General features: G+C 39.3%; 7 protein-coding genes and 3 long non-coding RNA genes across 16 annotated transcripts; 5 read left to right on the top strand and 5 right to left on the bottom strand.

Moving 5' to 3' along the window:
* Positions 1 to 13,905: 13,905 nt before the first annotated feature.
* Positions 13,906 to 162,225, bottom strand: LOC108417526 (polymeric immunoglobulin receptor-like). The gene is made up of 9 exons (XM_037531237.1): positions 162,129 to 162,225; positions 154,518 to 154,790; positions 154,120 to 154,428; positions 153,960 to 154,013; positions 15,790 to 16,104; positions 15,375 to 15,683; positions 15,210 to 15,269; positions 14,583 to 14,616; positions 13,906 to 13,939 (listed from the first exon to the last, which is right to left on the bottom strand). Exons 1-9 carry the CDS (start codon positions 162,223 to 162,225, stop codon positions 13,906 to 13,908), a joined length of 1,485 nt encoding a protein of 494 aa, XP_037387134.1.
* Positions 22,676 to 28,114, top strand: LOC108415290 (CMRF35-like molecule 5). 3 transcript variants are annotated; one of them, XM_037531144.1, is made up of 6 exons: positions 22,686 to 22,767; positions 23,849 to 23,962; positions 25,344 to 25,658; positions 25,765 to 26,070; positions 26,672 to 26,705; positions 27,363 to 28,114. In XM_037531144.1, exons 2-6 carry the CDS (start codon positions 23,938 to 23,940, stop codon positions 27,394 to 27,396), a joined length of 714 nt encoding a protein of 237 aa, XP_037387041.1. In that variant the 5' UTR covers positions 22,686 to 22,767; positions 23,849 to 23,937; the 3' UTR covers positions 27,397 to 28,114. The 3 variants fall into 3 exon arrangements, 2 of the variants coding, with proteins under 2 accessions (XP_017543801.2, XP_037387041.1); XR_005129113.1 differs by lacking the exon at positions 23,849 to 23,962 and having other exon boundaries at positions 22,676 to 22,767; positions 25,765 to 26,350; positions 27,363 to 27,412; XM_017688312.2 differs by lacking the exon at positions 23,849 to 23,962 and having other exon boundaries at positions 22,676 to 22,767.
* On the bottom strand, positions 38,044 to 40,347 carry LOC108415446. Its single transcript, XR_005129122.1, has 3 exons — positions 40,233 to 40,347; positions 38,712 to 38,771; positions 38,044 to 38,115 (listed from the first exon to the last, which is right to left on the bottom strand). It is a non-coding gene; the product is annotated as an uncharacterized LOC108415446 (long non-coding RNA).
* LOC108416327 lies at positions 74,974 to 77,170 on the top strand. Its single transcript, XR_001857177.2, has 4 exons — positions 74,974 to 75,636; positions 75,742 to 75,908; positions 76,616 to 76,711; positions 76,809 to 77,170. It is a non-coding gene; the product is annotated as an uncharacterized LOC108416327 (long non-coding RNA).
* LOC108416238 (polymeric immunoglobulin receptor-like) lies at positions 125,026 to 134,208 on the top strand. 2 transcript variants are annotated; one of them, XM_037531127.1, is made up of 11 exons: positions 125,026 to 125,116; positions 126,626 to 126,940; positions 127,047 to 127,355; positions 127,452 to 127,514; positions 127,594 to 127,639; positions 131,383 to 131,483; positions 131,706 to 131,758; positions 131,948 to 132,007; positions 132,537 to 132,596; positions 132,827 to 132,886; positions 133,435 to 134,208. In XM_037531127.1, the coding sequence occupies exons 1-10, from the start codon at positions 125,056 to 125,058 to the stop codon at positions 132,881 to 132,883; spliced, it is 1,125 nt and encodes a 374-aa protein (XP_037387024.1). In that variant the 5' UTR covers positions 125,026 to 125,055; the 3' UTR covers positions 132,884 to 132,886; positions 133,435 to 134,208. The 2 variants fall into 2 exon arrangements, with proteins under 2 accessions (XP_037387024.1, XP_037387025.1); XM_037531128.1 differs by having other exon boundaries at positions 131,951 to 132,007.
* On the bottom strand, positions 142,143 to 152,987 carry LOC108414154. Its single transcript, XR_005129118.1, has 9 exons — positions 152,619 to 152,987; positions 150,281 to 150,374; positions 149,679 to 149,777; positions 149,077 to 149,170; positions 148,096 to 148,197; positions 147,079 to 147,180; positions 146,575 to 146,673; positions 146,143 to 146,214; positions 142,143 to 142,163 (listed from the first exon to the last, which is right to left on the bottom strand). It is a non-coding gene; the product is annotated as an uncharacterized LOC108414154 (long non-coding RNA).
* Positions 162,226 to 166,335: 4,110 nt separating the features above from the next.
* On the top strand, positions 166,336 to 175,393 carry LOC108427123 (polymeric immunoglobulin receptor-like). Of its 2 annotated transcripts, none has more exons than XM_017697067.2 (8): positions 166,336 to 166,410; positions 167,764 to 168,078; positions 168,185 to 168,493; positions 168,678 to 168,723; positions 172,764 to 172,864; positions 173,071 to 173,123; positions 173,329 to 173,385; positions 175,233 to 175,393. In XM_017697067.2, the coding sequence occupies exons 1-8, from the start codon at positions 166,350 to 166,352 to the stop codon at positions 175,287 to 175,289; spliced, it is 999 nt and encodes a 332-aa protein (XP_017552556.1). In that variant the 5' UTR covers positions 166,336 to 166,349; the 3' UTR covers positions 175,290 to 175,393. The 2 variants fall into 2 exon arrangements, with proteins under 2 accessions (XP_017552556.1, XP_017552558.1); XM_017697069.2 differs by having other exon boundaries at positions 173,071 to 173,099.
* A 4,718-nt stretch (positions 175,394 to 180,111) lies between these two features.
* LOC108427125 (CMRF35-like molecule 5) lies at positions 180,112 to 185,995 on the bottom strand. 3 transcript variants are annotated; one of them, XM_037531142.1, is made up of 7 exons: positions 185,921 to 185,995; positions 182,559 to 182,873; positions 182,142 to 182,450; positions 182,023 to 182,043; positions 181,837 to 181,870; positions 181,164 to 181,244; positions 180,112 to 180,151 (listed from the first exon to the last, which is right to left on the bottom strand). In XM_037531142.1, exons 1-6 carry the CDS (start codon positions 185,979 to 185,981, stop codon positions 181,211 to 181,213), a joined length of 774 nt encoding a protein of 257 aa, XP_037387039.1. In that variant the 5' UTR covers positions 185,982 to 185,995; the 3' UTR covers positions 180,112 to 180,151; positions 181,164 to 181,210. The 3 variants fall into 3 exon arrangements, with proteins under 3 accessions (XP_037387039.1, XP_017552560.1, XP_037387040.1); XM_017697071.1 differs by lacking the exon at positions 180,112 to 180,151 and having other exon boundaries at positions 180,962 to 181,244; XM_037531143.1 differs by lacking the exons at positions 180,112 to 180,151; positions 182,023 to 182,043 and having other exon boundaries at positions 180,962 to 181,244.
* A 21,804-nt stretch (positions 185,996 to 207,799) lies between these two features.
* Positions 207,800 to 214,595, top strand: LOC108427122 (CMRF35-like molecule 5). Its single transcript, XM_017697066.2, has 11 exons — positions 207,800 to 207,881; positions 208,749 to 209,060; positions 209,167 to 209,475; positions 209,572 to 209,607; positions 209,691 to 209,727; positions 210,830 to 210,930; positions 211,126 to 211,172; positions 211,404 to 211,463; positions 213,183 to 213,254; positions 213,492 to 213,551; positions 213,690 to 214,595. The coding sequence occupies exons 1-10, from the start codon at positions 207,839 to 207,841 to the stop codon at positions 213,546 to 213,548; spliced, it is 1,074 nt and encodes a 357-aa protein (XP_017552555.1). The 5' UTR covers positions 207,800 to 207,838; the 3' UTR covers positions 213,549 to 213,551; positions 213,690 to 214,595.
* Positions 214,596 to 226,389: 11,794 nt separating this feature from the next.
* LOC108427124 (CMRF35-like molecule 1) lies at positions 226,390 to 231,592 on the bottom strand. The gene is made up of 7 exons (XM_017697070.2): positions 231,491 to 231,592; positions 231,056 to 231,388; positions 230,634 to 230,942; positions 230,090 to 230,179; positions 228,453 to 228,514; positions 227,237 to 227,317; positions 226,390 to 227,017 (listed from the first exon to the last, which is right to left on the bottom strand). The coding sequence occupies exons 1-7, from the start codon at positions 231,525 to 231,527 to the stop codon at positions 226,946 to 226,948; spliced, it is 984 nt and encodes a 327-aa protein (XP_017552559.1). The 5' UTR covers positions 231,528 to 231,592; the 3' UTR covers positions 226,390 to 226,945.
* Positions 231,593 to 267,925: the final 36,333 nt, after the last annotated feature.

The following is a 267,925-nucleotide window of genomic DNA, read 5'->3' on the forward strand; positions in this document are numbered from 1 at the left end:
CAAATACATTTTTGCCTTTAAGCACTTTTGGGGTCAGGTGAAAATTGTGTACATTTGATTTGTTTTTTTTCTTTTGTGTGTTTTGATTTCAGGTGTAAGGAGGGGGTTTCTGGCCAGGTCTCTTACAATGAAGATACTGCAATGCAAGACATCTTACAATGAATTTGTACTATATCTCATATAATTATGATGAAAATTGTTTCGTTCTAAGACTTTAGCTTAAGGTTTTTACTTCCTCTTGATTCACACTTTCTATCTGTAAAATGCCCTTTAGAATTACCTGCAGCTACACTGCTTATACAAATGTAAAGTTAAAGGAATGGATTGCTGAAAAATGTCATCGACAAGTTTTGTGTCCAAATACTGTTTCTTTAGTTTAGCTCAGGAGCTACAAGGTTAATATTGCTAACAAACATTTACGTCATTTGGCTGATGCTCTTATGCAGAACGACTTACAATTTGATCATTTTACACAGATAGGCCAAGGCGGTGTTAGGAGTCTTGCCCAAGGACTCTTATTGATATAGTGTAGGGTGTTTGCCCAGGTGGGGATTGAACCCCAGTCTACAGTGTAGAAGGCAGAGGTGTTAACCGCTACACTATCCCAACCAAACACTAAAAGTCAATAGGTCACCCAAATCTTTTCCATAAATACATCCTTAACATGTCTCTCAAACCCTTCAAACCACATCTAGGTCTTCATTAAAGTTCAGACTTGATGATGTGGTTTAGGACACAGAATGACTGTAGCTGAATGCTGTAGACCTCCACTTTACAGGTGTTGTGCTGAATTCTGAATAACCTACAAAGACCAGCTCCTCTTTGTACACCGGACGCTACGTTAGTCATTCTGTTTCAATTGTTAAACTTAATCTTCAGGTCAAAAACTCAAGATTGACACTCATTTATATAAAATCACTACTGTCTTTTAGTGTTTGTTAGCAATGTTAGCCGCATAGATCCAGTGCTAAATGAAAGAAGCAAAATTTGGGCAACAAATATGTCTTGGCTCATTGCTCTTTTTTCTGTCATAAGTGTTTTGTTTAGATATTTGTTATGACATTACATGTTTGGAGTGGATATATGATTAACAGATTTCTCAGTAGCCTATAAAGCATTTAAAAAGCTGATGTGTTATATGTAAAATTTGTTCTGATTGATTAAAATCCAGCTGTTTATTTTACCTTAGAAATTAAATATGAAGTTTAAATAATTACAATTTCACTTCATTGCGCAGATTTTCAATCTTAGGTTATAAAGTCTACAAGGATGTTTCACATTTACTTCTAGGTCTAAAACATTTTTCAAGTTTACACTGAACATCAGATGTGAAAATTTGAGTCTGAAGTAGCTGATAATCAATGAGAGTTTGTGCATCTCATGATGGTTTTCCTAGTGAATTCACTTTTCTACCACTGGGGGTTTCTGCATATGCATTATAGTTCTGCATGTAAGTTGTAAATCATGCGCATACCATGAGTAACCATGAGAAACCGTGAGTATGTGAGGTTTACATACAAAACTGAGCACACACACACGAGAAATGAGCCTCCTGAAACGTACACTAATCTTTATTATAGCTCCACATTAGTACATCACTTCCATTTTACATACAAAACTTGAACATTTCTGAAGAAATTATTCCTGTCTGATTGAAGTTTACAGTTTCCCAACAAGAATGACAAACAAAAGTGAGGATCATAGGATCATCACTGCTCTGTTTTATTGCCATTTCACATACGGTCCCAACAAGTTCTGGAATTAGGTTTATATATTAAATTTGGGATGAGAGGAACCGTTGCAGTTAATAGAGAATAGTGGTGACGTGAACTGATTGCTGGGTTTAAGTGAGACTTTAGTGTGTAGTCTGGGTTGGAGTTTGTTCACAGAGACCAATAAAAGCAGAAACAGCAGTCAAAACAGGAGCTCATGAAGCAAGAAGATGAAGAAATACGTTCTAAACTGACATTGCTGATGAACCTGTTGCCCACAACAGAAGCTCAGATGCAAAAGCTGCAGTGTTGTAGCTTCTTAATTATTCACACCTCCAGGATCTCAGTGTTTGTGGAATCATTCAGTTGTGTGAAAGACAGAACTGCTGTGACTCTCTGAAACACAAAACAAAGCAGGAATAAATCACCACCTGTATAAATTCACAAACTGAGGTATCAGACTGTCAGTTTATATCTTGTGGTGATGATGACAGATTCTATAATGTGTTATCACTGCATCACTGGGGGGTTCAGACAGCAAGAGGAGTTACACTCATAAGACTGGGAGTGAGAAAATAGCAGAAAAGGCCGAAGCAGAAGCTACAATAGTGTGCTCTTTTCTGGCAGGTGGTGGCGACAGACTGATCTCTTACAAATGCATTATAGTCTGTGATGCTTTCATTTCTGCATGTAAATTATTATAACATTCAGTCTATCTGCAGAGAATAAGCAGGGCCTGTCAGTCAGTAACAGTCAGCAATAAATGAAGGGTTTTCCAAACGCGTCATAGCTCACTGTTAAAAATTTGAATTCTTGTTATATCATGTTGTATCTTAACTTTTATGATGTGGTAGCATTTTTTCTAAATGCACTATTGTGATATTTTAGAATCTTTGATAAAAGTTAGAGAAGTATTGTGATGTATTTTAACAGTACGAGTCTGCTTAGTATTGATGTGGCAATTAATATGTAAAAAATGCACCATAAGTACTGACCAATAGTGACTCATTCTCTTCAGTATTTTTAATATGGTTTTCTACTCACTTGGGTTTCTCAGTGCCAGAACATGTAGTTTCCTCTGTAGAGAAAGGAATAAAGAAATGAAAAGTTAATAGATTCTGAAAGCTGTCAGTCACACCATATGAAATAGTAATAATAATAATAATACATGTAATATATATAAATATAACATTATCATATCTGTCTGTGTAATATATATAATATATATATATATATATATATATATATATATATATATATATATATATATATATATATATATATATATATATATATATATATATATACAGAGAGAGAGAGAGAGAGAGAGAGAAATTGGCTGCTGCCAACAGTGCTCTTCAGATACTTCAGAGGAAAGATAGGAGGAAGAAGATTATTATGTGATACAACTACAGATGGGAGTCGCAACACTGTACACTGAAATGGGATGATGGGTTGTGCTTGTTCCTTGAAGTATTTCCATTGCATACATGAAAAATGGGCTTCTAGCTGCTTTTGTTGCATAATAATAATATTAATAATAATAATAATAATAATAATAATAATAATAATATGTGAGTAAATTATTTACTATGATCATCATATCTTCATCAGTATATGCATCTGATATCTAAATATTGAGCCGGACCGTCTTTTTTCAGTCTGCACATGTTGTTAATACATGAGGATGTGTGGTCTAAAAAACCTCTGCTAAACCCAAACCAACATCTCTGACTTGTAAAATATTATTTCAGGCTTTACTGGGCAAATCACAGCAGCACACCGACTTTGTATTAGCATGTTTTTATCTCTTTACTCAGTAAGGCTGCATCTCTCAAATTTAACAAAATTCTTACATAGTGTAGCTTTAAATTCTAAATCAGCAAGAAAATCATTGAATTGTAAGGGGAGTGAGGAGGCGGACACACATGTTGAGATAAGCGACTTATCATGGGCAAATCCAGGGTCACGCTCAAAACGGTCCAGGGTCAATGAGCCAACATGGATAGATCGGGGACCAGACAAACCAGAATCAAACAAACACCAGTACAACCAACAACACAGACAGAGATTCAAACAACAAACAAGACCAGCAAGGACAACCGGAAAACACAGGGCTTAAATACACATGGAAAACAGTCAGAAGACAATTAGGGGCGGAGTCACGAGACAAGGGGGCTAAACCAAAACACGAACACATAGACAGGACTGGGAGGGGCCAATCGTGACAGGAATCACTAAATCAATAAACACTTACATTTTTAAATACAAAATATCTCAAGATGAAGAACAAATGATAACTGCAGTGTTTTAAGAAGGTACAGAAGTTTAAGTTTAAGTGATACTTTTTTAATCCCACAAACGGGGAAATTCCACCTCCGCATTTAACCCATCCGTGAAGTGAAACATCACATACACACACTAATGAAGATACACACACACTAGGGGGCAGTGAGCACTTGCCCGGAGCGGTGGGCAGCTCTATCCACAGCGCCAATAACAAGTGTTTTTCTATTGGTTTTATCTGTTATTCTAGGCAACACATTTATAACAGGCAATTTCCTGTAACATTTAAAGTGATATGATACTAAAAAAGAACTCCAACGGGTGAGAATCATCATCTGCGTGAATGAAAAATTATTTTTAAAAATTACTTCCTGAATTCAATTCTCTGCTACAGAATCGTGGCTCCCTCAAACTGCACCCCACCAGAAAGAGGTGTAAAAATGCCCAGCAGGAGGTGATTTGATCAAATACAAGCTTTTAAGCAATTTACTCAAACTCCTCCCTCCATTATTAACCTGTTATTTTCATTAAAAATGCATTATTCATCGCAAAGTGAAGAAAATGGGTCCATTACGTTGGGCTAATGATAGAAACAGGAAAAATACAGCTCTGATCTTACCTGAGATACAGAGGAGCAACACAAAGAGAATTAAAGAACTCATGACTGAGTAAAAGTACGTGTTTCTGTAAGAGGCGCCAGTGAAAAATAATCTTCCTGCCTCTGAGTGAAGCAGCTTGACTGCAGTGCAGTTCCTGTTGTTTTTTTCTACACTACACCCACCCCCTCACCACCACTCCTGCCCCCTACTCTCTACCTCTACCGTCTCTTGCTGTTATTGACTGTGTTATAAGGCAGAGTCCCACTTTAATGGATGGTGGATGAATGGATGGATAGATGGGTGGATGGATACTTGGTGGGTTGGTTGGATGGATGGATGGATGGATGGATGGATGCTTATTTGGATGGATGGATGGATGGATGGATGGATGGATGCGTAATTGATTGGTTGGATGCTTGGTTGGATGGATAGATGGATGGATGGATGGATGGATGGATGGATGGATGGATGGATGGATGGATGCTTACTTGGTTGGTTGGATGCTTGGATGGATGGATGGATGGATACTTGGTTGGTTGGATGCTTGGTTGGTTGGATGGATGGATGGATGGAGGGATGGACGGCTGGAGGGATGGACACTTGATTGGCTGGATGCTTGGTTGGATGGATGGATGGATGGATGGATGGATGGATGCTTAATTGATTGGTTGGATGCTTGGATGGATGGATGGATGGATGGATGGTGAATGAATGGATGGATAGATGGATGGATGGATGGTTGGATGGTTGGATGGATGGATGGATGGTTGGATAACACTTTGAGCTGCCACTGGTATGAAAAGTGCTCTATAAAAAAAGTGATTATTAATAAATTAAAGTATATTTTTGCTTTTGGGATATGCTACATTACATTAGAACAGAAATAGATGTAGGCCTGATCATAGTCCCAATATTTGGTCTCACAGCAAACACAAACTAGTTAGAGGGCAGGATACACCCTGGACAGGCCACCACTCTATCACAGGGCATCATGTAAACTCTTAAAATACAGAGACACTTTAAAAGGCCACTAATCCTTTGGGGTTGCGGGGGTTGCTGGAGCCTATACCAGCCTTCATTTGAAACATTCTGGTCAGGCCGCCAGTCCATCTCAGGGCATCATGTAAATTCTTGAAATACAGGGAGATTCACTTGAAAGAGGCCCCAAATATTCTGTTGTAACTCCCATTAGAGTGAAGCAATCTGAACCAAAAAATGTTATATACATTTAATTATGTGCAATCGATTGCATTACATGCGATGCTGGTAGTGATCTTTGTTTTCTGGAAGACACATGATGAGGTACGTCGGTCTGCAACTGGAAGTCGCAAAAGAAGGTTAAACAACGCAATGGTTGTCCAGCACCTGCCTCACTGCATCACCACTGGGGCATCCTGGCTTGTTCAAAGCTCCATACTGAGGAGCACATTGCATGTTGTTTCTTTCAGACTACTTCATCCTAGCAAGTTCTTACACAATATTTGGGGCCTCTCACAAGTGAATCTCCTTGTAGATACTGAAAATGTAAAGTGATAAATATCTAAAAATGTATTACATAAGGTATTAAATGCGTGAATGTCCAAAGTATCATAAGCTTGATTCAGTTTAGATCCTTTTCTGTTCTTCGTGCTCTTTTTACTCCTTTGTCAGACAGATATTATTCACAACCTGCAGCATTTAGAAGTGTTACCAGAAGATAACAGAGCAGTTTAAATGTCTGCAGTGTTGGAGTGACCTTAAACTGTGCAATATCTACAGCTCCTGTGTTTCCTCACCACCTTTTGTCTAAACTTGGCCCTGGTAAATGTGAGCCCACTAGTTATTTGGTATCAAAATCCAAATAGTAATGCAATTACAATTATTAGTAATTTGTGCAGTTGTTTTTCGCTTAGCGCTCAATCAAAGGTCTGCTTCATGGAGTCACATCTTACCTAACACTTCAGTAGCATTGTGTGCTACCTTCCATTGCAGTGGTCTCCGACTTGGGTCCTGGAGAGCTACATTCCTGCAGCGTCTAGTTCCAACCACAATCAACCACAGCTAATTAACTTCTTCAGACGTTCCTGATAGGCTGGATTAGTGTAATATTTTTTTAATAATATGTATGTATGTATGTATATGTAGCCTTATGAACCTCTGACATTGGGCATGATGACCTTATGTGTCGTCCGGCAGATCCAGAGCATCAATTCTATTAGCAGTTCTCTAAGGAGATCATACAAGCTATGTGTGTACAATTTAACTCTGTGCCAGTAAAGGTTTCAACTTTAAAGTAGCTGAGTTCACTAATTAGAATGGCTGTCTGACATTTCTGGACATATGTGTTTCCTTTCTGCAAGACATTTAAATACTGCAGTCTGGTAAATGGTGTTGGTCAGTAAAAATAGCTGAACTTTCACAACTCAGTGTGGTATGTTTTTGTATTTTGCTTTATGAAGTAGAAGGACTGCCCCTCCTGCAGTAACAGCTTCAGAGTAGGTAGATGACACAAGCAACAGTGGGAAGATTAGTAGGTGAAAAGCAGATGAATTGAACTTAGATTATAAATGCATTACTGAAAGATAATTCAAAATACATGAAACAAGATGTGTCTCTCTTTAGTTTAGTTAGTACAGCAAATATAAGCAATGCTGACTTACACATTCACCATATGTCCAAAAGTTTGTAGACACCTGCTCATCCAGCATTTCCTCTGAAATTGGGGGTATTAGTAGAGAGTTTGTCCCATTTATTACAGTCTACTCTTCTGCAAAAGCTTTACACTAGATGTTGGAACATTGATGTGAGAATTTTACTGTATTCAGCCACAAGAGCATTAGTGAAGGTTAGGTACTGATGTTGTGTTTTGCATGCCATTTCAGTAGTAACAGCTTCTGAGAAGGTTAGTGACTCAAGTGAAGGAAAGCAACAGAAGTAATTCACACATGATCTGAAATGCTGATGAACTAAACTATTTGAATTGTGTACATTAGATAATAAAATGTATCTTATTTGACAGCATGTGTACATGTACATGTACTTTAGGTTAAACGTAAAGTTTGCTGTGAAATTATTCATTGCAGCAATGTAAATACCAGGCTCATCTGGCTTCTACTGGCTGTAGGCCTGGGGCTTCTGCTGATTTTGACCATCATTATAACCTGTATGTTGGCAAAAAAATGCAGTAAGTAATGATTATCTTTCATTTTCTCACAGATTGTTTTAGCATGCTTTTAAAATGTTGCTATTGTAAAGGACAGGATTTAAAATGAATAACAGAATGTTACTGTTGTGCTATCTTGTGTATTATGAATATTGTGTTATTACATAAGTATAAGTAGGCCACTAATTCTTTAATATCTCCCTCTAACAGATGGAAATCAAACAGAGAGCAGAGGGAGTGTCAGTAACACTGCAGTTCACATAGTCAGTATTGAGGTTCTGGTGCATTTTTGCTGTTGGTGCAGTAGTTAGTGTTGTGCCTCTTTTGCATCAGACTTGTAATTTTGAAAGCTTGTTTGTTTTTAGAAAATGAATATAATACTTTTATGGGGTTTTTTTGGTCATCTAGTTTTGACTTTGTGTAAAATCCCATTTGTGTGAAACAGACACTTATGACTGAAAGCCCAGTGATGTACAGGGCTGTGAATCGTAGTAAGAAAAAGGTAAGGCTTTATTTTTCACACACATCTGTATATCAGGGGTGTAGACATGGGTAGGCCTACATTGATCACAAGTCTCCCAATCAAATGCTGAAACAATATTTATGATGTTGCATCTTTGAGGTAATTTTTTTTTTCATCCATTTTCAAAGTTGCATTTTTTGTTTAACAAATACTACAATGGGCTTTGGCATCAAAGATAAAACATAAATGGTCCATAAACATTTTCACACCTGCTATGGCAGTAATTAGCCTATGATGATTAGGTTTAGGTGTTGTTCCTCTTCTTTGTACATATCAGCTGTCAGATTATACCCCACAGGGGCGTCGCCTGGGGTGGGCTTCCGGGGCTTCAGCCCCGAATGATTATCCAGTAGCCCCGAAACTTTTCGCTCAGCTGTACTATTAATGAGGAGGCCAATGCTGCTGTGAGAATAGGAAATCTCTTAACGCCAATCATAGTACCGGTTCAAGGATAAAGTTCCGCCTTTCAGGAGAAACAGCCAATCAGCTTGCTGGTTTTGCGGGCGCGGAGGAGAGCCCACCCCCGCACATGTGCTCTAGCCATTTTTGGCAGCAGGTTGCCGGTAGCTGACGGTGAAAGAAAATGGATATACGGCGTTTTTTCAAGGAGAAAGGTAACGGTAGTTAACTATGTAAACTGTGATGACATTGTTTGTGGAGCTATCTGATAGCTGGTTAAAAACACACGTCTCCGAATCAAAACACACAGATCAAACCCACAATTTGTGCACCCTTTGTTAAATTTTAAATCTGTTGAATAAAAAAATATAACTCCATATTATAGTGTTAAACATTATATATCAGGGTATGTATTGTAAAAAAAAAAAAAAAATATATATATATATATATATATATATATATATATATATATATATATATATATATATATATATATATATATATAAAATTCATTGGGCAGAGCCCCGGATCTTTATATACCCAGGCAACGCCCCTGATACCCCACTTATGTCGTCTTCATTGGGCAGAAATAGTCTCTGTGGTGAGTGGACACATGCTTTTATTAAATGTGTTGCACTGCCTAAACTACTGCTGCATGCAAACGGTATTTGATTACTGAAACATTAAGAGATTAAGTTACTGAGTATATTGTGTCCACAGTCTTCATCTGCATTGGATCATGAAAATGACGTCATCTACAGCAGCGTAACCACAACAACCAAAAAGAAAACTGTAAGTAAAAATACAGCCTTTTTCACCAGTAGCAGTTCACTGTTTTGATCACTTCACAGTAAGTTGAGTGGACATTAGCTGGTTGAAAGCTACACTATATTTCCAAAAGTATTCGGTCGTCTGCCTTCACACGCATATGAAATTGAGTGAGATCCCATTCTTAATCCATAGGGTTTAATATGATGTCGGCCGACCCTTTGCAGCTATAACAGCTTCAACTCTTCTGGTAAGGTTTTCCACAGGGTTAAGGAGTGTGTTTATAGGAATTTTTGACCATTCCACCAGAAGCCCATTTGTGAGGTCAGACACTGCTGTTGGATGAGAAGGCCTGGCTCGCAATATCCATTCTAATTCATCCCAAAGGTGTTCTATCAGGTTGAGGTCAGGACTCTGTGTAGGCCAGTCAAGGTCTTCCACACCAAACTCGCTCATCCACGATTTAATGGACCTTGCTTTGTGCACTGGTGCACAGTCATGACAAAAGAGGAAAGGACTATCTTCAAACTGTTCCCACAAAGTTGGTAGCATGAAATTGTCCAAAATCTCTTGGTCTGCTGAAGCATTAGGAGTTCCTTTAACTGGAACTAAGGGGCTGATCCCAACTCCTGAAAAACAACTCCACACTATACATCCTCCTCCACTGAACCTTACACTTGGCACAATGCAGTCAGACATGAACTATTCTCCCGGCAACCAGTAAACCCAGACTCGTCCATCGGATTGCCAGATGGAGAAGCGTGATTCATCACTCCAAAGAACACGTCTCCACTGCTGTAGAGTCCAGTGGCGACGCTTTACTCTACTGCTTTCAGCGCTTTGCATTGCGCTTGGTGATGTAAGGCTGGGATGCAGCTGCTCGACCTTGGAAACTCATTCCATGAAGCTGTTTATCCTGTTCTTGTGCTAATCTGAAGGCCAAATAAAGTATGGAGGTCTCTAGCGATTGACTCTGTAGAAAGTTGGTGACCTCTGCGCACTATGCACCTCAGCATCTGCTGACCCTGTCATTTTATGTGGCCTACCACTTCGTGGCCGAGTTGCTGTCATTCCCAGTTGCTTCTACTTTGTTATAATACCACTGACAGTTAACTTGGAATATTTAGTTGAGAGGAAATTTCACGACTGGACAGCACAGCTGGGATCCTATCATGGTACCATGCTGGAATTCACTGAGCTCCAGAGAGCGACCCATTCTTTCACAAATGTTTGTAGAAGCAGTCTGCATGCCTAGGTACTTGGTTTTATACACCTGTGATTGGAACACCTGAAATCAATGATTTGAATGAATACTTTTGGAAATATAGTGTATAAGTGTTTATGAGAAACAATATAACTTTGATCTCAACCTTATTAAGCATTAAGTTTAGCTGATGAAAGATCACTCAAGGTGGTAGGAGCGAGAGATCCTCCTTTATTTCTAACCCTGTCCTATTTTCCAGCTCTCTCAGGCAGTCAGAGATGATGAGGTGATCTACAGCTCTGTGGTTTTGGAATAAGAGGTGAGAGAGTCTCAGAGTGAGGGTCAACAGCTGTGAAATGGTCTATAATGGACTGTTATTCAATTGAATAGTTCACTGAAAAATCAATGATACCCCAAATGTTGTTGATTGGCCAATCAGTGTTTGGTGTCCCAAAAACTACTTGGGTGACATGAGCAAGGCAAGACAAGACAAGCTTATTTATATAAGCACATTTCATACACAAAGGCAATTCAATATACTTATTGCTTAGTGCTTAAGAGAAATCATTAAAAATACAAAGTTGCTTAAAATCATTAAATGGGGAATTAAAAGGAAGTACAAAGTACATAAAAATAAGAATATAACTTTTAACAAAGTTAATATGAAAAGGCTTAAATGTTTTTGAAATGATCTTATTAAGGCTAATGTGCAGTAAAATAGATGTTTAGAGCTCAATCATGAGCAGATGAAAAGAGGAATGTTTTAAAATGCAGTTAAAAATCATTAAACTTGAAAATTAAGAAGCAAACCTCAGACACCAAACACATTTTTGTCTTTAAGCACTTTTGGGGTCAGGTGAAAATTGTGTACATTTGATTTGTTTTTTTCTTTTGTGTGTTCTGATTTCAGGTGTAAGGAGGGGGTTTCTGGCCAGCTCTCTTACAATGAAGATACTGCAATGCAAGACCTCTTACAATGAATTTGTACTATATCTCATATAATTATGATGAAAATGGTTTTGTTCTAAGACTTTAGCTTAAGGTTTTTACTTCCTCTTGATTCACACTTTCTATCTGTAAAAAGCCCTTTAGAATTACCTGCAGCTACACTGCTTATACAAATGTAAAGTTAAAGGAATGGATTGCTGAAAAATGTCATAGACAAGACAAGTTTTGTGTCCAAATACTGTTTCTTTAGTTTAGCTCAGGAGCTACAAGGTTAATATTGCTAACAAACATTTACATCATTTGGCTGACGCTCTTATGCAGAGCGACTTACAATTTGATCATTTTACACAGATAGGCCAAGGCGGTGTTAGGAGTCTTGCCCAAGGACTCTTATTGGTATAGTGTAGGGTGTTTGCCCAGGTGGGGATTGAACCCCAGTCTACAGTGTAGAAGGCAGAGGTGTTAACCGCTACACTATCCCAACCAAACACTAAAAGTCAATAGGTCACCCAAATCTTTTCCATAAATACATCCATAACATGTCTCTCAAACCCTTCAAACCACATCTAGGTCTTCATTAAAGTTGTAAAGACTTGATGATGTGGTTTAGGACACAGAATGACTGTAGCTGAATGCTGTAGACCTCCACTTTACAGGTGTTGTGCTGGATTCTGAATAACCTACAAAGTCCAGCTCCTCTTTGTACACCGGACGCTACGTTAGTCATTCTGTTTCAATTGTTAAACTTAATCTTCAGGTCAAAAACTCAAGATTGACACTCATTTATATAAAATATATAAAACTACTGTCTTTTAGTGTTTGTTAGCAATGTTAGCCGCATAGATCCAGTGCTAAATGAAAGAAGCAAAATTTGGGCAATAAATATGTCTTGGCTCATTGCTCTTTTTTCTGTCATAAGTGTTTTGTTTAGATATTTGTTATGACATTACATGTTTGGAGTGAATATATGATTAACACATTTCTCAGTAGCCTATAAAGCATTTAAAAAGCCAATGTGTTGTATGTAAAATTTGTTCTGATTGATTAGAATCCAGCTGTTTATTTTACCTTAGAAATTAAATATGAAGTTTAAATAATTACAATTTCACTTCATTGCGCAGATTTTCAATCTTAGGTTATAAAGTCTACAAGGATGTTTCACATTTACTTCTAGGTCTAAAACATTTTTCAAGTTTACATTGAACATCAGATGTGAATTAAAATAAAAAAATGAAATTTGGAAATATGGATTAAATGTTAAAACAACTGAAATGTTTGAAATCCTCAAGCATCACCAGACTTATTACACACTTACTCACTCACTTCTACAATCAGTAAGTATTTTCATGTTGACTGAAGAAACATTTTTACAGTGTGTGAGCTCAAAAGTCACCAGTCCTTCTGTCACTTATACTAAAGTAGCTGATAATCAATGAGAGTTTGTGCATCTCATGATGGTTTTACTAGTGAATTCACTTTTCTACCACTGGGGGTTTCTGCATATGCATTATAGTTCTGCATGTAAGTTGTAAATCATGCGCATACCATGAGTAACCATGAGAAACCGTGAGTATGTGAGGTTTACATACAAAACTGAGCGCACACACACACACACATGAGAAATGAGCCTCCTGAAACGTTCACTAATCTTTATTATAGCTCCACATTAGTGCATCACTTCCATTTTACATACAAAACTTGAACATTTCTGAAGAAATTATTTCTGTCTGATTGAAGTTTACAGTTTCCCAACAAGAATGACAAACAAAAGTGAGGATCATAGTTCTGCGTATGTCACTTAAAGAGCAGTGGGTCACTTCAAAGGTGGTGCAACAATGACAAATATGCTCCTGTTCCAACTTCATATTTGGAAAGATTATATACACAAAAAACAATGAAAAACATCAGATATTGTGTTTTGCTACGGTTTGTAATTTAATACACTTCAACAGAATTTGCTAATCACTGCTCTGTTTTATTGCCATTTCACATACGGTCCCAACAAGTTCTGGAATTAGGTTTATATATTAAATTTGGGATGAGAGGAACCGTTGCAGTTAATAGAGAATAGTGGTGACGTGAACTGATTGCTGGGTTTAAGTGAGACTCTACTGGCTGAGATTTTAGTGTGTAGTCTGGGTTGGAGTTTGTTCACAGAGACCAATAAAAGCAGAAACACTAGTCAGATGAAGATGAAGAAATACGTTCTAAACTGACATTGCTGATGAACCTGTTGCCCACAACAGAAGCTCAGAGGCAAAAGCTGCAGTGTTGTAGCTTCTTAATTATTCACACCTCCAGGATCTCAGCGTTTGTGGAATCATTCAGTTGTGTGAAAGACAGAACTGGTGTGACTCTCTGAAACACAAAACAAAGCAGGAATAAATCACCACCACAAACTGAGGAATCAGACTGTCAGTTTATATCTTGTGGTGATGATGACAGATTCTATAATGTGTTATCACTGCGTCACTGGGGGGTTCAGACAGCAAGAGGAGTTACACTCATAAGACTGGGAGTGAGAAAATAGCAGAAAAGGCCGAAGCAGAAGCTACAATAGTGTGCTCTTTGCTGGCAGGTGGTGGCGACAGACTGATCCCTTACAAATGCATCCCTTATAGTCTGTGATGCTTTCATTTCTGCATGTAAATTATTATAGCATTCAGTCCATCTGCAGAGAATAAGCAGGGCCTGTCAGTCAGTAACAGTCAGCAATAAATGAAGGGTTTTCCAAACGCGTCATAGCTCACTGTTAAAAATTTGATTTCTTGTTATATCATGTTGTATCTTAACTTTTATGATGTGGTAGCATTTTTTTCTAAATGCACTATTGTGATAATTTTAGAATCTTTGATAAAAGTTAGATAAATATTGTGATGTATTTTAACAGTACGAGTCTGCTTAGTATTGATGTGGCAATTAATATGTAAAAAATGCACCATAAGTACTGACCAATAGTGACTCATTCTCTTCAGTATTTTTAATATGGTTTTCTACTCACTTGGGTTTCTCAGTGCCAGAACATGTAGTTTCCTCTGTAGAGAAAGGAATAAAGAAATGAAAAGTTAATAGTTTCTGAAAGCTGTCAGTCACGCCATATGAAATAGTAGTAATAATAATAATAATAATAATAATACATGTAATATATATAAATATAACATTCTTATCACATCTGTCTGTGTATATATATATATATATATATATATATATATATATATATATATACATATACACATATTTCCATTTTTGTCATTTTTCTGTTTTTGACATGATTTCAACTTGTACTTGTGGTCCTATATATTGTGTGTAAATTTCATGAAGATTGAACCAACAGAAATGATCTAAAATTACTTGGAAAACATCTGGTTCCATTGTCTTAAATTAAAAGTACAGTATGTTTTTTCCTTCTCCTGTAAACCCACCATTTTGGAAATATGAAGTTTTGATCTGACAACAAGTCTCTGTCTCTCTCTCTCTCTCTCTCTCTCTCTCTCTCTATCTCTCTCTCTCTCTCTCGTATATGTATATATATATATATATGAGAGAGAGAGAGAGAGAGAGAGAAATTGGCTGCTGCCAACAGCGCTCGAGCCCTGTGTAACAACGAGAGGCACAAGAGTGACCGTACCTGGAGTGGTCATACTATCCTCAGTTTCCTGACTGCTTAAATTTGTAGTCACAGCTGTTGCTAACATGAGAGAAGAAGAGAGAAAAAACAAAGTGGTGAGTTAAACAACATTACAGCTTGATGATCAGCAGGTATGAACAGTATTTCTGATACATGGGATCTTACTTGAAGGTCTTTCAGTGACAGTGAGGTGAACAGTAACTCCCACATCTCCTGCACTGAACCAGTACCAGCCAGCATCACTCTTCTGCAGACCACTCATCTCCACACTGACAGATCCTTTTCCAAAGTCAGTGACCAGCACTGCAGAATTCTGGGATGTGGTAGTCTTCCACACTGTGAAGCATGTCCAGTCTTTAAATCTGCACCACTTCTTCTGTTTATTCTTATATTCAGCACTGTAGAGACACTGGGCACTGACACTGCCCCCTTCCTGACCACTCACTCTGCTGTTTATCACTGACACTTCAGGATCTGAATAAAGAGGCAGTGAATGAGTCGTATAAATACATCCTCCATCATAAATAACACGTCTAAGTTACAGTGAACAGATTCTACTTCACACAGAGAGACGTCTTACCTGAACTGACCGTCAGGTACACATAATCACCGTCATCTGATCTGTCACTAATTTCCACAGCACACCAATAATATCCAGAGTCAGAGTCTTGGAGGCTGTTTAGTTCCACAGTAAACATATTCTGGGTTGGATGATCAGTAACTGATGTTCTTCCACTTGTGTTTGTATAGGCTACTATTTTACAGAGGAGCCATTCCTGCCCTTTACACCAGTATTTAAGGTTTGATTTGTATTTCTCATCATAAAAACATGGAATAGTGAGAGATCCTCCATGTCTTACAGCTAAATTCTTCAGTGTCTTCAGGCTCTCAGAATCTGCAGAACAGAAGCCAATTAATTCAGCATTACTGTAGAACTACTTCAGAGGAAAGATAGGAGGAAGGAGAAGATTATTATGTGATACAACTACAGATGGGAGTCGCAACACTGTACACTGAAATGGGCTGATAGGGTTGTGCTTGTTGCTTGTGAAGTATTTCCGTTGCATACATGAAAAATGGGCTACTAGCTGCTTTTGTTGCATAATAATAATAATAATAATAATAATAATAATAATAATAATAATAACAATAATAATAATAATAATATGTGAGTAAATTATTTACTATGATAATCAAATCTTCATCAGTATATGCATCTGATATCTAAACACTGAGCCGGACCATCTTTTTTCAGTCTGCACATGTTAATACATGAGGATGTGTAGTCTAAAAAACCTCTGTTAACCCAAACCAACATCTCTGACTTGTAAAATATTATTTCAGGCTTTACTGGGCAAATCACAGCAGCACACAAACTTTGTATTAGCAAGTTTTTATCTCTTTACTCAGTAAGGCTACATCTCTCAAATTTAACAAAATTCTTACATAGTGTAGCTTTAAATTCTAAATCTATTATTATTATTATTATTATTATAAAGAAGGTACAGAAGTTTAAGTTCAAGTGATACTTTTTAATCCCACAAATGGGGAAATTCCTCCTCCGCATTTAACCCATCTGTGAAGTGAAACATCACATACACACTAGTGAAGATACACACACACACACTAGGGGGCAGTAAGCACTTGCCCGGAGCGGTGGGCAGCCCAATCCACAGCACCAATAATAAGTGTTTTTCTATTGGTTTTATCTGTTATTCTAGGCAACACATTTATAACAGGCAATTTCCTGTAACATTTAAAGTGATATGAAACTAAAAAAGAACTCCAACAGGTGAGAATCATCATCTGCGTCAATGAAAATTTATTTTTAAAAATTACTTCCTGAATTCAATTCTCTGCTACAGAATCGTGGCTCCCTCAAACTGCACTCTACCAGAAAGAGGTGTAAAAATGCCCAGCAGGAGGTGATTTGATCAAATACAAGCTTTTAAGCAATTTACTCAAACTCCTCCCTCCATTATTAACCTGTTATTTTCATTAAAAATGCATCGCAAAGTGAAGAAAATGGGTCCATTACGTTGGGCTAATGATAGAAACAAGAAAAATACAGCTCTGATCTTACCTGAGATACAGAGGAGCAACACAAAGAGAATTAAAGAACTCATGACTGAGTAAAAGTACGTGTTTCTGTAAGAGGCTCCAGTGAAAAATACTCTTCCTGCCTCTGAGTGAAGCAGCTTGACTGCAGTGCAGTTCCTGTTGTTTTTTTCTACACTACACCCACCCCCTCACCCCCACTCCTGCCCCCCACTCTCTACCTCTACATTCTCTTGCTGTTATTGACTGTGTAATAAGGCAGAGTCCCACTTTAATGGATGGTGGATGAATGGATGGATAGATGGGTGGATGGATACTTGGTTGGTTGGATGCTTGGATGGATGGATGGATGGATGGATGGATGGATGGATGGATGGACACTTGATAGGTTGGATGCTTAGATGGATGGATGGATGGATGGAGGGATGGATGGACACTTGGTTGGTTGGATGCTTAGTTGGATGGATGGATGGATGGATGGATGGATGGATGGATGGATGGATGGATGGATGGACAGATGGATGTATGAATGGATAGATGGATGCTTGGTTGGTTGGATGGATGGATGCTTGATTGGTTGGATGCTTGGATGGATGGATGGATGGATGGATGGATGGATAGATGGATGGATGGATGCTTGGTTGGTTGGTTGGATGGATGGATGGATGAATGGATGGATGGATAACACTTTGAGCTGCCCCTGGTATGAAAAGTGCTCTATAAAAAAAGAGATTATTAATAAATTAAAGTATATCTTTGCTTTTGGGATATGCTACTTTACATTAGAACAGAAATAGATGCAGGCTCAAATTTATTCAAATTTAACAAGAATTCCAAGGTAATTATTTCTCATTAAGAAAAATGTTTAGTCTCTCTCTCTCTCTCTCTCTCTCTCTCTCTGTCTCTCTCTCTCTCTCTCTCTCTCTCTCTCTCTCTCTCTGTCTCTCTTATAGATGTTTTGCTCACCCTTCTTTATCAGGATGCCAGTAATTCTGTAGACTGTAAAGAAACAAGCTTGTGAACACTTTAAATAGTCACTATGGGTGTGCTCTGCCTCCTGCTGGACTGATTGTGAACTGCATTAGTCCTGATCACTTAACCCCTCAGTTAAGTACAGAGAAGACGAATTCTGTTGCTGTTAAAATGTCACAGGTTACTCACGTACACTTTGATTTACCAGCATCTTTACTGAAACAGCTGGTCTACAGAATTTATCTTCATTACCTCTCTAGTGAATCGTGAACAGTGTTAGGAGAGCTCATCTATTACAGATCACTCATCACATCTCTCAAACTCAAATAGGATTACTTTACTTACTACAACCTGGAAAAAGTAATCACGCTATTTATTGCTTTATTTATTAATTACACTATAACTGTATGATATGTTTAAGTATAGTATTAACTTAGAAATGTGGCTCCAGGACTGAACATTGGCTTTCGTTAGGATAATTAAAGTAGCTAATAAGTTAGCAAACAAGCAAGGATAAGTTGAACGTTTTCTCTTAAATACCCATCATTTTCATGAGTTCATTTCACAGGAAAGGTTGCATGGTTGAATGGTGTCTCCATGTTAAAGTGCAGGTTTGCGTACATTTACCACATTTTTGTTTTGTTCACCATGATGGTGTTGCAATTATTTGAAATTGTTCAAATCAATTATATTTTTGTTGATGCTGCTAAATTTGCTGCTAAATGTAATGGTTTGGATCTAGAGGTCTCATTTGTGGTGAAAGTACACTGTAAAAGATCCAACTTGTCTTTAGTTCTCGAAACTAAAGTAAGAATGTAATTTGAACTAAAAAAAAAAAAGTCGGGGTTGTTCATATATCATCTTAAGTAATTTCAATAAATTCAGCTCCAATGTATTCCTAACTTTTTTCCATTGTTGATGTAACTTACAATTTTACGTTTCTTGTCCACTGTACTAACTAGTTTAATTAACGCATGCGCACTTCAAGTTAGTAGCGTTTGCTAAGGGGTTTTGCTAGTTGTTTAGGTACAACTGCCCAAGGTATGGAGTAAATTTTTAGTAGTCAGTCATGTTGCAGATAAATTCATTTATTTTCACGACATTTCTCAACATTGTATACTTAAAGGGTCGAAGTAATGCTTGAGGTTAAAATCAAATGTTTCAATATTATAAGCAGAATAACACTTATATTTGACTATACACCCAGCTCTCGACAAAATATGACATCTTGTATAAACAGGCTACGTAAAGTGTTATTTTCAAATAAGTCCCTTTAACAAAGTTTTAATTTGTGTTAATGGTCTCATTTCTACTAAAGGCCAATGTAGCTAATAAGGTATAGCAGTGTTAGCATAGTGCTAAATATATGCAGACGTTTCTTATATTAGTCTTGTAGTGTATGAGTAAAGGACAGAACTGTCAAAGAATTATTACGAAACGTCGTAAACGTCCTGATTCTGAGTAGCAACAAAGCAAGTGGAAAAATAAACCACAGCCGGACTAACGAGTCCACTCAGTTAAGACCTTAGCTAGCTAGCTAGTTAGATAGCAAGCATATAACCGGCAGTGGAAAAGAGGCAAGCTAACAGTTAGCCTCATTAGCCTAACGCACCCACACCGGCGCTGTACAGTGCGGTGCGCGCTACCGTCCTGCCCCGGCGTGGACGCGTTAGGCTAATGTAGTGCATTAGGCTAATGTAGCTAGTGCAGGCTAAGTGAGCTAGTGTTAGCTAGCTAGCTACATTACTTATCTAGCTGTTGAAGCCGTAATTCGCCCATTTGTGTCGTGTAAGTTAATATGCATGCAGAAACAAATCGTCTTAACCCAGGTCAAAAAGGACATTTTATAGATCCTGTCCTCTTCCTTTACTCTAGTGTTCCTGGTCAAAATTGACCAGTCTGTTTTAACTGCTCTCAAATTAGCACAAAAAAAGATCTGACCAATTTACAGCTTAAAACACTCATAAATATTGTGTTTTTCATCTGATTGCCTCAAGGCCTTATGATATCCTCCACACTGCACTTGCACATATAAAAGTGATGATCACCTCTTTCTTTGAATTTTGAGTAATTAATTAATCAATTGTTACACCTGAGATGTTCCCGGTCAAAAGTGACCGCCATAGGAAATGAATGGGTATCCAGACTATATTCATCCATCAGACAGAAATGAAATCTATAAATTCAGGTTAAACACTACTTTGAGACATTGTTCACAGCTAAAGAATGTTGAATAAAAATATGGTGGTGAAAAATGGTTTTTGTGCTAATTTAAGAGCAGTTAAAACAGACCGGTCAATTTTGACCGGGAACACTAAAGTAAGGGGCAGGAGGTGAAGAGGACAGGAGGGTTAAATAGTTCAGCAGTTCTTTTTAAGGTGGCACAGAGAATTCGATGTTGTCAACCCCACTGACTTAATGATGGTTTCAAACAGACTCAAGTGGATTCTGTTATTATTTGACATACAGTATCTATAAAATGTCCTTTTTGACCTGGGTTAAGACGAGTGGTTTCTGCATGCATATTAACTTACACGACACAAACGGGCGAATTACGGCTTCAATAGCTAGCTAAGTAATGTAGCTAGCTAGCTAACACTAGCTCACTTAGCCTGTACTAGCTACATTAGCCTAATGCATCCACAGTGGCGCGGGGCGGTAGGCCTCTTTTCCACTGCCAGCTATGTGGTTGCTATCTAGCTAGCTATCCTTACTTGTTTGCTAACTTATTAGCTACTTTAATTATCCTAACGAAAGCTAATGTTCAGTCTTGGAGCCACATTTCATTCAAGTTAATACTATACTTAAACATATCATACAGTTATAATATAATTAATAAATAAAGTAATAAATAGTGTAATTACTTTTTCCAGGTTGTAATAAGTAAAGTAATCCTATTTGAGTTTGAGAGATGTGATGAGTGATCTGTAATAGATGAGCTCTCCTAACACTGTTCACGATTCACTAGAGAGGTAATGAAGATAAATTCTGTAGACCAGCTGTTTCAGTAAAGATGCTGGTAAATCAAAGTGTACGTGAGTAATCTGTGACATTTTAACAGCAACAGAATTCGTCTTCTCTGTACTGAACTGACGGGTTAAGTGATCAGGACTAATGCAGTTCACACTCAGTCCAGCAAGAGGCAGAGCACACCCATAGTGACTAAAGTGTTCACAAGCTTGTTTCTGTACATACTGGCATCCTGATAAAGAAGGGTGAGCAAAACATCTATGAGAGACAGAGAGAGAGCGAGAGAGAGAGAGAGAGAGAGAGAGAGAGAGAGAGAGAGAGAGAGAGAGAGAGAGAGAGAGACTAAACATTTTTCTTAATGACAAATATGTCACAATTATTGGCATCCCTTGGAATTCTTGATAAATATGATTGATATTGAGCCTGCATCTATTTCTGTTCTAATGTAAAGTAGCATATCCCAAAAGCAAAAATATACTTTAATTTATCAATAATCTCTTCTTTTATAGAGCACTTTTCATACCAGTGGCAGCTCAAAGTATTATCCATCCATCCATCATCCATCCATCCATCCATCCATCCATCCATCCATCCATCCATCCATCCAACCAACCAACCAAGCATCCAACCAACCAAGTATCCATCCATCCATCTATTCATCCATTAAAGTGGGACTCTGCCTTATTACACAGTCAATAACAGCAAGAGACGGTCAAGGTAGAGAGTGGGGGGCGGGAGTGGAGGGTGAGGGGGTGGGGGTAGAGTAGAGCTCAAAGTGTTATCCATCCATCCATTCATCCATCCATCCATCCAACCAACCAACCAAGCATCCATCCATCCATCTATCCATCCATTCATCCATCCATCCATCCATCCATCCATCCATCCATCCATCCATCCATCCATCCAAGCATCCAACCAATCAAGCATCCATCCATCCAACCAACCAAGCATCCATCCATCCATCCAACCAACCAAGCATCCATCTATCCATTCATACATCCATCTGTCCATCCATCCATCCATCCATCCATCCATCCATCCATCCATCCATCCATCCATCCAACTAAGCATCCAACCAACCAAGTGTCCATCCATCCCTCCATCCATCCATCCATCCATCTAAGCATCCAACCAACCAAGTGTCCATCCATCCCTCCATCCATCCATCCATCCATCTAAGCATCCAACCTATCAAGTGTCCATCCATCCATCCATCCATCCATCCATCCATCCATCCATCCATCCAAGCATCCAACCAACCAAGTATCCATCCACCCATCTATCCATCCATTCATCCACCATCCATTAAAGTGGGACTCTGCCTTATTACACAGTCAATAACAGCAAGAGAATGTAGAGGTAGAGAGTGGGGGGCAGGAGTGGGGGTGAGGGGGTGGGTGTAGTGTAGAAAAAAACAACAGGAACTGCACTGCAGTCAAGCTGCTTCACTCAGAGGCAGGAAGAGTATTTTTCACTGGAGCCTCTTACAGAAACACGTACTTTTACTCAGTCATGAGTTCTTTAATTCTCTTTGTGTTGCTCCTCTGTATCTCAGGTAAGATCAGAGCTGTATTTTTCTTGTTTCTATCATTAGCCCAACGTAATGGACCCATTTTCTTCACTTTGCGATGCATTTTTAATGAAAATAACAGGTTAATAATGGAGGGAGGAGTTTGAGTAAATTGCTTAAAAGCTTGTATTTGATCAAATCACCTCCTGCTGGGCATTTTTACACCTCTTTCTGGTGGAGTGCAGTTTGAGGGAGCCACGATTCTGTAGCAGAGAATTGAATTCAGGAAGTAATTTTTAAAAATAAATTTTCATTGACGCAGATGATGATTCTCACCTGTTGGAGTTCTTTTTTAGTTTCATATCACTTTAAATGTTACAGGAAATTGCCTGTTATAAATGTGTTGCCTAGAATAACAGATAAAACCAATAGAAAAACACTTGTTATTGGCGCTGTGGATAGAGCTGCCCACCGCTCCGGGCAAGTGCTTACTGCCCCCTAGTGTGTGTGTGTGTATCTTCACTAGTGTGTATGTGATGTTTCACTTCACGGATGGGTTAAATGCGGAGGAGGAATTTCCCCATTTGTGGGATTAAAAAGTATCACTTGAACTTAAACTTAAACTTCTGTACCTTCTTAAGACACTGCAGTTATCATTTATTTTTGTATTTAAAAATGTAAGTGTTTATTGATTTAGTGATTCATGTCGCAATTGGCCCCTCCCAGTCCTGTCCATGTGTTTGTGTTTTGGTTTAGCCCCCTCCTTTCTTGACTCCGCCCCTGATTGTCTCCACCTGTTTTCCACCTGTCCTTCGTATTCCATGTGTATTTAAGCCCTGTTTATGCCCCTTGTCCTTGCTGGTCTTTGTTTGCTGTTGTTTGAATCTCTGTCTATGTTGTTGGTTGTACTGATGTTGTTTATATCAAGTCCCTGATCTCATTGACCCTGGACGGTTTTGACCGTGGCCATGGATTTGCCCATGATAAAAGTCACTTATCTCAGCATGTGCGTCTGCCTCCTCGCTCCCCGTTACAGAAAGACCAGCCACCAAAGGACGTAGCGAGTAAGCAAGACTCCGGTATGTGGTTGTTTCATTGGGACTAAACTCCGGCTGTTTCTATGCAGCCTGAGTTCGACATGTCCCAACACCGCCAAGCCGGAGACAACAAATCACGCCAGTCGCCACGCCTCCGGACCCGCCGCCAGGACTTCGTATGGCGCCCGCCTGCCCCCCCGAAGGTTGTAGCGGGCCTGCCCCTGCAAACATTACAGCTCCTTTGTTCCTGCCCTTGCTTGTGTCTGCTGTTCCTGTGGACCTCCCATTCCTCCCATATCTGCTGTTTCTGTTCCTTTGTTTTTGCCCTACTCAGTCCCTGGTGTGGTTTTGTTCCTGTCTGTTGTTTCTGTTCCCGTTCCTGTTGTTCCTGTTTCTTTTTGTTTCTGTCCTGGTTTCTGTCTCCAGCTCCATTTCTGTGCCCGTGTCTGTTTTGGTTCCTGTTCCCGTCTTTTGTGTGGTCCGTCTTGCGTGCTTGTTTCCCTCATCCTGTTGTACCTCCATTCGTCTCTTGTTCGGCGTCTTTTTGTGTTGTGCCTCCTTGTTCTCCCTCCATTTTTCATCCTCGTTCTGTTCGTGTTTTGTCTGTTCCTGTGTCTGGTGTTGTCTCTGGTTTCTGTGCCTTTGGCTTCCACTAGTGTTTCTGTCTCTGCTTCTGTGCCCATTTTCGTTTCTGCTTCTGTGCCCATGGTTCCTGTTCCACGTTCTTCTGTGCCTATCCCATGTCCTGTCCCGGCTCCTGTCCTTGTCTAGTTTGGCTCTGTCCTTGTTTTTGGTCCCTTGTGTCTGTTCTGTTCTGTTTGGCGCGCCTCGGTATTTGGGAAGCTGTGGGTACTGTCATGATTGGCCCCTCCCAGTCCTGTCCATGTGTTCGTGTTTTGGTTTAGCCCCCTCGTTTCATGACTCCGCCCTTGAGTGTCTCCACCTGTCCCTCGTTTTTCATGTGTATTTAAGCCCTGTTTGCCCCTTGTCCTTGCTGGTCTTTGTTTGCTGTTTGAATCTCTCTGTTGTTGGTTGTACTGGTGTTTGGTTCTGGTTTGTCATGTCTGGTCCCCGATCTATCCATGTTGGCTCGTTGACCGTGACCCTGGATTTGCCCATTGGTCGCTTGGCAGATCTGACTATGACCGCTTAGCTAAAAGGAGAGAACCAGAAGGATTCGCCCAGTAAAGCCTGAAATAATACTTTACAAGTCAGAGGTTGGTTTGGGTTAACAGAGGTTTTTTAGACCACACATCCTCATGTATTAACATGTGCAGACTGAAAAAAGAAGGTCTGGCTCAATGTTTAGATCTCAGATGCATATACTGATGAAGATATGATGATCATAGATCATTCACTCACATATTTTTTTTATTATGTAACAAAAGCAGCTAGAAGCCCATTTTTCATGTATGCAACGGAAATACTTCACAAGCAACAAGCACAACCCCATCAGCCCATTTCAGTGTACAGTGTTGCAACTCCCATCTGTAGTTGTATCACATAATAATCTTCTCCTTCCTCCTATCTTTCCTCTGAAGTAGTTCTACAGTAATGCTGAATTAATTGGCTTCTGTTCTGCAGATTCTGAGAGCAAGGAGACACTGAAAAATTTAACTGTAAGACGTGGAGGATCTCTCACTATTCCATGCTTTTATGATGAGAAATACAAATCAAAGCATAAATACTGGTGTAAAGGGCAGGACTGGCTCCTCTGTAAAATAGTAGCCTATACAAACACAAGTGGAAGAACATTAGTTACTGATCATCCAACCCAGAATATGTTTACTGTGGAACTGAAGAGCCTCCAAGACTCTGACTCTGGATATTATTGGTGTGCTGTGGAAATTACTGGTGGATCAGATGACAAGGATTATTTATATCTGACAGTCAGTTCAGGTAAGACGTCTCTCTGTGTGAATTAGAATCTGTTCACTGTAACTTAGACGTGTTATTTATGATGGAGGATGTATTTATACGACTCATTCTCTGCCTCTTTATTCAGATCCTGCTGTGTCGGTGATGAACAGCAGAGTGAGTGGTCAGGAAGGGGGAAGCGTCATTGTCCAGTGTTTCTACAGTGCTGAATATAAGAAAGAAAAGAGGAATTGGTGCAGATTTAAAGATAAGTGTTTCTTAGGGGGGAGGACTAACACATCCCAGAATTCAGCAGTGCTGGTAATTGACTATGGAAAAGGATCTGTCAGTGTGGAGATGAGGGGTCTGCAGAAGAGTGATGCTGGCTGGTACTGGTTCAGTGCAGGAGATGTGGGGGTTACTGTTCACCTCACTGTCACTGAAAGACCTTCAAGTAAGATCCCATGTATCAGAAATACTGTTCATATCTGCTGATCATCAAGCTGTAATGTTGTTTAACTTGCACCACTTTGCTTAAAGTTATGTTAGCAACAGCTGTGACTACAAGAGTAGAAACAGTCAGGAAACTCAGGAAAGTATGACCACTCCATTTACGGTCACTCTTGTGCCCCTCGTTGGTACACGGGGCTCGAGCGCTGTCCTCATGATGCCTGTCATGAGCAATGTAGAATTCAGGCAGCGATCTATCGATCTATCCATCTATCTCCAAAATGGTAAGTTTATAGGAGAAGTAAAAAACGTACTGTACTTTTAATGTAAGACAATGGAACCAGATGTTTTTCCAAGTAATTTAAGGTCATTTCTGTTAGTTCAGTGTTCTACTTTGAAATCATGTCAAACTGAACAATGACAAATGGAGATATGAGGTTTAATTCCAACAGCAATTTTGTATGTATGTATACACACAGACAGAAGAGTATTAAATTTATATATTACATTTTTTATTATTATTATTATTATTACTATTTCATATGGCGTGACTGATTGCTTTCAGAATCTATTAACTTTTCATTTCTTTATTCCTTTCTCTACAGAGGAAACTACATGTTCTGGCACTGAGAAACCCAAGTGAGTAGAAAACCATATTAAAAATACTGAAGAGAATGAGTCACTATTGGTCAGTACTTATGGTGCATTTTTTACATATTAATTGCCACATCAATACTAAGCAGACTCGTGCTGTTAAAATACATCACAATACTTCTCTAACTTTTATCAAAGATTCTAAAATTATCACAATATTGCATTTAGAAAAAATGCTACCACATCATAAAAGTTAAGATACAACATGATATAACAAGAAATCAAATTTTTAAGTGGTCTATGATGCTTTTGGGAGAAAAAAACCCTTCATTTATTGCTGACTGTTACTGACTGACAGGCCCTGCTTATTCTCTGCAGATAGACTGAATGTTATAATAATTTACATGCAGAAATGAAAGCATCACAGACTATAAGGGATGCATTTGTAAGGGATCAGTCTGTCGCCACCACCTGCCAGCAAAGAGCACACTATTGTAGCTTCTGCTTCGGCCTTTTCTGCTATTTTCTCACTCCCAGTCTTATGAGTGTAACTCCTCTTGCTGTCTGAACCCCCCAGTGACGCAGTTACAACACATTATAGAATCTGTCATCATCACCACAAGATAAAAACTGACAGTCTGATTCCTCAGTTTGTGAATTTATACAGGTGGTGATTTATTCCTGCTTTGTTTTGTGTTTCAGAGAGTCACAGCAGTTCTGTCTTTCACACAACTGAATGATTCCACAAACGCTGAGATCCTGGAGGTGTCGATAATTAAGAAGCTACAACACTGCAGCTTTTGCATCTGAGCTTCTGTTGTGGGCAACAGGTTCATCAGCAATGTCAGTTTAGAATGTATTTCTTCATCTTCTTGCTTCATGAGCTCCTGTTTTGACTGCTGTTTCTGCTTTTATTGGTCTCTGTGAAGAAACTCCAACCCAGACTACACACTAAAATCTCAGCCAGTGGAGTCTCACTTAAACCCAGCAATCAGTTCACGTCACCACTATTCTCTATTAACTGCAACGGTTCCTCTCATCCCAAATTTAATATATAAACCTAATTCCAGAACTTGTTGGGACCGTATGTGAAATGGCAATAAAACAGAGCAGTGATTAGCAAATTCTGTTGAACTGTATTAAATTACAAACAGTACCAAAACTCAATATTTGATGTTTTAAATTGTGAACGCTGAGATTCATTGTTTTTTGTGTATGTATTCTTTCCAAATATGAAATTGGAACAGGAGCATATTTGCATCACCTTTGAAGTGACCCACTGCTCTTTAAGTGACATACGCAGAACTATGATCCTCACTTTTGTTTGTCATTCTTGTTGGGAAACTGTAAACTTCAATCAGACAGAAATAATTTCTTCAGAAATGTTCAAGTTTTGTATGTAAAATGGAAGTGATGCACTAATGTGGAGCTATAATAAAGATTAGTGTACGTTTCAGGAGGCTCATTTCTCGTGTGTGTGTGCGCTCAGTTTTGTATGTAAACCTCACATACTCACGGTTTCTCATGGTTACTCATGGTATGCGCATGATTTACAACTTACATGCAGAACTATAATGCATATGCAGAAACCCCCAGTGGTAGAAAAGTGAATTCACTAGTAAAACCATCATGAGATGCACAAACTCTCATTGATTATCAGCTACTTCAGTATAAGTGACAGAAGGACTGGTGACTTTTGAGCTCACACACTGTAAAAATGTTTCCTCAGTGTTAGGAAGGGTCTCCTAGAACAGTGCTCTCCCTCAGAAACCAGAGAATGAAGCGATAAACCTGCTCGGCAATCCTACTAAGTCCCAAGACAGAGAGAGCTCTCGATGCAATAATGAACAACACTCTCGTAGAGAGATGAGAGTTTTATTCACAAAGCACACAGAAGAAGGGGCAGTCCACTCTTTATAAACACAGAGAGCCCGTCCCACGTGCACACAGGCAGCCAGGAAGGGCCCGACCACATTCTAACATATGTCGTAACCTGCATGTCCATACATGGAGTTGTTTTTCTCCATCCCTGTATGTGCTCAGTTCAACATCAAAAACCAGTAAGTCAAAAGTGCAAGTGGTTTGCAGAATAAAAGAGGAACAATAGTTATTAACAGCCTGTAAGTATGCACAAAGGGCAGACACCCTTGCACCCTCAGCAGTGTCTGATTTTATTAATACATGTTAGTCACCGGGGAAGAGACAGGCCAAAGGAAAGTTAACCCTTTCATTCCCCTCTTTTATAACTCGTTGAAGACGGGTTATAAGCAATACGCACATCAGAGAGAACAGAGAAAAAGGCTCCTACACAGAAACAGCATCATCATAAGATGGTTCCAATGACGCGTAGACGGGCTGTCGCACGGTCTGTGCCATAAAGACGTAGTCGGACCGGTGGGGGATGAGTGAGGAGGCCAGAGCGTACACTCGATCCATGAGGCACCTGAAAAGACACGGCCCCATACACAACAGTAGCAACAGCACACATACAATAGGAGCTATCATGGCGAGATACCTTCCGAGCAGAGAAAGAGCATTATCAGCAGCATCATGCTTCTGCAACACAAAAGAGAGATTAATAATAGGCAGAGTGGGTTATAATTCAGGAGCTTTAACACAACGGGAGTCGTGGATCCACTGTGGAAAAAGGTCAGTTAAGACACCAGTACGCGTAACAGCGAGTACAGTTGTGGGCTCTGAAAAAGGAGGGTCAGAAAAACCCTTTCGTTCGAACTTTTTAACCATGATTTGGTCCCCAGGCTTATACAGATGCGTGGGGGTCTTGGGAGGGTCAGTGATGTTTTGATTGACCCTCTCCCAGTACTCATTCAAGACTGACAACAGGCCCGCTGTGTACTCACTGCGACGTACCTCAAGGTCTGCCAGTCCCCCCAGAGCCGTTACTTGTCGCCATGGAACAGGAAATGGTCGTCCCATGACAATCTCGTATGGCGATAAGCCACCTAAGGTGTCTGTTCGCGTCATGCGCAGTTCAGCTAAGACCACAGGTAGGACTTTCACCCAGTTGGTTGTGTTTTGAGTCTGCATGGCTTTTCTCAGCCGCCCCTTTATAGTGCGATTCACCCTTTTTTCCATTCCGGAGGATTGGGGGTGATAGGGAATGTGAAAAGCCCAGTCTATGCTTAGCTGTTTAGCAAGCGCTTGTGTGACCTTTGAAGTGAAAGGTGTACCTTTGTCGGAGTCAATTCCTAGAGGGACGCCATATCGTGGTATGATTTCCTGACATAGTTTCGTCACTACCGTGTTCGCGTTCTCCTTATTACACGGGAAGGCCTCAGTCCATCTGGAGAATTTATCAATCATTACCAGTAGATACTTGTGGGGCCCTACAGTTGTCATGTGTGTGAAATCTATTTGCCATTCCTGGAACGGCGTCTCAGGTTTGGGAAGAACCTGGTGAGGGCCTTTAGGCTTTGGATTGTTCTGTGCACAAACTAGGCATCGGTCTAGAATGCGGTCTATAGCCGAATTCAAATTATGAATGCAAAACAAATCTGACATGTCATGCTTCACCCCTCTCCGCTCCCGATGAGAAATACCATGAAAATCGGGAACGAGAAAAGGAACACAATGGGAGGGGAGACACAAACGGCCCTTACCGTCACGGAACGGCACAACAGCAGAGTCATAACCACACGAGAGCCAATGCTGCACATCCGAAGGCGAGGCAGAAGACTGGATATCAACCAGATCTAGGCCAGGGAGGCAATCAATAGTAAGAGCAGCACAGGAGAAAGAGGAGGAGTCAAGAAACGGGCAAGGGGGCCCATGGAGCGCGCCACGCCTGGCGGCAGAGTCAGCAGCGTTATTCCCGACAGAGTCAGGATCGGAGCCACGCTGATGAGCACGGACCTTGACCACAGCAAGACGAGAAGGCAGGAAACTAGCGCGAATGAGGTCCTCGATAAGCGAGGCATGAGATATGGGCTTATTATCAGACGTAACAAAACCACGTTGAGACCATATACCTCCAAAATCGTGTACGACACCGAAAGCGACTATCAGTGTAAATAGTAACGTCCTGATCCTGAGAGAGAATACAGGCGCGCGTGATAGCATACAATTCGGCCGCCTGAGCAGAGGAGAAAGGCAGAGAGAAGGACTCCACAACAGCAGAGGGAGGGGAGCAGACAGCGTAACCACAAAGGAAAGTGCCGTCAGAAGGCTTAGAGCAAGAGCCATCCACATAGAAGGAAAGACCACTAGAAAGGGGGGTGGACAGGACGTCCGGGCGAATAGAAGTTTCAGCGGCCAGGCGAGAAGTGCAGTCATGCAAGTCAAAAGAGGAAGAAGTGTGTGAGTCAGACAAGGAAAGCAGGCGCATGAGAGCAGAGGACACAGAATCAAGGGCAGAGTGAGGACGGATAGAAAGATTTTCTGTGGCGAGAAGAATGTTCTCATAACCTGCACGGCGCTGGGCCGATAAATGCTGTGTGGAACAATTGTTAAGAATCTGACACACCTGATGTGAAGTATGCAAGGTGAGGGCATGACCTAAAACGATTTTCTCTGCATCTTGAATCATGAGGGCACAAGCCGCGACCGCTCTGAGACAAGACGGGAGACCTCTAGCCGCAACGTCAAGTGTTTTCGAATAGTATGCGCAAGGGCGCACCCCCCCCCCGTGGGACTGGGCAAGCACAGCAGCCGCGGCACCCCCAGACTCCGACACCCAGAGATGGAATGGCAGGTTGTAGTTAGGAAGGCCCAAGGCAGGTGCTGAACGAAGGGCAGTAAGCAGCGCCACATAGGCAGTGTTCATGGCATCAGTCCAAGTCAGGGAGGAAGACATGGGCTGTTCATGGGAGAAGGAGGCCCTCAGGGTCTTATCGTGGGTGGAGCAGTCGGGAATCCACTGTCTGCAGTAATTGATGAGACCCAGGAAGGACATCATGGCCTGTTTGGTGGCAGGTTTAGGAAGGCCTGTGATGCAAGAGACCCGGTCAGCAGAGAGCAGGCGTTGACCTTGAGAGAGTTCATGGCCTAGGTACTGCACACGCGGGAGGCAGAACTGCAACTTTTTCAGTGAAACCTTGAAGCCTAAGTCAGCCAGCCGTGTGAGAACCAGCTTGGAGGCATCAACACAGGTGCATTCGTCTGGGGCCGAAATCAGGAGGTCATCCGCGTACTGCAGGAGCACAGTGCCCCCAGGGAGGGAGAGGTCTGAAAGGAGGTCCCTAAGCGACGCAGCGAAAGCGGCAGGCGAGTCGCAAAAACCTTGCGGCAAACGAGTCCACGTATATTGGCACTGACGGTGCGTGAACGCAAAAATGGGCTGTGTGTCAGGCTCAACCGGAATACTGAAAAAAGCGGAACTAACGTCAATCACGGTGAAAAATGCATGATGGCAAGGAACCGATGACAGAATTGATGTCACGTCAGAAACAATAGGGGCTATCGGCACTACTGCATCATTTAAGCGTCGCAAATCCTGTGTGAAACGCCAAGACCCGTCCGGCTTAGGAGCCGGATTCATTGGGGTATTGTAGGCGCTTTGACACGGGACCACCACGCCCAGAGACAGCAATGTAGTGAGAATGGAGTCGATACCACGCAGTTTGTGTTCAGGCAGTGGGTATTGTTTCACATACACCGGTGTAGAATGTTTAAGAGTGGCCTCATAGGGTTTACAATCTACACACCCTACGTCATCCTTATGGGTGGCCCAGACCGTGCGAGGAATGGAGCTGAGAGGCTTCGGGATGGTTGAGCTGTCAGAGGGAGAGAGAGAAAAGAAAGCAGGTGAAAAAGACTTATATGATTTGTTAGCAATCTGCAAATCTCTAGAGGGAGAGCCAGTGGAAACAGACATGCGAGAGCCGCTGAAAGTCAGAGTAATGCCAAGGCGGCTCATGAGGTCACGGCCCATGAGATTAAACGGGCAGTCCGGCATAAAAACAAACGCATGGGAAAAACGGAGGTCGTCGCAAAGAACTGATAGTGGGGGAGTGTAATGGGATACAAAGGGCTGACCAGTTATACCCACAGAGCTAGTGGTTCTAGATGACAAAGGGCCCTCATACTTAGGTCCGAGCGAAGAAAGAGTGGCACCAGTATCTATGAGAAAACTAAAGTCTACGCCCGACACGTTAAGCGAAATAACGGGAAGATCGTGGTTCTGGAAAGAGGAAAAATTAGTGCTAAGATAAGCTTCACTCGGGACCAGACTCTGTGGGCAGCCCTATACTGGGGGAGGTGGAGGAAAAGGGCCATGAGGACGAGGAGGGCCCTTCGCCATTGCCTTCAAGTCCCTCGCACGTTTTCTACACTCTGGCTGCCAATGACCCTCCCTGCCACAGTAATGACAGTTCCCTGGTTTTCTATCAGGGGCTGGTCTGTCCGGCCTGCGGTTAGATCTGACCTGACCTGAACCTGGATTTCCCTGATACTGCAACAGAACTGTGTTAGGGGCCATATCAAACAACCCATCTGATTCCATCATACGAAGCTTCTTCCCTACATCCTGTATTCTCAAGTTACTCCGATCAGTCAGCTGCATTTTCAGCATCTGCTGACAATCAGCACGACAGTTACTCATGAACGTATTAATGAGCAAAACATTCGGGTCTTTCTCATTCACATCCATCCACCCTGGAAAATCCAAACATTCTTAAACCTTTCCCAAAACTTAACAATTGGCTCACCCTTCTCCTGCTTACATGAGGTTACTTGAGACAAATCCTGCCTACGCTGTTTGCGAGTGGACAGATATCTAGTCAACAAAGCCTGGAGCCTGTCCATAGCATCAGGTTCTGACCATATATAGCGAGTGGTGAGTGAATACGTCGTTCGCTTTTGGGATTTATCATCAGCGCCGGTGGCGCTGGCCTCCTTGTCCTTTTTAGAGCGCAAATGATATTCAGTAACCTTCTCGCGTCTATTTTCTGGGTGATCATTCTTAGGCGAGAGCATAGGAACGTTCTCCAATAAGTCAGACTCATCATACTGCTGACCCATGGTGAGACTAAGGATTAAACGAAAATCGGGCCCGCCCAATTGTTGACATCTAACTAGTTTGATGAGAGTAGACACCCATCGGACAGGTTCAACGTTAATGTCCGGCAGCAATTTCACAATATTGGTTAAGGTTGTAACATCAGGCGGTTTCACCTCGACCCCTTCCGGCCCGGACTGCCAAGCCATGGCAACAGCCAGGGAACTCCGTTCTGATCCCGGGGTCCACGGACCCGGTGGGGGATCGGGGCGTGTTCCAGGGTCGTAGTCCGGGTCTCTTTCCCCATCCAAGTCCGAATCATCATCATCGGGCTTGGGGACTTTAACTACAGCCAGAGACAGGGACGGGTCTGAGGTGTTTGGTCTGGCCTTGGGCTTTGCAGCTGAATCAGAAGCCTTAAGATCAGCTTTAAGAGCAGTAAGATCTGGGTATAACCCCGGAGCGGCAGGCGGCGGAGGCTGATAAGGGGGTGGCAAGACGGGATTATTTGTTACCAGAGGAGCCATTGGGCTAGTAGGGGATACGGTGTTCATACTACAACATGATGCCTGGTTTGAGGGCAGGGACAATTTAGGGCCTTGCCTTTTGGCCTTAATAGGCTTCGGAATTGTTTTCAGCACGCTTTTTGGAGTAAAAATCTTTTTAAAATCATCCCACACCTGTTTCATTTCATACCACGACGTATAACCCTCTTTCATGTAGGGGAGGTCCCATTGCGGATCCCCAATACCTTCATAAATCATTCTATGAGCAGAACTCAAATACCCTGCGTCAAAAGTCCCATTCCTAGGGTATGGCGGAATCTGAGGATTACTCTCAGTCCATCCCGCTAGGTTAGAGAGAAACGGGTCAACATAGTAGGCCAGATTACATCGCCTCATCCAATCAGCAGGTTTCTCATCCGGCTCTGGTTTGGGAAACGACGTACCCATATCAACAAACACAATACAAATACAAACAACACAAATCTTGGGAGTCAGAGGGATTGTGAGCATAAAACCACTAGGCGCCTAGGTTTGTACCCTCGTTACAGGGGCAAAAATCCTGCTTCATCTCATACTCCCGCCCACCAGACAGGGCTGGGTAGGTTAGCTGAGCCAAAAAGGAGCGCGATATCGTCAACCAGGCAGAGGTCCAAAGGAAGGAAACGGACTTACCAGGTGAGGATATCACGTCGGGGTCACCAAGACTGTTAGGAAGGGTCTCCTAGAACAATGCTCTCCCTCAGAAACCAGAGAATGAAGCGATAAACCTGCTCGGCAATCCTACTAAGTCCCAAGACAGAGAGAGCTCTCGATGCAATAATGAACAACACTCTCGTAGAGAGATGAGAGTTTTATTCACAAAGCACACAGAAGAAGGGGCAGTCCCCTCTTTATAAACACAGAGAGCCCGTCCCACGTGCACGCAGGCAGCCAGGAAGGGCCCGACCACATTCTAACATATGTCGTAACCTGCTGGTCCATACATGGAGTTGTTTTTCTCCATCCCTGGATGTGCTCAGTTCAACATCAAAAACCAGTAAGTCAAAAGTGCAAGTGGTTTGCAGAATAAAAGAGGAACAATAGTTATTAACAGCCTGTAAGTATGCACAAAGGGCAGACACCCTTGCACCCTCAGCAGTGTCTGATTTTATTAATACATGTTAGTCACCGGGGAAGAGACAGGCCAAAGGAAAGTTAACCCTTTCACTCAGGCAACATGAAAATACTTACTGATTGTAGAAGTGAATGAGTAAGTGTGTAATAAGTCTGGTGATGCTTGAAATCCTCAAGCATTTCAGTTGTTTTAACATTTAATCCATATTTCTAAATTTAATTTTTTTTTAATTTTAATTCACATCTGATGTTCAATGTGAACTAGAAGTAAATGTGAAACATTCTTGTAGACTTTATAACCTAAGATTGAAAATCTGCGCAATGAAGTGAAATTGTAATTATTTAAACTTCATATTTAATTTCTAAGGTAAAATAAACAGCTGGATTTTAATCAGAACAAATTTTACATACAACACATCAGCTTTTTAAATGCTTTATAGGCTACTGAGAAATCTGTTAATCATATATTCACTCCAAACATGTAATGTCATAACAAATATCTCAACAAAACACTTATGACAGAAAAAAAGAGCAATGAGCCAAGACATATTTGTTGCCCAAATTTTGCTTCTTTCATTTAGCACTGGATCTATGCGGCTAACATTGCTAACAAACATTAAAAGACAGTAGTGATTTTATATAAATGAGTGTCAATCTTGAGTTTTTGACCTGAAGATTAAGTTTAACAATGGAAACAGAATGACTAACGTAGCGTCCGGTGTACAAAGAGGAGCTGGACTTTGTAGGTTATTCAGAATTCCGCACAACACCTTTAAAGTGGAGGTCTACAGCATTCAGCTACAGTCATTCTGTGTCCTAAACCACATCATCAAGTCTGAACTTTAATGAAGACCTAGATGTGGTTTGAATGGGTTGAGAGACATGTTAAGGATGTATTTATGGAAAAGATTTGGGTGACTATTGACTTTTAGTGTTTGTTAGCAATATTAACCTTATAGCTCCTGAGCTAAACTAAAGAAGCAGTATTAGGACACAAAACTTGTTTCGTCGACGACATCTGAGGTGAAAAAAAGTGTTAAGTTGATTTTTCAGCAATCCATTCCTTTAACTTTACATTTGTATAAGCAGTGTAGCTGCAGGTAATTCTGAAAGGCTTTTTACAGATAGAAAGTGTGAATCAACAGGAAGTAAAACCTTAAGCTCAAGTCTTAGAACGAAACCATTTTCATCATAATTATATGATATATAGTACAAATTCATTGTACAACCCCAATTCCAATAAAGTTGGAACATTGTGTAAAACATAAATAAAAACAGAACACAATGATTTGCAAATCCTTTTCAACCTATATTCAATTGAATACACTACAAAGAGAAGATATTTAATGTTCAAACTGATAAACTTTATTGTTTTTTTACAAATATTCACTCATTTTAAATTTGATGTCTGCAACACATTCCAAAGAAGTTGGGACAGGGGCAACAAAAGACTCAGAAAGTTGAGGAATGCTAAAAAAACACCTGTTTGGAATATTCCACAGGTGAACAGGTTAATTGGAAAGAGGTGAGTGTCATGATTGGGTATGAAGGGAGCATCCCTGAAAGGCTCAGTTGTTCACAAGCAAGGATGGGGCGAGGTTCACCACTTTGTGAACAACTGCATGAGCAAATAGTCCAACAGTTTATGAACAACGTTTCTCAATGTGCAATTGAAGGAATTTAGGGATTTAATCATCTACAGTCCATAATATCATCAAAAGATTCAGAGAATCTGGAGAAATCTCTGCAAGTAAGCGGCAAGGCAGAAAACCAACACTGAATGCCTGTGACCTTCGATCCCTCAGGCGGCACTGCATTAAAAACCGACATCATCCTGTAATGGATATTACCACATGGGCTCAGGAACACTTCAGAAAACCACTGTTAGTGAACACAGTTTGTCGCTCCATCTACAAGTGCAAGTTAAAACTCTGCCATGCAAAGCGAAAGCCACATATCAACAACACCTAGAAACACCGCCGGCTTCTCTGGCCCCGAGCTCATCTGAGATGGACTGACGCAAAGTGGAAAAGTGTCCTGTGGTCTGACGAGTCCACATTTCAAATTGTTTTTGGAAATCATGGACGTTGTGTCCTCCGGGCCAAAAAGGAAAAGGACTGTCCGGATTGTTATCAGTGCAAAGTTCAAAAGCCAGCATCTCTGATGGTGTGGGGGTGTGTTAGTAACCATGGCATGGGTAACTTGCACATCTGTGAAGGCACCATTAATGCTGAAAGGTACATACAGGTTTTGGAGCAACATATGCTGCCATCCAAGCAACGTCTTTTTCAGGGACGTCCCTGCTTATTTCAGCAAGACAATGCCAAGCCACATTCTGCACGTGTTACAACAGCGTGGCTTAGTAGTAAAAGAGTGCAGGTACTAGACTGGCCTGCCTGCAGTCCAGACCTGTCTCACAATGAAAATGTGTGGCACATTATGAAGCTCAAAATACGACAACAGAGACCCTGGACTGTTGAGCAACTGAAGTTGTACATCAAGCAAGAATGGGAAAGAATTCCATCTACAAAGCTTCAACACTTAGTGTCCTCAGTTCCCAAACGCTTATTGAGTGTTGTTGTGGTAACAGTGGTAAACATGCCCCTGTCCCAACTTCTTTGAAACATGTTACAGGTATCAAATTCAAAAGGAGTGAGTATTTGCAAAAAGCAATAAAGTGTATCTGTTTGAACATTAAATATCTTGTCTTTTTAGTGTACTCAACTGAATACAGGTTGAAAAGGATCTGCAAATCATCATATTCTGTTTTTATTTTTGTTTTACACAACGTCCCAATTTCATTGGAATTGGGGTTGTAAGATGTCTTGAATTGCAGTATCTTCATTGTAAGAGACCTGGCCAGAAACACACTCGCTTACACCTGAAATCAAAACACACAAAAGAAAAAAAAAACAAATCAAATGTACACAATTTTCACCTGACCCCAAAAGTGCTTAAAGGCAAAAATGTGTTTGGTGTCTGAGGTTTGCTTCTTAATTTTCAAGTTTAATGATTTTTAACTGCATATTTAAAATATTCCTCTTTTCATCTGCTCATGATTGAGCTCTAAACATCTATTTTTACTGCACATTAGCCTTAATAAGATCATTTCAAAAACATTTAAGCCTTTTCATATTAACTTTGTTAAAAGTTATATTCTTATTTTTATGTACTTTGTACTTCCTTTTAATTCCCCATTTAATGATTTTAAGCAACTTTGTATTTTTAATGATTTCTCTTAAGCACTAAGCAATAAGTATATTGAATTGCCTTTGTGTATGAAATGTGCTTATATAAATAAGCTTGTCTTGTCTTGCCTTGCTCATGTCACCCAAGTAGTTTTTGGGACACCAAACACTGATTGGCCAATCAACAACATTTGGGGTATCATTGATTTTTCAGTGAACTATTCAATTGAATAACAGTCCATTATAGACCATTTCACAGCTGTTGACCCTCACTCTGAGACTCTCTCACCTCTTATTCCAAAACCACAGAGCTGTAGATCACCTCATCATCTCTGACTGCCTGAGAGAGCTGGAAAATAGGACAGGGTTAGAAATAAAGGAGGATCTCTCGCTCCTACCACCTTGAGTGATCTTTCATCAGCTAAACTAAATGCTTAATAAGGTTGAGGTCAAAGTTATATTGTAAACTATATAAATACTTATACGCTATATTTTCAAAAGTATTCATTCACCCATCCAAATCATTGATTTCAGGTGTTCCAATCACAGGTGTATAAAACCAAGCACTTAGGCATGCAGACTGCTTCTACAAACATTTGTGAAAGAATGGGTCGTTCTCAGGAGTTCAGTGAGTTCCAGCGTGGTACCATGATAGGATCCCACCTGTGCAGTCCAGTCTTGAAATTTCCTCTCAACTAAATATTCCAAGTTAACTGTCAGTGGTATTATAACAAAGTGGAAGCGTTTGGGAACGACAGCAACTCAGCCATGAAATGGTAGGCCACATAAAATTACAGAGCTGGGTCAGCAGATGCTGAGGCGCATAGTGCTCAGAGGTCACCAACTTTCTACAGAGTCAATCGCTAGAGACCTCCATACTTCATGTGGACTTCAGATTAGCTCAAGAACAGCATAAACACTTCATGGAATGAGTTTCCAAGGTCGAACAGCTGCATCCAAGCCTTACATCACCAAACGCTGCAAAAGCAGCAAAAGCGCTGAAAGCAGTGGAGTAAAGCGCCGCCACTGGAGTCTAGAGCAGTGGAGACGTGTTCTCTGGAGTGATGAATCACGCTTCTCCATCTAGCAATCCGATGGACGAGTCTGGGTTTACTGGTTGCCGGGAGAATAGTTCATGTCTGACTGCATTGTGCCAAGTGTAAGGTTCAGTGAAGGGGGATTTATAGTGTGGGGTTGTTTTTCAGGAGTTGGGCTCCGCCCCTTAGTTCCAGTTAAAAAAACTCTTAATGCTTCAGCAGACCAAGAGATTTTGGACAAATTCATGCTCCCAACTTTGTGGGAACAGTTTGAAGATAGTCCTTTCCTCTTTTGTCATGACTGTGCACCAGTGCAAAAAGCAAGGTCCATAAAGATGTGGATGAGCGAATTTGGTGTGGAAGACCTTGACTGGCCTACACAGAGTCCTGACCTCAACCTGATAGAACACCTTTGGGATGAATTAGAATGGAGATTGCGAGCCAGGCCTTCTCATCCAACAGCAGTGTCTGACCCCACAAATGGGCTTCTGGTAGAATGGTCAAAAATTCCTATAAACACACTCCTTAACCCTGTGGAAAACCTTCCCAGAAGAGTTGAATCTGTTATAGCTGCAAAGGGTCGGCCGACATCATATTAAACCCTATGGATTAAGAATGGGATCTCACTCAATTTCATATGCGTGTGAAGGCAGACAACCGAATACTTTTGGAAATATAGTGTAGCTTTCAACCAGCTAATGTCCACTCAACTTACTGTGAAGTGATCAAAACAGTGAACTGCTACTGGTGAAAAAGGCTGTATTTTTACTTACAGTTTTCTTTTTGGTTGTTGTGGTTACACTGCTGTAGATGACGTCATTTTCATGATCCAATGCAGATGAAGACTGGACACAATATACTCAGTAACTTAATCTCTTAATGTTTCAGTAATCAAATACCGTTTGCATGCAGCAGTAGTTTAGGCAGTGCAACACATTTAATAAAAGCATGTGTCCACTCACCACAGACACTATTTCTGCCCAATGAAGACGACATAAGTGGGGTATAATCTGACAGCTGATATGTACAAAGAAGAGGAACAACACCTAAACCTAATCATAATAGGCTAATTACTGCCATAGCAGGCGTGAAAATGTTTATGGACCATTTATGTTTTACCTTTGATGCCAAAGCCCATTGTAGTGTTTGTGAAACAAAAAATTCAACTTTGAATATGGATAAAAATAAATATATAATTACCACAAAAAATGCAACATCATAAATATCGTTTCAGCATTTGATTGGGAGACTTAATCAATATAGTGATCAATATAGGCCTACCCATGTCTACACCCCTGGTATACAGATGTGTGTGAAAAATAAAGCCTTAACTTTTTTCTTACTATGATTCACAGCACTGTACATCACTGGGCTTCAGTCATAAGTGTCTGTTTCACACACACAAATGTGATTTTACACAAAGTCAAAACTAGATGACCAAAAAGGGCACATAAAAGTATTATATTCATTTTCTAAAAACAAACAAGTCTGATGCAAAAGAGGCACAACACTAACTACTGCACCAACAGCAAAAATGCACCAGAACCTCAATACTGACTGTGTAAACTGCAGAGTTACTGACCCTCCCTCTGCTCTCTGTTTGATTTCCATCTGTTAGGGGGAGATATTAAAGAATTAGTGGCCTACTTATACTTATGTAATAACACAATATTCATAATACACAAGATAGCACAACAGTAACATTCTGTTATTCATTTTAAATCCTGTCCTTTACAATAGCAACATTTTAAAAGCATGCTAAAAAAATCTGTGAGAAAATGTAAGATAATCATTACTTACTGCATTTTTTTGCCAACATACAGGTTATAATGATGGTCAAAATCAGCAGAAGCCCCAGGCCTACAGCCAGTACAATCCAGATGAGCCTGGTATTTACATTTCTGCAATGAATAATTTCACTGAAAACTTTACGTTTAACCTAAAGTACATGTACATGTACACATGCTGTCAAATAACATACATTTTATTATCTAATGTACACAATTCAAATAGTTTAGTTCATCAGCATTTCAGATCATGTGTGAATTACTTCTGTTGCTTTCCTTCACTTGAGTCACAAATTCTCATATCAATGTTCCAACATCTAGTGTAAAGCTTTTGCAGAAGAGTAGACTGTAATAAATGGGACAAACTCTACTAATACCCCCAATTTCAGAAGAAATGCTGGATGAGCAGGTGTCTACAAACTTTTGGACATATGGTGTATGTGTAAGTCAGCATTGCTTATATTTGCTGTACTAACTAAACTAAAGAGAGACACATCTTGTTTCATGTATTTTGAATTATCTTTCAGTAATGCATTTATAATCTAAGTTCAAATCATCTGCTTTTCACCTACTAATCTTCCCACTGTTGCTTGTGTCGTCTACCTACTCTGAAGCTGTTACTGCAGGAGGGGCAGTTCTTCTACTTCATAAAGCAAAATACAAAAACATGCCACACTGAGGTGTGAAAGTCCAGCTATTTTTACCGACCAGCACCATTTACCAGACTGCGCTATTTAAATGTCTTGCAGAATGGAACATATGCCCAGAAATGTCAGACAGCCATTCTAATTAGTGAACTCAGCTACTTTAAAGTTGAACCCTTTACTGACACAGAGTTAAACTGTACACACATAGCTTGTATGATACATACATATTATTCAAAGAATATTACACTAATCCAGCCTATCAGGAACGTCTGAAGAAGTTAATTAGCTGGAGCCGCTGTGGTTGATTGTGGTTGGAACTAGACGCCGCAGGAATGTAGCTCTCCAGGACCCAAGTTGGAGACCACTGCAATGGAGGGTACCACACAATGCTACTGAAGTGTTAGGTAAGATGTGACTCCATGAAGCAGACCTTTTGATTGGGCGCTAAGCAAAAAACAACTGCACAAACTGCTCCTTTTACTCAAGAGCCAAATAAAAAGCAGTATACATAACCCATTTCAGTGTTTTGGCATTATTATTTGGATTTTGATACCAAATAACTTGTGCTGTACTAGTGCTGTACACACTAATCCAGGGTTGCTGCACAATTTAAAAAATTATAGTCAAAACTTTCAACATTTCAAAACTTTTTAAAGACCTCAACACATTGTCACTTGCAACAAGTGGTAGAAAACAGTCTCTAGTGGGCTCAAATTTACCAGGGCCAAGTTTAGACAAAAGGTGGTGAGGAAACACAGGAGCTGTAGATATTGCACAGTTTAAGGTCACTCCAACACTGCAGACATTTAAACTGCTTTGTTATCTTCTGGTAACACTTCTAAATGCTGCAGGTTGTGAATAATATCTGTCTGACAAAGGAGTAAAAAGAGCACGAAGAACAGAAAAGGATCTAAACTGAATCAAGCTTATGATACTTTGGTGATATGATACTTATGATACCTTATGTAATACATTTTTAGATGTTTATCACTTTATATTTTCAGTATCTACAAGGAGATTCACTTGTGAGAGGCCCCAAATGTTGTGTAAGAACTTGCTAGGATGAAGTAGTCTGAAAGAAACAACATGCAATGTGCTCCTCAGTATGGAGCTTTGAACAAGCCAGGATGTCCCTGTGGTGATGCAGTGAGGCAGGTGCTGGACAACCATTGCGTTGTTTAACCTTCTTTTACTACTTCCAGGTGCAGACCGACGTACCTCTTCATGTGTCTTCCAGAAAACAAAGATCACTACCAGCAACGCATGTAATGCAATATATTGCACATAATTAAAGGTATATAACATTTTTTGGTTCAGATTGCTTCATTCTAATGGGAGTTACAACAGAATATTTGGGGCCTCTTTCAAGTGAATCTCCCTGTATTTCAAGAGTTTACATGATGCCCTGAGATGGACTGGCGGCCTGACCAGAATGTTTCAAATGAAGGCTGGTATAGGCTCCAAAAACCCCCGCAACCCCAAAGGATAAGTGGCCTTTTAAAGTGTCTGTGTATTTTAAGAGTTTACATGATGCCCTGTGATTGACTGGTGGCCTGTCCAGGGTGTATCCTGCCCTCTAACTAGCTTGTGTTTGCTGTGAGACCAAATATTAGGACTATGATCATGCCAAAACCATGAGTAAAAACCATTAGTGATTTGGGCTTAATCTTTTTTTTTGCATGGCAACGTATGTTTAACTTAAAGCAACTTTCAGTAAGATTTAGAGATTTTGTGTAATTGCACACAACACATGGAAGAACATTCTGTAATGTTGGTTGTGCTTCCCTTTCCACAAGCTGAAGAATGAGATGATTGAGAGTGCATTGAAAGAGTAGTTAAAAAATGAATCAAAACTTGATAAAGAACATTTCTTCCAAGAAAGTGAGTGAATTATATACTATCTACTACTATGAAGATCCCGACGGTTCTGGAAACAAGTGTGCGCCTTAAATTCCCAGCATTGTATTCCAGCTACCACGTGTCGAACGCTGAGCTGTTCTGGCATGGAGGTGGGTGAGTTCAGCGCTGTGTGGTGCCAGTGCTGCCCCGTCAGATCCCAGTACTCACGGTGTTGTGGTGGGTCTGCATCTGAAATATTATCTTATATATCTTCTTAATATTATTGAATCTTTTCATTTTAAGCAGTTTGTTACAGGTGCTACTCATGCAGGTGGACAAACTCTGGACCTAGTTTTTTCTCTGGGGTTAGATATTGATCACGTCTGCTGTGAAGATCTTCTGATAAGTGATCATAAATGTATTTTCTTTAATCTTTTTGGTAATACTGACCCTCTCTGTCCTAAAAGAACATCACTTACTCATTTTATCACTCAGAAATTGGTTTGACCAGTTTTCTGCAAAATTCTGTTGTAATGTTCATTTAAATTGTAATGAGGCTGAGTTTTAACGGAGTCTTTTAATGAGAATTGTTCTATGTTACTGGATAAAGTGGCACCGTTAAAGGTCAGGTCTAGGGCTATCAACAATAAAGCTCTGTGGATGACTGATGACGTTCATTCTCTAAGACAGAAGTGTCGTAGGTCAGAGATTATGCAAAGCTACTGGGTTAGAAATTCATTGCCTGTATCTTAAAGATCTCTGTTTTTCTTTTATTGCTTTATTAAAGGAAGCTAGACCTGCTTACTTTGCCAACTTAATTTTATCTTCTAAAAGAAATTCTAAGATTTTATTTAATACTATTAGTAATATTGTTTCTCCACCACCTGCAATATTGCCATGCTTTTCTCTCAACGATTGTAATAAGTTTCTTCCATTTTTTGTGGATAAGGTCATGGCCATTAGAACCACTATTAAGCCTGAGATGTGCATTTAACATTAGTCTCCCACCTTCTTTTGCCTGTTTGGATTCCTTCCAGCCTATCAGCTTAGTGGATATGCTGGATGTGATTAAGAAATTAAAGCCATCCATTAGTGCTCTGGATGTGATACCTTCATTTTTATTTTTACCAAGTATTGGCCCTGCAGTTCTAGCTATTATTAAATCTTCATTGACTAATGGCTGTGTTCCATCTCATTTTAAACATGCTACTGTTCAGCCTTTAATAAAGAAAACAAATTTAGACCCAGCTGTGCTAAAGAATTACAGGCGTATATCCAAACTTCCTTTTATGGCTAAAATTTTAGAGAAGGTGGTGGCCAATCAACTCACTGCTGCTTTAGAGAAATACAACATCAATGACCGCTCTAATGATTTGTTACTGTCGACTGATGCAGGTAATTGCTCAGTGGTAGTCTTACCTGACCTTAGCTCTGCGTTTGAGACTGTTGACCATCAAATTCTGATAAACAGGTTAAGCGACTGGGTGGGCATATCTGGCACAGCACTAGATTGGTTTAAATTGCATCTCACTGAGAGAAGCTTCACTGTGACTATTGCAGATTTTGTGTCTGAGTCAACTCCATTATTCTGTGGGGTTCCGCAGGGTTCGGTCTTGGGGCCATTGTTTTCTTTGTATATGTTGGCTTTGGAGCAGATTATTAATAGTTTTAATATTGCTTATAATTTATTTGCTGATGATATTCAGCTTTATTTCTCATTTAAACCTAGTGAGGTGCATAGTCTATGTAAGCTCATGGACTGTCTTAAAGCTATCAGAGAATGGACATCAAATAACTTTCTATAGCTGAATGCTGATAAGACTGAAGTCTTGATTGTCCACTCCAGCCTGTGTAATCTTGGTGTCATTTTTGATCAGTCGTTGTTGTTTGACACACATGTTAAACACCTGACAAGATCTTGTTTTTCCTGCTTAAGGAATATCAGTAAATTGAGGTCTGTAGTTTCAAGGGCAGAGCTAGAGATGCTTACACTGGCATTTATCTCATCTCGTATTGATTACTAATGCTCTTTTTTCTTCTCTTAGTATGTCTGCTCGTGACCGATTGCAGGTGATTCTGAATGCTGCAGCAAGTTTACTGACCAAGTCAAATAGATGGTCTCACATTACCCCTCTGTTAGTTTCATTACACTGGCTTCCTGTTGAATATAGGATTCAGTTTAAAATCCTTACACTTATTTAGTATTGCATGGTCAGAGTATTGCATGGTCAGAGTATCGCATGGTCCTATGTATGTGCTTGATCTGCTTCATCCATAGGTATCAGCACGTTCTCTTAGGTCGAGTAATTTAAATTTACTGTTCCACGGTCTCGATTAAAGACTCGTGGAGATTGAGCATTTCAGGTTGTCGCTCCTAAATTGTGGAATACACTGCCCCCTTTTTTAAGATCAATTGATTGTGTGGAGTCTTTCAAAAAGCAACTAAAGACCGACATTTTTAAGCAAGCATTTGGATAATGGTCAAGGCAGCTAAGGTACTGCCAGTCCTGTTTTTGTTTTAAATTTTTTGTACTGTCATGTTGTATATTTTATATTGTGTTATGTTTTGTAAAGCACTTTGTGGCTTGTGTCTATGAAAAGTGCTGTATAAATAAATTTTACTTATTTTACTATTCTCATTAATATAATATTGATTTTGCATGTGAGACCTAAACATGAAGCTGGATCTTCTCGTTGAGCCTCTGTGTGTGACTTTAATAAATAGAGTTGTGGTTTGAAAAACTCATGCCAAATTCAGCCGGACTCCTCTGACTTTTGAATTATTGTTTTACAGGGTGACTTGCAGCAGTGAACGGACACCATATCTAACACATATTTAACACATACACAAAGTAAAGCGTCACTACTTACAACTCTGCTGTTATTGTCTCTGGATTTTTGGTCATAGTTTCAGAACCTAGCAGGACAAAATAAACATATTTATTCTTCTTGTTTCTTGATTTGATTAATTGTAAGGCTCTATTTGTGATCAGACCTGAAGTGGTTTCATTGATGCTGGTTTTCTCAGTGGCAGAAACTGTAGTCACAGCTGTTGTTGCTGTTGAAAATAAGATATAAATTGGTGTGAGTGGAACAACATTACAGCTTGATGATCAGCAGGTATGAACAGTATTTCTGATACATGTGATCTTACTTGATCTGACAACAAGTCTCTCTCTCTCTCTCTCTCTCTCTCTCTCTCTCTCTCATATATATATATATATATATATATATATATATATATATAGAGAGAGAGAGAGAGAGAGAGAGAGAGAGAGTGAGAGAGAGAGAGAGAGAGAGAGAGAGAGAAATTGGCCGCTGCCAACAGCGCTCGAGCCCTGTGTAACAACGAGAGGCACAGGAGTGACCGTACCTGGAGTGGTCATACTTTCCTGAGTTTCCTGACTGCTTAAAGTTGTAGTCACAGCTGTTTCTAACATAAGAGAAGAAGAGAGAAGGAACAAAGTGGTGTGAGTGGAACAACATTACAGCTTGATGATCAGCAGATATGAACAGTATTTCTGATACATGTGATCTTACTTGAAGGTCCTTCAGTGACAGTGAGGTGAACAGTAACCCCCACATCTCCTGCACTGAACCAGTACCAGCCAGCATCACTCTTCTGCAGACCACTCATTTCCACACTGACAGATCCTTTTTCATCATCACTGACCAGCACTGCTGAATTCTGGGATGTGTTAGTCCTCCCCCCTATGAAACACCTCTTGTCTTTAAATCTGCACCACTTCTTCTGTTCATTCTGATATTCAGCACTGATGAGACACTGGACACTGACGCTGCCCCCTTCCTGACCACTATCTCTGCTGTTTATCACTGACACAGCAGGATCTGAATAAAGAGGCAGAGAATGAGTCATATAAATACATCCTCCATCATTAATAACACGTCTAAGTTATAGTGAACAGATTCTACTTCACACAGAGAGACGTCTTACCTGAACTGACCGTCAGGTACACATAATCACCGTCATCTGATCCGTCACTAATTTCCACAGCACACCAATAATATCCAGAGTCAGAGTCTTGGAGGCTGTTTAGTTCCACAGTAAACATATTCTGGGTTGGATGATCAGTGACTGATGTTCTTCCACTTGTGTTTGTATAGGCTACTATTTTACAGAGGAGCCAGTCCCGCCCTTTACACCAGTATTTACGGTTTGATCTGTATTTCTCATCATAAAAACATGGAATAATGAGAGATCCTCCGCGTTTTACAGCTAAATTCTTCAGTGTCTTCAGGCTCTCAGAATCTGCAGAACAGAAGCCAAAATATACCACAGCCTCAGTCCTACACTCTTAACAAAGGTTCTGCAAAGGTTCTACACTTGATTCCCAGTTTTTTAGGTCCACTTACACAATTAGGTCCACTTAAACAATTATAGACTGTAGTCCATCTGTTTCTCTGTATAATTTGTTAAATCGCTTTCAGCCTGTTCTTCAACAGTCAGGACTCTCACAAAGCAGGAAATATTTGGGTGGTGCATCATTCGTTGCACTGCATAGTAGTTGGAATCAATTGTAGGACATCAGCTCTAGGACTACAAAGTGCAACCTATAAGGTAAGTGGACCTGTAAGGTTGGACAACGAGTGTAGATATATACCTAATAAAGTGGCCAGTGAAGGATATAGAACCAAGACAATTTAAAGAACATTGTGAATACTTAAATGTGTCTACACCACTTGCTAAACAGTTGCTCTCACAATGATGGTCAGTTATTAAAATGTTTTAAAAATGATTAGAACCTTTCTTGCTAAGCGTGAACCCAGAACCAACTTCACAACTATTGGTGTCCTTAAAAATGTTCACTACTAAGTAAAGACACTTTTTATGAAACATAGTAAACTAGAGACAAAACATTAAAAAGCAGGTCACATCAAAGATGTCAGTTCCCACCCTGACGTGGAAGAGTAAAAGCATTTAAAGCAGTGAAAGTGTAAAGAACACAAATTCAGTGCAAAGGAATGATGCAGCATTGATCTTACCTGAGATACAGAGGAGTAACACAGAGAGAATTAAAGAACTCAGGAGTGAGTAAAAGTGCATGTTTCTACAAGAGACTCCAGAGACAAATACGCTTCCTGCCTCTGAGTAAAGCGGCTCCACGTCATGACGTGAACCACTTAGCTCTAAGGTCAGCTTTACAGTGAAACTTCCTTGCAACTTTATTCACTTGAAACCTTAATGAAACTAAATTGCACACAAATTCCATAAAGTATCTTGCAATTTGAACCTGAAACTCAGTCGCAACAGTTACAAGTGTCTCAAGTTCTTGGAAGAGGTTTCATGAAACAGCCTTTCAAATTCAGCTGCTTGTGCTACTGTTCATTTTTTCTTACTCTGCAGTTATCTATGTTAGATAACTCATTTTCTCCTCTCTTTATACCAGCTAATTCTAGAAATGGCTCAAATTTGGTTGGCATCCACATGAGCGATATACAAAGGTTACAAAATGCTTGAAACATGTAAATAACACCATCTGGACGACTTTATATAGCAAGAATGATACACTGTACCAAAAAATACAAGCTGCTAATTTGGCTAACTAACAGAGCAACTGAACGTGTTACATGCAACTTCTATTGTTCTGAGTTGCTTTATGTAACTGTTTCATCATATAAAGCCAGCTTAACATTTCACACATACTGCCTCTGCATGGTGTGAACAATGCGAACATCTAGTATAATACAAAACGCATGAAAAAAACTCATGGTCATTATCAAACACAGTAAGAGACAGACATTTCTTGCCACATACTCATTTTCTGTATAGATCTACAGGCTTGAAATGTTTGCGTCATCACACATAAAAAAACTGCTGAGGGTAAACAAATGCAGCATGCTCTGTAACAAAGAAGATTTTTATTACTCAAGTAAAGAAACTGATTTATCAGAAAAAGAACATCTGTAGAACTTACAAGTGCAGATTGCAAGTGGTGAGACTTTCCAGTTCAGGCCTGCTGTACCACTCCACTGTATGTGTGAATGGCTAATGTGTGTAAGCTGCAGTCGTCACATTGCTGCTTCACACTTGTCACACAGAAGTCTGTGTGTAAAAGAGGCCTAACTATCACTTCAGTGTGCATTGGTCTTCTCTGTTTGTGATTTGGCACAGATAACACAGCTGTGCAGCAATACTTGATAATACTTGAATACTTGAAAATGAGTGGAGCCTTTTTCTTTTTAGGCCCTTTAGTGACCAATGTGCTGGTGGAATGGATTTTTAAATCAACTCTGGTATTTGAAATTAATACTAAGAGATCTGCTCCAAAACATGCAGAAATCTTTACGGCTTTTATGAAAGGACTTAAAGCTGCCACTTGAACAACAGTTGGAAATAACTTTTTTGTTTTAGAGATGATGTACAATATTAGACTTTCATGTGACATCATTTCAGCATGCACAAGCAATAGATTGCTTGTAGCATAAATGTAGCAATATTCATATTTCAGCTACTTAACATGCTGTCAGCTGATCCAATGACAATCAAAGGAAAATGTATGCAGGACAAAAATATTGGGCCATCTTTGTTTACCACAGGGTGCAGTAGGAGCAATTTCTGAAAATGCCCCCCCCCCAAACGCCCCCCGCCCCCCACATTTTACCTCGTTATATGCTGGAATAGAGGCCTTTTAATGGTTTATTACACTGATGGACAGTGTATAGCGTTAAATCAGAATAGTGGGAAGAGAAGGAGAACCATGAGGGAGTGGTGGACGATGCATGAGTCCCAAGCCCCGCCTCCTGAGCACCACCTCCGGTCCAGCAGCAAGGCCATTTTACTTTACCTTACGTTCAATCCTCATGGCTGAGCTGTGGAGTTTGGGGCTGTGGAGCAACGAGCTCTCTTGCCTTCTCGTGCGGCTGATGTTCCAATTCTGCAGGCACCGCCTTTCTGCCCTCTCCCGCAACCATCGTCAGTGCCTGTTAGCTGCGCAGCTGATACAGGTGCATATGAAATGGCTTTGACCTGAACACAGGCCTCAGAGTGGTCTGCAGTAAGCCTGCTTCATGAAGGACTGAGGATGGACTTTCAGCATTGCCAATGCAGTCATCCTAAAACAAACAAATTCCTCTGAAAGTGATGTCCAATACATGAAAAGGGATCATGCATTTACTTTGGATGTTTCAAGTGATATGCATAGCTCACAAAAATTGTCCACAGAGACAGGCTCTGGAAGTCAATCAGTTGCCTCTATCTTAAGGGATTGAAATAGCGATTTTCTCTATCTTCCACATAAACTGTAAGTTTGCAGATGAATGCTTTCTACGTCTCAAACAGACTCATGACCGTTTGTCCAGCTCCCTGTATGTAGACACTGAGTTCATTCAGGTGTGATGTAATGTGTGTCAAAGCCACAAGTTCAGACGACCGGATGTGCTCAAGCTGTGGGTAATGCTGGTCCTTCTCAACAAGACAGAGTTGAATTGCTTCAAAGCAGTCCACAAAACTCTGAAGCACATTTTCATTTCTCAGCCAGTTGACACTGGAGTGAACTGGGATGTCTCTTTAGGCACATTCCATTTCCTCTTGCCTGTGAGTCAAGGCAGAGCAGCCATTGCCATCACAGTGTTAAGATCAGAAATTGACATCTCAGCACAGAGATTTTCCTGGTGTGTTATGCAGTTGGTGTCCATTTTTGTCCAAGATTATTTTGACAAATCTTTTTTTTTTTAAATCAAAGACTTTCAAAATGTTTTAAAAGGTTTTAGCCTAGTGTTCACCTGTTGCAGTGCCGTAGATGGGTTTCAAACAGCACGGTTCCTATCATACTCCAGAAGAATCACAATATCTGCCCATAGCTGCCAAACAGGACAAAGAGTTGATGTCCACACTTTCATCAATTGTGACACTAAATACAGCACAGTCTTTCAGTCCAGTCACTTGCTGTTCCCTCATGTACCAGTGATACAGCGCTGAACAGTTCACGCCTAAACAGGCATTTCTTTAATCCCAGCTATGAAATGATCCTTGTCCGGTAAACCATCAAACAAATCACCCACTGCACAAAATGCTTCTTTAATGTATCCTCTGTCTGTGAAGTGTTTACCATGTTTAGCAATGCACTGGGCTACACTGTATTGTCAAAAGTATTCACTCGCCCATCCAAATCACTGAATTCAGGTGTTCCAGTCACTTCCATGGCCACAGGTGTATATATCCAAGCACCTAGGCCTGCAGACTGCTTCTACAAACATTCATGAAAGAATGGGTCACTGTCAGGAGCTCTGTGAATTCCAGCATGGTACCATGATTGGAAGACACCTGTGCAACAAGTCCAGTCATGAAATTTCCTTGCTACTAAATATTCCACAGTCAACTGTCAGTGGTATTATAACAAAGTGGAAGCAATTGGGAATGACAGGAACTCAGCCACGAAGTGGTAGGCCACGTAAAATGACCGAGCAGGGTCAACGGATGTTCAAGGTCCATGAAGACGTTGGTGAGGGAGTTTGGTGTGGAAGAACTTGACTGGCCTGCAAAGAGTCATGACCTCAACCTGATACAGCACCTTTGGGATGAATAAGAGTGGAGACTACAAGCCAGGCCTTCTCGTCCAACATCAGTGTCTAACCTCCCAAATGTGCTTCTGGAAGAATGGTCAAAAATTCCCATAAACACTCTCCTAAACCTTGTGGAAATCCTTCCCAGAAAAGTTGAAGCTGTTATAGCTGCAAAGGGTGGGCCGACATCACATTAAACCCTGTGGATTAAGAATGGGATGTCACTCTTGTTAGCATATATTTTATATCTAGTCTCTTTCTCCTGAAAAAATAATCACTTTTACTTAATGACCATGTTGGCTGGAAATTAAATAAATGAAAAGTGGCCACTGACTTTTGCACAGTACTTTACAGTATCGAGGCTGAGATATACATGAGTAACCTTTTACAGCCAAAACAGAACTTGTCTCTTTTTTTTGTACTAAGCTGGAAGTCAATATGTCTGATGCAGTTCACAATCTAGCCAGCAACAGGCTGAAAGCCTGAAGCTTCAAGCTTCTGCCTAATCTAAATCTCCAAATTCCTCAGATTTACAGACTTAATCTATACATTTACAAGATTTAGTGCTGTCTGTCTAACTGCTTTTCATCTATGATGTAAGGGGCATTATGCAAACTGTTTGGGGTGCAGACTTTGCTTTTGGATTCACTGCACATTCAGAGGGAAACAGCCATGATAACATAAATTAAGCAGAAAAAAAATTATAATGAATAAAATACAGTCACACTAAAAAGATCCTACAGTGTACAAACTAGACTTGCACAAATGTCCAAACATGGAGCCGACATCAAATAAGAAAGCACCTTAAGTGGAAGTCTGCAATTCATCATGCCTTTATATGTTCACAGATTTGAGGTGATGACACTGAGCAGTTCAGTGAACATTACAGTCTATAGGCCCGAAATCCATGACACCTTTGTGCACAAACACAGAGCCCAGACATTTGGATTTTTTGTCTTAAATTCTTACAGAATTATAATGAGAGAAATAAAACATCTCAAAATACTTGGAGAAAAAAAAAGGCTAGGAACATCTAAAAAAAAAAAAACAGGACTCTCAAATTGACATAGTGCCAAGAAAAAGTTAAAAACAGGAAGAGCACTGCAGTCAAGCTGCTTCACTCAAAGGCAGGAAGAGTATTTGTCACTGGAGTCTCTTAAAGAAATGAGCTTTCACTCACTCCTGAGTTCTTTAATTCTCTTTGTGTTACTCCTCTGTATCCCAGGGAAGATCAGCGCTGCATTACACCTGTACAGTGACTTTTATTCACCTTTTCACTACTTTAGATCATTTTTACTGACATGTATGATCTGTTATTTTTTTTATTATCACTCCTACATGATTGTTTAGTGATTTGACTTTTTGTACTAATGCTAAGCAGTTCTTAAGTAGAATTAATACTGTTGTATAATTTGACATATTTTTTCTGCAGATTCTGAAAGCGTGAAGACACTGAAGTATTTAGCTGTACAACTTGGAGGATCTGACCGTATTCCATGCTTTAATGATAGTGAATACTAATCAAACAGTAAATACTGGTGTAAAGGGTGGGGGAAGCTCTCCTGTGAAACAGTAGCCTATACAAACAAAAGAGGAAGAACATCACTCAGTGATCATCCAACCCAGAACATGTTTGCTGTGGAACTGAACAGCCTGCAAGACTGTGGAAATGATGAAAGTATCAACAATGCTGTTTATACTTGCGGACCATCAAGCTTTATGTTGTACGAATAACATCTATATATTTCTTCTCGTCTTATGTTAGCAACAGCTGTGACTACAGTTACTGGTGAAACTTCTGAGAAACAAATACTACTCTTGGGTCATCAAGCATGAGAAAGAAATTATACATATTTTTCTATCTTTTATTTCAATATCTGCTATAAACATGGTATAAACATTTGTGTCATGATATAAATGTTCTGTTGTTGTACTAAAAGCGCAGTAAAAAACAGGCCTTCTGTTTTTACACCTGGAATCTGGGCTGGCATATGAACCTGTCTGTGGTTATGGGATATTAATATGCGTGACTGGATGCTGGCACTGGCTGCCATCATGTAACGATGTGATTTGATGATTCATAAAGTCTGAATTGGTGAATTACACACTTTCACTTCTGGGACGTGGAAAAGCTTTAGTGTGGCCACATCCATAATTTGTTGCTTTGTTTCTCAGTACATAATGAATAGATACAGATGTTTCACTGTCCAGGTGGTGTGGTGGTTGGTGGGAGGACATTGTATATTGCTGTTCAGTGTTCAGAGAATTTTGACTGTAGTCTCTTTGAATACTTCTTCAGTGTGTTTGCAGTCATCAGAATCATCACCTCTGGAGGATCCTAAGAACTAGTAATGTTACAAAGCTTCTATGCAATCCTACCTAGAATAATTGATGAGTCACTTTAAACAACTATAGTTTGACAACAATAATACTGAAATATGACTACTAATATTACTTGAAACAAGTACTACCATATTCAGCTAAACACCATTCAGATCTTTACTGAGGGAGTCACAATGGGACAACATCCATGTAGTATAACGCTGCTGATGGAACAAAACCTTGCATCTCCATTTTTCAGTTTTTATCATAATTTAAAAACACCTGTTGTCTTTTACATTGTGTGTAAATTTCATGAAGAATGAACCAAAAGAAATGGCCCACAATGACTTGGAAAAATGTCTGGTTCCATTGACTTACGTTAAAAGTAAAGTATGTTTTTTCCTTCGCATGTAAAGTGATATCAAACTTTAGGTCTGGGCTTAGCTTTGGATTGCCAGAACATCTAGATGTATTCTGCATTTATGACTGGATGTAGGTTATTTTAGGCAGCAGTAACATGGTTCATTTGTTTATTACGACTGATACAATGAGTCAGAGAGCCAACTACCTGTGAACATCTAAAAAAAAAATAGCACTAATAAAAACTAGTAAAATTAGACTAGAAATTAACTTGAAATAAATCAATCTTCACCTCTTTGCAACTGTTCTATGATCCAGGAGAGAAAAGCTGACCATTTTAGGTTTCTTTTTATTGGTTGTTGTTTTGCATAATTCTGCATAGAAAACTCAGGTAAATAAAGGATGTTACGTCAACCAGAGATACAGAATTCACTGATTTGAATATTAGGTTATTTTTATACATCATTAAATTGAGTCAATATATGCAATTAATAATCTGAAAACTGCAGATTATTTTTTTCAGTAACACATTTAGTATGTTTACATTCAGTTGGGTAATCAGAAAAATTGGAAACTCTGGGTCTACATTTGAGGCAGTTGTGGGCTGGAGGTTAGGGATCTGGCCCTGTGACCGGAAGGTTGCCGGTTCAATCCCCAGGGCCGACAGTCCATGACTGAGGTGTCCATGAGCAAGACACCTAACCCCCAATTGCTCCCCGGGCGCCGTGGATAGGGCTGCCCACCGCTCCGGGCAAGTGTGCTCACTGCCCCCTAGTGTGTGTGTTCACTAGTGTGTTTGTGGTGTTTCACTTCACGGATGGGTTAAATGTGGAGGTGGAATTTCCTCAGTTGTGGGATAAAAAAGTATCACTTAACTTACATGAGTCAGGGAGTAACTGGATTTCTGCTTTGCAACCGCTTAATCTTCTAAATCTGATTTCTAAACTGTAATCCAATCAAGAAATTAGAGCATGATGTTTACATGACCACTTGAATAATCTGATAATGATCAGATTATTAAGTGATATTGAGAAGACTATTTCGACCCCAATCAGATGGCAGTAAATACATACTGATGTTAAAGGTACAGCTTAATTAAACTTGAGACTTGAGTGTTTGTTTTTTGTTAGTTTGTTTGTCTTTACCTGTTTTGCACTATCACTGTCTTTTTTTGTAGTGGGACGTTGTCTCTTCTGTGTTTATTAACAGCTCCAAAGAGACACAATGAGTAAACATAACATTGCCTTTTACTTTTATCCTGGTGATAGTTAGACATGTCAGATCAGCCAGATGCAGTCACACATTACATGCAATGGAAGATGATGTTAAAGACATTATAGCCTGGCTGACCACGAACTTCCTCCTGCTGAGCGCTGGTGTAACAGAAGTGTTGCTGTTGGGCTCCACTCAAAATAAGGTTACAGATTTCATCCTTGACCTTATTGGTTTTTCACTGCAACCAAAAGCCATAGTTAAAGACCTTGTTTTAATACTGGGTGCTAGTTTATCATTTCAGTCCCATCTCAGTAAAATCTTCTGCATGTTATTACCTTCAAGATGCTGAGAAATTAGTTCATGCTTTCATAAATACTAGATTAGACTATTGTATCATGTTATTGGTGTTACTGAACATGGGTTTTAAATTAAAAGTTAAAAGTATGCAAATTAAAAGTACGCTAGTTTAGACTAGAATGTGTATAGAGTATGTGTGTTTTCACCTGTGGTCTATTATTGTGCTGGTATTTATATGCCATGTAAGTAAAGATTTATTACTGTTACTATTACTTTTGTTCTGTCATTGGTTTTATTGTTGTTTTACTGCATTGTTGTAAATATTTTTAAAGACTATTAAATGCTATTATTATTATTAATGTTATTGTTGTTGTTGCTAAAAGCATGTATGCAGCGTTGTGTAAACTTTGATTACTCAACAATCTTGCAATTCAGTGGATCCTGTGGCTTTGGAGGAAAAATAAACACATGTTCAAACATGCTGGGCTTAGGCCATTCTGTTTACTACAGGTGGTGATAGCTGTAATTTTCTAAAGTGCTGTCCAATTTTCCACATAGGGTTAAAAGCTTAGACTCAGAGTTCCTTTGGACACAGCATTGACCACAAAAGACCAAAGGTCTAGAGCGACTGGTTATTGGAAACTCCATGATCGTTATGCCAAAAGTGACAGTATACTGAGTAGCCTCTAATCCAGCTGGGTTAAATGACACATAATGTCCTAAAATATGAATGAAATGTAATGATATGCACATAGATGAATAGACCACATCTAAACTTATGTAGTCAAGTGAACATTAAAGGAGACATAGGGGTCAATTTACAATGCTTAATAAGAGTGAACCCCAACTGTGCCACTGTGGGAAGTTAACCCACAGAACTACTCGCTTCAAGGCCCTCAAAAGAGGGGGGGTGGTTCAGAGAGTCAGTGCAGTTCTGTCTTACACATAAATGAATGATTCCACAAATGCTGAGATCCTGGAGGAGATCAGAATTAAGACGCTTAACACTGTGTAGCTTTTGTATCTGAGATAAAGTAGCTGTTGCAGGGGGCAGGAGGTTTTGGTAAAGGCTTTGACTGCTTTGTTCTGTTTGTACATAAGCTCCAGTTTTGACTAATGTTACACTATTTATTATTCTCTCTGACAAAACTCTAGTAACACTACAACACACTTAAAACTCAGCCAATAGAATCACAAACAGGCTAAACAATCAGTTCACATCCCCTCCATCAACTGCACCAGTACAGCTCATCCCAGATTCAGTACAAATATCCACTCCTGTTTATATACTTTGCCTGGTCAGCTGGTGGTCCCTTTTTAAACCCTAAAGACTTAGATACAGTTAACGATATGTTAATGGACAAGCTTGAAAAATTCCTACCTGCTTGATGTCTAAAATAGTAAAATGGACAAAAATTAATGAAAGTACATTTAAATAGTGAGTGGGACCCTGGGACGCTGTCTGTTCTCTGTTTCTTTACAGCAGACACAATAAAGACACAATGAATAAACATAACGTTACCTTTCACTTTTATGCTGGTGATAGACACGTCAGATCAGCCAGAGGCAGTGACAGTTGGGCTCTAAATCCACTCAAAATAAGGTAACATATTTAAACCTTGACCTTAATGGTTTTCAGTGCAACCAAAAGCCACAGTTAAAGACCTTGTTTTAATACTGGGTGCTAATTTACAATCCCATTTGCAAAACAATCGGATGCTATGCAAAATGTAAGTGAAAACAAAATATTTGCCCAATATTTATTCGAAAAGACAACATATCAAATGTTAAAACTGAGAAACTTAAAAAAAAAAAAAAAAAAAAAAAAACTATAATGTATGCCGATTTAGAATTTGATGGCAGCAACACATCCCAAAAAAGTTGGGACAGGGCAACAAAAAAACTGGTAAAGTTGTGTAATGCTAAAAAAAAAAAACAAACTGAAATTTAATTGACAACAGGTCAGTAACATCACTGGGTATAAAAAGAGCATCCAAGAGCGGTTCAGTCTTTCAGAAGTTCAGATGGGGAGGGTTTCACCATTCTGTGAAACACTGTGTGGGCAAATAGTGCAACAATTCAAGAATAACGTTTCTCAACATAAATGTAATACTGCAAAAAAAAAAAAAAAAAAAAAGGTTTCAGGTCCTGAGACTGATCAGTGTGTGCTTCACTAGTGCACATTTACATGTCTTTGTGAACTGAGCATTAAACTGTTATTTAAGGCTTTCTAGTTGACTCTGATAAAGAGTCAAAATTAGAAAAGTAGATTGTTCAGTTAATCATTTAGTTTTTTGTAAACAGTCCCACTGCCAATCAGCCCCTTGAACATTAGTTTACAGATGTTCCCCTCTACAGACAGTAATACTCACAGTCATCAAACTGTAAGTTAAGTGATACTTTTTTAATCCCACAAAGGGGAAATTCCACCTCCACATTTAACCCATCCGTGAAGTGAAACACCACATACACACTAGTGAATAGACACACACACTAGGGGGCAGTGAGCACACTTGCCCAGAGCGGTGGGCAGCCCTATCCATGGCACCCAGGGAGCAATTGGGGGTTAGGTGTCTTGCTCAAGGACACCTCAGTCATGTGCTGTCGGCCCTGGGGATTGAACCGGCAACCTTCCGGTCACAGGGCCAATTCCCTAACCTCCAGCCCACGACTGCCCAAATTAGTATACATTAGCTGATAACTCTGTAGAACATTTCTACCACTAAAATCATTAGCAACAATGTCGGGATCCTGAGTTTTATTTTTATTTCTGGTTCGTAATGCTCTGGTAATCCTCCTTATTTCATACTAGAGTTGCAACAATAACAAGTTAGCGAGTGTGCAGCTGAGATGATAACACACAGAGAAGCCTTCAAGTATGAGAGCACTTCTGTTTGCTGAGTGAACTCTTTTTTTGTGCTTGCGTTTCACACTGTTCATGAGTCAAGTTGACGTTTAGACTTTGAGGGCAGGGTTGTGACAGGAAGTGGCCAGTAGCTCCACACCTGTGACCACCCACTTTCAACACATTTCTTGAACTTAAACAAAGTCTTTATATTTGCGCACACAGCCAATATGTATATATACTCTGCACAGAGTCCTGACCTCAACCTGATAGAACACCTTTGGGATGAATTAGAGCAGAGACTGCAAGCCAGGTCTTCTCATCCAACATCACCGTCTGACCTCACAAATGCTCTTCTGGAAGAATGGTCAACAATTCCCATAAGCACACTCCTAAACCTTGTGGAAAGCCTTCTCAGAAGAGTTGAAGCTGTTGTAGCTGCAAAGGGTGGACTGACATCATATTAAACCCTATGGATTAAGACTAGGATCTCACTCAAGTTCATATGTGTGTGAAGTGGCAGATAAATGAATACTTTTGGCAATTATATATATATATATATATATATATATATATATATATATATATATAGTAGGGCTGCAACAAACGACTAATTCGATAGTCAAATAATCTGTCAATTACTAAAATGAATAATTGATTATTCGGATTATGAATCACTACATTACCAAAATAATTTGCTATTAACTTTTACATTTGGCTGGAGGTTGTTTTATGCATTTGCTAACTCTCTCTCTCTTGAAATAATTTGAGATGGCAGTAGGTGGCTGAAAAAGTAGTAGATGACTGGAAAATGTAAAAAAAAAAAATCAATAATCTAGGCTTACATGCCATGTCCCAGATTTTGTATATTGATTCTCAAACTGAGACTCACCTCTTACTTGTGAACCACAGAGCTGTAGATCACCCCTTCACCTCTGACTGCTGGAGAGAGCTGGACAATAGGAGAGCTTTAGAAATGATTGAGGATCTCTTATTCCTGCCACCCTGAGTGCTCTTGCGCCAGCTAAATGCTTAATAAAGCTGAGGTTCCTGCATCAAAGAGAGACATTTCCCTTCATACTTACAGCAAACAGCTAATAAAGCCTCCTCAACCTGAACTGTGATGTGGTCAAAGCAGTGAAGTGTTACTGGTGCTAATAGCGGTATTTTTAGCAGCTCACTTACCATTTTGTTTTCAGTAGTTGTGGTTAGTTTGCAGTAGATCACATCATTTTCATGAGCTGGCACAGATGAAGGCTGTGGACATCATTTACTCAGGTTCACATAGTCTCTTAATGTGTAATCAAATGCTGTTAATATGCAGATGAAGGTGAAGACTAAAGTCCTACCTCCTCCTTTTTATTCCTCACAGTACTGTACGTCACTTCAGAGTCTTCAGCAGTTGAGAACTTTTCACATACATACACAAATACACACAAAGCTAGAATAGCAAAGTGTTGTTTATACACCCACAAAAGTCTTATATTCACTTTTCTAAAAGCAAATGAGATTTTCTTTTTTTTAACATTAGTTTGGTACAATTTGTGTATTTTTGTGCAGCGCAAAGTAAAAGCAGTAGATAAAAACTTATGGACATGAATAAATAAAATAAAAATCATCATGAGTTGTTAATTTGCTTGGTCTCTTCCCTAAACACTGCCACCCTAACGCACATATTGATGAAGTCTGGCACTCTAATAGTTTCTGTGCAGCACCCAAAAAATCGAAATTTATTTATCTATTGTCTTTAATGAACTGATGTGTGCTGACACTTGGCGACTCTAAGCACTGTTCAGTTTCTCAGTGTGTAACACACCACTCAGCATTTTGCTGTTATGGCATTAAATTAAAGCCGTATTAAGACACAGTAGGTCATGTCTTTTAGATAAACAGACAAATGCTAAAGCTACACTACATTTCCAAAAGTATTCGCTCGTCTGCCTTCACATGCGTATATAATTGAGTGAGATCCCATTCTTAATCCACAGCATTTCATATGATGTCGGCCCACCCTTTGCAGCTATAACAGCTTCAACTGTTCTGGGAAGGCTTTCCACAAGGATTAGGAGTGTGTTAAGGGTCGCAGTCTGATTGAAGCTCTGATTCATCCCAAAAGTGTTCTGATGTTCAGCTTGGTCATTGGACGCATGTTCCGGTTGAGTGTACTGTGCGCGTTTGGCTGCCGCTACTCGCCGGTGTTTAGTTTGTTTTGTTTTTGTTCTGTAAAGTGGAATAGTGTAAGGCACAGCAGAGAGTTGTAGCACGGACTATGTTATGTGTAACAGACTTCCTGTTCTGGAGGAAAATAAATCACCCGTGACTTACTAAAATGCTAACCCGAGTACTGGTCTCCTTCATGCTCACTCACAGTCTGCCATTAACATAACATGGTGTCAGAAGTAAAAAGAAGTAACAAAGAAGAAGTAAAGACGAACTAAAGGCAAATAAACGGCGGAAAATGGATGCAAACAGAGACGGAGGAGTGACGCTACCGCAGTTAGCACCACCGGGTAAGTTCGACTTTACCAATGCTAATGAATGGCCGAGATGGCTAAAACGCTATGAGCGCTATAGAATAGCGACTGAATTGGACAAGAAATCAGACGAATTTCAAGTGAATGCTTTCATGTATGCTGTCGGTGATGAGGCCGAGGACATTTTAAACGTGCTGCCGCTAACAGAGGAACATCCATCCATCCATTTTCCAAGCCGCTTCTCCGTCAGGGTCGCGGGGGGAGCTGGAGCCTATCCCAGCAGTCTTCGGGCGGAAGGCAGGATACACCCTGGACAGGTCGCCAGTCCATCGCAGGGCAGAACAGAGGAACAGAAAAAGTCATATAAGGCAGTCACGAATGCGTTCACAGTGCATTGTGTGAGCAAGAGGAATGTGATTTTCGAAAGAGCACGCTTCAATCGGAGGAGCCAAGAGCCAGGTCAGAGTGTGGAATCTTTTATCACAGCGGTGCACACGCTGGCAGAGCACTGTGAGTTCGGGCCTCCGAGAGACCAGCTTATCAGAGACCGAATAGTAGTCGGCATAAGAGATGCTAAGCTGTCGGAAAGTTTACAGCTGGACAGTGAGTTGACTTTAGAGAAAGCTATGACGAGAGTGAGACAGAGTGCAGCAGTGAAAAGGCAACAGCCGGTGTTACGGGGGACAGAGCAGCAGTCGGGGCGAGTTGAAACAGTGTTTAAGAAGAGCAGTGAACGGCCGAAAGCAGAAAAGGGGAAAAGTGACACACAGCCATTTGGATGCAGCAGGTGTGGATACACGAAAAAGCACCTTTGGAAGGACTGTCCTGCTCGTGAAGCTGAGTGTAGAAAATGCCATAAAAAAGGACACTTCGCCAAGAAATGTAGGTCAAGTGGGCGTGTCCATAATATCACAGAGGCAGCACAAGAGAGCAGTGAGGAGGATTTTGCTTTCCTGGGAGAAATGTGCTCTGACGGGGAGGAGGAGTGGTGCGAAATGGTGCAACTAAACAGTGGAAAAGTTGTGTTCAAGCTGGATACAGGAGCTACTGTCACAGCAATTCCAAGCAGCTCCTACTCTGCCAAAAGTCACGGTACACTGCAGTCGTCCAGAAAAGTGCTGTGTGGTCCTGGAAACCACAAGCTAGAAGTCAAAGGACTGTTTAAAGGCAAGTTGAGCTTTGATAATAAAGTGACTGAACAGGACATTTATGTTGTTGGAGGTCTAGCCAAACCATTACTGGGCCTACCAGCATTAAAAGCTCTAGCCTTGATAAAGCGTGTCCATGCAGTGCAGGGCCAGCAAGAAGATTTTAAGGCACTGTACCCCACAGTGTTTTCTGGCTTGGGGAAATTAAAGGAGCCCTACAAAATAGAGTTGGAGCCAGGGGCGGTTCCATACGCTCTGTCAACACCACGCCGAGTACCACTGCCCTTGCGAGACAAAGTGAGAGCTGAACTGAATCGCATGGAGAGCATGGGGGTGATTTCGAAGGTGACGAAACCTACACCATGGTGCGCAGGACTAGTTGTTGCACCAAAAGCACAGCCAGGAAAGTTAAGACTCTGTGTTGACCTCACACACCTGAACAAGTGGGTGCGGCGAGAGAGACACATTCTTCCTGCAGCTGACCATACATTGGCCATGTTGGCGGGGGCAAAAGTTTTCACGAAGCTGGATGCCACATCTGGTTTCTGGCAAATCCCATTGTCTGAGGAGAGCTCACTTCTCACAACGTTTATTACACCCTTCGGAAGATATTCGTTTAATCGTCTTCCTTTCGGGATTTCCTCAGCCCCAGAGCACTTCCAGCGTCGGATGTCACAGATGCTGGAGGGTTGTGAAGGTGCCGTATGTCATGCAGATGACATTGTCGTGTATGGTGAGGACATGCAGCAACACAATGCAAGACTGCACAAGGTCCTACAGCGACTACTAGAGGGACTCACTCTGAACGAAAAATGCGAGTTTGCAAAAAACAGCATTATGTTTGTGGGCCACAGAGTCACAGCAGACAGGGTGACACCAGATCCGGACAAAATCAGAGCCATCATGGAGATGCCAGAACCACAAAACGTAGAAGGGGTGAGGAGAGTGATGGGTATGGCCAACTACCTGGGGAAGTTTTTACCTAACTTGGCATCCTACACACGCCCAATTAAAGAGCTACTCAGCGAGAAGAATGAGTGGAGCTGGGAAAAGCCACAGATAGCGGCATTCCAGAGGTTGAAAAATGAATTGAGTTCACCACGTGTGCTGGCGCAATACTCACCAACGGCAGAAACGTGTGTATCAGCAGATGCATCTTCCTTTGGCTTAGGTGGCGTCTTGAGTCAGCAGCAGGAAGATGGAACGTGGAGACCGACTGTGTTCATCTCTAGGGGTCTCACCGAGGCTGAGAAACACTACGCCCAAATTGAAAAGGAGGCTTTGGCAGTGACGTGGGCATGTGAACGTCTGTCACCTTACCTGCTGGGTCTACAGTTCAAGATAGAGACTGATCATAAGCCGCTAGTGCTGCTACTGAGCTCCAAGGCACTAGACGAGCTCCCACCCAGAGTGCTGAGATTTCGGCTGAGACTGTTAAAATTCACTTATGACATTGTCCATGTGCCGGGAAAGTGTTTGATAACAGCAGATGCACTGTGGAGAGCTCCTGTGAAGCACACTCTCACACGAGAGGAGAAAGACAATGAGGCAGATGTTAAAGTGTTCTTGGATGCAGTTGTCCAGAGCCTTCCTGCTACAGAAGCAAGACTGAAGGTGATCCAAGAGAAGCAGAAAACAGACCCCATCTGTGCAAAGCTAATCCAGTACTGTCAAACAGCGTGGCCAGAAAGACATGCACTCTATCCAGATCTGGGTCCATACTGGCCAGAGAGAGAGAACCTGTCTATGGCAGGAGAGCTGCTACTGAGAGGTCAGAGAATTGTGATTCCTCAAAGCATGAGAAAAGACATTCTCCGGAACCTTCATAGTGGCCACCAGGGGATAGTCAAGTGCAGAGCGAGAGCCAGACAGTCGGTCTGGTGGCCAGGCTTGTCTGTCCATATAAGTCAGCTGGTGGACAATTGTAGTATCTGCTCACAACACCGGGCAGAACACAGAGAGCCGCTGATTCCTACACCGGTCCAAGATAGACCTTGGCAAAGAGTGGGTACAGATCTATTCTTCTGGGAGAAGAAGACATACCTCCTGCTAGTGGACTATTTTTCACGCTACATTGAAGTAGCCCACCTCAGTGTTGCCACAGCTGGGACAGTTATAGCAGCGTTGAAGGATGTGTTCAGCCGGCATGGTATACCCGAGATGGTAATATCAGATAACGGGCCACAATACAGTTGCGAACTTTTCAGGGACTTTGCTGAAGAGTATGGGTTCACACACTGCACTAGCAGCCTGAGATATCCGCAGGTGAACGGAGAGGCTGAGTGAGCAGTAGCAACTGTGAAAGGCTTGTGGAAAGGAGGAGAGGAGAAACAGAAAGCGTTGATGACTTATCGAGCAACACCTCTGGAGTGTGGTTACTCCCCTGCACAACTCCTCATGGGGAGACAGCTGCGCACCACCATACCACAGCTGCCTGCAAATCTTCGTCCACGCTGGCCAAAAATCCTAGGACTCCGAAAGGCTGAGACTCGAGCTAAGGAGAAACAGCAGCGCAACTACAACCTGAGACACAGGGCACGAAATCTACCACCACTTCAGGCTGGCCAAAACGTGTGGCTGGCAAAGGAGAGGAAATCAGGGACTGTAGTGCAACAGGCAACAACACCTAGATCTTACATTATTGACACTGATGAAGGTCAGGTTAGAAGAAACCGCACACATGTTCGCATAGTTGATCCGCCACAACAGCCAACACCACCAGTTACACTTAGCACACCTATTAATCCAGGTAACACAGTCACAACACAGACAACCGAGAACATACATGTGGGACTGATGTGCCATACGTGACAAGAGTGGGACGCGTGTCACGTCCTCCCGACAGGCTGGACTTGTAACAGAAAATAAAAGAAAAGAAATTATCTGTAAATAAGAGTAATTGAAAGGTTAGAATGCCTTTAAGCTGTTAAAGTTCAGCAGAGTTCTAAGTTGAGTTATTGTGAAGAATGAGGGGGGGGGTCTTACTAAAAGGGGGGAGGTGTTCTGTAAAGTGGAATAGTGTAAGGCACAGCAGAGAGTTGTAGCACGGACTATGTTATGTGTAACAGACTTCCTGTTCTGGAGGAAAATAAATCACCCGTGAGTTACTAAACTGCTAACCCGAGTACTGGTCTCCTTCATGCTCACTCAGAGTCTGCCATTAACATAAGTTTTTCTTTCCTTTTTGTGGGACTTTTGGCGCAGAAACTCTCCAGTATTGATGGACTCTCTCTCTGTTTTCTACTAGCAAGCTGAATCGTGCTTTGTGATAATGCCTAAGACAGACCTTCCTCTTCTCGTGCACCGTGACCGCACCTGTGGTGAGGGTGTTTGTGCCCTCTTGCTTCGTTGCTGTTGCCAGTTTGTTCTGTGGTCAGCTGCAGCATTTCTGCTTGTGCTTCTCACAGTCTTGGCTGGTGGTGTAGTGGGTGTGGTTGGCTAACCAGGGTATATACAGAGATTCTTAAGTTGAATTTAATACCTTTTTAATACCTACAAAATATTTTTAATACCAGCATGACTTAAAGCGGCTACTGAAGTGGCTTTAAGTGAAAAGTAAATAAAGAAATAACACATTTTTTTTCAAAGATATACCACATTTTTAATTATAACAATGTCATCACAGAACTGCCCAGAAAGAGATCTCTGTAGAGTAAGGTGAGTGAGTATGTGCATGGAACATTCTCCACCCATCTATGGCCGCAGAAGGAGAGGGGAAAGCAAGAGGAGCTGGTGTGCTTCGTGAAGTCCTCTCTCCGGGCAGGAACATTGTGGAACAGAATATGCATCGCTCGCAGAAGTTTTTCAAGTTGCCAGGCTATAAAGCCTGCCTTCATGGCATTGTGGAGGGTATGTAGTCCACAGCTCCCAACCATTATCACTTGAGCACCTCCATGAAGCTCAGCATGCTCCTTTTGAAGGAGATCTAAGAACTTAAAATTTACATTGGGGCCATCCATTCCGACCGACAGAATCATCACACAGAAGAAAGATTGGATGAATAAACACTTATTGTCGAAGTAAACTGCATATACAGACAAACAGTAATGTATGCTTCAAATTGATCATTTAGACAACATTAGCCTATACTTACAAGAATAATTATCCTTTAGTAAAACATGAGCCAGGTGTTGGGTAACAGAGTTGACAGAGATGGATATGTCAGGACAAGGCTTGGGCGGTATACATTTTTTCATAGCGCAGTGTACTCTTGACTGCCGGTATTTATGTTTACCATGACGGTCTTATGTTGCAGAATGGCATACTTTGAGGTGAGAGTGCAATATGGACGTATTGCCATCTCTAACACAGCCTTTTTTGTAACAGGATACAGCTACGGTCTCCTGAATAGGAGTGCTAGATGTCCTAATATTAAATATCTAAATAACCAGTGAGATTATATAACTATAATTCTATGAATATAATTCTATGTTTTTTGCGTGGGTGTGATGCCAACGGCTCCCATATTTATACACGAGACAGATAGTTGACACTTAACCAAGATAGCTAGCTTGCTAACGTTAGCACATCAACCGATTTTGCCTGAGTAACAATGGGAATATGGCTAGTATGGACTTCTACTTGCATATTGTTTCAAACGAATGTGAGATTGAAATGTTCATTTTAAGTGACAGTAGTTATGTTGTCTAGCAAGGTGACATTTTATTGAGATGGCGATTTATCCATTTAAAAGCATTACCATGGCGATCGCTAGCGTTTTAGTTACCTTACAATCAGACGGCTGGACATCTGTCTCTGCTCTATGGGACGCTTGAATTTCCCTACCGGGATGAATAAAGTACTATCTTATCTGACTTCTTTCTTTCTGGGTTTCAATTAACTTAAAAGAAAGTTAAAAGCTCCAAAGTCTCCACTCAAATAAGGGTTGGAAATGCATTGGGGAGATGGTGTAAATTCCTACGAATTCCCTATTCTTGCAGTAATTCCCCGTTACATTTAGATGCTATCCTGTGTGACTCTCACGTGAATCAGGCTGCATTTTCTCGGAGACGCTGCGGTTTACCCAAATAACCACCAGGTAAATAAAATATACATGTACAAATGTAAAAATAAAATATATCGCCGGTATTTTGTCAAACCGCGGTACAAGGCATTTTCTCCATATCGCCCAAGCCTAGTCAGGAATGATTAATAAGAAAATAAACTTACTTTGATGTCCTGCAGCAGGTCATCAGCTGTTGCATGTCCCAGGAATTCTGAGCCAAAATATCTTGACCAGACACAGCCATCCTCCAAAAAACGAATATGTATGTCCATCTGTTTTTTTTTTTTGAGGATTGGTTGAGGCTCTTGTCAAACATTAGAACGAACGGCCCAGCTTTGTTTATGGTTTTCACCAGTTGCTTCTTGAAACATGGCGCAATACCAAATTTGATAAAGTAAGCAGTTTTATCCTTGCTGGAGTCTGGAAACATATTGCGAAAAGGCTCTCCAATGCCTTCGTTAGAACTGAAAGAGTGGTGTTTCGTTGCAAGGGCCAAACACCACAGCACCTCAGCTCACAACGTAGCGGCAGTGGTGACGGGGCATTGGATCTGCTGCTGTCTGGCATCTGAGCACCTGTTGACGATGCTATCGTTTGGAAAACTGCTAGCAGTAGTCCGGGTAGGGAGAGCAGTTGACGGCAAAGCAGTGGCGGTTGATGTCGGCGATGTATCGCAGAACATTGAAATTGGAAGCTGCTCCCCACGCCTGTGCATCCTCCTTTGGTGGTTAGCGGACTCCATATGCGATTTTACCGCATTCAACCCCACACAGAGCATGTTGATGGTCTTCTTGCAAACGTGGCAAAAAGCCTCTCGGTTGTTGCTAACCACTGGCCTAAGCCAGTCTTTAAATCTTGGGTCGTCAAGCCAGACGTCGGAAAACTTGCACTTTCCCACAGTGTTTCGCTAACAGGTTTGGCGGCAAGCCAGCTGGGTATTTAGGTGACTGGCGCGTGCGCGAACAAACATCAGGTCACGTCACGTCATATCACTGCTAGCAACATAAAAATAAATCTAACTTAAGGAATTTTAGGAGAAAGGCCTGCACTTAACACAAATTCAAAAACGTCTAGGCAGTTGGATGAGGGTTCGAAAATTTAATACCTCGTCAGATGAAGCTTATTACTTTTTAATACTTTTTACAAACCCGCGGACTCCCTGCTAACGTGCGCGGTCTGAGCTCTGGCATGTTCACTCTTCTCTGTCATGTCCACGGCCGGTGTCCAGAGTTTTTGTTTTTGGCCTCGAGTCGTGCTGCTCATTTTTGGTTTTTACGCTCTGGCAATGTTTAAATACTCACGAACTGAACTTACACACCTCGCCTGCCATGCGCGCTTGGATTCCGCGTCATATAATCTCTGCCGGACACTTGGGATTGCTCGACGTCCACGTTACATCCACCGCTCAAAAAGAGGACCTTCGTTTAGTGATGGCCGTGATGGCTCTAATGCGCGGATCCCGACTATATGGACATATAATCGTGCTCGCCAGCGTGACACTAAAGCCATCCGTGGAGTAAATCATGGCCATCTCCGTCCACTTTCAAATCTGGTTGAACCTTCTCTTCCCAGCCGTCGCTGCTTTAACCTCGCCCATCTTAACGCACGATCCATAACCAATAAAGCCTCGTTAATCAATGACCTCATCACCCAGAAAAACGTGGATATGTTTTTTCTTTCGGAAACCTGGCAACAACCTGGTGACTACTTACATTTAAACATGCTAACGCCCCCAGGCTACAGTTATCTCTCAAACCCCGACTGAAAGGAAGAGGAGGTGGTCTGGCTGTGGTTCCTCATTCCAGTTTAACGGTCAGAGAACTTTCCCTATTCAGTACTACAACCTTTGAATATATTGCCTTGAAGGTTGTTTCCTCCTCACCTGTACTGTTCCTGTTAGTTTATCGCCCTCCCAAACCTGCTGCTAACTTCTTGTCTGAATCTTAATGTACTCCTCACAATCATCTCATCTCTTTGCTCTGCCATAATTGTGCTTGGTGACTTCAGTATCACATGTGATACTGAATGCTCTTTCACAATCTGAGTTCCTTTCAGCTTTAGAGTGTTTTAACTTGATGCAGCATGTTGATTTTCCAACTCACACTCATGGTCATACTCTTGATTTACTCTGCTCTCCTAGGTTTGAATGATATCTCTGTCTCACTCATTTTGATCTGCACATCAAATTCCTCACCAAGACTGCATTCTTTCATTACGTAATGAAAGACGTTCCTGTCTGATAAAGATGCCGAAACTCTGGTTCATGCCTTCAGTTATGTCCTGCATTGACTATTGTAACTCCCTCTTTGTTGGTCTCTCTGTAAAGTCTATCCGAAAGTTACAGTACATTCAGAACTCTGCAGCTAGAGTGCTCACCCACACTAAGCGTTCAGCTCATATCACCCCCATTCTCTCCCATCTACACTGGCTACCGGTCCTGTCCCGTATAAAGTTTTAAATCTTACTTCTCACTTTCAAAGCTTTACATAACCTTGCTCCCCCCTACCTCAGAGAACTGCTGACCTCTTACACTCCCACTCGCTCTCTCAGATCTTCTAGCAATAACTTACTTGCTGTTCCACGCACCAGACTTTCCACCTTGGGAGGGAGGTCCTTTAGTGCCATGGCCCCCAAACTCTGGAATTCTCTTCCTCAATCCCTCAGGGACTGCTCTTCTCTTTCTTCTTTTAAATCTGACTTAAAGACTTTTCTGTTAAATGCACATTTTTCTTCCTCCTCCTCTGTATAGTGTTTTTTTTTTTTTTTTGCTATGTGAAGTGACCTTGTATTTGTGAAAGGCGCTGTATAAATGTAATTTATTATTTATTATTATTCTATTGGGTTGAGGTCAGGACTCTGTGCAGGCCAGTCAAGTTCTTCAAGACCAAACTTGCTCATCCATGTCTTTATGGACCTTGCTTTGTGCACTGGTGTGCAGTCATGTTGAAACAGAAAGGGGGCATCCTCAAACTGTTCCCACAAAGTTGTGAGTATGAAATTGTCCAAAATCTCTTGGTCTGCTGAAGCATTAAGAGTTCCTTTCACTGGAAATAAGGGGCCAAGGCCAACTCCTGAAGAACAACCCCATACCTTAATCCCCTCTCCACCAACCTTTACACTTGGCACAATGCAGTCATGCAAATTGCACATCTCCACTGCTGTAGAGTCCAGTGGTGTTCAACACTTTGCATTGCGCTTGGTGATGTAAGGGTTGGATGCAGCTGCACAGCCTTGGAAACTCATTCCACAAAGCTCTCTCGCACTGTTCTTGATCTAATCTGAAGGCCACATGAAGTTTGGAGGTCTGTAGCGATTGACTCGGCAGAAAGTTGGTGACCTCTGCACTGACCCCGCGCTGTCATTTTATGTGGCCTACTACATCATGGCTGAGTTCCTGTCGTTCCCAATTGTTTCCATTGCTTCCATTTGTTATAATACCACTGACAGTTGACTGTGGAATATTTAGTAGCGAGGAAATTTCATGACTGGACTTCTATTACGGTACCATGCTGAAATTCACTGAAATTCAGCTCCTGAAAGCGACCCATTCTTTCACTAATGTTTGTAGAAGTAGTCTGCAGGCCTAGGTGCTTGGTTTTATACCTGTGGCCATGGAAGTGATTGAAATACCTGAATTCAGTGATTTGGATGGGTGAGTGAATACTTCTGGAAATATTGTATGTCAGCTCAGCTAAAGGTACTAGCATGTGTAAGATAAATTTGAACTTGATGTCTATCAGCAGTCACACGGCAACACATTCTGCAGCAGCACTTAACTTCATGATGCTACAGGATCTTGCACTGCACATCACAACATTGCCACCTTGTGGTGTTCTTCAAACCTACAGCTCATCATGTGCATGTGCAAAGCCTTCTGCGTACCCATCGATGCCTCAGCTGAGCCATTTTGTTTGGTAAATCTGGCCCATAGTGTGTGGTGCAATACAACTGCAACTGTCAGCTGGCTTGTATTCATACAAAATAAAGGCTCAATGTATTTTTTGTATTTATTTTGTCTAGGTGGCAAACCAGCCATTACGGGTGTACTTTGTGTACTTCTGGTGCCGGTCCCAAGCCGAGATAAATGGTGAGGGTTGCGTCCGGAAGGGCATCCGGTGCAAAACTTCTGCCAAAACTATCATGCGGATTACAAATATGATTGCCATACCGGATCGGTCGAGGCCCGGGTTAACAACGACCGCCTCCGGTGCTGTTGACCAGCAGGGTGCCGGTGGAAATTGGACTACTGTAGGTCGAAGACCATCAAAGAGGAGAGGAGGAAGGCGGGTTAGAAGGCAGCGAGAGAGAAGGAAAGGCAGGAGTGTGGAGGTTAGAGTAGGGACTCTGAACATAGGGACAATGACTGGTAAAGGCAGAGAGCTTGCAGACATGATGGGGAGAAGGAAGGTAGATATTCTGTGTGTCCAGGAGACCAGATGGAAAGGAAGCAAGGCCAGGAACATTGGAGGTGAATTCAAACTGTTCCATCACGGTGTAGAGAGGAAGAGAAATGGAGTAGGGATAATCCGAAAGGAACAGCTTGTGAAAAGTGTTCTGGATGTAAAGAGAGTGTCAGACAGGATCATGAGCCTGAAGTTGGAGGTTGATGGTGTAATTTTGAATGTGGCCAGTTCATATGCACCACAGATTGGTTGTCAGTTAGAGGAGAAAGAGGAATTATGGAGTAAGATGGATGAAGTGGTAGATGGTGTCCCTAGAGAGGAGAGATTAGTGATTGGTGCAGACTTCAATGGACATGTTGGTGAAGGGAACAGAGGGGATGAAGAGGTGCTGGGTATGTATGGTGTGAAAGACAGAAATGCAGAAGGTCAGATGGTTGTAGATTTTGCAAAGAGAATGGAAATGGCTGTGGTGAATATGTATTTTCAGAAGAGGGAAGAACACAGGGTGACATACAAGAGTGGAGGGAGGTGCACACAGGTGGATTATATCCTTACAGGAGATGCCACCTAAAAGAGATTGGAGATTGTAAAGTGGTACCAGGGGAAAGTGTAGCAAGGCAGCATAGAGTGGTTGTCTGTAGAATGAGATTAGAAACAAAGAAGAGGAAGAGAGTGAAGACACAGCCAAAGATTAGATGGTGGAAACTGAAGGAGGAGGATGGTTGCAGGCAGTTCAGGGAAAAATTGCAACAGGCCCTTGGGGGCAGTGAGGAGCTACCTGAGGACTGGGAAACTACAGCTAAGGTGGCGAGAGAAACTGGCAAAAATGTGTTGGGTGTTTCGTCTGGTCAGAGGAAAGAAGACAAGGAAAGTTGGTGGTGGAATGAGGAAGTCCAGGAGAGTATTCAGAAGAAGAAGGCAGCTAAGAATAAGTGGGATAACCAGAGAGATGAAGGAAGTAGGCAGGAGTACTGTGAGGCTAGTCACATAGCGAAAAGAATGGTGGCAAAGGCAAAGACTCAGGCCTATGATGAGCTGTATGAGAGGCTGGACAGTAAAGAAGAAGTAAAGGACTTGTATCGTTTGGCTAAACAGAGAGATAGAGCTGGAAAGGATGTACAGCAGGTTAGGCTGATAAAGGATAGAGAGGGAAATGTACTAGTGAGTGTTGAGAGAGTGTTGAGTAGATGGAAGGAGTACTTTGAAGAACTAATGAATGAGGAAAACGAGAGAGAGAGGAGGACAACGGGAGGAGAGATAGTGGATCAGGAAGTGCAGAGAATTAATAAGGTGGAAGTGAGGGCAGCTTTAAAAAGGATAAAGAATGGAAAGGCAGTTGGTCCAGATGACATACCTGTGGAGGTATGGAGATGTTTAGGAGAGAAGGCAGTGGACTTTTTAACCAGGTTGTTTAACAAAATCCTGGAGAGTGAGAGGATGCCTGATGAGTGGAGAAGCAGTGTATTGGTCCCCATTTTTAAGAACCATTGTGATGTGCAGAGCTGCAGTAACTACAGAGGTATAAAGTTGATGAGCCACACCATGAAGGTATGGGAAAGAGTTGTTGAAGCAAGGCTAAGGCGAGAGGTTCAGATCAGTGAGCAGCAGTTTGGTTTCATGCCCAGAAAGAGTACCACAGATGCAATTTTTGCGTTGAGAGTGTTGGTAGAGAAGTACAGAGAAGGGCAGAAGGAGCTACATTGTGTCTTTGTGGATCTAGAGAAGGCATATGATAGGGTGCCAAGACAGGAGCTGTGGTACTGTATGAGGAAGTCAGGTGTAGCTGAAAAGTATGTTAGGGTGGTGCAGGACATGTATGAGGATAGTAAGGCAGTGGTGAGGTGTGCAGTTGGAGTGACAAATGGTTTCAAGGTGAAGGTAGGGTTACATCAGGGATCAGCTTTGAGCCCCTTCTTGTTTGCAATGGTGATGGACAGGTTGACAGATGAGGTCAGGCAGGAGGCTCCATGGACCATGATGTTTGCAGATGACATTATAATCTGTGGTGAGAGTAGAGAGCAGGTGGAAGAGAATCCGAAGAGGTGGAGGTTTGCACTGGAGAGGAGAGGAATGAAGGTCAGTAAAGACAAGATGGAATACATGTGTGTGAATGAGAGGGAGGCAGGTGGAAAGGTGAAGAGTCATCAACCATCCAGAACAATGGACAGTGCAAAAAAGAGGTGAGGAAGAGGGTGCAGGCAGGATAGGCAGGATGGAGTGGGTGGAGACGGGTGTCAGGGCTGATGTGTGACAGATGGATAGCAGCAAGAGTGAAAGTCCTGCTATGATGTATGGTTTGGAGTCTGTGGCTCTGTCTAAAAGACAGGAGGCTGAGCTGGAGGTGGCGGAGATGAAGATGCTGAGATTTTCATTGGGAGTGACAAGGATGGACAAGATTAGAAATGAGCAGCTCAGAGGGACAGTGAAGGTGGAGCAGTTTGGAGATAAAGTCAGAGAGGCCAGGTTGAGATGGTTTGGACATGTGTTGAGGAGGAATAGTGGATATATTGGTCAAATAATGTTGGAGATGGAGCTGCCGGGTAGAAGGAGAAGAGGTAGACCTCAGGGAAGGTTTATGGATGTAGTGAAGGTGGACATGGAGATGGTTGGTGTAAAAGTAGAGGAGGCAGTAGATAGGGCAAGATGGAGGCAGATGATCCGCTGTGGCGACCCCTAAAGGGAACAGCCGAAAGAAGAAGAAGAAGAAGAAGAAGATCAGGTTCACGAAGTCCAACAACTGTTTGCCCAAGAAACTTGCAAAGTGTTGCCCAGTGGTGTTATGTGGTGTCCGCAGGGACATGAAGTCTGAGATACTGGACAAGCTTGCACAGACCATTTTTTAAATCAAAGCTTATCCTGATGCATGTGAGATTGAGTCAGTTGCATCTGCTCTTATATAGAAACATCCATGCCTTAAAGAACCTGGCACAGGTTCAGGTTGGGATGGTTGGGTGATGAGCATTAAATTTAAACTTGGCAACTACCGTGCAAAATTGCGGGATGCTCAGAAGTGAATATCAACCGGAAAAGAGAAAGAGGTGAGGGTGAAAGGCTGAAGGCACACATGAAGAAGTCTAAAAGAGCAGAGGTCAACTTTTTACCTGATCACCCAGAAGGCCAGACAGATGAATCTCTTGAAAATGAAAGAGTTGCCATTGTTGAAGAAACTCAGAAAAAGAGGATAGATGCAAAACTTGAAGATGTCAGAAGATGGAAGCAACATTCTCTCTTTGGCACAAAGAGGTTGTAGAGGTTGAAGCACTTGTTGAAGAGATCAGGGAGGGGTGGCCTGCGCTTTTTTATGAGGAGGAGGTAAATCATTGTGTTTTTGAATTGTGGTATTTTATTTCACTAATGATCCATTGTGGCAATTTAAACTAATCAAATTGTCTGTTTTCTGTACTTTGTTGTAAGCAGATCTGCAGGGAGTTCTTTCGAATCACAAACATTAATCTGCTGAGAACATTTAAAGGATCTCTAGACAAATATACAGATCTCTTCCACCCTACCCTAAGCTCTATAGAAGGCACAGGGAGGCATTTGGGCAGGAAATGAAGATACTTTTGGAGAACCTGGATGAACAGGTATTGTTCCTGTGTGACTTTCATAAATAGGCTAATAGAAATGCTCTAAAATTACCCAGTCTAATCTTTTTACGTTACCTTACATTAGAAATGTTAAGAGTAGGTTTTTGCTGTCAGTAAAATTACTATTATTTAGATGAATGTTTTTCTTTAGTTGATGATGTAGTTTAATTTAATAAGCACTTCGTTGGGTACACTACACATTCATGCAGTTATGTAATCAACCATTCATGTGGCAGCAGTGCAGGGCATAAAATCATGCAGATACAGGTCAGAAGCTTCAGATAATGTTCAGATCAACAATCAGAATGGAGAAAAAATGTGATATCAGTGATTGAGTGTTGAATGTCCTTCATGCTAGAAGGGTTGATTTGAGTATTTATGCTGATATTCTGGGATATGTATGCATAATATCTAGAGTTTACTTACTATGGTGCAGCAACAATGAAATATCTTTGTTGCTGGCCAAGTTCATCCCTGTGTGGTCGCAGTTTAACATCTTATAATGATTATTGCCTAATTTCATATGTATTTCTGTAGTCTGTATCTGGAGTAGCTACTTGCATGTTGGCTACTTGCATATTGTTCATATTACCTTAAAAATATGTTTACAAACAGGAATGAACATGGTTCTTGATACACTTGCTAAACACTGAGCCAGAGCTGCTGGTTGCTACAAGTATTGTCAACCATGTGTATTTGCTCAGGTGACTGATATTGTTGCCAGTCGGGAAAGAACAGTACTTGAGGGGTTGCCCCTTTTTCTGCAGGAAAATCCATCCAGCTTACTGAAGAAACGTCTGGTAAGTAGTGCCTTTACCTACATGGACAATATGCTTAGTGCTTTGTGAATGTATAAAAATATTTTGATCTCTCTCTCTCTCTCCCTCTCCCTCCCAGGAAACAGATGCTGAGGACCACTACACCAACGATTACAGATTGGAAACAATACAGATTGGAATTCTTTCTGTAATGAAAGATAACGTGGCTGCTGCGACATCTCTGCCAGAAGTCACAAACATTGCAATTATCCTGGAAGAGTTATGTTGAATTTTATCTAGCAGATTTTATAGTTTTTGTTCTGCATTTGTTGGGCATTTGCAATTGAATACATGGCAATTTATTTAATGTTCTTTACTTTTTATTTTGCTTAATTGGGCCCAATATGAAAATGACTAAACAGTAGTTTAAAGAACAGTTCAGTCCAAAGGTGAATTTGGTGTTACTCTGGCCAGTCCACATTCTTGTTTCCATTGTCATTTTACCCCATTTTTCCGTTAAAAGAATAGTTTGGAGAAAATGTCTTTACTAAATGTTTTAATACTTTTTAATAAATGTTTTATTAATGTTCATCTTGTTGGATTGTGTTCTTTATTATGATAAATATACTATATTACTTTATTGCTTTTATCTTAAAATATTAAGTTAACCATCTGGACTAATTTTTACAAGTTATGATAGCTTTTGTTCTCCCAACTAACATTGCTTTGTCCTCTAATTCATTCTATGGACAAAATATTTTAAGTTAAGTGAACTCGTAATTTAACTTTATATTTTGAGTTGGGCAGACTTTTGAGTGAAAAGTTCAATTTACTCAAAAAATCACTTGTAATAAGTTGACATTCTTCTTAAGTTTGCTGAACTTTTTTTTTTTTTACAGTGTAGCATACATGACATATATATGTATATGTGTATGTGTGTGTGTGTGTGTGTGTGTGTGTGTACTCTAACAGAATTTTCCATTATCTGAGTAAAAGAGCTGTCAGTAAGTTTTAATGAGTTTTATAGCATATAGGTGGCCTAGTACAACACTGCAGCAAAGCTGTGGAGCAGGGAAGGTGAATGGAGGCCCTTAATAACAGGCAGCTGGTGTGGATTTGGTGTCAGCAGCATGGGTGCCTTTAAAAAAGAGCAAAGAAGGACAAATGGAGACAGGAGGGATGAGCAGCAGTAGCAGTAGCAGCAGACTGAAGAGTTGAAAAGCTCACCTTTGAGAAAAGATCTGAAACGTCTAGTCTCCACAGAGAGACAGATAATGAGGCAGATCAAAAAAAAAGTAAATGTGGTGCTACTAGAGTAAAGGTAACCAGCACCCAGGCTGGAGAAATCAGACTACCTGCTGAACCTGAACTCCCACTTCTCTGTGAGCAGTGTGAGAAAGCTGGAGAGGCACCATCACTGAATGACTTTTAATAACCTTAATATCATTACAGAACTGTTTGATAATGAAAGCTAAATGAATTATAAATGACTTAAATATATTTATCCACAATTCCTGCTCTTATGCCCACATCCTACATTCCTTCCCAAAATGAAACGGCTGTTAGGAGAAAGTTCAGAAATGTCTCTCATCTTTTCACTGTCACGTTCTTTCTCCGTCACACAGGGTGAACGACTTGCGGTTTTCCTAACTAATACGGCTGGTTTAGAGAGCAGTGGGGAGGGACCTTTGGGGTTTTTGTTGAGCTACATTCTAAATGTACTGGGCTGCTGAAAGAGGCTTAAATAAACATCAATCTTACGCAGCTACAGTTCTTTCCCCTGCACAGCGCTCAGACTTGGTCATAGTTTTAACTCGGGAGAGTAAAGATAGAACCGGTACATGTCAGAATGAGAGCGTTATGCGATGACATCATGAAATATGTAAACAATTTTCCCACGTGATGTCACGTGGGTAATATATACCTAATTTTCCCACGTGACGTCACGTGGGAAATATGCAAATAATTTTTGCCACGTGACGTCACGTGGGTAACATATACCTAATTTTCCCACGTGACGTCACGTGTGAAATATGTAAATAATTTTCCCACGTGACGTCACGTGGGAAATATGTAAACAATTTTCCCACGTGACGTCGCGTGGGAAATATGTAAACAATGTTCCCACGTGGGTAATATATAAATAATTTTCCCACGTGACGTCACCTAGGAAATATGTAAATAATTTCAATAACATCAGAGATTATATACATTTCATTTGAAGATGATGGTCAAATATCCCATGCGATTTGTTCAAACATTGTCACGTGCGTCGTGTGGTCGGACTAAGAGGAGTTTCCTCCACAAAGAGAACACATTGTTATTTCTGAGGAGGAGAAAGACACAAATCCATCAGCAGCACAGACTCCAAGCCTGGTGGTGAGAAACTCATCAAAAGCTGGAGAGCACAAACCTCTGGACGCCGCTGCTGAACCTGTTCCTCTCTGATTCAGAGTGAAGGTGAAGCTATGCAGTAACTCAGGAGTGAGTTTGTGTGACTGTACAAAACACATTATGACACCAGTGTCTTTCGCCCGAAGACTGCTGGGATAGGCTCCAGCACCCCCCGCGACCCTGATGGAGAAGCGGCTTGGAAAATGGATGGATGGATGTTTTAATCACTGCTAGTGTGTGAACACAAACACATTCATTTACTGAGAAGATCCTTTTATATTTTAGTAGAAAAAGTCATGGAGCTTTTATAATTTTATATTTTCAGTAAAAAAAACATGCAATCATTTTCATTTTAACAAAAATGTCATATAATTATTTTATTTTAAAAATATAAAAATAATTTTTGTTTAAAACCTTGTAACATTTTCCATTTTATAGAGCAGAATGTTTCTACACGCATGTCTGAGGATAATTGACCTTTCACTAACGGTTTGTCATCACTAGATTAAACACTAACAACCAAAATAAAATAAAATAAAATCACAGAAAAGAAAATAAAAGATTAAATAAAAAAGGAATAAAAACCATAAAAACCTTTGAAGTCGTCTTCATTTTTATCACTTTCTTTCCTCCACATTTATTTCAGACGAGAGTTTTTTGTAACTAATCATCACTTTATATGTTTACACCCCAGAAACTTTAACCATAAAACCTTTCAAACCACGCCCATTTGAGCGGTCATCGTGGCTCAGAGAACACTGGAACACCTCTTTCATAAACCAGCATGAATTCTTATTCAGCTCCTTAAAGTTATTTGGTTTTGGTGATCATTCTCTCTCTGTCATTAAATGATGATCTATAATGGGATAAATAGCTATATTATTATTAATAAGCACTTCTAACTCATTTAAACTTAGTCGTGGTCAGTCTTAGACAAGGAGGCCCATTTCATGTTCTCTCTTCATTTTAACTGTCCAGTTACTTGCTATTAATATTCACACACCCTGTATTGAAAGGCGTCTCCTTAATGTGTCCTGCTGTGAAAACAATGAGAGTCTGGCTGCTGGACAATGACTAGAAAAATGACCGCATCGTCAGGTCAGCAGATGTGAACTTTACTGCTCCAGAGCTTTAAAGCTGTGTTTAATATGTCGTCATTCTTATCGTTAGAACTGAAAGGCTTTCAGTCCCAACAGTTCTCAAGTAGCAACAATCGTTTTTATTTGGTAATATTAAACTAAACCATCAGGATGAGAGTCTTTGTTCGGCTTTAGACGCTGTTGTGTTGTTTGCTGTGAAGGGAAATTGAAGATAAAGCTTTATTTACACACAGAAAGAACCAGAAATCCGTCACGTTCACACGTTTATTTGACGCGCGTGCACGCGAGGGACAGTCGGACTCTGCCGGGCAGTCGGAATTCGGCACAACACCTGACCATCAATGTTTACTCTGTAACGATCACAATTTTGACGACATCGATTCAAACCTGTATGTAGATCAGATGGATTGGTTTGATCATTGTGCTCACTCTGATTAAACAGGGGTCTGTGTCTCTCCTTCACCACACAACCGTTACCGCTTGTTTAGGGGGCGTCTGAAAAATGGCTGATCAAATTTCCCACTACAACTGCTAAAGCAGCTCGACTCCCACATTTGATGAAGCTGGCTGTGTTTTATTGCCAGTCGTATGATGTCAGTTCACAGCAGTGAGACACATAAACTATGGAGGAAGAGTGCTCGTCTAATCATGGAACAGCTCCAGTAATCCCTCCGTTATTTGAAATGATGCTGTTTACTATAATGGAGTGATGCTTTATCAACATTCTGAATGACTGTTTCATGAAACTTCTTTAATGAAGTTGAGACGCGTACAACTGTTGTAGCTGAGTTTGAAGTGAATTCAGAGACACTTACATTAGTCAACTCAAATACAATTTAGTTTCATGTAGATTTCCAGCAACTGTAGCTGCATGCAAGTTTTACTGTGTACAGCATGTAACTACACTTTTTGTCCAACGTTATCAGGTCCACTTACCATATAGGTGCAGTTTGTGGTCCTATAATTTAGGAATTTTTGTTCCAAAATACAGAATCAAAATTTTCAAGATTTTTTTTAAAGATTTACGTTGTTAGTGAGCTTTACACATAAAAGGAACATCAGTGCTGTGTTGTGATTAATACCATCTTTATTAGAGAAATATCAACTTGTATTTTTCATAATATGCCAACTTCTATTCTTTTCAAAAACTCATTCCATTCAACACTGTTACAAATGAATTTACAACGTTTTGAAATGAAACTTTTGGAATTACAGATTTTACTCGATTTCTCTTCATCATTTGTTGGCCGATCTGTATCCCGATCGCTGATGTTCAGGACCTCCACAAGACCACCACAGTATTATTTGGTTGTTGGATCTTTCTTAGCACTGCCACCTTTGAGAAAAGATCTGAAACGTCTAGTCTCCACAGAGAGACAGATAATGAGGCAGATCAACTAAAGTAAATGTGCTGCTACTAGAGTAAAGGTAACCAGCACCCAGGCTGGAGAAATCAGACTACCTGCTGAACCTGAACTCCCACTTCTCTGTGAGCAGTGTGAGAAAGCTGGAGAGGCACCATCACTGAATGACTTTTAATAACCATAATATCATTACAGAACTGTTTGATAATGAAAGCTAAATGAATTATAAATGACTTAAATATATTTATCCACAATTCCTGCTCTTATGCCCACATCCTACATTCCTTCCCAAAATGAAACGGCTGTTAGGAGAAAGTTCAGAAATGTCTCTCATCTTTTCACTGTCAGGTTCTTTCTCCGTCACACAGGGTGAACGACTTGCGGTTTTCCTAACTAATACGGCTGGTTTAGAGAGCAGTGGGGAGGGACTTTTGGGGTTTTTGTTGAGCTACATTCTAAATGTACTGGGCTGCTGAAAGAGGCTTAAATAAACATCAATCTTACGCAGCTACAGTTCTTTCCCCTGCACAGCGCTCAGACTTGGTCATAGTTTTAACTCGGGAGAGTAAAGATAGAACCGGTACATGTCAGAATGAGAGCGTTATGCGATGACATCATGAAATATGTAAACAATTTTCCCACGTGACGTCACGTGGGTAATATATACCTAATTTTCCCACGTGACGTCACGTGGGAAATATGTAAACAATGTTCCCACGTGACGTCGCGTGGGAAATATGTAAACAATGTTCCCACGTGACGTCACGTGGGTAATATATAAATAATTTTCCCACGTGACGTCACCTAGGAAATATGTAAATAATTTCAATAACATCAGAGATTATATACATTTCATTTGAAGATGATGGTCAAATATCCCACGCGATTTGTTCAAACATTGTCACGTGCGTCGTGTTGTCGGACTAAGAGGAGTTTCCTCCACAAAGAGAACACATTGTTATTTCTGAGGAGGAGAAAGACACAAATCCATCAGCAGCACAGACTCCAAGCCTGGTGGTGAGAAACTCATCAAAAGCTGGAGAGCACAAACCTCTGGACGCTGCTGCTGAACCTGTTCCTCTCTGATTCAGAGTGAAGGTGAAGCTATGCAGTAACTCAGGAGTGAGTTTGTGTAACTGTACAAAACACATTATGACACCAGTGTTTTAATCACTGCTAGTGTGTGAACACACACACATTCATTTACTGAGAAGATCCTTTTATATTTTAGTAGAAAAAGTCATGGAGCTTTTTTCATTTTATATTTTCAGTAAAAAAAAACATGCAATCATTTTCATTTTAGCAAAAATGTCATATAATCTATTTTATTTTAAAAATATAAAAATAATTTTTGTTTAAAACCTTGTAACATTTTCCATTTTATAGAGCAGAATGTTTCTACCTTTCACTAACGGTTTGTCATCACTTAAACACTAACAACCAAAACAAAATAAAATAAAATAAAATCACAGAAAAGAAAATAAAAGATGTCAAATAAAATAAAAAACGAGTAAAAACCATAAAAACCTTTGAAGTCGTCTTCATTTTTATCACTTTCTTAACTAAACAACTAATCATCACTTTATATATTTACACCCCAGAAACTTTAACCATAAAACCTTTCAAACCACGCCCATTTGAGCGGTCATCGTGGCTCAGAGAACACTGGAACACCTCTTTCATAAACCAGCATGAATTCTTATTCAGCTCCTTAAAGTTATTTGGTTTTGGTGATCATTCTCTCTCTGTCATTAAATGATGATCTATAATGGGATAAATAGCTATATTATTATTAATAAGCACTTCTAACTCATTTAAACTTAGTCGTGGTCAGTCTTAGACAAGGAGGCCCATTTCATGTTCTCTCTTCATTTTAACTGTCCAGTTACTTGCTATTAATATTCACACACCCTGTATTGAAAGGCGTCTCCTTAATGTGTCCTGCTGTGAAAACAATGAGAGTCTGGCTGCTGGACAATGACTAGAAAAATGACCGCATCGTCAGGTCAGCAGATGTGAACTTTACTGCTCCAGAGCTTTAAAGCTGTGTTTAATATGTCGTCATTCTTATCGTTAGAACTGAAAGGCTTTCAGTCCCAAAAGTTCTCAAGTAGCAACAATCGTTTTTATTTGGTAATATTAAACTAAACCATCAGGATGAGAGTCTTTGTTCGGCTTTAGACGCTGTTGTGTTGTTTGCTGTGAAGGGAAATTGAAGATAAAACTTTATTTACACACAGAAAGAACCAGAAATCCGTCACGTTCACACGTTTATTTGACGCGCGTGCACGCGAGGGACAGTCGGACTCTGCCGGGCAGTCGGAATTCGGCACAACACCTGACCATCAATGTTTACTCTGTAACGATCACAATTTTGACGACATCGATTCAAACCTGTATGTAGATCAGATGGATTGGTTTGATCATTGTGCTCACTCTGATTAAACAGGGGTCTGTGTCTCTCCTTCACCACACAACCGTTACCGCTTGTTTAGGGGGCGTCTGAAAAATGGCTGATCAAATTTCCCACTACAACTGCTAAAGCAGCTCGACTCCCACATTTGATGAAGCTGGCTGTGTTTTATTGCCAGTCGTATGATGTCAGTTCACAGCAGTGAGACACATAAACTATGGAGGAAGAGTGCTCGTCTAATCATGGAACAGCTCCAGTAATCCCTCCGTTATTTGAAATGATGCTGTTTACTATAATGGAGTGATGCTTTATCAACATTCTGAATGACTGTTTCATGAAACTTCTTTAATGAAGTTCAGATGATTACAACTGTTGCAGCTGAGTTTGAAGTGAATTCAGAGACACTTACATTAGTCAACTCAAATACAATTTAGTTTCATGTAGATTTCCAGCAACTGTAGCTGCATGCAAGTTTTACTGTGTACAGCATGTATCTACACTTTTTGTCCAACGTTATCAGGTCCACTTACCATATAGGTGCAGTTTGTGGTCCTATAATTTAGGAATTTTTGTTCCAAAATACAGAATCAAAATTTTCAAGATTTTTTTTAAAGATTTACGTTGTTAGTGAGCTTTACACATAAAAGGAACATCAGTGCTGTGTTGTGATTAATACCATCTTTATTAGAGAAATATCAACTTGTATTTTTCATAATATGCCAACTTCTATTCTTTTCAAAAACTCATTCCATTCAACACTGTTACAAATGAATTTACAACGTTTTGAAATGAAACTTTTGGAATTACAGATTTTACTCGATTTCTCTTCATCATTTGTTGGTCGATCTGTATCCCGATCACTGATGTTCAGGACCTCCACAAGACCACCACAGTATTATTTGGTTGTTGGATCTTTCTTAGCACTGCCACCTTTGAGAAAAGATCTGAAACGTCTAGTCTCCACAGAGAGACAGATAATGAGGCAGATCAACTAAAGTAAATGTGGTGCTACTAGAGTAAAGGTAACCAGCACCCAGGCTGGAGAAATCAGACTACCTGCTGAACCTGAACTCCCACTTCTCTGTGAGCAGTGTGAGAAAGCTGGAGAGGCACCATCACTGAATGACTTTTAATAACCTTAATATCATTACAGAACTGTTTGATAATGAAAGCTAAATGAATTATCCATCCATCCATCCATCCATTTTCTAAGCCGCTTCTCCGTCAGGGTCGCGGGGGGATGCTGGAGCCTATCCCAGCAGTCTTCGGGCGAAAGGCAGGATACACCCTGGACAGGTCGCCAGTCCATCGCAGGGCAGACAGACAGACACAGACAGTCACTCACACACTCACACCTAGGGGCAATTCAGCATGTCCAATTGGCCTGACTGCATGTCTTTGGACTGTGGGAGGAAACCGGAGAACCCGGAGGAAACCCACGCAGACACGGGGAGAACATGCAAACTCCACACAGAGAGGACCCTGGCCGCCCGGCCGGGGAATCGAACCCAGGCCCTCCTCGCTGTGAGGCGACAGCGCTACCCACCATGCCACCGTGCCGCCCGCTAAATGAATTATAAATGACTTAAATATATTTATCCACAATTCCTGCTCTTATGCCCACATCCTACATTCCTTCCCAAAATGAAACGGCTGTTAGGAGAAAGTTCAGAAATGTCTCTCTTCTTTTCACTGTCAGGTCCTTTCTCCGTCACACAGGGTGAACGACTTGCGGTTTTCCTAACTAATACGGCTGGTTTAGAGAGCAGTGGGGAGGGACTTTTGGGGTTTTTGTTGAGCTACATTCTAAATGTACTGGGCTGCTGAAAGAGGCTTAAATAAACATCAATCTTACGCAGCTACAGTTCTTTCCCCTGCACAGCGCTCAGACTTGGTCATAGTTTTAACTCGGGAGAGTAAAGATAGAACCGGTACATGTCAGAATGAGAGCGTTATGCGATGACATCATGAAATATGTAAACAATTTTCCCACGTGATGTCACGTGGGTAATATATACCTAATTTTCCCACGTGACGTCACGTGGGAAATATGTAAACAATTTTCCCACGTGACGTCACGTGGGTAATATATACCTAATTTTCCCACGTGACGTCACGTGGGAAATATGTAAACAATGTTCCCACGTGACGTCGCGTGGGAAATATGTAAACAATGTTCCCACGTGACGTCACGTGGGTAATATATAAATAATTTTCCCACGTGACGTCACCTAGGAAATATGTAAATAATTTCAATAACATCAGAGATTATATACATTTCATTTGAAGATGATGGTCAAATATCTCACGCGATTTGTTCAAACATTGTCACGTGCGTCGTGTTGTCGGACTAAGAGGAGTTTCCTCCACAAAGAGAACACATTGTTATTTCTGAGGAGGAGAAAGACACAAATCCATCAGCAGCACAGACTCCAAGCCTGGTGGTGAGAAACTCATCAAAAGCTGGAGAGCACAAACCTCTGGACGCTGCTGCTGAACCTGTTCCTCTCTGATTCAGAGTGAAGGTGAAGCTATGCAGTAACTCAGGAGTGAGTTTGTGTAACTGTACAAAACACATTATGACACCAGTGTTTTAATCACTGCTAGTGTGTGAACACACACACATTCATTTACTGAGAAGATCCTTTTATATTTTAGTAGAAAAAGTCATGGAGCTTTTTTCATTTTATATTTTCAGTAAAAAAAAACATGCAATCATTTTCATTTTAGCAAAAATGTCATATAATCTATTTTATTTTAAAAATATAAAAATAATTTTTGTTTAAAACCTTGTAACATTTTCCATTTTATAGAGCAGAATGTTTCTACCTTTCACTAACGGTTTGTCATCACTTAAACACTAACAACCAAAACAAAATAAAATAAAATAAAATCACAGAAAAGAAAATAAAAGATGTCAAATAAAATAAAAAACGAGTAAAAACCATAAAAACCTTTGAAGTCGTCTTCATTTTTATCACTTTCTTAACTAAACAACTAATCATCACTTTATATATTTACACCCCAGAAACTTTAACCATAAAACCTTTCAAACCACGCCCATTTGAGCGGTCATCGTGGCTCAGAGAACACTGGAACACCTCTTTCATAAACCAGCATGAATTCTTATTCAGCTCCTTAAAGTTATTTGGTTTTGGTGATCATTCTCTCTCTGTCATTAAATGATGATCTATAATGGGATAAATAGCTATATTATTATTAATAAGCACTTCTAACTCATTTAAACTTAGTCGTGGTCAGTCTTAGACAAGGAGGCCCATTTCATGTTCTCTCTTCATTTTAACTGTCCAGTTACTTGCTATTAATATTCACACACCCTGTATTGAAAGGCGTCTCCTTAATGTGTCCTGCTGTGAAAACAATGAGAGTCTGGCTGCTGGACAATGACTAGAAAAATGACCGCATCGTCAGGTCAGCAGATGTGAACTTTACTGCTCCAGAGCTTTAAAGCTGTGTTTAATATGTCGTCATTCTTATCGTTAGAACTGAAAGGCTTTCAGTCCCAACAGTTCTCAAGTAGCAACAATCGTTTTTATTTGGTAATATTAAACTAAACCATCAGGTTGAGAGTCTTTGTTCGGCTTTAGACGCTGTTGTGTTGTTTGCTGTGAAGGGAAATTGAAGATAAAGCTTTATTTACACACAGAAAGAACCAGAAATCCGTCACGTTCACACGTTTATTTGACGCGCGTGCACGCGAGGGACAGTCGGACTCTGCCGGGCAGTCGGAATTCGGCACAACACCTGACCATCAATGTTTACTCTGTAACGATCACAATTTTGACGACATCGATTCAAACCTGTATGTAGATCAGATGGATTGGTTTGATCATTGTGCTCACTCTGATTAAACAGGGGTCTGTGTCTCTCCTTCACCACACAACCGTTACCGCTTGTTTAGGGGGCGTCTGAAAAATGGCTGATCAAATTTCCCACTACAACTGCTAAAGCAGCTCGACTCCCACATTTGATGAAGCTGGCTGTGTTTTATTGCCAGTCGTATGATGTCAGTTCACAGCAGTGAGACACATAAACTATGGAGGAAGAGTGCTCGTCTAATCATGGAACAGCTCCAGTAATCCCTCCGTTATTTGAAATGATGCTGTTTACTATAATGGAGTGATGCTTTATCAGCATTCTGAATGACTGTTTCATGAAACTTCTTTAATGAAGTTGAGACGCGTACAACTGTTGTAGCTGAGTTTGAAGTGAATTCAGAGACACTTACATTAGTCAACTCAAATACAATTTAGTTTCATGTAGATTTCCAGCAACTGTAGCTGCATGCAAGTTTTACTGTGTACAGCATGTATCTACACTTTTTGTCCAACGTTATCAGGTCCACTTACCATATAGGTGCAGTTTGTAGTCCTACAATTTAGGAATTTTTGTTCCAAAATACAGAATCAAAATTTTCAAGATTTTTTAAAAAGATTTACGTTGTTAGTGAGCTTTACACATAAAAGGAACATCAGTGCTGTGTTGTGATTAATACCATCTTTATTAGAGAAATATCAACTTGTATTTTTCATAATATGCCAACTTCTATTCTTTTCAAAAACTCATTCCATTCAACACTGTTACACATGAATTTACAACATTTTGAAATGAAACTTTTGGAATTACAGATTTTACTCGATTTCTCTTCATAATTTGTTGGTCGATCTGTATCCCGATCACTGATGGTCAGGAACTCCACAAGACCACCACAGTATTATTTGGTTGTTGGATCTTTCTTAGCACTGCCACCTTTGAGAAAAGATCTGAAACGTCTAGTCTCCACAGAGAGACAGATAATGAGGCAGATCAACTAAAGTAAATGTGGTGCTACTAGAGTAAAGGTAACCAGCACCCAGGCTGGAGAAATCAGACTACCTGCTGAACCTGAACTCCCACTTCTCTGTGAGCAGTGTGAGAAAGCTGGAGAGGCACCATCACTGAATGACTTTTAATAACCATAATATCATTACAGAACTGTTTGATAATGAAAGCTAAATGAATTATAAATGACTTAAATATATTTATCCACAATTCCTGCTCTTATGCCCACATCCTACATTCCTTCCCAAAATGAAACGGCTGTTAGGAGAAAGTTCAGAAATGTCTCTCATCTTTTCACTGTCAGGTTCTTTCTCCGTCACACAGGGTGAACGACTTGCGGTTTTCCTAACTAATACGGCTGGTTTAGAGAGCAGTGGGGAGGGACTTTTGGGGTTTTTGTTGAGCTACATTCTAAATGTACTGGGCTGCTGAAAGAGGCTTAAATAAACATCAATCTTACGCAGCTACAGTTCTTTCCCCTGCACAGCGCTCAGACTTGGTCATAGTTTTAACTCGGGAGAGTAAAGATAGAACCGGTACATGTCAGAATGAGAGCGTTATGCGATGACATCATGAAATATGTAAACAATTTTCCCACGTGATGTCACGTGGGTAATATATACCTAATTTTCCCACGTGACGTCACGTGGGAAATATGTAAACAATTTCCCACGTGACGTCACGTGGGTAATATATACCTAATTTTCCCACGTGACGTCACGTGGGAAATATGTAAACAATGTTCCCACGTGACGTCGCGTGGGAAATATGTAAACAATGTTCCCACGTGACGTCACGTGGGTAATATATAAATAATTTTCCCACGTGACGTCACCTAGGAAATATGTAAATAATTTCAATAACATCAGAGATTATATACATTTCATTTGAAGATGATGGTCAAATATCCCACGCGATTTGTTCAAACATTGTCACGTGCGTCGTGTTGTCGGACTAAGAGGAGTTTCCTCCACAAAGAGAACACATTGTTATTTCTGAGGAGGAGAAAGACACAAATCCATCAGCAGCACAGACTCCAAGCCTGGTGGTGAGAAACTCATCAAAAGCTGGAGAGCACAAACCTCTGGACGCTGCTGCTGAACCTGTTCCTCTCTGATTCAGAGTGAAGGTGAAGCTATGCAGTAACTCAGGAGTGAGTTTGTGTAACTGTACAAAACACATTATGACACCAGTGTTTTAATCACTGCTAGTGTGTGAACACACACACATTCATTTACTGAGAAGATCCTTTTATATTTTAGTAGAAAAAGTCATGGAGCTTTTTTCATTTTATATTTTCAGTAAAAAAAAACATGCAATCATTTTCATTTTAGCAAAAATGTCATATAATCTATTTTATTTTAAAAATATAAAAATAATTTTTGTTTAAAACCTTGTAACATTTTCCATTTTATAGAGCAGAATGTTTCTACCTTTCACTAACGGTTTGTCATCACTTAAACACTAACAACCAAAACAAAATAAAATAAAATAAAATCACAGAAAAGAAAATAAAAGATGTCAAATAAAATAAAAAACGAGTAAAAACCATAAAAACCTTTGAAGTCGTCTTCATTTTTATCACTTTCTTAACTAAACAACTAATCATCACTTTATATATTTACACCCCAGAAACTTTAACCATAAAACCTTTCAAACCACGCCCATTTGAGCGGTCATCGTGGCTCAGAGAACACTGGAACACCTCTTTCATAAACCAGCATGAATTCTTATTCAGCTCCTTAAAGTTATTTGGTTTTGGTGATCATTCTCTCTCTGTCATTAAATGATGATCTATAATGGGATAAATAGCTATATTATTATTAATAAGCACTTCTAACTCATTTAAACTTAGTCGTGGTCAGTCTTAGACAAGGAGGCCCATTTCATGTTCTCTCTTCATTTTAACTGTCCAGTTACTTGCTATTAATATTCACACACCCTGTATTGAAAGGCGTCTCCTTAATGTGTCCTGCTGTGAAAACAATGAGAGTCTGGCTGCTGGACAATGACTAGAAAAATGACCGCATCGTCAGGTCAGCAGATGTGAACTTTACTGCTCCAGAGCTTTAAAGCTGTGTTTAATATGTCGTCATTCTTATCGTTAGAACTGAAAGGCTTTCAGTCCCAACAGTTCTCAAGTAGCAACAATCGTTTTTATTTGGTAATATTAAACTAAACCATCAGGTTGAGAGTCTTTGTTCGGCTTTAGACGCTGTTGTGTTGTTTGCTGTGAAGGGAAATTGAAGATAAAGCTTTATTTACACACAGAAAGAACCAGAAATCCGTCACGTTCACACGTTTATTTGACGCGCGTGCACGCGAGGGACAGTCGGACTCTGCCGGGCAGTCGGAATTCGGCACAACACCTGACCATCAATGTTTACTCTGTAACGATCACAATTTTGACGACATCGATTCAAACCTGTATGTAGATCAGATGGATTGGTTTGATCATTGTGCTCACTCTGATTAAACAGGGGTCTGTGTCTCTCCTTCACCACACAACCGTTACCGCTTGTTTAGGGGGCGTCTGAAAAATGGCTGATCAAATTTCCCACTACAACTGCTAAAGCAGCTCGACTCCCACATTTGATGAAGCTGGCTGTGTTTTATTGCCAGTCGTATGATGTCAGTTCACAGCAGTGAGACACATAAACTATGGAGGAAGAGTGCTCGTCTAATCATGGAACAGCTCCAGTAATCCCTCCGTTATTTGAAATGATGCTGTTTACTATAATGGAGTGATGCTTTATCAGCATTCTGAATGACTGTTTCATGAAACTTCTTTAATGAAGTTGAGACGCGTACAACTGTTGTAGCTGAGTTTGAAGTGAATTCAGAGACACTTACATTAGTCAACTCAAATACAATTTAGTTTCATGTAGATTTCCAGCAACTGTAGCTGCATGCAAGTTTTACTGTGTACAGCATGTATCTACACTTTTTGTCCAACGTTATCAGGTCCACTTACCATATAGGTGCAGTTTGTGGTCCTATAATTTAGGAATTTTTGTTCCAAAATACAGAATCAAAATTTTCAAGATTTTTTAAAAAGATTTACGTTGTTAGTGAGCTTTACACATAAAAGGAACATCAGTGCTGTGTTGTGATTAATACCATCTTTATTAGAGAAATATCAACTTGTATTTTTCATAATATGCCAACTTCTATTCTTTTCAAAAACTCATTCCATTCAACACTGTTACACATGAATTTACAACATTTTGAAATGAAACTTTTGGAATTACAGATTTTACTCGATTTCTCTTCATAATTTGTTGGTCGATCTGTATCCCGATCACTGATGGTCAGGAACTCCACAAGACCACCACAGTATTATTTGGTTGTTGGATCTTTCTTAGCACTGCCACCTTTGAGAAAAGATCTGAAACGTCTAGTCTCCACAGAGAGACAGATAATGAGGCAGATCAACTAAAGTAAATGTGGTGCTACTAGAGTAAAGGTAACCAGCACCCAGGCTGGAGAAATCAGACTACCTGCTGAACCTGAACTCCCACTTCTCTGTGAGCAGTGTGAGAAAGCTGGAGAGGCACCATCACTGAATGACTTTTAATAACCATAATATCATTACAGAACTGTTTGATAATGAAAGCTAAATGAATTATAAATGACTTAAATATATTTATCCACAATTCCTGCTCTTATGCCCACATCCTACATTCCTTCCCAAAATGAAACGGCTGTTAGGAGAAAGTTCAGAAATGTCTCTCATCTTTTCACTGTCAGGTTCTTTCTCCGTCACACAGGGTGAACGACTTGCGGTTTTCCTAACTAATACGGCTGGTTTAGAGAGCAGTGGGGAGGGACTTTTGGGGTTTTTGTTGAGCTACATTCTAAATGTACTGGGCTGCTGAAAGAGGCTTAAATAAACATCAATCTTACGCAGCTACAGTTCTTTCCCCTGCACAGCGCTCAGACTTGGTCATAGTTTTAACTCGGGAGAGTAAAGATAGAACCGGTACATGTCAGAATGAGAGCGTTATGCGATGACATCATGAAATATGTAAACAATTTTCCCACGTGATGTCACGTGGGTAATATATACCTAATTTTCCCACGTGACGTCACGTGGGAAATATGTAAACAATTTCCCACGTGACGTCACGTGGGTAATATATACCTAATTTTCCCACGTGACGTCACGTGGGAAATATGTAAACAATGTTCCCACGTGACGTCGCGTGGGAAATATGTAAACAATGTTCCCACGTGACGTCACGTGGGTAATATATAAATAATTTTCCCACGTGACGTCACCTAGGAAATATGTAAATAATTTCAATAACATCAGAGATTATATACATTTCATTTGAAGATGATGGTCAAATATCCCACGCGATTTGTTCAAACATTGTCACGTGCGTCGTGTTGTCGGACTAAGAGGAGTTTCCTCCACAAAGAGAACACATTGTTATTTCTGAGGAGGAGAAAGACACAAATCCATCAGCAGCACAGACTCCAAGCCTGGTGGTGAGAAACTCATCAAAAGCTGGAGAGCACAAACCTCTGGACGCTGCTGCTGAACCTGTTCCTCTCTGATTCAGAGTGAAGGTGAAGCTATGCAGTAACTCAGGAGTGAGTTTGTGTAACTGTACAAAACACATTATGACACCAGTGTTTTAATCACTGCTAGTGTGTGAACACACACACATTCATTTACTGAGAAGATCCTTTTATATTTTAGTAGAAAAAGTCATGGAGCTTTTTTCATTTTATATTTTCAGTAAAAAAAAACATGCAATCATTTTCATTTTAGCAAAAATGTCATATAATCTATTTTATTTTAAAAATATAAAAATAATTTTTGTTTAAAACCTTGTAACATTTTCCATTTTATAGAGCAGAATGTTTCTACCTTTCACTAACGGTTTGTCATCACTTAAACACTAACAACCAAAACAAAATAAAATAAAATAAAATCACAGAAAAGAAAATAAAAGATGTCAAATAAAATAAAAAACGAGTAAAAACCATAAAAACCTTTGAAGTCGTCTTCATTTTTATCACTTTCTTAACTAAACAACTAATCATCACTTTATATATTTACACCCCAGAAACTTTAACCATAAAACCTTTCAAACCACGCCCATTTGAGCGGTCATCGTGGCTCAGAGAACACTGGAACACCTCTTTCATAAACCAGCATGAATTCTTATTCAGCTCCTTAAAGTTATTTGGTTTTGGTGATCATTCTCTCTCTGTCATTAAATGATGATCTATAATGGGATAAATAGCTATATTATTATTAATAAGCACTTCTAACTCATTTATACTTAGTCGTGGTCAGTCTTAGACAAGGAGGCCCATTTCATGTTCTCTCTTCATTTTAACTGTCCAGTTACTTGCTATTAATATTCACACACCCTGTATTGAAAGGCGTCTCCTTAATGTGTCCTGCTGTGAAAACAATGAGAGTCTGGCTGCTGGACAATGACTAGAAAAATGACCGCATCGTCAGGTCAGCAGATGTGAACTTTACTGCTCCAGAGCTTTAAAGCTGTGTTTAATATGTCGTCATTCTTATCGTTAGAACTGAAAGGCTTTCAGTCCCAACAGTTCTCAAGTAGCAACAATCGTTTTTATTTGGTAATATTAAACTAAACCATCAGGTTGAGAGTCTTTGTTCGGCTTTAGACGCTGTTGTGTTGTTTGCTGTGAAGGGAAATTGAAGATAAAGCTTTATTTACACACAGAAAGAACCAGAAATCCGTCACGTTCACACGTTTATTTGACGCGCGTGCACGCGAGGGACAGTCGGACTCTGCCGGGCAGTCGGAATTCGGCACAACACCTGACCATCAATGTTTACTCTGTAACGATCACAATTTTGACGACATCGATTCAAACCTGTATGTAGATCAGATGGATTGGTTTGATCATTGTGCTCACTCTGATTAAACAGGGGTCTGTGTCTCTCCTTCACCACACAACCGTTACCGCTTGTTTAGGGGGCGTCTGAAAAATGGCTGATCAAATTTCCCACTACAACTGCTAAAGCAGCTCGACTCCCACATTTGATGAAGCTGGCTGTGTTTTATTGCCAGTCGTATGATGTCAGTTCACAGCAGTGAGACACATAAACTATGGAGGAAGAGTGCTCGTCTAATCATGGAACAGCTCCAGTAATCCCTCCGTTATTTGAAATGATGCTGTTTACTATAATGGAGTGATGCTTTATCAACATTCTGAATGACTGTTTCATGAAACTTCTTTAATGAAGTTGAGACGCGTACAACTGTTGTAGCTGAGTTTGAAGTGAATTCAGAGACACTTACATTAGTCAACTCAAATACAATTTAGTTTCATGTAGATTTCCAGCAACTGTAGCTGCATGCAAGTTTTACTGTGTACAGCATGTATCTACACTTTTTGTCCAACGTTATCAGGTCCACTTACCATATAGGTGCAGTTTGTAGTCCTACAATTTAGGAATTTTTGTTCCAAAATACAGAATCAAAATTTTCAAGATTTTTTAAAAAGATTTACGTTGTTAGTGAGCTTTACACATAAAAGGAACATCAGTGCTGTGTTGTGATTAATACCATCTTTATTAGAGAAATATCAACTTGTATTTTTCATAATATGCCAACTTCTATTCTTTTCAAAAACTCATTCCATTCAACACTGTTACACATGAATTTACAACATTTTGAAATGAAACTTTTGGAATTACAGATTTTACTCAATTTCTCTTCATAATTTGTTGGTCGATCTGTATCCCGATCACTGATGGTCAGGAACTCCACAAGACCACCACAGTATTATTTGGTTGTTGGATCTTTCTTAGCACTGCCACCTTTGAGAAAAGATCTGAAACGTCTAGTCTCCACAGAGAGACAGATAATGAGGCAGATCAACTAAAGTAAATGTGCTGCTACTAGAGTAAAGGTAACCAGCACCCAGGCTGGAGAAATCAGACTACCTGCTTAACCTGAACTCCCACTTCTCTATGAGCAGTGTGAGAAAGCTGGAGAGGCACCATCACTGAATGACTTTTAATAACCTTAATATCATTACAGAACTGTTTGATAATGAAAGCTAAATGAATTATAAATGACTTAAATATATTTATCCACAATTCCTGCTCTTATGCCCACATCCTACATTCCTTCCCAAAATGAAACGGCTGTTAGGAGAAAGTTCAGAAATGTCTCTCTTCTTTTCACTGTCAGGTTCTTTCTCTGTCACACAGGGTGAACGACTTGCGGTTTTCCTAACTAATACGGCTGGTTTAGAGAGCAGTGGGGAGGGACTTTTGGGGTTTTTGTTGAGCTACATTCTAAATGTACTGGGCTGCTGAAAGAGGCTTAAATAAACATCAATCTTGCGCAGCTACAGTTCTTTCCCCTGCACAGCGCTCAGACTTGGTCATAGTTTTAACTCTGGAGAGTAAAGATAGAACCGGTACATGTCAGAATGAGAGAGTTATGCGATGACATCATGAAATATGTAAACAATTTTCCCACGTGACGTCACGTGGGTAATATATACCTAATTTTCCCACGTGACGTCACGTGGGAAATATGTAAACAATTTCCCCACGTGACGTCACGTGGGTAATATATACATAATTTTTCCACGTGAAGTCAGGTGGGAAATATGTAAATAATTTTCCCACGTGACGTCACGTGGGAAATATGTAAACAATGTTCCCACGTGACGTCACGTGGGTAATATATAAATAATTTTCCCACGTGACATCACCTGTGATGCTTTATCAGCATTCTGAATGACTGTTTCATTAAAACCCTTTAATGAAGTTCAGATGCTTGCAACTGTTGCAGCTGAGTTTGAAGTGAATCCAGAGACACTTACATTATTCAACTCAAATACAATTTAGTTTCATGTAGATTTCCAGCAACTGTAGCTGCATGCAAGTTTTACTGCATGCAAGTTTTGACTGTAAAATAACAGTAATTTAAAAATTCCAAAATATTACTGTATCATAATAATGGTAATTTACTGTAAATAAATGACAGGGTATTACCACTTTTTACATCGAATTTGATCAGCAATAAATAGATTATAATACTGTAATTAGTCTTTACAATAATCAGCTGTAATTCCAATTATTACAGTATATACCTGGCAACTCGAGTTGCCAATAAAGTACTGTAAAATTTTACTGATATTACTGTAAAAATTACAGTTAGCTAAGGTTTTCTAATTTCTTTAAAGCTCTGCTATGAAGAGTGGGTTTTGACAATTGTATGAAGTTACATGATTTTACAGTATCACTGGGCAAATAATACAGCATGTTCAATTAGCTTATCTTCAATTAAGCATTTTTAATATTAATATGCAACCAAATGCATCACTTCCAGTTTTATTCTAACAGAATCAGCATAACACAGTCAAGATACTGGGCCGCCAGAGAGGGACCTACACCGGCCGCGATCTACGAAGCAGAGCAGCCGACTTGGAGCAGTATTCTCGAGTAAATGATGTCATGATAACAGGATTAGAAATAAAACCACTGAGCTATTCACAGGCTGTGAGAAGGAGCAGGAATGACAACAATTCAGAACATGAAAGTACAACAGAGGAGCAGGTAATTCCATTCCTGCAGAGTGAAGACATTGAAATTGAAAAGGAGAACATTGAAGCTCGTCATACTCTACCAATCAAAAATCAGAGAGGAAAGTCTGCGGTAGCACCAATAATCATTCGGTTCAATAATAGAAAACATCAGATTGATTCGCTGAAGCAAGGAAGAAATCTGAAAGGTACAAGTGTTTATATTAACGAACATCTCACTAAAAAGAATGCAGATATTGCCAAGAAAGCCAGATTACTAAGAAAACAGAACAAAATCCAGGCAACATGGACAATGAACTGTACAGTTTTTATAAAAACCAAAGATGCGCCTGAGAATGCCAAAGATCTATGGATTAGATCCTTAGAGCAATTAGACAGGTTAGAAGCTGATAAGTAGTGATGCACAACAATAACAGTAAAATAACAGAAATAAACATGGGTTTACAAATGCTCTGTTTAGATAAATATAAAAAAGGAAGGCTAAGGGAAAAAGAAATGGGAAAATAAATAAAATAAATAAATAAACAAATGTTTACAAAGATTTCCAGTCTAAAATATATGATGTAGATATTATGGTTGATGCAGATTTTTTTCCAGTGGTTGAGGATTGTCAATATTATAATGAGGAGCAATTCAATGACAATAAAATGGTAAAGGGAGGTTTCTCTATTATTCATTTTAATAGTAGAAGCATGAATTCAAACTTTTTAAAAATAACAGACTATTTAGAACAGATAAATAGACATTTTAGTATAATAGCAGTCTCAGAGACCTGGCTCAATGATCAAAACAAAAATAATTATAAAATAGAAGGATATAGACCATATTATATGAATAGAAGCAATAAAAGAGGTGTGGTTGCTTTATTTACAGATATTACATTAAAGTGTAAAATTAGGGACAAAATGTCAAAAACTGTTGATGGCAGAATGGAAATGATTACTGTTGATATATTAAATGAAAATTCTAAAAATATAATAATTAGTTGTGTGTACAGGTCACCAGGTTCAAATATTGACTTATTTACAGACAAAATCACTGAGGCCTTGGAATGTAATTGTAACAAAACAGTTTTTCTGGGTGGAGATTTTAACATTGATTTGGGAAGTCAAACCGATTCAAATAATATTAGTACGTTTATTAATACAATGTACAAGTCTTTATCCTTTAATAACCAAACCAACAAGAATTACAACCCACAGTGATACAGTGATTGATAATATCTTTACAAATATAAGAAAAGAAGGTGTTGAGTGGGATTTTGATAACTTACATAAGTGATCATTTGCCAGTGTTTACAATTTGTAAAAATAATCAGTGCAGTAAAAAAGCTGTTTTAATAAAGAAAAAAATGATAAATACTTCAAAAAAAAGCTTTGGAGAAATTGAAAGACGATTTAAGAAAACAAAACTGGAAGGAAGTGTATGTTGATGATGTAAATAGAGCATATGATGTGTTTATTAATACTATGGAAACATTGTATGAAAAAAATTGTATACAAAAAACTGTGCCAGGATATATTTACAGTAATAGATCAGTAAAATTTTACAATTTTATTGTAAAAAATTGTAAAAATTACAATTAGCTAAGGTTTTCTCATTTCTTTAAAGCTCTGCTGTGAAGAGTGGCATAATTGTATGAAGTTACATGATTTTACAGTATGCACTTTGCAAATAATACAGCATGTTCAATTAGCTTATCTTCAACTAAGCATTTTTAATATCAAAATAAAATATGCAAACCAATGCATCACTTCCAGTTTCATTCTAACAGAATCAGCATAACACAGTCAAGATACTGATATTAATACAAATTTCTCAGCAGTAACAAGACAGACTAGGCTAACACTTTTAACAGACTACTCTTAGTTTATTTAGTATTTAGCCAAAAAATTTACTCTAAAATTAAATCACCATGCACAACATCTAAACAACTCAACTCGGTCCAGATCAGCAGTCACAAACTTTGTTCCTGGAGATAAATTTCAATCTCTCATCTAACAAACCAGTGGATAGGCAGGCAGTGGATACAGGCAGGTACTGAACTTTGCAGAAAAGTAGATCTAGGAACAGGATTGATGATCACTGGCCTAGACCTGAGAAACAGGCCACCATTTTCTGGAACCAACAACAATAAACATTGGGACTAACAGAATTAGCATAAGAACACTGTCAAAATACTGAAAGTGCAAATAGTTGACAGTTAAAAGGCTTTAACACTGCATATACCTGAGAGGAGACTTTCAAAATTGACTGGAATTCGGTATCAAAACTGAAAGCAGAGCTACAGGAACAACTTTCCCAAAACACTTATACTATTAGAAAGCATATCAAATTTAGACCTTAGAAACAAGTTAAACTCCACATTCATGGATCTCACCACACAAGTCAACTTACATCAATAAACCCTGCATGAAGGACTTTGCTGTGCTCACAACATTCCCATTACACTTGCATTCACCGCCAGTCAAAATCCATTCATTTTCTTCAAAGTTTGCAAACGTTGGCATTCATTGAGTGTTTCTTCTTCTCCACTACCTTTCCAGTTGTTTTGCTGACAACTTTTGCAGTGGAGTTCTTGGAGCCAGTAGTTGGGTTAATCCCCAAAAAACACCTAGAAAATCACACAAAAAAAGAAAAATGAATTATAAAGTATAGCTGCCATTACTTTGAAGCTGCACTTTTCAACTTTGCACAAAGCTACAATACTGTGAAAAAAATCTCATAATCAAAATATTCAAAAAGTACATAAACAAATTTGTTCTAAAAAGGAAAAAATAAAGCTTTGTGTACAGAAGGCTGTATTTCTCAGACAGAAATCTTTCTATGATTGCTACCAATGATATTCTCAATTATGATCCACTCACCCAACAACAAGGCTGCTCTCCATTCTTTCTAAAATAAATGATGAACTGCAGCTTCAAAATGCTCAAACTAAACTTAATTTAAAGTATAATTAGTAGACGGGGGAGAACTGTGTATACACAGCATACAGTCCTCTGAGCTGGTGGAGCTCAGTGTGTAGTGTGCTGGGTGGTCAGGCTGATCAGTACCTGACTGTAGTGTTGTTGTTAAGCTCAGGTCGGTGCTGCTGGTGTGACCAGTTTGACAGCTCAGGACAGAAACTGTTCTGTGATGCTTTATCAGCATTCTGAATGACTGTTTCATTAAAACCCTTTAATGAAGTTCAGATGCTTGCAACTGTTGCAGCTGAGTTTGAAGTGAATCCAGAGACACTTACATTATTCAACTCAAATACAATTTAGTTTCATGTAGATTTACAGCAACTGTAGCTGCATGCAAGTTTTACTATGTACAGCATGTACACTGTAAATAATTTTTGTAAATTACTGGCAAAAAAGTTGCCAATAAAGGACTGTAAAATAACAGTAATTTAAAAATTCCAAAATATTACTGTATCATAATAATGGTAATTTACTGTAAATAAATGACAGGGTATTACCACTTTTTACATCAAATTTGATCAGCAATAAATAGATTATAATACTGTAATTAGTCTTTACAATAATCAGCTGTAATTCCAATTATTACAGTATATACCTGGCAACTCGAGTTGCCAATAAAGTACTGTAAAATTTTACTGATATTACTGTAAAAATTACAGTTAGCTAAGGTTTTCTAATTTCTTTAAAGCTCTGCTATGAAGAGTGGGTTTTGACAATTGTATGAAGTTACATGATTTTACAGTATCACTGGGCAAATAATACAGCATGTTCAATTAGCTTATCTTCAATTAAGCATTTTTAATATTAATATGCAACCAAATGCATCACTTCCAGTTTTATTCTAACAGAATCAGCATAACACAGTCAAGATACTGGGCCGCCAGAGAGGGACCTACACCGGCCGCGATCTACGAAGCAGAGCAGCCGACTTGGAGCAGTATTCTCGAGTAAATGATGTCATGATAACAGGATTAGAAATAAAACCACTGAGCTATTCACAGGCTGTGAGAAGGAGCAGGAATGACAACAATTCAGAACATGAAAGTACAACAGAGGAGCAGGTAATTCCATTCCTGCAGAGTGCAGGCAACATGGACAATGAACTGTACAGTTTTTATAAAAACAAAAGATGCGCCTGAGAATGACAAAGATCTATGGATTAGATCCTTAGAGCAATTAGACAGGTTAGAAGCTGATAAGTAGTGATGCACAACAATAACGGTAAAATAACAGAAATAAACATGTGTTTACAAATGCTCTGTTTAGATAAATATAAAAAAGGAAGGAAAGGGAAAAAGAAAAGGGAAAATAAATAAAATAAATAAATAAACGAATGTTTACAAAGATTTCCAGTCTAAAATATATGATGTAGATATTATGGTTGATGCAGATTTTTTTCCAGTGGTTGAGGATTGTCAATATTATAATGAGGAGCAATTCAATGATAATAAAATGGTAAAGGGAGGTTTCTCTATTATTCATTTTAATAGTAGAAGCATGAATTCAAACTTTTTAAAAATAACAGACTATTTAGAACAGATAAATAGACATTTTAGTATAATAGCAGTCTCAGAGACCTGGCTCAATGATCAAAACATAAATAATTATAAAATAGAAGGATATAGACCATATTATATGAATAGAAGCAATAAAAGAGGTGGGGTTGCTTTATTTACTGATATTACATTAAAGTGTAAAATTAGGGACAAAATGTCAAAAACTGTTGAAGGCATAATGGAAATGATTACTGTTGATATATTAAATGAAAATTCTAAAAATATAATAATTAGTTGTGTGTACAGGTCACCAGGTTCAAATATTGACTTATTTACAGACAAAATCACTGAGGCCTTGGAATGTAATTGTAACAAAACAGTTTTTCTGGGTGGAGATTTTAACATTGATTTGGGAAGTCAAACCGATTCAAATAATATTAGTACGTTTATTAATACAATGTATAGCTTAAGTCTTTATCCTTTAATAACCAAACCAACAAGAATTACAACCCACAGTGATACAGTGATTGATAATATCTTTACAAATATAAGAAAAGAAGGTGTTGAGTGGGATTTTGATAACTTACATAAGTGATCATTTGCCAGTGTTTACAATTTGTAAAAATAATCAATGCGGTAAAAAAGATGTATTAATAAAGAAAAAAATGAAAAATATTTTTAAAAAAAAGCTTTGGAGAAATTGAAAGACGATTTAAGAAAACAAAACTGGAAGGAAGTGTATGTTGATGATGTAAATAGAGCATATGATGTGTTTATTAATACTATGGAAACATTGTATGAAAAAAATTGTATACAAAAAACTGTGCCAGGATATATTTACTGTAATATATCAGTAAAATCTTATAATTTTATTGTAAAAAATTGTAAAAATTACAATTAGCTAAGGTTTTCTCATTTCTTTAAAGCTCTGCTGTGAAGAGTGGCATAATTGTATGAAGTTACATGATTTTACAGTATGCACTTTGCAAATAATACAGCATGTTCAATTAGCTTATCTTCAATTAAGCATTTTTAATATCAAAATAAAATATGCAACCCAATGCATCACTTCCAGTTTCATTCAAACAGAATCAGCATAACACAGTCAAGATACTGATATTAATACAAATTTCTCAGCAGTAACAAGACAGACTAGACCAACACTTTTAACAGACTACTCTTAGTTTATTTAGTATTTAGCCAAAAAATTTACTCTAAAATTAAAGCACCATGCACAACATCTAAACAACTCAACTCAGTCCAGATCAGCAGTCACAAACTTTGTTCCTGGAGATAAATTTCAATCTCTCATCTAACAAACCAGTGGATAGGCAGGCAGTGGATACAGGCAGGTACTGAACTTTGCAGAAAAGTAGATCTAGGAACAGCTTTGATGATCACTGGCCTAGACCTGAGAAAAAAGCCACCATTTTCTGGAAACAACAACAATAAACATTGGGACTAACAGAATTAGCATAAGAACACTGTCAAAATACTGAAAGTGCAAATAGTTGACAGTTAAAAGGCTTTAACACTGCATATACCTGAGAGGAGACTTTCAAAATTGACTGGAATTCGGTATCAAAACTGAAAGCAGAGCTACAGGAACAACTTTCCCAAAACACTTATACTATTAGAAAGCAAATTTAGACCTTAGAAACAAGTTAAACTCCACATTCATGGATCTCACCACACAAGTCAACTTACATCAATAAACCCTGCATGAAGGACTTTGCTGTGCTCACAACATTCCCATTACACTTGCATTCACCGCCAGTCAAAATCCATTCATTTTCTTCAAAGTTTGCAAACGTTGGCATTCATTGAGTGTTTCTTCTTCTCCACTACCTTTCCAGTTGTTTTGCTGACAACTTTTGCAGTGGAGTTCTTGGAGCCAGTAGTTGGGTTAATCCCCAAAAAACACCTAGAAAATCACACAAAAAAAGAAAAATGAATTATAATGTATAGCTGCCATTACTTTGAAGCTGCACTTTTCAACTTTGCACAAAAGCTACAATACTGTGAAAAAAATCTCATAATCAAAATATTCAAAAAGTACATAAACAAATTTGTTCTAAAAAGGAAAAAATAAAGCTTTGTGTACAGAAGGCTGTATTTCTCAGACAGAAATCTTTCTATGATTGCTACCAATGATATTCTCAATTATGATCCACTCACCCAACAACAAGGCTGCTCTCCATTCTTTCTAAAATAAATGATGAACTGCAGCTTCAAAATGCTCAAACTAAACTTAATTTAAAGTATAATTAGTAGACGGGGGAGAACTGTGTATACACAGCATACAGTCCTCTGAGCTGGTGGAGCTCAGTGTGTAGTGTGCTGGGTGGTCAGGCTGATCAGTACCTGACTGTAGTGTTGTTGTTAAGCTCAGGTCGGTGCTGCTGGTGTGACCAGTTTGACAGCTCAGGGACAGAAACTGTTCTGTGATGCTTTATCAGCATTCTGAATGACTGTTTCATTAAAACCCTTTAATGAAGTTCAGATGCTTGCAACTGTTGCAGCTGAGTTTGAAGTGAATCCAGAGACACTTACATTATGCAACTCAAATACAATTTAGTTTCATGTAGATTTCCAGCAACTGTAGCTGCATGCAAGTTTTACTATGTACAGCATGTACACTGTAAATAATTTTTGTAAATTACTGGCAAAAAAGTTGCCAATAAAGGACTGTAAAATAACAGTAATTTAAAAATTCCAAAATATTACTGTATCATAATAATGGTAATTTACTGTAAATAAATGAAAGGGTATTACCACTTTTTTACATCAAATTTGATCAGCAATAAATAGATTATAATACTGTAATTAGTCTTTGCAATAATCAGCTGTAATTCCAATTATTGCAGTATATACCTGGCAACTCGAGTTGCCAATAAAGTACTGTAAAATTTTACTGATATTACTGTAAAAATTACAGTTAGCTAAGGTTTTCTAATTTCTTTAAAGCTCTGCTATGAAGAGTGGGTTTTGACAATTGTATGAAGTTACATGATTTTACAGTATCACTGGGCAAATAATACAGCATGTTCAATTAGCTTATCTTCAATTAAGCATTTTTAATATTAATATGCAACCAAATGCATCACTTCCAGTTTCATTCTAACAGAATCAGCATAACACAGTCAAGATACTGGGCCGCCAGAAAGGGACCTACACCGGCCGCGATCTACGAAGCAGAGCAGCCGACTTGGAGCAGTATTCTCGAGTAAATGATGTCATGATAACAGGATTAGAAATAAAACCACAGAGCTATTCACAGGCTGTGAGAAGGAGCAGGAATGACAACAATTCAGAACATGAAAGTACAACAGAGGAGCAGGTAATTCCATTCCTGCAGAGTGAAGACATTGAAATTGAAAAGGAGAACATTGAAGCTCGTCATACTCTACCAATCAAAAATCAGAGAGGAAAGTCTGCGGTAGCACCAATAATCATTCGGTTCAATAATAGAAAACATCAGATTGATTTGCTGAAGCAAGGAAGAAATCTGAAAGGTACAAGTGTTTATATTAACGAACATCTCACTAAAAAGAATGCAGATATTGCCAAGAAAGCCAGATTACTAAGAAAACAGAAGAAAATCCAGGCAACATGGACAATGAACTGTACAGTTTTTATAAAAACCAAAGATGCGCCTGAGAATGCCAAAGATCTATGGATTAGATCCTTAGAGCAATTAGACAGGTTAGAAGCTGATAAGTAGTGATGCACAACAATAACAGTAAAATAACAGAAATAAACATGGGTTTACAAATGCTCTGTTTAGATAAATATAAAAAAGGAAGGAAAGGGAAAAAGAAAAGGGAAAATAAATAAAATAAAATAAATAAATAAATAAATAAATGTTTACAAAGATTTCCAGTCTAAAATATATGATGTAGATATTATGGTTGATGCAGATTTTTTTCCAGTGGTTGAGGATTGTCAATATTATAATGAGGAGCAATTCAATGACAATAAAATGGTAAAGGGAGGTTTCTCTATTATTCATTTTAATAGTAGAAGCATGAATTCAAACTTTTTAAAAATAACAGACTATTTAGAACAGATAAATAGACATTTTAGTATAATAGCAGTCTCAGAGACCTGGCTCAATGATCAAAACATAAATAATTATAAAATAGAAGGATATAGACCATATTATATGAATAGAAGCAATAAAAGAGGTGGGGTTGCTTTATTTACTGATATTACATTAAAGTGTAAAATTAGGGACAAAATGTCAAAAACTGTTGATGGCAGAATGGAAATGATGACTGTTGATATATTAAATGAAAATTCTAAAAATATAATAATTAGTTGTGTGTACAGGTCACCAGGTTCAAATATTGACTTATTTACAGACAAAATCACTGAGGCCTTGGAATGTAATTGTAACAAAACAGTTTTTCTGGGTGGAGATTTTAACATTGATTTGGGAAGTCAAACCGATTCAAATAATATTAGTACGTTTATTAATACAATGTACAAGTCTTTATTCTTTAATAACCAAATCAACAAGAATTACAACCCACAGTGATACAGTGATTGATAATATCTTTACAAATATAAGAAAAGAAGGTGTTGAGTGGGATTTTGATAACTTACATAAGTGATCATTTGCCAGTGTTTACAATTTGTAAAAATAATCAGTGCATTAAAAAAGCTGTTTTAATAAAGAAAAAAATGATAAATACTTCAAAAAAAAGCTTTGGAGAAATTGAAAGACGATTTAAGAAAACAAAACTGGAAGGAAGTGTATGTTGATGATGTAAATAGAGCATATGATGTGTTTATGAATACTTTGGAAACGTTGTGTGAAAAACATTGTATGCAAAAAAACTGTGCCAGGATATATTTACAGTAATATATCAGTAAAATTTTACTGATATATTACTGTAAAATTTACAATTAGCTAAGGTTTTCTAATTTCTTTAAAGCTCTGCTGTGAAGAGTGGCATAATTGTATGAAGTTACATGATTTTAAAGTATGCACTGTGCAAATAATACAGCATGTTCAATTAGCTTATCTTCAATTAAGCATTTTTAATATCAAAATAAAATATGCAACCCAATGCATCACTTCCAGTTTCATTCTAACAGAATCAGCATAACACAGTCAAGATACTGATATTAATAATTTTCCATTCCTGCATTTCAGGCCTGCAACACATTCCAAAAAAAGTTGGGACGGGGCAATTTAGGGCTAGTAATATCGTATAAAAGCTAAATAATGATGTGATTTCAAACAGGTGATTATAATCATGGTTTGGTACAAAAGTAGCATCCAGTAAAGGGTTTTTGAGGGGCAAAGATGGCCAGAGGATCACCAGTTTATCAACAAATGCGTGAGAAAATGATTGAAATGTTTAAAAACAATGCACCTCAAAGAAAGATTGAAAGAGATGTGTATTTCTCCCTCTACAGTGCACATTATCATTAAACAATTCAAGGAATTGGGAGGAATTTCAGTGCTTAAAGGCCAAGGGTGCAAGCTTTAGCTGAACGCCCGTGATTGCCGATCCCTCAGACGGCACTGCAACAAGAACCGCCATTCAACAATAGCTGATATTACCACATAGGCAAGGGATTACTTTAGCAAACCTTTGTCAAGCATTACAATACAGAGTTACATTCACAAACGCCACTTAAAACCTTACTGTGCAAAAAGAAGCCTTATGTTAACCATGTCCAGAAGCAGTGTCAACTTCTCTGGGCTCGGCGGCATCTAGGATGGGCCATCACACAGTGGACACGTGTATTGCTGTGTGGAAGGGTGAGTGAACACAGTGTCCAATCCAGCGCACCTAACATGTCACCACATCAACAGTGTCACTGCAGCACTGAGAATGATCCACCACCCAAATAATACCTGCTCTGTGGGGGTCTTGACCATTGAAGAACAGGATGAAAGAGGCTAACAAAGAATGCAGAGCAACAGGTGGACTATAGTTTGTAACAGTAGAAATACAAAGTGCTGCTATATGGTATATGGAGCTGATTAATTGGAAAAAGAGTGCAAATGCTATGGAGTACTTGGGTGTAGTTAATAAAGTGGCCAGTCAGGGTATATTCTACAATAACAGAATGATTTACCTTTGGATAAATTCCAGCATGCATGAGACCTCTTCTTGGTATTTCAGGTTGAAATTGTAGAATGACACAAACAATGTTGCCAAGCCCGCCACAAAATTGGGATGTGGAGATAAGACCACCTGACCCTCTATGCTCATCATCCACGTCACTGAAGAATCACAATGCACCAAGATCAGCTTGATTTCTCCAACTGGCAATCCTTCCTCATCCCTTCCAATGACTACATACATCCCCCTTTTGTACTTTGTACCTTTCACAGTTATGTCATTAACAGCAAATGTATTGCTGGACACAAAATCAAATGGAGAAGCTGCCTTTTTAATCTTGTCACTGTAGTCACTGGAATAAAATTCAGTTCCCTTGTCAATCTGAATTACAGGAGGAAACATACTGCCAGCACTCAAGCATGCCTGGAGGAGCTGATGCCTCTCTGCTAGGGTTGCACATAGGTTTTTAAAATTGTGCAATTTTCGAGCACACTGTTTAAAATAAGTCAAAATAGGCCACCTGATCCAGAGTAATAACAGGCGCACATATGTAACCCACTATTTGTCGCAGAAGCAAAACCAACTGCCATACTGTACTATCTTCTGGATTTTTCAATTCTGTCCCCAATTAAGAGAGGTAGTACTCTCAAAAGACACCAGTTTTGCACAGCATGTCCAGACAACTTCTCACTACCAGGAGGTTTGTCATTAGCATCAGCACCAAGATATTTAAACTGACTGATGCATCTGTTTAACTCTGCATAGGTAAAATGCTTTCCCTGAGTTACTAAATGATTAATATACAGTGCTAAGTCAAATTATATGACACCCTCAAAGAGATCATGACCCAGACACGGAGGTAAACCAGGCTGACACACATGAAAATATCTGAGTTGGTTGAAAACTGAATCAAACTTTATGCCAACTGCACTGTCCTTTTCAATCACTTCTCTATCCTGCAGATTCTCTTGATAGGACTGGATGGTTCTTGTTGTACCAGTTGACAATGGATGTGACTGAAACATTTCTCAGTCAATGTCACAAAATCGGCAAAAATATGCCCTCTTACTAAAATGTTCCATAAAGACTCCAATACTGTGAAAGCCCAGATTGTCCCCAGCTATGGCACACAAACCACCCCTCAAAACACGGCCATCCTTCAGGACAATACCACTATTCTCCAGCTCCTTAAGATCTTTCATCAAGTGCCTAAAAACTGCTTCTTGTCCAAAATGTTTAAAATCCTGTTCTCTGCACAAAAGCACAAGTTGCATGTGATCAGTATTTGATCTGTAGCATGGTGGGATATCACCTAGAGGTAAATAAACAGCAAGCACCTTGTGTTTCTTTTTCCCTGAACCCAGTGGGTTTACCACCTCAAATGAGTCTTGATAGAGTATCAGGGCTAAAGATGTTCCTTCAGTCTGAAACAATTCATTCTGCAATACAGCCTTTCCATCCCAAATATCTTGCAGAACATCAGGGTTTGTTACACGAGAATGCACACTCTCATACTGTTTCCTGACTGAATCAGACTCAAATAGGGCAGTAAGGGTTACTTTTAAAGGAATATATTGGACAAAACACTCTTTTCCAGATTCATTTAAGCCTAAATATAATGGCGTTGGTTCCACATAGTTGACGCTGTTTTTGAACATTGTCTTCTGGCGCTGATCTGTTTGTAAAAAACCTACTTCCAGTCTTAAGAAGATCTTCTTTTTCAAGTTCCTTGATTACATTTTTGATGGTAATGTCATCACTTCCAAGTAATGTCAATTTCTCAGTTAATTTATTTTGCAAATACATGAGATTTTCCAAGGTCATGGATTTCTTGAAATCCTTCAATAACTGCCTGAATTACTGACGCAGGTAACAAGGACTTTGTTTGAAGTTTCAAATAAAATCAAGTACTTAAAGAAGAGAGCTTCATCCACATTAAGCACACCAGGGAAAACATTTGATTCAAAGTGCTCAGGTTCATCATCACTCAGATATGGATCAAGACTGAGTAGGCCTAATAGTTTCACTTGGTTTTACCAGCACGTTTTCCTGAAGATGTTCAACTGAGCTGTTTTTGTGTGCTTTAGATATATGAGAGGCAAACATGGATTTTACTTTAAATGTTTCCACACATCCTCTGAAAGGACAACCAATTTGTCTGCCCTGTTGTAAATGGCCCTTCAAGTGAGAAATGAAATCTTTCAAATACCCACATTCAAACTGACAACCTTCTGTATGACAAATTCATTTTGAATCTGTTAACCGAAACCAGGAATGTCTACTAAATCTTTGATATTCCTTGTGATCCCTATACAAATGAGATTTAAAAGCAGTGAATTTTTCTAAATGAACGTAAACAATTTGGGATACCACAAGTAAATGTCTGGTTTGGTGCATTTCTATGCAACTTCATGTGCTGGGTGAAGGCTAGAAGAGTACTACACTCACTGTTGCACAACTTGCAAATGTACATTATTTACTTTAAGCTCAAACCTAAAATGAATATTCAAACCTCAACAAATCAAGTTAGCGCATCACAGTGATGCCAGATACTTAAACTGCAGAAAAGAACACAACCTGAGAAACTGCATAAATTGCAAAAATGCAGGAAAAATACAATCTGTGGTGTTATAAGTTAAAAGCTAGTTATCACCAAATGGATGACTTACGGCAGTGGTTCCAAACATTATCAAACTAATAACCTGTTTTACTGTCTAAACTAATGCTAGCCTGAAATTGAAAGAGGAATTCTTAGTTGCTAGGTAGCTTAGCTATATTTTCTCAATCTCAAACACAATGTTACCCTCAATGGTCGAGTTTAACAAAAAAAATAAATTGATGAAAAAGATCTTTTGTGTCTCTCATCTGAAAACCTTACAACGTGGAAGCAACGGTTAGGGTCGACAACAGCTAGTAGCTAGTTACCACTTTCGGTAGCTAGCTAGCCATTTAGCTACCTGTAGGGCACACAGTCAAACCAACCAAGGAATAAAAACAGCCAACAGGATATTTTATAACATCGTTTTCAACAATCGTTCCTATTTAGGACTGATCAACCTCAGATGTTTATATGACATTGATGGTCTCACAGACATCCCAACTTGCAAAAATTAATTTCAGGGAGACACTTCTCCCAACACCCCCCACCCAAAAAAAAAAAAAAAAAAAAAAAAATACAATACATCTTATGCAACAAACATAACTTTACTTTAAACTCCACAAACATACAGAACTTCTTTTTACAGCAAAGGTTTGGACATTAGCCTACCTAACTTTCTACATCACAATTCGGAAACACCAGTAGCAGTTTCATAAACTTGCACAGCTCCACAAATCTTCAAATCTTACTTGCCCTGAGCTCACAGATCGGACCTTCGACAGTTTGCCAAAGGACTCATCAACTGGTAAATTGTAATGTGGGACCATTGCTTCCAGTTCAGACATAATCTAGGACTTCCAAGTGTAGTTTTCCTCTGGCATCTGCTTTCTGGGTTGCTTGCTTCCAATTCCTGCAGTGCATTCTCTCTCAATATTCTGGGAACAACTCTGGGAACCCTCTCTGTTTCGCATGCGCTTCATGAATATGCACACGAGGGGAGCGCCGCTCTCTCCCTCTCCCCCTCTTTCCCACGCGCGATTGGGGGGAAAAGTCTGTGTCGCCTGCGCGCGCGTTTGTGTTCACTCTTGGGCCACTACTTCTGGATTCCGGGAGATTTTATCTGACTTCCGGGCATCAGGGAGACACTATTGATATGCGGGAGACTCGGTATGTCTGGTCTCACTAAGACTGAAATTAGCTAACTAGATAGCGAGCTAAGTGGCGAACACAGGCAGTTATATGGCTACAACACCAAGTAGCATTAGCTAGCTAACTACGTGAGCTAACGCTAGCGTCCTGAACCGATAACGATAACAGACGCTAACAGACGTGACACCACGAGACACACACCAACATTTTAAGTGCATTAGAATCCGTTTTTACATCACCATTTTCGTATGAAGGTTTCTGCCACAAGCGCATCCCAGTTTGATGGTCTAAATGAACACAGCCAAGCCAGGGTGGGCAGCTTTATAGAAAGCACTAATGTTAACATGACATGTTCAGCATTTAGTCTAACATTCCATGCATTTCGAAAAGAAAGGTTTTTACTCACAAAGACTGCTTGTTTCGTTTGCTTGAATTCCCAAGATTCTTCTTATTTTCCGGTGGAAAACAGCCGCTGGTTTTTTGCAAATTTTTTACTGCTAAATATACAGTTGACAGTTGTATTCATGTGGTGTCCCACGATGCATGGCGTTCTACAGTATTACAACGCAAAATAGTAAAACAGTTGGTTTGCTGAAAGATCTTAGTGTAAAAATTACAGCAAGTGGTTACAGTGTATGTATGTGATGTGATGATGTAATAGTTACGAATGGTATGACAGCTATGTGGTGATGTAATAGGTATGAATGGTATGACAGCTATGTGATGATGTAATAGATAAGAATGGTATAACAGGTATGTGTGGTAGGTAACGGTGTGTTGTGAATCTTGATGGAGGGACATATGTGGCTCTTCTTGCACTTTTAATTGGTAGGACCATGTGGGACGGGACCCCGTCTAAAGGTGGTGAGAAACTCATCAAAAGCTGGAGAGCACAAACCTCTGGACGCCGCTGCTGAACCTGTTTCTCTCTGATTCAGAGTGAAGGTGAAGCTATGTAGTAACTCAGGAGTGAGTTTGTGTAACTGTACAAAACACATTATGACACCAGTGTTTTAATCACTACTAGTGTGTGAACACAAACACATTCATTTACTGAGAAGATCCTTTTATATTTTAGTAGAAAAAGTCATGGAGCTTTTTTCATTTTATATTTTCAGTAAAAAAACATGCAATCATTTCCATTTTAGCCAAAATGTCATATAATCTATTTTATTTTAAAAACATAAAAATATTTTTTGTTTAAAACCTTGTAACATTTTCCATTTTATAGAGCAGAATGTTTCTACACGCATGTCTGAGGATAATTGACCTTTCACTAATGGTTTATCATCACTAGATTAAACACTAACAACCAAAATAAAATAAAAGAAAATCACAGAAAAGAAAATAAAAGATGAAATAAAAAACGAGTAAAAACCATAAAAACCTTTGAAGTCGTCTTCATTTTTATCACTTTCTTTCCTCCACATTTATTTCAGACGAGTGTTTTTTAACTAATCATCACATCAATATTTACATGCCAGAAACTTTAACCATATAACCTTTCAAACCACGCCCATTTGAGTGGTCATCGTGGCTCAGAGAACACTGGAACACCTCTTTTATAAACCAACATGAATTCTTATTCAGCTCCTTAAAGTTATTTGGTTTTGGTGATCATTCTCTCTCTGTCATTAAATGATGATCTATAATGGGATAAATAGCTATATTATTATTAATAAGCACTTCTAACTCATTTATACTTAGTCGTGGTCAGTCTTAGACAAGGAGGCCCATTTCATGTTCTCTCTTCATTTTAACTGTCCAATTACTTTCTATTAATATTCACACACCCTGTATTGAAAGGCGTCTCCTTACTGTGTCCTGCTATGAAAACAATGAGAGTCTGGCTGCTGGACAATGACTAGAAAAATGACCGCATCGTCAGGTCAGCAGATGTGAACTTTACTGCTCCAGAGCTTTAAAGCTGTGTTTAATATGTCGTCATACTCAGGGCCGGTCCTTCCATTAGGCGATATAGGCAAATGCTAGGGTTCATTTTTTTTTTACAAATGAACAATTAATAAATATGAAAACAAGCCAAGTCCACATAATCATAACTTCATTGTTTAATATTATTAATCAAATTAATAATTATTATAATAACAACACACAACACCTATTTGCTGTGAAGGGAAATTGAAGATACAGTTTTATTTACACACAGAAAGAACCAGAAATCCGTCACGTTCACACGTTTATTTGAAGCGCGTGCACGCGAGGGACAGTCGGACTCTGCCGGGCAGTCGGAATTCGGCACAACACCTGACCATCAATGTTTACTCTGTAACGATCACAATTTTGATGACATCGATTCAAACCTGTATCTAGATCAGATGGATTGATTTGATCATTGTGCTCACTCTGATTAAACAGGGTGTCTCTCCTTCACCACACAACCGTTACCGCTTGTTTAGGGGGCGTCTGAAAAATGGCTGATCAAATTTCCCACTACAACTGCTAAAGCAGCTCGACTCCCACATTTGATGAAGCTGGCTGTGTTTTATTGCCAGTCGTATGATGTCAGTTCACAGCAGTGAGACACATAAACTATGGAGGAAGAGTGCTCGTCTAATCATGGAACAGCTCCAGTAATCCCTCCGTTATTTGAAATGATGCTGTTTACAATGGAGTGATGCTTTATCAACATTCTGAATGACTGTTTCATGAAACTTGTTTAATGAAGTTGAAATGATTACAACTGTTTGAAGTGAATTCCAAGACATTTACATTATGCAACTCAAATACAATTTATTTTCATGCAAGTTTTACTGTGTACAGCATGTATCTGCACTTGTTGCCCAACGTTATCAGGTCCACTTACCATATAGGTGCACTGTGTAGTGCTACAATAAAGGGGTTTTGTTCCAAAATACAGAATCAAAATCTTTCAAGATTTTTTAAAAAGATTTACATTGTTAGTGAGCTTTACACGTAAAAGGAACATCAGTGCTGTGTTGTGATTAATACCATCTTCATTAGAGAAATATCAACTTGTATCTTTCATTATATACCATCTTTTATTCTTTTCAAGAAATCATTACATTCAACACTGTTACAAAAGGATTCGCAACATTTTGAAATGAAACTTTTTGGAATTACAGATTTTACTCGATTTCTCTTCACAATTTGTTGGCCGCTCTTTTTCCCGATCACTAATGGTCAGGAACTCCACAAGACCACCACAGTATTATTTGGGTGTTGGATCATTCTTAGCACTGCCATGACTCTGCACACAGCAGTGCCACTGGAGTTTATAAACACTTTGACCGCTTACTGTCCACTCTGCCTTGATCGTCCATATCTGTTGCTGTACAGTTTGTGTAAGCCATTCTCTATTCCTTCATCTGTGGTCAGTTTCTGACCCAATGACACTATTGGTTGGATTTTTTGGTTGGTGGACTCTTGTTAGCCCAGCAGTTACACTGACATGTTGTGCTGTGCCTAATCCACTCTGTGCAACACACACACACACACACACACACACACACTGGGAGAATCCTAACCATTGATGTATCGGGTGAAAGGGGGTTAACAAATTATGCAGAGAAACAGATGGACTACAGTCTGTAACTGTTACATTGCATCTATATTGTAAATGGATCTGATAAATTGGAAAGTAAATGTATAGCCATTGATTTTGCTAAAGAACCTTTGCAGATCCCATGTTAAGTGTAGCACTGATGCTGTAGTACAATTTGACTTCTTCCTGACAGATTCTGAGAGCATGAAGACACTGAAGAATTTAGCTGTAAGACGTGGAGAATCTCTCACTATTCCATGTTTTTATGATGAGAAATACAAATCAAACCGTAAATACTGGTGTAAAGGGCGGGACTGGCTCCTCTGTAAAATAGTAGCCTATACAAACACAAGTGGAAGAACATCAGTCACTGATCATCCAACCCAGAATATGTTTACTGTGGAACTGAAGAGCCTCCAAGACTCTGACTCTGGATATTATTGGTGTGCTGTGGAAATTAGTGGCGGATCAGATGACGGTGATTATGTGTACCTGACGGTCAGTTCAGGTAAGACGTCTCTCTGTGTGAAGTAGAATTTGTTCACTGTAACTTAGACATGTTATTTATGATGGAGGATGTATTTATACGACTCATTCTCTGCCTCTTTATTCAGATCCTGCTGTGTCGGTGATAAACAGCAGAGTGAGTGGTCAGAAAGGGGGCAGTGTCAGTGTCCAGTGTCTCTACAGTGCTGGATATAAGAATAAACAGAAGAAGTGGTGCAGATTTAAAGACTGGACATGCTTCACAGTGTGGAAGACTACCACATCCCAGAATTCAGCAGTGCTGGTCACTGACTATGGACAAGGATCCATCAGTGTGGAGATGAGGGTGGTTTAGGTGTTGTTCCTCTTCTTTGTACCTCTCAGCTGTCAGATTATACCCCACTTATGTCGTCTTCATTGGGCAGAAATAGTCTCTGTGGTGAGTGGACACATGCTTTTATTAAATGTGTTGCACTGCCTAAACTACTGCTGCATGCAAACGGTATTTGATTACTGAAACATTAAGAGATTAAGTTACTGAGTATATTGTGTCCACAGTCTTCATCTGCACTGGATCGTGAAAATGACGTCATCTACAGCAGCGTAACCACAACAACCAAAAAGAAAACTGTAAGTAAAAATACAGCCTTTTTCACCAGTAGCAGTTCACTGTTTTGACCACTTCACAGTAAGTTGAGTGGACATTAGCTGGTTGAAAGCTGAAAGTGTTTATGAGAAAAATGTAGCTTTGACCTCACCCTTATTAAGCATTTAGTTTAGCTGGTGAAAGAGCACTCAGGGTGGTAGGAGTGAGAGATCCTCCTTTATTTCTAACTCTGTCCTATTTTCCAGCTCTCTCAGGCAGTCAGAGATGATGAGGTGATCTACAGCTCTGTGGTTTTGGAGTGAGAGGTTAGAGAGCAAAATACAACATCTGTGAAATGGTCTATAATGGACTGTTATTCAATTGAATAGTTCAGTGAAAAATCAATGATACCCCAAATGCTTTTAATTGGCCAATCTGTGTTTGGTGTCCCAAAAACTACTTGGGTGACATGAGCAAGGCAAGACAAGACAAGCTTATTTATATAAGCACATTTCATACACAAAGGCAATTCTATATACTTGTGCTTAGTGGTTTCACTTTAGAGTGAAAATCAATAAAAGTAAAAAGCAGCTTTAAAATCATTAAACGGGAAATGAAAAGGAAGTACAAAGTACATAAGAATAAGCTTATAACTTTTAAAAAATAATGTGAAAAGGCTTAAATATTTTTAAAATGATCTTATTAAGCCTAAAGTGCAGTAATAGAGCTCAATCATAAGCAGATGATTCGCAGTTTGTTCCAATTTTTTACAGCATGACTTCACTTCTGTTAACTCAGATCTCCTGTGAGAAAATTAAGAAGCAAATCTCAGACACCAAACACATTTTTGCCTTTTAAGCACTTTCGGGCTTATGGGAAAATGTTTTTTTTTCTTTTATCTGTTTTGATTTCAGGTGTAAGCAAGTGTGTTTCTGGCCAGGTCTCTTACAAAGAAGCTAATGCAATGCAATACATCTTACAATGAATTTGTACTATATATTATATATCATACAATTGAATGTGGTCTCATTCTAAGACTTTAGCTTAAGGTTTTTACTTTGTGCTAATTCACTGTTTCTACTTGTAAAAAGCCATGCCGAAGTACCTGCAGCCACACTTCATATAAGGCACGATCCTGCTGCTCTGCAGGCGACCCTTCCCGTCTTCAGTGATAGAAGAGAAGGAAAAGGTTCAGCAAACTTGCTGCTGGGCTTTAGTTACATTTATGGCTTCATATGCTTTCAAAGAGGGGATATGAGACAATTATTTATTATTTCCCAACCCTAATTCTTTGGTGATATGAAGCTGAAGTCAACTATTCACCAGCTTCTTGTTCCAGTTTTCCCATTCCACCTTAAATGATGCAGCAGTTACATTCTGGCGCTTCAGGCGTCAGTACTGCTGGACTATTTAAGGTGGAATGGGAAAGTTAGCTATAGCTAGCTATACATTAGCATACTATTAGCGTTTTTGTCCTTGTTATGAAGAAAACGATCATAATACATTGAAATGTCATTAAATGAATATAATACAATGGTTATCATAATTTTTAATGGAGAAAATCCATATATTTATGGGTTTCTTTGGTGACTTGTGAAGCCATCTTGCTGGTTTTTCTTATTTTTTCATAACGCTTGGTTTGGAGTGTGCCTCTGAAAAACTCTCCATTTGATACAGAAGGGTAGAACATTTCACCCCACTATCTCAACAAAAACTGAGACACCCTAACCCTAGATGTGAAACGGAGGCCTAAGGGCTAAGTGGTGGGGCAAGGGGTAAAATGGAATTGGGCCTATGTGTGTGTGCAAACTTAAAGGAATGGATTGCTCAAAAATCTAATTAACACATTTGTCCACCTCAGATGTCGTCGACAAGAGAGGTTGTTGTCTAAATGTTGCTTCTTTAGTTTAGCTCGGGAGCTACAAGGTTAATATTGCTAACAAACACTAAAAGTCAATAGTCACCCAAATCTTTTCCATAAATACAGCCTTAAAATGTCTCTCAACCCCTTCAAACCACATCTAGGTCTTCAATAAAGTTGTAAAGACTTGACAGTGATGTTTCGGACACAGAATGACTGTAGCTGAATGCTGTAGACCTCCACTTTAAAGGTGTTGTGCTGAATTCTGAGTAACCTACAAAGTCCAGCTCCTCTTTGCATGCATGCACACCACACTGGACGCTACGTTAGTCATTCTGTTTCAATTTTTAAACATAGTCTTCAGGTCAAAAACTCAAGATTGACATCATTTATGAAAATTGACTGTTGACTTCTAGTGTTTGTTAGCAATGTTAGCTACATAGATCCAGTGCTAAACTAAAGAAGCAAAAATTGGGCACCAAACATGTCTTGGCTCATTTAAGTGCATCTGTGGCATCTGGTGGAACATTTGCTGTCATAAGTGTTTTGTTGAGATATTTGTGGTGACCTTAGATGTTTGGAGTGAATATATGATTAACAACTTCCTTTAAAATCCTCAGTAGCCTATAAAGCATTTAAAAAGCTGGTGTTGTGTGTAATTTTTTTCTTATTGATTTAAATACAGCTGTTTATTTTACATGTAAAAAATAAATATGAAGATTGAATAATTACAATTTTACTTCATTGTGCAGATTTTTAATCCTAGTCTATAAAGTATACAAGGCATTTTTTTACACTTAATACAATTTCACATTTATTTCTTTGTGTATAGCAATTTTCTTGTTTACACTGAACATCAGATGTGAATCAAAATGATGTGCAATTCCTAAATGTGGATTAAATGTTAAAATGTTAAATATTTGAAATCCTCAAGAATCTAAATACTTATTTTATTACTCACTACTACAGCAGATTTTTTATGTTGACTGAGGAAACATTTTTACAGGGTATGAGCTCAAAAGTCACCAGTCCTTCTGTCACTTATACTGAAGCAGCTGATAATCAATGAGAGTTTGTGCATCTCATGATGGTTTTTGTGGTGAATTCACTTTTCCACCACTAGGGGGTTCTGCATATGCATTATAGTTCTGCATGTAAGTTGTAAATCATGCGCATAAGAAACCGTGTGTATGTGAAGTTTTTACATATAAAACTGTGAGCGCACACACATGAGAAATGAGCCTCCTGAAACTCACGCTAATCTTTATTATAGCTCCACATTAGTGCATCACTTCCATTTTACATACAAAACTTCAGGAACATTTCTGAAGAAATTCTGTCTGCTTTTATATAAATACAGTTTGAATGAACTTTACAGTTTTTCAACAAGAATGATGAATAAATGTGAGGATCATAGTTCTGCATTTGGCTTCATGTCACTTAAAGAGCAGTGGATATGTGGGTCACTTGAAAGGTGATGCAACACAGTGACAAACAACAACATACAAAATACAGGTTGTTGGGTTTATGTGAGACTCTCTTGTCTGAGTTTTGACTGTGTAGTCTAGGTTGGAGTGTTTTTTTTAGTTTATTGGTCACAGAGACCAATAAAAGCAGAAACAGTAGTCAAAACAGGAGCTCATGAAGCAAGAAGCACCTGAAAAGCTTATGCAGCAACTGAAAAAATGTCCAGAGGCTTATTGTTGTTTACACAGCTTGACCAAGCAACAACGTTTCCATTGCATTTCTTCATAACCGCTGGTAAACACCTGTGTGGTACCCTTGGTGCTGCCCTATGCTTTTATGGTACCACCATATATGCAACTGTGCTCGCCCCCACCACCCAGTGGACACTGCATTTAATCATGTGTCAGAAAGAAACGTACAGTCACTGGCCACTTTATTAGGTACACCTTGCTAGTAAAAGGCTGGATCCCCTTTTGCCTTCAGAGCTGCCTTAATTCTTCATGGCATACTTTCTACAAGGTCCTGGAAACATTCCTCAGAGATTCTGGTTGGTTATTTGAGTTGCTGTTGCCTTTCTATCATCTCAGACCAGTCTGCCTATTCTTCTCTGACCTCTCACATCAACAAGGCATTTTCGTCCACACAACAACTGCTCACTGGATATTTTCTCTTTTTCGGACCGTTCTCTGTAAACCCTAGAGATGGTTGTGCGTGAAAATCCCAGTAGATCAGCAGTTTCTGAAATACTCAGACCAGCCCGTCTAGCACCAACAGCCATGCCACGTTTAAAGTCAATTAAATCACCTTTCTTCCCCATTCTGATGCTCGGTTTGCACTTCAGCAAGTTGTCTTGACCACCTTCAGTTGAATCTGCAGCACCATACAGTGTGGATTTTTCATTAGGGATGTGAAAAAAAGTGTCATCCCTGTTTATTTTTCATCCTAATAATCTGTAAAATGCTGCAGTAATCATTTTATGCATTGCATTTAGGATGTGATTTAGATTAATGTGCAGTGTGCAGTTATGTGTGCAGTGTATGGTCTAAGCAGTGTGCAGTTGTGTGTGCAGTGTATGGTCTAAGCAGTGTGCAGTTGTGTGTGCAGTGTATGGTCTAAGCAGCGTGCAGTTGTGTGTGCAGTGTGTGGTCTAAGCAGTGTGCAGTCGTGTATCATAATTGTGCTTCTACTATAGGATGCAGTCGTAGTTTATTCATAGTATATACCATAATAGGACGCCACCTGTGAAACAAGTCCAGTCGTGAAATTTCCTCACTACTAAATATTCCACAGTAAACTGTCAGTGGTATTATAACAAAGTGGAAGCGATTGGGAACGACAGCAACTCAGCCACGAAGTGCTAGGCAACGTGAAATGACAGAGCGGGGTCAGCAGATGCTGAGGGGCATAGTGTGCAGAGGTCACCAACTTTCTGCACAGTCAATCGCTACAGAACTTAAAGCTTCAGCAGACCAATAGATTTTGGACAATTTCATGCTCCCAACTTTGTGGGAACAGTTTGGGGACGGCAGCTTCCTGTTCCAACATGACAGTGCACCTGTGCACAAAGCAAGGTCCATAAAGACATGGATGAGCGAGTTTGGTGTGGAAGACCTTGACTGGCCTATGCAAAGTCCTAACCTCAACCCAATAGAATGTCTTTAGATGAATTAATGCAGAGACTGTGGCCCAGGCCTTCTCATCGAACATCAGCGTTTGACTTCACAAACACGCTTCTGGAAGAATGGTCAAACACTCTTAACCCTTGTGGAAAGCCTTCCCAGAACAGTTGAAGCTGTTGTAGCTGCAAAGGGTGGGCCAACATCATTTTAAACCCCATGGATTAAGAATGGGATCTCACTCAATTTCATATGTGTGTGAAGGCAGACGAGCAAATACTTTTGCCAATATATTTAAAATGTGGCAGAGGCATCATTTCTGTGCAAAACCAAACACAAATCAATGGTACTTTTCTAACTGTTGTTCAAATGGCAGCTTTAAGTTGTTTCACAACAGAAATAAAATACAGTTTCTGCAGTTTTGAAGCAAATCATTCAGTTGACCTGTGTAGAGAGTCATCAGTGTCCTGGTCAATATGACAAAAGAGTTATTTGGAAAAATATTTAGTTGATTATATTAATTACTAATACCAATTTCCATTCCACCAACACAATGGGCACTAACAGGCCTAAAGAGAAAGGCTGAAATAATTCTCTAGCCAGCCATGTCGTCTCTCCCAAATCACAAACAGCACAAGTCTAATGATACCAACACACACTGAAGTGATACTCAGGCCTCTTTTACACACATACTTCTGTGTGATAAGTGTGAAGCAGCACTGTGACGGCCGCAGCTTACATACATTAGCCATATATACACACAGTGGAGTGGTACAGCAGGCCTGTACTGGAAATTCTCACTTTTCTGATTTGTGATCATGCAATAATTTCAAGCCTACAGGTCCTTACAGAAAATGAATATGTAGCATGAAATGTTTATCTAGTACTCTATTTCATAATGGCAAAGCTTTTAAAAATGTTTTTAGTGTTTTTATTGCTTTTCTTAGTTTAGTTACATGTATTTTGTATCATCCTGGATGCTTGCATCCTTGACATGGATGCATTCCTTCCATGCAGAGGTAGTAAGTTTTATGCTGGCATTATATGATGAAACTTTTTAATACAAGTAACTGCATGTTGAGTTGCATGCAACATAATTCCAATGCAGCTGTTGCTATTCGCTTGCTAGTTAAGCTGGTTACAGAAAGGTTAACTTTGAGCAACTCATGCTTGATGCCAGAATGAAAAACTAGTAAACTTACAGAAAGTTGATCAGGATCTCATTTCAATCATCCAATAAAGTTTCTTCAGTATCATTTTATCATTTGGAAAGAGGCTAAATACAATGTCATAATTCATTAATTAGATTATTAATTAAGCATGAGGGTCTAAAGGTCACTGGAAAATCTTTGAGTTTGCTGGGCTCTGCACTTTACTGGTGTTTTGCATTACACATTAGACAGAGTGAGAACTAGCAAAGGAGAACCAAAACAAAACAGGAAGAGCCCTGAAGTGGAGCTGCTTCACTCAGAGGCAGGAAGGGACTTTGTCTCTGGTGTCTCTCATAGAAACATGCACTTTTACTCACTCCTGAGTTCTTCAATTCTCTTTGTGTTACTCCTCTGTATCTCAGGTAAGATCAATGCTGCATCATTCCTTTCACTGCTTTAAAGTCTTTAACTCATCCATGTCAGGGTGCAGCGTGGATACTGATGTCTTTGATATGATAATTATAATTATATGAATTATACAAATTGGAAAAATTTCTGTGGAATCATTATTAAAACATTTTAATAACTGACCATCATAACATTGTAGGTGCAACTGTTTACTAAGTGGCATAGAGACATTTATGCCTTAAAATTGTTCTTTAAGTTCTCTTGGTTCTACATACTCTCACTGGCCACTTCATTAGGTATGTCAGAATGAAAAACTACTAAACTTACATAAAGTTGATGAGGATCTCATTTTCAATCATCCAATACAATTTCTTTAGTATCATTTTCTTGTTCATTAACCCAGTAAAGTCAATTATTTGAAATCATGTTGTTTACTATAATTGAGTGATGCTTTATCAGCATTCTGAAGGACTGTTTTATTAAACATTTTTAATGAAGGTGCTTGAAGTGAATTCCAAGACATTTACATTATGCAACTCAAATACAATTTAGTTTCATGCAAGTTTGACTGTGTACAGCATGTATCTGCACTTGTTGCCCAACGTTATCAGGTCCACTTACCATATAGGTGCACTATGTAGTGCTACAATAAATAGATAAACCAATAGATTTTGGACAATTTCATGCTCCCAACTTTGTGGGAACAGTTTGGGGACGGCAGCTTCCTGTTCCAACATGACAGTGCACCTGTGCACAAAGCAAGGTCCATAAAGACATGGATGAGCGAGTTTGGTGTGGAAGACCTTGACTGGCCTATGCAAAGACCTAACCTCAACCCAATAGAATATCTTTAGATGAATTAATGCAGAGACTGTGGCCCAGGCCTTCTCATCGAACATCAGCGTTTGACTTCACAAACACGCTTCTGGAAGAATGGTCAAACACTCTTAACCCTTGTGGAAAGCCTTCCCAGAACAGTTGAAGCTGTTGTAGCTGCAAAGGGTGGGCCAACATCATTTTAAACCCCATGGATTAAGAATGGGATCTCACTCAATTTCATATGTGTGTGAAGGCAGACGAGCGAATACTTTTGCCAATATATTTCAAATGTGGCAGAGACATCATTTCTGTGCAAAACCAAACACAAATCAATGGTACTTTTCTAACTGTTGTTCAAATGGCAGCTTTAAGTTGTTTCACAACAGAAATAAAATACAGTTTCTGCAGTTTTGAAGCAAATTATTCAGTTGACCTGTGTAGAGAGTCGTCAGTGTCCTGGTCAATATGACAAAAGAGTTATTTGGAAAAATATTTAGTTGATTATATTAATTACTAATACCAATTTCCATTCCACCATCACAATGGGCACTAACAGGCCTAAAGAGAAAGGCTGAAATAATTCTCTAGCCAGCCATGTCGTCTCTCCCAAATCACAAACAGCACAAGTCTAATGATACCAACACACACTGAAGTGATACTCAGGCCTCTTTTACACACATACTTCTGTGTGATAAGTGTGAAGCAGCACTGTAACAGCCGCAGCTTACATACATTAGCCATATATACACACAGTGGAGTGGTACAGCAGGCCTGTACTGGAAATTCTCACTTTTCTGATTTGTGATCATGCAATAATTTCAAGCCTACAGGTCCTTACAGAAAATGAATATGTAGCATGAAATGTTTATCTAGTACTCTATTTCATAATGGCAAAGCTTTTAAAAATGTTTTTAGTGTTTTTATTGCTTTTCTTAGTTTAGTTATATGTATTTTGTATCATCCTGGATGCTTGCATCCTTAACATGGATGCATTCCTTCCATGCAGAGGTAGTAAGTTTTATGCTGGCATTATATGATGAAACTTTTTAATACAAGTAACTGCATGTTGAGTTGCATGCAACATAATTCCAATGCAGCTGTTGCTATTCGCTTGCTAGTTAAGCTGGTTACAGAAAGGTTAACTTTGAGCAACTCATGCTTGATGCCAGAATGAAAAACTAGTAAACTTACAGAAAGTTGATCAGGATCTCATTTCAATCATCCAATAAAGTTTCTTCAGTATCATTTTATCATTTGGAAAGAGGCTAAATACAATGTCATAATTCATTAATTAGATTATTAATTAAGCATGAGGGTCTAAAGGTCACTGGAAAATCTTTGAGTTTGCTGGGCTCTGCACTTTACTGGTGTTTTGCATTACACATTAGACAGAGTGAGAACTAGCAAAGGAGAACCAAAACAAAACAGGAAGAGCCCTGAAGTGGAGCTGCTTCACTCAGAGGCAGGAAGGGACTTTGTCTCTGGTGTCTCTCATAGAAACATGCACTTTTACTCACTCCTGAGTTCTTCAATTCTCTTTGTGTTACTCCTCTGTATCTCAGGTAAGATCAATGCTGCATCATTCCTTTCACTGCTTTAAAGTCTTTAACTCATCCATGTCAGGGTGCAGCGTGGATACTGATGTCTTTGATATGATAATTATAATTATATGAATTATACAAATTGGAAAAATTTCTGTGGAATCATTATTAAAACATTTTAATAACTGACCATCATAACATTGTAGGTGCAACTGTTTACTAAGTGGCATAGAGACATTTATGCCTTAAAATTGTTCTTTAAGTTCTCTTGGTTCTACATACTCTCACTGGCCACTTCATTAGGTATGTCAGAATGGAAAACTACTAAACTTACATAAAGTTGATGAGGATCTCATTTTCAATCATCCAATACAATTTCTTTAGTATCATTTCCTTGTTCATTAACCCAGTTAAGTCAATTATTTGAAATCATGTTGTTTACTATAATTGAGTGATGCTTTATCAGCATTCTGAATGACTGTTTCATGAAACGTTTTTAATGAAGGTGCTTGAAGTGAATTCCAAGACATTTACATTATGCAACTCAAATACAATTTAGTTTCATGCAAGTTTGACTGTGTACAGCATGTATCTGCACTTGTTGCCCAACGTTATCAGGTCCACTTACCATATAGGTGCACTATGTAGTGCTACAATAAAGGGGTTTTGTTCCAAAATACAGAATCAAAATCTTTCAAGATTTTTTAAAAAGATTTACGTTGTTAGTGAGCTTTACACGTAAAAGGAACATCAGTGCTGTGTTGTGATTAATACCATCTTCATTAGAGAAATATCAACTTGTATCTTTCATTATATACCATCTTTTATTCTTTTCAAGAAATCATTACATTCAACACTGTTACAAAAGGATTCGCAACATTTTGAAATGAAACTTTTTGGAATTACAGATTTTACTCGATTTCTCTTCACAATATGTTGGCCGCTCTTTTTCCCGATCACTAATGGTCGGGAACTCCACAAGACCACTACAGTATTATTTGGGTGTTGGATCATTCTTAGCACTGCCATGACTCTGCACACAGCAGTGCCACCGGAGTTTATAAACACTTTGACCGCTTACTGTCCACTCTGCCTTGATCGTCCATATCTGTTGCTGTACAGTTTGTGTATGCCATTCTCTATTCCTTCATCTGTGGTCAGTTTCTGACCCAATGACACTATTGGTTGGATTTTTTGGTTGGTGGACTCTTGTCAGCCCAGCAGTTACACTGACATGTTGTGCTGTGCCTAATCCACTCTGTGCAACACACACACACACACACACACACACACACACACACACACTGGGAGAATGCTAACTACTGATGTATCGGGTGAAAGGGGGTTAACAAATTATGCAGAGAAACAGATGGACTACAGTCTGTAACTGTTACATTGCATCTATATTGTAAATGGATCTGATAAATTGGAAAGTAAATGTATAGCCATTGATTTTGCTAAAGAACCTTTGCAGAGCCCATGTTAAGTGTAGCACTGATGCCGTAGTACAATTTGACTTCTTCCTGACAGATTCTGAGAGCATGAAGACACTGAAGAATTTAGCTGTAAGACGTGGAGGATCTCTCACTATTCCATGTTTATATGATAAGAAATACAAATCAAACCGTAAATACTGGTGTAAAGGGCGGGACTGGCTCCTCTGTAAAATAGTAGCCTATACAAACACAAGTGGAGGAACATCAGTTACTGATCATCCAACCCAGAATATGTTTACTGTGGAACTGAAGAGCCTCCAAGACTCTGACTCTGGATATTATTGGTGTGCTGTGGAAATTAGTGGCGGATCAGATGACGGTGATTATGTGTACCTGACGGTCAGTTCAGGTAAGACGTCTCTCTGTGTGAAGTAGAATCTGTTCACTGTAATTTAGACGTGTTATTTATGATGGAGGATGTATTTATACGACTCACTCTCTGCCTCTTTATTCAGATCCTGCTGTGTCAGTGATGAACAGCAGAGTGAGTGGTCAGGAAGGAGGCAGTGTCAGTGTCCAGTGTCTCTACAGTGCTGGATATAAGAATAAACAGAAGAAGTGGTGCAGATTTAAAGACTGGAGCTCCTTCACAGGGTGGAAGACTACCACAACCCAGAATTCAGCAGGGCTGGTCAGTGATGATAGAAAAGGATCTGTCAGTGTGGAGATGAGGGGTCTGCAGATGAGTGATGCTGGCTGGTACTGGTTCAGTGCAGGAGATGTAGGGGTTACTGTTCACCTCACTGTCACTGAAAGACCTTCAAGTAAGATCCCATGTATCAGAAATACTGTTCATACCTTCTGATCATCAAGCTATATTGTTTTGTCACTTTCATCAATTCTTATATCCTTTATAACAGCAACAACAGCTGTGACTACAGTTTCTGCCACTGAGAAAACCAGCATCAGTGAAACCACTTCAGGTCTGATCACAAATAGAGCCAAAAATTCATCACATCAAGAAAGAGAAAGAATGAATATGTTTATTTTTTTTCCTTCTAGGTTCTACAACTGTAACTAAAAATACAGAGACAACAACAGCAGAGCTGTAAGTAGTGATGTTCTACTTTCTGTAAGTGTACATTCACACCTCAATATAACATGGTTTTGCTCTGCTTTTTGATGAACAACTGACCCCCTTGCAGTAACAGCTTCTGATAATGAACATGGCACAAGCAAGAGTAGCAAAAATCAAAATAAGTATGTGAAATTCAGATGAGCAGACATTTAGATATGGTGTCTGTGTGTTGCTGCAAGTCCCCCTGTAAAAGCTAAAATAATAATCTGAAAATCAGAGGCGTCAGGCTGGATTTGGCAGGAGTTTTTCTAGCCACAACTTATGTCTTTATTTATTAACGTCATACACAAAGGCTCAAAGAGAAGATCCAGCTCAATGTTTAGGTCTCACAGACAAAATCAACATTATACTGATGAAGATATGATGACAGTAGCAGATAATTCACTTAACTTATCCTCAGAAACATCCTTCACCAAGTTTTGACAGGGGTGTTTTGAATAGCCTTTCAATCATCACATTCATCAGCTCATGGGAAGGGTCTGAAGCACAACTACAACAACAAAACAGTTTAAATTTCTTCTGTATTGAACTGTTTTAAAGAGGAAGCTTAAACTGTGTTTCACCTCTTTAAAGTTACCGCTTTTCCTCTGAATATGGTCCTGTAAAATGTGAGTGCACTAGTTTTCTGCCACTTGCCACAAGTGACAAGTCTTAAAAGGTATTACAAAACATTGAATATAATTTTAAAAATTGTGCAGCAAGCCTGGATTAGTATGTACAGCAAAAGTAGCACTGCTAACTCACCCAGTGTTTGTTCTGGAATTAAGTTTATTAGGTAACACTTAACTGTAGTGCACTGTTCATAAGGCTACATGACAACCTGTATTAGCCTTTCATGACACCTGACTTAAACCTATATAAACTGACTTTAAGCAACAGTTTTCATAAATGCTGCTTTTGTCAACTTCACTTTTAACTTCCCATAGCACTTAGGGCAAGTGACAGGTTTTTGCTGATATATAGGTGTCATAACACTTTCTTGGGTGAAATGATTGCACAATATCACAGCTCAGTTTGTATCTCAGTGTAATTTTTGTATGTTAAAGACATAATAGTAATTATGCTACATAATATAACGTTCACATGTGGTGATGTCATAGCGTGGACTTTGTGACAAATAGAATTTAAACACCTTCCCTGCTGACCTGGGGCCATGTATCATTCTGCAATATTAGGATGACCATGACTTGACAAGTGAGGCTGGTTGCAAATATTTAAAATGGAACTCTGAGTTTTATACTTAAATGGTTTAATTACATTAAATTCTTGACATGTAAAGTCCTTCAGGGTGGTTTGATGTAAAATGCTACGGTCTTGAGAAACATTTTACATCAAACCACCCAAGTCAGAATTGTTCACAGTGATGGTGAAAGGAAAGAGATGTCTGAAGAGAGAATTCCTTGTTAAGTATCATAGGTTTCATTATTTATTTCATTATATAATAAAAGGAGCAGTTTGTGCTGTTGTTTTTCACTCGAGAGTCTGTCAATCAAAAGACTTGCTTCATGGAGTCACATCTTGTAGCAATGTGTGGTAGCCTCTATTGCAGTGGTCTCCATCTCAGGTTCCGGAGAGCTACATTCCTACAGTGTCTAGTTCCAACCACAATCAGCCACAGCTGCTCCAGCTAATTACCTTCTTCAGATGTTCCTGATTGGCTGGATCAGGTGCATTAGTGTTGTGTTAGGGGAAAGGCGGTGTGTTACATGCAGGGTGGAATGAAACTCTGCAGGAAAGTAGTTCTTCAGGACCAGGGTGACCACTGCTCTACTGTCTCCACTCAAAATAAATGACAATTAATATCCATGTCAAATTCTTTGAATATTATTCATGGTCTGTCATGGTCTGAAATTTCACCTCCGAATTTTGACCCATCTGTGCAGTGAAACACCACATACGCGCTAGTGAACATACACACTAGGGGTCAGTGAGCACACTTGCACGGAGTGGTGGGTAGCCCCATCCACGGCACCTGGGGAGCAGGTGGGGGTTAGGTGCCTTGCTCAAGGGTACTTCGGTCATGTACTGTCGGCTCAGGGGATCGAAGCAATGACCTTCCAGTCACAAGGCTCGTTCCCTAACCTTCAGCCCAGAAATAAGAATTTTAGGTATGCTTCCCAAAAGTTCAGTGACAGAGTGTGTGTGAAACGAAATAGCAAGACAGCAGATGATTCATGTCTTTAGTACTACTTAACAAAAATGCTCTCAAACACTTCTCTCTCTTGGTGGTGGTGCTAAAAGGAACTGCTTTCCCGTACACAAGATCCAGTTCGCATTGACAAACTACCTATAATAATGTAGAAATTAAGATTTTGCCCCAGAATTTGTTATGATAGCACTTCATGTCATCAAAACCCTACGTGAGTTGACACTTGTCATTTCAGGTGTTACGTCAACTTGACATCTTTATAACAACTACTGTTTGTTTTTTTTTTGGAATAAGCCTTTATAAATGTTTATGTAATGAAAGCATTATGTAATTGTCATGTAGCCTTATGAATACTGCCCAACTTTAATATTAGTGGGTGTTAATAGGGAGTTTGTCCCCCTTTGCTACTCTTCTGGGAGTTCTTGACATTAGATGTTTGAACATTTCTGTGAGAACCTGATTGCATTCAATGAAAAGAGCATTAGTGAGGCCAGGTACTGATGTTGGATGATTAGTGCTAGATCACAAAACACACTCCATGTTATCCCAAAGGTGTTGGATGGAGCTCCATCACTATAGAGAACGCAGTTCTACTGCTCCACAGCGCAGTGTTAGGGGGGATTATTGCCCTGTAGTCGAGTTCTGGCATTGGGCATGATGACCTTAAGGTCATGTACGGCTGACCCAGAGCATCAATTCTATTAGCAGTGCTTTTCTAAGGAAATTATACATTATTTGGAACCGTGTATGCTCTAATAATCATAGACTAAAAACACATTACTGAAAGATAATTCAAACTACATGCCAGGATGTGTCTTTCTTTACTTTAGTGAGTACAGCACATGTTAACCAAGCTAACTAACACATACACTATATGTCCAAACATTTCTTCTTCTTCAGTGCACAGCCCATACCCCTGTAGTTGATGCTGTACATTTTTCATGGTGACCTTAGGCTCTGTGTGTAGATGTAAAGGTGTGTGTGTAGTTGAACTCCAGTGTCATCATTAGATGTTTCTTACACTGAACTATGGATTATGAGCTGGATTCATTGGATAGGGTGTCTACATATTTTTGGACGTAGTTAAGGTGTGAAATGCAGGGCCTAATGAACCCTCTGGACCCATTGAAAGCCACAAAATCAAATTTTTGGGGGACCATTAAAAGCTGAAAAAAAGCACAGCTGTGCACCGCAATGTTGAGGCACATGCTGGCACATGTGAGGTTATGTTGAAGATTGCTGTATTATGGTATTGCTTTATATAGTCCTCTGCCAAACACCATGGGTTGAAAAAACAGTGTTGGGGTGTGCATGTGCCACAGACACTGGCCCTCATGTGTGATTTTTAATACTGTGTATAGTGGTGTGGTTTTTCACGCTTCAGTACAGCATGTTACTATTTTTTTTATTTGTTTTTTTAAGTTGTTTGAATCAATGAATAAGTTGATGAATTGAACTTTTATTCATTCTGTGCTTTACATAAACATCTTATTTGGCAGCATGTGTATTTTAAAAATGTTAGGTTTAATGTAAGGTTATCTGTGAAAGATATTATTCATTGCAGGAGTCAAAAAACCGGGCTTATCTGGGTTCTACTGCCTGTCGGCCTGGGGCTGCTGCTGCTTCTGACCATCATTATAACCTGCATGTTGAGAAAAAAGTGCAGTAAGTACTCACTATCTCCTGTTTTATTACAGGCCTTTTCAATATGCTTTTAAAATTTTGCTACTAAAAAAGACAGGATTAAAAACTAACAGCAAATATTAATGTTTTACTATCTTGTACGTTGTGAATGAACTGTTTTTACATAACTATGCGTAGACAACTAATTCATCAACAATGACTAGTGTTTAGAATGATCTAATTCACCTCATCTCACTCTAACAGATGGAAGTCAAACAGAGACCAGAGGGAGGGTCAGTAACACTGCAGTTCACACAGTCAGTATTGTGGTTATGGTTCTAATTTGCTCTTGTTGGCTAAAGCCACGGTGCAGTAGTTAGTGTTGTGCCTCTCATTCATTAGACGTGTAATGCTGAAAGCTCATTTGTTTTTAGAAAAAAATAATATAATACCTTTTTGGTCATCTAATTTTGAGTTTGTGTAAAATCACATTTGTTTGTGCGTAGCAGGCACCTACACCTGAGAGTGCAGTGATATACAGCACTGTGATTCATAAAAATAAAAAGGTAAGACTTTATTTTTCACACAAAACTGTATATCAGGGGTGTAGACACAGGTAGAAATATATTGATCACCAGCTTTCCAGTAAATTGCTGAAATGATATTTATGAAGTTGTATTTTTAAGGATAATGAAATTGGATTTTTTTTTTACCCATTTTCAAATTTTGTTTATTGTCACAAAAATTGCAATGGCCTTTGTCATCAAAGGTAGGACATAAATAGTCCATAAACATCTTCTTGCCTGTTAACGAAGTATTTAGCATAAGTTGATTAGGTTTAGGTTGTTCCTCCTCTTTGTACATGTCATCTGTCAAATTTTACTCCAGTTATATCATCTTCAGCGGGTAAAAATAGTCTCTGTGGTGAGTGGATGCATGCCTTATAGTGAAGGTGTTGCAGTGTTGGCTGTGTTCAGGTGAATCAGGCATGATTGTATCTACCAAGGTGGCCGACCCACTTTTTTACTGCTCTACCCAAAAAATTCTCTCTGCCTACACTAAGAGATTAAGTTACTAAATTAATTATATCCACAGCGTTCACCTGCATTGGATCTTGAAAATGACGTGATCTACAACAATATAACCAAGGAAACTGTAAGTACAAAATACACCCATTATTATCAGTAACAGTTCATTGATTTGACCACTTGATAATTTGAGTTGAGTGAGCATTAGCTGTTTGAAAGCTATAATAGTTCATGAGAAAAAATATAGATATACTAATATATCATGTGTTTGGTTTATCTGGTGAAAGTGCTCAGGGTGGTAGGAATGCTCCAATATTTCAGATGCTCCAATATTTCTAAACCTTTCCTACTTTCCAGCTCTTTCAGGCAGTTGGAGATGATGGGGTGATCTACAATTCTGTGGTTTTGAAGTAAGAGGTGAGAGAGTCTCAGAGTGAAGGTCAAAATATAACTGGTGTGATGGCCCATAATCGATTGTTATTCAAATGACTGAAAAATATTACCCCAAATGTTGGTGATTGATCAAGCTATGTTTGATGTCCCAAAATCTATCTGAGCAACAGAGACAAGTTCATTTATATAAACACATTTCATATGCAAAGGCAATTCAGCATGCTTTACATAAATGTGTAAAAATAAAAAAAATAAACTAGCGCAATAAATTTGAAGAGAAAACAAAATTAATCTCATTAAGACTAAAGTACCATAAAAATAGACAACATGTTTTAGAGCTCAATCATAATCACATGAAAAGAGGCATGTTTTTAATATGGCTATAAAAATCATTACATTTGAGACACATTCAAGATCTTGCAGTTTGATCTAGTTGTACGCAGCATAATGTAACTTCTGTTAACTCACAGCTCGAGTGCAAAAACCCAGGACATATTTGCCGTTCCAGCACTTTAGGGCCATTTGAAAATTGTGTAAAATTGATTGGTCTGTTTTCCTTCTTCTGATTTCAGGTGTAAGCGAAGGTGTTTCTGGTCAGATCTCTTACAAAGAAGCCACTGCAGTGCAAGTCATTTGACAGTGGAGTTTGTTCTATGGCATTTATGATGAAAATGGTTTCATTCCAAGAATTTAACTTTAAGTTTTTGCTTCCTGCTGATTCACATTGTTTCTACCTACAAATAGTCTTTCAGAAGTACCTGCAGGTGCACTGAATATGAATATACAAACTTAAAGGAAGGGATTGGTGAAAAATCAAATTACGCCAATTTGTCACTTACTTCAGATGTTGTCCATGAACCAAGACAAGTTTTATGCCCAAATGTTGCTTCTTTAATTTAGCGCTGGAGCCACAAGGTTAATATTGCTAACAACCACTAGAAGTCAATAATCACACAAAACACATAAATACACATAAATACATCCTCTACCTAGGTCTTCATTAAAGTTGTGAATGTCTTACACAGAATGACTTGGGCCCAATCCCATTTCTTATTTTTGCACCTACCCCTTGTTTTCGAATGTAACCTTCCACCTTGAGTTACAAGGGGTAGTGGTTGAAATTCCCCGAAGAATTAGAACAACCCTTCAAGTACCTGATACGTCATCAGTTGTAATCAGCGACTTTTATGTGAACAGATGAGACGAGGTTTTCCGGCCATTTCCAATATGTCGCCTCCAGCTGTGGTGATGTCACTTGTGTGGGCTCTAGGCATGTTTTTGTGATTGTCAGATGGTTGTATGCAGTGAAGCAGCTTTAAAAGTGGTTGCAGTGCAGTGGTTGTGAAGCACAGTCAGTCAATGTAGTTGTTGACATTAAAAAAAGTAAGTGGGGGTTGGGGGGGGCGGTGGTTGGGGGCTGGGGGCTGGGGTTTATAAGAGAAATCGGTAAACAATCTCACAAGAGCATGTTCAGAAAAGTGGTGTGCTCTGCACTCTTCCGTTGTTCACAGAATACCGTGTGATTTATTTGCTTCAGAATGCCTGTGCAGAGAGTAATGGGAGGTGCTGAGCGAGCAATTGTCCCTATTAAAGAGCATTTCTGTCTGTTTTGCAGGTGAGCTGTTGTTTATTTGTGAGCTTTTTACTCAGTTTATGTTGTTTGAAAAGTATAGTGTCGAATTTCAGTGTATATTTGTTATATTGCTGGAGTTTAGAGCTCTTGCTAAGCTGTACTGACTGGGGAAATTCATAGTTAGCTTTGCTGAGTCACCATTTCAGAAGTTTTGAGTGATATTGTGTTACTGGAAGATTGTCTCTTTAGTTGCATGTTCTCTGTAAACAACCTTTAAACTAAGTGTGTCACTTAATTGCTTCAGGATCTGCAGAGAGTAATGCGAGGTGCTGAGCGAGCCATTCTCCCTACTGAAGAGCATGTCTGTATGTTTTGCAGATCTCCTCCTGTCTCCTCATTAAAGCGTCAGTATTTGATCATTGGCTGTGTTTACATGCAAAGATTTTTGCCAATCCAATCGAATACAATCAGATTACAGATTCAGACTGAGGGGTTTATATGCACACTTTATTCAAAAATATGATAAGTCTTCGTTTACATGTTCGCTACAAGTAACCCGATGCAAAATGACGCGCACGCGTGGAGTAGCGCTTAGAGTGAACGTTACCATGACAGCGAACATCACGTGATGTCCAGTCGGCGTGAGATCAGTTTCCAGTTGGCTCGTTTGTGTTTTAACGGCTTTAATCTGATGTCAGGTGTTGTTTATTCTCAGTTGTGTAGGTGGTGAGACGAAAGCTCTGTAGACACTATCTGGATTTAAACATGAACAACTTTATTTCAAATTAATAAGATAGTGTTAAAGCCCTGTGAGAGTCCCGAAGGCCGAATGTGGGATCCCCCTCGTCCAAGCTGCCTCTGCTCTTATATGCTGAATGGACGCACATACATAACATGGTTAGAGACACACACACATCCATACATTCCCATTTCTGGAAAAGTTTACTCTAACACAAACAGATACCCATAGGGAACTACTGCTCTCATCCCATTGGCATGCTGTTCTATACATTAGCTCCCTCTCTTGAAGGAGGGGGCGAGAGAGGCCCTCAACAGAACACACACGCGTTAACAGAGGAAAAGAGAGCTTAACAGTACGTAAATTAATGTTATGTAACAGTACGTAACATTAATATAACAATATAACAAATACAAGATGAGTGTAAAGACAAATCACAGGCTCAGAAAAACGCCCTTCACATGTACTTATAAAGGAGGCGGAGAGGAAGACGTTGTATTCTGAGGCACATAAGCTGGACGTCCATCCCACCGCCGTGTTTTAAAGCTCAGAGTATAAACCTCGTCTCCTCTGCAGACCAGTTTCAGCTCCGCTATAAACCTTTTGCTACGACGCGCCGCACATGCACAGAACCTACTTACACGTTCCATTCGGTCTGGAGTGTAATCGGATTCAGCGTTTACATGACTATTATTCTTCTATCTAACAGATTATTTAGAGGTTTACCCACCTCGTTCAATCGGATAGAAATTGTATTCTGAATGGCCTCAATCAGATTAGCCTATTCTGATTTACATTAACGTATTCTATTCTGATTGAGCTATTATATTCCATATTATAATCCATATTATTAATGGATTATCAGGCTGCATGTAAATGTGGCTATTGTAAGGCCGCAACAGTTGCAGCACTTTTTTCAGCAATTTTAGATTTTAGAAAACGCTGCTCATTCTCTGTTCGGAACCAGATGAGCTGTCTGGTTTCCTGTCGAGAACCTGGAAAGACAGAACATAGGTATGTTATTGTAACAGTGTTAAGATCTCAAACAGAGGTGGACGAAGTACACAAATCATGTACTTGAGTTAAAGTAGAGATACCCAAGGTAAAATATTAGAGTAGAATTCCTTACTCTAGAACTCAACTTGAGTAAAAGTACAAAAGTATTTGGCTTCAAATGTACTTAAGTACTTAAGTATGTACTGTTAGCATTTTTGCAACAAGACTTGCTTCATGAACTCATTTTAGGTGAAAATCCTCCAGTGTCTCTCTTGGTAATTCAGTCTTTTAATAGAATGTCATTAATTAGTGACGCTGGTGTCTATTAAAATGATCATAAGCACAAAACACTGAAGGTAAACAGTTCCAATCAGGGAGAACCGAGTGGCTCTAAAATCACTTTTACACACAAGCAAAGTTTCAGTTTAAGATTACTTTGTAAATTAGTTACAAGTTGAATAAAAACTGTCTTTAAACTCAGGATCACAAATAAGTTTTCCTTTGCTATATTGATCTGTAGGCCTCTGCTCATAAACTTAAACTAACCCTAAACAAATTTACTATAAAATGAAAGTGTTTGTATTGATTCAGAAAAAAAGAAACATGCCAGTCACGACTGCATATGTGTACATATTTCTGTACTGTGGTCTATTTACAGGTAAGGTTAGTTCCATCATTGGTGCTCTTGCTTTGCACTTCTTTTGTTTTGACATGTTACGTTTTTATACACAGAAAAAACTAAAGGAACGACAGATTTCTGTAGTGGAGTAAAAAGTGAGATATTTGACTTTGAAATGTAGTGGAGTGAAAGTAAAAAGTCACCCAAAATGGAAATACTTAAGTAAATTACAGATACAGAAAAATAAACTACTTAAGTATTGTCATCGCTCGACACTTGTTTGACCACCAAGCCTAAGTATTATTTCTGATTTGTAAAATAAAACGAATTCAATTTATTTGTTAAAAGAAAATAAAGAGAATCGATCGAACTAAGAAATACGAGAAGACTGAGAAATACGAGAAGACTCTTCAGAATTCAGAAGTGCAGGTCCTTTATTTCTTGAGCACGGAGAATGTTTTCCAAAGGCCGTTGGATGACGCACCCAAAAATACAGAATTTGTACACATGTTTTATACCCTCTCTTTTTGTCATCTCCTGAGTTCACAAAACCACCATTATATCCAAATTAATTACTTTTATACATAAATTGCTGACTTATCATATTCAATAGTAGAACCATTATCTCCAAACCCGCTCTAAGTTATTTTTTTAAAAAACGTTGTTTGAGAAGACTGTCAGTACTTTTCCACTCCGGCCACTTTGGCCTTGAAAAGTTCACAAGTTCAATCTCTCCCTAACAAGTGTTACTTACTTGGCACTGAGAAGTTCATGAGTTCATTCACTCCTTATAAGGTATCTGTTTCCTCTCTTGCGCCCTACTGAGGTTATTTTAGGGCACTTACTCCAATGTTCTTAGGCCTTATTGAAGTTTACATATACTTCTATTCTGTATTATATGAGATGTTTTAGTTTAGGGATTTAAAGAAGTGTTTTTAATTTACATCAGTATAGTAACTAATTACATTCACTCAGTTACTGTCCACCACTGATCTCAAATAAACCAAGACGCTTCACCCTACCCCTCCATCTCAAAACAATCAGGACAACCGTACCCCTAGATGTGAACGTGTAAAAAAAATAATAAAAAACTTACTGTGAACTTACTGTGAGCACCAAAAATGCAAAAATCTCCTTCTGTAGCTAAATGCTGTAGGCATGCACTTTACAGGTGTGCTGAATTTTGAATACCCTACAAAATCCAGCTCCTCTTTGCATGCATGCACACCACACACTACATTTGTGATTCTGTTTCAGTTGTTTAACATAATCTTCAGGTCAAAACCTCAAGATTGACACTCGTGAATAAAAACTGACTGTTGACTTTGTGTTTGTTAGCAATGTTAGACTCCAGTGCTAAACTAAAGAAGCAAAATTTAGGCACCAAACATGTCTTGACTCATTTACTGGTGTCAGTGGAACATTTGCTGTCACAAATGTTTTGTTGAGATATTTGTTGTGACATTACATGTTTATAGCGTATATATGATTGGGCATTTGTGGGCTGGAGGTTAGGGAACTGGCCCTGTGACCGGAAGGTTGCCGGGTTCATTCCCCAGCGCCAACAGTACATGACTGAGTTTAAGTTATTATTCCTGGGCTGAAGGTTAGGGATCCAGCCTTGTGACTGGAAGGTGGTTGGTTCGATCCCCTAAACCGACAGTATGTGATCGAAGGGCCCCCCAGCTGCTCCTTGGGTGCCGTGGATGGGGCTGCCCACCGCTCCGGGCAAGTGTGCTCACTGACCCCTAGTGTGTGTGTGCTAACTAGTGTGTGTATGGTGTTTCACTTCCCCTGTTATGGGACTAATAAGTATTACTTAACTTTAACTTAACTTTTCATTTTACATGTAAAAATTAAATATGAACATTAAATAATTATAATTTCCCTTTAGTTTGTAGATTTTTAATTCTAGATTTTAATGTCTACAAGGAAAGAATGTTAGATTTTTTTTATCTCTGTATGTATTTTTCATTTTCATGTTTTCATTTTCATTTATTTTTCATGTTTGCATTGAACATCTAATGTGAATTAAAATGATATGAAATTTCTAAATGTAGATTAAAAGTCAAAACAACTGAAAAACGATTTTTCATGTTGACTGAGGAAACATTTTTACAGGGAATGAGCTCAATAGTCACCAGTCCTTCTGTCACTTATACTGAAGTAGCTGATAACCAGTTTGTGCATCTCATGATGGTTTTACTAGGGAATATGCATTTCTAACCACAAGGGGTTTCCACATACACATGGTCAGCTGTAGTTCTGCATCTTATCTATAAGTTTTACCTATTTAAACACACACGCACACACACACACACACACACACACACACACACACACACACACACACACACACACACACACACACATACATTCTTACACACAAAACTGCACACTTGAGGAATGAGTGCCCTGTAACAGACTAATCTTTATTATAGCTTCACATTAGTAAATCACTTCCATTTTACATACAAACATTTCATTTTTGAAAACAAGATTTGCTTACAGTTTTATAAATACAGTGCTAATGAAGTTTACAGTTTTCCACAAAGAATCATGAAAAAGTGTGAGGATCATAGTTCTGTGTTTGGCTTCATGGCACTAATGCAGTAGGTCACTGGAAAGGTGATGTAACACAGTGACAAATATGCTCCTGTTCAAACTTCAAATTTGTAAAAATGATATAAACAAAAAAAAGCCATGAATTCCACAATGTAAAACATCAAATACTGTGTTTGTGTGTTCTGTTCATTTAATGCTGTACAACAGAATTTACTAATCACTGCTTTATGCTTATACTGGCATTTCACACACCGTCTCAACTTGTTCTGGGATTGGGCTCCAGGATCTCAGCGTTTGTGGAATCATTCAGTTGTGTGAAAGACAGAACTGCTGTGACAACTGCTGTGTATCAGTGACACTTCAATTACTGTATCATAATGTGTGTAAATGATTATAAGATTCAGTCTACCTGCAGGGAGTAAACAGGGCCCGTCAGCAGCAGCAATAAATTAAGGGGTTTGCTCCAAACAGCATAGATCACTTTCAAGAATTTTTTTTTCTCATGGTATGTTGTGCCTCACCTTGTATTTCGTGGTAATCAATGTACATTTTTCAAAATACAGTATTGTGATAATTTTAGTGAACCATAATAAAGATTAGGTAAATATTGTGATTACATTTTTATGACAGCACAAGTCTGCTTTGTCCGGATGTGCAATTTTCTGGCTCTATGAGCTGACAAGGACGTCCAAATGCACCACAAGTACTCACCAATACTGACCTCTTTCATTCTCTTCAGTATTTTTACTGTGATTTTCTACTCACTTGGGTTTCTCAGTGGCAGAACATGTAATTTCCTCTGTAGAGAAAATAATCAAGAATTTAAAACTTACAGTTTTAACACAGGCAGAATGTAACTGAACAATCTCTCTATATATATCATTGCTTGATACTTAGTTTAAGGATATTCGTCAGATACTCATCACATAAAGGTCTAGCAAAAATACCCTAAATATGCTGATTTATATAGTAGCACAAATTCTTGCTGTAACTGTAAATGTTGGGTTTGTTTTTCCTGCTTTATTTAAAGTAACAAATGTTGACATTTTTATTCTGAAAGCTATCAGTCACATAATGTTTATTATTATCATTATTATTATTACACACACACACACACACACACATACACACACACACACACACACACACACACACACACCTATACTTGTAATTATCTCTTAAGGGGGACACCAGTCAGGGACATGCTATTCGGGGACACCACTTTCCCGTGGTCCTACAGACATGAAAAAAATCATGCAAGTATAATTAAAATTAAGAAACACCAAGATCATCTCAGATTTTTGATTTAACCAAGTAAGTTTCCCAGTGTGTTCTGATTCTGCCAAATGGGGACTTGGGACTAAATTTGCATAACACAGAAATTCTGTGATTATTATAACTTCCTGAGGACGGTACTTGGGACCGAATTTGCATACACACAGATCAGTTAAATAACATCAGGGGGACATTTAAAATCATTAAACTCCAAATGTAACTCAAAATATTTGTAGTTTCTTTAAGTGCATACACAAGACAGCCATCTTGGTTTAACAAATTATTCCTTTTTTTTCCAGTCAAATAAATGTATTTTGTATTCACATAACACAATCCTAGTCTATAGCACTGTGATTTAGTCTAGAGCGCTTTAGACAGTTTTTAGCTTCAATGGACAAAGAACTACTACATGCCCATATACCATTTTCACTGCTCTACAAAACTTGAACTTATTTTTGTCCTTTTAAATTTAGAACACATGAAAGCAACAATGCGATTGTGAATTGTGTGCCAAAACCTTTTTATTTTTTATTTGGAAAAGTCAGCTCTTACACGTATACACCAATCAGATATAACATTCTGACCACCTCGTTTCTATGCTCATTGTCCATTTTATCAGCTCCACTTACTGTATAGCTGCACTTTGTAGTTCTACAGTTACAGACTGTAGTCCATCTGTTTCTCTGATACTTTGTTAGCCCCCTAAACACTGTGTCTACTCACTGTCCACTCTATTAGACACTCCTACCTTGTCGGTCCACCTTGTAGATGTAAAGTCAGAGACGACAGCTCATCTGCTGCTGCACAGTTTGTGTTGGTCATCCTCTAGTCCTTCATCAGTGGTCACAGGACGCTGCCCACAGGATGCTGCCCACAGGGTGCTGCCCACAGGACGCTGTTGGCTGGATATTTTTGGTTGGTGGACTATTCTCAGTCCAGCAGTGATACTGAGGTGTTTAAAAACTCCAGCAGCGCTTCTGTGTCTGATCCACTCAGACCAGCACAACACACAGTAACACAACACCACCACGTCAGTGTTACTGCAGTGCTGAGAATGACCCACCACCCAAATAGTACCTGCTCTTTGAGGGTCCATGGGGGTCCTGACCACTGAAGAACAGGGTAACAGAGTATCAGAGAAACAGATGGACTACAGTCTGTAACTGTAGAACTACAGAGTGCAGCTATACAGTAAGTGGAGCTGATAAAGTGGACAGTGTGTAGAAACGAGCAGGTGGTCAGAATGTTATGCCTTATCAGTGTATTTACATGTTTTTCAAATGAAATAAACAAAAAAAAAAATACAAATTGTGGCTCAAATCTCTCTTGTAAGCCACAACGCAATTGTGAACATAGAATTTGACACTCTGCCAATCTCTGTTTTTAAGCGCTGAAGGCTCAGCTCTTTTGCACTGTTCGCAAGGTAGCTTCCCTGGGACACGGCATGAACTGATAAAGTTTTTCAGGTGTGTTTCCACGGCCTGGATCTCAATCACTTCCCAAGCTTTTCTTCTTTTCTGTGCATGTGTTTTACCTAAGTATGAGAAATAAATATTATTATAAAGGAAAACACAGAACAGTGATTAAGTAAATAGTGAATTTGTTGAACTGTTTCAATCATGTTGTTGAACTCTCACAAGAAATTATTAAAATTATTTTGTGTGGACATTACATTGGTATTTAAAACTTCAGATGCAAGCATAAGAACCGCTGATAATCATCACTCACAAATGTTAATAAGACAAACAACAGCAAAAGAACAAAGTATACTAGGAGTGTTAAAAATCAATTTTCTGACAATTTGTGGCTTTAAAATGATCTGCCAGTTTAGTACCCCGTATTAACACTGTCTGGCCATTTTATCAGTAATCATACTATACAGATGCATTACATATGTGTACCATTACTAACTGTAGCTCACACGTTGCTTGAAAAGTCAAGCTGTGGTGTTAGAGATCATCACACAATTACAGGAAGAAACGATCAGAGTCATTTCAACAAACTCAAACACACACAGAAACGTTCATGTGGGATGAGGTCAAATGGTGAGAGAGATTAATAGATCTATGGATTAGATGTAAATGAAATGAAATGCTGATTATTTTGTCCTGTAATTGTGTGATGGTCTCTAACACTGCAGCTTGATGCAGGAGCAGAAACACCGTGGGCCATCTGCTGTGAAGGAGAACTACACTTTCCTCAACACTTACACTTTTCCTTAACTACCCAAATCACAATCAGACCTAATGAGCATTTCTGTTCATTATCTCATCACTCTAACATATAAAAACCAGTCAGACAGTCTCAGGTACATATTAGCAGCTTGTGTCTATTACATTACTTTGTGCACAAATCAAAAAACCAAATAACGCATGTTGAGTTAAAAAGGAAACATGACCACGATTAAAAGAAATGAGGGAACGATTTAAGAAATCGTAACCACAAATAAAAGAAAAACGTGTGTACGAACTGCAAAATGTTCTCTCAAGTTTATTTTTTTTCCTCCGTCCCCTCCAGGGCTCCATAATATATGGAAACTATGCTGCAAGAACAGCCAGTTTTGAATTCAGGTTCTGCATCACAGGAACCAACCTATTCAGCTTACTGCCTATTTACACTGAGGTTCTAAAAAGTCTTTCACTTCTGAATGAGGTGCAAAGCACAATCTAATCTGAACAGAGATAACTGATCATATTTCAATCTTAGAGGCATAGAAACAAAAACCTGTTTAATTTTGTTTAAAAGAAAGAGGCTGGGTTGGGAAATGGTCATGTAGAAATGATTTTGACCACTCAAGTAATAAGTAGACCTCAAGAAAAGAAAAAAAACAATTAAATGTGTCATATAGTCCGTTTAAGCAATGAACAGTGGCAAAAAATTATATAAAATCTGTTTACTGTGGTCACTAAAACATGAGGTTTAGGCGATTTAACTTCATATCTTTATTTTGTGTTGAATGACAATTTTATTTACACTAGATTACACTATTCCTTTAATTAATTCAGTGCAAAAATGTAAAAGACAGATAATTTAGAAGATGTTCCTGTTTTTCTGATGACATGTAATCAGGTAGGAAATACAGTGAAATAGTGTTCTGCCTGGCTCTGCCATTGTTGCTGCTTAGTGAGTTTTGTTTCCACAGCTACAGTTTTAAGAGAGAATTTTTTTCAGCATAGCTTTCATACCAACTGTTTCATTTTACTTGTCATACCAGTGACCCTGACCTATGCCAATGCAACAGGCACAGCAGTGTTGCTGTGTACACCTATCGGCCACTTTATCAGATATCTGTACTTGATAATGATAAGGTATGTGGTCCTAACAGGCTCAGAACTGCTGCAGACTCCATCATTCTCTATCACTTCAGGACTTTTATTTAGATCCATAACTTCAAGGTTGCTTCTCTCTGTAACACCCATGACACCTGAAGATGTGCTATGAGGGACAAGATTAGAGGGGGTAGCTTCATCCACAGAAGACAGACACCTCCATTTCACTGGTTTACGGGAGGTACTACTCTCTGAACTACTTTTGTTCCCTTCATCTCTAGAGTCAAGGACGTACTCCTCTCCACTGTCTAAAGTAGAATCAAATAGCTCATCTGAATCTTCAGGAACAAACCCTCTCATCTAAAAATCAATATTACAAGGGTAATTTTTGAAATGCATCAGAACATCAGAAATTAAAAGGCAAATTCATAAACCAAGCCTATATGACAAGTATTTGTCTCCTGCATGATTTTCTGAATATTTACTTTTTTCATGGATTGCTGAAAGACACATGACTACTGAATTGGGATTCCAATATAATATACACCATATTGCCAAAAGTATTCAGTCACCCATCCAAATCATTGAATTCAGGTATTCCAATCACTTCCATGGCCACAGGTGTATAAAGCCGAGCCCCTAGGCCTGCAGACTGCTTCTACAGACATTAGTGAAAGAATGGGTCGCTCTCAGGAGCTCAGTGAATTCCAGCGTGGTACCGTGATCGGACGCCACCTGTGCAGCAAGTCCAGTCATGAAATTTCCTCACTACTAAATATTCCACAGTCAACTGTCAGTGGGATTATAACAAAGTGGAAGCGACTGGGAACGACAGCAACTCAGCTACAAAGTGGTCAGCCACGTAAAACGACAGAGCGGGGTCAGCGGATGCTGAGGGGCATAGTGCGCAGAGGTCACCGACTTTCTGCAGAGTCAATCACTACAGACCTCCAAACTTCATGTGGCCTTCAGATCAGCTCAAGAACAGCGTATAGAGCTTCATGGAATGGGTTTCCATGGCCGAGCAGCTGCATCCAAGCCTTACATCACCAAGTGCAATGCAAAGCGTCAAAGGCAGTGGTGCAAAGCGTCAAAGGCAGTGGTGGTGTGGGGTTGTTTTCAGGAGTTGGGCTCAGCCCCTTAGTTCCAGTGAAAGGAACTCTTAATGCTTTTAGCAGACCAAAAGATTTTGGACAGTTTCATGCTCCCAACCTCGTGGGAATAGTTTGGAGATGGCCCCAAACTATTATGCATATACAAAGAAATATTTTACAAGAATAAAATTACACAATTCTGAAAAGAGCTGTGAATTTGTTTCTAGTTTTGTGCCATACTACCTGACGTACAAATTATGGAAGATCTAGGATGTCTAGTAAAACAGTCACTACATTCTGCAGAATGAACATCATACCCATGTTCAGTCTCAGTGATTCTAGTGTCAAAGTATGGGCATGACTTGGCTCACTGCAAGAGGCATTGGCAAAAAGGAATTCAGTGGTGTATTTGAGAATTTCACAGGAGGATATCAGCCCAATCAGTTTAGAAGTAAACCTGGTGTTCAATTTGATCAAAGAGCAACAGAACAGGTGAAAATACAAAATCAAGCATACTTACGTCTAAAGAAAATGAAAATTAGATATGGAATGCCCCTTAGTCAATACCCAGACATAAATTCCACTGAGATATCATATTAAGTCAACTAAAGATCAAAACTTTTACCCCTTTCTGTAAAGAGCATTTACTTTACCTTATTTGCACAGATTGATGGAGATATGAGGTGTGCGAAATATTTCATGAAGCTCTATTTTAACTGCTGAAATGTTAAAAACTTCTCCTTTCACGATTCCAGATTGTGATAAACATCCTATATTATGTCACAGTTTGCCATAGAAATTAGAAGATATAACAAAAATAAATTTTTAATAATAATAAATTGCTGACTACATCTGAATATTGTGAATTTTTTCCCTCATCTTGCTTGGTGTGTAATAACCTTAACATGTGCTCATAGCACGACATTGCAGTGGCAGTGAGAGTTTGTTAAATAATGGCTGTTGTGTGTCTATGGCCTGCAGCTTTTTTAATGTTTTGAAGTTCACAATAGCGTTACTGTGTGTCTTTAACATTGCAATATACTGCATATACATTATACTGGCACATGCCCATAAATTAATTGAAATTTTAAGCTATGAATTAATATTCTAATGAAACTTATCTGCATTGGAATGAATATGAAATACTTACTAGAATACTTCTAGTCCTTCTTAATTTAGGTACACGCGCATGCTCGTCATCAGTATTTCCAGACGAAGAACTCTTCAATAAAAGAAGAAAAACATACAACATTGTTGAGGGAGTTGCAGAGTTAAATCAATGTAAAAAAGAAGCATGCTCATAACATAGTTAAATTGTCGGTAGATTTAATACTGTATGGAATGATTTAACTTCAGCCTGTTACATTTGTGCAACTAAGACTGGGAAGGTGCATTGATATGAGAGCCTATATTACGTTCTAACATTTCTTCTCAGAATTGTATGAAAGTTCATTCATTCTGAATTGTTAGTGTGCTATACTGTAATTAGAAACTTCTTGTCATTCAAAAGTTCAGCTGAGCCCATGTCCTGATTACAACTTCAGAAAGCTTTTAAAAACTAATGACTTTTAAAGAAATGTACCTGCCCAGAACTGCTGTTGTTGCTGTGATCCTTCAGAGGCTCTGACTGATGAGATATAGGGGTGACCCATGCAATCTTCTCAGGATTGGAATTTCTCATCTGTAAAGTTCAAATGTACATGACTACGAGAGACTTGAACATGAATAGGTAGAACAGGTAGCAAGAAGGAGTCTTGACTATGACAGTGGCTAATGATTCTCTTTGACAAAACAGCAAAACTGTGTCCTACTCTGTCATCTGTAATATTATATATTTTAGAATTAAAATGTGAGATAATGATAAAACATACTTTGCAAAGCCCAAGGTATGCTTAAAATCCTACACAATTTCAGTATTGAGTATATAACTTAGGCTGACAAGTATACACACACAAGTTAGTCAAGTATGAAAATGACCTTAAAGTAAGCAAAATCTGTACTGTGCCCTAAGAAGCACTTGTAGAAAATTCAGAGTTGGTGATTTTCATGCCTAACAAACACTTGTGAATAACCACAAGAGACTTACCTTATCACTTGCTGAGGAACATGCAGACAGAGCAGGTCTGGACTGCAATGGCAGACAGTCCTCTTGAGCACTGCTCTCTGAAATTGTGTCCTTCTTAGACCTCTGCAAATATATGGTACAATTTTACAAAATCATGAATTAGTACACAACTGAAGAGATGCTATGCAATTGAACAAAAACCCCTTTAAGAATATTATCCTTTAGACAAGAATGAGAACAATCAAAAGGCTTCAACTCCATACTTTAAACAGATTTTCAGAAAGTAGGTGGTTAAATCTTGGCCCGTCATGATCACTTTTGTCATACAAATAATAGTGATTAATGATTTAATTGTTCACTGTATGCAAGCCAAAAGTAGCTGAATTAGCTGATTAACCTGTGTTTGCTTAGTAGCTAAATAATAAACTACACTGTTGTGTGCATATACATACTCACAAGTGTCTACAGATTAATAAGTTATGAAAAGAATTATGAGTAGAGTTTTTCCCACAAAGAACTAAATCATCAAAACGAATTTTGCCATCATACATGCTAAAAACTTTAGAACTAGCTGCACTGTTAACCAAAACAAACATTACTCACTCTAAGTCATAACTGTTTTCATAAGCCTCATAATGTCATCAAGTATATTTATTTCCTCACCACAATGCACCCAGTTCAAATTCTGCTTTTTGTAACAATGACTGTGAAATCTAATGACTTACATAATTGTGATCATGTCAAATAAATTTAGCGTTTATGTAATAACTGTGACAAGCTTACATTAATGAGGTACATCAATAGTTCCATTCAACAACAGTGAATACAAAAATTTAAAAAAAAAATGAATTCAAGGTCAAAAATACTTTGAGGACGCCTAACACACTTTATGACCGTCTAATTATCACAGCTCAAGATATACTTTTCCCCTTTGATTTTCTAATTCTACATATACTGTAAAGATGCTAAATTCAATTTCAACCTTGTTGGCAATTTTCAGATCTAAGAAACACTTGGGAATGACCACAAGAGACTTACTTGATCACTTGCTAAGGAACAAGCAAACAGAACAGGTCCTGATTGCAACAGCTGATAGTTCTCTTGAGCACTGTTTTCTGATATTGTGTTCTTTCCAGTCCTCTGTAAATATATGGTACAAATAGACAGCAAGTGTGACCAAAGTACAAGAAATGCTACGTAATTTAAAGATAAGTTCTCTGTTTATGTATAAAAATATTGACACTTTAGAATCACAATGAGACAAATCAGAAATCTTCAGCTCCAGACATTGACCTGGATTATCTGCTGGATTTTCATCTTTGGTTGGAATAAAATTGGTCCTTAATTACATAAAAAATGTATTTACAATCAGTAAACAAGATTAAGAAACTGAATTCTAAAACTTACAGACTGAGGTAAAAGATTTCAACATTAAAATCAGACATTTAGACAGGCTTTATAATGCTTACATCTGTCACTCAAAGTGCTTATGCACATTAAGGCCTAAACATTCTTTGTGAGGACGCTTAACACATTTTGTGACCAGGACACAATTCAAAGACAGACTTCCTATATACACATAACACTTCTATTACATTGGACCAAACATAAAGCAGAAGACATGTTACAACTTTGCAAAACTCAAACATGCACTGAGATATGCAAATGTAGTGTTTCCTCACTGCTTACACACATTAAGGCCTAAACATTCTTTGTGAGGACGCTTAACACATTTTGTGACCATGTGACTTGTGGGGACACTATCCTGGCTGAGAGTATTTTCCCAACATCTCTCTCATTTACACATATTTAACCAAAGCCTGCATCGTGGGGACTCCGTGAAGTCATCACATACAACAAACATAACTGACAAAATATGATGTTCTGGAACTTCCAAACTTGCTCACGATATACTTTTGCCCTTTCATTTTCTAATTCTATATATCATAAAGCTACACGTATCAAAGTTGGCTATTTTCATATCTAAGGAATACCTGTCAATGACCAAAAGAGGCTTACCTGATCACTTGCTGAGGAACAAGTAGATAGAACAGGTTCTGACGGGGATGGTGGCTGATTCTCTTTGATGTTACTCTTGGAAACTGTGTCCTCCCTGATTTGTTCAAATATGGTACATTGAGAAATTAACCAAGAAATTCAAAGATAGACTTCATATACACATAACACTTCTATTACATTGGACCAAACATAAAGCAGAAGACATGTTACAACTTTGTAAAACTCAAAACATGCACTGAGATATGCAAATGTAATGTTTCCTCACTGCTTACACACATTAAGGCCTAAACATTCTTTGTGAGGACGCTTAACACATTTTGTGACCATGTGACTTGTGGGGACACTAGGCTAGCTAACAGTATTTTCCCAACATCTCTCTCATTTACACATATTTAACCAAAGCCTGCATTGTGGGGACTCCGTGAAGTCATCACATACATTAAACATAACTGACAAAATATGACGTTCTGGAACTTCCAAACTTGCTCACGACATACTTTTGCCCTTTCATTTTCTAATTCTATATATCGTAAAGCAACATGTATCAAAGTTGGCTGTTTTCACATCTAAGGAACACCTGTCAATGACCAAAAGAGGCTTACCTGATCACTTGCTGAGGAACAAGTAGATAGAACAGGTTCTGACGGGGATGGTGGCTGACTCTCTTTGATGTTACTCTTGGAAACTGTGTCCTCCCTGACCTGTTCAAATATGGTACATTGAGAAATTAACCAAGAAATTCAAAGACAGACTTCCTATATACATAACACTTCTATTACATTGGACCAAACATAAAGCAGAAGACATGTTACAACTTTGTAAAACTCAAAACATGCACTGAGATATGCAAATGTAATGTTTCCTCACTGCTTACACACATTAAGGCCTAAACATTCTTTGTGAGGACGCTTAACACATTTTGTGACCATGTGACTTGTGGGGACACTATCCTAGCTGAGAGTATTTTCCCAACATCTCTCTCATTTACACATATTTAACCAAAGCCTGCATCGTGGGGACTCTGTGAAGTCATCACATACAACAATCATAACTGACAAAATATGCCGTTCTAGAACTTCCAAACTTGCTCACGATATACTTTTGCCCTTTCATTTTCTAATTCTATATATCGTAAAGCTACACGTATCAAAGTTGGCTGTTTTCACATCTAAGGAACACTTGTCAATGACCAAAAGAGGCTTACCTGATCACTTGCTGAGGAACAAGTAGATAGAACAGGTTCTGACGGGGATGGTGGCTGACTCTCTTTGATGTTACTCTTGGAAACTGTGTCCTCCCTGATTTGTTCAAATATGGTACATTGAGAAATTAACCAAGAAATTCAAAGACAGACTTCATATACACATAACACTTCTATTACATTGGACCAAACATAAAGCAGAAGACATGTTACAACTTTGCAAAACTCAAACATGCACTGAGATATGCAAATGTAGTGTTTCCTCACTGCTTACACACATTAAGGCCTAAACATTCTTTGTGAGGACGCTTAACACATTTTGTGACCATGTGACTTGTGGGGACACTAGGCTAGCTAACAGTATTTTCCCAACATCTCTCTCATTTACACATATTTAACCAAAGCCTGCATTGTGGGGACTCCGTGAAGTCATCACATACATTAAACATAACTGACAAAATATGACGTTCTGGAACTTCCAAACTTGCTCACGATATACTTTTGCCCTTTCATTTTCTAATTCTATATATCGTAAAGCTACACGTATCAAAGTTGGCTGTTTTCATATCTAAGGAACACCTGTCAATGACCAAAAGTCACCTGATCACTTGCTGAGGAACAAGTAGATAGAACAGGTTCTAACGGGGATGGTGGCTGACTCTCTTTGGTGTTACTCTTGGAAACTGTGTGCCATTATTGTTTTCCACATCAAATGGATGCTCTCTCTCGTCCACTAAGCGAGGAACAGGAAGCTAATATTCTCATTTACCTCCAATATATCATATCTTTCCCACTTTAGCTAGAACGTGATATTACTCAGGAGACAAACTTGTTGATTGTCTTATTTACCACAGGACTGATCTCAATGCAACCACATGACATCACAGTGTGACAATGAGGGCCTAGTCATACAGGAACTTTGCCTATTTGCCATATTCTTTTATAATAAACATTTCTTTCTTGTTTATATATAATAATTTAATAGCACTGTAATATGCATAATAGTATTTTAATAGTATTGGATATGTACACTGTTGCAAGTATTAACAGCCTGGGTTCCCTTAAATTTTCCTACTCGTTACTTCTCTGTGAGAAAGCAAACAGTAGGTTTAAAGATTGAGATTTAAGTTTTATTACAGCCAATCAAAAGTACTGCAACATGCAGAATTTAACTGCTCTTGTTCTTTCAGCTCTAGAAAACTGGAGACTCTGATGTACAGAAACTACGTTTTTAAGAAAAACAGCTGATTTCAGCCCTGCAGTGCAGGAAAGGCACTAGATTCACACAATTACTAGCTGATTAAAACATGTAAGGGCTCCCCAGTAAAACATCTCAGCATGTTGTTCTGTTTGTCTGATCTGCTGCAGAAAGTGCTCAGAACTACAGGTCTGCAGGACCACCTCTCAACCAACACCAGCACCATGCCCTCCCCTCCCCCCACTGCTGACCTGCTCTGCTCTCCCTGCGCTCTCTCCCCTCCCCCCACCCCCTCCCCCCACCGCTGCTCTGCTCGCTCTCTCGCGCTCTGCCCCTCCCCCCTCCTCCCCACTCTGGGCGAAACCCGGGCAGCGAGGCTGTAACAGCGCTGCGCTCCGAACAGAGTTCGGCTCTTTCCGCCTGTCAGTACTTACGGCGGAAATACCCGAAGTCATACACGATTTTATGATTGGTTGGACTCTGCAGAATCTGCCTAGCAACCAATACGCACTTTGACTTTGGTCGCATTCGGGCCACAACTTTTAAAGAAATAAGACAGAAACTTCATCTGTGAAGTTTTATGAAATGTAATTACATGAAAACAGACATGAACTGATTATATGAATTTCCGCGGGGAAAAGCCCACTAATCACACAGATTTTAAGTCCAAACCCAGCTTAGATGGTCTTGCCAACCGATTTAATGGGGAAAAGGACATATGATAATGCCTCATATGAATTGGTGACAAATGCCAACAAAGTGTTTTTATTACACAGACAGGAAAATTTGCCCGTGTAGGGGAAACAGAAGCGTAGGGAATACGTGATGTTACCTTACAGCAGTGCGTCTAAAAATATGTTTAGCGTCTAAAACGCTGTTTAATAGTCGCCAAACTCGCCGGTGTAACTGAGCTGTCAGCGAACGCTCCGAGGCTCCGAGGCTGAGCTGTCAGCGCTGCTCCTCCGCCCCTCCCTGCCCGGCTCGCTCCGCTAGCCTAGCCTAGCCTAGCCTAATTAGCAGCGTTCATTCGGGAAACTAACGCCTAAGAACCGAATTCCATGTCCTTTCCCGAGTCTTAAGGATAAACAAACGTCTTCAAACACACAAAAAAACACAAACCAGCATAAATAGCGAATTCCTTACCTTTCTGTCCGTTTGGACGAAGCAGAGAAAATCACCAATTAGCCACACAGCCGTGCAGGAGGAAGCGAGGCAGGATGGGAAATGTAGTTTTCGGCGAATTCCTGTCGTAGTGTTCACGGACCAAGAGAGCAGCTTCAAAAAACTACAACGCCATTTTAAAACTTCAGAATGTGGCTTTCTCGCGCAGCTGCGTTAGCTGATTTCACTCTTTACAAACACGTTATAAAAATGCAAAAATGCATGGATATACTCTGAAAAACTGTAGAACTATGACTGTAACTCACATTTTACGAATTATTAGCTTTACTGCTGCACAAAAATAAGTAGCTGTACTGACTTACTGAATGCTCAGCATGTTAACACTATTACACATAAAACACGATTAAGTTAACAATTCTGTTAGACTTAATAATTACTCTATATAGATTTTATGTTGTAATATACATTAGGAATGTACTATACATGTTTATCAGACCAAAAAACTGGACATTTTGTGGGAATTCATATTACCTTCACAGCTGAACATGTTCGTTTTAAGCGCTAGGTCTGTTTACCTACTAGTGCGCATGCGCAGTGTTCCCCTCAGGGCGGATTTGCATAAATTAGACTTGCATAGTGTGTTAAGCGAGCGGGCGTGGCCCCATCCCTTGCAAAACCAGCTCCAGACTACAGAGGCCGCTGTGGAGCACAGCTTCACACACACACTTCGGTTCCAAACCTTCCTCCTGGGCTTTAGCTAAATCAAGCGCGAGGCACCTAGTCATACCCTCTGCTACACGTTTTAAGGGGTCTCCCTCATGGGGACCATGGTTTTTGTCCCCATAACGTTTTGCGTCCCCATTTGGTTGGTGTGTAAACAGGGTTGTGTCCCCATGAAAATAGGAAAACAAGTCCACACACACACACACACACACACACACACACACACACACACACACAGCTGGCAGGAAACATCCAAGAATAATGAAAATTTCTTTCTGAAGTTGATTGTACCTGAAGTGTCATCACTGATGGTTTTCTCTCTGGCAGAAGCTGCAGTCACAGCTGTTACCAACATAACAAACACAAAAACAAATGAAATGTTAGTATATAAACTATATATATGTAGTTTTTATAATACAATAATTGCTTGATAATTAAAAGAAAATAAACTATTCAAAAACTAAACATATTTATCCACCATTTCTGCTCTTACCTCTACATCTCTCCTAAAAATTAAATGTCTGTCAGTGAATTAGGATGTAACATTAAACTCTGTGCCCCCCAAATATTTAATGTAAGTTGACAGGTGGTATGAGGACAGCGTCCAAGCCCCAATGAGACGCGCGCGAGTGACTGTACCTGGAGTGTTTACACTTTCCTGGGTTTCCTGACTGCTTAAACTTGTAGTCACAACTGTTGGTAACATAATAAAAGAAGAAACAATTTGGTGTGAGTGGTGCAACATTACAGCTTGATGATCAGCAGGTATGAACAGTATTTCTGATACATGTGATCTTACTTGAAGGTCTTTCAGTGACAGTGAGGTGAACAGTAACCCCCACATCTCCTGCACTGAACCAGTACCAGCCAGCATCACTCTTCTGCAGACCCCTCATCTCCACACTGACAGATCCTTTTTCATCATCACTGACCAGCACTGCTGAATTCTGGGATGTGGTAGTCTTCCCCACTGTGAAACAGCTCCCGTCTTTAAATCTGCACCAGTTCTTCTGTTTATTCTGATATTCAGCTCTATAGAGACACTGGGCACTGACGCTGCCCCCTTCCTGACCACTCACTCTGCTGTTTATCACTGACACAGCAGGATCTGAATAAAGAGGCAGAGAATGAGTGGTGTAAACATTTTCTTCATCACAAGTGATGTTACAGTGAACCTCACACAGAGAGACTTCTTACCTGCACTGACTGTTAGGTATAAATAATCCTTGTCATCAGGGGTTTCTGTCCCACCAATTTCCACAGCACACCAATAATATCCAGAGTCAGAGTCTCGGAGGCTGTTCAGTTCCACAGTAAACATATTCTGGGTTGGATGATCAGTGACTGATGTTCTTCCACTTGTGTTTTTATAGGCTACTATTTTACAGAAGGACCAGTAATACCCCCTACACCAGTATTTACGGTTTGATTTGTATTTCTCATCATAAAAACATGGAATAGTGAGAGATTCTCCATGTAATATATTTTTATATATGAATTGTTATATTTATATATCTATGTATAATAATAATGATGATAATAATAACAATGATAATAATAATAATCATCATCATCATCAGAAAAGGCTTTTCAAGACCCCAATGATGCTTAATACATGGAATATCAAACAAAAAAGAAAAAAAAAAACAAACAAACACTGCACTATGTTGGTTGTGAGGATTTTGGTGAGCTCTCTGGTGGAAATGTGAAACTGTACACAACATGAATAAAACTTTGTTCTTCTAGGCAACAGGCTTATAACAGACAATTACCTATAACAATACAAGTGATATGATAATAAATGCTTAAAATTGAACTCTAACAGGTGAGAAGTTTGAGTGACTGAAAAATTATTTTTAAAACTAACTTCCTGAATTCAGCTGCTGCAGAATTGTATCATCCACAAATTGCACCACACCAGAAAGAGGTTTTAAATCAAATACAATCTTTTTACTGATTTATTTAAACACCTTTCTGTTAATTAAGGTTTTATAATCTTTGTAATTCAATATGCATGTCATTGCGAAAGGACTGAAACAAGTTCATTACACTGAATCAACTTCATGTAATGCAAGGTTAATAAAAGTATATTTACAGCAGTGAAAGTGTGAAGAACAAATAAAGGAATGATGCAGCATTGATCTTACCTGAGATACAGAGGAGTAACACAAAGAGAATTAAAGAACTCAGGAGTGAGTAAAAGTGCATGTTTCTATAAGAGACTCCAGAGACAAATACGCTTCCTGCCTCTGAGTGAAGCAGCTCCACTTCAGAGCTCTTCCTGTTTTGTTTGGTTTTGTTCTTTTCTATTTTTTCCCCTCTGACTCTTACTGTTATTGACTGTGTAATAATGCAGATAGATAGATAGATACATACATACATACATATTGTAGGGTTAGGGTTAGCCTAACCCTTTCTTTATATATATATATATATATATATATATATATATATATATATATATATACACTGCTAAAAAAAATAAAGGGAACACTTAAACAACACAATATAACTCCAAGTAAATCAAACTTCTGTGAAATCAAACTGTCCACTTAGGAAGCAACACTGATTGACAATCAATTTCACAGCTGTTGTTCAAATGGAACAGACAACAGGTGGAAATTATTGGCAATTAACAAGACACACTCAATGAAGGAGTGATTCTGCAGGTGGGGACCACAGACCACTTCTCAGTACTGATGCTTTCTGGCTGATGTTTTGGTCACTTTTGAATGTTGATGGTGCTTTCACACTCGTGGTAGCATGAGACGGACTCTACAACCCACACAAGTGGCTCAGGTAGTGCAGCTCATCCAGGATGGCACATCAATGCAAGCTGTGGCAAGAAGGTTTGCTGTGTCTGTCAGCGTAGCGTCCAGAGGCTGGAGGCGCTACCAGGAGACAGGCCAGTACACCAGGAGACGTGGAGGAGGCCGTAGGAGGGCAACAACCCAGCAGCAGGACCGCTACCTCCGCCTTTGTGCAAGGAGGAACATGAGGAGCACTGCCAGAGCCCTGCAAAATGACCTCCAGCAGGCCACTAATGTGCATGTGTCTGCACAAACGGTTAGAAACCGACTCCTTGAGGATGGTATGAGGGCCTGACGTCCACAGATGGGGGTTGTGCTCACAGCCCAACACCGTGCAGGATGCTTGGCATTTGCCAGAGAACACCAGGATTGGCAAATTCGCCACTGGCGCCCTGTGCTCTTCACAGATGAAAGCAGGTTCACACTGAGCACATGTGACAGACGTGACAGAGTCTGGAGATGCCGTGGAGAGCGATCTGTTGCCTGTACATCCTTCAGCATGACCGGTTTGGCAGTGGGTCAGTAATGATGTGGGGTGGCATTTCTTTGGAGGGCCGCACAGCCCTCCATGTGCTCACCAGAGGTAGCCAGACTGCCATTAGGTACCAAGATGAGATCCTCAGACCCCTTGTGAGACCATATGCTGGTGTGGTTGGCCCTGGGTTCCTCCTAATGCAGGACAATGCAAGACCTCATGTGGCTGGAGTGTGTCAGCAGTTCCTGCAAGATGAAGGCATTGAAGCTATGGACTGGCCCACCCGTTTCCCAGACCTGAATCCGACTGAGCACATCTGGGACATCATGTCTCGCTCCATCCACCAACGCCACGTTGCACCACAGACTGTCCAGGAGTTGGTGGATGCTTTAGTCCAGGTCTGGGAGGAGATCCCTCAGGAGGCTTTGTAGAGAGGTCATACAGGCACGTGGAGGCCACACACAATACTGAGCCTCATTTTGACTTGTTTTAAGGACATTACATCAAAGTTGGATCAGCCTGTATTGTGTTTTTCCACTTTAATTTTGTGTGACTCCAAATCCAGGCCTCCATTGGTTAAAAAATTTGATTTCCGTTGATTTTTGTGTGATTTTGTTGTCAGCACATTCAACTTTGTTCTGTTCAAAGTATTGAAGGAGAATATTTCATTCATTCAGATCTGGAATTTGTTATTTGAGTGTTCCCTTTATTTTTTTGAGCAGTGTATATATATATATATATATATATATATATATATATATATATATATATATATATATATATATATATATATAAATATATATATGTGTGTGTGTGTGACGGGGTGCGATGAGGCGGAAGCATGTGCGGAGGTAAGCGACTTTTAGTAAGGGCAAATCCAGGGTCATAGTCATAACAGTCCAAGTTCAGAAAGCCAACACGGAGAGATTGAGGTTCAGACATGACAAGAAACACAAATAGCAAACAGGTTCAAACACAATACAGCGGACAAAGACCGATACATTAAACAAAGCCCGACGAACACTAAGGGCAAAGTAACACAGGGACAATGAGGGTCAGGTGCAGACAATCAGGGGCGGAGTTTCAAAACAAGGGGTTGGACTAGAACCACAACAAAAACGCACATGGACAGGACTGGGAGGGCCCAACCGTAACACTGTGTGTGTGTGTGTTTTGCTCATCTTATCTTTATTGGGGTGCCAGTAATTCTGGAGATGACTGTAAAGAAACAAGCTTGTTTACACTTTAAATAGAACTTCTAAATACATTAGTATATAGTATCACACTCAACATTCCATCCTCTGAAACCACCGTCACAGATCAGTGTTTCTTCTAGCACCTCATTTATCTGCCTTATTACCCCACTTATCTGACTGTTACCTCACTTCACCCTTTCTTTGACGCTATACACCCCTTAATTGCTGCTGCACTCAGCGGTTTTAACTTAAGACACATACTTTGCACAATGTAAGGTTTACAGGTATGACTGGAAACCTTACTCTGTGTGTGTGTGTGTGAGTGTGTGTGTGTGTGTGTGTGTGTGTGTGTGTGTGTGTGTGTGTGTGTGTGTGAGTGAGTGATGGTAGGAATGCATGTTTTCTACACATACACCCACACACATTTTCTAAGCCGTTTCCCTCTCAGGGTCGCGGGGAATGCATGTTTTAATTTATGTTAGTTTATGTCATTTTATTTTATTTACTACATGTAAATGTCTGTCTGATACTGTGCACTGTGAGCTCCTGTAACCAAAACCAAACTCCTTGTATGTGTACATCTGGCCAATAAAGCTTAATTCTGATTCTGATTCTGAAATGGTCACTATCAGAGTGCTCCGCCTCCTGCTGGACTGTCTGTGAACTGCATCAGTCATGATGACTTAATTTCCCAGTTCAGTCAAATAGAAGAAGAATTTAGTTGTTGCTCTATGTTTGCTGTTAAAATGTTGCAGGTTACTCATGTACACTTAGATTCTCACCATCTTTACTGTAACAGCTGGTCTACAGAATGTATCTTTATTACCTCAGTGAGTAGTGAGCAGTGTTGGGTTAGTTAATCTATTACAGATCAATTGCCTCATCTCTCAAACTGAAATAGCATCACTTTATTTCTTACTACCTGGAAAAAATAATCTTACTGTTCATTACTTTGTTCACTATTTACAGTGTAACTGTATGATATGTTTAAGTACAGTATTTTAGAACTTAGAAATGTGGCTCCAGGATTGCATATTAGCTTTCAAGCAGCTGTTAAGTTAACAAACAAGCTAGAATAAGGTTAGATATATTTTTCATTTGCTCTTTTCTTGTAAACTTTCACAGCAGTGTTAACTACCTTATTTAGTGCCACGGGCTACAGTTTCCCAGAAATTATAATCTTTTGTCCATAAAGTAGACATGAAAGCAGTTCACATGTATAAAAGTCAAGTAGCTAGACTAATGTTCAATTAACAGTGGCTAGTTAGCCTCACTGATAAATATTCAATTTGATCTTCCTCCTGAGATGTTAAAGCGAACAAAAACATTTAGGCTTCATGATCAAAAAGACTTTTCTAAACATTATGTAATCATTATCATCACCACAAGAACTCAACAAATATCTGCTATCACTGATATGATTCCAATATCAGTGTGTGTCCCTGTTAAACACATCTGGTCAGCGAATTAGAAAGGCCTTCATGAGTGGAATTCAGATTGTTAGAAGAAGGAAAACACAAATCTCTGCAGAGCTGTGGGCTGCCAGGAACTGAGCTTGACACCCTGATCTAATAATTGTAATGGTGAGTTGGGATGGTGCTTGTAGACTCGTGAAGTTTACCAGAAGGAAGGTGCCTTTAAACAGCTGACAAAGTCATAAATATTAGTGGTAAACTCAGGTATGAAAGTGTGAAAATAAAGCATGAAATGGCTGCAGACATTTCTCCTTCCTCCAGTGTCCTTCCTGGTCTCAGGGTAGCACAGGCCGACCTACAGTGACACTTTAATTATATATATGATTATAACATTCAGTCTACGTGCAGAGAACAGACAGGGCCTATCTGTTAGCAACGGTTAGCAATACATGAAGGGTTTTGTTCCAAACACATCATAGACCACTTTGAGAAGTGCTCACTTTTTTCCATATGTGAAGTTGTACAACTTGGCAAACAACATAGCATTTTTTCTTAATATAACATGGTGATAATTTTGTATACTGTGATAAAAACTATAGGTAAATATTGTAATATTACAATTTTATAATGACCCAAGCCTGCACACAGATTCTAGCTGTAACTGTAAAAGCTGTGGCTGTGTGTGTGTGTGTGTGTGTGTGTGTGTGTGTGTGTGTGTGTGTGTGTGTGTGTTTGCATCAGCAGAGATCATCTACATCTCAGATGAAGATGATGGTCAAACACGGGGAAGATCCCGCACGATTTGTTCAAACATTGTCACGTGCGTCGTGTGGTCGGACTAAGAGGAGTTTCCCCCACAAAGACCTTAACACCTTGTTATTTCTGAGGAGGAGAAAGACACAAATCCATCAGCAGCACAGACTCCAAGCCTGGTGGTGAGAAATTCATCAAAAGCTGGAGAGCACAAACCTCTGGACGCCGCTGCTGAACCTGTTCCTCTCTGATTCAGAGTGAAGGTGAAGCTATGCAGTAATTCAGGAGTGAGTTTGTGTAACTGTACAAAACACATGATATTTTTAGTAAAAGTTGTAACCTTTTCCATTTTATACAACAGAATATTTTTACACATTTAGTCTGAAGATAACTTACCTTTGACTAATGGTTTGGCATAGCTTGATCAGATATCAACAACCAAAACATAATAAAAGATGTAAAACCTAAAAAAAAAACATTTAAAAACCATCAAACAAAAAATGAATAAAAAAAACCCCACAAAAACCTTTCAAACTGCCCCATCTGCAAGGTCGGCATGACTCCTACAACAGAACTATCATAAACCAGTGTGGAAGGCAGTCTGGGTGGTAGACAGCCCTTTATCAAAAGTGAGAAATTGTGGTTAAAATTGCAAATGAAATTGAAAAGTTTTTACAAAGTTCAGACACTTACACGCTGCACAAAGCCAGAAGAGTCAACTTAAAAAGGTGTCAGAAAAGACGTGCAGTGGCAGATAGACCTGGTGAATTTAAGCAGATCACAACAATGGAAATGCATTTATTTGAACTTGTATAGATGTGTTTTCTAAATATTTAAGGGTAAAAACACTGAGGAAATAAACAAAACAAAACAAAAAAAACACCAGGAGCAACAAAGACCTTTAAAGAAATACTTTTACAAGACTGAAAACCTGTAATCTTGAAGACAGATAAAAGGAAAGAATTTCTGAATAAAATCTTTCAAAAACTTTTAAGGAAATATAGAATAAGACATTTTACCACGGCTAGTGAGTTGAAGGCCGTGATCATGGAGGTATTCAAGAAAAGCCTTTAGACTCTAATGTTAGAGCCCAAACTCTCAAACACACTGCCATTTTCACATCTGTGTCTCCAATTCAAGTATTTATATACTCGGCCCACTGTCACGATTGGCCCCTCCCAGTCCTGTCCATCTGCGTTTGATTTGGTTTTCTAGTCCTGCCCCCTTGTTTCATGACTCCACCCCTGATTGTCTCCACCTGTGTTTGCACCTGTCCCTTGTTACCCTTATGTATTTAAGCCCTGTGTTTTCCCCGGTCTGGTTACTGGTCTTTGTTTGAATCTCTGTCTGTGTTGTTGGTGTTATATGCTGTGTTGGTTGTACTGGTGTTGTTTGTTTGATTCTGGTTTGTCATGTCTGGTCCCCAATCTATCCGTGTTGGCTCATTGACCCTGGACTGTCTCGACCCTCATTTTGGATTTGCCCTTGATAAATCTTGCTTATCTCAGCACGTGCATCCACCTCCTCGCTCCCCGTCACACCTGCCACCCCCCAATTCAACAGTTATCATCAGATTGTGAATTCAAAATTCACTGATCGACATTAGTTGTTACCCTTGAGAGACAAAAAGAAACAATTTGGTGCAAATGGTGCAACAACTTGAAGGTCAGCAGATATGAACAGTATTTCTAATACACTATATGACAAAAGTATTCGCTAATTTGCCTTCACACACATAAGAACTTGAGTCACATCCCATTCTTAATCCATAGGGTTTAAAATGATATTGGCTCGTTGGACGAGAAGGCCTGGCTCACAGTCTCCGCTCTAATATATCCCAAAGGTGTTCTATCGGGTTGAGTAGCGAGGAAATTTCATGATTGGACTTACACAGGTGGCATCCTATCACAGTACCACACTGAATTGCACTGAGCTCTGAGAGCGACCCATTCTTTCACTAATGTTTGTAGACACAGTCTGCAGGCCTAGGTGCTTGGTTTTATTCACATGTGACCATGGAAGTGATTGGAGCACCTAAATTCAATTATTTGGATGGGTGAGTGAATACTTTTGGAAATATATATGTACGTGTTCTTGAAGGTCTTTCTGTGACAGTGAGGTGAACAGTAACCCCCACATCTCCTGCACTGAACCAGTACCAGCCAGCATCACTCTTCTGCAGACCCCGCACCGCTGGATCTTCACAGACCAGCACTGCTGAATTCTAGGATTGTCAGTCCTCCCACTGTGTAGCATCACTGCTTCTGTTCATTTTAATATAGCAATGCAGAGGCCCTGGACACTGACCCTGCTCACTTCCTGAAACTCACTCTGCTTTTCACTGACACAACACAATCTAAGTATAGACACAGAGAATGAGCATAAACAATGTTTTACAAGAGTTTACAGTGAACATGTTGAACTTCACACAGAGAAACTTCTTATCTGCACTGACCATCAGGTACAAATGATCCCTGTTGTTAGGGTTCTGATGTAAATTAAAGATTCCTAAAATTAAAATATCTTGTATTATGTAGGATAAAACATAAATAAAGTACAATATGGTCTTGCATATTGGAGCAAGTGCCCTAAAACAAGCTTCCTTAGTAGGGTGTAAGAGGAAAGAAAAACACTTTTTAGGAGGCGAGTGAACTTATGAACTTCTCAAGGCCAAATGGCCAAGATGGAAAAACACAAGCAATCATGCTAGGGTGTGTTAGGATGTGCCTGGTACAATGTCTTTTTTAAAAAATGATACAGACCGGACTTGGAGATAATGGTTTCCACATGATTGCATATGTTAGACGTATGGACATCAATTTGGACATAATGGTGGTGTCATGAGATTAGGAGATAACAAAAAAGGGGTGGGGTGACACCACCTTATCCTTACTCAGGGTATAAATTATGTGTACAAACCCTGTATCTGTGTGAGTGTTGACTGAGGGCCATTCTCCATGCTCAAGAAGGAATAAATGACCTGCACTTCTGAAATCCAAAGAGTCTTCTTGCATTTTTTAGTTCGTTTGATTCTTTTATTTTCTTTCAACAAACTGTTAAATTCATCTTATTTTACCAACCATAAATAATACCTAGGCTTAATAGTCGCATAAGTGTCGAGTGATGACAGTTCCCACCAATTTCATTACGTGTAAGTTTAATACTATACATCATCTCTAAAACAACAGAGGCTCTTCAAACTTTAGCAGTCAAACTCAACTGCTAAAGCAGCTGAACTCCTACATTTGACAAAGCTTGTTGGTTTTTGTTGCCAGTCTTATAATGTCAGTTCAGTGTACAGCAGTGTTAGCTTACATGTAGCAATAAGCACAAAGAGTAACATAAAATATGGAGGAAGAGAGGAAGTCTAATCTTGGAATGGCAGTTTAATGAAATAGCTCCAGAAATACTCTTTTCCAACAAAACAAAAAGTAAGGCTCACAGGGTTTTTTTTTTAGGTCACTTCCCTCTGCAAACCTTAATTTTAACAATTAGTATGCTATCACTACTTGGGAGTGACCCAAGTGAGATATTTCAAGTAAAAAAAAAAAACACACTTATTTCCAATTGTAGTTCAAATGGCAGCTTTAAGTTTCACAACAGCCATAAAATATGATTTCTACACGTTTTGGAGCAGGTCTCTTAGCTGACCTGTGCATAGACACATCAGTGTCCTGTTTAATCTCATAACAGAATTACAGGGAAAATTATATAATTAATTATGTTCATTAAAAATAGAGTTCATTTCCGTTCCATCTGCCCAGTTGCCACTAAGAGGCCTAAAGAGAAAGGCTGAAATAATTTTCTAGCGAATATTCCTGCCCAGCCAATTACAAACAGCGCACGTCTAATGATACCAACACACTGAAGTGGTACTCAGGCCTCTTTTCCACACTGTGATGGCTGCAGTTTTACATCAGCCATTCATACATACAGTGGAGTGGTACAGCAGGCCTATATGGGAAATTTTTACCACTTGTAACAAAGTTCTACAGATGTTCTTTTTCTGAAATAATAAATCAGTTCCTTTCCAAAGGTAATAAGTCTTATGCTGGCATTAAACAATGAAATGTTCATGCAAGTAGTTGCATGTTGAGTTGCATGCAACAATTTTTTTTGTTATGCTGTATAATTGTGTCTGAGTACAGTCATCAACAAGGTGTTATTTACATATTTCAAGCATTTTATAGCCTTTGCATGAAACTCATGTGGATGCCAACTGAATTTGAGTGAGCTATTTGTGAAAATAAAGGACAAAAGGAACAATCTAACAATGTAAATCATTCATAAACAGCGGCACAAACAGCTTAAACATTTCCATTAGCTTGCTAGTTAAGCAACTCATGCTTATTGGTCAAAGAAATGACAGAATGAAAAACTACCACACTTATGTAAAGTTGACCAGAATCTTATTTTCAATCATCCAATAAAGTTTCTTCAGTATCATTTTCTTGTTCATGAACCCAGTAACATCAATTATTTGAAACAGTGTGTCCTGATTGGCCCCTCCCAGTCCAGTCCATGTGTTCGTGATGTTTTGTTTTACCCATGTGTGTTTGTTTTGGTCCAGCCCTCTCGTTTCGTGACTCCACCCCTGATTGTCGCCACCTGGTTTCCACCTGTCCCTCGTTATCCCTGTTGTATTTGAGCCCTGTGTTTGCACTTTGTCTTTGCTGGTCTTTGTATTGGTCTGTCTTTACTCAGTTTGTACTGTCATTGTGGTTTGTTTCTTTCTTAGTTCTCAGTTATGTCTGTCCATCCTGAACTATGTGTGGATTATTGGAACCTGGACTGTCTCGACTATGACTGACTATGACTATTATCTCGGCGTATGCGTCCGCCTCCTCGCTCCATGTTACACAGTGCTGTTTACTATAAAGGAGAGAGGCTTTATCAGCATTCTGAATGACTGTTTCATGAAACTTGTTTAATGACGTTGAGATGCTTGCAACTGTTGCGGCTGATTTTCAAGTGAATTCCAAGACACTTACATTATGCAACTCAAATACAATTTAGTTTCATGTAGATTTCAGTCAACTGTAGTTGCATGCACGTTTTGTCAGAATCAGAATTGATCCCAGAGGGAAATTGCAGTTGTTACAGTTGCAACCATTTATGTAAAAAAAAACACTTCAATAATTTAAAACAATGATAAAGAGAAATTTGCAATATGTACACGAGATTTAAGTTCTTATGAATACAGTAAAGTGGCAGTGACTGTGATAACAAATATTAAACCTCTAGTATAAAGCAGTTCAAATTATTGTACCTCTGCGTTATTGCACACAATTATTATTATTACACATATGAACTGTTAGGTATTGAGTTTTGCACAGATGAACCACACTTTGTGAATCACACTGAGGGAGGAGTTATAGAGTTTGATGGCCACAGGTAAGAATGACTTCCTGTGGTTTTCTGTGGTGCATTTCGGTAGAATGAGTCTTGCACTGAATGAGCTCCTGTGCCTCATCACCGTAGAGTGGGTGGGAGCCCATCCATCCATCCATCCATCCATCCATCCATCCATCCATCCATTTTCTAAGCTGCTTCTTCCGTCAGGGTCACGGGGGGTGCTGGAGCCTATCCCAGCAGTCTTCGGGCGGAAGGCAGGATACACCCTGGACATGTCGCCAGTCCATTGCAGGGCAGACAGACAGACACAGACAGTCACTCACAGTCACTCACACACTCACACCTAGGGGCAATGTAGCATGTCCAATTGGCCTGACTGCATGTCTTTGGACTGTGGGAGGAAACCGGAGAACCCGGAGGAAACCCACGCGGACACGGGGAGAACATGCAAACTCCACACAGAGAGGACCCCGGTCACCTGGAATTGAACCCAGGCCGTCCTTGCTGTGAGGTGACAGCGCTACCCACCACGCCATTGTCCATAATGGCCTGCAGCTTAGACAGCGTCCTCCTCTCTGACACTGCCATCAACGAGTCCAGCTCCACACCCAGAACATCAACGGCCTTGCAGATCAGTTTGTTCAGTCTGCTGGCGTCTGCCACCCTCAGCCTGCTTCCCCAGCCAGCAACAGCATAGAGGATAGCACTTGCCACCACAGACTCATAGAAGATCCTTTTAGTGTGTAAAGTCAGCCTTAGAGCTAACTATTTCACGCATAGTTACTTAAAGAGGCACAATGACATAATTCATTAATTAGATGATTAATTAAACATGAGGGTCTAAAGGTCCCTGGAAAATCTTTGAGTTTGCTGGGCTCTGCACTTTACTGGTGTTTTTGCTCTATACATTAAACAGAGTGAGAACTAGCAAAGGAGAACCAAAACAAAACAGGAAGACCTCTGAAGTGGAGCTGCTTCTCTCAGAGGAAGGAAGAGTCTTTGTCTCTGGAGTCTCTTATAGAAACATGCACTTTTACTCACTCCTGAGTTCTTTAATTCTCTCTGTGTTACTCCTCTATATCTCAGGTAAGATCAATGCTGCATCATTCCTTTGCACTGAATTTGTGTTCTTTACACTTTTACGGCTTTAAATGCTTTAACTCATCCCTGTCCGGGATAGGTGGCATCTTTGATGTGATCTGATGTGATCTATGTTTTAACGTCTTTCTCAAAAGTGTCTTGGCTTCTCCGTCAGGGTTGCGGGGGGATGCTGGAGATACTGACACCAATATCTCTAAAGTTATTCAGTACATATCTTACAGTAGAACCTTTTTGACCTTCATAACATTGTGGATGCAACTGTTTACTAAGTGGCAAAGACATATTTAACCATTCGAATGTTCAAAAGTTCTCATGGTTCTATATACTCTTACTGGCCTCTTTATTAGGTACATTGTATTGACACATGTGGTCCAACAGTATCAGGTCCACTTACCATATAAGTGCACTTTGTAGTTCTACAATTGAAGGATTTGTTCCAAAACACATGATCGACAACTTTCAAGATTTTTTTAATGATTTACAATGACTTGACACATAAAAGAAACATTGGTGCTCTATTTTGATTTAATACTTACTTTGTTAGAGAAGTGTAAACGTGTCATTATAAACCACCTACAAGAATGACTCAGATTTACTCTTTTGGAAGTTGACTTAACACAAAAAAGAAATGTAAATGGTATATTATTATTATTAATACCACCTTTATTAGAGAAATATACATGTGTTTTCCACTATATGCCAACTTTTATTATTTTAAAAAACTCTTCATATCCAGGATTGTTACAAATCGATATGCAGCATTTTGCAATTAAACTCTGTTATAGACTGTAGTCCATCTGTTTCTGTTCAATTTTTTTAGCTCCTCTTTACCCTGTTCTTCAGTGGTCAGGAGGCCACAAGGAGGTGGGGTCACTGTTCATCAGTGATCAGTTTCCGACCACAAGACACTGTTGACTGGATGGTTTTAGTTGGCGGGCTATTCTCAGCCCATCAATGACACTGACTTAGCCTCACTGCTGGGTGTGATCCACTGCAGCACACGCACACAATTAAACATGCTACTGCTTTGTCAGTGTCACTGCAGTGCTGAGAATGATCCACCACCTAAATAATTCCTGGTCCGTGGTGGTACTGACCATCGATGAACAGGGTAAAAGGGGGATAAAAAATTATGCACATAAACAGATGGACTACAGTCTGTTATTGTTGTACTACAAAGTGCACCTATAAGGTAAATGGACTTTGAGTATAGATACAACACAGGGTATCTAATAACACAGAGAGTGTATAATCATTGCTTATACTAAAGAACCCTTGCAGAACCCTTTTACGAGTGTAGGACTGAGGCTGTGGTATGTTTTGGCTTCTCTTCTGCAGATTCTGAGAGCCTGAAGACACTGAAGAATTTAGCTGTAAAACATGGAGGATCTATCAGCATTCCATGTGTTTATGATGAGAAATACAAATCAAACCGTAAATACTGGTGTAGGGGGTATTACTGGTCCCTCTGTAAAATAGTAGCCAATACAAACACAAGTGGAAGAACATCAGTCACTGATCATCCAACCCAGAATATGTTTACTGTGGAACTGAAGAGCCTCCAAGACTCTGACTCTGGATATTATTGGTGTGCTGTGGAAATTAGTGGCGGATCAGATGACGGTGATTATGTGTACCTGACGGTCAGTTCAGGTAAGACGTCTCTCTGTGTGAAGTAGAATCTGTTCACTGTAACTTAGATGTGTTATTTATGATGGAGGATGTATTTATACGACTCATTCTCTGCCTCTTTATTCAGATCCTGCTGTGTTAGTGATAAACAGCAGTGTGAGTGGTCAGGAAGGGGGCAGGGTCAGTGTCCAGTGTCTCTGCAGTGCTGGATATAAGAATAAACAGAAGAAGTGGTGCAGATTTAAAGACTGGAGCTGCTTCACAGTGTGGAAGACTAGCACATCCCAGAATTCAGCAGTGCTGGTCAGTGATGATGAAAAAGGATCTGTCAGTGTGGAGATGAGTGGTCTGCAGAAGAGTGATGCTGGCTGGTACTGGTTCAGTGCAGGAGATGTGGGGGTTACTGTTCACCTCACTGTCACTGAAAGACCTTCAAGTAAGATCACATGTATCAGAAATACTGTTCATACCTGCTGATCATCAAGCTGTAATGTTGTGCTGCTCACATTAATTTATTGTTATGTCAGTGAAACCATTTCAGGTCTGATCACAAACAGAGCCTTAACATTCATTAAGTCAAGAAACAGAAAGAATAAATATGATTATTTTTGTCCTTTTAGATTCTACAGCTGTGACTGAAAATAAAGAGACAACAGCAGCAGAGCTGTAAGTAGTGATGCTCATGATACTTCATGAATGTGTTCAAAAACTGCTGTACTTTCACACCTCAGTATAGCCTGGTTTTGGTATTTGCTTTTTGAAGAACAATTAACTCTGCTGCAGTAACAGCTTGTAAAATTCAAGATAAGTACGTGCAGATGTGCTGACCTTTTGTTGATTTTAGCCTTGGGGGATATCTAATAAAATATGCATTTTTTTTGGTAGCATGTCAGCTTAAACCACCTTACATAACCTCACTGTGTAAGACTTTTGTTAAAGGGGACCCATTATGCTCAAATTCAGTGTTTTGAATGTTCTGTTACTGTGTCTTTGAGCCCCACCTCCAAAAGAGTCCAGCGTGCTCTGATTGGTTAGCTTGCCCACTCTGTTCTGATTGGTCAGTCATCATCCCCTTCTTGCAGGACATGCAGAGCAGAGAGAGTCTCTGGACTCTCTATATTGCTTGACCGTTGCTGCTCTCTCTTTCTGCCAACTTTGAACAGTGTGTTTAAACAGCAACCAACAAATGCTACTCTTTCTGCCTTTAATGAGCTGAACATGACACCGTCTATCTCTTGTGACAGGCTGGTTCTCACTGTTCATGTGGAGTGGATTTAGGGCAGGTGGTGAATTTTGGGTGCAACAATAAAATGAGCCGCTTTTAAGTACAACTCCACTTCATTCTTACCAAATAGCTTTTGAAAGGAACCGGATCATTTGTGAGTATAACATCACTGTCAGGCAGAGTCAGTAACACGCTAATATATGGCATGTGGTCTTTGCTGCAAGTCCTTGTAAAACCTGAAATAATAATTTAAAAGTCAGAGAAACCACAATACACATCATTATAAATTACCTTCTCACGCATGACTCAAGAAGAAGCTCTGGCTCAATCTTTATGTCTCAGATGCAGTGTCATCATTATACTAATGAAGATATGATGACAATAGTATATCATTTCTTTACATCCTCAAAAGACACGGCTTTCACTTTAGCTGAATTCCTTTTGAATACTCTTTTAATGCGCTGTCAATCATCAGATTCATCCACTTGTGGAAGGACTCTGAAGTGCAACCGATATATCACAAAATACTCTCCCACATTTTGTGCGCAGTTACTTATTTCAATCAGAGAGGTCTCCAAATAACTAAAACTTACATAGTGTAGCTTTAAGTTAGGCATACACTCCTTTAAATACAGATACTGTCTGGTCTCACACAAAACACAAACTAGCCTGGCAAAGCTTTTAACTGTTTGAAGCCATCAGTGCTGAGTGGAACAATATTAACTTTTCTTTCTGTTAAAGGCTGTTTACCCTGAGACTTCAGCATTTAAAGAAATTAAAGGAGAACGCTACCCCATACTAAATTAGTTTATCTATTTGTTTAATTCTTGCTAAATTGCTGACCAATGATTTGTTGTTAAGATTAATGCTTAACGCTTAAATGTTTTGCCATTTTGGGCTAGGCCCGTTTATTTATTTATTTATTTTGCCTGTGGGAGTGTACATTACCGAATGATCTTACAAAATATGTGAAATTCCTTTTGGATTTCAGCATTCCTGCACATATCCTTACAAAGTTTAGTAAAACCTTAAAGGAGCTATAGAAAATTTAAGGTCAGAGGTGTTAGATGTTAGAGGTGTTAAATGTACAGATGTCCAAACTAAAATAAGCTTAATTCAGTTCAGATCCTTTTCGGTTATGTGTGCTGTGTTCACTCCTCTGTTATAGAGGAGTCATAAGCAGACATCCTTCACAACCTGTAAGAAGCATTTTCAGAAGGTAACAAAGCAGTTAAAGTGTCTGCAGTGCTGAACTGTTTTGATGAAGCTTAAACTGTGTAATATCTGCAGCTCCTTTCTTGCAACTGACATAAATCTACATAAATGGTTATAAAGGCTCTTGCTAATAAGCAGCAATTTGTCATAAAGGCATATTTCAACTTCACTTTTAAGCTGACAAAACACGTGTGTCAAATAACAGTTTTTTTGTTGAGATTTGGGTGTCATAACACTTTGTTGGGTGAAATGATAGCATAACATGACATCTGAGTTGTTAGCTCAGTGTATTTTTTTTTATGTCAAAGACACGATGTTAATTATGCTACATAACTTAACAAGTGAGGCTGATGGCAAAATCTCACAAAGTACGTCTAAAGCGACGTCCTGACACTTTGTGGTAACATGGAGCTGAAAATCTACTGTACTGTAGTTACATTGTGAAGTTGTTGATACTGTTTTTTATGTTTTCTTTGATCCTTAAATAAAGTGAGCTTCATATTTATTCTTATAAGACTTTTTATGAATCCCTATGGCACAAATGTCAGGTTCCAGTCCTTGTGGACCAAAAAACTGCAGACTTTAATCATGTTTAATTATGTAAACTGTTCTTTAAGTGTTCAGGGTTCTATATAGAAGCATTTTCTTTACTAAAAAACTTTGAAAAAACATCTTTTTTAAGAATGTATGCTGCCAAAAATGTTCATTGACAGAGTATGTGTGAAACAAAACAAATTAGAAAGACTTTAGTACTACTTAACTAAAATGTGCAGCTGATCCAGAACATCCATTCTGTTAGCAGTGCTTTTCTAAGGAGATCATACAAGCTACTGTATATATGTGTGAGGTATAATTACTGTGTCAGTAAAGGGTTCAACTTTAGAATAGCTGAATTCACTAACTAGAATGTCTGTCTGGACACTTTTGAACACAGTGTACCACGTATTTCAATTCTGCAAAACGCTTAAGTAGCTTATCTAGGTTCTGCTAGTGCAGCCTTGTAAATGGTGTTACTCTTTAAAAATAGCTGTACTTTCACACATCAGTTTAGCATGTTGTTGCTCTTAGATTTCCGCAGTAGAACTGACCCTTCTGCAACAACAGCTTCTGAGAATGTATTGATTGTGCAATTCAAATATCAATGAAAACATTCATTATTTGGAACCATGTATGCTCTAATAAACATAGATTAAAACACTTGAACCAGGATTTGTCTCTCTTTAGTACAGCAAATCCTAAACTTACACAAAGCAATCCTAACGTACACATGCACTATATGTCCAAAAGTTTATAGACACCTAATCATTCAACTTGTCTTCTGAAATAAAGAGTACTAATAAAGAGTTTGTCCTCTTTGCTGTAGTTACAGCCTCTACTCTTCTGGGAAGGCTTCATTGATGTGAAAATATGATGGCATTCAGCCACAACAGTGTTAAAGTGGGTCAGATACTGATGTTGAATGATTGGTTCTGGATCACAAACATCACTCCAACTCATCCCAGAGATATTGGATGGAGCTCCATAACTCAAGACAACGTTGTCCCGCTGCTCCACTGCTCCACAGCCCATAGCCCACCAGCTGATGCTTAACACTATTCATGATGACCTTAAGCCATTCTATTGGGTTTTCTATAGAGATCATTCAAGCTGTGTGTGTGTAGTTGAACTCCAGTGTCATCATGAAGTGTATCTTAAAGTAACTGAATTATGAATTATGAGTTCGTTAGAAGAGGTGTCTATATACTTTTGGACATAGTCAAGGTATGAAATACAGGGCCTAATTAAACCTCTGGATCCCCTGAAAGGGGGGTAGATAAAAACGAACTCTTAAAAGGGAGCAATAGTGTATTGCAATGTTGAGCAGGAGCAGGCACGTGTGAGGACATGTTGGAGATCATTGGATTGTGGTGTTGCTTTATATAGTCCTCTGCATAATGTCATGGGTAGCAAACAGTGTTGATGTGTGCATGTGCCATGGACAGTGGCCCTTATATATGATTCTGGGTGTTTTGTATAGTGGCGTGGTTTTTCACACTTCAATACAGCATGCTGTTTTTGGTTGCTCTCTGCAGAGCAGCTTCCTCTTCTCTTAAAGTTAGTGAGAGAAAGCAACAGAATTATTTCACACATGATGTGAAATGTTGATAAACTGAACTTTTATTCTTTCCGTACTTTAGATACAAAAAACATATCTTTGGCAGCATGTGTACTTTAAAATCCATAGGTTAAATGTAAGGTTTTCAATAAAAGATATCATTCATTGCAGCAATGGAAACACTGGGCTTATCTGGGTTCTACTGGCTGTAGGCCTAGGGCTGCTGCTGACTCTGGCCACCATTATAACCTGGATGCTGAGAAAAAAGTGCTGTAAGTTTTCAGTACCCATTTCTTACAGGTTGTTTTCCTTTTAAAATTCTGCTATTAAAAAGGGTGGAGTTAATGACTACTACCAAATGTCCATGTTGTGCTATCTTGTGTATTATGAATGTTGTGAATGTTGTGTTATTACATAAGTACAAGTATGCAACTAATTCTTTAATATTCATTAATTTATTAATATCTTACTCTAACAGATGGAAATCAAACAGAGACCAGAGCAAGGGTCAGTAGCACTGCAGTTCATACAGTGAGCATTTGTGGTTATGGTGCAGATTTGCTCTTAGAGGTTAAAGTCATGGTGCAGTAGTTACTGTTGTGCCCCTCTTGCTTCAGACTTGTAATGCTGAAAGTTTATTTGTTTTTAGAAAAATGAATATAATATTTTTATAGGTCCATTTTTGTTAAATGTAGTTGTGACTTTGTGTAAAATCACATTTGTGTGTATGAAACAGACAATTACAACTGAAAGCCCGGTGATATACAGTGCTGTGATTTCTGAGAATAAAAAGGTAAGCCATTATTTTTCACATGCATCTCTGTATCAGGGGTGCAGACATGTGTAGGCCTAGATTGAACTCATTCCTACCCAATCAAATGCTGAAAGGTTATGTATTAAGATGCATATTTTAAGGATAATGAAATGTAAAAATCACAAAAGCTACAGTGGGCTTTGGCATTAAAGGTAGCACAAAAAATATTAGGACACCTACACATCATACCTATAGGAGCTTTCATGACATCCCATTCTAAAACCATTAATATCGAGTTGGTCCCCCTTTTGCAGCTGTAACTGCTTCCAGTCTTCTGGGAAGCTATCTACAAGGTTTTGGAGTGTCTGTGGAAATTTTTTGCCCATTGTGAGGTCAGACACTGATGTTGGACGAGAGGTCCTGGCTCGCTTCGATGGGGTTGGGGCTTGCTTTGTGCACTGGGTGTCAGTCATGCTGGAACAGAAAAGGGTCTTCCAAAAACTGTTCCCAAAAAGTTGGAAGCATACAATTATCCAAAATGACTTGTAATGCTGAAGCATTTCCCTTTACTGGAACTAAGGGGCCTAAGTCAACCCCTGAAAACCATCCCCATAGCATTATCCCTCTTCCAGCAAACTTTACAGTTGGCACAATGCAGTCAGGCAGGTAATGTTCTCATGGCATTCACCAACCCCACACTCAGTTCAATGGGGTATGCTTTACACCACTCCATCCAACGGTTTGTACATTTTGATCTTAGGCCTGTGTGTAGCTGCTTGGCCATGGAAAGCCATTTTGTCAAGCTCTTAATGCACAGTTCTTTGGCTGATGTTGCTTCCAGAGGCCATTTGGAACTCATTAGTGAGTGATTTTACAGAGGATAGGCACTCGGCAGCCCCAATCTGTGAGTCTGCATGATCTACTGCTTCATGGCTAAGCTGTTGTTGCTCCTAGATGCTTCCAATTCACAGTAATAGCACTTATAGTTGACAGGGGCAGATCTAGCAGGACAGAAACTTTATAAATTGACTTGTGACAGAGGTGACAGTGGTACATTTAAATTCACTGAGCTCATGAGTATGAATCATTGTACTGGCAGTATTTCTCCAGAGCTATGTGCTTAATTGTGAACCAACTGTCAGCAGTGGGTGTGGCTGAAACACCTGAACTCAATGATTAGGTTTAGGTGTTGTTACATCTCAGCTGCCGGTTTTACCCCAGTTATGTTGTCTTCATTGGGTAAAAACAGTGTCTGTGGTGAGTGGACACATGCTTTATAGTGTTGCAATGTTGGCTGTGTTTATGTGAATCGGGAATTCTAGTCTATACATTCTTGCCACTGTTTTATATCATCATAGAGTGAAAGCACTGGAAAAGGTAGGGTGATGACTGCACGGTGGTCAGCAGCAATGTTATGACAATGTGGGATATTGTGCATTTGGAAATTGTATCTAGCAAGTTGGCCCACCCATTTTTTCACAGGACCACCAAAAAAATTTCTACATCACTGCTGTATGTAAATGGTATTTGATTACTGAAACATTAAGAGATTAAATTACTGAGTAAATTGTCCACATTCTTCATCTGCATCAGATCATGAAAATGATTTGATCTACTGCAATGCACCCACAAATACTGACAAGGAAATTATAAGTGATAAAATACAGCCTGTTTCACCAGTAACAGTTCATTGTTTTGACCACTTCACAGGTTAAGTTGATTGGGCATTAGCTGGTTGAAAACTCTAACAGTTTATATTTTGAGGGAAAAAAATAAATAAATATAGCTTTGATGGATTATTATTCATTTAATGGAGCTGGTGAAAGTGCTTCAAGTGGTAGGAATGAGAGATTCTCCATTATTTCTAATCCTGTCCTGTTTTCCAGCTCTCTCAGGCAGTCAGAGATGATGGGGTGATCTACAGCTCTGTGGTTGCAGAGTAAGATGTGAAAGGCAGCATCCTGTCATGGTATCACGTTGGAATTCACTGAGCTCCTGAGAGCGACCCAAACAGCAGTCTGCATGCCTGGGTGCTTGGTTTTATACACCTGTGACCAAGAAAATGATTGGAACACCTGAAATCAATTATTTGGATGGATGAGTGAATATGTTTGGAAATTCAACCCCAATTCCAATGACGTTGGGACATTGTGTAAAACATAAATAAAAACAGAATATGATGAGTTGCAAATCCTTTTTAATGTATATTCAATTGAATACGCTACAAAGACAAGATATTTAATGTTCAAACGGATAAACTTTATTGCTTTTTGCAAATATTCACTCATTTTGAATTTGATGCCTGCAACACGATCCAAAGAAGTTGGGACAGAGGCAACAAAAGACTGGGATAGTTGAGGAATGCTCAAAAAACCTGTTTGTGGAAAGTGGAAAAGTGTCCTGTGTTCTGACGAGTCCACATTTCAAATTGTTTTTGGAAATCATGGACGTCGTGTCCTCTGGGACAAAGAGGAAAAGGACTGTCCAGATTGTTTTCAGCACAAAGTTCAAAAGCCAGCATCTCTGATGGTATGAGGGTGTGTTAGTGCCCATGGCATGGGTAACTTGCACATCTGTGAAGGCAGCATTAATGCTGAAAGGTACATACAGGTTTTGGAGCAACATATGCTGCCATCCAAGCAACGTCTTTTTCAGGGACGTCCCTGCTTATTTCAGCAAGACAATGCCAAGCCACATTCTGCACGTGTTACAACAGCGTGGCTTCGTAGTAAAAGAGTGCGGGTACTAGACTGGCCTGCCTGCAGTCCAGACCTGTCTCCCATTGAAAATGTGTGGCGCATTATGAAGCGCAAAATACGACAACGGAGACCCCGGACTGTTGAGCAACTGAAGTTGTACATCAAGCAAGAATGGGAAAGAATTCCACATTCAGAGCTTCAACAATTAGTGTCCTCAGTTCCCAAACGCTTATTGAGTGTTGTTAAAAGGAAAGGTGATGTAACACAGTGGTAAACATGCCCCTGTCCCAACTTCTTTGGAACGTGTTGCAGGCATCAAATTCAAAATGAGTGAATATTTGCAAAAAACAATAATTTATTATTATTTACAATATTTATTATTGTATAGCTTGTGTAGTGCAACTCAGATGTCAGTGATCAGCCAAGATGAGTTTAGTGTCCAAATGTTGCTTCTTTAGTTTCGTGCTGGAGCTACACGGTTAATATTGCAACCACTAAAAGTCTAAATGTTTTCTATAACTACATCCTCAAAATGTCTGTTAACCCCTTCTATCTGCATCTAGGTCTTCATTAAAGTTGTGCAGACTTGTTGGACACAGAACGAGTTACAAAAATGCAAAAATCCTCCTTGTGTAGCTGAATGCTGTAGACATCTGATATAGCTGCCAAATTCGGACTCCCCTGCAAAATCAGACTCCCTTTTTCATGTTTGCCCACCACACTGGCATGTGGAGGCTACATTATTGATTCTGTTTCAATGTTTTAAAACATCTCTAGGCCAAATACTCAACACCGTTATTTATTACATTATTTAGAACATATTATTATTAATAATAATAATAAAAAATAATAATAATTCAGAATAATATTATTATTCCTTAAAAATAACAATTGACTTCTACTTTTTATTAGCAATGTTAGCCTTGTTGATCTAAAGAAAAAAGCTAAATTTAGGTACCAAACATGTCTTGGCTCATTTATTAAATCAGAACATCTGCTGTCATAAGTGTGTAGTTTAAAATAGTTGTGACGCTGCATGTTTGGAGTCTCTCACTCTTACAGTGTTTTTGCAATAGACAATTCAGTACAGTACATTTACAAATCCATGATCATCCACTGCTGTACAGTGAATTGTATCTTGTACATTGTACTGTGTCTGTACCCTTACTTCTCACTAGTGCAGGACCAAGAGCTGATTCTTAAAAGAATCTATTCTTCAATTGCAGTTGCATTGCCTTGGTTTTTGAAATTGAGATTATTTTGTGGAAAAAATTATTTCAATTGATGTTATTTTGAATTGGAATGAGTAGCCCTATGCTCAGGTATCAAGCCTGCTGAGGCAGAACATGTGGTCAAGCTAGTAATGGTGCAAACCGCAGTGTACACAGAGTTATAACACAGTATCTTTAGTGTCAGTTTGGGTTACTAAACATACACTGCTGTGGGCTACTGCCTGGTAAAGCACCATCAGTGACCCTTTCATACACACCAAGCGGTCTTTAGTTTATTCACAGTAACCACTGATATTTATTTTCTGTCTGTGATGTAAGAAAGTGAAATAACTCAGTAATGACAAGAAATGATGAAAGTGTGTCAATGTACCCTGTTCTGATAGTTCACATGTTAAAATGAATCACCTGTGTAAAAGAGGCAGAGACAGTGGGCACAGGCAGCTTGACAGATCACTGACCACAGCAGACCACACCACCTTGGGAATATCAGATGAAGAAAAATGAAAAGAAAAATGAAACCTTGACTATGCAGGCTCTATTTGGTTTGCTTACAGCAAGACTGAGTCATCTGTTAATTTAGACAGTACTGTGGAATATAAATACACTGCACAGAGAAGAAAATAAAACTTTAAAATAAAATCAATGAAAACAAAACAATGAAATATACTTCAGGAAAGCCTAGTTATGAAAAAGGAATTTAAAAGAAACAAAATGTAAAAATAATGTCAAATTATGTGAAATTAATATGTAGAGAAAAGCTGAAGTTAAAAGGTTTTAAGCTGCTTTTAAAGACCGCTAGCAGAGAAGCTCCATGTATGTTTTGTGGGAGGACGTTTAGAGCATAAACACTAAGAGCAGCATTATGTCTTTTTGTCTTTTGTTTGTGGGTCAGAAAGTAATCATGTGTTTGACAACCATAGTTGAGGAGCAGATTCAGTCCATTTTAAAAAGTATTCTGTATGAAACAGGTGCTGATTGACATTTAGAATTTCAAATTTCAAACATTATCTCATAAATAATTATTTTAAAAAATCAGAAAGTGATTCATATTAAAACGTAATATTCATATAGGAACTGATTTCTCTGCTCTGATGAGATGTCACAGACACTGTGTCTTTTTATATCACTTGATATTGACAATAATTTTGATACAACAACAGTAAATGTGATGACAAATCAAAATAGCAGCGCACACACACACACACACACACACACACACACACACACACACACACACACACACACACAAAGTAATCACAGCCTGAGGTAGTTCACAATCAGGCCAGAGGGAGGCAGAGCATACTTATGGTGTGTTGGTCTAAAGCAGTGTTTCTGACCCCTGGTCCTGGAGGCCCACTGCCCAGCACATTTTGTGCTTTTCCTGCTTTAACACACTCATTTCAGCTCTTCAGTTGGGAGCAGGAGAACTAAAAAGTTCAGAGCACAAAAACTTTGTGTAAAGGTTTTGTATTGTTTCTTGTACAAAACATAGAAAAATCTTCTGCATCCTCCACTAAACCCCAATCAGATTAAACCGTACATTTGTGGAATGTTTTGTCTATGAAATGAAGGTACTGCCCTGTTTATACACAGAATATGTACTGTAATTTAACAGAATTTTATGTTAAATGAATGACAGTAAAAGGCCTACAAGAACAGTTTAACCTGTTTTTTAGTCCTTGGATCTGCCTTCCATTCACACACATCAACACAAAGCATGCGATAGTATTCCATTTCCAACCAGCCTCATGACTTCGCTTTCTAACGATGATATAGGCTGTTTATTAAGGTTACAGCCTGACTTCAATATTTCAGTACAGATGATAACATTATGACAGTATGCTAATGTTGCTTACATCTCAACAGAGGTTATGGAGTGCTATCTTTCTTCATAACTAAAACAGTTTCACCTTATCTGAAATCTGAGCTTCAGGATTAAACGAAAGAAGCAACACTGGGACACTACGGAGCCCTGCTGGTGATATCCTGTATAAATAAAAATAATGTGTAGCTGTATTAACGCATGGGAATGAGATCCTATTGCCTAATGCCATAAATTAGTAAAGTTTGGGAGCAAGATAATTAAGCTTTGACCACAGCTTAATAAGGCATGATCTTGTTCCCATGCCTTACTAAATCATGGCCATAACTATCTTATTCCCACACATTTGGATGTGGTTCCCACACATTAATAAAGTGTTGCCAAGCAGTATTTTTAGATAGATTATATCTGGGGTAAGTGGAAACTGTAAAAACTAGATTTTAATGCTGAACTTTTCCTTTAGGGACCCCATCATAATATTATAATATGCAGAGAAAATCAAAGAGAAAATGCAGGACAAACCACCAGGAGCCATTTATCATTTATTACACTCCCCAACAGAACAGACTGTTCTGTTAGGCTTTTGGGGTTTCATTTATCAAAATGTATGTAGAACAGGTTCTATTTCTATGTGTGAGAACTAGCAGTATTTAACAAACATGCGTACATACAGCTGTATACAGTAATCAATGCTAGATCTACACAGCTCTGTTACTTAAAGATACACCCCAAATAAAAATATGTGATTGACACCATCCTTTAAAGTTTTGTATGTTAAAAATGATTCTCATTCATTAAATAATTATGTTTTCACTTCAGTTTGGATGCACATTTTTAATGCTAGAACACAATATCTACAATGAATTTGTTAGATTTTTTATATTTAATAGATATATTTTTCTTATTTACACTGAACATCAGATGTGAATTAAAGTTATGTGAAATTTCTAAATATGGATTAAACGCACTGTGATGGACTGGCGACCTGTCCAGGGTGTATCCTGCCTTCCGCCCGATGACCGCTGGGATAGGCTCCAGCACCCCCCGCGACCCTGATGGAGAAGCGGCTTAGAAAATGGATGGATGGATGGATGGATGGATGAATGGATGGATTAAATGTTGAAACAACTGAAATGTTTAAAATCCTCAAGCATCAACATACTTATTATATACTTACTTACTCACTTCTACAATCAGTAAGTATTTTCATGTTGACTGAGGAAACATATTTACAGTGTATGTGCTCAATAGTCACCAGTCATTCTGTCACTTATACTGAAGTAGCTGATAATAAATGAGAGTTTGTGCATCTCATGATGGTTTTACTAGTGAATTCACTTCTACCACTAGGCGTTTCTGTTCATGTCACTTAAAGAGCAGTGGGTCACTTGAACGGTGATGTAACACAGTGACAAATATGCTCCTGTTCCTATATTCGCATTAGGCAATTGTTGGAATAGTGTAGTGGGTAACACCTCTGCCTTCTATGCTGTAGACCAGCGTTCAATCCTCTACCTGGGTAAGCACCCTCCACTACAATAAGAGTCCTTGGGCAAGATTCTTAAAACTACTTTTTGGTAAGTCACTCTGGATAAAAGCATCCACCAAAAGCCATAAGGGTAAATTGAAAGAACATATACACAAAAAAACAATGAAGTTCACAATGTAAAACATCTAATTACTATGTTTTTGTACTGTTTTCAATGTAATATAGTTTGAGAATTTACTGTTTATATTGGCATTTCATGTGCTGTCCTGGTCCTGGATTGTTCTGGAATTGGGTATATATATATATATATATATATATATATATATATATATATATATATATATATATATATATATATTGAATTTGGGATGACAGGTACTGGTGCAGTTCTATTAGCTGAGTTTTGAAAGTGTAGTCTGGGTTGGAATTTGTTCAGAGAAACCAATAAAAGCAGAAACAGCAGTCAAAACAGGAGCTCATGAAGCAAGAAGATGAAGAAATACATTCAAACTGACATTGCTGATGAACCTGTTGTGCACAACAGAAGCTCAGATACAAAAGCTGTAGTGTTGTACTTTCTTAATTATCGACACCTCCAGGATCTCAGCGTATGTGGAATCATTCAGTTGTGTGTAAGACAGAACTGCTGTGACTCTCTGAAACACAAAACAAAGCAGGAATAAATCACAACCTGTTTAATTTCACAAACTGAGGTATCAGACTGTCTTATGGTGATGTCAGATTCTATAATGTGTTATCACTACATCACCGGGGGGCTCAGGTGGCAAGAGGAATGACACCCCTAACACTTGGAGTGAGAAAGCGGTGGGAAAAGCCAAAAAAGAGATGCTAAAATGGCATACTCTCTGCTGGTAGATGTAAATGGTAGGTAGCAGTGACATAAACCCAACCTTCACAAATAGGTAAGTTAATGTATCAGTGATGGTTTAATTTCTGTATCATGTACATAAACGCATCATAGATCATTTTCATGAATGTTTTAACTTGTATGTCGTGGTCATTGATGTAGCATGTTTTTTCTAAATGCAATACTGTGATAATTTTAAAATCTTTTGTTCTTGCCAAATATTGTAAGATTACATTTTCATAGGACAAGTCTGCTTTGTACTGATGTGGCAATTTTCCAGCTCTACAAGCTGACAAGGATGTCCAAATGCACCATAAGTGCTGACCAATACTGAGGTCTTTCATTCTCTTCAGTATTTTTAGAATTAGGTATCTACTCACTTGTGTTTATCAGTGCCAGAACATGTAGTTTCCTCTGAAGAGAAAAGAATCAAGAAATTAAAACTCAAAAGGTTAATTTACAGCTTTAACACAGTCAGAATGTAACTGAATAATCTTTACATCAATCGCTATTTATTTGAGTGCTCGTGCTTCAAGCAACAGTGAGAGGCATGAGAGTGACAGTACCTGGAGTGGTCACACTTACAACTGTTAGTAACATGAGAGAAGAAACAAAATGAGTGGCATGACATTATAACTTGATGATCAGCAGATATGAACAGTATTTCTGATACATGTGATCTTACTTGAAGGTCTTTCAGTGACAGTGAGGTGAACAGTAACCCCCACATCTCCTGCATTGAACCAGTACCAGCCAGCATCACTCTTCTGCAGACCCCTCATCTCCACACTGACAGATCCTTTTTCATCATCACTGACCAGCACTGCTGAATTCTGGGATGTATTAGTCCTCTCTACTGTGAAGCAACCCCAGTCTTTAAATCTGCACCACTGCTTCTGTTCTGTCTGATATTCAGCACTGTAGAGACACTGGACACTGACACTGCCCCCTTCCTGACCACTCACTCTGCTGTTTATCACTGACACAGCAGGATCTGAATAAAGAGACAGAGAATAAGGGGTAAAACATGTCCTGCATAATAAGTGACATAATCTTTAAGCTACAGTAAACATGTTGAACCTCACACAGAGAGAATCCTTACCTGCACTGACCGTCAGGTACAAATGATCCTTGTCATCAGGGCTGACACCAATTTCCACAGCACACCAATAATATCCAGAGTCAGAGTCTTGGAGGCTCTTCAGTTCCACAGTAAACATATTCAGGGTTGGATGATCAGTGACTGATGTTCTTCCACTTGTGTTTGTATAGGCTACTGTTTTACAGTTGATCCAGTCCCACCCTTTACACCAGTATTTACGGTCTGATTTGTATTGCTCTTCATAAAAGCATGGAATAGTGAGAGATCCTCCATGTTTTACAGCTAAATTCTTTAGTGTCCTCATGCTCTCAGCGTCTGTGGAACAGAAACCAATAACTTAGCATTGCAGAATGTTGTGCTGACCTGCACTTTGTTTGTCTATTTTTCCATCACTTGTTCCTCTCATAGACTCACATTCATTTTCGCCACCACACAAACTATTACTCATTGAGTGACAGCCAACAAACTACATGTCCTCAGGGTAGGCCCTCAAGCTCTATTCCACAACCATACTGACTTGCACTCCTCTATGTGTCGTTTTTTCATCTTTCGTTCCTTCCATAGAGTCCCATTCATTTTCATCCTTACACAAGCCCTATTATTTCCAGTGTTCAACAGCCACCAAAATGCATGTTCTCACTCAGGGCAGGTGCCCAAGCTTTAATCCACAGCCATACAGACTCACATTCCTCTATATGTTGTTTTTTTATCCCTCATTCCTATCATAGAGTCCCTTTCATTTTGGTCCCCAACAAAGTCCTAATGTTTCTTTTTCCTGCCAGCCCCCAAATTCACTTAGGGCAGGACCCAAAGCTCTAATTCGTAGCCGTACTGACCTGTGCTCCTCCATGTGTCACCTTTTCATCCCTCGTTCCGCCCTTAGAGTCCCATTCTTTTTCACTCTCACTCGAACACCCACCAAACTACATGTCCTCACTCAGGGCCGGTCCTCAAGCTCTAATTCACAGCCATACTGACCTGTTCTACTCTGTCTTTTTTTTTTTCATCTCTTCTTCTTCTCATAGACTCCCATTCATTTTCAAAATCACATTGCTGCCACTTGGTGCCTTCCTCAAATGACTGAAGTAACATCTCATACAACATGGAAACCACCTAAGAAGTGCCTAGCAACACCTAGCAACCTCTTAGGATACCATAGCAACTGCCTAGCAGCCCCCAGAAACTTCATGGGATAACATAGGAACATCATTGCAACCACATTGGATACCTTAGTAACCATACTAGCAACAGCTTATCAATTACCTGAGATACCATGGCAATCCCATAGCACCACCTTAGCAACCACCTGGGACACCATAGCAACTGCCTTGCAACCAAAAGGGAGTCAATAACAAATTCCTAGCAACCACCCTAGTTACCTTAGCAATTACCTAAGATATAGTAAACGCTGTGCAACCATTCTGCTTTTTCTTCAGGACATGCACATTTCTAGCTTTATCTAATTTTATTATTTGATATATTCTTACACATTCAGTCCCCCCCCATAAATGAAGGTCACCCCCAGTGTTAAATAAACCCCAGGGTAAATAAAGGCTGACTGATTCATTGACTGAACAATAACCTGAATTAAATTATCTGCTGCAGACTCATGGTATCCTCAAACTGTACCACACCAGAAAGGTTTAAAAATGCCCACCAGGAGATGATTTATTCAAATGCAAGCTGTTTATTGATGTATTCAAACCTCCTTCTATTCTTAACATTTGTAATAAAATACACTGCTCAAAAAAATAAAGGGAACACTCAAATAACACATCCTAGATCTGAATGAATGAAATATTCTCATGGAATACTTTGTTCTGTACAAAGTTGAATGTGCTGACAACAAAATCAGACAAAAATCATCAATGGAAATCAAATTTATTAACCAATGGAGGCCTGGATTTGGAGTCACACACAAAATTAAAATGGAAAAACACACTACAGGCTGATCTGACTTTTATGTAATGTCCTTAAAACAAGTCAAAATGAGGCTCAGTATTGTGTGTGGCCTCCATGTGCCTGTATGACCTCTCTACAACGCCTGGGCATGCTCCTGATGAGGTGGCGGATGGTCTCCTGAGGGATCTCCTCCCAGACCTGGACTAAAGCATCTGCCAACTCCTGGACAGTCTGTGGTGCAACGTGGCATTGGTGGATGGAGCGAGACATGATGTCCCAGATGTGCTCAATCGGATTCAGGTCTGGGGAACGGGTGGGCCAGTCCATAGCTTCAATGCCCTCATCTTACAGGAACTGCTGACATGACTAGACCAGCCACATGAGGTCTAGCATTGTCCTGCAATAGGAGGAACCCAGGGTCAACCGCACCAGCATATGGTCTCACAAGGGGTCTGAGGATCTCATCTCGGTACCTAATGGCAGTCAGGCGACCTCTGGCAAGCACATGGAGGGCTGTGCAGCCCTCCAAAGAAATGCCACCCCACATCATTACTGACCCACTGCCAAACTCGTCATGCTGAAGGATGTTGCAGGCAGCAGATCGCTCTCCATGGCGTCTCCAGACTCTGTCACGTCTGTCACATGTGCTCAGTGTGAACCTGCTTTCATCTGTGAAGAGCACAGGGCGCCAGTGGCGAATTTGCCAATCCTGGTGTTCTCTGGCAAATGCCAAGCGTCCTGCACGGTGTTGGGCTGTGAGCACAACCCCCATCTGTGGACGTCGGGCCCTCATACCATCCTCATGGAGTCGGTTTCTAACCATTTGCGGTCCTGCTGCTGGGTTGTTGCCCATCCTCCGGCCTCCTCCACATCTCCTGGTGTACTGGCCTGTCTCCTGGTAGCACCTCCAGCCTCTGGACACTATGCTAACAGACACAGCAAACCTTCTTGCCACAGCTCGCATTGATGTGCCATCCTGGATGAGCTGCACTACCTGAGCCACTTGTGTGGGTTGTAGAGTCCGTCTCATGCTACCACGAGTGTGAAAGCACCACCAACATTCAAAAGTGACCAAAACATCAGCCAGAAAGCAGAAAGGTACTGAGAAGTGGTCTGTGGTCCCCACCTGCAGAACCACTCCTTTATTGAGTGTGTCTTGCTAATTGCCAATAATTTCCACCTGTTGTCTATTCCATTTGCACAACAGCTGTGAAATTGATTGTCAATCAGTGTTGCTTCCTAAGTGGACAGTTTGATTTCACAGAAGTTTGATTTACTTGGAGTTATATTGTGTTGTTTAAGTGTTCCCTTTATTTTTTTGAGCAGTGTATGTATCATGTCACTGCAAAGTGCTGTAAATGGATTCATTACACTGAAGCAACATGAGGTAATATAGATTAATAAAACTGAAAGTTTAAAATCATATACACTGTACAGGAATAATGCAGCATTGATCTTACCTGAGATACAGAGGAGTAAAACAAAGAGAATTAAAGAACTCATGAGTGAGTGGAAGTGCATGTTTCTGTAAGAGATTACAGAGACAAAGACTCTTCCTGCCTCTGAGTGAAGCAGTTTAACTACAACACTCATCCTGTTTTGTAATTGTTTCTGTTTTTCCCCTCCGTCTCTTACTGGTATTGACTGTAATACTGCGGAGTCCCACATTAAACAAAGCATATAATTCAAACATTCAGAATTGTCCTTTCTATTTAGATAGACAGATAGATAGACAGATAGAACATTGAAAATGTATCTTTTTAAAATAGAGTTTAATTAAAATTCTGTTTCTCTTTGGTATTCATCTTTTTTTTTATATTATTATTTATATTATATTATATTATATTGATCTGTCTTCTATTATTATGAAGCTTTATCACCTGTGTGTAAAACACTTTAAGCTGACACCAACATGAAAAGTGCTCTATAAATAAAAATATTACTATTCAATTACAGTACATTTTTGCCTTTGGCGCTAGATTAGAACAGAATTAGATGTAGACTCTATTTTAATCAAATTTTAAAAGAATTTCATGGGATGCCAATAATTGTGACACATTATCTCCCTCTCATATACGTTTACATACGTTTGTTCATCTTTATCAGAGTGCCAGTAATTCTGTAAGTAAAATATCTGTAAAGAAACAGTCCTGTCGCGAGAAGGTCGCTGATTTGATCACCTGAGCAGTCACTGAGCAGTTTGTGACTGAAGTGCCCTAGAGCAAGACCACCTGATAACAGGTTTCACATGTACATTTTCATTTCTCAGCATTTTTACTGTTACATCTGGTCTAGTGAATGTATCTTTACTACCTCTTCAGTGAATAGTCAGCAGAGTTAGGATAGTTAATCTATTACAGTGAATAGTGAGCAGAGTTAGGATAGTTAATCTATTACAGATCACTCACCATCTCTGAAACTGAAAGCGCATTACTTTATTTATTACCCCCTGGAAAAAGTAATCTTAAAATTCACACACTTTTTATTTTAAAAACATTTAATAACTGACCTCCATAACATCTGTATGCAACTGTTTAATAAATGGCACAAGCACATTTAAACCATTTCAATTTTTTGTTCAAGTCATCATGGTTCTATATACTCTCACTGGCCATTTTATTAGGTACATTTATTAAGTATCAAGACTGGGGACTCAATAGTGACACTGGTGTAGAAGTGGAGTGTTAGTGTGTGTTGTGCTGATACCAGTGAATTGGCAGTGCTGCTGTGTAATTATTGATTTAGAAAGTGCCTCTATATGGTAAGTGGAGCTGATAAAATGGATAATGACTGTAGATACAATATAGGGGTATCCAAGTGAAAAGTGAGTAGTATAAGCAGATTATACACCAAGAACCCTTTCAGAACCCTTTTAAGAGTGGATGACTGATGCTGTGGTATATTTTGGCTTCTTTTTTGCAGTTTCTGAGAGCCTGAAGACACTGAAGAGGCTGTAAAATGTGGAGGATCTATCACGATTCCATATGTTTATGATAAATACAAATACTACATACCATAAATACTGGTGTATGTGGTGGGACTGGCTCCTAGAATGTTTACTGTGGAACTGAACAGTGGGACTGGCTCCCAGAATGTTTACTGTGGAACTGAACAGCCTCTGAGACTTTGACTCTGGGTATTACTGGTGTGCTGTAGAAATTGGTGGGAGAGGGACCCTTGATGACGAGGATTATTTATACCTGACAGTCAGTTCAGGTTAGAAGTCTCTCTGTGTGAGATTGAACATGTTCTTTAAAACTTTAAAAGCTTGTAAAATGTCTGTCATTCTGATCAAGAGTGTGTTTACACCACTCTTTCTGTGCCTCGTTATTCAGATCCTGATGTCCATCCATTATCTTCCGCTTCTCTGGGATTCGGGTCATGGGGGCAGCATCCTAAGCAATAAGGCCCAGACCTCCCTTTCCCCAGCCACTTCCACTAGCTCCCCCGGGGGGATTCTGAGGTGCTCCCAGGCCAGCTGGGCAATATATATATCTCCTCCCGGTTGGACTTGCCTGCGACACCTCCTGAGGGAGGTGTCCAGGAGGCATCTTAAACAGATGCCCGAACCACCTCAGCTGGCTCCTCTCGACATGGAGAAGCAGCGGCTCTACTCCGAGTCCCTCCCGGATGACCAAACTTCTCACCCTATCTCTAAGGGAGAGTCCAGACACTCTGCGGAGGAAACTCATTTCAGCTGCTTGTAATCGCGATCTCGTTCTTTCAGTCATTACCCAGAGCTCATGACCGTAGGTGAGGGTGGGAACGTAGATCGTAAATCGAGAGCCTTGGCTGATGGCTCAGCTTTCTTTACCACAACAGACCGGTAAAGAGCCCGCATCACTGCTGACCTAGCACCAATCCGCCTGTCAATCTCCCACTCCCTTTTACCATCGCTCGTGAACAATAGATACCGAGAACCGAGATACTTAAACTCCTCCACTTGAGGCAAGAGTTTATCTGCAAACCCAGAGAGGGCTTTTCCCTTTTTCACCTGAGAACCATGGCCTCAGATTTGGAGGTACTGATTCTCATTCCGGCCACTTCACGCTTGGCTGCAAACCGATCCAGCGAAAGCTGAAGTTCACAACCTGATGTCCAAAATAGGACCACATCATCTGCAAACAGCAGGTCACCAAACCAGACACCCTCCATCCCCTGATTGCACCTAGAAATTCTATCCATGAAAATTATGAATAGAATCGGTAACAAAGGGCAGCCCTGACAGAGTCCAACTCTCACTGGGAACGTGTTTGACTTACTGCCGGCCATGCGAACCAAACTCCTGCTTTGTTTGTACAGGGCCTGAATGGCTCGTAGCAAAGAGCCATGTACCCTGTACTCCCGAAGCACCTCCCACAGAATACCCCGGGGAACACAGTCGAATGCCTTCTCCAAATCCACAAAGCACATGTGGACTGGTTGGGCAAACTCCCATGAACCCTCCACAATCCTGGAGAGGGTGAAGATTTGGTCCACTGTTCCATGACCCGGACAGAACCCGCACTTCTCCTGAATCTGAGGTTCGACTATAAGCCGGACTCTCTTCTCCAGTACCCCTGCATAGACCTTACCAGGGAGGCTGAGGAGTGTGATTCCCCTGTAGTTGGAACATACCCTCCAGTCCCCCTTTTTAAAAAGAGGCACCACCACCCCAGTCTGCCAATCCAGTGGCACTGCCCCCGATGTCCATGCAATGTTGAAAAGGTATGTCAGCCAAGACAGCCCCACAACATCCAAAGCTTTAAGGAACTCCAGACAGATCTCATCTACCCCTGGAGCCTTGCCACCAAGGAGCTTTTTAACTACCTTAGTGACTTCAGCCTCAGTAATGGATGTGTCCCCAGACTCTGCCTCCTCACTGGAGAATGTATCAGTGGGATTGAGAAGGTCCTCAAAGTATTCCTTCCACTGCCGGATGATGTCTCCAGTCGAAGTCAACAGCACACCATCTCCACAATATACAGTGCTAGTAGCACACTGCTTTCCCCTTCTGAGTCGCCTGACGCTTTGCCAGAATCTTTTTGGAGCTGACTTAGTCACTGTCCAAGGCCTCACCAAACTCCTTTTTTTGCCTTGGCGACGACTTAAGCTGCAGATGGCTTGGTCTGTAGATACCTGCCAGCTGCCTCTGGTGTCCCACAGACCAACCATGCCCAGTAGGACTCCTTCAGCTTGACAGCATTTCTCACCTGGGATGTCCACCACCAAGTTCGAGGATTACCGCCCCGACAGGCACCAGCTACCTTGCGACCACAGCTACAGTCAGCCGCTTCAACAATGGAGGAGCGGAACATGGCCCATTCTGAGTGAATGTCCCTCACCTCCCCCGATATCTGGTCAAAGATCTGACAGAGGTGTGAGTTAAAGCTCAATCTGATAGGTTCTTCTGCCAGACATTCCCAGCAAACCCTCACTATACGTTTGGGCTTGCCTGGTCTGACTGGCATCTGCCCCCACCACCTGATCCAACTCACTACCAGGTGGTGATCAGTTGACAGCTCAGCTCCTCTCTTTACCCGAGTGTCAAACACATGGCCGCAAGCCCAATGACTCTACTACAAAGTCAATCATTGAACTGCAGCCTAGGGTGTCCTGGTGCCATGTGCGCTTATGGACATCCTTGTGTTCGAACATGGTGTTCATGATGGACAAACTGTGGTTTGCACAGAAGTCCAAAAACTGAACACCACTCGGGTTCAGATCAGAGAGGCCATTCCTCTCAATCACATCCCTCCAGGTCTCACTGTCATTGCCCATGTGAGCGTTGAAGTCCCCCAGTAGGACAATAGAGTCTCCATGAGGAGCACTTTCTAGCACCCCTCCCAAGGACTCTAAGAAGGCTGGGTACTCTGAACTGCTGTTCGGTACATAAGCACAGACAACAGTCAGGACCCGTTCCCCAAGCCGAAGGTGTAGGGAAGCTACCCTCTTGTCCACCGGAGAAAACCCCAACATACAGGTGCCGAGTCAAAGGGCTATGAGAGCCCACTCCTGCCCACCACCTCTCACCATGGGCAACTCCAGAAAAGAATAAAGTCCAGCCCCTCTCAATGAATTGGACCCAGAGCCCAAGCTGTGTGTTGAGGTGAGCCCGACTATATCTAGCCAGGATCTCTCAACCTCACACACCAACTCAGGCTCCTTCCCCGCCAGTGAGGTAACATTCCAAGTTCCGAAAGCCAGTTTCAGCAACCGAGGATCAGAACGCCAAGGCCCACGCCTTCGGACACTGCCCGATCCACAACGCATCGAACCCCTACTACTGCCCCTCCCATCGGTGATAAACACAGTCAGTGGTCAGGAAGGGGGCATTGTCAGTATCCAGTGTCTCTACAGTGCTGAAAATAAGAATAAATGGAAAAAATGGTGCAAATTTGAAGGCTTGAGGTGTTTCTCAGTGGGGGAGACCTATAATTCAGCAGTGCCATCATTGACTATGCAAATGGATCCATCAATGTGCAGATGAGGGGTCTGCAGAAGAGTGATGCTGGCTGGTACTGGTTCAGTGCAGGAGATGTGGGGGTTACTGTTCACCTCACTGTCACTGAAAGACCTTCAAGTAAGATCACATGTATCAAATACTGTTCATACCTGCTGATCAAGCTGTAATTTTTTGCCACTTACACCAATTTATATCTCCTTTTTTAACAGCGACAACAGCTGTGACTACAGTTTCTGCCACAGAACCAACATCAGTGAAACCACTTCAGGTCGGATCACAAATAGAACCTAAAAATTAATCAAATCAGCAGCATGTATGATTTAACCTTCTTACATAACTGAACTATGTAAGATATTTTTTCTTAAATGGGACTCACTATGCATGTTTTCAGTGTTTAAAAAAAAAAAAAAAAAAAAAAAAAAAAAATATATATATATATATATATATATATATATATAGTACATAGTACATTACAAATCAGTGATAATGCGTTGTTGTCATTTACACTGCTAAGTAAACTTTTCAGCTATGTGGAATATACTTTTCTCGCTCCAAGTCGCTGTGGCACGACTGGGAGTTGATTCTAAAAAGAATAAATTGTTCCTCCAAGTGTGTCAATCTGGAATATATGGGTCAAGACAGTAATGGTGTAAACTGTAGTCTACACAGATTTCTCACAGTGTCAGTGGAGTCAGATAACCACACACACACACCTTCTAACTGGGGTACCCGGAGACAACCCACACAGACACGGGAAGAACATACAAACTCCACAAAGAAAAGACCCTGGTCACCCGGCCGGGGAATCAAACCCAGGCCCTACTTGCTGTGAGACGACAGCACTACCCACCACACCACTGTGCTGCCCCAGATAAGTGTTATTTGGAAAAAGAAAAAAAAAAAGCTTCTGTTGTTTTTGGTCACTGTCCACTTTAGATCAGAATTCATGTAACTGCAGAAGTTAGATGTCCACCTTGTGCCGGAATTCCTAAAAGTGTTATCACTGTTTACTTTTCATCCTAATAATGTGTAAAATGCTGTAAAGATCACTATTTTCTGCATTGTTTTAACATGTGATTAGATTATCGTGCAGTCTATGTTCTGTGCAGTTGCGTGTGCAGTGTGTGTTCTAAGCAGTGTGCAGTTGCGTGTGCAGTGTATGTTCTAAGCAGAGTGTAGGATGTTCTAAGCAGTGTGTAACTACTATAGGATGCAGTCTTAGTTTATTCACAATAACCATTGAGAATTATCTTCTGTCTGTTTTGTAAGAAAGTGAAATAACTCAGTAATGACAATAAATGATGAAAGTGTGTCAATGTACCCTGATCTGATAGTTCACACGTTAAAATGAATTACCAGTGTAAAAGAGGCAGAGGCAGTGGGCACAGGCAGTTTGACATATCACTGACCTTAGCAGACCACACCACCTTGGGAATTTCAGCTAAAGAAAAATAATTTAAAAAAAAAGCACAACACTGTCATTATGCAGGCTCTCTTTGGTTTGCTCATAGCAGGACTGATCCTTCTGTTACTTCAGACAATAATATGAGAAATAAATACATTGCACAAAATAGTAAATAAAATGTTTAAAGTATATCAATAAAAAACTTAAAACGATGAATTGTAGTTCAGAGGGAACTTAAGGGTCATTTCCACAATGACAAGGGAGGAACATAGGGCCCAGAAACACAGGGCTGTTGCAATGGGCAGGCATTAGGGCTATGCATCATAATTGAACCAGACAAACCAACTACTCACAAAATTGATCTATGTCACACTCTGATTTCTAAGACAAAATAGATTGTGTTACAAACTTCAGTTAACTATCTAATTGGCTCCCTGAGGCCTACCTAGCTGACAGCATTTCTACTGAAAAGTCTGCTCCTCCAGAGACTGTGTACACCAATAGATCGAATTTTGAATTGAAGCTTTTTGCTGTCTTTGGCTGCACACTCGTTCATATTTTGTGGTGCATAATGCTACACACTTTTTGTTTGGGAAGCAGGCCAGTCTATCATACTCACTCTCTGATTATGATTATGTAGCCATGCTGTTGTAACATGTACTTTCTTGGCAATTGCCATGTTGAAATAAGCTTGGACATCCCTCTACATGGGTCATTATTAAAGTTTTGTAAAAAGAGGGCAGATGTTTAATGATCCAAAACTACTCTGCATCTGATTCATGAAACTTTCGTACAACATGAAAACAATTAATGCAGATTTTTCAGCAAGGAGCCAATAAAGAACAGCATTCAGCAGCTTGTGCTCGTAGGCAGAGTTTGAGGATGAGCACTGCTATCCCAACTGACAAAACTCTATTGGATTTAAATTATGGCGACGGGAAAGAATAAAATGTGAAATAAAACAAAATGTCTTTGTTGAAAGGTTGACTCATCAGACCACGATACACATTCACAATGCATCAGTCCATTTCAGATAAGCTCATGCCCAGAGAAGTTAAGATGATTCTGGGCGTTGTTGACATATGGCTTCCACTACGCATGGTTGAGTCTTAACGTTAAGCGTTTGTGGATGCAGTAACGAATAGTGTTTATTGACAACAGTTTTTCAAAGTATTCCAGACCCCACGCTTATAATAATACAGAGGGGTCAAGAGCATTCAGTAGTGGTATTTGGCTTTTTTGATATATATATATATATATATATATATATATATATATATATATATATATATAGATGATATACATTGTAGAAGGTGAAATATCTAAAATCCTTGCATTCCCTCGCTGAGGAACATATTTCCTTAACTGTTGGATTATTCGCTGGTTCCCTTTCTTATCAATGTGGCAAACCTCAACCCATCCTTACTCATTAATGACTTGGCCTTTCCTGAATGCTTCTTTTATATCCAGACATGCCTCTAAGTTTTTTTCACATTTCACCACCTTCTTAGTCTTAAACTGCTCCTGTCCTAACTTTTTGAAACATGTTGCTGGCATCAGACCAAGGGGATGTCTGGGGCAGCAATAAGTGATACACAGGCTGGGCAGCACCATGGATCTGTGGATCAGTGAAAAAACAAGAAAAAAATTGTCTAGTCAAAGTCTGCGAGTTTATTTCTGTTTAGGAATAATTTTTCATTGGTCACTTTCAGAGTGACTCATTTATTCTGCTCTGAATTTACACAATAATATTAAGCTAAATAGATTTTCTTATATGGAAATAAGATATATCATCAATTCATATGGTTTCTCTTCCAGTTAACACAACTATAGATATTTTCTTAAATAATATGACAATGAAAGTTCGAAAACTAGTTCAAATACTATTTCATACATTCAATCAAGATGATCTCTACACCAGTAATTAGCTACGCAACATTTGCACCACGAGAGTAAATGGCACATGTGCACAATGCAGCCAATTCAGCTTAACGCTGTCAGTTTTGACTCATACAGAAACAGAAATAGCACTACATACTAATTAAACTCCATAAACAGCACTGATTTTAAGTTACTAATCAAAAACTAATTTTAACTTACAACCCAGTTCCAATGAAATTGGGACATTGTGTAAAACATAAATAAAAACAGAATACAATGATTTGCAAATCCTTTTCAACCTATATTCAATTGAATACACTACAAAACAAGATATTTAATTTTAAAATGGATAAAAAAAGTTTTTTGCAAATATTCACTCATTTTGAATTTGATGCCTGCAACATGTTCCAGAGAAGTTGGGACTGTGATGGTGGGGAGCGAGGAGGCGGACCCATATGTTTTTATTAAGGGCAAATCCAGGGTCATAGTCTAAACGGTCCAGGGTTATAGAGCCAACACGTACTGATTGGGGGGCAGACATGACAGACAAACCAGAATCAAACAATAAACAATCAGTTTGGACTAACATCCAAACAGTAAAAATCAAACAAAGACCAGTAACCAGACAGGGGAAAACACAGGGCTTAAATACATAAGGGTAAACGAGGGACAGTTGGAAACACAGGTGAAGACAATCAGGGGCGGAGTAACCAAAACAAGGGGCCGGACTAGGAAACCAAAAAAAAACGCGCATGGAAGATCAAAAGGTAAACAAAAGCACATTTACCGAACTGGGAGGGGCCAATCATGACAGGGACAGGGGCAACAAAAGACTGGGAAAGTTGAGGAATGCTCAAAAAACACCTGTTTGGAACATTGCACAGGTGAACAGGTTAACTGGAAACAGATGAGTGTCATGACTGGGTATAAAGGGAGCATCCCTGAAAGGCTCAGTCGTTCACAAGCAGTGATGGGGTGAGGTTCACCGCTTTGTGAACAACTGCATGAGCAAATTGTTTCATCATCTACAGTCCATAATATCATCAAAAGATTCAGATAATCTGGAGAAATCTCTGAAAGTAAGCGGCAAGACAGAAAACCAACATTGAATGCCCGTGACCTTCGATCCCTCAGGCAGCACTGCATTAAAACCGACATCATTCTGTAACGGATATTACCACATGGGCTCAGGAACACTTCAGAAAACCACTGTCAGTGAACACATTTAAGCATTGTTCTGATCAGCAGTGCAGGCTCTAACTCGCTGCAGAGCTGTGGAACTGAAAGCAGAGGTGGAGTTAGAATGAAGACATTATTAAAGGGCGTGGTTAGGCATGCTGCAGCAACAGCCAATCAGATCAGCACCTCTAATTCTCTCTTTAAGAGCTACTGGCTGGAGATCACTGCCTTCCTGCAAAACAGATAGACTCCAGTGTTTGCATTTTATGAACAGAGGAAAAAAAGATGAGTCTGATATTTTAAATGACTTTTACAAAACAGTTACAAATACAATATGATAAATCACTAATCCATGGAGCCCTGTTGGTAACATTCCATATAATTAAAAAATAATGTCTGCCCACACCTTATCAACACGTGGGAATGAGATAGTTGAGTTAGGGTCACGACTTAGTAAGGCATGGAAACAAGATCATGCCTTACTAATTTGTGGCCACACATTAGGATCTTGTTCCCATGCCTACTAAGTCGTGGCCACACATTATTTTTATGTATACAGGACATCACCAGCAGGGCTCCGTACTAATCATCATAAACAACAACATTCTTCTTATTATTCTTCTTGTTATTATATAGCACTTTACAACTGGAATAGCTCAAAATGCTTTACAGTCCCAAAAATAACATGCAAGTAAATTAAGTGTGTTCTAGGTGCTTTATATAAGGGGTATGAAATCAAAGCATATTTATCAACCTATAAAATAATACATAAGGACTAAACTGTATTCACATTATCAGACCAGTCAATCAAATTTGATAATTTCATCTATATTATGACACTATAACACATTGTAAATTGTACATTTTGAAACAGGAGGCTAAAAACTAAACATATCAGTCCAGAATTTCACACATTGCTCTAAAAAGACCCGATTTCACTGTAGAATTAATTCAAGTAAACTAATCATACATAATCTTGCTGTACCTTGTGCAGCTATACATTGTCAGAGAAAATACTTTGCAGGAACAGGTTTCATCCATCAAGGTGTAAATGACAAATATGTACTGTATACCTTAAACAATTCCAGGGGAAAGGTATTATTTGTACCATTTCAGAACCTAATATTTTAAAATAGAACAATGAAATAAAATGTGTGGACATGTGACAGTGTATAAAGTCAATCCAACCTAAAAAAGATAACTCTAATGGATTATGGTGTAATTACACTGTATGGATAAAAGTATTGGGACACACCCCTTAATCATTGAATTTAGGTTTTCATTCCGTCACATAGGCAGTGCATAAAACTGAACACCTAGCCATGCAGTCTGAGTTACAAACATTTGTGAAACAATGGGTCGTTCTAAAGAGCTCACTGAATTCATGGTACTGTAATAGGCTGCCACCATTGCAACAAGTGAGACTGAAATTTCTTCCTTCCTAGACATTGCATGATCAACTGTGAATGGTATTATTGAAAAGTGGAAGCATTTTGGAACCACAGTCACGCAGCCTCAAAGTGGCAGACCACGTAAAGTTACAGAGCAGGGTGGCTGATTGCTGAGGCGCATAGTGCATAAATGTGGCCAACACTCTGCTGACTCAGTGACTGCAGAGAGCAGACTGCAGAACCTCATCTGGCATTAACATCAGCACAAAAACATGGCATGGAAAAATAATAATTGGGATGTTATAAAATGCCTCAACATCTAATGATATTAATCCATAATAACATCTGTTTATTCAAGGCATTTCCCAAGCTCCAGTGAGGTGTGTAATTTTAATAAGCATTTGGGAACTGCGGACACTAGTTGTTGAAGCTTTGTAGGTGGAAATCTTTCCCATTCTTGCTTGATGTACAACTTCAGTTGTTCAACAGTCCGGGGTCTCCGTTAGTCAGATTTTGCGCTTCATAATGTGCCACACATTTTTAATGGGAGACAGGTCTGGACTGCAGCCAGGCCAGTCTAGTACCCGCACTCTTTAACTACGAAGCCACGCTGTTGTAACACATGCAAAATGTGGCTTGGCATTGTCTTGCTGAAATAAGCAGGACGTCCATGAAAAAGACGTTTCTTGGATGACAGCATATGTTGCTCCAAAACCTGTATGTACCTTTCAGCATTAATGGTGCCTTCACAGATGTGCAAGTTACCCATCCAATGGGCACTAACACACCCCCATACCATCAGAGATGCTGGCTTTTGAACTTTGTGCTGATAACAATCCGGACAGTCCTTTTCCTCTTTGGCCCGGAGGACACGATGTCCATGATTTCCAAAAACAATTTGAAATGTGGACTTCCACTTTGCGTCAGTCCATCTCAGATGAGCTTGGGCCCAGAGAAGCCGGCGGTGTTTCTGGGTGTTGTTGATATATGGCTTTTGCTTTGCATGGCAGAGTTTTAACTTGCACTTGTAGATGGAGCAATGAACTGTACACCTACACTTTACTTTTGCATTTGTATTATGACAATGGAAAAAGAATAGTCTTCACAGTGGCTCTCCAGAATTCTTGGCACCCTTGGGAAAGATGAGCATAAAGGAAAGGAAATGTCTTTCTTGTGTACAAGCTTGATCTCACAGCAGTAAAGAAAAGTCTAACAATTCAGTTACATTGCAGGTAAAATACCATTTACAATACAATTATTTACTCCTGCATAACAGATGTGTCAATTATTTACATCCCAAAAAAAATCTAATAAAAAAGTCCTGAAAGCCATGTAAAATGCATTTTTGTATTAATATATGTAATTTAATAATAATTCATGTATTTGCTTTAAATATTTATAATAATGAATCTTATTTTGCATGAGAGTTCCTTTTTCTGTAGGCTTTAAGAGCAAGATAGGGTAAAAACAGAACAGGAAGGGCCCTGACTTTACTGTGCAGTTGCTTCACTTAGAAGCAGGAAGAGTTTTTGTCACTGGAGCCTCTAACTTTTACTCAGTCATGAGTTCTTTAATTCTCTTTGTGTTATGTGGACGAAACCAGTCCTGCGTGTTCGTTGATGCAAAATAAATGAGACGAGTAGATCAGACTGAAGTGAAACAAACGGTTTTATTACAGAATTCTGGAGAGGTTACAAACAGAGAACATGCATCATGTATCTCCCAAGTAAGCTCTGACCCCTTCTCATCTGACTCCCTTTTTATAGTCGCATGACCGCTCCTTCCTTACCCCAGCCTCCAATGTGTGCGTTAGGCCATCTCACTAATCCACATCATAAAAGTTTAAGGGTGCGCTCGAGACGTGAGTGCGTCTACAAGGTCAGCTTAAGGTATTCCCTGTGTTTACCAACTCCCCCTGTTTTCCAGACAATGGCTCTGCTTATCTGACCAGATGAACCACATGTGTGGTGTGCTAATCCCAGGGTCTACTACTATTAGCTTCGAGGTATTTCCTGTTATCTGACATCCTTGTGTATTCCAACATTAGTCAGCACACAGCCTTATGTGCTGACTCTTAGCTCTTAGAATTGTACAATATGACCATTAAGCTTTCAATGCTAAACATAATACATCTTAAAAGAGTAATATGAACAATACTAAGGCTAATAATTCCACAATTCCCCCTTTTGACCTTTCACCCGAAAGGTCAACATTCAGACATAGCATCGTAACCTCTATATGTTGAGTTCTGACCTGCGCAGTGAATGACAAATCAAATATCCATGCTGTGGAGCTGCCTAAGGTGTAGTCTAATTGTATTCCCCCATATCTACTAATACAACGGTCTTTGTTCGTAGTTGATCGTCTATACACCTCATATTCCCCCCTTCGTGGCTATACAGGGCCTCAAAAAACAAAAGATGAACATGAGTGTGATTACACATATAACACATTACATTTGCTTAACAACTGGACATTGTCTGGAGTGTGAGAGCGAAAAAACCTGTCAGGCAGCCAACTTTCCTGAAATATCCATCAAACAATTTGGACAGGAAAAATTCTCTCACGGTTCTCCTGCCACAAGCAACCTCCTTTATGGAACTCCAGTCCAACGTTAAAAGAAAAATTCAATATGTATGCAGTTGACTTAAGCTAATACATATGGAACCCCAAAAATAAACAAATTAAAATAATGTTCGTTAGCGGGCTAGTCGACCTATCGGACCCGATAACAAACCTAAAACCCATTTCCCTAACTCGTAAAAAGAAAAGAAAAGACATCTGAGGTCCCAACGTACTCAAGCAAAGACATATAAACACATCAATGTATCAGACTGAAACTCTTCCACATGTCGACTCCCAAGTGGTGTTGATGGTGTTGGGTGTAGACCTTCTTGTTCAGAGTCTCTCAGTCCTTTTTTATCATCCATCCATGAAGGTGTGCACCCCTTCAACGCATCCCGATCTCCAAACACTAAACCTCCCCCCTTTCTTTCTAAAAGGGAAAGAAAACAACAGCGAGTCCTTGGGAAAAACAACAGACACATCATATGCGAATCACAACTCCATAAGGTAATGCCAGATCCACTAAGAATGAATATAAAATGATTAAATATTCAAAAAGAATATTCTTCCACCTCATCCTCGTCTTCGTCATTAATGTTAATGGGAGTGCTGCTACCCAATTTAAACATGTCTGCTGACAGATTTTGGCAATGCGATTTTTCAAACTCGCATTCATTTTTTCACAAATCCCTTGACTTTATGGGTGGTAAACTGCTCCAAGATGTTGTCTAATCCCCAATTTTGCAAAATCATTCTTACCATCTTATCCACAAACTCTTTCTCATTATCTGAGGAGATCTGGAAGTCCCTATCTACCTATGACTTCTTTACACAAAATTTAGGTACTGATAAAGCTACTACCACTAATAAATATCTTTTCCCTTCAACTAGTTTTATGTTGCCAACAAAAATCTACAACAACTCATGCATAGGACCCCTTGGAGTCGGAATGTGACCAGGAGGAACTATCATACCCTTCTGAACATTATTTCTCCAACAGATTGTGCACCTACCTATGACATAATCAATCTACTCAAATAAGTATGGTGCCCAAAACCCAGACGCCTTTGTGATTTCACTTCTAACTTCCCCTTTTGCAACATAAGCTAACCCATGTGCTTCATCAGAGCATGCAACAGCTGGAGGTATCAATGATAGCTGAGATAGTTAGAGCTGAACCTGACTCAGCTATTGTTGTGATGATAGCTGATTTAGCAGAGACTGACTCTATTTGACCAAAGCCTGCTTCTTCTCCTTCTTCTTGTCATCCCCACCTGGTGGGCTATATGATCTGTATTCACACCTTTTGCCATACTTCCAAGGCCAACCACCTCTGCCAGTTTGCTCCTCACTGGTAGGGGCAACCTCTTCTGTATTTTGGCTCGCAAAATGTATTGTTCCATTTGATTCAAATCCGGATAATTTCCTGTAACATTTCTCCACACTTGAAGGGCTCTTGAAACATAAGCTCTCGGGTTTTCTTTCAGTCCGAGTGGCTCAATCAGAATATTATCAGGATGTGCATTTGTCGGAAATGTATCACTCAATGCTCTCTACGTCCTCAAACTGCAGAAAACAGCTCTGGATCATTCACAGCAGTCCCCACATATCAATTTAGTCCAGCTTTCTGTAGAATCTCGTCCATAGCTGGAACCCCTAGGAGATTAGCTAAAAGTCTCCTGATACCTCCTATGGCTGGCTGTGTTCCCACCATAAACTCTTCTGCACAACATCAACCGGAGTAATTACATTTGACACCTTAGTTTGCTTTTTTGTCTTTTTAACAGTTCCCTTATTAACCCTTACTGTTAATTACAAATTTCTTTATTCATCAATAAATGAACACACACTGAAGATTTATAAACAGCGCTAGCTAGAATTAAATGCACTTACATCTAAATATTAATTTCTAAGTTTGTGAAAGAGTTTGTGGATAAAACAGTAGCGTCTTAGTCACCCACAGATGTCTTCAATGGAGCTCAGGTTAGGTAATGGACTGGTTCTCTGCTCACAGTCATCTGGCTCTCTCCTGCTCACTCAAACAAAAGTGAATATGACACAACAAAGAGTTAATCCCAATCCATTCTTTTAACACTGCACACATTTATACACTTATCTGTCAGCACACCGGCTATTTACTTCCTCAACTATTCTGTCCTTTCTTGGGAGCTCATCTCATTTATATATATTTTATTGACGTCTCTGAAAAGAGGTTCATAGATTTTACTTAACTCTTAGATGTCCACGATATAATCAAAAGTCCTCTTTTGTCTCCCAAAGAAGACTCATTGTTGTTTATAACCATATAAAGGTAAAACAAAACATAGGACTCATCATCTATATGACTTTTCCTCCTCACATTAATAATATTCAAATTTTATAAACATTACTTACTTTAACTAGTGATTTTAAGTTTAATTGTCCTCCATATAAGACGCTCATAAATCTATTTATTTATTTATTTTAATTTTTCAGCAAAGTCCCCTACAAAGGCTCCTTAAGTTTTAACTATATAAAGCGAATATCATTCCTTGTCAATCCTCAACTCTCATAAAGTTACTCTATAGACACACAGCAGGTCAGAGAACATAAACACTTCACCCCCAGAAAGAGAAGAGGGAGGGGTGGCGCTCAGACACACACACAGACCCATATCTGCACACACACACGTCTTACTCAGAAAAGGAGGGGCTGACACACAGACGAAGTCCAGCTTCGTGTACACACACACACACACACACACACACACACACACAGAGAGGGAGAGAGAAAAAGAGAGAGAGACCAATCCCCCTTTCTCTTCTTTTTTTCTCTAAGAACGAAAAACTATACAACACACACAGAACGAGCTCAGCATTTTCCTTAAAGTCGACTCATCATACATTACTATAGCATGCTTTTGCCACCATTCACTTTTCTTTATTAACTTTATCTACCAAATTCCCTGGGCCCGGGGTGTTCCCCAAATTTTATCAAGCCAAATCCGACTATTTCTCAAAGCCAATTTTCACACAGTGACTAATCTACAGATATCTTACCATTTAAGAAGCTATAGGCCTAATACTTGTTCTACCCATGCCAAGGCGTTACTTATTAAGTGAGTACCATTATCTGAGTGAATTCTTTTGGGAAACACGTGTTGGGGAATCCAGTGATTGATCAACATTTTACGGACTGATTTGCTATCTTTCCTCATAGTGGGGAACGCTTCCACCCAATCCGAAAATACGTCCACGAAGATTAACAGATACCTGTACTTCCTGACTGTCTGAATCATATCTGTATAATCTATCTGAATGTGTTCCCCTGGGCGATTGGGCTTAGGGAATTTTCCTACCCCTGGTTTGCAAGTTTTTTGCCACATTATTTACATTACCTACTTCACATTCTTTTACATGTGTGGCTATCATAGTGGTTAGAAATGGATGCCACCATCCTTTCAAGTTTTCCCTCATCTGTACCTTTCCTACTTGTGCCAACCCATGAGCTTCTCCCAGCCCTGCTTTTACCAAAGTCCATTGGCACTTCCCAGACTAATTCACTCTTTCTACCACCTTTATGCAGCCACATAGTCTTTTCTTCTGGGCTAGCCTGGTCCTGCACTTGCCTGAGCTTTTCTCCTGTCGGAATTGGTTCCCATGGTTCACCTTCCTTCAATACCATCTGCCAACTTTGTTCTTTTATAACCCGCTGCTTCCTTTGCTGCCTTGTCTGCTGCCTCATTACCTCTTTCCACCAATGAGTCCCCTTTCTGATGTCCCTTGCACTTTATGATGGCAACCGGTTTTGGTAGTTGTATCGCTTTCTCTGGTGCTAAGAACTCTTCCTTGTGTTTTATGGGTTTGCCCGCACTGGTGAGATAACCTGTCTCCTTTCATGGTGTAGTCTGGTCTAGCAAGGTCAGCCGCATGCACTAGTTCCTGCTTTAGTTCAATGAACGCCTGCTCTAGCTCAGGTGTCCGTGTCAAAATGCCTGGCGTTAGGTTATCATAGGAGGGTGGGGATACTTGGGGATACTTACCATTCTATCCAGGTTGCCATTATATGTGCACTTCAACCTTCTGACCTTAGCTATTTCCTGTTCTGCATCTGATAACCTCTTCCTGGCTTTTCCCTTCTTAAACATTCCTGCCTTTTCATGTTCTGCCTTAGCCTCGTCTAATTCCTTTATTGCTCTAGCTGTAAAATCATTTAACGCCTGTCCCAAGGAAATCTGGTCTTGGGGAGACAGTTCTTTATCCAACATCCATTTTCTCAACAGTTTCTCCGTTTCTGCCTTCACTTTTTTCCACTTTTTTTGGGTCTATCTCTAAGTCATAAACCGCTTTAGCCAAAATGATTATCTGTCTCTCCAATGTTTTCCATTGCCAATTCCCCACTCCAACTGTATTATCCAATTCTTTTCTAAATCTCTTTTACTGTATTCAGCCATGTTGATCAAAAACTGGTACTCACCAAGACGTCTTCGAAGTTTTACTTGCTCAACTCACAATGCTCAGTTGTCACCGTTAGGTTTGCTGCATGTGAGGAACTTCAAACTTATCACGAATGGGCGCTTTAGAGGACCACCCTCAGGGACTCCAACCCGGTACTTTAGAGGACCACCCTCAGGGACTCCAACCCGGTACTTTAGAGGACTCAAACCTCAAGGACTCCAACCTGATACTTTTAGAGGACTTGAACCTCAGGGTCTCCAACCTGGTACTTTAGAGGACTTGAACCTCAGGGACTCCAACCCTGTTTTAGGGAGAGCCAATCCCAGGGATTTTCAGCCCAGTCCTTATCCCATTCACTCGTCAGATGACGGGAGGGGTTCACCAATTCCCGGCAAAAAACCACAGACCCAATACCTTATTAATCACTCAGTATATTTTTACTTTATGTTTGTTCCAATTCAGTCCTTTAAATTTAATCACTTGATCCAACCTCTTTTACCCATCCATAATTTAGCAGTTGTCAATATGCAGAATTTATTTAAATCGGTTTCTGCCAACCTGAGTAAATGGCGCGCCCGTGATGAGTAATGGAGGAGAAAGATCAAGCCTGTTTTTCCAATGGTCTCCTTTGCATCACGTCGGGGTCATCAAATTGTGGACGAAACCAGTCCTGCGTGTTCGTTGATGCAAAATAAATGAGACGAGTAGATCAGACTGAAGTGAAACAAACGGTTTTATTACAGAATTCTGGAGAGGTTACAAACAGAGAACATGCATCATGTATCTCCCAAGTAAGCTCTGACCCCTTCTCATCTGACTCCCTTTTTATAGTCGCATGACCGCTCCTTCCTTACCCCAGCCTCCAATGTGTGCGTTAGGCCATCTCACTAATCCACATCATAAAAGTTTAAGGGTGCGCTCGAGACGTGAGTGCGTCTACAAGGTCAGCTTAAGGTATTCCCTGTGTTTACCAACTCCCCCTGTTTTCCAGACAATGGCTCTGCTTATCTGACCAGATGAACCACATGTGTGGTGTGCTAATCCCAGGGTCTACTACTATTAGCTTCGAGGTATTTCCTGTTATCTGACATCCTTGTGTATTCCAACATTAGTCAGCACACAGCCTTATGTGCTGACTCTTAGCTCTTAGAATTGTACAATATGACCATTAAGCTTTCAATGCTAAACATAATACATCTTAAAAGAGTAATATGAACAATACTAAGGCTAATAATTCCACAGTTACTCCTCTGCATCTCAGGTAAGATCAATGCTGAATCATTCCTTTGCACTGAATTTGTGTTCTTGACACTTTCACTGCTATAATTATCATCACTGTTGAAAACAAACAAAAACACTTTAGTAAAATAGCAACTCAGTAGAAGGCAAAAATGCTCTTAACTTTTAAATGTAAGTTAATGTTAATAATAAGTCATTTTCTGAGAATGTTTGGAGCTTTTTTGTTTGTCCATTCATAATTATGACAGAGAGATAAGATGGCTACTGTGTTAAAATTATGTAGAAAAATTACTTTTTTTTTCCACTTTCATTAATTCACACATTTCGGGGCGGCACGGTGGCATGGTGGGTAGCGCTGTCACCTCACAGCGAGGAGGGGCTGGGTTCGATTCCCCGGCCGGGTGATCAGGCTCCATAATAACATCTGTTTATTCAAGGCATTTCCCAAGCTCCAGTGAGGTGTGTAATTTTGATTTCTGAACCTATGCTATTAGGTTAGAGCATTGACACAGACTGCATCTGCAGAGCGCCAGTGCATCCCAGACACAGCACAGAAGTAGCTCTGCAACTGGGGAGTAGCACACACCACACAGCAAAATAAAGTGAAGTAAACTATGACAGCAGTTAGAGCTCTCCTCCACACGTGTTCAGCTGTCCAATGACGTGGTGTTAGCAGCAGTTTGAAAAGATGTGGTGGCTGTCTTCACATGACTCAGAGGCAGCTTGTGTTTGCCTTCACCCTCCTAGCATGGGGTGTATTGTGTGATTGGGGGAGTCCTAGCTAGTGGGTGGAATTGGATATGACTAAATTGTGGAGCAAATTGGACAAAAAAATCTCCAAAAATTCACTTCTTCTCTTTGCTGCTGAACATGGGTTCTTAGCATCCTTGTGTTTATTGTTCCTTTTATTGGCTACCTGTCTTAAAATGGTTCAATAAAGGGCAGTACCTTCAACATGACTGAAAAGGGGCAGTGCTACTTGTTTGTCCTCCCCTGTTGGACTGAAGGAGGTTCAACGCTGCAATGACTCCTTACCTCTTGAGGTACAAAGTGATATTACAAGACAGGATGGGCATGGGCTAGCTGATTAGCATGCTAATTTCAGTAGATCTCTCTGTAACACAAAAATGTTATTTCTCTACATTCTGGTGATAATTTCAAGTCATTTTGGAATGTTTTAAACTAAAAATATTACAAATTGCACCTTTAAAGCTACATGGTCAGGCCTTGTGACTTATCAGTTTTGGGTTGTAAAACTACACTGGAAGGTTGAAAAGATGCTATTTTACTGCTGTTATTACATGTTCTGTAGGGCTATATCCACCATGTTGTGTGCTACATTAATGCCATAACAAAGTGAGTTGTGAATGTATGTGCAGATGTATTTTATCTCTATATTTACAACCCCAATTCCAATGAAGTTGGGATGTTGTGTAAAACATTAAAAACAGAATACAGTGATTTGCAAATCCTTTTCAACCTATATTCAATTGACTACACTACAAAGACAAGATATTTAATGTTCAAACAGACACATTTTATTTTTTTTGTGCAAATATTCACTCATTTTGAATTTGATGCCTGCAACATGTTCCAAAGAAGTTGGTACAGGTGCATGTTTACTACTGTGTTACATCACCTTTCCTTTTAACAACACTCAATAAGCGTTTGGGAACTGCGGACACTAATTGTTGAAGCTTTGTAGGTGGAATTCTTTCCCATTCTTGCTTGATGTACAACTTCAGTTGCTCAACAGTCCGGGGTCTCCGTTGTCGTATTTTGCGCTTCATAATGTGCCACACATTTTCAATGGGAGACAGGTCTGGACTGCAGGCAGGCCAGTCTAGTAGCTGCACTCTTTAACTACGAAGCCACGCTGTTGTAACACGTGCAGAATGTGGCTTGGCATTGTCTTGCTGAAATAAGCAGGGATGTCCCTGAGAAAGACGTTGCTTGGATGGCAGCATATGTTGCTCCAAAACCTGTATGTACCTTTCAGCATTAATGGTGCCTTCACAGATGTGCAAGTTACCCATGCCATGGGCACTAACACACCCCCATACCATCAGAGATGCTGGCTTTTGAACTTTGCGCTGATAACAATCCGGACAGTCCTTTTCCTCTTTGGCCCGGAGGACACGATGTCCATGATTTCCAAAAACAATTTGAAATGTGGACTTCCACTTTGCGTCAGTCCATCTCAGATGAGCTTGGGCCCAGAGAAGCCGGCGGTGTTTCTGGGTGTTGTTGATATATGGCTTTTGCTTTGCATGGCAGAGTTTTAACTTGCACTTGTAGATGGAGCAATGAACTGTACACCTACACTTTACTTTTGCATTTGTATTATGACAATGGAAAAAGAATAGTCTTCACAGTGGCCCTCCAGTATTCTTGGCACCCTTGGGAAAGATGAGCATAAAGGAAAGGAAATGTCTTTCTTGTGTACAAGCTTGATCTCACAGCAGTAAAGAAAAGTCTAACAATTCAGTTACATTGCAGGTAAAATACCATTTACAATACAATTATTTACTCCTGCATAACAGATGTGTCAATTATTTACATGCCAAAAAACTCTAATAAAAAAAAGTCCTGAAAGCCATGTAAAATGCATTTTTTGTATTAATATATGTAATTTAATAATAATTCATGCATTTGCTTTAAATATTTATAATAATGAAACTTTTATTTAGCATTTTATGAGAGTTCCTTTTTCTGTAGGCTTTAAGAGCAAGATAGGGTAAAAACAGAACAGGAAGGGCCCTGACTTTACTATGCAGTTGCTTCACTTAGAAGCGGGAAGAGTTTTTGTCACTGGAGCCTCTAACTTTTACTCAGTCATGAGTTCTTTAATTCTCTTTGTGTTACTCCTCTGCATCTCAGGTAAGATCAATGCTGAATCATTCCTTTGCACAGAATTTGTGTTCTTGACACTTTCACTGCTATAATTATCATCACTGTTAAAAACAAACAAAAACACTTTAGTAAAATAGCAACTCAGTAGAAGGCAAAAATGCTCTTAACTTTTAAATGTAAGTTAATGTTAATAATAAGTCATTTTCTGAGAATGTTTGGAGCTTTTTTGTTTGTCCATTCATAATTATGACAGAGAAATAAGATGGCTACTGTGTGTAGCGCTGTCGCCTCACAGGGAGGAGGGCCTGGGTTCGATTCCCCGTCCGGGTGATCAGGCTCATCTCTGTGTGGAGTTTGTATGTTCTACCCGTGTCTGCGTGGGTTTCCTCTGGGTTCTCCTGTTTCCTCCCACAGTCCAAAGACATGCAGTCAGGCCAATTGGACATGCTAAATTACCCCTGGGTGTGAGTGACTGTCTGTGTCTGTCTGTCTGCCCTGCGATGGACTGGCGACCTGTCCAGGGTGTATCCTGCCTTCCACCCGAAGACTGCTGGGATAGGCTCCAGCACCCCCCCGCGACCCTGACGGAGAAGCGGCTTAGAAAATGGATGGATGGATAATTCACACATTTCAGGGAGCAGAGTGGACGTGATAGCCTTTATCTGTGAACTTTAATACCCTAGTCACTCACTGACATCATTTTGTATCATTTCCAGTTTAGTAACTGAATAATAAGCTCTAGGTGTGGATGACCATTAAGTTTGGGGAGTGAATGTGTGTGATTGAAAGTGCATGTGTTCAGTCATTAACTATTTGTCCTTTTGATACTCAGAATCACGGTGCAGTTCCTGAATAGGTGTAATGCTGTTGTGTAATTTGTAATATTTTCTGCAGATTCTGAGAGCATGGAGACACTGAATAATTTAGCTATAAAACGTGGAGGATCTCTCAGTATTCCATGCTTTTATGATGAGAAATACAAATCAAAGCGTAAATACTGGTGTAAGGGGAAATACGGGTCCTCCTGCAACATAGTAGCCTTTACAAACACAAGTGGAAGAACATCAGTTACTGATCATCCAACCCAGAATATGTTTACTGTGGAACTGAACAGCCTCCAAGACTCTGACTCTGGATATTACTGGTGTGCTGTGGAAATTGATGGCCCTGATGACATGGATTATTTGCACCTGACGGTCAATGCAGGTAAGAATCTTTATGTGAGGCTGAATGTGTTCACTGTAACTTAAAGCATATGCCATCCATGATGTAGGACATGTTTATACCCCTTATTCTCTGTCTCTTTATTCAGATCCTGCTGTGTCCGTGATAAACAGCAGAGTGAGTGGTCAGGAAGGGGGCAGTGTCAATGTCCAGTGTCTCTACAGGACTGAACATAAGAGTAAACAGAAGAAGTGGTGTAGATTTAAAGACGGGAGCTGCTTCACAGCAGAGAGGACTGACACATCCCAGAATTCAGCAGTGCTGGTCATTGACTATGGCAATGGATCCATCAATGTAGTGATGAGGGGTCTGCAGAAGAGTGATGCTGGCTGGTACTGGTTCAGTGCAGGAAATGTGGAGGTTCCTGTTCACCTCACTGTCACTGAAAGACCTTCAAGTAAGATCACATGTATCAGAAATACTGTTCATACCTGCTGATCGTCAAGCTGTAATGTTGCACCACTCACACCTGTTTGTATCTCCTTTTCAACAGCAACAACAGCTGCAACTACAGTTTCTGCCAGTATCAGTGAGACCTCTTCAACTATAATCACAATACATGTAAATTTCATTAATCGAGTAATAGAAAGAATTCATTTCTGTGATTTCTAGGTTCTACAGCTGTGAGTGGAAATGAAGGCACAAACCAGTAAGTACGGATGTTTTAGTCTTTAAGGTATCAATCTTTAAAAAATGCTGTGCTTTCATGCTTTTCTTTCTTTTGGCTTTTAACAGAAGAACAACTGCCTCCACTTCTGTAACCTCTGAGAAAGCAAATTACTTTAGAAAGGAGCAAGAGAAACAATTTACACATAATGTGAATGATGAAATGAATGAAAGCATGAATTATTTACTTTTTATGCTCTGAAACTTTAGATTAGTGATATGTTAATATATGACCAAACCCAAACTTTTACAGTTCCACTTCAGACTAGAAACCCTCTGCTGCATAGCTTCTTTCACTCCTTGTATGTATACAGGCACATATTGCCATGATGCTTATGCAAGACGTTTATGATGTGATCACCTTTTACACCAGACATACTGAATAAAACAGAATTAATAATGTCATTTACAAGTACAGAGTGCTCTACATGAGAGCAGATCTATATGTGTGAGACACTCTGCAGCTACAGACTATTAATTCACTACAGTGCCATGCAATTTGAATACACAGCAGATAAGTTGTATGCATGCCTTAGCCACAGTGAGTAAACAATATGTGCTTCACCCATGCACATGATGAACTACTAAATGACTTGTAAGTTGTTAACTTCTGAATGTGTGATGTGCAGAAGGGACCAGAGTGAAAGGCATTCTTTTCCAGCACACACTAAAACCCTTGGTGTGACTTGTACTTAAATAATCAAGTTATAATATAATATTTATATTATTGCAGTTATGTGCCCTCACTTAACTATTTGTCCTACAGTCTTAAAAAAGATGCTTCTTTAAGGGTTCTTTAGTAAAGAAAGTGCTTCTTGTTAAAAAGTCATGTCTATTCAAAGAACGCTTTGCACAATTAAGGGTTCCTTGCATGGTGAAATCATTCTTCAGGTTGATGGTCTGTTTTGAAATTGTGTTGCAGCCATTCGGTTTCTCTCTGTATCTCACGTCCTACCCCAACTGTTTTGGGAAGTTTGTACGTGAATCACAGAGGAACTGAGATGGGATTTTTTTTCTGGTTCAGTAAGCACGGCAAATATACGCAGTACTAATTTACATGTAACATGTGTCTTCATTCATTGCAGCAGTGGAAATACCTTGCTTGTCTGGGTTCTGCTAGCTGTAGGTCTGGGGCTGCTGCTGACTCTACTCAGCATTATAACCTGGATGTTAAGGACAAAGTCCAGTAAGTAAAACTCACTGTCTACTGTTTTCTTTTTTTATATGTAGTATTGAGATTTTACTATTAAAAAGCACAAATTTAGTCAGTATTGAATGTTTTATTCATCAACTTCATCATAACTACCCAACTACTAAGAAGTGTTGGGTTATTAAAAGACTTACTGTTTATTACTTTTATTACTTATTTTTACTCCAACAGAGCAAGCAGAGACCAGAGGGAGGATGGATAACATTGCAGTTAACACAGTTAGTATTGTGATTGATTGGTGGCTTCATGCACTCTGGTGCAGTTTTGGTCTTGCTGGTCAAACACATGGTGCAGTAATACGACCAGAATGGGACTCATTTTCAGACTGTGGCCTTTCCAAAACTGATCCCTTGCCAGCTTTCAGAAAAGTGAATATAATACTTTTATGGGTGTATAAACAACACCTTGCTAATCTAGTTTTGTGTGTACTTGTGTATGTATGTGAAAAGTTCTCTACTACTGAAGACTCTGAAGTCACATACAGTAATGTGAATAAGAAAAAGAAGGAGGTAAGACTTTTCTTCACATTCAACTACAACCCCAATTCCAATGAAGTGGGGACATTGTGTAAAACATAAATAAAAACAGAATATGATGATTTGCAAATCCTTTTCAACCTATATTCAATTGAATACACTAAAAAGACAAGATATTTAATGTTCAAATGGATAAACTTCATTGTTTTTTGCAAATATTCACTCATTTTGAATTTGATGCCTGCAACACGTTCCAAAGAAGTTGGAACAGGGGCAACAAAAGACTGGAAAAGTTGAGGAATGCTCAAAAAACACCTGTTTGGAACATTCCACAGGTGAACAGGTTAATTGGAAATGAGTGTCATAATTGGGTATAAAGGGAGCATCCCTGAAAGGCTCAGTCATTCACAAGCAAGGATGGGGCGAGTTCACCACTTTATGAACAACTGCATGAGCAAATAGTCCAACAGTTTAAGAACAACGTTTCTCAACATGCAATTGAAGGAATTTAGGGATTTCATCATCTACAATCCATAATGTCATCAAAAGATTCAGAGAATCTGGAGAAATCTCTGCAAGTAAGCAGCAAGACAGAAAACCATCACTGAATGCCTGTGACCTTCGATCCCTCAGGCAGCACTGCATTAAAAACCAACATCATTCTGTAACGGATATTACCACATGGGATCAGGAACACTTCAGAAAACCACTGTCAGTGAACACAGTTCGTCACTCCATCTATCAACAACACCCAGAAACATCGCCAGCTTCTCTGGGCCCGAGCTCATCTGAGATGGACTGATGCAAAGTGGAAAAGTGTCCTGTGGTCTGACGAGTCCACATTTCAAATTGTTTTTGGAAATCATGGACATCGTGTCCTCCAGGCAAAAGAGGAAAAGGACTGTCTGGATTGTTTTCAGCACAAAGTTCAAAAGCCAGCATCTCTGATGGTATGAGGGTGTGTTAGTGCCCATGGCATGGGTAACTTGCACATCTGTGAAGGCACCATTAATGCTGAAAGGTACATACAGGTTTTGGAGCAACATATGCTGCCATCCAAGCAACGTCTTTTTCAGGGATGTCCTGTTTATTTCAGCAAGGCAATGCCAAGCCACATTCTGCACATGTTACAACAGCGTGGCTTCGTAGTTAAAGAGTGCGGGTACTAGACTGGCCTGCCTGCAGTCCAGACCTGTCTCACATTGAATATTTTTTTTTTGTTTGTTTTTACATAACCCTACATTTTGTACAGTGTCCTTGAGTGTCGAGAAAGGCGCTTTTAAATTACATTTATTATTATTATTATTATTATGAAGCACAAAATATGACAACGGAGCCCCCGGACTGTTGAGCAACTGAAGTTGTACATCAAGCAAGAATGGGAAAGAATTCCACCTACAAAAATTCAACAATTAGTGGCCAACAACAATGAGTTGTTAAAAGGAAGGGTGATGTAACACAGTGGTAAACATGCCCCGTACCAACTTCTCTAGAATGTGTTGCAGGCATCAAATTCAAAATGAGTGACTATTTGCAAAAAGCAATAAAGTTTATCCATTTGAACATTAAATATCTTGTCTTTGTAGTGTATTCAATTGAATATATTTGGAAAGGATTTGCAAATCATCGTATTCTGTTTTTATTTATGTTTTACACAATGTCCCAACTTCATTGGAATTGGGGTTGTACACATTAACAGCATTTGATTACACATTAAGAGATTGATTGAACCTGAGTAAATCATGTCCACAGCCTTCATCTGCACCGGCTAATGAAAATGATGTGATCTACTGCAATCTAACCATGAATGCTGAAAACAAAATGGTAAGTGAACTCCTAAAAATACCACTATTACCACCAGTAACCCTTCACTGCTTTGACCACATCGCAGTTCAGGTTGAGTGGGTTTATTAGCTGTTTGAATGCTGTAAGTAGTGATGAGAAATATCTTACTTTGATGGAGGTTCCTTAGCTTTATTAAAGATTTAGCTGGTGAAAGAGCACTCAGGGTGGTAGAAATGATGGAGGATCTCTAATTTCTAAAGCTCTCCTATTTTCCAGCTCTCTCCAGCAGTCAAAGCTGAAGGGGTGATCTACAGCTCTGTGGTTCACAAATAAAAGGTGAGTCTCAGTTTGAGCATCAATATACAAAAGCTAGGACATGGTCTGTAACAGACTAGGTTATTCAATGTTTTTTGATACATTTCAGTCATCTACTACTTTTTCAGCCATCCACTGCTATCTCTGTTTTGATTACAGGTGTAAACAGAAGCATTTCTGAACAAAATGCCTGGACAGATCACATCAAGACACTGCACTGCAAGTCAAGCAGTTTTAGTTAGTTTGGTTTTATCATCACATTTGTATTGCTGAAAACATCTTAGTACCCATGATGTATCTGTGCTGATATCTGCATTTGCAGGACCATAAAAACATTAATTGAGAATGAAAAAGAATGTAACTATGGACATTTCCAAGTCTTATGTGCCTGTGATGCACGTATGTTTTGTTTTCTCTCTCTCTCTCTCTCTCTCTCTCTCTCTCTCTCTCTCTCTCTCTCTCCCTCTCTCCCCCCAATTTCACCCAAAGCAAGCTATAGTACAGGTGTCCACCAAACAGAGTCACTGCTGTTTGTGCTGTTTGCTGAGAGGTGGGTCTTGGCACATAAAAGGACCCACCTAAGAGGAGTCATGTGTGGGAGCATTTAGTGTGCTTGACACTTATGGTGCTGGCAGTGATGTTAAGCTGTGCTACTTTAGCTATGAAAATGTAGAGAGTAAATGGTAGTCTCAATGTAGCTCTCTCTTTAGTTTTCTCTCTCAATTTTCTCTTGCTCCAGCACGATGTGTGGCACATCAAGTAAGGAGCGAGTGCCCCTGCTGTATTTTGCTGAGGATTAGACAAGGGTAAGCAGATTAGACTTTGGTTTATTCATTTCGTTGCTTTGGCACCATCCTCCATCCACTTTTGCGGTTGGTTGGGTCATACATGTCAATGCTCATACTTAACCAGTGGTTAGTTGACTCTTATCTTTTAACTTCATACTCATTGTGTGTATTAGCTCAGCTCACTGTATCCTGGTTTTTGTTCTTTCTTTGTAAATATTACTCTTGTGTCATACACTTTTTGCAAGTGGGAAGCAAAGTAAAGAAAAAAAAAACCTTGTGCCCTTTCCTTCCTTCTTACATCACATGACACATATTATTTCCTCTCTACCTCTAGCTACATCTGGAACATACACTTTCTTGAACTATTTTTATTGATCCATTCATTATGAAATTTTCACATAAGGTCATATGACTTTTCACAATTGGTATATATTGTCCCAACACTGACAACTGTCAGCTTCTTATCAGGCTTCAGTAATAAACTGCAATGATGGTGTGTTACAGTTTTACCTGATTAGTTTAATAAATTGTTCCAATAGTTACTGTTTTTGCTTCAAAAAGTTGAAGCTTCAATACATTTTTTGCTGAAACAAGTGATTAGTCAAAACACACACATTGTCAAACTGGTTGGAGTGATCGGAAGTGTAGAACATCCCAGACTTACTACATCCTAATTACATGGACTACAATATAAACTGTGTAATAAAAGAGAGATCCAGCACAAACTGAACACTGAAAAAGTTTAAATAATCTTATGAAACTGTCCCACATGTGTTGTGCTAAAGTGCTTCATTTCAGTTGAGATCAACATGCTTTATAACCCAGTTTTAATTAAAAAATTCTTCATTTCTTATAGACTAGACTTTATTTAAAAGTTAGTTTTTTGTTGTTGTTTTTGTTTTGTTTATTTAACTCTATTTAAAAAAAACTATTGCTTTATTATTTGTTATTGTACTGTGATTTACCCTCTATGCAGTAAGCAGTAGTAATTATGCATAGAGAAACAGGTGCAACTGAAAAAAAGGCAAATACTAAGCCATTAGTAAAACATAAATAAAAACAGAATACGATGATTTGCAAATCCTTTTCAAACTATATTCAATTGAATACACTACAAAGACAAGATATTTAATGTTCAAATGGATAAACGAAGTTGGGACAGGGGCATGTTTACCACTGTGTTACATCACCTTTCCTTTTAACAACACTCAATAAGCATTTGGGAACTGAGGACACTAATTGTTGAATCTTTGTAGGTGGAATTCTTTCCCATTCTTGCTTGATGTACAACTTCAGTTGCTCAACAGTCCGGGGTCTCCGTTGTCGTATTTTGCGCTTCATAATGTGCCACACATTTTCAATGGGAGACAGGTCTGGACTGCAGGCAGGCCAGTCTAGTAGCTGGACTCTTTAACTACGAAGCCACGCTGTTGTAACACGTGCAGAAGGTGGCTTGGCATTGTCTTGCTGAAATAAGCAGGGATGTCCCTGAGAAAGACGTTGCTTGGATGGCAGCATATGTTGCTCCAAAACCTGTATGTCCATGATTTCCAAAAACAATTTAAAATGTGGACTCGTCAGACCACAGGACACTTTTCCACTTTGCGTCAGTCCATCTCAGATGAGCTCGGGCCCTTTTGATGATGATATTATGGACTGTAGATGATGAAATCCCTAAATTCCTTGCAGTTGCACATTGAGAAACGTTGTTCTTAAACTGTTGGACTATTTGCTCACGCAGTTGTTCACAAAGTGGTGAACCTCGCCCCTTCCATGCTTGTGAACGATAGAGCCTTTCAGGGATGCTCCCTTTACACCCAATTATGACACTCACCTGTTTCAAATTAACCTGTTCACCTGTGGAATGTTCCAGACAGGTATTTTTTGAGCATTCCTCAACTTTCCCAGTCTTTTGTTGCCCCTGGTCCAACTTCTTTGGAACGTGTTGCAGGCATCAAATTCAAAATGAGTGAATATTTGCAAAAAACAATAAAGTTTATCCATTTGAACATTAAATATCTTGTCTTTTTAGTGTATTCAATTGAATATACGTTGAAAAGGATTTGCAAATAATCGTATTCTGTTTTTATTTATGTTTTACACAATGTCCCCACTTCACTGGAATTGGGATTGTAGTTTATTTTTTTTTACTTCACCGTAAAATTCAGACAGACTTACATATACACTCTGGTATATGCGGGTAGATGCAGGGTATTGTAAGACAAATAGTACCCAATGCAAACTTTTTTCCAGATTTACCAGTAAAGCAAGCAATTTTGGGAAATGAATAAATTGGGACACAATTATAGATGAATATCTTTTTTTTTTTTTTTTACTTTTTAAAACAGGTTTTATAGAGTTGCATATTCTGTACATCTAGAACTGTTTCCCTTTGTGTCAGACAGGGTGAAATAGGCCTTTATACACCAAGACTATTCGAGTTTCAAAAACCAAATAAATTAACCCATCAAGTTTTACCTGAGGCCGTCTTTCACACCAGAGCGTGCTTGTAGTACTTTAATGCTTGGTGCTCTGAGCTGAGCTCAAGCAGCCTTAAATTCACATGATGAAGCTTTAGCTTTTTTCTGCATTTGTCTTCTCCCAGTGTTCTCATTATTAAATAATAAACTTAACATTAAGGTGAGCACTATATCCATAAAAATTCAACTTGTGTAAAAAGACCCCATGACATGAAAATATTAAACTAAAATTAAGAATGAAAAAAAGTTGCATTTAATGTATTTTTTTCCCCAGCTATTGTCCATAACAACAAAATGCTAATAAATAAATAAATAAATTGTAATGCCTTAAAACTCTGACTGTAAGCTACAGAAAAATTCTGTCTTACATTTTCTTAAAATTATAATTTAAAGTTAAGTGAACTTTTAAGGCATCCTCTTTGCTGGCTTTTTAAAGAGTAATTACACCCTAAGACCCCCTTTTTTAAAGTGCTGAAATGTATTGCTTTGTAATTTAAACATCTTTCAAAAGTGCTAAAACAACATTTTTGGTCAGTTCTGCCTCTGTGGCGTCCTTCTGGTTGAAATTTGCTATAGGCATAGATGCCACAGCTTTAAACTAAAGTATGATACGGCATTTCATTATACAAATCAGTGCTACCAAGCCCTATGATGCCCTGCTGATGAGCATTAAAAATGAGTTTAGACTGAGGAAATTTTTTGGTGGCCAAATTTGGATCTCTTTATAATGTATTGTCTTGTTGAATTTATATTGCTATTTAGTGTCAGATATTGTTAGTTTGTGTGTTTGTACATTACTTTTTTTTTTTTTTTTTTTTTGCAATATTGGTTTGAATTGATTTCCTACTAATCCCGCCCAGTGGTTACACATAGGTCTGAATCTGAGATAGGTCTGAATCCCATTACCAGCACTGTTTATATGCAGGCTTGCAGTACACACTTTGATGAGCACAGCTTCATGAACTTGGTAAATGCCTGAACAACATCTTCGCCTGAATTCCGACCTGGTACCTATACCTGTGGAACACATTATTAACTTATTATTGAACATTTTCTCAAGCTAAAAAAGTTGTTAAATGTCTGTTTTTAAATTGAAGGAATCTAATGACAAATTAACATCATATGTGCATGATGCCATCTAATCCATCTAATAAAGAGCAAAAGATTTCTGTTTCTGTTTCTGTTCAGGACAAGTTGGCTATTTTGTCTGCTGGGTGTTTCCATTAGTTTTAGAGTTCAGTAATCAAATTAAACAGTCAGGCACTTAATTTTATCATGGTTTATTCATTATCAATTTTATAAGACATTCAGCATCTTGAAGGGTTAGCTTGTCTTATAATTATTGCAAACAAAAGCATTGCTTTTGCTCCCTTTTCTCTGCCTTCAACAACAGCTACTTCATCTCTGATAAAAGAAAAAAGAAAGAAAAAAAGAGTGTTCTAGCTTCTTTAATTCTCAACACCTCCAGCATCTCAGCATTTGTGGAACCATTCAACTGCGTGTGAGACAGAACAGCTCTGACTCTCTGAAACAAACAAAAAAAAAAAAACAAAACAGCAATAAATCACAATGTATATAATCACATCTGAGGTTAGCCTTGCATAAGTTTATATTTTGGGGTGATAAAGACAGATTCTATGTTTAGAGAAGATTCATCTCTGTTTTTTTCACTCATGAGGTTTAAATGTTTTTGTACATTTAACATGTAGGAAAGAAGGTGAAGGTGGTATGGGCAACACTGACTTTAGCATTTAGCAATTTCCAAGTATACAGAGTACTAGTTTCTAAAAAAAAAAAAAATATATATATATATATATATATATATATATATATATATATATATATATATATCTCAGTGTTACTGCAGTGCTGAGAATGATCCACCATCCAAATAGTCTCTGCTCTGTGAGGGTCCATGGGAGTCCTGAGCACTGAAGAACAGGGTAAAAGGGGGCTAACAAAGTATCAGAGAAACAGATGGACTACAGTCTGTAACTGTAGAACTACAAAGTGCACCTATATAATAAGTGGAGCTGTGGAGCACACATACCCACACCCACACACCCTGAATAGCATGAACAAGTGAATTTTTTCCCATTCATTTATTGAACATGTTGATCCAATATTATATATTTTAGATGGCAAAAGTAAATACCTCTAGAATGATTAGTTTAGTATAGACGATATTTAAGGTCAAGAGGATCAATGAGTTGAGTGATTATAAGGTGCCAGTGGGGCTAGCATATTAAAAAAATATTTAAATAAAAAAAATAATAAAAAATCAGCCTGTGATCTTTACCATCATAGTCTGGTCACTACTCACATTTGTTAGAGCATGTCATGCCTCAGTCAAATGGGATCTCTAAGGACCTCAGAAAAAACATTTGCCAATGCTTATTAAAGTGAAAGAGCTTTCAAAGCAATTTCTGAAGATTGTTGACTTCACTGATCCACCTGGTGAACAAGGCATCCAATAAAATATTATGTCAATGAAGAAGAAAAAAAAAGACTTATGGCTTGAAAAATGTCATGTTTGACCTAAAACAAACACTGCATTTCAGCATATGAACCTCACCCTAGCTGTGAAACACGGTGGTATCAGTATCACAGTTTGAGGCTGCTATGCTGCTGTTGGACCAGGGCATTTTGCTATCATTTGATAGAGCTATAAATTCTGAATCATCAAGAAATTCTATAGGAGAATATTAGAGCCTCCATTCATGAACTGAACCTCAGCAACAGCTGGGTCAGTCACCCTAAAAACATCAGTTAGTCCACAAAGAGTGGTTGAAGAAGAAATGTTAAATTTTGGAAAGGCCAAAGTCAAAGTCCTGACATGTTGTTGCAAGATGATGGTGTTCATAGAAGAAAATCCACCAACATAACAGAGTAAGCAGTTCTGTAAGCATGAATGGGCCAAGATTCCTCCAGGTCAATGTGCACAGCTGATCAACAGTTACAGGAACCCTTTCATTGAAGTTAGTGCTCTCAAGGTGATCACACCAGTTACTGAAAGCCAAGGTTCACATACTTTTACAAAAGATATTTAATGTTGAATCACTTCGTTAAATAAATGAAAGTAAAACTATATATTTGTGTTATTTCTGTTACTGGGTTCCCTTTATCTATAGGTTGCATTCTTGTAGAGATTTACATTATGTTCACAAACTTTCAGGCAGTGCTGTAATCACTGCCATAATATCAATATTAAAACACAACACTACAGATATTACATTTATATTTAGACAAGGACATCCAGAGACACTATCAGTGCAGGCCAATATTACTCACATTGGTTTCTCAGTGCCAGAACGTGTCATTTCCACTGTAATTCAAAGAAACGAGAAATGAAAAAGTGGGATTACTCAAAGTGTCAACGAAGTCAGAATGTAACTTGACAATTTTTTTTACTTTAAGGATGTTCCTCTTAGTCTCATGACACAGTTGGCTCCAGCTATGCTGGAGGGAGTTTGGCAGTCAGTCAGCCCTAGCATTAGCTCAGGTCTGCACTCTCTAAAGTTTCATTTTTATAATGTTTCTCTCAAACTAAAGGATGCTTTACAATTCTAAACAGAACACTTCACACACGTACACACAGTTCCACAGCTGCCAGGGAAAGAAACTCTCCCCTCAAACTGTTGCAGCTGTTGCAACATAAGAAGTAAAGAAACACATTTCTGTTAGTTTCATAACATCACTATTACTGTCTGACTGACGCTGGTCTCCTCCCTGCCAGAAGCTGCAACCACAGCTGTTTTTTTTTTTTTTTTGTTAAGTTCATCGTTGCATTGTTTCATTTATGAACTTAGGCATAGGGGACACTTACGCGGTGGGGGGGATGGATGGGTCATTGGTACCCCAGAATAGTCTGAAAAACAGCTGCCATGGTTAAAAACTGCACATTACAGCTAGAATACAGTAGAGATGGTATGTATGTAGTATTTTATTTTTAAAAAATATGCCAAGAACAGTGATGGAAACATTTCTCCAGTAAAGCAAAATTTTCAGCTTATTTAAACAGGCTTTGTGATATTCAGGCTTTTTTTTTCCATTTGTGGTGGATGGACAACCCTAAGAGACTTTGATGCAGAAGCACAGCCAAAGTTCTACTGCAAAGAACTAAAAGATCCAGTGGCGTAATGATAAAGATACAACATGTGTTACGCAACAGGGGTGGCGGGCCCAAGCACAGAGCTCCTGGGTGTTTAATCAGTAATTTATTTGTTGAAGCGTGCAGAACCTTTATTGGTGTGCATTGGTGAAGTGAAATGTTTGTTGTTACTTTGTAGCAAGAGACAGCGATCTTTTGTGTGAGGGAGCAGAGCTCCACCAGTGTACCACTGTGACGATGCGACAGAATTCAGACGTGTGCGAATAAAAAAGGTAAAGAGGGTTTATTAACGTACAGCAAAGTGCGTGGTCAAAATACAAGCGATGGTCGTTATCAAAAAGCATAGAGAATCACCGAAGTGATCAAAACACTAGGCAGCCAAAACCAAAGGAGCAGACAAAAAACGTGGTCGAGAAAACAAGCCAAAAAAAGTCCAAAACACAGATCCAAAAAAACAAGCCGGCAAAGGTACAAAAGGGTTATGCAAGCGACAAGGCCAGAATAAACAAAGATCGGGTCATAACAGGCAATAGTAAACAGACGAGATAACCCTCAGTACGTTCTGAGAGAAGCAATGACTCACACTGAAGCCCAGGCTTAAATATTAGGCTAAGTAGGCCAACAAACACATAATCAGGGGATTGCGATTGCTGATAAGTGTACAAGCAATTGTCCAGTTATGTGATCTTCTGACGCATTCTGGGAAATGGTGCCTGAGGCATAACATGGCAAACAAAAGGGACGCTAAGACCAGCGTGCTCAAACGAAGGAATGACTTAACTAAAAAGCACACATAACCACCCTCAAGATTGCCTTTTCCTTTCTATCTAGTTCTTTTGTTTTCTATTCTGTTGCCTGCTTCTTCCTGCCTGGACTGAAGAACCATACCGGTTACCCCTCCACAAGGGTGTAATGCTAAGCTGCCATTTTTGTGAACTTTTATACAGCATTCCCCAGGTGCAACCGGTCGGCCCTGATTATCGCTTGGGCTTCTGGTAGTTGGAGTTCTGAGAGCTGCGCCTAGGAGCTCTCCTGGCATGAAGCCCAGGCCCCCTAGTGGCAGCTGGCATCATAGCCTGAACCCTTACAATATGCTATAGTCAATCGATGACTTAAACTAATATCCCAACCCCTGGATTCCCTTTCTATGGATGTAAGACCATCTATTTACCAGCCTACAGGCAAAGTAGGTGTCTATGCAGGTCATTACCCACAGCTCGTGACCATAGGTAAGGGCCGGGATGTAGACTGACGGTAAACAGAGAGCTTCGCCTTTTGGCTGAACTCCTTCTTCACCACTACAGTGCGGTACAGTGACCGCATTACTGCTGCCGCCTGTCCCAGCCTACGGCCGATCTCACGATCCCTCTTCCCGTCACTCGTGAACAAGACCCCAAGATACTTAAACACCTCCACCTGGGGCAGGTCCTTTCCCCTTACCTGGAGTGGGCATGCCATCCTTTTCCGGGCCAAGGCCATGGACTCAGACTTGGAGGTGCTGATCTGAGTCCATGGTCTTGGTAAGAATCATATTTTTGCTTTAATGAAAACATTTTACAAAATAACTTTCTGATTCTGGTGCACAATCAATGCACGCTCAAGCTGCACCAAATAGGTTTAAAAACTCCTACCAGGAGATTTAGAGTTATTTAAAGCAATACAAGTAAAGAACACAGATTTTTACCTGAGATACAGGGGAGTAACACAAAGATAATTAAAGAACTCATGAACAAGTAAAAGTGCATGTTTCTGTAAGAGACTCCAGAGACAGACTCTTCCTGCTCTTAAGCAAAGCAGCTTGAGTGCTGTGCTCTTCCTGTTTTTTTTTTTTTTAATTTTTTCTCCCTTATCTCTTTTTGTTATTGACTGTTTAATAATGACAACTAAATCAAATACACTGATTTGCCAAAAGTATTTGCTTGTCTGCCTTCACACATATATGAAATTGAGTGACATCCCGTTCTTAATCCATAGGGTTTAATATGATGTCGGCCCGCCCTTTGCAGGTATAACAGCTTCAACTTTTCTGGAAACGCTTTCCACAAGATTTAGGAGTGTGTTTATGGGAATTTTTGATCACCAAACTTTACACTTGGCACAATGCAGTCAGACAAGTACCATTCTCCTGGCAACCACCAAAACCAAACTCGTCCATCAGATTTCCAGACAGAGAAGTATGATTCATCACTCCAGAGGACACGTTTCCACTGCTATAGAGTCTAGTGGCGGTGCTTTAAATCACTGCATTCGACGTTTTGCATTGCACTTGGTGATGTAAGGCTTGGATACAGCTGCTCGGCTTTGGAAACTCATTCAATGAAGCTCTCTATGCACTGTTCTTGAGCTGAAGGCCACATGAAGTTTGGAGGTCTATATCGATTGACTCTGTAGAAAGCTGGTGACCTCTGTGTACTATGAGCTTCAGTGTCCGCTGACCCCGCTCTGTCATTTTACGTGGCCTACCACTTTGTGGCTGAGTTGCTGTCGTTCCCAATCGCTTCCACTTTGTTATAATACCACTGACAGTTGACTGTGGAATATTTACTAGCGAGGAAATTTCACAACTGGACTTGATGCACAGGTGGCGTCCTATCACAGTGCCATGCTGGAATTCACTGAGCTCCTGAGAGCGACACATTCTTTCACAAAAGTTTGTAGAAGCGGTCTGCAGGCCTAGGTGCTTGGTTTTATACACCTGTGGCCATGGAAGTGGTTGGAACACCTGAATTAAATGATTTGGATGGGTGAGTGAATACTTTTGAAAATACAGTGTATAACAAAATTCAAAGATTTCTGTGGTCCCCGTAGCAGCTGGTTTACTGAATTTATCTTTACTGCCTCTCCAGTGAATAAACAGTTTTGAACAGGAGCATGACTAGACTGTACCAGCATCAGGGGCTCAGCCCAGCCCTTGGCCCACTTTACAAAGTCACCTGGTTACACAGCCTGTCCTCTAGATTCTTAAGCACCTTCACTATAGCTAATAAAAATGGTTTACCAATTTAAACAAAAGTGCCAATATTTCATAAAAAAGAGATTATTTAAAAATAAATATACATGCATCTGTTGGTATCCTATATAATTAGAGCACTAATATACACATTACATAATTTTATTCCAGCTCTCAACTCATCTGCTGTTTCTGTTGCTTTTTTGGCCAGTTCCTGTCCTCTATTACCTGCTTTTGGTTTAAGCTCCTCTGGTGGTTTGGACATGTGTTGAGGAGGAATAGTGGATATATTGGGCAAAGAATGTTGGAGATGGAGCTGCCGGGTAGAAGGAGAAGAGGTAGACCTCAGAGAAGGTTTATGGATGTAGTGAAGGTGGACATGGAGATGGTTGGTGTGAAAGTAGAGGAGGCAATGGATAGGGCAAGATGGAGGAGGATGATCCGCTGTGGCGACCCCTAAAGGGAGCAGCCGAAAGAAGAAGAAGAAGGAATGGATCCACCTGGATTAGAATTATAGGGAAGCATTATTTATTTGTAGAGACTTACAAAATGAATTTTAGCATAGTAGCCCAGTGTTTTAATGTTCTCAATTCCTTCTGCCAAATTACAGTTCCTTAACAATCAGCTTATTGTTACGTCACAGTAATGAGCCCCGCTCTCTCACTGCACAGCTGGCAGTGCGTTCTCAAGCGCCCTTACACAGACCAACTTACAATCACCCATATGTCTGGCTGGACACTGAAGGACGACCAACTGCCGAGCCCTCCTGCTACCCACTTCAGACCAGCTGCCCATGCCCCAGTTGCCACTACCTGCCTTGGACTAGCTGCCCACCCTACACTGATGTTCTCATAGACTCCTAGCTATTCCTAATACCAATATTACTGCTATTAATATTAGTAGTATAATCACTTGTAGGTAGTTTGACCAGAGGAGGATGGGTCCCTCCTGGTGAGCCTGGTTCCTCCCAAGGTTTCTTCCTCAGTTCTGAGGGAGTTTTTCCTTGCCACTGTTGCCCCTGTCTTGCCCACCGGGGGGTTTTTGTACATTCTTACAGTCCTGTTAAAACTTCGTCTTTTCCAAAATTCTGTAAAGCTGCTTTTTGACAACATCCATTGTAAAAAGCGCTATACAAATAAATTTGATTTGATTTATGGCGAAACATCAGCACATTTAGAACGCCTCTTAACCAGTCAGCTTGGGTGGCCGAAATGAATGGCTGTATAAAGGTAAATATATCAGTGACACTTTATTTTCTGTATTGTCATGCATGCAGGGCCTATCAATTAGCAGCAGTTAGCAATGAATGAAGGGGTTTGTTCTGAAATGCATTATAGACCACTTCTTTTTTTTCATGATACTGTATGTTGTACCTCAACTTGTATGATGTGGTAGTCAAGTTTGTTTGGGGTAGTTTGTTGCTATTGCTCAAACCATGAGATCAGAACATGGTTGACTTACAAGAACCCTTTAGCATTAATATTTTTTAACTATGAATAACAACCAAAACAAAGAAAAACAGAAAAATGCAAAACAAAAGAATTCCTAACATAGTCTACAACCGTGTTATCTGCTACAGACTTCATCGATTATTCCAGACAATATACCTGATACAGGTGAAAATTGTAGTTGCATGAATAAAAAATAACTTACTGAATTAAATTGTCTGGTGCATAACTATGGCATCCCCAAGCTGCACCATGGCAGAAAGAGGTTTAGAAATGCCAACCAGGAGATGATTTGATCAAATATAAGCTGTTTATTGATTTATTGAAAGTCCTCCATTATTAACCCTTTCATTGTAATTAAAGATGTACTATGTGGTTGCAAAGTGGAGGCAAAGTGGTTTGTTACACTGAGGTAATGTCATGCAATAGATGCTATGTGATAGATAGATAGATAGATAGATAGATAGATAGATAGATAGATAGATAGATAGATAGATAGATAGATAGATAGATAGATAGATAGATAGATCAATATTAGACACTAAACAAAGCTTGATTATATCTGGGGTAAGTGGACAACTGCATAAATTAGATTTAGTGCTGAACTGTTCATTTAAGGGCTCTAGAACAATTCCTGAAAAAACCCATCAACGTATTATATTCATGCACAGAATAATCAAAACTAGATAATACAAGAAAAAAACATAAAGCCATTATTGTTTATTATGTTCCCCAACAGAAGAGGCTGTTCTGTTACATACTTGGGGTCTCATTTATGGAAATGTGTAGAACATGTTCTATTTTGTTCGTAAGAACCAGCAATGTTGATCAAACATGTGTACACACAGCTGTATGCAACAACCAATGATAAATCCTACACTGATCTGTTGGTTCACAGCTAGCTCATGTACATAAAGATACACCTCCAAATGGATGTATATGCTCAAAGTAGGGATGTATCGGAATAGAAGTCTTGGGAATACTAGTTCAGAATACAGAAATGAAGTATCTGTATTCAAAATACAGTTATTTTAGAATACTTTCGGAATACTTACCGAATACAAAAAAATCTTCACAAGAAACATAATCAATGCTTATTTATTGAGTAATTTAAAAACATGCTCATTAGACAAACTCTAAAGAGGAACTTAATGGCTTCTTTACAAACACTGAATGCTTCTTTACAGACACTAAAGCCTGAGTAGACTAACAAATCAATGTAATGATCAGTTATTCATCTCAGTGTTACTGAGCTCTGCTAAAGCCTGAGTAGACTAACAAATCAATGTGATGATCAATTACTAATCTCAGTTTCACTGAGCACTGCTAAAGCCCAACTAGACTGATAAATCAATATGATGAGCCAGTTATTTATCTGAGCACTACTAAGGTTTTTTAAGGAATGATCAAATGCCTTCTAGGGTGAGAGAGAAAATATATTTAGAATTTCAGAACTTAATTTAAATGGTAAATGTTATGTGTTGTGTTTTAACAGGATACATTACTGAATTCATTTAGGACAGTGTACTTTTTCAAAGTATTTTGCTCAAACGTGTATATAGTTAACAAATCCTCAGAAGCCTATGAAGCATATAAAAAGCTAAAGTGTTGCAATGTGTTGAATCATGAAAAAATATATCATAGTTCTGTCCTTCGCTTCATGGTACTCAAGGTGCTGTAGGTCACTGGGTCTTCAGATGGAAAACAGGTCTGCATCACAAACATGCACACAAACAGACACATTATATATATATATATATATATATATATATATATATATATATATATATATATATATATATATATATATATATATACATATATATATATATATATATATACCTGTGGAATGTGTAGAGTTACATGAATTCTTCTCCATAATCTTAATGTAAATCCATAGAAATAATGTAAATCACAAAAACAACAAACCTGAATTTCTGGGCTCCTCTGATTTATTTTCTTTTTGTCTGTGTTGAAAATAACTGTACTGTATGATAAATCTTTGGTTTCCTGTAAAAAAGAGAAAAGATTCTATTCTATTTTTCAGTTTTTTGAGAGACATAAACTGTGCATACAGTGGAAACATTTCATGTATTTACAAACCGCATTGACAAAAAGGTTGGAAAACAAGGATATTTGATTTGTTAATTGTCTTGTATTTAACAGACAAGAGTACGAAGAAAAGATTTCCAATATTTTCACTGACCTATTTCAGCACTCTATGTCTACAAAGTCATGCTGATTTAGCACATGCAGAATCAGGCCTGGCAAAGTCATCCACCCCTGGACCAAGACAGATGGTGGCTTTCGCACCTTTTGCTGATAAAGGTTTGGATGGTCCTTTCCGTTTTTGTCACAGAGAACCCGTCGTCTAGAAGCTCAAACGTGGACTCATCTGACAGCAGCATTCATTTTCACTATCTGTCAGACTATCTGCGTTGAACTTGGGTCCAGAGGTGGCGTTTCTGCATAGAATTGATATATGGCTTTTTCCTTGCATAACAGAGTTTTAAGTTATATTTCTTGATGTAGGGGCAGCTGTGTTAAGAGTCAACACGTTTCAAGTTCAAAATTTGTTTATATTTTCACAGCAAGGGCTTCTTGACAGCTGCACCTCCTTTCAGACTCATAGTGTACAGTTGTCTTATCACAGTGGAAGGATGGACAGAAACACCAAATAGATCTGGAGCAAGAGTGGAGCCTGATTTTTGGCTTGATGTTCAGGTCTTGCATGGTTGTTAGGAGTTCCATTTTGTCTGTATCGTTCAATAGTTAAATCCCTCCAGTTTTGAAAGCTCCTTTTTTCCATTATTTTCCTTTGACTTTCTACTTCCTTAAGCAAATGGATATCATGTATCTAATCTTTTCAGAAATATCACCTTTACTCATTTTAAATGCACATACACTCTGCAAGGCAGCTAATGTGATTTTGTGTAGTTACTTGTGTGAATGTTAGTTTAAGAAGGAACAGAATCTTGGATGGATGGAAGAGTTAAAGTGGCAGTAGGTGCACAAAAGTAAAAATATTAAATAGTGGTGAGACACATACTGTTTGAGTCTTTTCTGCTTTATTCTAATGATGAAAATGAATAACGTGGCATCATTGTCAACACTAAGATGGACAGTATTCAGCTTGTACACTTACAGTGTGTCCATCTTGGCCAGGGTTTTTCTTTCTGATTTCCGTCTGCTTTTCCTCTGTTGTTGCTGCATTAAATGGAAAGTGTAAAGTGAATAACTCACTGACCAATCTTTTAATTTATGAAATAGCACAGTTAATCAAAGCTACAATGTGTAAGCTTTGGAGATTTGCAGACCATCTTGGTGGAAATGTGTAATGGCATGCAACATACATAAGAACACTTTGTAATGATGGCTTTGTGCTTTAGACCCCTTCCTTGAGGGGATGAATCTGAAGATTGTAAGCACATTGAAAGAGTACTCATGTATGTTCACCATATCTTCAGCAGTATAATGCTGGTTTTGCATAATCGCTGCTGTCAGAAGAAAACCTTGTATCTGCATTTTTGATAGTTTTCCGTTTTTGACATAATTTGAAAATGCCTGTTGCCCTTTACATTGCATGTACATTTCATGAATAATGGAAAGAAAGTGACCAAAATTACTTGGAAAAAAGTCTGGCTCTGTTGACTTACATCAAAAGTAATGTCGATATTTTCTTTCTCCTGTAAAGTGAACATTTTGGAGATGCGAGATTTTCATCCTACAAAAGCAATAAACATCCTAAACATTGAGCCGGACCTTGTTTTTGAGACTGTGAGTGTGGCGTTCACACAGACATTTACACATCTGACTTTTAAATACTTATTTCTGGCTTTATAGGGCAACTTGCAGTGGCACCCACACTTCATATTTTAGCATGTTTCTTTTAATTCTGATTCAGTAAAACTACTTCTTTCAATTAAAAAAAAAGTCTTACATAGTGCAGCTTTAAGTAACATTGTGAGGAACATTTCTTTGAATAGTCCAGTTGTGTGAAGACCCTTAATTATAATTATAATATATTATGTTAGTTAGTTATAATATAGAATGTTAATAGTTATTAACATTCAGTAATTCAATAAATACTTATTAGCTATTATCTTAATATATCATCAATGTCCAAAGAACAACCAGTATCCTCAAAATGGTTTACAGGTGAGGACAAAAACATTTTCATGTAAAAGAGATTTTATGCGGATAATTTCTATTGGTCCATTAATCATTAAATTTTTGTGCAATTTCAAGAGCAGCTGCCATGCTTAAATGATGTAGGAAAGTAAAAATAATAAAATAATAATAAAATATAATAATAATATAAATAATAATAAAAAAAAATAAAAAGCAGACATATATGTTTTCCTTTGGACAGCGACAATATACTTTTAAATAAAGGTGACAAAATTTGTTCTTTTAGAAGAACCACTTTTGGTTGCATAGGAACCAATGGATGTTAAGCTATTTTTTGAAAATGATAAGTACTACAGATTTTTTAAAGAACCACCACATATTGATTCTATAACAAAGTTTTTTTTTTCTCCTAGAACTTTGTTTCCAAGCCAAGAGCCATTCTGGCACTTATATCCTTAAGCCTAACCTTAATACTTATCATAACTATAACCAAAATCTTATAGCCCTACTTATCCCTCATATTAGGCTACTGCCTAAACCCTGGTCCTATTCCCAAACCAGATATTTTAAATCTGAGCATCTGCAGATCACAGACAGAGAACTATCCAAAGTGAATTAGGACCAAACAGTGATACGCTTAGTAATACTCACTGCGTCTCTTTCTCCGAATCCAGAATCCTACACCAGCCAAAAGCATCAGCAGCAGAAGTACAGTGAGGCAGGCAGCCATGATGCTGTGAACTTTGAGGGAATAAAGAAATACACTTTATTAGACTGAATTAGGTATTTCACATTTCCAGGAGGTAAAATGTCACTTTTTGGCCACACCTTTCCCTTCTGACCTTGTGTCTGTTAGATCACCTGATATTTTTTGTTGTCTGACTCAGATGTATTATTTACAGTACTGTGCTAAGGAGATCATGGACACTCTGTCATAAAAAGAATTAAAAAAAGAGAAGTCCAAAGAAAAAAAGAGAGAGCAAAAAAAAAGCATAACTCAAGGGCAGTTTCACTTTAAACTATCGCAGTCTAGTTAGAAAGAAGTCACACTATTTTTAACACTAAGAAAATCTCCAAAAATGTTTACCCTCCATTGTGAATCAATAATGTTATTGGTTGTACATGCTTAATGACAGTTGGAAAATATGTATTTAAGAAATACTTCCAAATACAATTATTTAAATTGTGATCTTACCTGAATGTCCTTGAGTGATGCTGAGATGAACAGGAACCTGCAGATCTCCAGTTTTACACCAGTACCAGCCAGCATCACTCTTCTGCAGTCCACTCATCTCCACACTGAAGGAACTTCTCCCATCATCACTGATCTGCACTGCTGAATTCTGGGATGTGTCAGTCCTTCCCACTGTGTAGCACCTCTGGTCTTTAGATCTGCACCACCACTTCTGTTCATTCTGATATCCAGCACTGTAGAGACACTGGACACTGACACTGCCCCCTTCCTGACCACTCACACTGCTCTCCAATACAGACAGATCAGGATCTGGACATGAAGACAAGTGATTCTGTCTGAGAGTGTGACGGAATGAACAGTTGAATTAAACACAGTATGTGGTGTGATCCATTATTGAGAATATTCCATTTATTTTCTACTACCTGACTGTACTGTGAGATAAAGATCCGTTTTATCATCTAGCTCAGTTAGTCCTCCAATCTCCACAGCACACCAGTACATTCCAGTGTCTCCACTCTGCAGATCTCTCATAGTCACAGTAAAGAGACTCTGAGCTGGATAATCAGTCACTGTTACTCTATCTTCTGTAGTATTTTCATAAGCCAGAATCTTACAGTAATTAAATGCTCCCCCAGCATTATAGCACCAGTACTTCTTATGTTGTATATATTTGATATCATAATGACACGGGATGGTGACCGATGATCCAGTTTGAAGCGATAACTGCTTTTCTGACCACGTCCAGCTAACAGTGCCTGTATGGACAACAAATAATACATTCACATTCACAACTCCGTGCAAGTATTTATCTCCAGTAATGTTAAAAGTTGCCAACACCAAATGAAAAAGTAACTTACGTGGAATGAAGAAAATGAAAAGCAAATGGTAGCGCATGATTTCTTCTTGTGTAGAACCAAGTCCTGCAATTCTCACTTCCTCATCTCTGTGTCTATTCTGGGGCTGGATCAGCGAATAGAGATCGTTTTTTTGCTGAGTGCAGAACATGCACCAACTGGGAGATTAAGGTACTGAGTAATTGCCAAAGTAATGGGCTGAGAAAAATACTGACTCAGTGACAGCCTGACTATTTCACTCCGCTCTCAAAAACACTACTACTGTACTCTGTATCACTATTTGAAGACATATTATTATTATCTAACAGAGGACTGAAACAAAGCTCACTCAGTTCACAAAGACTTCATGATTAACAGATGAGTCAACTGGGTGTGCTTAAGTGGGAAACTGAAATTTGCAGTGAGATATACTAAAGGCTCCGCCTATTCACGAATGTAATGAAAAGTAATAAACTTTGAAGTAAGTACAACCGGGGAAATTCCACCTCCACATTTAACCCATCCGTGAAGTGAAACACCACATACACACTAGTAGGCAGTGAGCACACTTGCCCGGAGCAGTGGGCAGCCCTATCCACGGCGCCCGGGGAGCAGTTGGGGGTTAGATGTCTTGCTCAAGTACACCTCAGTCATGGACTGTCAGCCCTGGGGACTGAACTGGCAACCTTGCGGTCACAGGGCCAGATCCCTAACCTCCAGCCCACGACTGCCCCAACAACAGCATTTGAACAGCATTTCATTAGTGGCAAATGTTAATGCACATTTCCTTTGTTAAAATTATATATTTTTCTACAAATGTTAATACAAAGTTACTTTATATTTGATTAACTTACAAAAATCTAAAAAGTAGCACATGCTAATTGTGACATGAGCAAAAGTTTGGACAACTTTACAGCAGTAAAGTCTAAGAACATTAGACCTTATTTGATTCATTAGGACTGGTTAGCCGGGTCAAGAAGTGTCAGCTGAAAGCATAATAAATTTTCTAACTCTTCACATCTTGTGCTAATGCTCAACATGGGCTCCTCTAAGAAGCTGGCTGAAGAGCTCAAAATGAAGATGACGCCTAAAAAAAGTTAAAAGTAAAAAACTGATTGATGTCTTGGCCACATTCCCTAAAGGTGTGTTTGGAGGGAAAAAGGAGCAGCATTTGATGAAAAGAACGCCTTGCCAACTGTTAAGTATGTGGGTGCATCATTTATGTTTTGGGCTTGTTTTGCATTCAGAGGCACAGAAAACATTGCACATGTAGATAGAAGAATGGATTACACTAAATATCAACAAATTCTGGGTATTGAGACATAGGCAGTTAGGAAGCTGAAAAAAGGCAAGCTTATACAACACAAAGTGATCCAAAAATCTACCTCAAAAGAAATACAACCAAACCTTTTGTAATGGCTCTCACAGTCCTCTGATTTGAGGATTATTGATAATCTGTGAGTAGGTCTTAAACACGCTGTACATGCAAAACAACCCAAGAATTTTGGAATAAAGAATTAGGAAGCATGGGTGAAAATTTCTCAAACCAACATAGAAAAACTCGCTAGCTGGCTACAAAAAGCATTAGTATGCTACAAAATCTGCCAAAGGGGTGTTTACTAGCATTTCCAAATTTTTGCACATGCCACAGTAACTATTTTTTCAGAATTGGCACAAACAAGTGTTTTTTTTTAACCACTTCATGTTAAAATTAATATCTTAAGACATGAATTTATTGTTAAAAGAATTCCTGATTTTGATATTCTCAGTTTAATCCTAATTAACTTTAATTAACTCTTTCTCAGTTTGTCAGCAAGCATAACTAACATCACCCAGTTATCCCAGCATCATTCCATAATGAGGCAGGTTAACACTATGGGTAACAGCTGTCAATTTTCTGTAGGTGTTTGAGTGCAGACTGACAACAAGCAAATGTCAGGTAAGTTGGCTGGTTATCTGTCTTGTCTTGGTCACTTGATTTAGTCTCTTAGATTTGGAATTCTAGACCATATTTCATGTAATGTAATTCTTTCTCAAACTCATTCTCTCAATTAAATCAAGTTCTTTGGATTTTAAGGACTTTTTCTCTTTGCTCTTCTCTTTTTCGTCTTTTTTTCTCTTTTGTTGTTGCAGCACTGCAAAAACAACAAGCAAAGTATGATTTGTGCTCCATCATTCTGTGATATCTTGATTTGAACTGTACTAAAGATTCTGCCACAAAGCTTTCCATAACACTTCCTAATGCTGAATCTGAAAAACAGGCGAGGTGTAGTGTGCAATTGGATATCCTACATGTAAGCTGGTTAGCTAACACAAGAATACATGTTTTCTAAAGTTGACTCCTACAGAAAATCCTGATAACATGTAAAAATCACTGTCAGAACCTCATGCAACTGTTTATTAGTTAATTATTAGTTTATTAGTTAGCTTAGCTATATAGCCTAAAAGAAGGATGTGGAGATGATGCCTTCTAAATACAAGGCATGTCGCATCTCATGCTTTGAAAGAAGCAGGACACAGTTCTTGGGGGATGCATTTATTGATAAGTAAGAAAACAAGAGACACCGATTTGAGAGAATGCTGAAGCCAGATGACCCATTGACATTTTGAAACTGACATATAGACCTACATTAATAGAATCCTTTAGTTCTAATAAAGCCTCTTAGGTCTGAACAGGTTCTCAGAGCATCACTGTGCTCCACATTGATGTTTACTTTGATATTAGACAGTATGTGGCTTATAATTTAGCATAGAAGGCAATCAGTCTAACATTTAAAACATGTCAATTAGTTTGTGCAAATTTCCTGTTACATTTCCTCAGCTACGCCTACTATCCAATAGTTGGACAGATGAATCTGAAACATTAACCCCTAATGGCCTTGACAATCAGAGAAAATTAACCACATCAATCCACACATGTTAGTGGAGCATCAATGAACCAGAACCAAACCTGTGCTGTGGAATGTAAAGCAACAGCATGTTAGTCTACAGCAACCTGCTGTTATTAGACAGTTTATTAGAGTGATTAAGTTGTGGAATATAAATATGGCATCATCATAATTCTAAATACCATCAATACAAATATTTTAGCTGACATGTCAAACACTAAGTTAGCTTTGTGAGCACAGACAAGTTTTCAGTCATCTTCACATTAGCATGTGTTAGTATATTTAGTACATATTCACTGTCAGTCTTCTGGTTTGGCGTTTTGTCCAGATCTGCTTACACCTACAATCAAGACACAGAGAACAGAAATGAACAGTTGGCTAAAATGTGGAAAATGTGAAAAAGCTGAAGAAGCAGTGGATTGAATTAATCTAACTCAAATGTATTTATTATTTCCACTTTAAAGAGGAAATAAACCCTAATTGTGAATATTTGATCTCTAAACACATCTCAGATGTTTGATCTCAGACACAAGACTGATGGTGTGCTCTGGTAGTACAAGTGATTAATTCACAGTGTGTACATGTCATTGATGATGACATGAAGCTTCTTTTGGAATTACTTCAAGAATGGGTTTAGTTCTGGCATGCACTTCACCACCATTTAACCATGTACAACCCTATTCACTTTTAAAGCCCCATTCACTGCCCAGTCACCTCAACCAAAGGACCCCTGTTGCACGTATATACCCGCTAATGATGAAGATCATGGGTCTATTTCTGTTGCCCTGGATCGCATGCGACAAGTGTCGACCCAGCTCCAATTAGACGAACATGGAGGGTGGGGCTGGGGTTCCATTGGTTCCCTATTTGGTATTTGGTATACCAGCCTCTCATCTCCAGCACCAACAATATGTATGTGTGTTCTCACGCACCACAGTAACTTGCCCTGTTATGCCCCACCAGTAGGTGAGGCATAAAAGAGGGGAATGAAAGGGTTAACTCTGCTCTAACTCTGCTCTAAGCAGACTTTGCAGCAAGCATAGCTACTGTCCTTGGCAGTTTGCACAAACAACTTGCTCCTCTTATCGGGACAACATTCTGTCCAGAACCATTTGTTCTCTTTTGTAGGTAAGATTATCGTACACAGAGCAGAAGCCCCCCTCCCTTGGGCAGTTCCGGTGGTCCGTGAGTGTCAGCTTAGCATTTCATGACTGTTAGACAACTTATTTGGGTCCACCCTGTTTGCTTGTACGCAACAGGGCAGGACGTGTTTGTATAAAAGAAGGAGTGCCCTTCTTTCTGTGTGCAGAAGACTTAATAAACTCTTTGATTACGAGAGTGGTTCTGTCTTCCTGCACCGAGCGCGCTCGCTGCGACTGAGACTTTCCACAGGACAGGTGATCCACTCTCTGGTTCCTCTTCATAAACGGACCAAAAACGGCCGGTCCTTTCACCCATGTAATTAAAACATTCCTAGAACATCACAGAGCTCCTCCAACTTGAACCACACCTTGCACTCAATCCTCAATGAAGGTTTACTGAGGCCTGCACAATGCCAAGCATAATTAACACGCAGGCAGAAATAAAAATCATCTGACCAGATAACACATTTCTAGTCATGAATAGTCATGAATGAAAGTGGAGGAGTTCAAGTATCTCGGGGTCTTGTTCACGAGTGATGGTACAAGGGAGCAGGAGATTGACAGGCGGATTGGTGCTGGGTCAGCAGTGATGCGGGCTCTTTACCGGGCTGTTGTGGTAAAGAAAGAGCTGAGCCATAAGGCAAGGCTCTCGATTTACCGGTCGATCTACGTTCCCACCCGCACCTATGGTCATGAGCTTTGGGTAATGACCGAAAGAATAAGATCGCGAATACAAGCGGCCGAAATGAGTTTCCTCCACAGGGTGTCTGGACTCTCCCTTAGAGATAGGGTTAGAAGTTCAGTCATCCGGGAGGGACTCGGAGTAGAGCCGCTGCTTCTTCATGTCGATAGGAGCCAGCTGAGGTGGTTCGGGCATCTGGTTAGGATGCCTCCTGGACGCCTCCCTCGGGAGGTGTCACAGGCAAGTCCACCTGGGAGGAGACCCCGGGGAAGACCCAGGACACGCTGGCGTGACTATATCGCCCAGCTGGCCTGAGAGCGCCTCGGAATCCCCCTTGGAGAGCTGGTGGAGGTGGCTGGGGAAAGGGAGGTCTGGGCATCATTGCTTAGGATGCTGCCCCCGCGACCCGAACCCCAGAGAAGCGGAAGATAATGGATGGATGGATGGAATAGTCCAATTTTGTGTCCCTTCGCCCATAACCTTTAACCACGCATCTATGTGAGCAGAAGTGAACAAAGGCCTTTTGCATATCACTCTGCTTCATATGTTCATGGTATGCAGTTCCCTGGGGAGTGTTCTTTCAGAAGTTGGTTGTGAGGGACACGCATTGAATTCTAGAAGCAATTCTTGCCTGAAAGCGAAGCGAATTTTATTCACAAGCCGTGAAACACACCTGTCTATCAGTTTCATCTTTCGCCCAACAATTCTGACAAGAATTTCCTGTAGACTGGGATTTTTGCCAATGCTGATAGACCCATATGACTGTATGCTTCAATACACCTGCAAATTCAGCTAATTCTCTCACACTATGGCCATTTATATGCCCAAATGCAATCATTCCCTTTTGCCATCATTAACATCTGCTTTGCGACCCATACTCCACACACTGAACGAGACATCGACTGCACTGTACCATCTCTTCTCAATTCATGAATCTTGTCACAAATCCTGCCCAATTATCCTTGTGCAACACCATCTGCAGGAATTACAACCATCTTATACTTGCAAGATGCCTATTTTTCTAGGAAGCTTATCCAAACTATACAAGAAGTTCCAATGGACTAATTTCAGACTGCTAATAAATGTGACATCTGAGAAATATGACTGCTGTGCTCATATTCTTGAGTAAGTACATTATATGGCAAAAAAGTATGTAAGTATGAAAGACACCCCTCTAAATGATTGAGGAGCCACATTCCTGCTAACATGAAAAAATTAAGCAACGCAAACTCCATAGACAATCAATCAAGAGCTCAGAGATTTTAAATGTGGCATGGTCATAGGGTGTCAACTTTGCCACTTGGGCTTGCTGTAGCACGTAAAAATAATTTCTCCACACTTCATTATCTGGCAGGCAGATGGATAAATCTGACAGCTTCCTGACATTCAAGTGACTAGTTATGCTATATGACAATTTCATACATTAATATGGAAAATAAAACTTAAAAAAAACAAAGGCATTACTCAATAAACTGATATGTCTTTCCATTGCTATTTTATCTGTTGAACTTTAAAATGGCATCACACTTGAGCTGCATTTAGTCTCACAAGTCTGGCAAATTATAGTGAATAATATCCAGATCTGGGAATAGTGAATATCAGATCCAGATCTGGGAGGTGCCCCTGGATTGGCCAATCAAATATCAGGGGTGGGGAAGAAATATACAGCTAACTAGATGACATCACATTTCAGGTCAGATTTGTTACAAAATTCATTCTTTTTTCCTCTGATATTCTATCCGGCATATTCTGCTGATAGAGATCAGCATGCACAGATGCATGGAGTTGAGCTTACTGCAGTCCAGATTGACTGTAAGAACTGAAGGATGAAAACTAATTGAGAGGAATAACTAACACACAAAACTAAAGGCACTTGTTAAAAGCAAAATCAAAGAGGAAACAAATAAAGAACAAAGACTAAGAACAAGACATGGAACCAAGGCTACACAAATGACAATAATGAACGGGAGGAGCTACAAACTAAACACAGGTAAGGGACATGACAAGGGGACAGAGCTTGGGGAAGACAGATGGACACATGTGTGTGCATGGAGCACAAAATATATATCACCTGGTAAGCTGGCCTCAACTACTGGCATTTTGTCAGCCATGTCTGCATGTGTGCACATGCTTCAATGTACCAGTTTTAATCTGTCAGACAGGTAAATAACTCCTACGCTGTATCACATGTTTAAAAGCTATTTGGATTTTCTTTGAAAAAATAAAATAATTAATAAAATAATAAAATATGTGCCAAAATTTAAATGGTAAAATAAAGTCATTGATTCATGTGAGAAAGGTCTTGCTTGAGTTGGCAAAGCTGGCTTACTATATCACCTGCTATGAACTACAGTAACTTGAGCCTCTAAGATAATATAACTATTTTGTTATGTAAAACACCCCAGAGTCCTGTTTATGTTACTGCTTTTATTTCCTTTATTGCTTCACTAATGAGTGACATGCTTTTAAATCTCTAGAAGGTAGAAATTTGGACTTTTATTCTAAAACATGCCCCAGGATAGAGAGGATTTATAGCTGCTGTTCAAGATTTTGACCACTAGGCGTCATTAATGTGCACTGCTCTTAAAAGCTTCAAGCAATGAACCCTTTTACTTGAGTTATAACTGAGTTATAACTTCCTTTCAGCCATCAGAAGTTTGAAAAAAAAGCTGAGTTCAACACAAGACTGAATATTCTCTGTATGGTTTCAATCTGGATGGAAAGTTAATAAGTGAAATGGTTATAAATACACTGATCGATGCCTGATACATTGATTTATGATTTATGATCAAATTCTGGACTGAAATGTATTTCATGGTGAAGACACATATGTACCAAAATAATAATATTTTATTCAGATTTAACACTATTTAGCATTACATATAAAAATTTTTCACATGTTTCACTGGTCATTTTCTATGGTAGATTAAACTGACATTCTTTTTTATAACCCTGGTTCATACCACCACCACATTTCTCTACATTTCACTTCAAACCACTGTGAATGACTTTGTTTGTACCTCAATGATTGTACTATGGAGAAAGGTTCAAAAAATTAGAATTTTAATTAAAAAATTGAAATTCCCCATTAAAGTTGCCTAAAAACAACAGTTGATGATGCGATTTAATGTGTTGCTCTCACCTCTTAGGTGTTGACTACAGAGCTGTAGATCACCCCATCATCATCTCTGACTGCTTGAGAGAGCTGGAAAATTGGACAGCTTTAGAAATAAAGGGGGATTTCTCATTTCCACCACCCTGAGTGTTCCTTCATAAGCTAAACTAAATGCTTGGTAAGAATGAGTAACCTCCATCTAAGTGAGAGATTTGTCATTAACACTTACTGCCTTCAAACAACTTGAAGTCATGGCAACAGCAGTATTTTTAGGAGTTCACTTACAGTTTCCTTTTCAGCCACTGTGGTTAGATTACTGTAGACTGCATCATTTTCATGATTGTGTGCAGATGAAGGTTGTGGACATCGTGCACTCAGGGTCACTCAATCTCTTTTCAGTAATCAAATACTGTTTGTATGTAGATGAATGTGAAGTATAAAGTCTTACCTTCTTTTTTTTAACAGTCACACTACAGTAAATCATGGGGCATTCAGTTGTAGAGGCCTTTTCAACACACACACACACACACACACACACACACACACACACACACACACACACACTGTCAGAGTGATTTCACAAACTGGACGGTCTTTAAGAAAGCTACAATCTTTCAATGATTAAAAGTTACTACACTTTTTCTTAACGCAAATGAGCTTTCAAAGCTACAGTCATGACACCTGAAAGGCACAACACTAACTAGCGCACACTGAACACCAACAGCTAAACTTCACCAAACTGCGTGATAACACCCATCAACAACAATACTAACCATCTCAACTGCAGGGTTATTGCTCTTCTCTCTGGTCTTGGCTTGATTTGCATCTGTAAGAGTGAGATGAAGTGAGTCAAGCAACTGTAGAACAGTCAGTGCTGATTACTTCATTGTGTACTTATAAGTTATATTATTAAAGTTCATAATACACAGGAATGCAAAATATAAAGGAGGAGCTTAGATATAAAATAAGCCTCTTGCATAAGGAAAGGGAAAGTCAAAAGAGAATACATAAAAATCATGAGTTTCCAATAGGGATGCACAATGATATGGGAATTATATTGGCTTTTTCAAAAATCATCAGCATTGGGCTGATTTGGTCAATATTTCAAAGATTTATTGTATGCCAGAAGAGCACAGTTAAGATTTAGGTGATGCTGGCTGTGCTTGTCACTACCTGACAAAAATGCACATCAACCAACCCAATTTGGACTATGCATGCACAAGAGTGTTGTAAAACAATATCAGAAATGATATATTTCTGCACATTCATAGTCCAAATCAGAGTTCCGGTACAAATCAGAGCTACAACAGCATAGCCACAATGTCTTCCAAGCACCATGTACACAAGCAAAGCCTGCAGCTACTTAGCCAGTTAATCATCTCCTTCAGAAATGAAATAAAATAATAAAATAATCAAAAACAGCTCAAAAGTTACAACTATACCTAGCTTTCTGGCAGGAGACCCACCTGTCCAATGATGAACACGAAAAACTAAAGAAGCTGGGATTCAGACATACTTATTTCTCATCATATAAAAAGGGTAAAAAAAAGAGGGGTAGCGATATTAATCTCAAACTCCATCAGTTTTGAACTTATATCTGAGATAAGGGATAAAGAAGGTAGATTTGTTCTGGTTAAAGGTAAACTTGAACATAATGATGTTACATAACTTAATGTTTACGCTCCCCCCGGGAGTGGCATGTCATTTTACAGGAACATTTTACAGGAGCTTCTGAAACATACGGTACTCTGATCTGTGCAGGAGATTTTAATATGCTCTTAAACCCTAAACTAGATACAACAAATCAGAAACGGAGAAAGAGTCCTATTGAAAAAGGACTGAATAAAATACTGCAAGATCTGGGTTTAATTGATATTTGGAGGGAACCTCATAAATCTAACTTGGAAATTACTTTCTATTCCGCCCGACATGCGATTCATTCAAGAATAGATTATGTCTTCATGTTTAGTAGAGATATGCACCGACTGAAAGACTGCACAATCTCAGACCATTCTTGTGTATATTTAACTCTCCACCTTGATGGCATTCCCAAGAAAACACTGTGGAGATTAAATACAGGAATGTTGAACGATGTCCAATTTAAAACAGAAATGGTGGCAGATTTAAAAACATATTTACAGGACAACAATAATGGAGAAGTAAGCCCCCCTATCCTCTGGGATGCATCTAAAGCAATCTTGAGGGGTAAGATTATAGCCAAAGCAGCTTTGATGAAACGGTTAAAAAATAATACTTTGTTTACTTTACAAAAAGATTTAAGGGACCTGGAACAGTCATATAGTACCAACACACTTTCTTTTACCTTAGAGAAAATTAGACTAACCAGACAAGAAATAGACAAATTTTTTAGTGAAGAAGTGGAGAAAAATATATACGATTCATGAAGCAAAAGTACTATGAGGCAGGTCCAAAAACTTTAGCGTGGAGTCTAAGGATAAAACAAGCAGACCATACAATATATAAAATTAGAGATCCTATTTCAAATAAGATAGTAAGTGACCTTAGCAAAATTCAGAAAGCATTCGAGAAATATTATAAATCTCTTTACACCCAGCCTGACAAAACTGATGGGCCCATTATTGATCAGGTTTTAAATTCTTTAGACCTCCCCAGTTTAGGTAACGAACATAATGATAAACTGACTTCAACAATAACCAGTGAGGAGATTGATGAAGCAATTTCCAATCTTAATTCTAATAAATCGCCTGGCACTGATGGGTTCCCCCCAGAGTGGTATAAGACCTTTAGAGAACACCTCATCCCTTTACTTGAGCCCTGTTTTAATTTTATTTTAAAGGAGGGAGCATTGCCCCCTTCCTGGAGAGAAGATGGATGGATGGATGGATGGATGGATGGATGGATGTAATAACTAAACTTTACCTAGAATATTATATTTGTTTCTATCACTTCCAGTGGGGGTCCCGCATGGGCAGTTTATGGAATTGGATAAGCAGTTGTCTAGATTTCTGTGGAACAATAAAAGACTATGTGTAAAATATTCTACCCTGCAACTTTCAAGAGAGAAAGGTGGAGTGAGTCTGCCCTGTCTCAGGAATTACTATTTATCTGCTCAACTAAGACCGCTTGTTTATTGGTGTAATCCGACATACAAAGGATATGTATATAAGGATATAGAGTTGTCCTTAAAGGACACTCCTCTACAAGCTATACTGGGCCATAGTCCTAAAGAAAGGGAAATAGCAAAGTTACAGAACCCCTGGATTAAGCTTTCCCTCACTGTTTGGCTGGAGATAATCAAAGGCTTTCAACTCCAGGGAGAAGCAAAATTACTTAGCTGGCCAGCCTATGATCCAGACTTTGTCCCAGCATCTCTGGATCATAGATACAGGCACTGGGCTCGGTGTGGTGTTACTGCCTTGTGCAAAATTGTAAACAATTGGGAATTGAACAGCTTCCAGTCTCTGTGTCAGGGGTTTGGATTGGGTAAACAGGATTTCTATAGGTATTTGCAGCTGCGCCAGTACTTTGAAAAAATGGTCAAAAGTTCAAACATAGAAGAACCTTCACTGTTTATTCAAATATTTTTATCTGCATATGACTCAGGAAGTAGTAAAGGGCTTATAGGACGACTGTATTCAGCCATAAGATCTCTGAATAACAATTCAATTGATTATATAAAACAATGATGGGAGAAAGAACTAGGCAGATCTCTATCAGAGGAGACATGGATAAATGCCTGGAAGACCCAATCCAGTTCTACTAATTCCCTCTTCTGGAGGAACTTCTGCTGGAAGAATCAAATTTGTTTTTTTATGTTCCCAGTTTTTCAGCCAGTGATGAATTGTGCTGCCTCATGAAAATGCCCTAACATAGTGCATATTTATAGGAAGTTGCATAAATAAAACACTAGGTAAGATAGCTTGATAGCTTAAATCACCTTATTAACACTATGAAGCTGAACTTGGTTTCTTATTCACCAGCTTCTTGTTCAGATTTTCTCCTCTCCATCTAAATGGTGCAGCAGTCACAATCTGGCAGGCAGTTTTCCATGGCCAATTAGTAAAGATAAATACATGTAAAATATTGAATATTGGGATCAGCTCATAATTCCCATATCGGTGCATCCTTTATTTCCAAAACTGGAGCTCAAAAAATTATTAAGAAATACACAGAAAATTTAACTCCTAACAATCACCTGGTAGATCATCAGATAAACAAAACTTAAAGTTTTCATTTTAGGGATTAAAAAAAAATCCATGCATTTCTGTCCATCCTTCTTACTGGTTACTGATGTTCTCAAAACAATGGACTGACCACCTCAGAGTCTAGAGCTCAACATCATTGAATGTATTTGATTCTTGAGAAGCAGAAAATGCAACAAGCCTCTAAGACTGAACTTCGGAGGTGTGGAAAAATATCCCTGCAGATTTCTTTGAAAAACTGGAAACAAGTCTCCTAAAAGGAATGACAACTGTACTAAATGCAAAGAGTGGACACTCTAAATACAGAACATTTTAATATTACCTTTAGTTGTTGAGGCTTCTGTGTAAGTATTTTGTTAAATATTTACAAAAATGAATAAAATTTATTTAATGGCTGTTTCGACCAAGAATAAGTAAATAAAGACTGGTTAAGTATGTTTAGGCACTTGAGGGAGTTAAGGAAGTCAAGGGAGTTTTGATAACAAAATCTCAAAAGTGTCCTTAAAAGCACTCTAAGAAAAAGGAAGGCCAAATACTTACTGCACTTCTTTCTCAACATCCAGGTTATAATGCTGACCAGAATCAGCAGCAGCCCCAGGCCTACAGCCAGTAGAACCCAGATAACCCTGTTACCTCCATTGCTGCAATGGATAAAGAAAAACCTATGATTTTTCTTTTTCCCAGTGAACCAGAAAGAAAAATATCTTTAATTGCACCACATTGCACTTTTCAGAGCATACATGTTAAATGATGAATTCATAGTTGAAAATTCTTTGAAGTACAGTGTCTATAAAAGCTCAGCATTTCACATTGTGCATAATTTACTAGCATTGCTTCTTTTAATTGATGTTTGAATCATGTACATTATCAGTTGTTGTTATTGCAAAAGAGCGAGTTCTGCACAAAAAAAAAGCTGCTGATTTTTGATTTTAAAGACTTGCATCAATGAGAAAATTGCACTACTTACAGGTCTGTCTTTGTATTTCCAGCCACCGTTGTAGAATCTATAAGCACAAACCAGATAAATGAATCCTTCCCATTACATAATTTGATGAACTAACACTATTAGTGACCTAACAGTACCTGAAATTACTCAAGATAAAAATTATGGGAGAAAGATTTTAGACAGTTTTAAAAAGTTTTTTTCTTGAAAGGAAGTTTAATGTGTCATTTTTTCAACATAATTGTCTTTTTTTTTCTCTTTTGTGACTATCCACTCATTCTGAAATTAATGCCTGTAACATGCTGCAATAAAGTTGAGACAGGATCCATTTCAAACTAGAAACAGGAACAGGAGCATCTCTGCCTTCCACACTGTAGGCTGGCGTTCAATCCCCATCTTGGCAAACACCCTACACTATACCAATAAGTAATAGCACTACCTACACCTACCTGTGTAAAAATAAACAAATTGTAAGTCACTCTGGATAGGAGCATCTGCCAAATGCTGTGAATGTAAAAGGAGTATCCAGGAAAAGCCTAGTCATTCATTAGCAAGGATGGGTCAAGGCTCACCACTTTGCCAAAAAAATATGGCAACATCTTAAGAACAATGTTCCTCAGTGAGTGATTGGACTTCAGGTAGATTTATGGAATCTGGATAAATCTGTTTGTTTAAGAGGCAAGACTGAAAACCTCAGTGGAATATGCATGACTGTCGATGACTTGGAGAGCACTGATAGCTTCTGTGAAGAATATCATTACATGGGCTCAGGAACACCTTGGCATACAGTTGTTGATAAACACCATCCATCCCTGCATCTAAAAATACAGGTTAAAACTGTACTATGCACAGCAGAAATCAAATGTCAACAATGTGCAGAAAGTGCAGGTGCAAGACTGGTCAGCTTGCATTTCAGACCTGTCTCCTATTGAATGTAGTGTATTAAGATAAAAATACAACCTGATTTCCAAAAAGTTGGGATGCTGTGCAAAACGTAAGTAAAATAAAAAACAAAATGCAATGGTGTGCAGATCATGTAAACCCTTTATGTAATTGAAAATAATACAAAGACAACAAACAAAATGTTGAAGCTGAAGGGCAACAAAATGCTGGTTGTGGAGTGCTAAAAAAACAAAAAAAAAACTATTGGTGATTGATTGGACAAGTCAACATGATTGACTATAAAAAGCATCCCAGAGTCTTTCAGAAATAAAGATGAAGAGGGGTTCACCACTCTGTGAAAGACTGCACAATTACATAGTGTAACAATTCAAGAATAACGTTTCTCAACACAAAATAGTAAATAACTTTTGCTTTTCATTATCTATGGTACATAACAACATTGCAAGGTTCAGAGAATCTGGAGAAATCTCTGAAAGCAAGGGCCAAGGCCAAAAACTAGTGTTTGCTGGCCATGATCTTTGGGCCCTCAGGCAGCACTGCATTAAAAGCAGATATGATTCTGCTGTAGAAATCATTGCATGGGCTCAGGAACACTTCTGAAAACAATTCAGCGCTGCATCCACAAATGCAAGTTAAAATTCTAAAATTCAAAGAAGAAAGCATATATGAACAGGACCCAGAAATGCTGCCACTTTCTCTGGGCCCGAGCCCATTTAAAATCGAATGAGTGGAAGCGGAAAAGTTTTTTTTGATTTGGAAATCATTGACACTGTGTCCTCTGTGCTAAAGAGCACTCAGCTTGTTATCAGTGCACAGTTCAAAAGTCAGTATTCATGATGGTTTAAAGCTGATTTAGTACAAATAGCATGGGTGACGTGCACATTAATGCTGCACAATATACATGTTTTGGCAACATATGCTGCCATCTAGACTGTGCATTGTTCAGAGAAGGTCTTGCTTATTTCAGCAAGACAATGTCAAACCACATTCTGCATGTATTCCAACAGCATTGTTCTGTATTAAACAAATCTGGGTACTAAACTGACCTGCCTGCAGTCCAGATCTGCACCCACTGATAACATAGATTATGCAATGAAAGGTACAACAAATGAGATTATAAACTGTTGAGCAACTGAAATCCTGCATCAAACAAGAATGGGGAAACATTTTACTTCCAAAACTATAGCAATCGGTCTCCACAGTCCCCAGTCATTTACAGAGTGTTAATAAAAGAAGACGTGATGCAACACAGTGCTAAACACGGCCCCATCCCGAACATGTTGTTGGCATCAAATGCAAAATGGGCATATATTTTTCATAAAAACTACAATTTCTTAATTTCAACTTTCTGTCTTTGTAGTATTTTCCTTGAAAAATACGGTTTCCATAATTTGCACATCATTGCATTGTATTTTTATTTACATTCTGCACAGAGTTCCAACTTGTTTGCAAATGGGGCTCTACAACAGCAAAGGCCCTCTATAATGAAGTCTTGTATAACCAAAGTTTGATGAGGTAAAAAAATATTGTTTTTGTGTTGTTTACTATTTAGTACAGGTCAAACTGAATTTGCTAATTCCAGCCGTTACAATAATGTTGAAATATGTTTGGCGTCTTACTTGCATTTCCTCTTCTGATTCTGACATTTGCAGGAATCTGTAGATCTCCAGTTTTGCACCAGTACCAGCCAGCATCACTCTGCTGCAGTCCACTAATCTCCACAGTGAAGGATCTTCTCCCATCATCTCTGATCTGCACTGATGAATTCTGGGATTTGTTGGTCATCCCCACTGTGTAGCAGCTCCAGCCTTTAGATCTGCACCACTGTTTCTGTTCATTCTGATATCCAGCACTGTAGAGACACTGGACACTGACGCTGCCCCCTTCCTGACCACTCACATTGCTCTCCACCACAGACAGATCAGGATCTAAACAAAAGACAAGCAAAGACGTCTGGATGAATTATAAGCCAGGCACCACTAAGGCACAGTTCTAAGTCAATACTTGGTAATTGCTGTTTGTAAACATATACCTGATTTCACTGTGATGTAAAAGTCTTCTTTAACATCTGGCTGAAATATTCCTCCAATCTCCACAGCACACCAGTACATTCCAGTGTCTCCACTCTGCAGATCTCTCATAGTCACAGTAAAGAGACTCTGAGCTGGATAATCAGTCACTGTTACTCTATCTTGTGAAGTATTTCCATAAGCCAGAATCTCACAGTGATTGAATTCCCCCTGAGAATGACAGCACCAGTATTTCTTATGTTGTATATATTTATTATCATAGTGACATGGGATGGTGACATTTCCTCCAGTTTGAAGAGTTAACCACCTATCGCTTTGAGCACCTGCATGAAAAACAGAGCAAACACTTGTTACTCACAGGAAATACCATATATTCTTGTTATAAAAGATTACTGACTGTTGTTCCATTATGTTAAACATACATATATTTATATTGATATTTTTATTAATGGTCAACGTAATTTGCAATATATAAGAAAAGTCTACTTACTGGAAATAAAGAGGCTGAAAATCAAAAGGCGGTCCATGTTAGATTTGTTCTTCTCTTGAATAAAATGGAAGCTCTTCTTACTGTCTGTGTTTCTGCTGTGTTGATGTCACTGTTGCAGCCCAATCAGTTCCTGTTTGCTAAACTTACAGTGAGCTCATAAAACCACTGTTAGATGTGTTCATTTAGGGGTGCAGTGCGACAGAAATGAACTAACTAAATGACATTTACTCAGCAGAGTCCACTGCTTTTGACTCTGAAGCACAGAATATAGATCACATGAAGAAACTGCATGTATTCTAAAGAAATATTACTTGCATTTTCACTTTTTTAGAGAAAATCTATCATCAGGAACTTGGTTACCTCATCTAGAGCATTTAGATTCATTTATCAGTGCTAACTTATTTTATTTGATTTACACTAAATTCAGTACACCCTGGATATACAAGGTACACCTACTTTGCATCTACATTCATTGGCCATATCAGTGCACTTTGCAGGTTTAGAGTTACAAGCAGCAGCCCAACTGTTGCAGCACAGTTTAGCTCCCTATCATATCTGTCATGGAAAGGAATCACCACAAAACTGCTGGTGACCAAATATTATTTAGGAGGTGGAACATTCTCAGGGCAGTGGTGTGGTACTCTGTTTTGTGCTGGTATGAGTGTATCAGGCACAGCAGAGTTGCAAGACTTTTTACACACATCAGTGTCACAGCTGAGTTGAGAATAGTCTGCCAATCAAAAATATCCAGCCAGTAGTCTTGTGGTCAGGACAAAGGTGAAGTGCTAAAGCTGGGGTTGTCAGTCTTTTGTACTTCAAGGCCCAACCATTTATTGCTAGAAAGCATGACGGACCACAGGAAAACAAAACTGAACTTTTTTGCCTAAAAATTGTATTTTTACTATCTTCACAATATGTACCATGTGCCGTGAACATAAAATATTGAGAAACCCTGGGTTAGAGAGCAAGTTTTCAACCTTCACCCCACTACAAAGATTGTACCTTTTTTGCATGTGATTTTTCAGCTGTAATAAAAATTCATAATTGAAATGCTTCTGTTACGTTCCCACAAATAGCTACGGTCCAGGGGAGGGTGTGGGGACAGTAACATGTACGGTGTGAGTAGGTGGAGATGGCCAACCAGTGACCCAGCTGGCACACGACCGACCTTCAAGAACAATGTAAAACAACATTTAATGTTAAATGATTGTGCAAACGTTGAACTATTAACGTTGAATCAACATAATATCTTCAACCTGCCTTTGTATTGCCATTTCAAGTAAAAAAAAACACAATAAAAAAAACGGTTGGATGCAAGGATGAAAAATGTACAAACAACTCTTTGGCGTTGGATTTTGAAAGAGGTATTTATTTTTATTATTATTATTATTTATTCATTCATTCATTCGTCCAAAACGTCGTCAAAAACAGGCAGGTACTAACCAGGAAGATAACATCAGGCAATGAAACAGCTCGGAATGTTTTGAGGCAGAAACAAAACTTCGGAATGACAAATGAACAAGTTTAAATAGAGCAGCAGTGAAATCAGGCATAGCAACGGCGTGCGTCATGTGATCACTCGAGGGATTCTGGGAGTCATCAGTGATGCAGGCGGAGGGCGTGAAATGTAAAGGTATATGTATGTACCTTTTTATTTTTCTTCTTACATAATATGCGCGGTATTATAGCGTATCATATATTAATATCAAGGCATTTTTCTGTTCCACCAGACCCGGCGGCGAGATAATCTCGCGAGACTTTATACAGTGACACCTTGGCTGCTTGGCGCCGTTTTCTAAACGTTGGTGTGACGTCAGATGGGAGAGTTCGGCTTTTTTGCTCCCTTGGCATCTTTTAAAGTTTAGCTAAGGTAAGCAAAGTCAAAGTTTAGCCAAGACCCGAGGAGCATAATATTATAATATTATTAGTTACACATAGAGTTATTAAACAGGCGACCCCAGTAACGCTACCTGGTTAGCTATCCTGGCTAGGTGTTGTGAGGATGCCTGACTAGCTTGCATGAGCAAAAATTAGAAACGAGTGGATGAAAATTCAATATTTTTACAAGTTTAGATGTTCGTTTGCCTTTTTGCGGTTGCTACTGCGGTTTCCTAAGTGTGTGCATGCTCATTTAACGTTACTAGTGTGTTATGAGGCTAGTTTATGTGTGAGATTTAGTTTAAGCTAGCTTTAGCTGCTAATGCGTCCCTGGACCAAAGACCTGTAGCGCTAACGTCAGTAACGTTGTATTTTAGGTTTGGTTGCTAATGTAGTTTCTCATAGGAAGCCAAAGTGGACCACTAAATAGTTTTTTTTTTTTCATGTTTTTTTTGTAGTCCATGTGTGTAGAATTACAAAGCATATAATGGTAGTATTATAGGCGATGCCGCCGTGTTTTAAATGCGTGGCACTGCATGTGCACAGGGGATGGATCATAGATATGTATACATAGACGCCTCATATTTGTGTGTGTATGTATGTACAGGAATGCAGCTACATACTCTCTGAGGTGTATGCAAATATTTTATCGCCAATAGGCGGTGTCAGTCCATGAGGCGTCTATTTGTATATGTCTATGGGATAGATGGCACTGAGGCTGGACAACTAGATGGTACATGAATTGAAAACGAGTAGTTATTTGCTGATTACATTTGTTCAGTTGACTGAAATTAGTTAAACTGGTAAGTGCTGCTGTTTTGTGTGTGAAGTTATTGTACTTTTGCTTCACAGTTTGGGTGTGAAATATAAATGTATATGTATGTCCTTTTTAATTTTTCTTCTTGCATATATGTGCGGTATATCATCTACAGTTCATATACACCCCATAGTTCAAGGCAGCAGAGTAGTCACTCTTAATTTTACAGTTTATTGATGAGACAATTGGTACATAACTCTTCTTGGTTTGGTTTTACTTTACATTTTTTGTTGTTGTTGTCCTGCACTTAATAATCCTGTATTACTACCCACCACTACTGGTTTAAGTACCTTACATTTTGTATTGGGAAAATGAAACTTGAATTGTCAAGTAACTCACTTTCCTTTGTCCTATGATTCCAGAAGAAAGTCCTTTTGCTTCTTATCGATAATAAAGGATTTAATTGAAATTGCTGTCCGACCTACTGATGGGGCCACTTTTCATGTAAAGCCAGCTAGCACAGAGATGGAGTTCAAGGAACTGGAGAGTCGTCTGGTGGATGAAACTGAGAGAGCAGCCCTAGTAAGTTTCAGATGATTCATCTTCATGATTATCTTTGTATACATTGAAGTGAAGCAAATGAAACCATATTATTACACAGCCACTGTTGTTCTGTTCCAGTCTTAATTCAACAACAAAAAATATGCCAATGACTGATGACCATTAAGGACCAGTAAGCATTTTGAATTCACAGGTTTTGTTTTAATCCTTTCAGCAAGCACATTTTAAAAGACGGGGCGATGTAGATGCTGTGGACCTGATCAAGAACTCAATGGCTGCGTAAGTCAAAATCAAATCTGCACCCATTTTACAAAATGCCCCTTGTCAACAGTAAATATTTGAACCCTTTATATGTTGTACTATATATTGTTTATCAGAACTCTCACAAATGCCATGATGGCCAAGATGAGCCTAAAGGGGAAATGTGGGAAACTGCCATTTTCAGAGTCTCTGCTCTGCAATGTCATCTGTGGTAAGTTTAGAAAAATGTTAATTAGGGTCTAAGTAGATTGTCAGAATTGATTTTTTTTCTTTTTCTTGGGCCAAAGATCTCTCCCTCTGTGTCTATAGAACTGTCACTATAGTTTCCAGAACTTTTTACTCTGTCCATTGGCCAATTAACTAAGGTAAACAATAGGGGTGGGTGACATTTTAAATTCTTGGATGCATCGCGATGCGGGACGTGGACAATTCTGAATCGATTCACAAATGACAATTTTCTAGATGTTAGCTTTATCTCAGAACGTAATGACAACGAAACGCAAAAAGCAGACCTCAGAAATGAGGAAGTGTTGTACCCGGACAGTTTTTTACTGCGCATATAACAGAGAGGAGCGTGAAGCTTAAAGCACCACAGAACAATTATATTTTTATCTTTCAAGTCACTTAAATTTTAATTTGTATTGCGAGGAATGTATTTATTTATTAAACAGATGTTTTTAAACACTGAAGCTGTGAGTGCATTTATGCATGTATACGTTCTGCACCATGGACAGCGCACCAGGGGTATGAAGTTAGCCTCATAGCTGCTGGCTTCCTTTTAATCTTCCAGCCCTTCTTAAGTCACGTAAAAGGTACAGGTTACACCCGGTGCCAGAATATGACTCCAGCGTGATATTAAAAGATGAGCAGAGAACTAAAATAATTTTCTGGTTTTAGAAACAAACTTTTGACGTGCAACTTATGATCTAAAAAAAGATCCTAATGGAATAACAATGTACAGTTTTTAAAAAATTGTTGGCACTGTACACAGGATGTACAGTATTTGACTATAAACTAACCTGCGGTTTGCTTTTCCTCTTTAGACACTGTTCTCAGCACACACAAAATCACACAACAGGAGGCAATGGACACAATGGCTAAATACCTCAAGTATGCACCGGAGAGGTTGGGGTGGTGGTGGCCGCAAGAAATAAGATTTATCTTTGACATTCTTTATACTCAGCCTGATGCAAGTTCTTCGATATTGCTGGACATTTTGTTTGTAGTCCTGCTGTTCCATGTTCTCAGAGAAGAAATTTACAGAGAGACTAAAAAAAATAATGGGAGTAGAACCATTACTTGGTCACCTGGCTGAAACTGTCTGGCAACTGCACGCTTGTCAAAAGAGCGTTTCATACGTTCTTGAGAGACTTTCAAAGTCTTGCGAGCTAAAGAACAAGCATTATGCAAACGCTCGCGAAAAGTACTAACATAATCCAGAATGTTCTGCGATTTACATTTGTTACTTAACTCTCCTGTTATGTTCATTTGTCAGGAACAGCCATGGTGTTCCCGGGTCAGTTTGACCCGGTACATGTTTAATTACCCAAAAGATGTCTGAAACCAAAAAAATCCTAACAAGCAGTGTGAATATTTAATTACTAACTCCATTACTAATTATTCTACCAATATTTAGTGCAATGGTGTTCTTTACCTGTAACAGGTAATGGCTCAATTAGGAAAATTCACTCGTTTTTCATTTTAAAAAATACATGTTCAAACTTTTTTTAATGTTTCACTACTTTATTACTTTTGAAATGCCAACATAAAAAACACAGTTTTACATGCATGCACTATGAACCAGAAATGAACTACTATCTACACAGCACACGAATGACATGTCATCACACTGTGCTTTGTGCAAATGAATTTTGCACATTTCACACAGGTCATGTTTGTCTTGACATCGTCAGATGGCCTGCAGACCTGGCACCAGCCTTTCATCCACTGTGATATTAGGGCTTGGGTTGTAGAGTAGTGGACGTTGCTCTACCCACTTGTCCCACACTGTCCTAATAGCTGCCAACTTGTCTCTCTCCCGTCTATCAGCCCTTGTCTCTCGATTATCAAATCGAATTACTCTGGAGAAAATATGAAAAGTCTCCAGAGACATTGTGGCTCGAAATATAGCCCTGCCTGTCTCTGCATCCCACAGACCAGCTGTCAATTCATCCTTCGACTTATAGACCCCACCCCAGGATGAGGAGCCCCAAATATGCATCTAAATGTCTTTTGTCCAGCTCCTTCTACTTCTCCCCCAAAACACGCCTCCCTTCTAGATTTGCCATTTCCAGAATGATTTTTTTGTATTGAATCTGGCATGACCAGCTCAAAGGCTGACTTGATGTCAGTCACACAACTCAGTGCCATCCTAGTGGGCCCTGGCACTGTCTTTATTATGTTTTCTGCAGACAGTTTTGCCTGACGCACATTTGGGGATGATGACCACTGTATTTCACCATTTTTTTGACACGAATGTCTTGCTTGGAGGAATAGGAATAGCAATTCCCTCATCTGGTTCAAAATCAGAATCAGAATTTAGCTCAAGATAGTCTTCGTCTTCAGACACATCCTCCTCTGTTTCACTGTCAGGATCAATGATGACTTCCAGAGCCTCCTGGACTGTCATCCTTTTGCTTCAGCTGCTCATTTTGTAAAGGTCTGGTCTGCTTGACAGAGCGTAATGTTGGGTGTACTCCCATGCAGAGCATCTTTTATATTTTGCCCCTCCCCTGTTTAGCGTCCACTGAATGTGGGTGGAGTTTACCCGCAAGAACATAAATGGTTTCTATAAGGTAAAAGTCATAACATCTGCACCTCTCTGTGTGTGTGTGTGTGTGTGTGTGTGTGTGTGATTGGGGTGAAATATGTCTCACAGTTGCAAAGAAAGAAATACTCTGACATTTTTGACACCTTTTTACCTCCAGTTTGACTGCTGGGTCATATTGACCCGAACAGTATCTATGTGATATAAACATGCAGGGGGTGGTTACAAATATGTGAGATGAACCGTTTTCATATTATATGTTGATTACACAATTTAAGGCAAGCAGAAGAAGTTTGATGCTGAAAAAATACTTTTAACTATTTTTCCTAGATCTTCAAACCTTGAGACGGGTCAATTTGACCCGTAACATAATAGGAGGGTTAAGAACGTCTCTTTAAGGACTTTTAATGGGCCACGCACTGAATGTGCAAAAACTAATTGAGCTGGGCTGAATCCTAAGGATTCTTGAACAGCATCACGCACAGCAAAGAGCACAAAGGGCACACCTTCATCCCAGTCTTTCCCAGTATCTAAGCAATATTTGCGAAGCATAGATTTTAAAGACTGGTGAAATCGTTCTGATGCGCCCTATGATTCAGGATGATATGGACTTGAGACTCGATGAGTGATGTTGAGAGTGACCATAACCTGCGAGAAGAGTTTGGACATAAAATTTGATCAGTCTGTACAATTTTTGGCAGGCCAAACGTGGTAAAGATTTTGAGCAGAGCTTTGATTACAACTGGGGTTGTAATCCTTTGCAAAGGGATAGCTTCAGGGAAACGAGTTGCATCACACATAACTGGTAACAAATATTGATTTCCAGATCTGGATTTAGGTAAAGGACCCACACAGTCAATCAGCACCCTTTCAAAAGGTTTGCCGATGACAGGAATAGGATAAAGCGGAGCAGGAGGAATAACCTGATTGGGCTATCCTGTACACTGACAAAAGTGACAATAACGACCAAACTCAACTACATCCTTTCTAAGGCCAGGCCAGAAGAAATGTTTAAGAACATGAGAATATGTCTTGGCAATACCCAAATGACCTGACCAAGGATGGTCATGTGCTACCTGTAGTACATGTTGTCTGAACGGAGTAGGTATCACAACCTGATAAACACTTTCTGCCTCTGCATTAACATGAGACCATTTTCGCATCATCACACCCTGATCAAGGAAGAATGCAACTTGTTTATCGCTGAGACTGTCTTTACTGCTTGGCCCAGAGAAACATTTACATAGATCAGAGTCTGCCTTCTGAGACTCTATAAGTTGATCTCGGCTGATGACTAACTTATCAGCTTCCATATCTCCGATATCTCGGTTTTGTCTACAGTCATTTGATGGAGCAAATGGTGGTGTTGGCAGAGCATGGTCTGGAAAACTGTCCTTAGCCAAGAATGAATCAGATAAATCAACCACATCTTCTAGAAGTCGAGCTCTAGCACGAGTGACAACACATGCTGGAAACACAGTAGGAGATCTGAGGATTCATCAGGCAAACAAGTCTTAGGACTATCCAAAACCTCTAACACTGGGAGAACCTTCCCCCCAGCAATGTCATTCCCCATAATAAATGTGATACCTTCAGCAGGCAAAGAAGGAAAAACCCCAACTCTATATGATCCAGTAGCTAAACTTGAGGACAACAAAACATGATGCAAAGGAACCTTAACATATTTCATTGCAATACCACGGCAGAACACATGTGAGCCACAGAACGTTTGTTCAGAAAAGGGCAACAACCCAGCTAAAACAAATGACTGAGTTGCACCAGTATCACGCAAAATTGTCACAGGACTCTGAAACTGCTCACTACCCTCAAGAGAAATAGTACCCCGAGTAACAAAAGGCTGGTAGCTTGGGTCAGGAGTATCAGTTGAAGCTGTAGGGTTAACTGAGAGATGCCCATCCACCAAAGCAATGCCCTTATTTGGACCGGTGTTTTGCTTTTCCTGTTTACGTTTCAAAACTGGACAATCTGCAATCAGATGACCATGCTTGTGACAGTAGAAATACTCATCAGAAAAACGTGCAGATGGGGACTGTTTAGGCCGTCGTTCAGGCAACACAGGCGAGTCTGCCCTAGCTGTCTTATAAACCGGCTTATGCGTTAGCACGTACTCGTCAGCCAAAACTGCTGCTTCAGAAAGAGATACAACCTTAGGCTCATTAAGATAAACGACTACACACTCAGGCAAGCAATTTTTGAACTCTTCTAACAAGATTAGTTCACGCAGTGAAGCAAAGTCAGAGACTTTACACACAGTGCACCATTTGTCCAGTAGGGTCTCTTTCTCTCTAGCAAACTCAACAAAAGTCTGAGACGAGCTTTTCCTATGTGATCGATATTTCTGTCTGTATGCCTCTGGAACTAACTCATATGCCTCTTGAGCCTTACGCACTAACTTACATTGCAACAAGAGAGACCAAATCTGCCTAGGCCAATTTAGAGCGGTAGCAATACGCTCAAACACACCGAAGTATGCATCTACCTCAGCCTCTTTGAATGGTGGTATGAGTGCAATATGTTTACTCACATCAAACACAGTTGGACTAAAAGCTGAAGGAGCAGGAGCAGATGTCATCAGAGTAGCTGCTGGAGAAGACCGTGGGGAAGAAGGAGGAGGCGGTGCAATGTCCGGCTGGGCAGCTGGAGGAGGAGCAATCTTCATCGCTCGCATCTCCAATTCCTGTAGTCGGACCTCCCGATCAACATCAAGCTCCATCTTCTGAATGGCCAGCCTTAAGTCCAGCTCTGCCTGTCGTGCATGTGCCTTTTCCTGAGCCTCCAATTGGAGACGTGTGATGCGCACCTTAGCACGAGCTTCATGAAGTCATCCTATAGACCCAGGAGAAAAGGTCGAAATGAGGCAATGTTGCTCTGAGATCAACCTCAGGCTTAGCTTGCTCCGTAGCTACTTCAACAGGAGTCACCACCTTTTCAACACCACTCTCCACCACAGAAGTAGTAACAGGCTGGGGAAACTCTAAAACACCCAATTCCCTCAACTTGTTCAACAGTTATGTGTGCTGCAACTCATTTCCCTGAAGCTATCCCTTTGCAAAGGATTACAACCCCAGTTGTAATCAAAGCTCTGCTCAAATTCTTTACCACGTTTGGCCTGCCAAAAATTGTACAGACTGATCAAATTTTATGTCCAAACTCTTCTCGCAGGTTATGGTCACTCTCAACATCACTCATCGAGTCTCAAGTCCATATCATCCTGAATCATAGGGCGCATTAGAACGATTTCACCAGTCTTTAAAATCTATGCTTTGCAAATATTGCTTAGATACTGGGAAAGACTGGGATGAAGGTGTGCCCTTTGTGCTCTTTGCTGTGCGTGATGCTGTTCAAGAATCCTTAGGATTCAGCCCAGCTCAGTTAGTTTTTGCACATTCAGTGCGTGGCCCATTAAAAGTCCTTAAAGAGACGTTCTTAAGTAACAAATGTAAATCGCAGAACATTCTGGATTATGTTAGTACTTTTCGCGAGCGTTTGCATAATGCTTGTTCTTTAGCTCGTGAGACTTTGAAAGTCTCTCAAGAACGTATGAAACGCTCTTTTGACAAGCGTGCAGTTGCCAGACAGTTTCAGCCAGGTGACCAAGTAATGGTTCTACTCCCATTTCCTGGTCCATCACTTTCAGCTAAGTTTGCTGGTCCATATACTGTTGAAGAAAAGCTCAGTGACACAGATTACATCATCCACACTCCCGATCGTAAACGTAAGAAACGTGTTTGTCATATCATCATGCTGAAGACTTACCATACTCGTACAGTACAAAGTGCATTATTAGATGGACATGAACAATCCAAAGGTAAAGTTTTGTCCTCAGTTGGCATGGTGACTACTGGTCCAAACGACGTAGATGAGGATGGATTAGACTTACGATCATTTCCACACGCTTCTTGTAGACTTCTGAATTCAGAGATGTTACAGGATCTGTCTAGTCTTTTCAGTCACTTGCCAGAAAAAAAGAAAACAGATATTGAAAGCCTAATACGAAGTTTTCCTTCTATTTTCAAAGATGTACCTTCCCAGACAAATGTTTTGAGCCATGATATACAGGTAACTACAGCAAAACCACTTAAGCAGCATGCCTATCGCCTTAACTCCACTAAAAGAGCAGCCATGAAAAAAGAAGTAAACTACTTGTTGGAACATGGTTTAGCAATGCCTAGTTGTAGCCCTTGGAGTTCGCCCTGCCTGCTTGTTCCCAAACCCGATGGTTCAGTTCGCCTTTGCACTGATTACAGACGGGTAAATTCCGTCACAGTCTCTGACTCTTATCCTTTGCCTAGGATTGATGACTGTATTGATAATGTGGGATCAGCGCAATTTGTTAGTAAACTAGATTTGTTGAAGGGGTACTGGCAAGTTCCTTTGACGTCTCGTGCATCAGACATTTCTGCTTTTGTGACTCCGGATGCTTTTGTGCAGTACACAGTTATGCCATTTGGCCTTAAGAATGCTCCAGCTACTTTCCAAAGACTAGTTAATATCGTATTGTCAGGTGTACCGAATTGTTCTGCTTAGACGATCTTGTGGTTTACACATCAGACTGGCCCACTCATGTGAAGGTCCTGAGCACTGTTTTTGAACGGTTGGGGAAAAGCTTTGCTGACTCTTCACTTAGCAAAGTGTGAGTTTGCTCAAGCTACTGTAACCTACCTTGGTAAGAGAGTTGGTCAAGGACAGCTACGTCCTGTTGATGCCCAAATCTCAGCCATACTACATTTTCCTGTGCCTTCTACCCGACGTGAGTTGCGCCAATTTTTAGGCATGGCTGGCTATTACAGGTGCTTCTGGAAAACTTCTCCACTGTGGTTACACCACTCACTTCTTTGCTTAGTCCATCAAAATCATTTGATTGGAGTTCAGACTCTCAGCATGCCTTTGACAATGTTAAGGCTCTTCTGTATTTAGCAGCTCCTAATTTCTCCAAACCCTTCAAATTGGAGGTAGACGCAAGTGCTGTGGGTGCTAGCGCTGTTTTACTTCAGGAGGATGCTTCTGACGTGGATCACCCTGTATGCTACTTCTCTCATAAATTCAATAAACATCAACTGAATTACTCCACAATTGAGAAGGAGACATTGGCCTTATTGTTGTCTTTACAACATTTTGAGGTCTACATAGATTCTTGTCCACTACTTCACTCTTCGGGGTGGGCGTGTTATGTGTGGGCGCCTTGTGCGTGCTCTCTCTCCCTCTCTCTCTCTTTCGTGCTCCCTTGTTAGCTTTTTTCTCTCCTCTTTTCTGCACCTGTCGGTCTGTCTTTCACCTTATAGGTGGATCGGGGTGTCATTCGTCATCCTCGTCGCCTCCTGGCCAATCAGAGGGCGCGTCCGGACCAGGAGAGGGCGGGACTTCGTGCTCAAAAGCTGCGCGGCGGCAGTTGTTCGGAAGCCTTCGGCTCGCTTTCTGTGTTTACGCTGTGCTGCTTAATTAGTTAACGCTGTGTTGTGAAGTTTTGTGCCTCAGCTTAGTTGTGCTGTTATGTGTAGTGCTGTTGTCATTGTTAATCGTTTGGTATTGGTTGTTGTTACTGTCTCCCTTTTCTTCCTACTGTGTTTGAGCTGGTTTCCAGCTGGGAGGAAGAGCAGTTTAGACCATGCGCGCACTTACACTGCCACACGCAGGTAGTCTAAATGTCTAGACACACTAGTTTAGAGGCGGGCACCACCCCCTGTAATTTTGGTCTAGTTTAGTGTAGCAGTCAGCTATTTTGTTTCGTTAGGTAGACAAGACCCAAATACCAGCTAGTGTAGTTCTTTTGTTATTTTCTTTTCTTTGGTGCCGTCTGTGTTCTCCCCCAGGCTGGTCCAGTTCTTCAACGTCCCGGCTTGTAGTCTAGATGTTTTGTGAATATTTGCTTCTGTAGTACACCGTGGATGTTCTTGAAATAAATCTGTTCTTCTGTATACTCTGGTTACCACACTGGTTGGCCATCTCCACCTACTCACACCGCACATGTTACTGTCCCCACACCCTCCCCTGGACCGTAGCTATTTGTGGGAACGTAACAGAAGCATTTCAATTATGAATTTTTATTACAGCTGAAAAATCACATGCAAAAAAGGTACAATCTTTGTAGTGGGGTGAAGGTTGAAAACTTGCTCTCTAACCCAGGGTTTCTGAATATTTTATGTTCATGGCACATGGTACATATTGTGAGGATAGCCACCCAAACATGTTGAAAATCACCCACAAATACAATTTTTAGGGAAAAAAGTTCAGTTTTATTTTCCTGTGGGCCGTCATGCTTTCTAGCAATAAATGGTTGGGCCTTGAAGTACAAAAGACTGACAACCCCAGCTTTAGCCCTTCACCTTTGTCCTGACCACAAGACTACTGGCTGGATATTTTTGATTGGCAGACTATTCTCAACTCAGCTGTGACACTGATGTGTGTAAAAAGTCTTGCAACACTGCTGTGCCTGATACACTCATACCAGCACAAAAGAGTACCACACCACTGCCCTGAGAATGTTCCACCTCCTAAATAATATTTGGTCACCAGCAGTTTTGTGGTGATTCCTTTCCATGACAGATATGATAGGGAGTTAACTGTGCTGCAACAGTTGGGCTGCTGCTTGTAACTGTAAACCTGCAAAGTGCACTGATATGGCCAATGAATGTAGTTGCAAAGTAGGTGTACCTAGTATATCCAGGGTGTACTGAATTTAGAGTAAATCAAATAACTTAGCACTGATAAATGAATCTAAATGCTCTAGATGAGGTAACCAAGTTCCTGTGATAGATTTTCTCTAAAAAAGTGAAAATGCAAATAATAGGCTTTAGAATACATGCAGTTTCTTCATGTGATCTATATTCTGTGCTTCAGAGTCAAAAGCAGTGGACTCATTTAGTTAGTTCATTTCTGTCGCACTGCACCCCTAAATGAACACATCTAACAGTGGTTTTATGAGCTCACTGTAAATTTAGCAAACAGGAACTGATCGCACATGTTACTGTCCCCACAGTAATTGGGGCTGTGTGGTAGCAGCTGTGAGCACCCTACTTAAGGGGTGCTCTCACACTGCTTGGTGCTCAGCCTTGAGCTCATGCTGATCCTTGCACGTTGGCATAGCTGTTCACCCTATTGGTGGCATGATGTGTAGCATGCTGGTCTGGCAACACAGTGAGTAATACTTCAATCCACCCTCAATCCAGAATCACAGCATGTGTGAAATAATTCAGCCTCATATAACACAGAACTCTCTGCAACATGAAACAAAACAGGTAAATTAATCAGTTCATAGACTTAATATCTTGCATCAGGCAGCATAAAGACAGATTCTATAATCATCATATGTTACTGCCTTGTACATTTAACCATAAGGAAGAAGTTGAAAGAGGAAAGGATCTTTTGAGCAACATTGATTTTTATTTTATTTTAGCAACATTCATATCTCAAGAGTTCTTCCCATTACATATAGCGCTGTGAAAAATTGTACCTCATCTGAGTTTCCTCTATTTTTGCTAATTTGTCACAATTAAATGTTTTAGTTCATCCAACTCATTTTGATATAAGATGATAACATAACAAGTAAACACAAAATGCAGCTTAGAAATGATCATTCTGTTAATTGAAGATAAAGATGAAATCAAGACCTATATCACCAATGAGAAGAAGTAATTGACCTTAAGCCTAATAATTGTTTGTGCTACCAAGACAAATCTTTGTGCACCACATTGCACTTTTCAGTTCAAGCTCAAAGTGTTTATTGTCATTTGTACAGAGGAAACAGGTTTCCTTGTATACAATGAAAAGCTTACTTTGCTCCTCGCTAAGAATGCCAGATATAACATTAAAAATAAAAAAGAGTATATATACAACCTTATATATTAATCAAGAAATAACACAATGTATAAATTACAGTGGTATGGATGGATAGTGCTGTGCCTTGCCGGGAACATGATTATCTGCAGCAGAATTGAGTAGTAAAGTGCAATAGTGCAATTGTAAACATGTGCTACAGTTAAAGTGACAGTAGTTGCAGGCTATTCCTGAGGAAAGAGTTCTTTAACAGTGGGATACACATCACACGTCTGTACCTAAGTCTGGCAGACCGAAGTGTGAGTAGTTATTTCTGATTCAGAACTCTGATTGCAGTGGGGAAGAAGGAGTTCTTTAGTCTGGAGGTCTTGCACATCATGCTCCTATACCTCCGGCCTGAGGGCAGAGGTTTGAACAGACCGTGCTGGGGGTGGGTGGGGTCTTTGATGATGGAGGCAGCCTTCCTTTGGACTCTATGGTTGTAAATGTTCTGCAGAGAGTGCAGTGGAGAATTGGTGATCTTCTCTGCAGTCTTCACCACTCTCTGTAGGCATTTACGATCCATCACGGTCACAGAGCATACATGTTAAATAATGAATTCATAGTTGAAAATTCTTTTGAACTATAAAAGTGTAATGTCTATAAAAGAACTATTAAGTGTCTATAAAAGCTCAGCCCAGAATTTCACATTGTGCATAATTTACTAGCATTGCTTCTTTAAATTGACACTTGACATGCCACGTACATTCTAAGTTGTTATTGTTATTGCAAAAGAGTGAGTTCTGCAAAAAGAGAAAAAAAAACTGCTGATTGTTGATTTTAAAGACTTGCATCAATGAAAAAACTACTTACAGGTCTGTCTTTGTATTTCCAGTCACTGTTGTAGAATCTGTAAGCACAAACCAGATAAATGAATTCTTCCCATTACATAATTTGATGAACTAACACTATTAGTGACCTAACAGTACCTGAAATTAGCTGAGATAAAAATAATGGGAGAAAGTTTTGGAGTGCAACGGTTTTAAAAAGTGTTTTCTTGAAAACAAGTTCAATGTATTACTTTTTCAACATTGGTTTTTTTTCTTTTTTGTGACTATACACTAATTCTGAAACTAATACCTGCAACATGCTGCAAAAATGTTGAGACAGGAGATCGTGAAATTTAAAAAAACAAAAAACCTTGAACAGATGATGCAATCATGCTTGGGTACGAAAGGAGTATCCAGGAAAGGTCTAGTCCTTCATGAGCAAGGATGGGTCAAGGTTTTTGTCAAAAAAATAATCCACCAATTTAAGAACAATGTTCCTCAGTGAGTGAATGGGATTTAGGTAGATTTATGCCATCTGGATAAATCTGTTTGTTTAAGGGGCAAGACTGAAAACCACAGTGGAATATGCATGGAATACATGACCTTCGATCACTCGGACAGCACTGTATTAATAACCAGCATGCTTCTGTGGGGGATATCATTACATGAGTTCAGGAATACTTTGGCATACCATTGTTAATAAACACCATCCATCATTGCATCCAAAAATGCAATTTAAAACTGTACTATGCACAGCAGAAACCAAATGTCAACAATGTGCAGAAACACCACTGACTTCTTTCATCTGAAATCTACTGATGCACAGTGAAAATGTGTATTGTGGTCTGATGAGACAAGTTTTCAGATTGTTTATGGAAATAATGGACATTGTGTTCTCTCAGCCAAAGAAGAAAAGGACCAGTTAGACTGCTACTAGCATATGGTTCAAATGCCAGCATCTGTCATAGCATGGGGATGTTTCAGTGGCCATTGCATGAGTAACTTGCACATGTGTGAAGGCACCATTAATGCTGAAAGACTTTCTGCTGTTCCATCCCCTCTCAATCCAGGATCACAGGGTGTGTGAAATCATTCAGCTTCATGCATCACAGAACTCTCTGCAACATGAAACAAAGCAGGTGCATCAGGGATATCATATATTGCATCAGGGAGCATAAAGACAGATTCCATAATGTAGTGAACATTTATCTCTATTCATATCTGCTGTTGCACATCATATCTTACTGCTTTGTATATTTTAACCATAAGGAAGAAGTTGAAAGAGGAAGCAATCTTATGAGCAAAACATATTCTTATTGAGCAACATTCATCCAAAATATCTCAAGACTGCTTCCCATTACATACAGTGCTGTGAAAAATTGCACCTCATCCAATTTCTTCTATTTTTGCTCATTTAAATGTTTCAGATCACCCAAGTAATTTTAAGATAAGACAACCTAAATACTTTGCTTTTATTGGATCACGTTTAAAACATCTGCATGAATTAGGGCATGCTTTATTTAAATCATATGTATGTGAGGACAAATTGGGGTTCATCCATTGCAAATGATATGAACATTAGGTCTTTGTGCATGGGCACTTGTTTCATCACCTACACCAAAATCAGTTTTTTGTTGTTGTTGTTGTTGTTGTTGTTGTTGTACAACAGTTTGCTGAATCACAGACGGAGCGATTCATACATCTTTCAGGATGGTCAAAACTGCTCTCATTCTTATTCTTTGATGAATACAGGCCACTGACAGCTGGCCAGTCTAAAGCGTTGTAGCTGTGGAGTAGAGGATGATGTGGGAAACGTTGCATGCACAGGCAAACAGTCTTTACTGCACAGGCACTTCAACAGCAAGTCTTTCAAAGACTAGAAATGGCCAGCCCAGCATTATCTCAACAGGAAGCATCAGGGGGTAATGAGCGAGGACATGAAACTTGAGACGTGTAGACACTTCTAACCACTAGTTACACTATAAAGCCTGCCCTCCTCAGACACAATTACTCTAATAAATTCATTAGAATGGGGGCACTTCATTTGGATGGTCCCCTATAGTTGATCTACAGATAGCTATGTTACTGAAAAACGTTCTGGTGATACTGATTATCAACAACATTAAGGTTAGGGTTAGGTATAGCAGTAGTTGTAGGTTTGCATTAAATGTTGGGGTTATGCTTGAAGCAAGATTTAATAAAATCCTTTCACCCACAACTTCAAGTTAATTTGCATTTAATAGATATTTAGCTGAATGCTAGTTAACGATAGATTGAGCATCTACAAAGCATCTACAGTGGGCCATCCACATAGTGTTACCAAGTATAAATACAACAATAGTAACAGCAACAATGACAGTTCTTTTAATGCTGGGAGTGTTGTATCTTTGCATGGCCCCTCTCTACAAGCCCATAACAGCAGCATGGCCTGTGACTGACACCACAGTACAGCCTCCACACAGTGGGGTTAGTTTTAATGCAGTGTTCCAACAAGGCCTCCTAAAATACTATCACAATTTTTTAACCCTATCTATAGGGTTACCTGTAACATTTGCACTCAGAACCCCTTTTCATTTTTTGTTCCATTGTTCATACATAGTCAGTGCTGGAAGCAATATTTACATTCATTGTTAGCAGAGATGTGTGGACTACTGTCAGCAATCCGTTGTATGGTCCCACTACCCGGAATACTAGCCTTGTTCCCACCAAACCACCTGTACCTAATTTCTGTAATCAGCCACAGCTTAAATACTCCTCTCTTTCAGCCAAACAGTGGGAAGTATTGCCAGTTCCCTTGCTTCTGAATACTGAGTGTTTTTGAAATAACTACCTGTATTGTGTTTCTGACTCTGCCTGGACTTCTTGGATTTTTGCCTTTGCCTTTTGCCCCTGTGTTTTGGATGTTTGGTTTTTGGATGGACTTACTGTTTTTGACCTGTTTTTTATGCCTTTTGACCATGAGTTTTGGATTTGGAGCCCCTTTAACTATTAAACCTGCACATGGATCCTTCTTCGGTTTCCAAGTCTGATGTGTCACAACTGCTTTTATAAAAATATTCATATTGCTCATCTACTTCATATATTCTTATTTAGCAAAAAAATGTGTTAGTGGTCCACTCTTGTCTACATGACTTTCTACAATTTAAAGAGTCAAACTCACAACCGGCCTATTCTGACCGCTGTCATGCCCTTCAGCATTGTGTATTAATGTGTTCTCACATGAGTTCTGCAGCAAAATCTCTAGTACCTGCAAAAATAGTGCAAAATAAATCATTAAAAATGTATTCACATTATTTGTAGATTTTACTCAGGCAGTAGATTCTTAAAAATAGAGGTGCCTAAATGGTTCTTTGAAGTGATGTCATAGAAAAACCACTTTTGTTAGGCTAAAGAACTTTCTTCAGAGAACCATTTTAGTAAGTGAGTTGCAGGAGGTTGAAGAACTTTTCGAAGCTTAAAGTACCTCCACATAATTTAAAGATTCTACAACTTTTATTCTTAACATTGTACATAACTGAGCCATATCTCTGTCCTTTCAAAGGTATTTGTGTATATTCATGAACAAGGATGGGTCAAGGTTTTTGTCAAAAAAATGCAGCAGCAAATAATCCACCATTTTAAGAACAATGTTCCTCAGTGAGTGAATGGGATTTAGGTAGATTTATGCCATCTGGATAAATCTGTTTGTTTAAGGGGCAAGACTGAAAACCACAGTGGAATAAGCATGGAATACATGACCTTCGATCACTCGGACAGCACTGTATTAATAACCAGCATGCTTCTGTGGGGGATATCATTACATGAGTTCAGGAATACTTTGGCATACAATTGTTAATAGACACCATCCATCCAATTGTGTATATTTATTATCATAGTGACATGGAGTAGTAACAGACGTTCCAGTTTGAAGAGTTAACCACCTTTCACTTGGAACGCCTGCACAGACTACAAAGGAGACAGTCACTGTAAACACCACATTTTCTTGTTATAACTGACAATATACTCTTCATCCATTAGGTTTAAAATTTAGTGTCTATTCAGTAATGCTGCATGTAATATGTAATACATAGAAAAAGTGTACTTACTGGAAATTAAGAAAATAAAAATGGGAAGGTGGTCCATGTTGAATCGATTCTCATGTCAACTAAAATGAAAACTTTTTACCTTTGTCTCTGCTGTGTTGATGTCACTGTTGCAGCCCAACCAGCTCCTGTTTGGTAAAATTAACAGTAATCTCATAACACCAATGTGCATAACACCAATGTGTATTTAGGGGTGGAAGACAAACTGATCAAGTATCTGATCATTTTAATATTTCACTCTCTCTCTGTCTCTCTCTCTCTCTCTCTCTCTCTCTCTCTCTCTGTATGTATGTATATATATATATATATATATATATATATATATATATATATACACACACACATTTGTTGTAAGTAAAATACAGGACTGAACATTTTATTTTGTCTCAAAAAACTTTACCAAATGTTTCAGCAGTGAATATTTCAGTAGTAACTATTTTAACTAATCTTGAGCATAACGTACCAGTACATGACTAGCAAAATCTAAATCTTTTCCAAAAAAGCAAAAAATGTCTTATTTTCACAAGTTGAAATTTAGGTGTTTGGACAGGTTGGGCTTTGAGACAGTCATCTCAGAAAATAACAGAAAATACCCTATAAATGATTAATAATAATGTAATATACTGATATATATATATATATATATACATGAATGTACCGTAAGACAATCCTTGTAAATATCTATGGTCTGAATACTTCATTGTCTTAAAGGCACAGTGTGTAAGATTTAGTGGCACCTAGCAGTAAAGTTGCAGATTGCAACCAACAGAATACCCCTACTCACACCTCCCTTTCCAATTGAGACCACCCTTTAAAACCTCATATTACTGAAATGTCTGTGTAGAGGTTGGTTTTGTTTTTGTTTTTTTGTTAAAGAATAAACTAATATGTCAAATGTTGCATCCATCAACCTCCTGCATCCTTCTTCTTCCCAGGGTAGCACTGAGCGTGTTACAGGTAGTGAAAAGAGTAACCCCCTAAATGGCCAGGACCCACTGACAGGTCCAAAATTTTAATATACACTTCTAGAACCGAAGAATATCTCAGCCAGTTTGCACTGAAGCTCCTGCAATTATTGAATAATAATATAAAAGCTGCAAATGTAAACTAGTATTAAAATGATGGATTGTAACAATAAACAATAATTCAATGTAACCTTGATTATTTTAAAAC

Source organism: Pygocentrus nattereri, chromosome 19 (assembly GCF_015220715.1).
Source record: "Pygocentrus nattereri isolate fPygNat1 chromosome 19, fPygNat1.pri, whole genome shotgun sequence".
NCBI lineage: Eukaryota > Metazoa > Chordata > Actinopteri > Characiformes > Serrasalmidae > Pygocentrus > Pygocentrus nattereri.

Excerpts from the sequence above, each read along its gene's own strand:
- LOC108415290 (XM_017688312.2), top strand. The coding sequence starts at position 22,725 with ATGAGTTCTTTAATTCTCTTTGTGTTGCTCCTCTGTATCTCAG. Across the intron at positions 25,659-25,764 it reads ATATCTGACAGTCAGTTCAG|ATCCTGCTGTGTCGGTGATG; the intron begins GTAAGACGTCTC and ends CTCTTTATTCAG. Across the intron at positions 26,706-27,362 it reads TCTGGCACTGAGAAACCCAA|AGAGTCACAGCAGTTCTGTC; the intron begins GTGAGTAGAAAA and ends TTTGTGTTTCAG.
- LOC108427124 (XM_017697070.2), bottom strand. The coding sequence starts at position 231,527 with ATGCGCTACCATTTGCTTTTCATTTTCTTCATTCCAC. Across the intron at positions 230,180-230,633 it reads CATCACTCAAGGACATTCAG|TTCACAGCATCATGGCTGCC; the intron begins GTAAGATCACAA and ends ATTCCCTCAAAG. Across the intron at positions 228,515-230,089 it reads GATTCGGAGAAAGAGACGCA|CAACAACAGAGGAAAAGCAG; the intron begins GTGAGTATTACT and ends CATTTAATGCAG.
- LOC108427122 (XM_017697066.2), top strand. The coding sequence starts at position 207,839 with ATGAGTTCTTTAATTCTCTTTGTGTTACTCCTCTGCATCTCAG. Across the intron at positions 207,882-208,748 it reads GTTACTCCTCTGCATCTCAG|ATTCTGAGAGCATGGAGACA; the intron begins GTAAGATCAATG and ends TATTTTCTGCAG. Across the intron at positions 209,476-209,571 it reads TGTCACTGAAAGACCTTCAA|CAACAACAGCTGCAACTACA; the intron begins GTAAGATCACAT and ends CCTTTTCAACAG.
- LOC108417526 (XM_037531237.1), bottom strand. The coding sequence starts at position 162,225 with ATGCTACACAGTGGGAGGACTGACAATCCTAGAATTCAGCAGTGCTGG. Across the intron at positions 154,791-162,128 it reads CAGAAGAGTGATGCTGGCTG|AATCTCTCACTATTCCATGT; the intron begins GTACTGGTTCAG and ends TATTACATGGAG. Across the intron at positions 154,429-154,517 it reads ATACCTAACAGTCAGTGCAG|ATCCTGCTGTGTCAGTGATA; the intron begins GTAAGAAGTCTC and ends CTCTTTATTCAG.
- LOC108427125 (XM_037531142.1), bottom strand. The coding sequence starts at position 185,981 with ATGCACTTCCACTCACTCATGAGTTCTTTAATTCTCTTTGTTTTACTC. Across the intron at positions 182,044-182,141 it reads TGTCACTGAAAGACCTTCAA|TTGTAAGTGTGACCACTCCA; the intron begins GTAAGATCACAT and ends TGTTACTAACAG. Across the intron at positions 181,245-181,836 it reads TCTGGCACTGATAAACACAA|AGAGTCACAGCAGTTCTGTC; the intron begins GTGAGTAGATAC and ends TTTGTGTTTCAG.
- LOC108427123 (XM_017697067.2), top strand. The coding sequence starts at position 166,350 with ATGCACTTTTACTCACTCCTGAGTTCTTTAATTCTCTCTGTGTTACTC. Across the intron at positions 168,079-168,184 it reads GTACCTGACGGTCAGTTCAG|ATCCTGCTGTGTTAGTGATA; the intron begins GTAAGACGTCTC and ends CTCTTTATTCAG. Across the intron at positions 172,865-173,070 it reads GATGCTGAGAAAAAAGTGCT|ATGGAAATCAAACAGAGACC; the intron begins GTAAGTTTTCAG and ends TTACTCTAACAG.
- LOC108416238 (XM_037531127.1), top strand. The coding sequence starts at position 125,056 with ATGCACTTTTACTCACTCCTGAGTTCTTCAATTCTCTTTGTGTTACTC. Across the intron at positions 127,640-131,382 it reads GAGACAACAACAGCAGAGCT|GAGTCAAAAAACCGGGCTTA; the intron begins GTAAGTAGTGAT and ends TATTCATTGCAG. Across the intron at positions 132,008-132,536 it reads TGATTCATAAAAATAAAAAG|CGTTCACCTGCATTGGATCT; the intron begins GTAAGACTTTAT and ends TTATATCCACAG.